The sequence below is a fragment of the Papio anubis genome, chromosome 11, assembly GCF_008728515.1.
Source record: "Papio anubis isolate 15944 chromosome 11, Panubis1.0, whole genome shotgun sequence".
NCBI classification, from domain to species: Eukaryota; Metazoa; Chordata; class Mammalia; order Primates; family Cercopithecidae; genus Papio; species Papio anubis.
In genome coordinates this window covers 64,093,697-64,331,462 of record NC_044986.1, presented here as the reverse complement: position 1 = coordinate 64,331,462, position 237,766 = coordinate 64,093,697, and the positions used below count along the sequence as shown (strand labels likewise).

At 40.0% G+C, this 237,766-nt stretch overlaps 2 protein-coding genes and 2 pseudogenes across 14 annotated transcripts; 3 read left to right on the top strand and 1 right to left on the bottom strand.

The window, feature by feature from the left end:
• Window positions 1-14,071: 14,071 nt before the first annotated feature.
• Window positions 14,072-163,904, top strand: HERC4 (HECT and RLD domain containing E3 ubiquitin protein ligase 4). Of its 11 annotated transcripts, XM_021943414.2 has the most exons (28): window positions 14,118-14,271; window positions 15,737-15,767; window positions 16,247-16,550; window positions 22,237-22,369; window positions 43,969-44,128; window positions 50,322-50,393; window positions 51,640-51,716; window positions 55,611-55,832; window positions 56,915-57,006; window positions 62,348-62,478; window positions 69,709-69,869; window positions 91,063-91,139; window positions 91,421-91,545; window positions 92,562-92,621; window positions 92,747-92,858; window positions 93,368-93,557; window positions 94,926-95,098; window positions 117,086-117,205; window positions 124,979-125,002; window positions 127,103-127,201; window positions 128,850-129,017; window positions 129,240-129,383; window positions 145,053-145,219; window positions 146,516-146,582; window positions 149,916-149,998; window positions 153,722-153,905; window positions 161,213-161,315; window positions 163,256-163,904. In XM_021943414.2, the coding sequence occupies exons 4-28, from the start codon at window positions 22,354-22,356 to the stop codon at window positions 163,462-163,464; spliced, it is 3,036 nt and encodes a 1,011-aa protein (XP_021799106.1). In that variant the 5' UTR covers window positions 14,118-14,271; window positions 15,737-15,767; window positions 16,247-16,550; window positions 22,237-22,353; the 3' UTR covers window positions 163,465-163,904. The 11 variants fall into 11 exon arrangements, with proteins under 11 accessions (XP_009213094.1, XP_003903924.1, XP_009213095.1 ...); XM_009214830.3 differs by lacking the exon at window positions 22,237-22,369 and having other exon boundaries at window positions 14,072-14,271; XM_021943416.2 differs by lacking the exon at window positions 50,322-50,393 and having other exon boundaries at window positions 14,119-14,271.
• On the top strand, window positions 72,708-73,954 carry LOC103887569 (annotated as a pseudogene).
• Window positions 120,822-123,524, top strand: LOC103887568 (annotated as a pseudogene).
• Window positions 163,905-166,338: 2,434 nt separating the features above from the next.
• SIRT1 (sirtuin 1) lies at window positions 166,339-201,226 on the bottom strand. 3 transcript variants are annotated; one of them, XM_003903877.5, is made up of 9 exons: window positions 200,743-201,226; window positions 198,331-198,447; window positions 196,243-196,484; window positions 193,161-193,313; window positions 177,859-178,006; window positions 176,688-176,767; window positions 175,363-175,549; window positions 171,682-172,239; window positions 166,339-168,457 (listed from the first exon to the last, which is right to left on the bottom strand). In XM_003903877.5, exons 1-9 carry the CDS (start codon window positions 201,158-201,160, stop codon window positions 168,129-168,131), a joined length of 2,232 nt encoding a protein of 743 aa, XP_003903926.2. In that variant the 5' UTR covers window positions 201,161-201,226; the 3' UTR covers window positions 166,339-168,128. The 3 variants fall into 3 exon arrangements, with proteins under 3 accessions (XP_003903926.2, XP_017818492.1, XP_021799109.1); XM_017963003.3 differs by lacking the exons at window positions 196,243-196,484; window positions 198,331-198,447; window positions 200,743-201,226 and adding an exon at window positions 178,499-178,623; XM_021943417.2 differs by lacking the exons at window positions 196,243-196,484; window positions 198,331-198,447; window positions 200,743-201,226 and adding an exon at window positions 178,499-178,620 and having other exon boundaries at window positions 193,161-193,275.
• Between the last annotated feature and the right edge of the window lie 36,540 nt (window positions 201,227-237,766).

The following is a 237,766-nucleotide window of genomic DNA, read 5'->3' as shown; positions in this document are numbered from 1 at the left end:
TCAGTGTTCTCTGTTAAGATTTTAAAATATAAAAATCAATAGGTAGAACCCCTTTCCCCAAAGAGCTCACAGATATTTCAATATGTAGGGAGAAATTCAAAGACATAGGTCTTATAAATTCCTGTTGAGATTTAGAGATAATTAATGGATTCACTCATTCAGTTAATCAGTAAAACTAGATCTGAGATGATTTTATGGACATAGTATTCTGTTACGCACTGGAAACAATAAATAAAAGTATACCACGAGTCCCTTCCTTAGAAAGATAACAATCTAAACAAAGAAGGATTGCTCAATTGACGAATATTTAATGGATATTTACTATATATATACTAAGTCTTTTCCATTGAGGACTTCTTGATAAGCAGCGTGTTTGCTTATGCAAGTAACATATAAATATATAATTCCTTTGCTTTTTGGCAGTAATTATTTCTATCTTCATCCTTCCTACCATGGCCTCAGTTCAGGCTATCATCGATTCCAGCCTGGAATGATCCTTTTTCCTTACAGACATTATTTTGAAAGATTTTATGTACTAAATAAAATTTTCTGAACCAAGGTTGGTGGATTACTTGAGGCCAGGAGTTTGAGACCAGCCTGCCCAGCACGGTGAAACCTCATCTCTACTGAAAATACAAAAATTAGCTAGGCGTGGGGGTGGGGGGCCTGTAATCCCAGCTCGGGAGGCTGAGGCAAGAGAATTGCTTAAACCCTGGAGGCAGAGTTAGCAGTGAGCCGTGATCACACCACTGCATTCCAGCCTGGACAACAGAGTAAGACTCTGTCTCAAAATAAATAAATAAATAAATAAATAAATCTAACAATTTATTATATTTATTAGTCAAAAATAAATATTTGATAACTACAGCTTCTGAGTATATTAAACAAGTTGTATTCATTCATTCCTGTGGATACAAGGGTAAAAAGATCCAAGTTCCTGACCTTCAGCTAGCAGTCTAGTGAGGGAGAAGACAAAAAATTGATTATGTTGAAGTGTGGCAAGCTCTGTAGCAGAGGATGGCACCAGAGAGGAGGGTGTTAACTGTCATGGATAGGGCAAGTCTTCATTAAGAAAGTACTGCCTAAGCTGAGTATTGAAAAATGAGAAACTTGCTAGGTTAGGAGCAACATGAAAATTTAGGAAGATGTGAGAGAGCATATTTCATACCTCATAAAACAAAGATGAGGTGTGATTTGAGGAATGTGACAGGAATGAGGTTGCAGAGGAGGGCAAAGGCTTAATTATGAAGAACTCTGAATGCCTAAATTATAAATGTTTTGAGGAGGTATGATCAAATCTGCATTTGAGAAAGATCACCCAGTGGCTGTGTGTTTAGACCAAAGGGCCAAGACTATAGGTAGTCCACAGACCAGGGGAAAATGTCCAGGCTGGAAGAGATGATAGCCTGAACTGAGGCCATGGTAGGAGGAATAAAGATTGAAATAATTACTGCCAGAAAGCAAAGGAATGATATCTTTAAATGTTATTTGCATAAGCAAACATGCTGCTTATCAACTTAAATGATATAAGTATGAAAGTATAGTCAACAATATGAAAACTCTGTGCAGCATCTCAACATTCTCCTTTCTATCCCCCTGAGCGTTTTGCTCTTCTTTGGAGTCAGAGGGGTTGAACAACCTGGAGAAGCCATTCTAGGCATTCAAAGCACAGGTGATGATTATTAACACAACAAGATATGCCAGAATACATTCAACTTAAGATTTGTATTCAACTTGGATAGAATAAGACTGAACATATCCATTATTTATTTCTGTTTGTGGTTAACTGCCCCTGTAGGTTCATGGTCTGGCATGTCTTCCATATGAATATAACTAAGCCCCCCAATACTTGGAAAGAGGTACCCAGTACCTTGATGAGTAAAAATAGGTTACAAAACTCCAACATCCATTGAACAAACTTTCATTGACTTCTACATGTGTACAATATGCTTTGAAGTAAAGAAAAATATCAGGGCTGGGCATAGTGGTTCATGCCTGTAATCCCAGCACTTTGGGAGGCCAAGGCAGGCAGATCACAAGGTCAGGAGTTCGAGACCAGCCTGGCCAACATGGTGAAACCCCGTCTCTACTAAAAATACAAAAATTAGCCAGGGGTGGTGGTGGGCACCTGTAGTCCCAGTTACTGAGGAGGCTGAGGCAGGAGAATCTCTTGAACTGGGAGGCAGAGGTTGTAGTAAGCTGGGATCGCGCCACTGCACTCCAGCCTGGGTGACAGAGAAAGACTCCTTCTCAAAAAAAAAAAAAAAATCAGAATGGTGTTCAGTATAGTATTAGCAGTATGTATCTTGGGTAATTTTTCTGATAGTTCTTTACTTCTTTACTGAATTATTTTAATTATTAATTATTAACAATAAGCACTACTATTTTAAATAAAAGGTATTTTAATTTTTTCTTTTTTTTTTTTTTTTTTGAGACAGGGTCTCACTCTGTCACCCAGGTTGGAGGGCAGTGGTGCAATTTCGGCTCACTACAACCTCTGCCTCCTGGGTTGGAGCAATACTCCTGCCTAAGCCTCCCGAGTTGGAGCAATACTCCTGCCTCAGCCTCCCGATTAGCTGAGATTACAGGCGCCCACCACCACAGCTAATTAGCCCAGCTAATTTTTTTGTATTTTTAAAGTAGAGACGAGGTTTCACCATGTAGGCCGGGATGGTCTCAAACTTCTGACCTCAAGCAATCCACCCACCTCAGCCTCCCAAAGTGCTGGAATTACAGGCATGAGCTACCGTGCCCAGCCTAATTTTTTTTTAAATGGGAGTTCCCCATACTAAGCAAATTTAAAACTGAATAGTTTTACACTTAAAAAAAAAAAAATCTTCTCTAGTCTGTTTGTAACTGACTTAGAGAAGGATGACAAGATATTTCACCCTTATCATAGATTAATTCAATACATAATTATATTCTCTGATTATACAGTCCTTTAAAAATAAACAAAGATGTTTCAACATTAAGTACAATTCTGACATTAACCATTCCTCAGGGTTTCTATTTTATTGTCAACACTACCAGAGCTTGTGAATGGGAGCAGTTTGAAAGCTGCTCTTTGGAAGTTAGCTTGCTGGATAATGCTTCCTTTTAAAGATTGAATAGATGAAGTTGTTTGTTGGAAGTGAACAGCACACAACACTTCAATTCACTTCTTAAGATCCTATGTTTACAAAGAGTAATTTTTGTTTGGCTTAAAAAAAAATAGGTAAAACAGCAGCTTGAATTGCATGGCATTTTTCTTGGGCAAATATTTCTGTCATTTCAATATGGTTAAACTCTATTTAGGCAGTGTGGAGGTGGCAACTATAATTTGTCTTCTAGGAACACTCTGTCCTTCCTAGTCACTACTGCTTAACTGTGCTGTCAGGCTATCAGATTTTACATTGAGATTATAGGAACATTTTTCAAACTCTAATGAAAATCTGTCCATAAAAATTGTGGTGTTTTATTTATTTCTGGATGCCAACTATCAGGACAATCTTTCATTTTTCTGAAAGAAGCACAAGTAGCAATAGAGTTTTTTTTTTAAATTTGCCATCACTGTGCATAAAAGTTATCTGTATGCTAAAGGAAACCAATAATTAGTTCTATTAACATAAGAAGTACACTAAACTTAAGGAAATTCGGGGCAGGGAGGGTTAAAAAGCTTTTTCATCTTCTTACTTTTGTAGTTCTCCATGCTGCTTTCATAAAAATTGTAATGCTTGGTTAAGAATCTGAAATGCACTGTCAGTTCCCATTATAAAAGTGATAATCAAATAAGATGCTTAGCAAGGCTTTGTCTTTTATAACATTACTTTGAAAGTTACTAATAAGGGATTCAATAGATGAAGATATCCATGCTCTGGCTAATTGTTATCCAAAGCAGCAGTACTATTAATTTGACACAGATCTGTAGTTACTATCAGTTTTAGTCTTAATTTTATTTAAGGGAAGTGAGGCATGCAATATAAAAATATACATATTCATCCCCAATTTATATTTCTGACAGTTATATTAGAACTTTCAACCTCAAATATCTTTATAAGACCCTTCAAAATCAGTAGCAAAAAAATAGTTCAGTTTGCTACTCAAAAGTATGACTTATAAGCTCTAATAGTTGAGATTCCTTCTTCTTTGCTAGTCTCTGCTATTGCTATGCTCTGTTTTCTTTAAGACACATAGATTTAAAGGAATCATATAAGTATAGGTTCTACACTTTCATATTGTATTACTTTGGTGATGCTGACTATTAACTGGAATTCACAGAATCCTCATTTTAGGATTGCTGTGGTTTAAAGCTAATTTTAAAGCACAGCCTATCATGCAGTTAAGTCTTTGATTCTAAACACAAATTTTATTTTTTTACTGCCACAAAAAGCAGGGTGGTTTGAGAGCTTTCTCTGTTAAGAAAAAGTAGTAACTGAAATAATCGCACTATAATTTCAAATGTATGAACACATCCCCACATACTGGTGAAGGGCTACATTACATGTGATTTTTCACATTTATGCCTGTTTGAATGCCATTTGAATTTTGAATTCCTATAATCAGGTGATGGAAAACAAACATAAAGAAATCATACAGAGTTATAAAAGGAGAACATTTTAAAAATATTTCTGGTATTATGATGCAAACAGTACTACTATTTCACACTGGGATACTGAGAAAGGAATTGAAGCCAGAATGTAAATTTGGAACCAGAATGGAGGTTGGGATAATTGTGAAGGTGAAAGTAGAGGAGTCCTATAGTAAATAACCTGGAATTACTATTCTTCATGTGTAGATTAAGTGGCATATTCTGTGACATACAATATTCTCAATAAAATTATTTTGCTTGCATCCATTAGAAAGAAGGGCCAAATTTTCCTCTCTGCTGTCTCATTTATGTGGCAGGAGTGAGTTATTTCTCCCATCTTATGCTTTTTTGGAACAGGCTCATACTTACCTAAGATAACAGAAAAATGACTTTTTTTTTTTTTTTGAGACAGAATCTCTCTGTCGCCCAGGCTGGAGTGCAGTGGCATAATCTCAGCTCACTGCAACCTCCGCCTCCCAGCTTCAAGCAATTCTGCATCAGCCTCCCAAGTAGCTGTGATTACAGGCACCCGTCACCATGCCAAGCTAATTTTTCTATTTTTAGTAGAGATGAGGTTTCACCGTGTTGGCCAGGCTGGTCTCAAACTCCTGACCTCAGATGATTCAACTGCTTTGGCCTCCCAAAGTGCTGGGATTACAGGTGTGAGCTGCTGCGCCCAGCCACAAAAGGACTTTTTTATAATGTAATTCAGAAGAAAAAAAGAAATGGCTATGGACTGAATTGTGTTACACCCCTCAATCTGCCACCCCTGAATTCATATGTTAAAGTCTTAACCCCAGTACCTCAGAATGTGACTGTATTTGGAGTTAGGTTCTTTAACGAGGTAATAAGGTAAAATGAGGTCATATGGGTGGGACCTAATCCAATATGACTTTATAAGAAGAGACGTCTAGGACACAGGGACCACACAGACCAATGGAGGAAAACATGAACACACAGTGAGGAAGTGGCCATCTACAAGCCAAGGAGAGAGGCCACAGAAGAAACCAAACCTGCTGACATCTTGATGTTGGACTCCAGAACTGTAAGAAAATAACTTTCTGGTGTTCAAGCCATTCAATCTGCGGATTTTATTATGGCAGCCCCAGCAAGCTAATATAGAAACTCACTCTTAATTTCTCAAACCTAAGGTCAAAACAGAACACTTGCTTCTTCCTAGTCAAAACCTGTCCCCCTTTACTTCCCTCAACAGTCATCCTCAATTTTGTAAATGTCATTTCTGTTCACCTAGTTGCTCAAGTCAGAAAACTACCAGTGGCCCAACATTTCTCATGTGTTCTGATCCCCACATACCCCATGTCACAATCCTGTTAATCCTATCCCCGAAGTTTCTTATGAATCTACCTCTTCATCTCCATCACTACTACAGTCCCTGCCATTATTATCTCCCACGTGGATTATTGCAAAAGCTTCCTCAGTAATCTGATTTTCTCCATCTTCTCTCTCCTCCAATCCAGCAATCCTGTCCAGTTCAGTAGCACAAGAATTATTTTGGTCACTACCCGCTCTTCCGGCTTACAACTCTTGAGCAGTACTTGGAATAAAAGCAAACTTCTTAACGTGCCCTACTTGATCTAGCCTCTGACCGTCTGATCCATCTTCTGCCTATCTCTGAACTTATCTAGTATCCCTGGTTTTTTTTCTACGCTAATTTTTGTTCAGTTCCTGGAAAATGTCCAGTTCTTTCCTGCATCAAGGGCTTCGTTTTGCTCCCTCCACCTAGAATGTTTTAGGACTTGATCCTTCTCTTCCTTTATTTTCAGTTTTAATTGCAAAACTCCTCTACTGAGGCCTTCCTTACCCATTCTACTTGAAGGATTCACTCTGTTATTCTCCATGTCTGCCCCTTATTTATATTCATTACAATTTGAAGTACTTTTACCTGCCCACCCACTTGTTTTTGTCTATCTTTCTAATAGAATTGGGAGGGAGGTGCTCAGTAAATACTTGTTTAATGAATCTGGTAAAAGATTTGATGCCTTATGTATGTATGTTTCAGGCTAACGCCATAATGCTAAGCCAAAGGCCCAGGAGAAGGGATGACCATGGAACCCTTAAGAAAAAGGATGGAAAGAAGGGAACTCTCTACACGGAGGTACTCACTGAGGAACTAAACAAGGCATGGTTGTGCTCGACTGAATGAAGGTTTGCTTTTTAAACCTTGGAAAGCAAGAGTGAGTAAAAATGACTAGAGGAGGCTTTTCCAGTTGCCCACTCAAAGTGGAATCTGTGATTTGGTTACAGTTAGTGAAAAACATTTTTAGACAATACCATCATGTATCTTCAAAGTTAACAATAAAAGGACTACACTTCCACACATCCTTATTAAAGCTTACTTCACTATATTATAATTTTTTGTTTTTTGTGTCTCATTGACTAGAAAGTTCCTTGAAGACAAGATATTATTTTATCTCCCTTTGTGTTGCCCAGAACCTAACAGAGTTCCTTGTCCCATGTAAGTACTCCACAAACGTTTGCTGAGTCAAGTGGTCCTGTCTAAAATCCATGAAACCATAAGTTTATTTGGGCTATGTCCACAGCCTCTAATATGCAGATAGAAGAAAGCAAGAAAGAACTATAAGATGTTCAAGAACAATGAAAAGGTGAATGGGAAAATAGACTTTAGGGCAGGAAGAACTGTGGTGTCAAGGAGAGGAAAATGAACATGCACTTAGCAGATGTCCAGAATCCCAGGCTAATGAGATTATCTGTAGGCAGAAGGTACATAGATAATGTTGGTCTTTATCTCTTCTGAAATAATGTTTTCAAAATAGATGTTACCACATAAATCACCAGTTTTTCTTTAGGGTAACTGAGAGGTAGGTGCAAGTCACATTAAGTTTATAGAAAATCAAGATAATAGAACAGTTATGACTTATTGATAACGGATTGCAGTGGGTTGAATAGAGCTCCCCCAAAATTCATGTCCATCTGAAACTTCAAAATGTGGCTTTATTTCAAAAATACAGTCATGCACTGCATAATGATATGTCAGTCAACAACAGACCACATATAGGCTAGTGTAGTCCCGTAAGATTATAATAGGGTATTTTTATTGTACCTTTTCTATGTTTAGATACACAAACACTTAGTGTATGATACAATTATGTTACAGTTGCCTGTGGCACTCAGTATAGTAATATGCTGTACAGGTTTGTAGCCAAAGAGCAATAGGCCATACCATATAACCTAGGTGTTTAGCAGGCTACACCATCTAGGTTTGTGTAAGTCCACTCTATGTTGTTTACACAATGACAAAATTGCCTAACAATGCATTTTTTAGAAAATATCCCATCATTAAGGGACGCATGACTGTAATATCTTTGCAGATGTCATCATTATGGTTCTAGAGATGTAAATAAGTTATAGATCTAGATTAGGTGGGCCCTAAATTCAATGACTGGTATTCTTAAAAGGGAAAGGAAAGAGGAAAGAAAGGAGAGATCACAGAGGCAAGGAAGGAGGCCATGTGAAGATAGAGGTTGAGATTGGAATTATACTGCCACAAGCCAAGGAATGACGGGAGCCACCAAAAGCTAGAAAAGGCAAGGAAGGATTCTTCCTAAAGCCTTTGGAGGGAATGTAGCACTCCTAACACCTTGATTTTAGAATTCTCACCTCCAAAACCATGAGAGAATAAACTGTTGTTTTAAGTCACTGAGTTTATGGTACTTTGTTACAGCAGCTCTAGGAAATTAAACACAAGGATCAAAAGAAAACTGAGGGGTAATCTTTTAGTGGCACAAATGAACTCAAATTGGCATTCCCATGTATACAGTTCTAAAATGTCTGACACCTCTAAAAGCAATGCTTAGCAAAACAGAAACTTCAAATTCACTTAAAGGAGTCAAATAATTCAGTATATAACTCATAAGATCCTCTTAACACTCAATATTTTAAAAATTTCATAGAATTACAACCTTGACTTAAACTATACATAAATGTGAATACATACATTGCAAATAAAAGGAAAATTTGATTCATTTGAAGTTCTATATTTACTTTTAGATTAAGAATATAATTATGCATATTTACACTTTCAACCTCTTTTGTTTTTGAAGCAAGTAAGATTTCTCTTATCCACAACTTTTTAAGCCATAAGGTGAATATTTATAGAAATCTGGAAAATAGAGAAAACAATTGCTTCAAATTTCAACACTCTAACACAATTTGTAGTATTTTGGTATGTTTCTTTTCCATCTTTTAAAAACATGGCTACAAGCAAGAAACATACAATTTTGTACTCTACTTTTAAAAGAACCTTATGATCGTATCATGTAAATTTTGCAGCAACACAGTTTGTCAAATTGTAATTTTACCAGCCACATATCAATACCTATTTTTCCATGTTGGAACTTAGGTTGCTTTTATTTTTTTATTTTTTAGTTTTTTGTTTTAATATGGAATTTAGGCTGCTTTTAATTTTTTTATTTTATATTTTTTGTTTTTTGAGATGGAGTTTCATTCTCGTCACCCAGGCTGGAGTGCAATGGTGTGAATTTGGCTCACTGTATCCTCTGCCTCCTGGGTTCAAGCGATTTTCCCGCCTCAGCCTCCAGAGTAGTTGGGATTACAGGTGCGCACCACCAAGCCCAGCTAATATTTGCATTTTTAGTAGAGATGGGGTTTCACCATGTTTGCCAGGCTGGTCTTGAACTCCTGACCTCAGGTGACCTGCCTGCCTGGGCCTCTCAAAGTGCTAGGAATACATGCATGGGCCACTGCGCCTGGCTGGCTGCTTTTAATTTTTGCTATGGGAAATAACACTACAATAAAAATCTTATTCATACTTTCATTCACCCACCCTCATGTTTTTATCTATCCTGCTAGAATTGGGAGGTGTAACATAGCAGGTGCTCAATAAACATTTGTTGAATGCATCTTGTATTTCTTTAGGACAGAATCCAGAAGTAATATCGTACAGGTAAATGGTTTAGGGCAATGTCTCACAATAAATATTGCCATTATTACGAACTATTATTAAATGAAATTTACTGGCTCTTGAAATATATTGCCAAATTTATTTGTTAAAAGGTTGTGATAATTTACAATGCTGCCAGCACTATTAATTAATTAATTCAAGAAGTTTTTTTTTTTTTTTTTTTTTTTTGAGATAGGATCTCTTACTCTGTTGCCCAGGCTGGAGTGCAGTGGCACAATCTCCACTCACTGCAACCCCTGTCTCCTTGACTCAAGCAATCCTCCCACCTCAGCCCCCCGAGTAGCTGTGACCACAGGTTCACACCACACCATCCAGCTAATTTCTGTCTTTTTCATGGAGACGCGATCTCATCATTGTTGCTGGGCTGGTCACGAACTCATGAGATCAAAGCAATCTGCCCACCTCGGCCTCCCAAAGGGCTGGGATTATAGGTCTGACCCACCGCACCCAGCCTCAGAAGTATATTTTTAGCACTTGCTGTGAGCCAGGAACTGTTCAAGATCCTGGGGGATAGAGCACGGAGCAAAACGGACAAAATCATTGCCTTTATGAGTTTTCATTCTAACGGAGGAGGTAAAGTTAAATATCTATTTAAGTAACATATAAACAGATTGTATATAATTGCTTGTCCATTTTCTCAGTTATATATATTTTTACATGATAAGCATAATACATATTTATAAATTATATAATTAAATGTCAGTTTGCTATAATGGATATGAAGGAAAAGCAAGCAGGATAAGATGATAGGGAGAGAGGGGATGGTTTTTTGAATAGGTTGATCAGAGAAGTCTGGAGAGGTGACATGAGTAGAAACCTGAATGAAAAAAATGAGGTGAGATCCAGCAGGAGCAGTATGGCTGGAAAGAAGGGAGAAAGAGAAAGAGTGGAAGAAGAATGAATACTACTTTTAGATGTCTCTCAACAGTCTGAGCATTATTTTTTTTTAACAAAAATAGGTAAAAAATACTTTACTCTTGTTATGAATTAAAATTATTTTTTTTCTGGCCATATGGACTGCATTCCCTTACTAGTAATTCAGGAGAAATAATACTAGTAATGGTAAAAGCTAACATTTACAAATCTCTTGACACATACAAGGCACTGTATGTGTCATTTTACTGGCTTCACAATAACCCAGTGCGATATGGATTATGAACATAATTATAAAAATTATGGCTGAGATGTAATATTCTGTAAAACGGATCATTAGCAAATGCCTCTGTGTTTGAGGGGATAGAAGGACAGAGGTCTGGGGTAAGCTTATAGGTTTAGGCTCTGAATTCAGATAAACCAGCACCAGAGATCATACTCACCAATATCTCATGCTGCATTTATACAACAAATTTACATTATTCTAATAACCCTAGGATCCTATACTTGTTTCATCTTAAAGATAATCACATGCTACTTTCTAAAATCTTGCACCATAGTTTCACAGATTTATAAGGTTAAAAGGAACATGCAGAAATGTCCATTCCACTTTCTACAAGCAAGATCGATCTTTAAAAATGTTCCAGATAGATACACATCCAGGTGGAAGAGACAGCTGTCCACCAATTCATGCTCTCCCTTCCACAGCACGAAGTAGTACTTGGGAACTCAGGGACTATGTTTCCCAGCACCTTTGTTTCTAGGGGCGGAGTTCTGTTTTGTGTATAGTAGTGATATGTGGCATTTCCCAGACAAGGATTTTAAGAAGCTCACCCTCCCTCATCTTCTCAGGTCCCTGGAAATCAGTTTTCACTCATTAGGAACACTTATTTGGACTGCTAAAAAGGTTAAAAAATACACTTTTATTATATTAAGTCGCTTACATTTTAATTTTTATGTATTGTAGCATCAAATGTATATCTTAAAGATCCTGAATTCCATAACTTCCCTTTTAATGATATATACTGAGGCAACAAGCCCTAAAGTGTAAAAGACCACAAACAAAAATCCTACAAGAGGCCTGGAGCAGTGGCTCACACCTGTAGTTCCAGCACTCTGGGAGGCCAAGGTGGGCAGATTACTAGAGCCCAGGAGTTGTAGATTAGCCTAGGCAACATGGCAAGACCCTGTCTCTACAAAAAATACAAAAATTAGCCGAGCGTGGTGGCATGTGTCTGTAGTCCCAGCTACTCAGGAGGCTGAGGTGAGAGGATCCGTTGAGCCCGGGAGGTGTAGATTGCAGTGAGCAGAGATGAGCAAGACCCCACCTCAAAAAAAAAAAAAAAAAAAAAGAAGGCCAACAAGAGTAATGAAACTCAAAATATGAGTATTTTTTGTGAACATTCCTACCAATACTAATGTTGAAATTATGCTTTCCTTGCTTAAGCATTTTGTCATTCTACATTCATTTCTTTTCTTTTTTCTTTTGTTTTCTTTTTGAGACGGAGTTTTGCTCTGTCGCCCAAGCTGGAGTGCAGTGGCGCGATCTCGGCTCACTGCAAGCTCCGCCTCCCAGGTTCACGCCATTCTCCTGCCTCAGCCTCCCGAGTAGCTGGGACTACAGGCGCCTGCCACCAAGCCCGGCTAATTTTTTTGTATTTTTAGTACAGACGGGGTTTCACCGTGTTAGCCAGGATGGTCTCGATCTCCTGACCTCGTGATCTGCCCGCCTCGGCCTCCCAAAGTGCTGGGACTACAGGCGTGAGCCACCGCGCCCGGCCTCTACATTCATTTCTGTAACATACTGTTGTGGGTTAAATTTGATCCCTCAAAATACAAGCTGAAGTCCTAACCTCCAGTACCTGTGAATGTGAACTTTTTTTTTTTGAGATGGAGTTTTGCTCTTGTTGCCCAGGCTGAAGTGCAATCGCGCGCTCTAGGCTCACTGCAAAACCTCCGTCTCCCAGGTTCAAGGGATTTTCCTGCCTCAGCCTCCTGAGGAGCTGGGATTACAGGAATGCGCCACCATGCCCGGCTAATTTTGTATTTTTTCAGTAGAGACAGGGTTTCTGCATGTTAGTCAGGCTGGTCTCGAACTCCCGACCTCAGGTGATCCGCCCACCTCGGCCTCCCATAGTGCTGGGATTACAGGCGTGAGCCACTGCGCCCGGCCAAATGTGACCTTTAATTGGAAATGAGTTCTTTGCAGATGTAATAACGTTAAGATGAGGTCATAATGGATCAGGCAGGGTAGGCTCTAATCCGATATCTGGTGTCCTTATAAAAGGGAAATTTGGACACAGACACACAGTGAAAACAAGGTGAAGAGGGATGCTTCGACAAGGATTGCCAAGGATTGTTGGCAACCATCAGAAGCTAGAGGAGAAGGCTGGAAAAGATTATCTCTCAGAGGCCCCAAGAGAGAACTAACCTTGTTTTCACCTTGATTTTGAAATTCTGGCCTTCAGAACTGTGAGACAATAAATTTCTGTTGTTTTAAGCCTCTCAATCTGTTTTAATTTATTATGGCAAGCCTAGGACACGAATACACACACTTAAACATATTCTAGAACAGACAATTCTTACCTAAAACATGTTTTTCAACAAGAGATAAAGAAACAGGCCAGGCGCGGTGGCACACGCCTGTAATCCCAGCACTTTGGGAGGCCGAGGCAGGTGGATTGCCTGAGGTAAGGAGTTTGAGACCAGCCTGACCAATACGGCGAAACCTTGTCTCTACTAAAAATACAAAAATTAGCCGCGCGTGGCGGCGCATGTCCGTTGTCCCAGCTACTCGGGAGGCTGAGGTGAAAGTTCCAGTGAACCAAGATTGCGCCGCGCCATTGCACTCCAGCCTGGGGCACAGAGCAAGACTCTGTCTCAAAAAAATAAATAAATAAAATAAATAAATAAAAATAAGAAAAGAAAAAGAAAGATGGCCTATTTGTGGAACTTCTTCTAGGTACTGAATATTCATTCTAGCAATGCCAAACTTAGAATTTCAAAAGTGCTTTGTTTCAAGTTCTCCTGCTTTTTAAGAAGTTAAGGCTAGCCTAGGAGATCCAGACTTCGTTTTTATGAATCAGGGACTGCAGCCAAATGTGTAATTTTCTCTGATAGAATGAGGCCCTGCAATTCAAGCCTATCTTTCAGGGGGAGTGTAGAAAGTGATGGGAGCCAACACTGTAACAGGAACCTGAACTGGTGGTGTTATTAGTTCGAGTAGCTTTAACCATTGCTATCAATACATCTGACATCCTCAGACTGGCTCCAGTTGAGGCCATGGGATAAAATAACTCTTCACCAGTCTTTATATTCATAATCGTGATGTTTCATCTGCTACTTAAAATCTCCTTGGGAAAAGAGAGAGTAAAATAATAAAAAGACCAGCTAGCATCCATGAGCACAAAGACAACCAAACCAAAAAACAAAGTGATTTTCTTCATTAAAAGGCTCTGTGCACGCCGAAGCATTCTCAAAAACAGTTTATACCTTCTTCGTTTGTCTTCGCAAACTCCAGTTTTCTGTATTTGACTTTTCCCTCTTAAAGCAACGCAAAGCAGCACACTGCGCAGGCGCCTGTGGCCAGGCGCCCCCGGGAGTATTCCGGCGCAGGCGCGGGGGCCGGGAAGTGGGCGGGCTCGCGCGCGTGCTCTGCGGTTCACTTCCGGCCAGCCCCTCCCCCGCCTCCCTCGCGTGGCCACCTCCCCCTCTGCCTTCTCCTACCCAGTCTCTTCCCCAACTCTCCCCACCCCTAGTGCTCTCCGCCCCGCTTGCCTCCTGTTCTTCCCCGCCCGCTCCATCCGGGTCGCTGACGGCTGTCTCTGGACTGGACAGCAGTGGCGTCCGCTTTTCTCTAAGGAACCCGGTAAAGTTTCACAGGGGCCGGGGAGGGGAGCAGCGGAGCAGCGGCACAGACGCCGGAGGTGCCCTGGTGATCACCGCCACTGGCTGACGGAGGAGGGTCCCAGGAGCCGGATACCTGCTTCAGCGACCGCGCTGCCTTGGTCTCTGGGGAAGGGCCGCCCCCCGTCACCTTGGGCTTCCCCTGCCCTGAAGGCTGGGCGAGTTGTGGCCCCAGTGGGTTCGGGGGCGTGTGACGGCGTTAGGGAGGGGCAGGCCGGGCTGGGCGGATGCAGGCCGGCTCGGCACAGGGCGCTTTCTCAGCGCTTCCTAGGGGTGAGGGGCGTGGGGCGAGGGCAGGGTTGTGGCTCCCTGGCCCCGGGGCTGGAATGTCGCACCTCCCTGGGGATGGGCTTCTCTCAGGTTGAGGCCGCGGGCTGCCAAGCCTCGGCCGCCGGCCTCTGAGGCTGTTGCGAGCGGCCGGTTGCGGTAGTTGTCTGCTCGGCCGCGAGGTTGGGTGTGTGCAGATGATTTCTCTTTCCCGGTCCCCATGAGCTGATCTGGGTGCACGTTCAGGGAAAGACGGGACTAAACTGCTTCTCATTTCCCTACCTGTTGCTGGCGAGAGGACGCCTCTGTGCTTTAAAGAAAAGGGTGGTTAGACCTCGCGCGCTGAAGTCGGGGTATTTTCCTGTATTACTCTTATTTTGTTTTTTAAATATGGGAAGACAATGCAGAAGTCTTGGGAATTATAGAGTTCTGATGCCCCGAAAGAATGAAATCAAACTTGTTAGAGGATGATGGGTCGTGGAATGGGACACCTTGGGCACTTGCTAACAGGAACGTAGGAAAATTGAGGTTGAGACTTCGCAGGCTCTGTAGGAATGTGCATGACTACTACAGAATAAGGCTGACTTCCTGTAATTATGATATTTAGTAACGCGATGTGTTTAAAAATCTACGTATGTATAGATGAAGTGGACTCTGTTATTTGTGTCTTTACAAGTGAAGAAATACTCAGTCAATGTGCTGGAAAGTTCTACAGATTTCGCCATCAGACTATCAGTGCCCCAGCCCCCATTCCTATTCTTGAAAAATCAGCAGTGCTGGAGTTATTTGCAATTAACCCCCGCCAATCTTTAAATAATTGTCTCAGAAGTACAGATAGATATAGATTGCTCACGGGAGAGTTTTTTAGTCCCGGTTACCAATTGTAATAAAAGAGGTTGAATTTTGGAGAGAATTGATATTTAAACTGCATGAGTTTTTTTCTGTATTATAATTATGCAAATTGATTTAGTTTTAAAATTAGTGAGGTTGGAATGTTAGTATTTTGATTTGAAAAATGGGATCTTTGGAGGTGATTTGAGATTGTGGTTTGGTAAGAGAATCCTCATTTTCTCTCTGGCCTATTAAGAATAATTGGGAGAGTCGTTTAAATTGTGGAAAATTGCTTTAAATTTCCATTGTTGGTTTTATTTCTGTTACAGATAAGAACTTCCATTTTCTGTTGATGTGGAGGTAGGTATTAGAAGGCTTAATTATACTAGGATTTGAGGGAGATTGCAAGGTTATGTTTCTGCAGTTGGCTAAATTTTTCACTGTGTATATTTGCTTCTTGGGCAGTGAAAAGATGTCTTATTTCTTGCTCCCACTGAAATTATTTAAAGCAAAAAGTAGAAAAAATTGTGATTAATTTCATCAGGGTACTTACTCCCATTAGTTTAGTCTATCACAAGATAACCAGAAGTCAAAACTAGTTAATATGTTTTAAATTTTGCAAAGGATCGTAGAAAGTGACATATTTTCCCTAAAACTTTCTGTATGATACATTAAAAAAAATACAACTGATTGGTTTTTGAAACAATGATACTTATGTACCATGTTATAAAGTAAATTTAGTGTTTACCATGTAGCAATTATTGTAGCCTAGCACTTGAAAGAGCAATTATACATCCTTTTTTCTTTGAAGTCATATTAACTTCTTTCTATTTCCTCAGACATAGGGTACCTCCAACTTTCCGGGGTTTCAGAAGAGAATTTTTTATTGAAACTGGAAGACCAAAATAATTACAAGCATGTTGTGCTGGGGCAATGCATCCTTTGGACAGCTAGGTTTGGGTGGAATTGATGAAGAAATTGTACTAGAGCCCAGAAAAAGTGACTTCTTTATAAATAAAAAGGTCCGAGATGTAGGATGTGGACTCAGACATACTGTATTTGTTCTGGATGATGGAACAGTGTACACTTGTGGATGTAATGATCTAGGACAGCTAGGTCATGAAAAATCCAGAAAGAAACCAGGTAAGTTGAAACGTTTTTAAAATTTGCTATTTCTAATAATTATATCATTTTAAATTTGAATCATCATATAATTTCTCTAGTTGTAATTATATGTTTATCAAACTTTAAAAGCAAAGTAGAAGTTATGTATTTCCATTCTATTTGTATATTTGTATGGTTCTAAGTACTTTATGTTGTGGTTTCTTTTTTTTTTACGACTAGTATTATAAAACCTTATTTTGTATGACAATATAAAACAATAAAGAAAATCAGCCTGCCGTATATAGGTCTTTGGTAGAGAATGTGTAGTGTGCAGGTCCTCTTTAATAAATTCTGTTCAGGCACCGTGGATAGATTTTAAATGCATAATTTACTTTGTGTTTACCTTACCTTGGGAGTGGGGGAAGAAAACAAGACGAAAAGCTTTTTACTTTGACTTGCTTGCCTAAAATATGTTTTTATTCTTTTTATCCCTCTGTCATAGTATTTTAAACATGTAATTTTATTTGGTTTAGTTAGAAATATCTTTTATTCCTCTAATCTTTTACTTTCTGTAGCATTGCTAGCTATTCAAGATTTTGTGACTATGAAGTGTCCTATTTTGTAATAGTTGTACAAGCAAAATTAAATAATTTGTAGGGTAATGAGAATTTTGAGGAATTTGGTCACATTTCATGTTCTGTTTTCCTGGATATTGTATTTTAAAATCAAATATTTCTACATTTAGGAATATCATTGTTATGTGAGTTTTGCTTTCAATTATGATAACTAAAAGTTAATGATTTCAGGTGGTAAATTCAGATGAGACTGCAGCTATACTGACTTAAACAGTTTCTTTTAACTGTAACAATAATGGCACTTCAGTATTTTCTATGGCAGTTATTTTATCAGTTTATTATTTAAGTGGTTTCTGTTGTTACTCAACTTTTGAGAGATTAATGTAATCTGAGATATTCAGACATTAAATTAAGGCACGATTCATCCTTCACATCATCTCAAGACCATGCCAAATCTCACTTTTCTGACTTGCAAATACTGTATTGTTTTCATCCTTTCTTTGTGGTTAAGGTCTTAGTGTATTTTCTTCTGCCTTAATTTGTAATTTATTTTTTATTGGATAAATGATAGTGACATTCGTAAAATAGATTTTTAATTCTTGCAGAATTCAGTAAATGGCAGCTTTCTTGTACTCTATCTGTCTAAGAACGTTTTATGGATTCCTACCAGATTTTCATAATCTCAGGCATTGAGGTGGTCATATTGATAGAAATGAATGGTAATTTACTGATATGCATTTGATGATTGTCTCTGCTCCGGAGACAAATGGGCCCTTTTCTATTTTTGCTTAACTTGGAATGCTGCCTCAGGTTGAGATTTTCATGGTACCGAGGCTGCTGCTGTTCTTTGTACTTTAGCATGCCCCATAGAAATAACTGAACATCTCTCTGTATTACTTTAATAATTTCTGAAAGGCTGTAAAGCAAGTAGAAAGTAAAAAGCCAGCACATAGGAATTGCCAGTATAGTTACTTATGTCTACTGAGGTTTAAAATGTTTAAGTGTTAGAGGTAGATACTGTGTACTAATAGTATAATGATTATAGTGCCAGGAACGGCTTCCAACTATATAGATGAAATTCTGAGAAACTTAACTAGCTAGAATAGGCTTCTTTGTGGTCATGTTGACATTGTGATGATTGCATTGTGACATCTATATCATCTTGATTCAACCTGGAAACATTATTTGGTAATGTAAAGTTGGGGTGGTGAGTTTCCCTAATTTGGGATACCTCTTTAGGATTGCCTCATTGTTGTCCCGATTACACCACAGTCTATGGAAGAGAAAAGTGACAGGCATTAACTTTGTCTTTGAGAAATTTAGAGTCTGGGTTGGGAGTTAAGGTGTACATGAACAACTGGAGAGAATTAGAAATTAGACATGATATGCTATGTACTTTGAGCCTAAGAAATTTAAATGATGGGAAATATTATGGGATAGAATTAAAGTAAGATTTCTGGGAGAAAATGAAGGCTTACATTTAATTCTATTGGTGATCACATAAACAGCTAGGAAATAAGTCTGGAGCTGAAATAGCTTAGTTTTGTAGAGGGAGGGTGATGCTGATCCTGAGAAAAGCTTTTTATTATCAGAAGTTCTGGTTCAGTGATACATTGAAGTGAACCTAGGTTTCAGAGGGAAGAGAAGGAACTTCAAAAAGTAGTAGTTGCTCTCATAGGAACTTCACCTTTTAATCTCAGCCTTGATTGAAGATTTTTTTTTTTTTTTTTGAGACAGAGTTTCGCTCTTGTTGCCCAGGCTGGAGTGCAATGGCGCCGTCTTGGCTCACGGCTACCTCCGCCTCCCAGGTTCAAGCAATTCTCCTGCTTCAGCCTCCCGAGTAGCTGGGATTACAGGCGCCCACCACCATGCCTGGCTACTTTTCGTATTTTTAGTAGAGATGGGGTTTTACCATGTTGGCCAGGCTAGTCTTGAACTCCTGACCTCAGGTGATCTGCCTGCCTTGGCCTCCCAAAGAGCTGAATTACAAGCATGAGCCACCGCTCCTGGGCTAAGATGTTTTTTAAATAATATTTTTCACTAAATTTTAAGAATTTTTTAACTAAAGTTATTTATATTTGGAATAATTCGTTAATGATTTAAATGTGTCATTTCCCCAACCCCTTTTTAAATTTGTAAATTTGAGGACTGGATTAAAAGATAAAAAGTTGCTGGATCTTATTTATTTTAAAGTCTTCTGGTAATTGAGCAAGTTGGTTGTATTTCTGGGACCATATAATAAACATAGTTCACTTCACAAGAGGTTTTTTGTTTGTTTGTTTTGTTTTGTTTTGTTTTGTTTTGAGACAGAGTCTCACTCTGTTGCCCAGGCTGGAATGTAGTGGCATGATCTCTGCTCACTGCAACCTCTGCTTCCCAGGTTCAAGCGATTATCCTGCCTCAGCCTCCCGAGTTGCTGGGACTATAGGCACGTGCCACCATGCCCGGGTAATTTTTTGTATTTTTAGTAGGGACGGGGTTTCACCGTGTTAGCCAGGATGGTCTCGATATCCTGACCTCGTGATCTGCCCGCCTTGGCCTCCCAGAGTGCTGGGATTACAGGCGTGAGCCACCATGCCCAGCCGACTTCCCAAGAGCTTTAAACTTGTGTCAGAGGGCAGATAGAATGGACGGAACTAAGAATTGTTTCTTTATGTAGATTGGCTTTATAAATATACATATTCCATAACTAATAAGGAATAAAAGAGAAAGAGGTAGCCTTATTAAGGATAAATTATTCTTGAGATTCATAATAACCTACTGGAGGAGTTGGCCTGACAATGTAATAAATAGATTTAACCTGTGGCCTATTGAAAAGCGGTGTTTCTGTTCTGGACTTTTTAGGAACCACATAGAAAGATTTAACTGAATTCCTTTATTATACTAAAGGTGCAGATTATGTTTATTTTCATCTGTATTGTCTTGTATATGTATGTCCTTTTCTATCACTACTAGCTTTTTCTGAATTATTTCCAGAGAAGTGAATGTCTGTTTCACTTTCATGTTTTTTTTCTTCATAAGAACTTTAAAATACTTTTAAGTTAATGTATCAATTTTTTAATTTATAGCTAACAAATTTATTTAATCTTCAGTGTGCTAAACCAGTCCATTTAAATGAATTGGTTTTTTTAGACTTTCAAATTCAGTTCTGAAGATTTTAAGTATGGGAAGTATACTTTTCTTTAAAAGATCCTTTTCTTACTGTATATCTAATCATAGGTATAATTTGGTGACCATGGTCCTAACTATATGTTTTGCACATTGATTTCCATTTGTTTCATGTTAGAAACAATATTAAACTGTTTTGTGACCATAATTTATAAATAAAGTGGTGTTCTGTTTAAAAACAAGCCCTGTTATCTAAAAAATAGTTTTTTGTGTTTTATAACATTCTTTCAAATGGAGTGTTTCATTTAATTCTCACAACAGTTGTATGTAGCTAAGGCAGGTGTCATGGTCCCTATTTTATAGACGAGGACACTGAGGTTAAAAGAGATTAAGAGACTAATAGGGTCACTTGGCTAGCACATCTTGAGACCACCCTAAATTTTGTCATTTTTATCCTAAATCTTGTGATTTTTATCCTTAATCTTACAAATCTTTTCCTTTGCTATATTTAGAAGGTAGAAGAATATTTGTTCACCTTTGAGAAAGGTGGTTTCCATCAGTGTTTTATTGTAATTCCAAGGGTTTTTTTATTTTTTATTTTTATTTTTTTGAGATGGGATCTTGTTCTGTTGCTCAAGCAACAGTTGCTCATTGCAGTGGTATGATAATAGCTCACTGTAGCCTTGGACTCCTGGGCTCAAGTGATCCTCCTACCTCAGCTTCCCCGGTATTTGGGACTACATTTATGTGCCACCATGCCTGCTTAATTTTTTTTTTTTTTTTTGAGATAGAGTCTTGCTCTGTCACCCGGGGTGGAGTTCAGTGGTGTGATCTCTGCTCACTACAGCCTCCACATCTTGTGTTCAAGTGATTCTCCTGTCTCAGCCTCCCGAGTAGCTGGGACTACAGGTGTGTGCCGCCACACCCGGCTAATTTTTTTATATTTTTAGTAGAGGCAGGGTTTCACCATGTTGGCCAGGGTGGTCTTGAACTCCTGACCTCAGGTGATCTGCCCACCTCGGCCTCCCAAAATGCTGGGATTACAGGCGTGAGCCACCAGGCCTGGCCAATTTTTTTATGTTTGTTAGAGATGGGGGTCTTCGTATGTTGCCCAGTCTGGTCTCAAACGCCAGTCCTCAAGCTATCCTCCTGCCCTGGCTTCCCCAAATTGCTGGGATTTATAGGGATGAGCTACTGTGTGTGGCAGCCAAGAAAAATCTTTTAAAAATTACTATCTTGTAACTAAGGTTATATAATGAAGACAGCATATTTTATTATCATCCCCCTTGTGCATAAACTCAAAAATCATTTTAAAAACTGATGAGAAGATTGAGAGTTCTATTTTCAAAATGTAATATTGTACCAACACAAACAAAAATTCAAATATGTATAGTGTATCACTGAATGGAAGACTAACTTGATTAGCAGAGATTATAGGTAATAGTTTTAATAGTATGATAAAATTTATTGTGGTTTATGTTGAACTTTTTTTAAAGATCATGAGCATTGATTCTATGTTTTCCATATCCTCGAATGGTAATTTCTACTGTTGAGTCATTCCAATAAAAGCATTTTGGTCACATAGTAGTGATTACTTGGTTTGCCTTTCTTGCTTCTTCATTTTTCTGACCTGTCCTCTCTCTGTTCATAAAACAAATCTATAAAATATAGTTGAAATTTAAAAAGTAATATAGGAAAATATAACTATGGGAAATAAAGTTACTCACTTAAGGGTGGGTTAAAAATAAAAATACCAGATTATCCCACACATTTCTTACTGAACCAGAGCATTTAAACCAAAGAAGCTCATTGTGTTTTATAACTCCTGGTTTTCACAATACCTTCTAAGGAAGAGAAAGATGTGGATGATAGATTTGAAAAAAGTAATTACTTGGGTCAGGAGTGGAGGCTTGCTTTGAACACTTTACTTTGAGAAAGGTTAGTGCCCAAGAATCACAGTGTCAAGGGTAGGAAAAAAAAATCATAATGCAAACAGATGACTACTGTTAGAGAAATGTATAATAATACTTTACTTTGTGTAGGACCCTACATCTGAGGAATTTCAAGAGCATTACACAATAACTCATGGTTCCTTTCAAAATGCTTGTGACACAATTTGCAAGGATTATCCTCATCTTAGGGGATAAATTTACGGAGAAATGGCAGCACAAGTTGGTAAGTAACTTGTCAAAATAGGTGACTGGTGAACAGCTATAAGTTGAATCTGAAAGTTGGAGTCTACCAGTCTCCTACCTTATTCACTAAATTGTGCTTATGTTTAGAATTATTTATAGTAATATCTTCTGTTTGAGGCAGATCAAATACTAGTGCACAGATTGTTTCCCTGCCATTCTATTTGATGGCCTGTTAAATCATTTTACCAAGATGCTTACATTCTGATGCCACTTTGATACTTCATTATAACTCTGTGTGGTATGAAGAATATTTAAACAAATGAACAGAAACTTAACTATGGTAATACCCTGTCTTTCCTGTTTTCTATTATATATTGTATACATCCCCTTGTCTAACTGCTAAGTTGTACTACAATCCAAGGTCCATAGTAACTGACTTGCAGAATTGATTTGGTGACTAACCTTGGAACTTGGATTAGTTGTGTTGTATAAAGTCCACTATGTAAATACATGCATCTCTCTCTAAGATGCATTGGTTTGGTGGATGCTTTATAAAACTCTTAAAACCTACACAGAAGACAAAAATAGCAGTAGATGCCTAATCTGAGCAGTCTAACAAAGGGAAGCTTCTTTAAAGGACTTGGAACCAGTGATTTTCTCTTGGGTATGTTAATGTTTTTACATGATTAGAAGTGAGCCACATACTTTCCCTAAAAGATTTAGCAGTGCGGTAGATTTTGGTTTCACAATTTGGGTAGTTAGCGATTCTTGTTGCAGATGGCAGTCTAGGGAGTCTAGTTTCCATTATCTCCTTAGTAAGGACTCTTAGGGTTCCATGTTCCCAATAGATCATACAAATGTAGCACTGTTTTTCAAGCTCATTTCTCACAAAGGCATGCATTTTAAAAACTGCTTTGAAGAAATAAAAGTTACTTCTGTATTCCTAGGCTATAAAGTATATCAAGTGCTTGGGATACATATGAAAGAATCAAATAGAAGCGGCATACTCAAATGTTTATATAAAAGTTTATTTGGGCTTGGATAATATTAGTAGAAAAATGGGTAACACTAATGAGGAAACTATATTAATGAGCTCATGGTTGAACTTCCTGTTCCCCTGGATTTTTTTTTTCATATTGATGGAATTTAAAAGGCAGTTATTTTAAATCGTAATAAATTATGATGGTTACCTTATATGTGAGAAAAACCTATGCTGTGTGTAATTATACATTTTATTGGAGTTTTGTTTTTTTAGACAGGATCTTGCTGTCACTGGAGTACAGTAGTTGAACTGTGGCTCACTGTAGCCTCAACTTCCCTGCGTTCAGGAATCCTCTTACCTCAGCCTGCTGAGTAGCTGGGACCACATGTGCATGCCACCAGGCCCAGCATATATTTGTATTTTTTGTAGAGACAGGGTTCCACTCTTTTGCCCAGGCTGGTCTCGAAGTGATCATCCCACCTCAGACTCCCAAAGTGTTGGGATTATAGGCATGAACCACCATGCCAGGCCTTATTAGAGTTGTTTTTTTTTTTAAGGGAAATTTCTTGCATTTCGATGGCTTATTCCTTAAACCATAATGTTTTATTTGCCTAGATTTACTCTTTTGTGTTCATTTCTAGCATGGCAGAATTTTGGTTTAGCCTTTCTTGGCCATAAGACATTCTAGAATCCTTTAGTAATGGGCTTTTCACAAATTATTTGAAAATATCTTAATTTTTTATTCATATCTAAGATTCGCCTCATTTTATTCCTTTGCTAGGTGTTATACTATTCTGAAATAACACATTTTTAGTATTACAAGTTCTTGGTAGAGAATTTCTAACACATAGGAAAGTAAAAACTATAATGCCATCATGCATAGGTAAATAGTATTGTCACATGAGACCTTTTCTATATTCATATATGTTTTTGATTAAAAACTGGGAGTGTGTTCTTGTATCTCAACTTTTTTCTCCTGATAATAATTTAGTATTTTCCCATGTTTTAAAATTTTAGGAATATTGGGAATATTTAGGAATATAATTAACATTTTATCATTTAGATGTACCAAAATTTATTTAAGTATTCTATTTTTTGGATTTTTTTTTTTTTTTTTTTTGAGACGGAGCCTTGCTCTGTTTCCCAAGCTGGAGTGCATGGCGCGAACTCCACTCACCGCAGCCTCTGCCTCCTGGGTTCAAGTGATTCTCCTGTCTCAGCCTCCTGCGTAGCTGGGATTACAATGCGTGCCACCACTCCTGGCTAATTTTTTGTATTTTTAGTAGAGACAGGGTTTCACCATATTGGCCAGGGTGGTCTCCAACTCCTGACCTCGTGATCCACCTGCCTCAGCCTCCCAAAGTGCTGGGATTACAGGCGTGAGCCACCATGCCCAACCTATTTTTTAGAATTTACTTCCAGATTTTTGTTATAAGTTAATACTGCAATGAACATATATATCAATTCAGTCTTTATTTCTTTTTCTTTCTCTCTCTCTCTCTCTCTTTTTTTTTTTAGACAGAATCTTACTCTGTTGCCTAGGCTAGAGTGCCTGTTGCCATCTTGGCTCACTGCAACCTCCGCCTCCCAGGTTCAAATGATTCTCCTGCCTCAGCCTCCCGAGTAGCTGAGATCACAGGCATGCGGGCACCACACTTGGCTAATGTTTTGTATTTTTAGTAGAGATTGGGTTTCACCATGATGGCCAGGCTGGTCTTGAACTCCTGACCTCAGGTGATCCACCTGCCACGACATCCCAAATTGCTGGGATTACATGCCTGAGCCATGGTGCCTGCCTATTTCTTTCTTTTAATTATTTTTTATTTTGGGGGGACAGGATTTTGCTCTGTTGCCCAGGCTGGAGTGCAGTGGCATGATCTCGGCTCATGGCAACCTCCGTCTCCTGGGCTCAAGCGATTCTCCTGCCTCGGCCTCCAGAGCAGCTAGGATTACAGGCGTGTGCCACCATGCCCGGCTAATTTTTTGTATTTTTAGTAGAGGTGGGATTTTGCCATGTTGACCAGGCTGGTCTAGAACTCCTGGCCTCAAGTGATCTGCCCACTTCGCCCTCCCAAAATGCTGGGATTACAGGCATGAGCTACCACTCTGTTTCTTTATTATTATTTGAGATAGAGTTTCGCTCTTGTTGCCCAGGCTAAAGTGCAATGGTGCAATCTTGGCTCACTGCAGCCTCCGCCTCTCAGGTTCAAGTGACTCTCTTGCCTTGACCTCCTGAGTAGCTGGGATTACAGATGCCCGCCAACATGCCCTGCTAATTTTTTGTAATTTTAGTAGAGACAGAGTTTTGCCATGTTGGCCAGGCTGGTCTCGAACTCCTGGCCTCAGTTAATCCGCCCGCCTCGGCCTCCAAAGTGCTGGGCTTACAGGCGTGAGCCACCACGCCTGACCTACCTCTGTTTATTTCTTTAGGAAAAAGAACATCTTTAAGGAAAGAGAACTGAATTTATTGTTTAAGCACAGTTGTGTCTCATTTTACGAAGTTTATATACTCATTAGATATTTGTAAATGAAAGTTTTTAAAATGTATGACAAGGCCGAGCGTGGTGGCTTACGCCTGTAAACACAGCACTTTGGGAGGCCGAGGCAAGCGGATCACGAGGTCAGGAGTTCAAGACCAGCCTGGCCAACATAGTGAAGCACCGTCGCTACTTAAAAAATAGAAAAATTAGCTGGGCATAGTGGTGTGCCTGTAGTCTCAGCTACTCGGGTCGCTGAGGCAGGAGAGTTGCTTGAACCCAGGAGGCAGAGGTTGCAGTGAGCCGAGATCTGCACTCTAGCCTGGGTAACACAGTGAGACTCCATCTAAAAATAATAATAATAATAAAGGTAAATAAATAAATAATTACAATTACAATATTACAACCTAATAGGGAATAGAAAACAAATGCACAAATAATAGAAATGCAATTAAAATATGCCAAGTGTTATAGGATGTATAAACAACAGTGCCGTGTAGAGATAGTATACTATCAGATAGCAACAGGCAAGTTTGAGGCTGGGGGAAAAGTAGTCCATGTAACAGATGTCTGAGAATAGTGAGCAGGAAGGTTAGAAAGGCAAAATTGAGGTCAGATTATAGAAATAAATTCAAGAGCTTGAATTTAATTTGGTGAATATCCACTGATAGATTGTAATGGGAATTACAATGGATTTATAAAGGAAAGGTTGAAAGGGAGAGAAATTGGAGGTAAAGAAATAGGCTGTAATGGTAGTACTTTAAAGCAAGAAAGGAGCAGGTAGATAATGGAGAGACTTAGGGAGGCAGAAAGAATGGACAGACTTTGATAACCAGATGGAAATAAATAATAAACATAAAGGGAAGAGCCAGGTATGATCCTAAGTGGAATCATTAGCTGATAGAAATAAGGAATCCAGGAAGAGAAGAAATATTCTCTTTTATTTTAAGAGGCAAGTTAAAAGATTCTGGTAAGGCAAATTTTGTGGTAAACTTAATAATACTGAGTGAGCAGTAAGAAATGTAGTACTGTAAGTGGGGGCTAAATGCGTGGTGTTTATTTTCGATTTTGTTTTATTTTCAGTTCAGATAGGCTGACATTCCAACTGTAGACTTCTCCCCAGTTCTAACCTGTTAAGTAATTAATAATTCATTAACAGTACTTCGTACTTTCGGAAGACTGCTTAAGGCACGTGGTGATACAATACCATTGTAAATTTAAAGTGACCTAAATGGTTGCCTCCTCCGTCTGTTTTGTAAACCTGAATTTCTATATACAGGGTTTTTTTTGTTGTTTTTTTTTTGTTTTTTTTTTTTTGAGATGGAGTATTGCTCTGTCACCCAGGCTGGAGAGAGTGGCACCATCTCTGCTCACTGCAACCTCCACCTCCCAGGTTCAAGCGATTCTCCTGCTTCAGCCTTTCACGTAGCTGGGATTACAGGCATCCGCCACCGTGCCCGGCTAATTTTTTTTTTTTTGTATTTTTAGTAGAAACGGGGTTTCACCATATTGGTCAGGTTGGTCTGGAACTCCTGACCTGAAGTTATCTGCCCGCCTCGGCCTCCCAAAGTGGTAGGATTACAGGCGTGAGTCACTGCTCCCGGCCCATTTGCTTATTCTTTAGCTGACACAAACCTATTCTTTTTTATTTTTTGAGATGGAGTCTCGCTCTGTCGCCCAGGCTGGAGTGCAGTGGTGCGATCTCGGCTCACTACAAGCTCCACTTCCTGGGTTCATGCCATTCTCCTGCCTCAGCTTCCCATTTAGCTGGGACTACAAGCGCCTGCCATGATGCCTGGCTAATTTTTTGTATTTTTAGTAGGGATGAGTTTCACTGTGTTAGCCAGGATAGTATTGACCTCCTGACTTCATGATCCGCCTGCCTCGGCCTCCCAAAGTGCCAAACCTATTCTTAATTACTATGTTTGACTTCAGGACTTCCCTCCAGGTCTTACTGGAAACAAAGCTTTTGCAGTCAGAAGGTGCAATGACATAGGTGTAAGTTGCTTTTGGTTCCACTAGTAGCTGAAATAATTTTAACTGTAAGTTGGATATATGCCGGCAATGTAAGCAAGAGCTATTGGGAAATTCACCTTTTGCGATAATGCTGTTGCCTCTGTGAAAGGGAAACAGGCGTGGGGAAGAAACAGGTAAGGCTAAAAGAGGTCCTAAAGAGCAGAATTAGGAGTATCTGAAAAGCAGTGGAAAGAAAGTTTAGCTACTTTACCTATACATTATTAGAAGACATTTGTGACTTTTTTTTTTTTTTAGGGTGGCATAACAAGGATAAAGTAGATGTTAGATTGCTTCCCAGAATTGATCCAAAGTACTTATCAATCAGCATATATGTAATTTCTAATCCAAGTATTGCTTAGCTATAGATTTCATACGTAGGCTCTCTAATAGGAATGGACCTTATATTTTGAAGAGTTACTAGGTAGAAGCCTGATTGGTTGATGTTACCTGTACCTGAACATAGACCTATTCACATTTTCAGTTGGGAAGTTGAATGAACCTCTGCAACTGAGAATAAGGGGAAAAGGGAACACATTATAAGTTGGTACTGCATTGTATAGGGTGAAGAAATACACAAACCATGTAATTGGAGAGAAATTTAGTGTTGCAATATTTAGAATGTATTATTTACGGCTGGACTTGGTGGCTCACGCCTGTATTCCCAGAACTTTGGGAAGTCGAGGTAGGTGGATCACAAGGTCAGGGGTTTGAAACTAGCCTGGCCAACATGGTGAAACTCTATCTCTACTAAAAAAATACAAAAATTAGCTGGGTATGGTGGCATGGACCTGTAATCTCAGCTACTTGGGAGGCTAAGGCAGGAGAATTGCTTGAACCTGGGAGGTGGAGGTTGCAGTGAGCCAAGATTGCGCCACCGTTATTTGTGTCACTGCACTCCAGCCTGGGTGACACAGCAAGACTGCCTCAAAAGCAAACAAAAAGAATATTATTCACATATTGTAATGCTGATATTAAAAAAATAGTAGCAGTAAACCTCCATTATGTGCCAGGTACTGTGCTGAATCCTTTATTCATTATTGAAAAGTCTTATATCTATTCTGCAAAAGCTGTGCTGAATCCTTATTCATTATCCGAAAGTCTTATATCTGTCCTGCAAAAGTATGTGTTTTGGTGAGAACAGTCAGTCTTCAGAAGATTAAGTAATTCTCCCAAAGTTGAAATTAAAGCTGAGTAGAAACAAGAACCAATAAGAAGAACAATGGAAGAAAAGAAACCATTTATAATAGCGAGAGAAACAAAATAACCCAGCAATAAAGTAGTAAGAAATGTGCAAGACCTATATGAAGAAGACTTGAAAGCATTACTGAGGAACACAAAAAACTTGAGCAAATGAAAACCACATTTATGGATAGGGACATTCAACCATATCAACCTGTCAGTTTTCTCTAATTTGTAAATTTAGTGTGATCCTAATGAAAATGTCAAGTGACTTTTTGGGGAAGTAGACAAATGGATACTGAAGTTCATATGGAAAAAGAAAAAGTAGGAAAATTCTAAAAAAGAACAGTAATAAATATTAACTTTTTTAAAAGACAGTTTCTAATATACATTAAAATGAGCAAGGTGTAGAGAGCAATGTATAGAGAGCTACATTTTGGGTTTTTTAAACAAAGAAAAATATACACTTGCATTTGCTTATAGATACACAAAAAACCCTGGAAGGATATATACAACTAATAACATTGGTAACTCTTGGTGTAGAGGTGGGAAAAGAAGTGGTGAGAGTTAGGTTGATGGAGAACATACATAGTAGACTTTTCCCTATATACCTTTTTAAAAACAATGTAAATATGTTACCTATTCTTTTTTTTTTTTTTTTTTTAAAGGGTAGGCTTTGGAATTAGAGTGCTCACATAAAAATCCTAGCTCTGTTGCTAGATCTGTTTTCTTGGTCACATTGCTTAACCTCTCTGTGCCTAGGTGTTCTCTTCTCTAAAATTAGGATAATCATGCCAAACTCCGAGAGTAGCTGCAGGAGAATCACTTGAACCTGGGAGGTGGAGGTTGCACTGGGCCGAGATTGTGCCACTGCACTCCAGCCTGGTGACAGAGTGAGACTCCTATCTCAAAAAAATAAAAATAAAACGTAGCAGTGCAAAGAACAATGCCTGGCATATGGTGAGTATTCAATAAGTGTTTGTTTAGAAGAAAAAACAATATTAGAGTGGGAATTTAAATTTAGGTCTGCCTTATGGTAATGTGATATTATGCTGTTTCATATTTGCCTGGTGACTGTTATATTGTCTTATATGGAAACTATATTGCTTTCATAATTACCTCCAGATATACAATACAGATCTTTTCATTTATGCCTGAAGTTTAGGCATTTATTCAACAAACAGTTGTCTTCCTACTGTGCCCCTGATATTGTGCTAGGCATGAAAGTACTTCTTTGTCTTTAGCCTTCAATTAACCTTACTGGAGCTCTTATTCCAACACTATACCAAAATTTAAAAAATTGTTTGTTTATGGTACTTAGAGGTAATGCTTTATTGGAGCGATATAAAATGGATTGGATTCCTTTACCTTCAGACTTTAAAGATATAATAATGATACCAAAAAAGAAAAGAATTAAAGATGCCTTTTTTTCTTGTGAGAAGCACATAAATGATGGCAGTTAGATTGATCATTGATTTTAAGGTTATTTAATGATTAATAATTACAAGGTGGCCAGGTGTGGTGGCTCACACCTGTAATCCTAGCACTTAGGGAGGCCAAGGCAGGTGGATTGCCTGAGCTTAGGAGTTCAAGACCAGCCTGGGCAACATGGTGAAACCCTGTTTCTACTAGAAATAGAAAAAATTAGCTGGGTGTGGTGATGCACGCCTGTAATCCCAGCTACTCTATTCAGGAGACTGAGGCATGAGAATTACTTGAACCCAGAAGGTGGTGGTTTATGTAATTGCACCACTGCACTCCATACTGGGCAACAGAACAAGACTCTGTCTTAAAAGCCAAAAGAAATTAATAAGGTGTAGTTTGTGTATTGATATTTTGAGAATCATAGACACTTGAGTAAATACTACTGAGTTATACTATTTTGTTTCTTTTTTCCTTTTTTTTTTTTTTTTGAGACAAGAGTCTCACCCTGTCACCCAGGCTGGAGTGCAGTGGTGCGATCTCAGCTTAGTGCGATCTCAGCTTAGTGCGACCTCCGCCTCCCGGGTTCAAGCGATTCTCCTGCCTCAGCCTCCCAAGTAGCTGGGATTACAGGCATGCGCCACCACACCTGGCTAATTTTGTATTTTTGGTAGAGACAGAGTTTCACCACGTTGGCCAGGCTGATCTCGGAACTCCTGACCTTGTGGTCTGCCCGCTTTGGCCTCCCAAAGTGCTGGGATTACAGCCATGAGCCACCATTATACTTTTAAAACCAGCCCTGCCCCTCCCAAAATGATAAGCTGACCTTAAAATGTAGAATGCATGTGTTTGATCGTACTTCTCTACTCTTATTTTGCATTTGCTGTTATTTTCACACCAATCTGAATAAAATTTTGGCTTAGTGTGTTGTTGATAAACTGTGTATCCACTGTTATACAGTGCTTGACTATGAGAGAAATTTATACCTCAAGAAAATCAAGGACAAATATATAGATATATCATATATGTTTGAAATTGTATATAACTGATAAGTTGTGGAGAACAAAAAAAGGAACATTTAAAATGGAAGCCATTGTGGTTATCTATCTTTATCTGTCAAAACAAAATGCAAAAACAACTCCTTTTCCTTGTTTGTTAATGCTTGCACTCACTTAGGTTCAGACCTTAGATTCATTTTAGGGTCTGTTTCCTTTCCCGTAGCACCCACATTGAGCCAGTTGCCAGATTTTGGTTATTTTTCTCAGTGACTGTCTTGTTTTTTAATTTCTTTTGCAAATAGCTTGTGTAACTTTGAGCTAATTACTTTGAACTATTGGGCCCTTAGTTTCCTCTTCTCTCAATCTAAAATTCTTTGTTTTCATTCTGGGCTATTACTGGTGTGCATGAGAACTGTGGCCAGTAGCTCTTTAACTGGTCTCCCTACTCCACTTCATTCTTCTTATTAATTCTAGGTTATCTTTCCAAGGTATATTTCAGTTTCCCTGTCTTGAAATTTGCCCAGCTAAAGTACCATCTCCATCATTACTCCTTGGTCACTCTTATAAGAATTCAAGTCACACATTTTGAACTATCAAGTACAGTCCATGGAATTCAGTAAGTTAATAAATTGCATCACTGTCTTCCCATTACAATTATCTTCCCTACCGTGTCATCTCCTGGATGGTAGAAAACCTTGTCTTAACATGTCTTTGCTAAAACCACAGTGAAATACTGTGGTGCACATAGAAGGAACTCAGGGCAGAGTTGTTGAAAGAGCACAGAATCAGTGTGTTTTATTGGTTGTGTCTTAGGAAAGGAAGATCATAGACTCTTGTTTTAATGAAGTTGATCACCATCAGCTAAATTACAGTGAAAATTTTAAAATTTAAAGCTCTACTAATATATTCTGAGGGTTCATTCTTGCTTGTCTTTGAAAGAAATTGAGATAAAGGAACTATATGATTGTATTGTATTATGTTGGAGTCTTTATATTTTACCTTTACCTCTTCTTTCCTCTTCAAAGCAATTAATTTTAGCAGTTCATAGACATCCAAGTAGTACTTCTTTAAAAGAAAGGGGCCAGGCGTGGTGGCTCATGCCTGTAATCCCAGCACTTTGGGAGGCTGAGGCCGGTGGATCTCCTCAGGAGTTCGAGACCAGCCTGGTCCAGCATGGTGAAACCCCGCCTCTACTAAAAATACAAAAATTAGTCAGGCATGGTGGCCAGTTCTGTAATCCCAGGTACTCGGGAGACTGGGGCAGGAGAATCGCCTGAACCCGGGAGGCAGAGGTTGCAGTGAGCCGAGACGTGCTACTGCACTACAGCCTGGGCAACAGAGCGAGACTCTGTCTCAAAAAAAAAAAAAAAAAAGGATATTGTAATGCTCCTAAGTAAAAATAAAACTATATTTTGGAAGTAAATTATTGAAACATAACTATGTTATATTTGAATATTAACAAAAGGACAGCGGTTCAATAAATAGGGAAATGTTTATAACTTAGTGCCTTTATCTGTGAAGCTTAAGGATAATGGCAAGCCTTCCTCATGGTGTTATGAGGGTTAAATAAGATTAAGTAATTAAAGTGCTAAGCTTAGTGCCAGGCACATAAGCTCTTTATATATGTTAACTGTATTCCTCTATATAAATAGAATATATAAAAGGGGTATGAACTTGTCAACATATCCATTACAAAGAATTTCTTAATCTTGTTAGTTGTTTCTTCATATAAACATTTTATTGTTTGCTGTCAACTAAGACTTGTAAGTTACTTTATATTAACTTTAGATTTTATCAGGGAACCCACTGAAATACTTTCTTGCCTATGGATTGTACCATTCCAAATTCCTACTGGTAATAGTAATAATTAGAGGGAATAAAAATTTTCATTTAATTTATTGATGGTTTAGTTTTGTTTGTTTCTTTAATTCTGAATTTGTCTTATAGTTTGTGATGATTGTTAAGTACGTGATGTTAGAGATCCTTCTAAAAGTGTCAGTTACCACCAGCCTGGGCAACATGGTGAAACTCTGTCCCTACTAAAAATACAAAAATAGCCAGGCATGGTGGTACATGTGTGTAATCCCAGCTACTCAGGAGCCTGAGTCAGGAGAATCGCTTGAGCCTGGGAGGCAGAGGTTGCAGTGAGCCGAGATCGTGCCACTGCACTCCTGCCTGGGCAACAGAGCGAGACTCTGTCTCAAAAAATAGAAACAATATAAAAAATAAAAATAAATAGAAAAGTATTAGTAAACAATAGTTGTACTTTGTTTTATTTAAACAATAATTTCACTATTATTTTTCAGTAATAGGGAATTTTATGCCTTAAGTGAAGTAGCCTTTGGTTATTTGTTTTCTCTGCAACAAAATTAGCAATGTAATTATTTAAAGTTAGAAACAAATCTGAATTACTCATTGATGTTATTCACTAATCCCAAGTGATTAATATCTTTATCTTTAAAAAGTCAGAATCATGAAATGGGACAGATGCACGCCTCATGCCTGTAATCCCAACATTTTGGGAGGCTGAGGTGGGTGGATCACTTGAGGTCAGGAGTTTGAGACCAGCCTGGCCAACATGGTGAAACCTCATCTCTACTAAAAATGCAAAAAATTAGCTGGGCGTGGTGTTGCCAGGTGGGTGTGGTTAGCTGAGAGAATTTCTTGAACCTGGGAGGTGGAGGTTGCAGTGAGCTGAGATTGCACCACTGCACTCCAGCCTGACCAACAGAGTTAGTGAAACTCGGTCTCAAAAAAAAAAAAAATCATAAAATACTTCAACTACACATTCAGTTATTTAATAAAACAAAGAAGAAGAAAAGAAAAATTAAAAAACATTTATAAAAAACCAGTGTTAAATTTGGTAATCATTTTCCGAATCTTTTATCTGCATACATGTGTAAGAATGGAGCTCTACAATACCTTTTTTATTTTATAGTATGGTATCTTGAGAACTTTAAAGTTAAATTTTTAGACATGGATTTTAGGTATGCTTTGCATTGCCCTAGTTTAGAGTTTTGAGTTGTTCAGAGAGAAGGGAAGGGGAGATCTGTATTTTTAACAACTAATGAGGCATGGTAGGACAGAGGATTTTGAAACTTAAGGTCTGGTGGAGTTGAAATGATCTCTTTAAAATAGGTATTTGACAAAGTATATTCCTTCTGACCTCAGTATTAAAATTTTTCAATGTGGATATACTTGTTGCTCTTCATAACTGTGGATTCTAGATCCTGTTAACGTGAACATAAAATATCAACAGAGATTTTTGTTCTCTGTATAAAATGACCAATGTTTTAGTTTGTGGTAATTCCTAGACATGGGCATTCACAGAACTGCCAAATACTTGAGTCAGCAGATGTGCACTTTACCAGTGGAGATTTAAGGCAGTGCTCTGCCTTTTTGTATTAGCAGTCATTGCAAACAAGTGGCCTTTTTGTGATGTATTTAATGCCACATTTTTTTTTGCATGTTTTGCCAATCTTATTGGTGATTTTACTGTTTAAAATGGTCCCCAGGCCGGATGCTGTGGCTCAAACCTGTAATCCCAGCACTTTGGGAGGTTTACTTGAGTCCAGGAGTTCAAGACCAGCCTGGGCAAAATAGGGAGACCCCTATCTCTACAAATAATTAAAAAATTAGTGGGGTGTGGTGGCTCATGTCCGTGGTCCCAGCTACTCAGGAGGCTGAAGCAGGAGGATCACCTGAGCCTGGGAGGTTGCTACTGCAGTGAGCTGTAATTTCACCACTGCACTCCATCCTGGGCGACAGAGAGACCTGGTCTCAAAAAAAAAAAAAAAAAAAGTAATACTTAAATATATACTAAATGAGATGTTTTTAAACAGAAACATCCCTAAAACAAGATTATGTATTTATCAGTTGACAAAAATGTTCTGACCAGAGGCTTGCAGGAACCTTACCTTGTATTTTCTTTAGGGGCAATAATTCAATATTTGCTAAGTCAGTGTTCATGGTGACTTTATAGGACATAACTACTGCACATAGTGAGAATTGATTATTCCTAGCTAGACTAGAATAAAAAGACTAAAATAATAAGTGGAAGAATTATGTGGTTTCTTAGAAGGATGATGTGGTAGTGAAATAAACCATCAGTATTTAGCATCCTTCTGTTTCTTTGTGCATTGTACAGAATATTGTGTCATCTTTTAAGACATTATAAAATAAGTCTGGAGTCTCTATCTTTGTAGCTTTTATTTTCCTTTTTTTGTAGCTTTTGTTGACCACAATTAAAACTATAGGATTTTTTCATTCTTTGTTCATAATGGCAAAGAGAAGAAAATTGACAGAGGGAGATGTTTCACAATTCAGACATATCAGAGAGAGCAGCACTTTATGATGGTGAAATTGATCATATAAATGAACTCTTACACAATGAATTGGAGATGATGATACTCTATGAATTTTCACAAGCTTAATTGATAATATTTCTGAGGTCCCAGAGGACATAGGATATTCTTACCCAGTTACTCATTCAGCAGGAAGTACTTTGTTCTGTAATATTTTGCAACAGGAACCTGGCCCAATCTATCCTGTATGTGAGACAGTATTCTTTTTTTTAATGATGTTTGTGCAGAAAAATGTACTTGATGTAGTTTGTAAGCAAACAAACACTAAAGTTGGATTTGCCTACAAAGGTGATTGGAAGGACACAGATGATGTAGAAATGAAAATTTTCATTAGGTTGATCATTGTAATTGTTTTAAAAATAAGCCTAAAAATGAAAGTTTTTCTTTTATGAAGCAAAGAAGGATGGCCTCTTTCTCTTCGGTAAAATGATGCGCCATTAGTGTTTTCAAAAGTATGATTAATGATAGAACCAGAAGTAGTGATGAATAAGGACCTATTAGAGATGTATTCAAAGTCGTTATCTGCAAAGTGGGTATGTTTCATCTGTATAGCACTTTATCTTTTCAGGTTTTGCCTATGTCTCTGACAAATGAATTCAAAAGCCCATCTTTTCTATTTGTGTTTTCCTTTTTGTGCCTCTGAAAATTAAATGTCTCTTTTCTTCTTTGCTTGAAGAGAAATACTGTGACTCATAAATACTGATAGGAACACAATGATTTTTTTTCCACACTTTTTATACGAACATTTTGAAGCATAAAGAAAAGTTGAGGCCAGGCACAGTGGCTCATGCCTGTAATCTCAACACTTTGGGAGGCCGAGGCAGTTGTGTTGCTTGAGCTCATGAGTTCGAGACCACCCTGGGCAACCTAGTGAAACCCCATCTCTAAAAAATACAAAAAATTAGCCTATAGTCTCAGCTACTCAGGAGGCTGAGGTGGGAGGACCACTTGAGCCCCGGAGGCGGGGTTGCAGTGAGCCGAGATCATGCCACTGCACTCCAGCCTGGGTAACAGAGTGAGATCCTATCTCAAAAAAGAAAGAAAGAAAAGTTGAAAGAATAGTGTTAACATTGGCTGGGCACGGTGGCTCTGGCCTGTAATCCCAGCACTTTGGGAGGCCAAGGCAGGCAGATCACGAGGTCAGGAGGTTAAGACCATCCATCCTGGCTAACACGGTGAAACCCCGTCTCTACTAAAAATACAAAAAAAAAAAAAAAAAAAAAACCAGGCATGGTGGCGGGCGCCTGCAGTCCCAGATACTCGGGAGGCTGAGACAGGAGAATGGGGTGAACCCAGGAGGCGGAGTTTGCAGTGAGCCGAGAGTGCGCCACTGCGCTCCAGCCTGGGCGACAGAGCGAGACTCCGTCTCAAAAAAACAACAAAAAAAGTGTTAACATTTTGCCATATATTTTATCTGTGTGTGTTCATATTTTTAAATAACATAGCTTTTTATTTCTTAATTACTATTGACTATAATGATTATATGCTGTTATTAAACCTTTCCAACAAGTTTAGCATCAAGCATTTGTAATTTCAACATCTTTTAACCCTTATTTATCAAAGGATTCAATAATTTTTTTAATGGACTTGCATGGCAAGGTTTTTTTGTTGTTTTTTTGGGTCTTCTTTGGGTTTTTCTACTTATCGTCTATTGATGTGGTTTAATCCCCCTTAACTCTCCGTTTTCTAATTGTGTGATTGGCCTTTAAAGGTGCATGTATTTTGGTGATAAAAAGTTAATAGTACACAGTACCTGGAACATAGTAAACAATAAATGTTTGCTGTTAGATTTGGCATGAGTTTTTTTTGCATCCCTTTCTTACATGGAGCATTACTGGGCCAGGCTGTGTAAGTGAATTTTTTTGTTTGTTTTGTTGGATTCATTTATTTCTCTTCATTCTTGCTTGTCATTCATTATCTCCCTTTTTAGGCCATCTTGATTTGAGTATTCAACCAGAATTTGACTTGGATGTAAAATGTCTCAACAAACCATTGATATGACTTTCTAGGATACTGGGGAAAAATGGTTGAGTTTATTCATTTTGATGAGCCATTTGGAAAAAATAGATAATATTTTAAAAATTGTAGTGAAGTTATCAGTTTTGTGTATTTGATGTCTGAAAAGTCAACTATTAAATATTATTCTCAAGTCATATGTTTTTATAATAATGTATTGCTGAAGTCATTATCCATTTTCAAAGTTAGTATTCCAGTAATTGGACGGGGCTAAAATTCTGAAAGAACCAAAATTATCTTTAGTGTTTAGTATGTTGAAAAAAATTAAAGAGCTCAGATTAGTTTTAAAATGAAAACATGAAAACAATGGTTTTAATACATTGTGTTAACTACTTACTCTAAGGATCTGTTTCTTTTATATTTTTTAAGTTACATTTTGTTTATTGTTTGTTTTGAAAAGACAGTATATTCACATGGTTCAAACATCAAAGCAATTTAAATATACATTGAGAAGCTTAGCTCTTACATTTGACCACACTATATTGTTCCCTCTGCCTATATCCCTTCTAAATAACTACGCTTGTTAGTTGTTGTTTTTTTGTTTTTGAGAAAGGGTCTCACTTCAGTTGCCCAGGCTGGAGTGCAGTGGTACAATCTTGGTCACTGCAGCCGCAGCCTCCCGGGATCAGGCGATTCTCCTATCTCAGCCTTCCAAGTAGCTGGGACTATAGGTGTACATGGTTAATTTTTTGGTTTTTTTTAGTGGAAATGGGGTTTTGCCATGTTGTCCAGGCTGGTCCTGAACTCCTGGACTCAAGCAATCTGCCTGCCTCAGCCTCCCAAAGTACTGGGATTACAGGCATAAGCCACTGCATCTGGCCTTGTTTGTTTTTTGTTTTGAGACAGTCTCACTCTCTCCCAGGCTGGAGTGCAGTGGCACAATCACGGCTCACTGTAGCCCTGACCTCCTAGGCTCAAGAGATCCTCCCACCTCAGTTCCCTGAGTAGTGGAAACTGTAAGCATTTGCCACCATGCCTGGCTAATTTTTAATTTTTTTGTAGGTATAGGGTCTCATTATGTTGCCAAGGCTGGTCTCGAACTCCTGGATTCAAGCCATCCTCCCACCTTGGCCTCCCAAAGCGCTAGGTGGCGTGAGCCACTGTGCCTGTTCATATGTTTTTTGTGTATCTTTCCAAAGTTTTTTTTTTTTTTTTTTTTTTTTTTTTTTGAGACAGTCTCACTCTGTCACCCAGGCTGGAGTGCTGGAGTGCAGTGGTGTGAACGTGGCTTGCTACAACCTCTGCCTCCTGGATTCAGGCAATTCTCATATTGAGATTACAGACACCCACCACCCAGGCTGGTGTCTAACTCCTGGCCTTGCCTCCCAAAGTCCTGGGATTACAGGTGTGAGTCACTGTGCCCGACCTATCTTTCCAAAGTTTTTAAAATGTAGATACAATATTAGCAAATATGAATATGTTTTCTTCTTCCTCTTACACAAAAAATAGCAAATCACATACACTATTCCACATCTTATCATTTTTTCTTCACCACTGGATAATATACCCTGGGGATCTTTTCATAACAACGTGTAGTTTCCTCTTTTCTTTCTTTATTTTTTTTAAATTGCAGAGCATAATATTTCAGTGTGTAGATGGAATCTTTTGGATACTGGAGAATTTCCAGTCTTTTGCTATTGTATATAGTGCTGCAAATATATATGTACACATACACAGAGGTATATCTGTAGGACAGATTCCTGGAATTGGAATTGCTAGGTCTGAAGGGTGAATGCATGTGGGTTTTGTTAGATATTGCCACATTTCTCTTCATAGAGGTTGTACTGTTTTGTTCTTAGACAAACAGTGTCCAAGAGTGCCTTTTTCTCCCATGAACTGTTGTCAAACTTTTTGATTTTTATCAGGTGAATAAATTATATCTTGGTATGTGGGTTTTTTAAAACACAAATTTAAAAAATACCCTTTTTTTAGAGCAGTTTTTTAGGTTCAGGGCAAAACTGAGCAGAAAATAAAGAGTTCCCTTCTACTTCCTGTCTCCCACCATGCACCACTTCCCCAGCTTTCTGGATGTCCTGCAGCATGATGGCATATTTGTTAAAATCAACGAATCTACACTGACATATCATTATCACCCAAATTCCATAGTTTACTTTAGCATTCATTTTTAGTGTTACACATTAAATGGATTTTAACAAATGTATAATGACATGTATCCATCATTGTAATATCAGGCAGAATAGTTTCACTGTCCTCAAAATCCCCTATTCTCTGCCTATTCATCCCTCCCTCCCTTTATCCCCTGGCAACCACTAATTATTTTACTGTCTCTATCATTGTGCCTTTTCCAACTTGTCATATAGTTGGGATCATATAGTTTGTTGCCTTTTCATATTGGCTTTTTTTTTTTTTACTAAGTATTAAGTACATTTCCTCTATGTCTTTTCATGGCTCGGTAGCTCATTTCTTTTTAGCACTAAATATTCCATTGTCAGGATGTACCACAGTTTATCCATTCACCTACTAAAGGATGTCTTGGGTGCTTCTGGGTTTTGGCAATTATAAATAAAACTGCTGGAAACTTCCATGTGGGCTGGGTATGGTGGCTCATGCCTGTAAATCCTAACACTTTGAGAGGCTGAGGTGGGAAGATCGCTTGAACCCAGGAGTTCATGACCAGCCTGGGCAACATAGTGAGACCCTGTCACTACAAGAAATTAAAAGATTAGCTGGGTATGGTGGCCTGTGCTTATAGTCCCAGCTACTCTGGAGGCTGAGGTGGGAAGATTGCTTGAGCCTGGGAGGCTGCAGTGAGCCATGATTATGCCACTGCACTTCAGCCTGGCAACAGAGTGAGACCCTGTCTCAAAAAAAAAAAAAAAAAAAAAAACCACCATGTGCAGGTGTTTATGTGGACATAAGTGTTTGAGTAACTATCAAGGAATTGGGTCATATAGTAAGAGTATATTTAGTTTTGTCAGAATCTGCCAAACTGTTTTCCAAAGTGGCTGTACTATTTTGCATTCCCACCAGCAATGAAGGAGAGTTCCTGTTGCTTCACATCCTTGCCAGCATCTGGTGGTGTCAGTGTTTTGTCTTGTGGCCGTTCTAATAGGTGTGTAGTGGTATTTTTTTTTAAGTTGTAATTCCCAGGAGACATAAGTTGAACATCTGTTTGTATGCCTGCTTGCCATTTGTGTGTCTTCCTTGAGGAGGTGTCAATTTTGGTCTTTTACCTGTTTTTAAAATGGGATTGTTTGTTTTCTTCTTGTTATTCAGTTTTAAGCTTTCTTTGTTTACTTTGGATTAACACTTTATCAGCTGTATCTTTTGCAAATATTTTCCCCCGGGCTATGGCTTGTCTTCTTATTCTCCTGATAGATTTTTTAATGAAGCTTAACCCATATGGGAAAGTGCAAAATTGAAAATATGTGTATAGCTTGATGAGTTTTCTAAGCTAATCTATCATTGGCTTCTCAGTGTAGTTTGAATTTGCATTTCTCTACGGGCCATTTCTGGTTTTTTTCTCTGAACTTTTGGTTCACATCTCTTACCCACTTGTCATGTGAATTACTGACCTTTTTTTTCCCCCTAGGAAATCAATAAAAACTGGGGATGGTATTTTGTCTGAGATGAATAATATTTTTTGCCTCCTTTTTTCCATCAGTTTTTTGACTTTGCTGTTGGTTTTGCTATAACAATTAACTTGAATTTCCTCAGATGGATACATGGAATCTCCTTCTCAGGACTCAGCTAGTTTTCACTGTTTTCCAAAATTCTTCATGTGTGTTGTTGTTGTTGTTGTTGTTTTGGAGACACGGTCTCACTCTGTCGCCCATGAAGGAATACAGTGGCACGATCACAGCTCACCGTAGCTTCAACTGCCTAGGCTCAAGTGATTCTTACCCCTCTGTCTCCCCACAGGTGTATGCCACCATGCTTGGCTAATTTTTTAAAAAAATTATTTGTAGAGACGAGGTCTCACTATGTTGCCCAGGCTGGTCTCAAACTCCTGGGTTCAAGTGATCCTCCCACTTTGGCTTCCGCAAGTGCTGGGATTACAGGCGTGAACTACCTGGCCTGGACTACCTTTTAAGGTTTACATAAATAGCTCATGTTCTTTTAGTGCTTTTTGCATATGTTTATCTTAGCATTTAGTCACAATCTTTATCTCACCTGTTTTTCCGTAGGTCATAAACTCATTGAGGGCTAGGATGCTTGTTTTATTCTCTCTCTGTCCGTGCTTGGAGCACAAGAAGTGTACAATACAACTGTTGAATATAAATGATTGCTTCTTTGTTTCTTCAATTTGGTGCCTTTGACTTTACAACCATTGCTTTCTTTACAGCTGATGCTATTAATTTGTTATTGTTGAACCAACCAAGCAGTCTTACTTACCCCCCTTGTCATCCTGTCATTTTCTGCTACTTCCTTTGAGGATTGTTCTGGAGAGACCTTGACTTTTTCTGGAACCTCTGTGAGAGATAACAGATCTTTCAAACGTTTACTTCTTCATAATTAAGGTTTATGGGAATGTTTTGATATAAACAAATGATGCTTTACTTCTAAGTATTTTTTCTTTTCTTTTTTTTGGGGGGGAACAGTGTCATATCTTATTTTCCTTTTTTGTTTTTGTATGTTTCTGTAAAATAATTTTTTAAAAGCTATACAAAAAGTGAGGTATTAGTGTAATAAACTTCCATGTACTGGAAGCTTCAGGAGTAGGTAAGTACTTAATACATCATTAGAGTTATGCAGGTTACTAGAGGCTATCTAGGGCTAACTTCCCACTCCAAAATGCAAGATAGTAATTTAGATACAATTTGAATTTCTGTATCGATAGGAATTTTAGCCTCTTTGGTTCAGTCTGTTTCATTATTGAGCAGCTGTATTTGTAAATTGAGCTAAACTATGCCTCTGAAGAAACCCTGATCCAGTTTTAACCGCTTTCAACATAAGACTTTTAGTTTGTTGAAGACGATGATTATAGCTTTCTTATTAAGCTGAAATAAAGTTAATTTTAAATGGCATCTTTTAAAAAACTTGTGGTACTAGTAAAAAAAAAAACTGACAAACACATCTTGAGGACTATGAGAAACAAATTCACTTTCCTTATTGATTTGTCAATTGATGGCTACTGGTAGTAGCGCCAGTATTTTAAGTTAATTTCTGATTTAAAACTTGAACATATTTTAACCACATAAGCAGTTTTTATATCTTTTAATATTAAGTTGGCAGTCCACAAATGGAAACCCTGTCAGTCATGGTTTACAGCCTTTCAGTTCTCTACTCACCATAGCTAATAGATGCTTTATTTATGAGATCTTTAAAAATTTTGCTTTCCATTCAGAAATTGCTAATTCAGATTATTTCCTTAATTTCCTTTTTTTATCTTGAGACAGGGTCTGGCTTTGTCACCCAGGCTGGATTGCAGTGGCATGATCTCAGCTTACTGCAACCTCCATCTCCCAGATTCAAGCGATTCTCCTGCCTTAGCCTTTCCCGAATAGCTGGGATCACAGGCGTGCACCACCACACACCCAGCTAATTTTTGTATTTTTAGTAGAGACGAGGTTTCACCATTTTGGCCAGGCTGGTCTCGAACTCCTGACCTAAAGCGATCCGCCCTCCTTGGCCTCCAAAATGCTGGTATTATGGGTGTGAGCCAGCACACCAGGCCTATATCCTTAATTTCAGAATCACTTCATGGCAGCGTATACATTGTAATATATGTGTCAGTTATAATCTTATTGTTAAAATCAAGCAGCCTAGGTTATTTAAATGATTTCTTCTTCTTCTTTTTTTTTTTCCCACCTGGACTCTTTTATTAGTAATAGATTTGAATAGAAGGTACATTCTATAAAGTATAATAATAATAAATAAATTAAAAAAAAAAAAAAAAAAAAAGAAGGTACATTCTGAGAGAATCTTTATAAGCCCTTAACTTCTTCATGAAAATGTTCAGGTCACTTAATATTCTGAGTTGATTTTGCCCTGTAATATATTTATCTGTGGTTTACCACAATGAGAATTACGTATGGAACATGTTTGTTGAATAGTTTAAAATAACTGGTTATATCTAGCATTATGTTTAAGCATTTCTTTAGCTTGTTTGTATAAAATGAAGAATGTGTTTTGTTCTTATTGGAAATTCAAAACTAGAATGCAGTATCTTTTTCCTTGATTTCTGTACTAGAATGCAATATCTCTTTTCTTGATTTCTGTAGAGCAGGTTGTTGCCCTGGATGCCCAAAATATCGTAGCTGTTTCATGTGGAGAAGCTCATACATTAGCGCTAAATGACAAAGGCCAGGTGTATGCTTGGGGTCTCGATTCTGATGGACAGCTTGGCCTGCTAGGATCAGAGGAATGCATCAGAGTACCCAGGTAACAAAGGTGACCAGAAAGAGGTCCTTAACAATCTTTTAAAATAAATTTATTCATCTATGTCAGTCTGCTTATCTTTGGGCGTGTAAGAGTTGACATCTCATTATTTCTCCCCTTTGAGTCCTTTGATAAGAGTTTGGTTCTTGCTTATGATGTTAGTTGAGCTATTGATTGGTTTGCTATTTTTATATACTCTATATTTTCTCTATAATCAATAGAATTTATGTTTGTAAAAAAAAAAGGAATAGGGAATACTTCATTACAAATTCTTTTAGTCGGTTAGACTAATTTAAACAACTATCTTGAGTATTCCTGCTATTGAAATATTTATTAAATTATTGATTTGTTGAATGTTTTTCACTAACTTGTCTTTTTTTAGTCTTTATTGTTTCTGTTGAGTATAGAAGTCTAACGTGCTTACTGTAAAAAGAATGTAGTCAGTTTCCACTTTTTACATAGCAGTGACCACAATTTAATTAATTCATCATATAATTATTTCACAATTAAAAAATAAACAGTGCCTCATCAATGTTTTAGTCTTACACAGTTACAGAAGGCATAATCATTTTTTGTTTGTTTGTTTGTTTTTGAGACGGAGTCTCACACTGTTGCCTGGGCTGGAGTGCAATGGTGTGATCTCGGCTCACTGCAACCTCTGCCTCTCGGTTTCAAGCCATTCACCTGCCTCAGCCTCCCGAGTAGCTGGGATTACAGGCTCCTGCCACCATATCTGGCTAATTTTTTGTATTTTTAGTAGAGATGGGGTTTCACCATGTTGGCCAGGCTGGTCTCGAACTCCTGACCTCAAGATTTGCCCACTTTGGCCTCCCAAAGTACTGGGATTACAGACATGAGCCACCATGCCTGGCTAATCATTGTTTTAATATTAAAACCCCAACAGCATGAATTACATAGGTGAAAAATATACAGATTTAAAGAAAAGTATTCAGTTTATTTTAGATACATAAATAATACATTAACTCATACTTAGTTTTAAAATTTATACAAATTCTGACCTCTTTAAACTCTTTTGTTCTTTTTCCTAGTAATAGTTGTAGGGATAAAAGAACTATACTGGGACCAAGGTTTTTTTTTTTTTTTAAAGACAGAATTTTGCTCTTGTTGCCCAAGCTGGAGTGGAGTGGCGCGATCTTGGCTCACCACAACCTCCGCCTCCCGGGTTCAAGCAGTTTTCCTGCCTCAGCCTCCTGAGTAGCTGGGATTACAGGCATGCGCCACCACACCTGGCTAATTTTGTATTTTTTTTAGTAGAGACGGGGTTTCTCCATGTTGGTCAGGCTGGTCTCAAACTCCAGACCTAAGGTGATCTGCCCACCTCAGCCTCCCAGAGTGCTGGGATTACAGGCGTGAGCCACTTTGCCCAGCTGGAACCAAAGTATTCTTAAGTTAATTTTAGATTTACTGCAGATGGCATTTTTCTACACATCTTTATGTATTTTGTTTTTAACATTGATAAAGTTTGTTTTGGTTTAAGAATGAGGATGTAACTACTGGAATAAGAAAATGGAGCATAGGAACTCTTAATTTGACATGTTATATCATGTTAATAATGAACTATCTGTTGAGACTTTCATTTTTTTAATTGAACTTATAACCAAATTCCACAAAACTCCCCAATTTGCTTACCCTTTGTTTCTTCTGCATTAATGCACACAATTCCCAGTGTGCTTTTGATTCCTCTTAATGATGGAACTTTTGGGAGAAAAAAAAATTTTTTTCTTAAGTTAAAGCATTCATAAAAGCATAATGACCTCACATTTGACCCACCCTCTACTCTTTTTATTTCTTCTCACAAGTAATTCTTATAGAACAGGATTTTAAATTTAAGATTTTAGGCCGGGTGCAGTGGCTCACACCTGTAATCTCAGCACTTTTGGAGGCCGAGCAGGGTGGATCACGAGGTCAGGAGTTTGAGACCACCCTGGCTAACACGGTGAAACACCGTCTCTATTCAAAATACAAAAAATTAGCTGGGCATGGTGGCAGGCGCCTGTAGTCCCAGCTCCTCGGGAGGCTGAGGCAGGAGAATGGCATGAACCCAGAAGGCGGAGCTTTCAATGAGCCAAGATCTTGCCACTGCACTCCAGCCTGGGTGACAGAGCGAGACTCCATCTCAAAAAAAAAAAAAAAAAAGATTAAAAAAACTGTGTTTTTAGGATGAAAAGATATTTGTATGTTAGATCTTCTAAGTCTGTATTCTCAAAACTATGATTCATGGCAAAATTTTCTAGTTTCCTTTATTTTTACTCTACCAGTCTGATGATTCTCATACTTAAATTTTTGTTGATGTTCATCTTTAAGGGATTTTAGCCAGTAATACATAGGTAAATAATAAATGAAAAGAAAGTTAATTATAAGGAGAGAATTTCATTATTTACAAAATTTATATGAGGGTTGTCCAATAATAACTATGAACCTGGATGGGGACCTGAAAGAGAATTTACTTGAGTTCTTTGGTTTAAACATCTTTATTTTTGTATGTGTTCAACATCTGTATTAACTTTAAGCTGTATGTTAAGGTATTTCTGCTTTTTATCCTTCTCAATTTTTCAAAATTTGATGGCTTGATCTGATTTGTTGTAACATATACATAGTTTTTGCTGATATTATCAGGTTTTAAAGGGCCATTTAGTATTTCAGTGGAAATGTATTTTTATAAAAGGAAGAGTGCCAAGTGAGTTTTAGTTTTAATTTCAGTACCAAATCATTCTTTAGATGTAAGGTGTTTATAGATTTTTGTTTTTTTTTGAGACAGGGTCTCACTATGTCACCCAGGCTGGTTTGTAGTGGCATGCTCACAGCTCACTGCAGCCTCGACCTCCTGGACTCAAGTCATCCTCCCATCACAGCCTCCCTAGTAGGTGGGACTACAGGCATGTACCACTATGCTTGGCCAATTTTTGTATTTTTTGTAGAGACGGAGTTTCACCATGTTGCCCAGGCTGGTATTGAATTCCTGGACTCAAGGGATTCACTGGCTTTGGCCTCCCAAAGTGTTGGGATTACAGGCGTGAGCCACTGTGTTCTGCCTAGTGTTTACAGATTTTCGTAAGAGTAATCAGAATAGGCTGGGTGTGGTGGCTCACACCTGTAATCCTAGCACTTCGGGAGGCCGAGGTGGGTGGACCACAAGGTCAGGAGTTCAAGACCAGCCTTGCCAAGATAGTGAAACCCCGTCTCTACTAAAAATACAAAAAATTAGCCAGGCAGGCGCCTGTAATCCCAGCTGCTCGGGAGGCTGAGGCAGAGAATTGCTTGAACCTGGGAGGCCGAAGTTGCAGTGAGCTGAGATTGCGCCATTGCACTCTAGCCTGGGCGACAGAGCGAGACTCCATCTCAAAAAATTAAAAAAAGAGTAATCAGAAAAGTGAAGATTCACATTAGGTTATACTTTTGTGACAACAAAATCCATTTTTTATGCCAATGGATGGATAATATTAAAGAAGAATGTGAAAATAATAATAGGATATAACTGAAACTAATTAGTTTGATAATGAATTCTTTCCTATTTATAATTTTGTTTTGTTTTGAAGTCACTACTTTGGGAAAGACCAGGTATTTTAAATAGTGTCTGTAGACCTGCATTTCTGGCTAGATTTTAATGTAGAATATATATTACACCTTTTTATTTAAAAAAAATTAACCCAAATTTTATTATCTTAGTTTAATGTAAGTGGAAATACATAACTTTGCACACAGACTTCAGAAAAATAATTGTTGGCAATAAAGATGTAGTCTATCTTCTAAAAGTTCTGCTTCTTGGACATATGCATTAAGAAATTATGGCAAGATAGTATAAGATTATTATTTTTGTGAGTACAGCAATTTCTGGACTATACAAACTAAACATATTTGAATTATTGGCTTGGTCACAAATACAATTTATTTTCTTGTTATTCATTTTAAAATATATTACAATTGCTGCCTAATTTTAGCATCTGAAAATTTGGAACATTATAGATTAAAAAGAAAAAGAGTAGTTTTTAATGGTATAGACTAGATCCGTTGTTAGTCTAAATTTTTCATTTTTTTTTTTTTAATCAACTCCCCTATTCTGAGATAAATTTTTCAAAATTGAAATGAGTTGGTGTTAAGATTTTTCTTAAATAACTAGGAAAGTTGTGGCTTAACTGGAAAATAGAAAATTGTTAATTGTGTTTAATTGGCAAAATATTTAATACTTTAGCTCCTCAAATGTTTGATTACATATTATAAACTGTTTACTAATCGTTAACATTAGTGGTTGGAATTTTGTCTTCAGAATCATAACTAGCAATGCCTGATTTCTGCCTGTATTGCCACTACGCGTTAAGTTGGAAAAACAGAAGAATATAATAGTGTACACATTCCATAATTAATATGCTTTAGCAGAGTCCCAAAGGAAGGGTGTATAAATTTGATTTCCAATGCGTGTGTGTGTGTGTGTATATATATATATTTTTAATTTCCAAAATTTATTCTGGCTTCTTTTCCTTTTTTTTTTGAGACAAAATTTCACTCTGTCGCCCAGGCAGGAGTGCAGTGGTGCAATCTGGGCTCACTGCAACCTCTGCCTCCTGGGTTCAAGCCATTCTCCTACCTCAGCCTCCCAAGTAGCTGGGACTACAGGCACCCGCCACCATGCCCAGTTAATTTTTGCATTTTTAGTAGGGATGGAGTTTCACCATATTGTCCAGGCTGGTCTTGACCTCCTGACCTTATGATCCGCCCGCCTCAGCCTCCCAAAGTGCTGGGATTACAGGTTTGAGCCACCGCGCCCAGCCTTTCTTTTGCTTTTCTGTTCAGTGTATTCCAATCTTCAAAAATTAAAAATGATTAAACACATTATCTTTTTTATGTGACAAAGGGGATTACTTTTGATGAATTCTAAAAAATTTAATTATATTCTAATTTATCTCTTTAGGAAAAATGGAACATGGGAACTTTGTTTTACCATTCACAATATTTTTTAATTTCTGAAAGCTAAAACAAAGAAAACAAAGCCAGTATCTCCCCATTCTTCAGGGTATTAATACATTTATATGAAGATGAAAGGGGATAGTTTTTTTTTTTTTTTTTTTTGAGACGGAGTCTCGCTCTGTCGCCCAGGCTGGAGTGCAGTGGCATGATCTCGGCTCACTGCAAGCTCCGCCTCCCGGGTTCCCGCCATTCTCCTGCCTCAGCCTCCCGAGTAGCTGGGACTACAGGCGCCCGCAACCGCGCCCAGCTAATTTTTTGTATTTTTAGCAGAGACGGGGTTTCACCGTGGTCTTGATCTCCTGACCTTGTGATCCGCCCGCCTCGGCCTCCCAAAGTGCTGGGATTACAGGCGTGAGCCACCGCGCCCAGCCGATAGTTTTTTCTTTAACACAGTAATGACACAGAAGAATATATTTCCTGGTCTCTGTAGTAGATAATGGCAAAAGATATTAGCATTTATATGTATTACAAGCCTTATGTTAGTATTTTGGAAAGGAGAGTAACTGAATATAAATTGCTATGCAAATTTAGAAGATTTTTGGCAAAATTTGTGACTAATACTGAAGCCTCCAAGACCTTACAAATTTATTTATCCTTTAACAGTATATTCATTACATATTATTAATTCGGCACTATAGCAGGTGCCAGGCATTATCATGGGTATAAGACACATGGTTTGCCTTCACAGAACTTACTGTTTAGCAGAGGAGACAAATATTCAATGAATAGGTACCCTAGTAGTTAGTAGCGATAAATGCTATGAAGGAAGAAACATAGAGTACTGTGAGAATGTAGTATTTTGAAATGTTTCTTTTGCAAAATTGTGCTTGATACCCGGAATAGTGTTTTTTTCCCTAAAATACTTAATATGCTGAACAGGTCAGTGTATCATCTGCCTAGTACACATAAGCAATAACAGTAAATGTTTAGTAATTTGAGCATAGTTATGTATGTTCATATATTTTTTATTCCTTCCTCTGTTTGCATTGCCAGTGTTTGATTTTGCTATTTCAAAGAAATGGCATTTTGTTAAGTGAAAATTTGAAGGTGCATTGGATCCTGCTAATTTGTTGGATTCTGCTAAATTGTAGCAGTACAATTCTCAAGTTTCGTAGTTAAGAGCATAACTCCACTAAATAAAAATATTTTTAATACAATAATATGGAATTAGAGTAACTCTCCTTTTTCCTGCTCAAAATTTGATTTGCTGAAGCTGCCTCCCGAAAATCATGTGTGTCGACTCTGTGGTCAGAATTTGCTCCGGACTCTCTTATGGCAGAATCAGGTCAGGTGACAGTATCAGGTAAAGGGAAATAAGAAACATATTGTGTATCTCCCTATCCCCCCGTTTTTTTCTTTTTTCTTTTCTTTCTTTTCTTTTTTTTTTTTTTTTTGAGACAGGGTCTTACTCTGTCACCCAGTCTGGAGTGCAACGGTGTGATCTTGGCTTACTGCAGCCTCTGCTTCCCTGGGTCCAAGTGATTTTCCTGCCTCAGCTTCCCGAGTAGCTGGGACTACAGTGTGCCACCACACGTGGCTGATTTTTTTTTTTTTTTTTGTATTTTCAGTAGAGGCAGGGTTTCACCAGGTTGGCCAGGCTGGTCTCAAACTCCTGACTGACCTCAAGTGATCTGCCCATTTCGGTCTCCAAAAGTGCTGGGATTATAGTGACCCACCTGTAATCCATATCCGGCGTCCCCCTTTTTTTTCCTTGAAAACATTCATTCAGGAAAAACAGTAACATGACCAGGCAAAGGGAAAGAACCTATGGAGATGCTGGGATGGTTGATGTACATACAAAGTTAATTGATTTTTGTAATGTTTTAAAAATGAGCCTTTAAAATTGTGTGGTGGTAAAACAAAACTCAGGAAAGAGGGGAAAGAAATTACAAAAGTATAAGGACAAAATACAAAAGAGAAGAAAATAAGACTTAACATATTAGTAGTGATTGTTATAACTGTGAATTGAGTAAATTTCCCGAGTAAAAAAATTGAATGTCCCTGATTTAGACATAAAGTAAAAGGATAGCTTGTAGGTTTCATAATTTGAGAGTTGGTAGAACATATAAGAATCCCTGTTGATTCTTAAGAAACCTGATAAAGGAGAACATACATTAAACTAGGCAAAATACCAGTTTTAGGCAAGTTAGATAATGTACATTTGCTTTCCAGATGTATTGCCAAGTTTCTAACTGTAAGCTGATTTAAAAACACTTTTTTATAATGAAAGAAAATGTCTGAATTATAAGAGCACTCTGAGGAATACTTGAGGTATGAGCGTAGCTCACTTTGCTTAAATACTGTCTTTCCAAGATGTGTGCTTATCACCCCTTTTAACTTTATTTTTTTGTATCTTGCTCTTGTTTACTGATTTTAGCATAAATTTTTGGTATGCTAAAATTGGGCTTGTATGAAAAAAATAATATGACCTATATGCATATAGTAGTCCATCAATAAATAACATAAATAGCATTCAAGATCAGTTTGTTAAATGGAATTAACTGATCTTGATCTGTCTTCTTCTTTTCTAGAAATATTAAAAGTTTGTCAGATATCCAGATTATACAGGTTGCTTGTGGTTACTATCATTCACTTGCACTTTCTAAAGGTAAGCATTAGTTTTTATTTTATTTCTCTTCAGTTTTATTACTTGGTACTTTTTTTATTGTGCATATAGTTCTCCAACTTTGTTCATCTTTCTCCAAGATTACCCTGGTTCTTGATTCTTTTTATTTCTATGTAACTTTTAGAATTAACTTGTCAGTCTGTATACACACACACACACACACACACACACAGAGCTAGGAATTTGATTGGAATTTCATTGTCTCTATAAATCAATTAAGGATATTGAACGTTTCAATTCTAGAACACGGTATATTTGTCCATTTAAGTCTCCCTTTAATTTTTTCCATTAGCATTTTGTTTTACCTGGACAGGTTTTAAACACCTTCGATTAGACTTTCCCCTAGGTATTTGATTTTTTGTTGTGAATGGCGTCATTTTTTGTTTATTATGTAGACATGAAATTGATTTTTGTGTCTGTTTATTAAACTGTTAAAAACTCTTCATAGCTGCAACTGGAGAGGATTGCTTCCCCAATCTCATTTAATCTCATAGATGAACTTTCTATGCATAGAAATAAAGAAGGCTAAACATCATATTTATTAGCTTTGTATGCATTCCTCTCTTACCAATTTAACTTACTAGTATTCTAGCTAAGGATTAGAATATGGGCTAGTAAAGAATCTGCCATATGTATGTTTTTTACCATTAAAATAAATAGGTTTGCTGGGTGAGGTGGCTCACGCCTATAATCCCGGCACTTTGGGAGGCCGAGATTGGGGAATCACCTGAGGTCAGGAGTTTGAGACCAGCCTGGCCAACATGGTGAAACCCTCTCTCTACTAAAAATACAAAAAATTAGCCGGCGTGGTGGCACACACCTGTAGTCCCAGCTACTTGGGAGGCTGAGGCAGGAAAATTGCTTGAACCCAGGAGGTGGAGGTTGCAGTAAGCCAAGATCGCACCACTACACTCCAGCCTGGGTGACACAGTGAGACTCTGTCTCAAAAAAACAAAAAGAAGAAATAGGTTCCATTTGCTCCGTTGTTACTATTTAGTGTTACTATTTAGTGAAGCCTACTACAAATAAAACACTAAGCTAGAATCATGAGGAAGCACCAATAAATTAAGAGACAGGTTTAGGGATCATACAGTCTAGTGAAAGAGACAGATGTCCAAGTAAATAACTGTAGTTTGAGGCAGAAAAAAATATGTATTATTTCTGACAAGGTAAAAGTAAAATACTGTGATGATATAATTGTTTCTAATTGATATAATTGGTAACAGTAAGGAGGAGGGGATTAGTATTTGATGCAAGTCTTTAAAGATTTTTTTTTTAATTAATAATTGGAGAAATGCTGAGAAGGACAAGGAGAAACGTTGAGTGGCTAAGGGAGTTATGCTAGTGTAAAGGCATAGAGTTAAGAAAGTGGTGTATTTGACATGTAGTTTTATGTGGGTGTTGTGAGAGAATGGGAGACATACTTATACTTCAGTTTAGGCTGAAATAAAAAGAGAAATCTGTTATAAAGGGCCTTAAATGTCATATTAAGGAATTTGGACTTCTGTAGGCAGTTAGGAACATGGAATCTCTGTGTATGCTTTGTTGTTTTGCCAACTCCTCTTTTGATATTTTGGTAGGTGGATCTAACATAAATTTAAACTCAGAGGTTTTACTGAGGACAGTTTCATATTGACCTTTTTTTTTTTTTTTTTTGGCTTACTCAGCTTTATGCTGTAGGCAATATGTTATTCATTTGTTTTTTTTTTTGTTTTTTTTTTTTTTTTTGTGATGGAATCTCGCTCTGTCGCCCAGCCTGGAGTGCAGTAGTGCGATCTCGGCTCACTGCAAGCTCCGCCTTCTGGGTTCACACCATTCTCCTGCCTCAGCCTCCCGAGTAGCTGGGACTACAGGGGCCCGCCACCACGCCCTGCTAGTTTTTTGTATTTTTTTTTTTAGTAGAGACAGGGTTTCACCACGTTGGTCAGGATGGTCTCTATCTCCTGACCTCGTGATCCTCACGCCTTGACCTCCCAAAGTGCTGGGATTACAGGCGTGAGCCACCGTGCCCGGCCACTAAACATTTTTTAGAGCCCTTAGTATGAACTAGGCATACTACAGCATACAGTAATAAGCAGTATACTACTTACTAGCCCTCGTGATATAGTCATTCAAATAATGATATAGTTACATGCTATGGTAAGGGCTATAAAGAAAAACTTTAGGGTATTTAGAACATACAGCAGAGGTACTAGACCTAATCTAGGAGATCAGGGAAGGAAGGCTCCTACTGGGAGAGAGTGGAAATGAACTGGACAAAGATGAGGGGAAGGTTTAGGTAGAGAGAACAGCAAGTGTGTGAGAAGTGGCCATTGGAGAATATAAAGGAAGGCAGGTATGGCTAGAGTATAGCGAGTGAGGGAAGAGACTGATATGAGAAGAGATTGGAAACAGGTAGATCATACAGCATCTTATAGGCCTGGTTTAAAGTGTTTATCCCAAGAGCAATGAGAAAGCACTGAAATATATTTTTTGGGGTGAGCAATATTATCGAATCTGCATTTTTACAGTATCTCTATACATGTACACAAATGTCTGTTTATATGCACATAGAACATTTCTTGAAGGACTTACCAGTAATTGGTGAGAGTGGTTGTCTCAGGATGGGTGTGGTGGCTCATGCCTGTAATGCCACCACTTTGGGAGGCTGAGGTGGGCGGGTCGCTAGGTCAGGAGTTCAAGACCAGCCTGTCCAACATGGTGAAACCCCATCTCTGCTAAGAATATTAAAAAAAAATTAGCCAGATGTGGTGGCACATGCCTGTAATCCCAGCTGCTCAGGAGGCTGAGGCAGGAGAATCGCTTGAACCTGGGAGATGGAGGTTGCAACAAGCAAAGATTGCACCACTGCACTCCAACCTGGGCGACAGAGCAAGACTCCATCTCAAAAAAAAAAAGAGTGGCTGTCTCTTGAAAGAGGAACCAGGATTCTGATTTTTTTTGGAAGGAAGCTTACTTTTAAGTGTGTACTGTTTTGTAATTTCAATTAAAAAACTCAGTTATTAGTGTATCAGTTATTTAGTGCCAGTTGTTAGTTTAATAAAAGGATGTCTAAAGTTGCAAAATACGATGGCAGTATGGGAGCAAAAGTGACAGGCAGGGGAAACTATTATAGGAATCAGTTAAGATGGTGAGGAATGGGTCTGTTTGCCGTATTTTTCTTTAGAAAGAAAACTGTATATAAATTGGTGATATATGATAGACTGGATATCTGTGAAGTTAAAAAAAAAAAAAAAAGAGAGGAGTATTAAGTAAGACTCCCTAGGTTTATAATTGTAGCTACTGAGTCAGTTATGATGTTATTTACCAAAATGGGGAACACTGGAAAGAGGTCCAGGGAAGTAGGATGGGGGTAATGAATTCAGTTTGGGGCATCCTAAGTTAGAAGTTCCTTTGAAATTTCCAAGTATAGATATCAGGTAAACAATGGGTTATGTGGGTTTTTTCCTCAGGAGAGGTTTGGGCTAGTGATAAAATTTTGAATGTGATCAGCAGATAGTTACTGAAGTTTGAGCTTGAATGAGTACCTCTTGGGAGAAACTACAGAATAAAAATGAGACTTGAGGAATACTAAAAGGAGACTGTTGAGGAGCATAAGGAAATGAGATTACTCCTTGTTATATGACTCACCTGTTCCTCTGTGTAGTCAATCAAACTTAAAGTATACTAATACTGAATGTTCTTCTAGGTAGTAGTATATGTTCATATAAGAAAAATAAGCATAATTGCTAAAAATAATATTTATATTCTTTTGATGATAGGAAGAATGTCCCAAAATAATACTCTTTGTATGAAATTTTAAATGAAATGATTATTTTCAAATTAAATTTTTTGCATATAAGAAAAATGGTTAATTTTTCCGTTATTGTTTTACAGCAAGTGAAGTCTTCTGTTGGGGACAGAATAAATATGGCCAATTGGGTTTAGGTACTGACTGTAAAAAGCAAACTTCACCACAGCTGATTAAGTCTTTGCTTGGAATCCCTTTCATGCAAGTTGCAGCAGGAGGAGCCCATAGTTTTGTACTCACCCTTTCTGGAGCTATCTTTGGATGGGGACGCAACAAGTTTGGTCAGCTAGGTCTTAATGATGAAAATGGTAGGTTCTCATTATGTATAGTTTAAATGTGTTTTTTAAAAGAGATGATCTTTTGAGATAGATCAGTGATTCTTAGTATAAGAGAGAAATGTATGTTCCCTGGTATAGAGGTGGGGATAAGATGTTATTTAAAAATTCCATTTGAGGAGTGCAGTGGGAAGACACAAAATATCCTTTTTTCATTAAAGAACTATAAAAAGTATATCTGGACAACATCTTTAGTATTGGATGTTTATTAAAAGACAGTTGAAAAACATTACTTCAAATTGTTAATCCACTGTTGGCCACTGTTAGTGGAAGGAAGCTGTAAAATTATTCTGGGGAAGTAACATGAAGTGTTAATCTTTGAGTTTTTCAAGGAAATATTTAAATGATTTTGATTAAATTAATCTTTGGGCTTCACTTTTAACATTGATGCTAAAGTCTTAAAAATAAACATTTTGAATTTGAAAAAATTAAAATTGAAACAAGTTGGGATCTTGGAACTTATTTTTCATGATTACATTGAGTTGAATGCCAGTATTTGACTTACAAAAGCTAATTTCTTATAGTTCAATATAATTGTAATGACTGAAATGGACAAAAGTGAGTTGTTAATCTGATAACGATTAGTAATGACAAACAAAGAATTAAAGAATACCTTGTTTTTCCTAAGAAGAATATGTCATATTAGGATATCATGTATCTTTTCTGCTACAAAACAGCCTAAAGTACATTTTTTTTTCCAGGCTTTTAAGTAGGCTCCTGTTGGTATAACTATCATGAAGTGAATATAAAGAATGATGTGTATATGTGGAAAATTAGAAGCAGTTACATAATTTTGAAATTCCTTGATTGCTGAGTCCTGTGTAGACTGGCATATTGGCTGTTTAGTGCTTAACTCTTTAAGTCCCTCCTTTATCACAATAGTATGGATAGGCCTGGGAACCTGACTTAGGAAGCTTGTACTACAAAATCATTGAATCATAGTTAAAATTATTTACTCACAACTATCTACTGAGCTTGGGAAGCTGTAGAGGAAACGCATCTAGATGAGTTTTAATTTTTAAAATATTATTAACATCTCTTGTTGGAATTTTCAGATAGGTATGTTCCTAATTTACTAAAGTCACTAAGATCTCAGAAAATAGTTTATATTTGTTGTGGAGAAGATCATACTGCTGCACTAACCAAGGTATTGTACTTTTAAACTTCTTTATTATTGCTCATCATGGTTCTTTCATAATTAATGAATGTTCTCATGATATTTTCTCAAGTTTTAACTTGAGTATTATTGGTATTTCAAACATAATTTATCTGGGAAAAAAGACTTAGATTATTCTTGAAAATAATTTACCTAATTTTTCAACTTTGTTTTATGTTATAAAATGTGAATTGATACACTATTATATGTAATGATAGTATATTGCTGAATTTCTCAGCTTTATATGAAATACTGCTTAAGTCATACTTTGAATAAAATTATTCCATTTTAGTTCATTAGGCTTGCCATGATACATGTATCAAACCCATTTATATTGTGTAGCTCAGCCTAATTTGAATGTAGTGTCCATTTGGCTTATAAATACTTCATACAAGCAATAGAGGAGATGAATCTGTCTGTTATTCATAGGCCAAGTATTGTGCAAGCAGTTATAGTGAGCTTTGATCAGAGTTTTATCAATGGCTTTAACTCTGACCTCTCACTGTCTTGGATATGTGCCAATTAAGTATCAGTACTGTTTAGTTCTCGAGTGACTAGAAGTTAGATGAAAATGAAAGCATTCAATTAACCTTTACTAGAGGATTATTTATTGCAGTCATGTTAATGTAAAGGAATTTGCAAGTTTTTCATTGGTCAAGTTAGAAACTGGTTAAACTTCTTTATCTGTTTTGGTCTTACATAGTATATAAAATTGGTAAAAAGACATTAATGTCCAGGCATGGTGGCTCATGCCTGTAATCCCAGCGCTTCGGGAGGTTGAGGCAGGTGGATCACCTGTGGTCAGGAGTTCAAGACCAGCCTTGGCAGGTTCAAAACCTGCCTTTGCCTCCTGGAGTGCTGGGATTACAGGGTGAGCCACTGCACCTGGCCATGTATGCTTTTAAAAACACAATAACTTAAAATTAATAGCCAGAACAAATGTGCCTTGCCTTATAATTTTTTACTTTGGAATCTAGAAACTGTTACATGTAATTAAAAAGCAAAATTATGGCTCGGTGCAGTGGCTTACACCTGTAATCCCAGTGCTTTGGGAGGCCGAGACAGGTGGATCACAAGGTCAGGAGTTCGAGACCATCCTGGCCAACGTGGTGAAACCCTGTCTCTACTAAAAATACAAACCCTGTCTTGTACTAAAAATACAAAAAATTAGGTGGGCGTGGTGGCAGATACCTGTAATCCCAGATACTCAGGAGGCTGAGGCAGGAGAATCGCTTGAATCTGGGAGGCGGAGGTTGCAGTGAGCCGAGACAGTGCCACTGTACTCCAGCCTAGGCAACCGTCTCAAAAAAAAAAAAAAAAAAAGCAAAGTTTTATATATATATGTAAAAATTATATGTAAATTATATACATATCAGTCCTTAAAAATGGAAAACTAACAAGTTGGTGACACAACTACACAAGAAAGAATTATTTTAGGTGATTTTAAAATACAGCATTTTGCTGTACATCACTGGGGGAAATACGCTAAGGATAAACTGAATCCACAAAGAAATCTTAAACTGCATTCTTTTCCTTTTTTTTTTTTCTTCTTCTTTTTTTTTGAGACAGAGCCTCACTCTGTCACCCAGTCTAGAATACAATGGTGCGATCTTGGCCCACTGTAACCTCCACCTCTTGGGTTCAAGTGATTCTCCTGCCTCAACCTCCTGAGTACCTGGGACTACAGGCGTGCGTCACCACGCCCAGCTAATTTTCTGTATTTTTAGCAGAGATGGGGTTTCACCATGTTGGCTAGACTGGTCTCGAACTCCTGACCTCAAGAAATCCACCCGCCTTGGCCTCCCAAAATGCTAGGATTACAGGCGTGAGCCACTGTGCCTGGCCCTTAAACTGCATTCTGTAACTTTTTTTTCCCCTGAGATGGGGGTCTCACTCTGTTGCTCAAGTTGGAGTGCAGTGGCACAGTCATAGTGCACTGAAGCTATGACCAAATTCTTGGGCTCAAGCAGTCCTTCCACCTCAGTCTCCTGAGTAGCTAGAACTACAGGCATGCGCCACTGTGCCTGGCTGATTTTTTATTTTATTTTATTTTTTGTAGAGATGGTATCTCGCTTTGTTGCCTAGGCTGGTCTGGTACTCCTGGTTTCAAGTGAGCCTCCCACCTCAGCCTCCCAAAATGCTGGGATTACAAGTGTGCATTCTGTAGTCTTACTGTTAGAAGTAAATTTGCTATTATCTTTTTTCCAATATGTTACATATACATAGGAGAAAGCAAAGAAGTAGTTATTTTACTGTGTTATAAACTATGATTTTCAACTTAAGAGAAAAGAGATAGGTGTAAAACTATAGGAATTAAGTTAAAACCTTGTGATCTTTACTTTGAATTGCAAGTGTTAGTATGAACTCTTTATTTTTCTCCAAGAATATGCTTTTTGTTTTGTTTTTGTTTTTGTTTTGCCATAACCACTGAAATGAACCATGTATAGAAGTAATGAACCATATATAATCTGGACACAATGATAATCCCTTGATTGTTATAGATTCTCCACTAAAAGGAACCAGGGCTTCTTAGAGAAGAGTCTGATCCCATGTCTGGGACAAAAAATATGTATAAGAATACTTTTGGGCATTTTGTGTTATAAAAAAGCAAAGATTACTGTGGTCCTGTCAGAAGAACAACCTGAAGGAGCTTTCACTGGATATGGAGAAGAAATAATGACTGCAAAAAATGGAAAACATCAGATCTATAAAAAAAATTCATGAGTTTGTAATGATCTTCTCTTCCCGCAAATCAATATAAGCAAAACTTATTGCTTACCTTGGGAAGTTGCTAGGACAACACTCATTTTTTTTTTAACTGGTCAATAATGGGAAAGAATCAAGTATTCTGCCTTTCATTTGCAATTTGCATTTTAGGTAATTTAATAGTTAATGAGTCAAATTATTTATAGAAGAATTTCAGTTCATAACTGTAGGAAAAATAATAAAACTAGAAAAATCACCATTTTAGACTCCCTGATGAAATAATGGATCCAGGCAAAGACCATTAAGCTTAATGGGGATGTATCAGGCTGACATACTTTGACTTATTTTTATTTATATATATATATATATATATATATATATATATATATATATATATATATATTTTTTTTTAATTGAGGTGGCATCTCACTGTGTTGCCAAGGCTGGAGTGCAGTGGTGTGATCTTGGCTCACTGCAGGCCTCCGTCTCCTAGGTTCAAGTGATTCTTCTGCCTCAGCCTCCCGAGTAGCTGGGATTACAGGCGCACACCACTATGCCCAGCTAATTTTTGTATTTTTAGTAGAGACGAAGTCTCGGCATGTTGGCCAGGCTAGTCTCAATCTCCTGACCTCAAATGATCCGCCCGCCTCAGCCTCCCAAAGTGCTGGGATTATAGACGTGAGCCACCGTGCCCCACCTGACTTACTTATTTTTAACTTCACTAACAAAGCAGACATATGCTTTGTGACATGATGCAATAAAATAATCAGGAAGATTTAAACATGGCTATTGATTTTGTGAATGTGATAATAGTATTACGGTTATATACTTTTATCTCTTAGAGATATATGCTGTTGAAGATACATACACATTTGTGGGTGAAATGATATGATGACCACAGTTTGCTTTAAAGTACTCAAGTGTTTTTTGTTTTGTTTGAAAATACCCCCAAAAGGGAAAGGGAGACACCAGTGAAACAAAATAACCAACCTTTTGCCAGTTATTGAAACTGAGTGATGGTTATATGGTGATTTACTATATTTTCTCTTTACCTTTGTGTATTTGCTTGAAATTTTCTATGACAAAAAAAGAAAAATGAATGTTCTCATATAACAGTATGTAATAATGCTATTAAATGATGAAAGCAGGATATAAAGTTGCATATATAGCTACAACTATGAAGAAAAGCAGTTGAACTGAAGAATACTAATTGTGATTGTGTTATCACAGATTTTTTTCCAATACAGAACTTCTAATTTAGTTATATGTTATATGTTTTTTTGTTTGTTTGTTTGTTTTGTGACAGAGTCTCGGTTTGTCGCCCAGGTTGCAGTTGAGTGGCATGATCTCGGCCCATGGCAACTTGCGCCTCCTGGGTTCAAGCGATCCTTCTGCCTCCGCGTCCAAAGTAGATGGAACTACAGGCACCCACCACCACGCCTAACTAATTTTTTTTTTTTTGAGATGGAGTCTTTCTCTGTCGCCCAGGCTGGAGTGCAGTGGTGTAATCTTGGCTCACTGCAAACTCTGCCTCCTGGGTACAAGCAATTCTCCTGCCTCAGCCTCCCAAGTAGCTGGGACTCCAGGTCTGTGCCACCATGCCTGGCTAACTTTTTGTATTTTTAGCAGCGACGGGGTTTCACCTTGTTAGCCAGAATGGTCTCGATCTCCTGACCTCATGATCTGCCTGCCTCGGCCTCCCAAAGTACTGGGATTACAGGTGTGAGCCACCACGCCTGGCCCTAATTTTTGTATTTTTAGTAGAGACAGGGTTTTGCCATTTTGGCCAGGCTAGTCTCAAACTCGTGACCTCAAGTGATCCGCTTTAGTTAAACGTTTTTATGAGGAGTTTTTTTTTAAATGACATCTGTATATTGTAGTAACTGTATGCTAAAAATTGCTATAAGGCCACGCACGGTGGCTCATGCCTGTAATCTCAGCACTTCGGGAGGCCAAGGCAAGAGGATCGCTTGAGCCCAGGAGTTCGAGAACAGCCTGGGCAACACAGGAAAACCCCATCTCTACAAAAAAGTTAAAAAATAGTCAGACTTGGTGGTGCATGCCTGTACTCCCAGCTACTTAGGAGGCTGAGGTGGGAGGATCACCTGACTCCAGGAGGTTGAGGCTGCAGTGAGTTGTGATTATGCCACTGCACTCAAGCCTGGGTGATAGAGCAAGACCCTGTCTGAAAAAATAAATAAGTAAATAAAAATTGCTATATTTATGCACTCTGGTTACATGTACTCTTTTTGCAGCGCATCTATGTAAGGCAGTAACTACCTTGAAAAGTGAAGATACCATTTTTAGGTTTTGTGAAGTTTTGTATATGTACTTGGAATCCAGCAAGACAGTATAATGATAATGAAAGGCAATGCAAATAAATAATTATTTGTATCTCTTCAGTGTCTACTTTAAATATTTTATAATGGTGAAAACATCATTACCTGGAATTCTCATAGTTGTATGATATTTTGCTTTGAAAGAGCCATCTATCTGTTAAATTATGAAGACAGTTCTTAGAAGAGAAAAACCTGAGTTTATATTAAAGATTTGGACTTATTTTTCTGGAGATCAGTTATTTTCTTTATTATGCCTTCTAATGATAAGGGGTTTTGTCTTTTTTTAGGAAGGTGGAGTGTTTACTTTTGGAGCTGGAGGGTATGGTCAGTTGGGCCATAATTCTACCAGTCATGAAATAAACCCAAGGAAAGTTTTTGAACTTATGGGAAGCATTGTCACTCAGATTGCTTGTGGACGGTAAGGTGTTAAATAAAAGAGCATTCTGGTCTCTAAACTGCAGTTGTTTAGGGATTGCTTATTGAATTGTTTCAGGGATCCTAATAATCTGAGGAAACACGTTCTCCCTCCAAATACCTATTTTGCCACTGAGGAGTCATAGTAACAGGAGAAACATCTTTTTTACTGTTATTTTATTTATCTTTACTTGAACAGATTTAGCTGAGGCAAGATGTTAATAAGGTATATGTAATATTATATTTATTGTATTTGATATTGCACTCGAAAGCCTTCTTTCTTTCTTTCTGTTTTCCACGTTTTTTTCTTTTCTTTTCTTTTTTGGGTGATAGAGTCTTGCTATGTTACCCAGGCTGGAGTGCAGTGCCACAATTGTGGCTTATTGCAGCCTCAACCTCCTATGCTCAAGTGATCCTCTTGCCTCAGCCTTTTGAGTGACTGGGACTACAGGAATGCACTACCATGCCCAGCTAATTTTATTTTTTTAATTTTTAGAAGCAACAAGGTCTCATTATGTTGCCCAGGCTTACCTTTTTTCCTTAAAGGGTGAGGAGATTGACCAGTTAATTAAGACAGAATTAATGTGATGAAAGTTTGATTGGTATAATTAAACCAATTATTTCCTAATTCTCCTTATTCTGAGTTCTTGGGAGTAAACAGAAGAGTCTTTGGCATTGAGCTTCATCTATTGATTCTTAGGTCTTGGGAATAAATAGAGGAGTCTTTGAGTTGAACTTCATCTTTGGGGGAACTAAATTGAGCATACTCCCAAGTAACAAAATGTACCTTTTTTGACCACTTAATTTAATTTTGATCAGCTTGCTTAATGTTTTTCTACCTTGTATGCATATCTATACAATAGTTTAGTTTTATCAACTATTAGCTTCAAATGCATGTAATCACACTGTAAGTATTCTTTGGTGATTCTTTTTTTCCTCTTTAATGGTATCCTGTAGTTCCCCTAGGCTCTCTACATTTTTTTAAGATCTCTTTCTGTTCCACAGACTCAATAATTTCAATTGTCCTATCTTTATATTTGCTGATTTTTCTTCTGCTTTCTGAAATCTGCCTTCAGATCTCTTTAGTGTGTTTTTTATTTCAGATATTGTACTTTCCAACTCCAGAATTTTTTTTTTTAGTTTTTCTTTTTGATTGATATTTCCATTTTGTTCATAATTTTTTTTTCTTTTTACACGTCTTACTCTAGTTATTTGAGCATCTTTAGGATGTTTGATTTAGTCTTTGTCTTTTAGGTCTGCCATTTGACCTTTCTCAGGGGTAGTTTCTATTGTTGGTTTATATTTTCTTTGAATGGGCCACCCTTGCCTGCTACTTACTACATAGTAACAGGAGAAACATCTTTTCTCCTTGTGATGTTTTTTGAAAACTGGATATTTAACTCTAGTAATGTGGTAACTGGAAATCAGATTCTCCCCCTTCGCCAGAGTTTGCTGATTTCTGGTTTTTGATTATTGTAGGCTGTCTCTGTGTCAGGAGTCACCCTGAGGTATAAAAATGAGGTCTTTGCAGATCTTTTCTTAGCCTCTACCTTTCCCTGCTAATGCACAGTGACTTTCTAAAGTCACCCATAAATGTGGTTGCTTTTTAATGTTCTAGACCTTAAATGCCTGGTTCCCCAAAGAAATAAAGAAAAAAATGAAAGGTGGGGGCGAAAGGAGAGTGGAAGAAAGAAAGAGAAAGGCATCAGCCCTTTGAATTCCTTGGAAGTCTCTTTAGCCAGAATGGGAGAGTGTACAACAGTGATTGCCTGCCTTTCTGCACCTTGACGATCAGAAGCACCAATCAGTGATCAGGGCACCAGTTCCTAAAAGGGACAAAGTCCTTTTTGCCCACCCTGGCTTCTACAAGTTGCGTACAAGCTGCTCCTGAAACCTGTTCATGGCTCCCTTACACAGGAGTAAGGAATGGGTAACTGCTACCATGCTATGATCTGAAATTGAAATTAACCAGAGTTTGCCACCCACCTCTTCTCTTGGAAATAACAAACCTGTGCATAGACTCCAGAGTTGCAAAATGGTTCTGTAGGGCAGATTCTGCCAGTGTAATTGTTGTCCAGGTGGGAAACAGATTCTTGGTGCTTCTTATTCCACGATTTTCCAAGAATCCCCTTGTCTAGCTCCATTTTTGAAAATCCTTCACCCTCCTACTGTATGGTGTCACTGTTGCCATAAGTTGGTATATGTACATGGATCTCTTTCTATGATCTCTACTTTTTCAATCTATATGCCTGCCACCTGTGCCACTTAAACACTATATAGATACCATAATAACTTCTTCTATTTGGGGTAAAGTGACTCTTTGTTATTCTTCTGTTCTTTAAGAATGCTTTGGCTGGATTGGGTGCGGTGGCTCACGCCTGTAATTCCAGCACTTTGGGAGGCTGAGGCGGGTGGATCACCTGAGGTCGGGAGTTCGAGACCAGCCTGACCAACATGGTGAAACACCGTCTCTACTAAAAATACAAAATTAGCCGAGTGTGTTGGCACATGCCTGTAATCCCAGCTACTCAAGAGACTGAGGGAGGAGAATCGCTGGAACCCGGGAGGCGGAGGTTGCAGTGAGCCAAGATCGCGCCATTGCACTCCAGCCTGGGCAACAAGAGCAAAACTCCGTCTCAAAAAGAAAATAAATAAAGAATGCTTTGGCTGATGATGACCTTTATTACTTTCATATAAATTTTCGCATAGGTCTGTCAAGTTCTCTTAAAGAAAAAAAAAGCCTTGTGGGATTTTGATTGGCAATGCATTGAATCTCTAGGTTAATTTAGGGAAAAGTTGTTGTCTTTATAATATTAACTTTTCTAATAATCAACTTCCAAACTTCTTTAATGTCTTATAATAAAGTGTTTTAAAATTTTCATCATAGAGGTCTTGTATATCTTTTCGCAGGTTCCTAGGTTCGTCTTTAATGGTATTATATTTTTATTTCCACTTTCTGAGGAATCACTGGCATGTAGAAATAGTTGATATTTACATATTGATTTTAAATACAGCCACCTTGCTAAACTCTTAATAAGTTACTCATGTACATAGTCATATCATCTGTGAGTCAATTCAGTTCTGTTTAGTTATTTCTGTTATTTATACTTAATGTGTTTATATAATTGTCTTAATGTGCTGGTTAGGACACCATTATAATGTTTACTGTAAACATGTTTCCTTTCTGCGGGAAAACTTTCAATATTTCACAGTTAAGTATAATGTTTGCTGTAAAGATTTTTGTAGATAACCTCTATCAGACTAAGTAATTTCCCTTTTATTCCTAGTTTTTTTTTTTATTGTGAATGGATGTTAAGTTTTTAATGTTATTTTTTCTGTATCGAAATGATTTATGATTTTTTTTCCTTTAATCTGTTAATGTGGCATATTGATGGATTTTTTTTCTAGTTAACAGCTTTGTTTTTCTGGAATAACTTCAATTTGGTCAAATATTATCCTTTTTATTTAGTGCTGGGCTTGATTTGTGAATATTCTGTTTACTATTATTTATATTTCTGTTTATCAGTGAACTTGATCTATAATTTTTTTCTTATTATTCTTTTCACCAGATTTTATTATGAAGGTTTTCTAGTCTGATAAAATAACATTGAGGAAAGTACTTTTGTTTTCTAATTCTTGGAAATAGAACAGCTTAAAATGTTGGTAGAACTTGTCATTAAAGCCATTCGTGCCTAGCATTTTATTTTTTAGAATTTAAAAAACATTCTTCAATCTATTTAGTGGCTGTGAGATAACTTTCATTATTTCTTGAGTCAGTTATGTGAACGTTAATTTTTTTCTAAGAATTTTTTTTCATTTTGCTTAAGTTTAAACTTATAGACATAGGCCAGGCATGGTGGCTCACGCCTGTAATCCCAGCACTTTGGGAGGCCAAGGCTGGCGGATCACCTGAGGTTAGGGGTTCATGACCAGCTTGGCCAACGTGGCGAAAAAACCCCATCTCTACTAAAAATAGAAAAATTAGCTGGGCGTGCTGGCACGTACCTATAATCCCAGCTACTGGGGAGGCTTATGAGACAGGAGAATCGCTTGATCCCAGGAGGCGGAAGTTGCAGTGAGCTGAGATCGCACCACTGCACTCCAGCCTGGGCAACAGAGCAAAAATACTGTCTCAAAAAATAAATAAATAAACTTATTTACATAAAACTTATAATGCCTGTATTGGTCTCTTGTGCACAAACAACATGTCAGTGACATATAATAGTAAATGTTTATTTCTTACTTTGTGGTTCAGTAAAGTGGTTCATCCTTGGGCCTTGGGCTATGTGGAGCAGCTTTTATTTAGCCTAGAGATTGACTGGGGCAGTTCTGTTTCAGGCTGCCTCTTCACTGGGGTGACTTGGTTCAGGCTGTGTTTCAGCTTAGGTGGCTTTGTTACATATCTCATTCTTGGGACTATACCAGAGGAGCAGTGGGCTGCCTCTGGGTATTCTTCTGATGGAGACAAATACACAAGAAGGCAAACTCAACTGTGCATTACATTTCAGGCCTTCTGCTTGCATCACATTCACTGAAATCTCATTGACCAAAAGCAAACAATATGGCCAAACCTAAAGTTAAGGTATGGGAAATATAATATACAGCCCAACCACCATCAGGCTATAATGGGAATATGAGTGCTTAATACTACAGGGTGATGAATTTAAATCATTTTTTTAGGTGACATGTTTTGTTAGTCCTTTGTGAAATATCACAAATGATTTAATGTTATCCAGTTTTGTAATTCTTAATAGCCAAAATGTACATGATTTGAATAGTTATTCTTAGCTCTGTAAACCAGTTCTTTTCAGCAATTTTATTCATGTAACTGTTGGATCTGGGGTAAAATTTCGACTATTGAGTGAGATCTAAGGACTTAACCTAAACAGGAAATGTAAGTAGATATCTGGTATTTTGATCAGTTTGACTTCCAAGTAGTCAGTACTATAAGAAATATGTATTATTGGGCCAGGCGCAGTGAGTGGCTCAAGCCTGTAATCCCAGCACTTTGGGAGGCCAAGGCGGGCAGATCACAAGGTCAAGAGATTGAGACCATCCTGACCAACATGGTGAAACTCCGTTTCTACTAAAAATACAAAAATTAGCTGGGCATGGTGACACATGCCTGCAGTCCCAGCTAGTCGGGAGGTTGAGGCAGGAGACTAACTTGAACCCAGGAGGCGGAGGTTGCAGTGAACCGAGATCATGCCAGTGCACTCCAGCCTGGCAACAGAGTGAGACTCCTTCTCAAAAATAAATAAATAATAAAATTTTAAAGAAAGACATATGTATTATTTCCTTATTCAATAATTGTCAAAAACCTCCTGAACGAAGCAGTCAGGATTACCAAGATGTCAGTGCATCAGTAGATGATCCAAAAGAAAAAAGTTTACATTCTAGTAGTATAATAAAGTGCTTTCGAGCTCTTACATCAAATCTAGAGCTTAAGGTAGTTCTGTTCATTCAGTGACTCTGAACCCCGCTTTATACTATAATCACACACATATATATGTACATATATTTTTGAGATATATGTACATATATCTTGCTCTGTTGCCCAGGCTGGAGTGCAGTGGCACAATCTTGGCTCACTGCCACCTCTGCCTCCCAGGTTCAAGCAATCCTCCTGCCTCAGCCTCCTGAGTAGGTGGGACTAGTATTGCAGTAATTTTCAAACTATTAATATGTTCCTTTGAAGATGGCTGCTTCCTGAGGGAGAGTAGTAATCCGGCAGTGTAGCTAACTTGAAAACTCTTTTGAATCAAAACCCCTTTAAAATAACATATGTGAGTTTGCCAGGATGTAAAGAGAACTCCCCCTGGCAAAAACAATAATTATTTAACTAATAGTTCTTTGTTTTAGTAATTTTGGCCGGGCTTAGCTGGGCTGCTCTCATCTTAGCTGGTTTAGATAATCAGTTGGTGATCTGGCTAGGAGCTGGGAGTCTAGGATGGCCTTAGCTGGGGCAGTTTGTCTCTGTTCCAGATTGTAGATCATCCTTTAGCTGCTAACCGTGGTTTATTCTTATGATGGTAGAGCAGAATTCCTAAAGATAGTTAGGGAAAGAGTGTATAAGGCCGCTAGGTTTTGAAGTTGATCTGTTTAGTGACATGAGCTAATTAATACATTACCCAGATTGGCAAATTCTTTCAGGGTAGCTCCAAAGTCAGTTTAAACTAACAGCTTTGGTTTTCCAGTTTCTTTGTTTTTGCCAGCAGTTGTTCCCAGCAACACTGGAAATCTCTTTCTCCATGTCTTAAATCCAAGTCCTAATCTATAGCTTGCTTTGGCCAGCAGAAACGACAGTGTCTGCGTTCTGAGCCTATGCCAAAGCAAGCTATAGATTAGGACTTGGAATTCTGCTCTACCATTATAAGAATAAACCACTGCAACGGTCATATTGCGTAAGGTATGGGTATGGGGAGAGGGATAATTTCAGCCACTTTTATGAACAGTATGCCACAAATGGCAAAGAGGTTTAGGGCAAGAGATGAGATCTAAGACCTGATAGAAACAAGGGTGAGACCTGGAGATGCCATGTCTTCTCAATAAAACCATCTCATGGATAGGGTACACAATGAAATACTTACGTGCTTGCATAAGGAGGCTTTTTCTGAGGAGTTGGATAGGTTTACTGAGAGTGGATTGGTGGGCCATCCTTAGCTTCAGTTCTGTGATTTCTTAGGTTTTCTTTCACTGTTGTGCCTCCAGAGGAGTTTTGGTGGATACATATAGAGATTATTTTCCTCAGAAGAAAGGAAACGTTTCTGTCATGCATAAGTGTATATAACAATCTTCTGATTGGTACTAGGTTACTTCCCATTTCTTAGCCTAAAACTTCTTGGTGATGCCCAAATGGAGGACTTTCGTAGACCACAGCTGTGGACTAGAACTTGGCAAGGGGAGTAGTGGGGACTTCCTTGAACAACATAGTTAGATGCTACTCTGGTGCTGAATCATCTATCGTAAGGGATTTCAGTATAGACCTGGGCCATTTAAAATTTAAACATTAGTGGAAATTTTCTGGACCATGCTTATGCAGCCTGCGTGATGCAGAATTCATTCTGTAGATTAAGGCTGTTAACGAATATTTATATAGAAGCTTTGGAACTACAATTGGGTTTGTTAATTTATTTTTTGAAAAAAGATACCTCTTAATATTTTCTCTGCTTTTGTCATTGTAAATTGTTGGAAAGTAAAATTAAGCCTGAGGTTTTCTATCATTTTACTCTAGGCAGCACACTTCTGCTTTTGTTCCTTCATCAGGACGAATTTACTCTTTTGGGCTTGGTGGTAATGGGCAGCTGGGAACCGGTTCAACAAGCAACAGAAAAAGTCCCTTTACTGTAAAAGGAAATTGGTACCCTTATAATGGGCAATGTCTACCAGATACTGGTAAGTTCTGTTATATTAAAGCTTTCCTTCATATATTAAAGTTCGTGTTAAAATGTTGCTCTTAAGTCATGAAGATTTCTGCGAAAGAGTTCCAAGATATATTGTTAAGTGAAAACAGCAAAATACAGAACAATGTATATGGTTGTTTGATTTGCTTATATTTACTTGTAAGTGCATAAGAAAATTCTGGATAAGTAAAAGTTACTTACAGTGAGTGGGTCATGTGGGAACTAGGAGATGGCTAGATACCAGTGGGAGGGATTTTTGTTTGTTTTCTATTTTAAATTGTGGTAAAATATGCACAATGTAAAATTTACAGACTTAACCATTTTTTAATTAGCATTAAGTATATTCACGTTATTATGTAACCAATCTCTAGAACTCTTTTCATCTTGAGGAACAAAAACTGTATATGCATTAAACAACAACTCTCCATTCCCTTCTCTTCCTAGTGCCTGGCAACCTCTGTTCTACTTTCTGTCTCTATGGATTTGACTTAACACTAGGCTAGGTACCTCAAACGAGTGAAATCATATAGTAGTGTTTCTTTTTGTGACTCACTTATTTCACTAAGCATAATGTCCTCAAGGTTCATCTATGTTATAGCACGTGTTAGAATTTCCTTCCTTTTTAAGCTGTATAATTCAGGCATACCTTGGAGATATTGTGGACTCAGTTCCAAACCACTGCAATGAAGCAATTACTGCAATGAAGCAAATATCGTAATAAAGCAAATCACAAAATTTTCGGTATCCTAGTGCATATAAAAGTTATATTTATACTATATTGTAGTCTACTAAGTGTGCAATAATGACATTATGTCTTAAAAGACTATGTATATGCTTTAGTTTCAAAATATACTTTATTGCTTAATGCTGACACAGAGATGTGAAGTGAGCACATGCTGTTGGAAAAATGATGCTGATAGACTTGTTCTATGCAGGGTTGCCCCGAACCTTCAATTTGTAAAAATCACAGTATCTGAGAAGCACAGTAAAGCAAAGCACAATAAAATGAGGCATGCCCATGTTCTTATTATATGAATGTGGTTTGTGGCACCCAAAACAATTGCAATAGTAACATCAAAGATCACTGACCATAGATCACCATAAAAGAATGATAATGAAAAATATTGAAATATTGCAAGAATTGCTAAAGCTCATAAGCTTTACTGAATTTTTGATATTGAATTTTTACAAATTGAAGGTTTTCGACAACACTGCACTGAGCAAGTCTATTGGCACCATTTTTCCAACAGCATATATACTCACTTTGTGTCTTTATGTCACATTTTGGTAATTCTTAACAATATTTCAAAACTTTTATGTTGTTACTATATCTGTAATGGTGATCTGTGATCAGTGATCATTAATGTAATTGTTTTGGGGTGCCATGAACCTTACCTATATAAGACAACAAACTTAATTGATAAATGTGTATATTCTGACTGCTCCACCAGCTGGCCATTCCCATCTGTCTCCTTTCCTTGGGCTTTCCTGCTCCTTGAGGCACAACAGTGTTGAAATTAGGCCAGTTAATAACCCTACAATGGCCTCTAAGTATATACGTGAAAAGAAGAGTCACACATCTCTCACTTTAAATCAAAAGCTAGAAAGGATTATGCTTAGTGAAGAAGGCATGTCAAAAGCCGAGACAGACTGAAAGCAAGGCTTCTTGTGCCAGTTATCCAAGTTGTTAATGCAATTTGAAGGAAATTAAAAGTGCTGCTCTGGTGAATACATGAATGATAAGAAAGTGAAAAACAGCCTTATTGCTGATATGGAGAAAATTTTAGTAGTCTGAATAGAAAATCAAACGCGCCACAACATTAGGATTAGCCAAAGTCTAATCCAGACCAAGATTCTAACTCTCTCCAAGTCTCTGAAGGCTGAGAGAGGTAAGGAAGCTGCAGAAGAAAAGCTTGAAGCTAGCAAAGATTAGTTCATGAAGTTTAAGGAAAGAAGCCATCTCCATAACATAAAAGTCCTGATGTAACTTGTACAGCAAGTTATCTAGCATGTCTAGCTGAGGTAATTGATGAAAGTGGGTACACTAAACAACAGATTTTCAATGTAAACAAAACAGCTTTCTATTGGAAGGAAATGTCCTCTACAACTTTTCTTTTATAGCTAAGAGAAGTAGTCAATGCCTGACTTCAAAGGACAGGCTGACTGTCTTTTAGGGTCTAATGCATCTAGTGACTTTAGGTTAAAGCCAGTGCTTGTTTACCATTCTGAAAATGCCAGGGCCCTCAGGAATTATGCTAAATCTACTCTGCCTTTGTTCTATAAATGGAACAACAAAGCCTGGATGACAGCTCATCTGTTTACAGCATGGCATACTGAATACATAAATATGGGCTTAAGCCCACTGTTGAGACCTACTGCTGAGTAAAAAGATTGCTTTCAAAATATTGCTGCTTATTGACAATGCACTTGGTCACATCAGAGCTCAGATGGAGATATACATGGAGAGTAATGTTTTCATGCCTGCTATTACAATATCCATTCTGCTGCCTTAGGAATAAGGAGTAATTTTGACTTTCAAGTTTTATTATTTAAGAAATACATTTCATAAGACTGTAGTTACCATATATAGTGATTCCTCTGATGGTTCTGGGCAAAGTAAATTGAAAACCTTCAAAGAATTCACCATTCCAGTTACTAAGAACATTTGTGAAGTGAGGATTGCTTGAAGCCAGGAGTTTGAGACCAACCTGGGCAACATAGTGAGACACTGTCTCTACAAAAAATAATTTTAAAATGCCAGGTGTGGTTGCACATGCTACTTGGGAGGCTTAGGCAAGAGGATTGCTTGAGCTTAGGAGTTGAAGGTTTACAGTGAGCTATGATCATACTAGTACACTCCAGCCTGGGTGACAGAGCAAGACCCTGTCTTTGATTCGTGGGAGGAAGTCAAAATATCAACAATAACAGTTCAGAAGAATTTTATTCCAACCTTCATGGATGACTGAGGGGCTCAAGACTTCATTCGAAGAACTTAACTATAGATATGGTGGAAATAACAAGAGAACTAGAACTAAAGCCTGAAAATGTGACTGAATTGCTGCAATCTTACGATAAAAAATACCCCTCATCCAGTCCCAGGACATCTCAAAGCTCTGCAGAAAGAACTTGAGCAATTTGCCAAGCTCCTGAAGCAGAAGAGGATCACCCTGGGATATACACAGGCCTGTGTGGGGCTTACCCTGGGGGTTCTATTTGGGTAGTTGTTCAGCCCAACAACCATCTGCCTCTTTAAGGCTCAGCAGCTTAGCTTCAAGAACATGAGTAAGCGGCGGCCCTTGCTGCAGAAGTGGGTGGAGGAAGCTGACAACAATGAAAATATTCAGGAGATGCAAAGCAGAAACTCTCGTGCAGGCCTGAAAGAGAAAGCGAACCAGTATTGAGAACCTGGAGAATTTGTTCCTGCAGCGCCCGGAACCCACACTGCAGCAGATCAGTCACATCGCCCAGCAGCTTGGGCTCTAATAGGATGTGATCTGAGTGTGGTTCTGTAACTGGTGCCAGAAGGCAAGTGATCAAGCAGTGATTATGCACCATGAGAAGATTTTGAGGCTGCTGGGTCTCCTTTCTCAGGGGCATCAGTGTCCTTTCCTCTGGCCTCAGGGCCCCATTTTGATACCCCAGGCTATGGGAGCCCTCATTGCACTGCACTGCACTGTATTCCTCATTCCCTTTCCTTGAGGGGGAAGCCTTTCCCCCTGTTTCCATTGCCACTCTGGGCTCTCCCATGCATTCAAACTGAGGTGCTTGCCCTTCTAGGAATGGGGTACAGGGAGACGGGGGAAGTTAGGGAAAGAGAACCCGGAGTCTGGGCAAGGACTTTTGGGATTAAGTTCTTCATTCAGTAAGGAGGGAATTGGGAACATAAAGGGTGGGGGCTGGGGAGTTTGGGGCAACTGGTTGGAGGGAAGGTGAAATTCAATGATGCTCTTGATTTTAATCTCCATATCATGTATCACTTTTTTCTTAAAGAAGCCTGGGATACAGTAGGTAGAGAGAGAAAAAAAAGAAAAATACTCCTCATCCATTTGTGTTTTATGGATGAGCAAAGAACGTGTTTTCTTGAGATGGAACCTACTGCTGGTGAAGATGCTATGAACATTATAGAAATGACAACAAAGTATTTAGAATATTCCATAAACTTAGTTGACAAATCTGCAGCAGGGGTTGAGAGGCTTGACTTTACTTTTGAAAGCAGTTCCATGGGTAAAATGCTATCACATAGCATCTGCTGGTATAGAGAAATCTTTTATGAAAAGAAGTCAATCAGTGTAGCAAACTTTGTTGCTGTGTTAAGAAGTCAATCAATGTAGCAAACTTTGTTGCTGTCTTAAGAAATTGCCACAGCTACCCCAGCCTTCAGCAGTCAACACCGTGATCAACATTGACACCATCAACATTGACACTGAGGCGAGACCCTCCATCAACAAAAAGATGAAGACTTGCTGAGGCTCAATTGATTATTAGCATTTTTTAGCAATAAAGTGATTTTAAATTAAGGTATATGATTTTTTTTTTAAAGATACAATGCTATTGCACACTTAATAGACTACAGTATATTGGCCTGGGCACAGTGGCTCATGCCTGTAATACCAGTGCTTTGGAAAGCCAAGGCAAGAGAATCACTTGAGGCCAGGAGTTTGGGACCAGCTGAGGCCACATAGACCCTCGTCTCTATCAAAGAAAAAAAAGAAAAATCAACTGTGTCAGTGGACTATGGTATCATGTAAACATCCTTTTTTTCTTTCTTTTTTTTTTTTTTAAATGAGACAGAGTCTTGCTCTGTCACCCAGGCTGGAAGTGCAGTGGTGCAATCTCGGTTTACTGCAACCTCCACCTCATGGGTTCAAGTGATTCTCATGGCTTAGTCACCCTAATAGCTAGGATTTCAGGTACGTACCACCACATCTGGCTAAATTCTTTAGTATTTTTAGTAGAGACAGGGTTTCAACATGTTGGCCAGTCTGGTCTCAAACTTCTGGCCTTATGTGATCTGCCCACCTTGGCCTCCTAAAGTGCTGGGATTACAAGCGTGAACCACTGCACCCAGCTTAGTATAAACATACTTTTATGTGCACTGTGAAACCAAAAATTTGTGTGACTTGCATTATTGCGATATTTGCTTTATTGCAGTTGTCTGGAACCAAACCCTAAATACCTTTGAGGTATGCTTATACCACATTTGGTTTATCTATTCATATGTCAGTGGACAATTGGGTTGTTTCCACCTTTTGGCTGTTGTGAATAATGCTGCTATGGATATAGGTGTACAGGTGTCTCTTTGAGATCCTGCTTTCAGTTCTTTTTGGTATATACAGGAGGTAATTATTTTCTATTTTTTAAGAATTTGAACTCTTTGAATCTACTGCTTATTAAAAATATTTAAAAATTTTGACCCAGAAGTGGACTCAGCACATAAGGACCATTTTCCACATTCATATGATTACATCTCCAACCAGTCAGCAGCACCCATTCTCCTGCCTGCCAAACTATCCTTGAAAAACCCTAGCCTCCAAATTTCTGGGGGGACTGATTTGAGTAATAAAACTCAAGTCTCCTATTTAAAAACAACAAAAAATTTTTTAACTAGAAGGGAAGCTGCTGCCCTATAGGCAGAAGACCCAGGCCTGACAGGATTTATCACTTGCTGAATAAAGAGCCCTTGGGCTTTGAATAAACATCAACAATAGACAGGAATTAGTCTCCACTTGCCTTGGGTGAGACCTAGTACTGTCAGGCGTGACCCAGCACAGTCTTAGCAGTGGTGGCCATGAGAGTGCTTGCATCACCTCTACCCCAACTCTTAAGAATCTCAGCAGAGAGAGAGAGAGAGAGAGGGAAACTTCATTTGTTTGGGGGAGAGTAAGGGAGAAGAATAAGAGACTCTGCCTAGTAATCCAGGGAATTCTCCGAGATCTTACCCAGGTTCACCAAGGCAGTACCTCTATGAGTTGGCAAGAGTCACAGTTTTGCTGGACGTGGTGGTGTGTACATGTAGTCCCACCTACTTAGGAAGCTGAGACAGGAGGATCACTTGGACTCAGGAGCTCTGGGCTGTAATGTGCTCTGCTGATTGGGTGTTCAAACTAAGTTTGACATTAATATAGTGACTTCCTGGGAGTGGGGGGCCACCAGGTTGCCTAAGGAGGGGTGAACTGGCTCAGGTTGGAAATGGAGCAGGTCAAAACTCCCATGCTGATCAGTAGTGGGATCGTGCCTGTGAATAGCCACTGCACTCCAGCCTGGGCAACCATAGTGAGACTCTGTCTCTTTAAAAAAAAAAAATTTGTGTTACTGGGCTTGGAGTGTTCACTAATGCAGATGGCTGCAGTGACTGAAGAATTGAGATAGTTACACTCAATTCCTTTTGAATACTTGGAATGCCTTCCCAAGAAGTTCAGATACAAACAAGTACAGACTGCAAAGAATAGAATAAATACCTAACTCTTCAATGCTTAGACATCGACAAAAATTTAGAAGCATCAAGACGATCCAGGAAAACATGACCTCACCAAACCAATGAAATAAGGCACTAGTGACCAAACATGAAGAGACAAAGCTATGTGACTTTTCAGAGATTCAGAACAACTGTTTTGAGAAATCTCAACTAAACTGAAGATAAACAGAGAAGAAGTTCAGAATCCTATCAGATAAATTTAACAGAGATTGAAACAATGGTAAAATATCAAAGAGAAATTCTGGAGTTAGAAATTTAATTGACAACCTGGAGAATGCATCAGAGGCTCTCAACAGCAGAGTTGATCAAGCAGAAGAAAGAATTAGCATGAAGACATGCTATATGAAAATATACAGAGTTGACAAAAGACATGAGTGAAATACTCCCACAGGATCTAGAAAATAGCCTCAAAAGGGCAATTCTAAGGGTTACTGGCCTTAAAGAGGAGGTAGAAGGAGAGATAGGGATAGAAAGTTTATTTAAAAGCTAATAATTAGACCTTTTCAATCCTAAAGAAAAATCAGTATTCAAGTGCAAGGTTATAGAACACCAAGCGGATTTAACCCAAATAAGACTATCTCAAGACATTTGATAATCAAACTAAAACTCCCAAAGGTCAGGGATAAAGAAAGGATCTCAAAAGCAGCAAGAGAAAAGAAACAGCATACAATAGGGCTCTAGTACATCTAGCAGCAGACTTCTCAGTGGAAACCTTACAGAATAGGAGAGAATGGCATGACATACTTAAAGTGCTAAAGGAAAATAACGTTTATCCCAGAATATTATATCCAGTGAAAATATCCTTCAGATGTGAAGGAGAGTAAAGACTATCCCAGACAAACAAAAACTGAGGGGCGGCCGGGCATTGTGGCTCATGCCTATAATCACAGCACTTTGGGAGGCTGAGGCAGGCAGATCACCTGAGGTCAGGAATTCGAGACCAGCCTGGCCAACATGGTGAAACCCCGTCTCTACTAAAAATAAAAATAAAAAAATTAGCTGGGCATGGTGGCTGGCGCCTGTAATCCCAGCTACTCAGGAGGCTCAGGCAGGAGAATCGCTTGAACCTGGGAGATGGAGGGGGTTCCATCAACAGCAGACCTGTTCTATAAGAAATGCTAAAGGGAGGTTTTCATTGTGAAGGAAAGGGACATTAATGAACAATAACAAATCAACTGAAGATACAAAACTCACTGGTAATAGTACACAGACAAATATAAAATATTGTAACACTAGTCGTGGTGTACAAACTACTCATCTTGAGTAAGAAGACTAAAATATCAGATCAAAAATAACTACAGCAACTTGTAAAGACATATACGGTATAATAAGATATAAATAGGTGTGACAAAATTAAAGAGCAGGGGAAAAGATGATGAAGTTTAAAGTTTTTATCAGTTTTCTCTTTGCTTATTTGTTTTTGTAATGAGAGTAAACTTGTCATCAGTTAAGATGTTATTTGCAAGCCTGGTAACCTCAGATCAGATCAGAAAACAGGAAGCAAGAGGATTGCTTGAACCCAGGAGTTTGAGACCAACCTAGGCAACATAGTGGTACCCCATTTCTATAAAATATAAAAATTATGCCGGCATCGTGGCACATGCCCATAGTCCTGGTTATTTGGGAGGCTGAGGTAGGAGGATTGTTTGATCCAGGAGGTTGAGGCTGCAGTGAGCCATGATTGTGCCACTGCACTTCAGTGTGGGCAATAGAGCAAGACCATGTCTCAAAAAACAAAATTAATAGATGCACAGAAAATTTTTTTAAAAAAAGGAAATTAAAACATACCAACAGAGAAAGTCACATTCACAAAAAGGAAGATAAGAAAGAAGGAAAGAAGGAAGAGAAGACCATAAAACAAGAAAGCAAATTTTACAATGTCAGGAATAAGTCCTTATTAACAATAACATTTAGTAAACGGACTAAACTGCCCAGTCAAAAGACACTGAGTGACTGGCTGGATGAAAAAATAAGACCCAGTGATCTGCTCCCTGCAAAGAAACACACTTCACCTATAAAGAAACATATACTGAAAATAAAGGGATGGAAAAAGATATTCCATGCAAATGGAAACCAAAAAGAGGAGTAGCTGTACTTATATCAGACAAAACAGATTTCAAGACAAAAAGTATAAGAAGATATAGAAGGTCATTGTATAATGATAAAAGGATTAGTTCAACAAGAGGATATAACAGGTATAAATATATGTGCATCCAACACTAGAAAACCCAGATATACAAAGCAAATATTAGAGCTAACAAGAGAAACAGACCCTAATAAAATTACAGCATAATATTGGCATAAAAACAGACACATGGACCAATGGAACAGAACAGAGAACTCAGAAATAAATTCACATATGTACAGTGAATTCATTTTGGACAAGGGCGCCAAGGACATACATTGGAAAAAGGATATTCTTTTCAATAAATGGTACTGGGAAACCTGGATATCCATATGCAGAAGAATGAAACTAGACCCCTCATATGGTTAGGCTTTGTGTCCCCACCCAAATCTCATCTTGAATTATAATCCCCATAATCCCCATGTATCAACGGAGAGACCCGGTGGAGGTAATTGAATCATGGAAGCGGTTTCCTCCATGCTGTTCTTGAGATAATGAGTGAGTTCTCACAGGATCTGATTGTTTTATAAGGGGCTCTACCCCAGTTTGCTCGACACCTCTCCTTCTTGCCACCTTGTGAAGAAGGTACTTTGCTTCCTGTTCGCCTTCTGCCACGATTGTAAGTCTCCTGAGCCCTCCCCAGCTATGCTGAACTGTGAGTCAATTAAACCTCTTTTCTTTATAAATTACCCAGTCTCAGGCAGTTATTTATAGCAGCATGAAAACAGATGAATATACCCCTATCTCTCACTATATACAAAAAGCATGTACAAATGGAATAAAAACTTAAATCTAAGACCTGAAACTATTATAAGAAAGCTGAGGAAACTCTCTAGTACATTGGTCTGGGCAAAAATTTCTTGCCCAGACAACCAAAAGCAAAAGTGGACAAATGAGATCACATCAAGTTAAAAAGCTTCTACACAGCATAGGGAACAATAAAGTGAAGAAACAACTCACAGAATGGGAGAAAATATTTGCAAACTACCCATCTGCTAAGGAATTGATAACCATAATATATAAAGAGCTGAAACAACTCTATAGGAAAAATCTAATAATCTCTTTAAAAAATGGGCAAAAGATCTGAATAGGCATTTCTCAAAAGAAGGTATACAAATGGCTAACAAGTATATGAAAGGTACTCAGCATCATTAGAGAAATGCAAATCAAAACTAAAATGAGGTATTATCTCACTCTGGTTAAAATGGCTTTTGTCTAAAAGATGGGCAATAACAAATGCTGGCAAGGATATGGAGAAAAGGGAACCCTTGTACATAGTTGGTAGGAATGTAAATTAGTACTGCCACTATGGAGAACACTATGGAGATTCCTTAAAAAGACTAAAAATAGAACTACCATATGATCCATTGCTGGGTATATACCCAAAAGAAAGGAAATCTGTACATCACAGAGGTGTTTGCACTCCCATGTTTATTGCAGTGCTATTCACAATAGCCAGGATTTGGAATCAATCTGAGCGTTCATCAACAGACATGGATAAAGAAAATGTGGTGTATATATACACAATGGAATACTATTCAGCCATAAAAAAGAATGAGATCCTGTCTTTTGCAACAATATGAGAACTGGAGGACAGTATGTTAAGTGACATAGCCAGCACAGAAAGACAGTCACATGTTCTCACTTGGTGGTGGAAACTAAAAATTTAAACAATTGTACTCACAGAGATAGAAGATAGAATGATGGTTACCAGAGGCTGGAAAGGATAGTGGTGTAAGGGGAGAAAATAAGGGTAGTTAATAAGTACAAAGATGTAGTTAATAAAATTAATAAGGCCTAGTATTTCATAGCACAACACAGTGACTACAGTCGAGAATAATTTATTGTACATTTAAAAATAACTAAATTTATTATTGGAACATTTGTAACACAAAGAAATGATAAGTGCTTGAGGGGATGGATACTCCATTAATTCTCATGTGATTTTTACACATTGTATGCCTGTATCAAAATGTCTCATGTATCCCATAAATATATATACCTCCTGTGTACTCATTAAAATAAGGCCAGGCGTAGTGGATCAGGCCTGTAATCCCAGCACGTTGGGAGGCCAAGGTGTGTGGATCACTTGAGGTCAGGAGTTTGAAACCAGCCTGGCCAACTTGGTGAAACTCCGTCTCTACTAAAAATACAAAAAATTAGCTGGGTGTGGTGGCAGACACCTGTAGTCCAAGCTACTCAGGAGGCTGAGACAGGAGAATCGCTTGAACCCAGGAGGCAGAGGTTGCAGTGAGCCAGATTGCACTATTGCACTCCAGCCTTGGCAACAGAGTGAGACTCCATCTCAAAAAAACAAAAACAAAAAAATTTAAAAACATTAAACATTTTAAATTTGCCTTTTATATCCTTGCTGCTTTAGCCAAACTTGTATATGCCTATTTTTTAATCTATTATTCTTGCAACTCTGATTATTTAAATAGTTGAAAATATTTGAATGCTGTTTTCTCATTCATTTTTTTGACAACCTGAAACCCAGATGTCCTTCTTTTTATATACATATATTTTTGCTATCCCAAATTTCCTCAGAATTGTCTTCTCATTTATCTGTTGATGGAAACCAGAATCCTGATTTTCTATAAAGTGATGCGAAAATTGAGTCACATGTGTGTGTTAGTAGATTTTATCTATTCACAGTGACGAGGATACTATGAAGGTTGACATTTGTAAAGGTCCAGTGCTTTTTATTGTAAATAATCTTGATGATTTTTTTTATAATTAAAAAGATTTTTCAGTTATGCTAATATTTAACAAAGGTCACCATTACTTAGGAATGCATTTTGGCACCTTGGAAACTGCAGACCTTGAGATTATTTGCATTAGAATGGGGAAGGAGTTGATGTTTTAAAATCAGTCGTTTTTGCTGCAGTTTAGTTTCATCAAAAAATTGTGATACATTGTAGCCAAAAGGTGGAAACAACCCATGTCCATCAGTAGATGAATGAATGAAAAAAAATCTTATATGTCTATAGTGGAATAGTATTCAGCCATATAAAGGAATGAAATTCTCATACATTATGCAACATGTATGAATCTGGAGAACATTATGTGGGGTGAAAGACAGACACAGGAGGACAAATATCATATGAGTCTACTCATAAGAGGTACCTAGAACAACCAAATTCATAGACAGAAATAGTGATTACCAGTTCCTAGAGGGAGGAGGGAATGGAGAGTTATTGTTTAATGGGTTTCTGTTTTAGAAGATGAAGTTCTAGAAATGGTTAGTGGTGATAGTTGCATAACATTGTGAATATACTTGCTACCACTGAATTGTGCAGTTAAAATGGTTAAAATTGTAAATTTTATGTATATTTGATGATACATTGTGTAAAAATTGATCATCTTTTTGCACTGTACTCAAGCTGTATAGGATAAAAACTAGTTACATATGAATTTAATTTACCAATTCTAGCCCTTCCAGAGGTTAAACTCATGGCCCCCAGCATGAATTATATTTTAATCATAAACTATCTTTGTGGGCAATGCCATGGGTAAACAAGCGGACTTTTTAATTTTTTTAAATACAAGGTCTCACTCTGTTGCCCAGGCTAGAGTGCTGTGACATGATCACAGCTCACTGCAACCTCAACCTCCCAGGCTCAAGCAGTCCTTTCACCTCAGCCTCCTAAGTAGCTGGGACTACAGGTGCTTGCCACCACAGCCAGCTAATTTTTAAATTTTTTTGTAGAGACGGGGTCTCACTATGTTGCCCAGGCTAGTGTTGAACTCCTGGATTCAAGTGATCCTCCTGCCTTGGCATCCCAAAGTGCTGGGATTACACGTATGGGATTACACTGCACCCAGCTGACAAGAGGACATTCTTTTTTTTTTTTTTTTTTTTTTTTTTTTTTTTTGAGACGGAGTCTCACTCTGTTGCCCAGGCTGGAGTGCAGTGGCCAGATCTCAGCTCACTGCAAGCTCCGCCTCCCGGGTTTACACCATTCTCCTGCCTCAGCCTCCGAGTAGTAGCTGGGATTACAGGCGCCCGCCACCTCGCCCGGCTAGTTTTTTGTATTTTTTTAGTAGAGACGGGGTTTCACCGTGTTTGCCAGGATGGTCTCGATCTCCTGACCTTGTGATCCACCCGTCTCGGCCTCCCAAAGTGCTGGGATTACAGGCTTGAGCCACCGCGCCCGGCCAAGAGGACATTCTTAATAGCCACAATATTCCTTTGGTTTAGAGATGATTATCTCCCTGGAGCCAGGAAAGGGGCACACCTTTCTTTAAAATGTATAAAGTTTAAACAACTATATTAGTTTGCTAGAGTTGCTTGTAACAAACTACCACAAACTCAGTGGCTTGAACAATACAAATTTATTGGCTCACTATTCTGCAGACTAGAAGTCCGAATTTAGAGTTGCTTCCTTCTGAAGGCTATAAGAAGAATCTGTTACATGTGTCTTTCCTAGTTTCTGGTGGTTTGCTATCAATCTTTGGCATTCCTTGGCTTGTAGACCTTGGCCTTCTTTGTGTATGTTTCTGTGTCCAAATTCCCCCTTTTATAAGGACACAAATTATATTGCGTTATGAACCTACCCTACTCCATTATGACCTTAACTAATTACATCTGCAGTGACCTTATTTCCAAATAAGATCATATTCTGAGATATTAGGGATTAGGATTTCAACATACAATATTTTTTTCTTCTTTCTTTTTCCTTTTTTTTTTTTTTTTTTTTGAGACAGGGTCTGGCTCTGTTGCCCAGGCTGGAGTGCAGTGGCATGACCTCGGCTCACTGCAGCCTCCACCTCCCAGGCTCAAGCGATCCTCCCGCCTCAGCGTCCTGAGTAGCTGGGACTACAGGTGCATGCCACCACACCCAATTAACTTTTTGTATTTTTTGTAGAGATGGGGTTTTACCATGTTGCCCAGCATGTTCTCCAATTTCTGAGCTCAAGCAATCTGCCTACCTGGGCTTCCAAAGTGCTGGGATTACAGGCATGAGCCACTGTGCCTCGTCCAATATGCAAAGTTTTAGGAGACCCGGTTCAATCCATAGCAATACCCCAGACCTGCTGAGCTAACCTTTACTGCACAGAGGGTATCCTCAGCATCACCCCTGTTAGTACAGGCAAACTTTGTTCCTTCAGATGACTTATTGGCTGGTGTGATAGCTTCCACCTGTAACCCCAGCACTTTGAGAGGCTGAGGCAGAAGGATTGCCTGAGGTTAGGAGTCCAAGACCAGCCTGGGGAACATAGCGAGATCCTGTCTCTATAAAAGAAAAAAAAGTGACTTGTCATACCTGATTAAGTAACCATCATTCTCAAATATAACACTTCAGATAAGTCTTTGGTTGCATAATAGATTTTTTTCAGTTATATTCTAGTAGGAAAGGGAACATATTCTTATTGAACCTTTGTAAATAATTATATTACTAATAAAGGAAGGGAGACTCAGTAAGAGATGAAATTCTGGGCATCAGTGAGAATCAGGTATCATTTTTAATTAGTTCCTTTTAGTTTACCAAAGCCGAGTTTATGAAATTGTGGATTAGATAACTTTAGAAAGGAAAAATAAGCACAAAATCAAAATTAAACATTCAAACATGTAACCATAATAAAATTTTCTTCATCAATGCATTCTTTCTTATGTAATGAATTCTTATTCTGCTGGACCTTGGGTTAGCAGTTTCATGAAATGTCTGCTTCTCAACTAACAAAAAAGATTATGAGAAATCCTAATGCACTTCACTGCTACATTTTGAAAGTTACGTTAAGAGAGATCTCTTCAGAACCCAATACCTAAGTGTCTTTTCTTTGATATATACATTGTTTCACATACCTGATGGAATCCTTTTAACAAGGCTCTGAAACTCCATTGTTGAAAACACAAACTGGCCTGTAGCTTGTAGGAGAGTCTTTGGGCAAGCATCAGAGCAGACAAAAACTACTAATAGGTAATAGAGGCTTAAAATAACTGTGGCTAGTTTGTTACTGATAATTATCAAATGATATGATCTGATGAAGATTCATAGTAAGAATAATAATGTTTCCAAAGATGATGATTAGGCCTATTTTCAAGGAACTCAGTGACTCTTACGTCTGATATGTAAATATATAGCTGAATATAATCATTTATAGACAAAAACGAAATCTTGAGATACAGCATTATCTTGAGATCTAATATACCAGGTATACATAAGAATATCAAAAGATCCAGCAAGTCTGGGATCAAGCCTAGACATATTTTTATTATTTTATTTTATTTTATTTTTATAAAACTCCATAGGAGCCGGGCGCAGTGGCTCATGCCTGTAATCCCAGCATTTTGGGAGGCTGAGATGGGTGGATCACTAGAGGTCAGGAGTTCGAGACCAACATGGTGAAACCCCGTCTCTACTAAAAATATAAAAATTAGCCGGGCATGGTGGCGCACACCTGTAGTCCCAGCTTGTTGCGGCTGAGACAGGAGAATCACTTGAACCCGGGAGGGGGTTGCAGTGAGCTGAGATTGCGCCATTGCACTTCATCCTGGGCGACAAGAGTGAAGCTCCATCACAAAAAAAAAACAACTCCATGGGTAAGCCTGAAGAAGATCCCCTTTTGAGAACTCCTGGCATAGAATATGTGGATTAGAAACAGTAAGGTTAGAGAACCACTAGCATAAGTGAGAATTAGAGCAGTAACGTTGTGCCAGAAAACACTTTAAATAATAACTGAAATTAGAACTGGATAGCACTATACTTTTTTTTTTTTTTTTTTTTTTTAAATTGAGGCGGAGTGTCACTTTTGCGCAGGCTGGAATACAGTGGCACGATCTTGGCTCAGTGCAGCTTCCGCCTCCCAGGTTCAAATAATTCTCCTGCCTCAGCCTTCTGAGTAGCTGGAATTACAAGCAGTGCCACCACACCCAGCTAATTTTTGTATTTTCAGTAGAGATGGGGTTTCACCATTTTGGCCAGGCTGGTCTCAAACCCCTGACCTCAGGTGATCCACCTGCCTTGGCCTCCCAAAATGCTGGGATTACAGGCATGAGCCAACATGCCTGGCCTGTATGATATTTATTTGTATTATTATTATTTATTGGGAGCTTTTGGGGTTTCTTAAAAAAATATTTTCCAGCGGGGTGCAGTGGCTCACACCTGTAATCCCAGCACTTTGGGAGGCCGATGCGAGTGGATCATGAGGTCAAGAGATCAAGACCATCCTGGCCAACATGGTGGAAACCCCGTCTCTACCAAAAATACAAAAATTAGCTAGACGTGGTGCCACACACCTATATAGTCTCAGCTACTCGAGAGGCTGAGGCAGGAGAATTGCTTGAACCTGGGAGGCGGAGGTTGCAGTGAGCCGAGATCACGCCACTGCACTCCAGCCTGGCAACAGAGCGAGACTTCGTCTCAAAAACAAAGAAAAATATTTTCCATCCATGGTTGGTTGAATCTGCAAATATGAAACCTATAGATATGGAGGGCTGACTGTGTTTCTTCTGCCTCTTACAAGAGCACAAGTCATGGTGGATTAGGGCCTAATTTCCAAAAAGAGGAAATTTATGTTACTAAGAAACCCTCTTTAGTATCAAAGAAATGCAAATTTGAAAAGCAAGAGGATAATAAATAAAATAAATAAAGCCTAATTTTAATAATCACCTCTTTAATGCCCTTATCTCCAAATACAGTCACATTCTGAGGTACTCAGGGTTAAAGCTTCAGATCTATTTGGGTGGGGGATACAGTTCAGCTCATCACAGGAAGGCAAAAATCAAATAAGTATGAGAGGAAATGTGGATACTTCATTAAGATATAATCATAGGTGCTTGAGAAATAATAGTTACCTATTTTACTAAAGTGACATAAATATAGATGTTAATATGATTGAAAAGAATTTTAGCTGTTTTGTAAGTCAGGAGCCTTTGTTCTTTTTTCCTCTTAAATTTAAAGAACAATAAAATCAACATAAAACATAGAATATTATTTTAATAAAACAGATTATTTGCTATCTAGCAGATTACACAAAAAGTAAAGAGTAACATTTTTATCATAGGTATTTATCAGTAAACCAAGGGAGCAGGTCCTTCAAAATGGAGTGAACTTTGCGAAGATGTTAACCATTTTATAGCTTCTTTCAGACTCAGGTATAAATTGAGGAAAATAAAATTCATTTCCCCACTTGTATCTTTAGTTGTGCTCTTTAATATTCTGGAACAAACTGGCATTTTGCTTGAGTTCAGTATTTCTGTCTCAGAGGGTTCTTGAAGTCAAAATGATTTTCTTTTTCTTTTTGTTTTGAGATGGAGTCTTGCTCTGTTGCCCAAGCTGGAGTGCAGTGGAGCAATCTCAGCTGACTGCAAGCTCTGCCTCCTGGGCTCACGCCATTCTCCTGCCTCAGCCTCCCGAATACCTGGGACTACAGGCACCTGCCACCATGCCTGGCTAATTTTTTTTTTTTTTTTGTATTTTTGGTAGACGGGGTTTCACTGTATGTCTCAATCTCCTGGCCTCGTGATCCACCCGCCTTGGCCTCCCAAATTGCTGGGATTACAGGCGTGAGCCACCATGCCCGGCCAGTCAAAATGATTTTCATATTAATACTAAGATGTTTTCTATGCTAAATGTAGTGCATTCAATATTGTTCATCTTCAAATAAAAAAGCATTTTTTAAGTTTCTCAATTTTAAGTTCTAATACGTTAAGTATTAATGATTTTAACCCATGTAAACAAAGCCCTTTGGAGTCCTGAATAAGTGCTAAGAGTGGAAAGGGACCCCCAGACCATCAAAACTACTCGTTTTCCTCGTTAAACAAAAGCACATACACAATTGTATCTCTATCAGTGTTTTGCTTCTAAATAGAAGTACAATTTACAGAATTGTAAATAGCTCAAAGACAGTGAAAGGTGGAGATAATCCTAGACAGTGCACTAATCAAGACTCTGTTTTTTGTGGGGTAGGGGGTTCTATTTCAAGGTCTTCAAAATTTCCCTGACAATGTATTTTGTAAAGAAGAAAGCTGTCCAGGCTGGATTACAGCAACGTGATCACAGCTCACTCCACCCTTGACCTCTTGGACTCAGACTACAGGCATGCGCCACCACGCCTAACTAGTTTTTAATTTTCTTTTTGTAGAGACGAGGTCTTGCCATGTTGTCCAGGCTGGTCGTGAACTCCTGGGCTCAAGGGATCCTCCTACCTTGGCTTCCCAAAGTGCTGGGATTATAGGTATGAGCTACTGTGCCCAGCGGAGAGGAATTTTAAGGACACTTTCAGATAGAGAAAAAGTGGCAAAATTGTTTAGAGTATGTATTACAGGTAGAAGATATGATGCCTATTCATACACATTGAAACAAGTCATCACTATTCTTTAGATAAGGGGGGAAAATTGCTTGACACTTGAAAATTGGGGACAAAAAGGTCAGTTTAGATCCTAATGTCACAATATGCACTAAGATAAACTATAAATGAATTAAAGAGTAAAAGCTTCTTAAGACAAGAAAATATGAGTTGAGGATGGGAAAAGCCTTTCTCAGCATGTATACTATGAGAGTTATAAAGAATTAGATAAATTTGTTTAAATGAAAAAGTAAATGCTCTGTGACTCAAAATTAAGCAAATAATTATTTGGAAAAAAATATTTGTAACAATTACAACCTAAGGTTAATATCCTGAATATCTAAAGTGCTCATACATATTAATGAAAAAAAACAAGGCATCTAATAGATAAGTAAGACAAACAAAATAAAGGAAATAGAATTTCCTAAAAGAAGAAATTTATATTACTAAGAAACATGCAAAAATTATTACCCTCTTTAGTATCAAAGATATGCAAATTTGAAAAGCAGGAGGATATTAAATAATTGTAAAAGATCAAGCATTAATCCTTTCTTTCCTGTTATAAGGTAACTATATAATAGATAGGGAGAAACTAATGCTTCAGCTACAACATGAAGTAATGCTAACACATCATTTTTCAACCTACAATGAATGAATTCTCTAAGCAATGAGCATCAATGCCTGCTTGCTACCACCATAAAAAAGAACTCAGTGAAAATTCTTCTCAAAGGAATTATGTGTTTCCTGATGGAACTACTCTCCTGCCTCCATGTAGTAGTTTTACTGAAATGATCAAATGGTGATTTAAACCTATCTAGATTGAATCACCAATTTGCAGAACAGAAGACCAAGCCAAATGTTAGGAGAAATCACAAAGATAAAGTCAGCAAAATCCAGTCTGCATAAAGTTGTATAGGACAAATGACTAGGTTTCTCAAACTTTTTTGAGTAGTGATTAAAAGGAAATTAAGGGTAGGACGCAGTGGCCCACACCTGTAATCCCAGCACTTTGGGAGGCTGAGGTGGGCAGATCACTTGAGGTCAGGAGTTCAGGACCAGCCAGGCCAAAATGGTGAAACCCCGTCTCTGCTAAATACAAAAATTAGGTGTGGTGGTGGGTGCCTGTAATCTCAGCTACTCAGGAGGCTGAGGTTGCAGTAAGCCGAGATTATGCCTCTGCACTCCAACCTGGGCAACAGAGTGAGACCTGTCTCAAAAAATGAAAATAAGACCAGGTGCAGTGGCTCACGCGTGTAATCCCAGCACTTTGGGAGGCCGAGGTGGGCGGATCACCTGAGGTCACGAGTTCAAGACCAGCCTGACCAACATGGAGAAACCCCGTCTCTACCAAAAATACAGAATTAGCCAGATGTGGTGGCCCATGCCTGTAATCCCAGCTAATTGGGAGGCTGAGGTGGGAGAATCGCTTGAACTTGGGAGGTGGAGGTTGCAGTGAACCGAGATCGCGTCACTGCACTCCAGCCTGGGGGACAAGAGTGAAACTCCATCTCATAAATAAATAAATAAATAAAATTTAAAAAGGAAATTAAGGAAACTTAACTTTTGGTACCTAACTCAGCCTCCAGAAACCCATTCATGTATTGTAGATTAGTCAACCATCCTGTAGGGAATTGTTTATAGAGGGCAGTTGCCTTTTAAGAGTAAATAAATAACATCCTGCTAAATCTTTTGAGGAAATGAGCAATTCCATGTAGATTTGTGAGAATTATGTAGAAAAAAGATTTTAGGTTGAACAATTGGCTTATTTAATAGAGATTTACCCTTTTATTCTTAAAAGTTGTTTTGGCCTTAGGGCATTCTTGTAACTTCCGGAAAGTTTGATAGTAATTATGAAATTATCGTTCTAAACTCTGAAGCTCATTTTTGGTATAACCTAGATAAAAATTGTATATTTGTATGGACAGGTATTTACTGATTTCTTTTACAAATAAAACATTGTGCTTGGTTGTAGGGAATAATCAAGGAAATTAACATATGGTCATTTCCTTGAAAAGAATGGATAATTCTATAGCAGCCATGGTCACAAATAATACAAGGTGAAGAATTAGTCAACTAAGGGATGGGAGTAGGTTAACAGAGATAGACTGTGAACTAGCCCAGCAATATTTTTGGTAATAGATACTCTTTCCAGTTTGGGGAGCAGAAGAAAAGAAGAAGGAGGAGGCCTGGAATATCTTTTTCAAAAGAAACTTTGTTGCCCTTTCCTTATTCCTAATAAATGTGCGTATTAATGTATACACTTTGGGGCCTAATTTGGTTTTTACTGACAAATAGCTGCCAACAAAGAGCTGTTTGAGCTGTATGTATTACCTTGTACACCTATATTGAAAAAAAAAGTAGTTTTGCATTATGGAGTATTTACTCTAGAAGTTTTAATTTTTGTTTGTTTCTTTTTAAGAATAATTTTTTTTTTTTAAGAGATTGGTCTTGCTATGTTGCCCTTGCTGGAGTGCAGTAACTATTCACAGATGCAGTCATAGCATACTGCAGCTTTGAACTGGGCTCAAGTCATCCTCCTGCCTCACCTTCCCAAGTAGCTGGGACTACAGGCACGTGCCACTGTAGCCCAGTTCAAAAATAAATATTCTTTTTTTTTTTTTAAAGATGGAGTCTTACTCTCTGACCCAGGCTGGAGTGCAGTGGGGCAATGTCAGCTAACTGCAACCTCCACCTTCTAGGTTCAAGCGATTCTCCTGTCTCAGTCTCCCAAGTAGCTGGGATTACAGGCACACACCACCATGCTTGGCTAATTTTTGTATTTTTAGTAGAGATGGGGTTTCACTATATTGGCCAGGCTGGCCTCGAATTCCTGACCTCAAATGATCCTCCCGCCTCAGCCTCCCAAAGTGCTGGGATTACAGACGTGAGCCACTGTGCCTTGCCAAGAATAAATATTCTTAATTTTTATTTCCTTATGGCTATCTTTTATAGCTTTCATTCTTTTTTTTTTTTTTTTAATCATCTTTGGTTTAAACTGAAATATACTGAGATGCAGATTAGAAAACTCTTTTTTTTCTTTCTTGGTGCAAAGCAGAAGAAAGGCTTGTAAGCTTCACCAAATGCTGCTTATGCTTATGGGATTGTTTAATGTTCATCATTTGGTCAGTCTTATCCCCATAGCAGTCAGAATATTTCAAGTCACTTTATACCATGAAGTCCATGAATGGGAGGCCTTATTAAATAAGATGATTATGTGAAAATCTAATGGCATATTGATGCTCTGAAATATGTTGTATAAATCTTGGCTTTTAATTTTTTACATTTTTATTACAGATTCTGAAGAATATTTCTGTGTAAAAAGAATTTTCTCAGGGGGAGATCAAAGCTTTTCACATTACTCTAATCCCCAGGTAATAATATAGTCATGTAAATAATTACTTAGCTCCAATAATTTTGACAAATTAAAAAAACCCATTATTAATGGTCTTTATATGTTACAAAGTAATTGCCTTAGTTTTTTTCCTGTCAAGTCTAAGAATAAATTTTTTCTGATCTATTTGACAGGTTTTTGTTTCAAGTGTTCAGTAGAGATTTAATTCTGTTTTAAAAACAAATGTATAGTGGGAATTTCTTGGTTTTTGAGTTATATATAATATCTCCTCCCTCTGACTAATCTTATTTGAAAATTTAGAACTGTGGGCCACCAGATGACTTCAGATGTCCCGATCCTACAAAGCAGATCTGGACAGTGAATGAAGTTCTAATTCAGAAATGGCTGAGCTATCCTTCTGGAAGGTTTCCTGTGGAGATAGCCAAGTAAGAAAAGCATTTTGGGCCAGGCACGGTGGCTCCTGCCTGTAATCCCAGCACTTTGGAAGGCTGAGGCAGGCAGATTGCCTGAGCCCAGGAATTGGAGACCAGCCTGGGCAACATGGCAAAACCTTGTCTCTACAAAAAAGTACAATTAACTGAGCATGGTGGTGCACACCTGTGGTCTCAGCTACTTGGGAGGCTGAGGTGGGAGGATCACCTGAGCCCAGGAGGTTGAGGGTGCAGTGAGCTGAGATTAACACCATTGCACTGTAACCTGGGCAACAAAGTGAGAACTTGTCTCCAAAAAAAAAAATCCATGCATATTTTTAAAGATCTTAAATAAATATGTATAAGTTGTAGTTCTTTCATGTACATAGAGATATGTTAAATGATAACATAAAATATTTAATGTAGCCATTTTAGGATTGGCCTTGAAATGTGTTCCTTCTTGTTTCACAATGGTCACTATCTTAACTTTTATACTTTCTGGAAGACTTGAATATTATTTCTTCCTTGAATATTTTGTTAACTTGTCTAGTATCACTTAAGATGTTGTTACTTGTTTTTTGTTGGTATTTGGGATGATGGGTTGTATTTGAAAAGCTGTTTTGTTTTTCTAGATTGTTTTCCAAAACTATAATTTTTCTGAAAATCCCAAAGATATCCCAGATTAGGCTCACTGCCAATATAAAATGTTTAATATTTTTTAAAATTAAAAACTTTTTACATGAACATAAACACTTAATTTTTAAAATTCCATGTTTTAAAGCAGATAACATTTGTTTGATAAATGGATGAAAGTAATATTTGAGAAAGTCTAGCATAAACAGTATTACCTTTATCAAGTATCATTTTATCACTCTTTAGCAATTTATGTAATTCCGATTCATCTAATTTGGTGTTAGAGGAGTGCTCTGTAGCATTAAATATTAGATTTTTCATTTTAATTCTTTTTTAAGAAAGGGTAAACAAATTTCTAATTCTGTGATTAAAAAAAAATTTTTTTTTTAATTTTTTAGTGAGATAGATGGAACATTTTCTTCCTCTGGTTGCCTAAATGGAAGTTTTTTAGCTGTTAGGTAAGTGGCAATTCTTTAATATGCTGGAATTCTCAAATTTATTGTCTTAAATAGTATATCAAATTAAAAAATGAAATAATTTTAAATTTTTATTCTTTTTTTTTAATTTCTTTTCTTTTTTTTAGCAATGATGATCACTATAGAACAGGTACCAGATTTTCAGGGGTTGATATGAATGCTGCTAGGCTTTTATTCCACAAACTTATACAACCTGATCATCCGCAGATATCTCAGCAGGTCTGTTTTTTAAAGTATTATATTTACAGTATTATCTGTTGATTTTTTTTGTTTTGTTTTATGTTATACGTTTATAGCCTAATTTACTTTGCAGTTTCACAGACTCTTATGATGTGCTTTTAAAATAAAATTTTATTTTAAAGCATTTGTAATTTAGCTGTCAAAGATCTATAAATCTTTTCAGATGTTTGAAGCAGACCCTGAATTACTTAATATTACCATGTTGCTTAAGTTTGTGTATAGTTATAGAGGTAGAGAGTTTAAATTGAGGCTTGTACACATGGTTTTTAAAATTCTCCAAGCAATGCTTAAGCATTACTTTTCATTGTGCTCCAAAGTATATTCACTGTAAGATGTTGTCTTTCTTTTTTCTTCTTCACCATTTCATGTTTGCTGTAGTGCAAAATTTTCCTTTTCTTTCTTTTCTTCCTGCCTTCCTTTTTTTTTTTTTTTCTGTGAAAGTGTATTCATTTTAAATGAAGTAGGTTTTACTTTTTGTCAAAATATAGGTGGCAGCTAGTTTGGAAAAGAATCTTATTCCTAAACTGACTAGCTCCTTACCTGATGTTGAAGCATTGAGGTTTTATCTTACTCTACCAGAATGTCCCCTGATGAGTGATTCCAACAATTTTACAACAATAGCAATTCCCTTTGGTACAGCTCTTGTGAACCTAGAAAAGGCACCACTGAAAGTACTTGGTAAGAATTCTAATATTTTTTCTTTTGAAACCTTTTGTCTTTAAATAATGCTCATAAGTTATTTTGCCATTTGCAATTCTGCTGCCCTGCTTATTTGACACTGTCTTAGGGGAAAAATGAACCTGTTTTTCCTTTTCTTGCTTTTGTCTAGTCATTTGATTCTAGTTGTTGCAGTTTTTGAAAGAAAAACATGTTAGATATAGAAGTTTAATCAAACATAACAGCAGAGACAGTATTAGGAAAGTTAAAAACTGTTACCTGTATTCCTTTCCCTCATCGCCTTTAGTATAATTTTGCTATTAAAGAAGTAAAGGAGGAGGAACAATTAAAACTGAACAAACATGGGCTTTAAATCTTCTTGGAACTTTGATATAAGCCCTTTATCTTATGTTTCCTTCACTTGCTAATTTCATGATATTTGATTTTATTTTTCTGCCTATAGACTGGACTATATTGCTCATCTGATCTTGCACTTCTGTCTCTTACCGCTCTGGTTTTTTGGCCTAAAGTTTTCTCACTTTAATTTTTCTAATTGTCTAGATTTTATCTCTGTCTCCTGGCCCTTATAATTTTTTTGCTACAGTTAACACAGTGCTTTTCTTGCTAATGGTATTTGTTAGATATGTGGAGCTAAGATATATAGAAGTAATAATATCAGTACAAGAACTTTAAGGCTGAGGGTAAATGGAGGAAGCAACGAGCCAGGGGTAGAATATGGGAATCTGAGGGAAAAAGAGTCAAGCAGGGACTTACGAGTATTGCTTTCCTGTTGTCAGAAGTTTTTGTATTCTTTCTGCCTGCTTCATAGGATTGAAGTGTTTGTACTTAGTAACTACAAATAGTGAATGTGGGGAAGGACCCATATGTTACACTTTACATTGTTCAGCTTCTGTATTTGATCTTCAGGAGTACCTTGCATTTTAAAGGTAGTGGTTCACAATATTTCAACCATATATTAAATTGAAAGATAAAACTTAGAAAGATCCTTTAGTATTAGAGCAATACAATTTAAAGGATGTTTTGTTTAAAAATTGAAATTGTAATTTGCAAAACATTTTTAAATAACGGGTTTTAATATTAGGTATAGTGGTGAGTTTTTAATATAATTTAGGAAACCAAGAATATAAATTCAACAAGACTTTCATACTTTATTTTTGCTTTTGAGAGCTTTTAGGACAATATTGTTTAACTTGGTCGGGGGGGTTTATAAACCTTAGAAATGTTACATAAGATACTGTGTTATATGCTCTTTCTGGGGTATTCTAAGGGTTAACAACTACTGCTTCAGAAAAAAAGTCAGTATGATTTTGAAAATTGTGATTTTTTAAAAAAATTCATTTTATTTGCATGTTCACTTTTTAATAACAGAAAACTGGTGGTCAGTACTTGAACCTCCACTGTTCCTCAAGATAGTAGAACTTTTTAAGGAAGTTGTGGTACATCTTTTGAAACTCTACAAGATCGGTATTCCCCCTTCTGAAAGAAGAATTTTCAACAGTTTTCTTCATACTGCATTAAAGGTTTTAGAAATACTGCATAGGGTATGTCCAATTGTTCCTTTATTTTCCTCTTTCCCCATTCCTATTAACAGATTGGTAATGTTCATTTTAACATTATTGGCAAAAACAATGTATATTATAGAAATTTGGAAATGTTATCTATACTTTCTCTTAAAAGAAGTAATAAACCTGTCCTTTGGAGCTCTGGTCTTATCTGACTTTGTTAGGCATGTATAGATAACTTATCCATAGTTGGGCAGAATAATAACATACTAATGAGTTAGAATTCTTGTATTTCCATATGAAGAATATAATCTGTTAGTTTGCATTATATGGTTTTTGTTAGCTATAGGTGGTTATCCTATGAAAGAGATTGGGTCCTAGTTGTGATTATGAACATTTAAACTTGTGTTCTTTTGCTATAGGGTACTAATGACCTCAATTAAAGTAGAACATTTCATTTGAAACAAATGACTAATTTAAAATTGGAAACATATGTAATTCATTAATTTGCCTATTGTTCTTCCCTGCCCTTCTTCCCAGTGTAAGAAATAGTACTCTTTACACTTGTAGCAGTTCAAAGTTATATGAAGAAGTAGACTCTGAGCTGTTTCATTAAAGATGGATTTCATCCCTGACAGTTGGTAGGTATATCTCTGTTATGCCATTTGGTTTTCTTAAGTTGCTATTTAGATGAGACATGACCTAAGGGAGAAGCATATGTTTCTGACCTATGGAATGACTAAAAAACCCACATGAACCTTTAATCTTTAGTTTCTTGTCCTTAACAGCTTCTTTGCATTTTTAGACCCTCTTACCTAGTACTAAGGTAAATAATAAAGGGATAAAGGAGATAATCCATCTGTTCTTTGTCTAAGAAAGAACCTTTACCGACCATTTATTTTCCTATTTTAGTGAAGCTCCTGGGTGTTTTTCTCAAATACTTAACTTTCTGGACTTACTTTTTTCTTTTGTATTTAGTGTGTCCAAGATTCCTAGAAAAACAACTCATTTCTCCTCATTTTGATTGACGAAATCATAGCCATATATTTCCTAGGGAAACAGGTCATTCTTACGTTTGCCTTTACCCAGAACAAGGCTTTCTTTTAGCATATCAGGGTCCAGGTCTGCAGTAAACAGTTATTAAGAAGATTCTCTAACTTCGTAAGATGGGTCTCTACCTTTCTGTGTCCTTTTTGCCGAGGATTCGAGAGATTAATTAGATTGTTTCTTTTATCTGGACTTCGTCCTACTACTTTGGTGAACAATTCCTTTTCAGCTGGACCCTATTACCAAATAATTACTCATTCTGTGTTTTCATTATCTGCTTATCTTTATTCCCCCCTTTAAAAAGTAGTTTTTTTCCTTAGCTGTGTCTTTTACCTTGAGAAAATGGAAGGGGAAGAAAAGGGGAGGAAATTGAACATTTTTTTCTTTCAAACTACAGGCAGGCTTCAGCAAGTTAAATTACCTGCCTAGCTCAGTAACTTCAGTCTCAACTAAGAAAGAACTTGATAGAGTTTCATCTTCAGAGACCTTTTTGATGGACTCATTCTAAATACTAGAATCTTCACATCTTGTTAGTTGAAGGAGAAGGGAAAATAACATTTATTGCTTGCTAACCACAGGTAGGCCTAGAACCTCCTTTGTCTGTAGTTCATGTGAATACTCTTTAGATATATTTAACTTTTAAAACCCTATATAGTTGGTATTTTGCTCCTTTTCATAGACTGGAAAAATGAATGTCCACATCAAAGTAAGTAGTAGAGTTGAAATACAAATACAAATCTTCTACAAAGTCCCTGCTGTTACTAGTGTTCTTATATTAGCAGATATAGTAGTATAATCTGTTTAGAAGGGGGTTTGATTTTATTTTATGCTCCTAGAGCTAGAAGTTCATATTCTAGATCACATGTAGTATGTTATAGGTGCTGGACTAGAAATCAAAAAGACCATATTTCTAACCCCTCTGTGTTGCTTCCTACCACTGTGATTTTGAAGAAGTCTTTTTCTTTATCCCATATGCAAATGAAGAATTATCTCTAAGGATTGAAATACCAGCCCTGATAGTTTTCCAAGATTTATGTATTGTTTAAGTTATACAATATGGGCTGGGCATGATGGCTCACGCCTGTAATCCCAAGGCTTTTGGTGGTGAGGCAGGCAGATCACTTGAGGTCAGGAGTTCGAGACCAATCTGGCCAACATGGTGAAACCCTGTCTCTACTAAAAATACAAAAAAAATTAGCGGGGTATTGTGGTGCATGCCTGTAATTCCAACTACCCAGGAGGCTGAAGCAAGAGAATCGCTTGAACCCAGGAGGCGGAGGGAGGTTGCAGTGAACTGAGATCACACCACTGCACTCCGGCCTGGGTGAAAGAGTGAGACTGTGTCTCAAAAAAATTAATAATACAGTATACGTAAGTTATTATATATTCATAAGACAGTGATTTTGTTACCACCACCATTTGGATGGAAAACCACTACTTTTGACTTGAAGAAAGTATTGGGTTAGGAGGAAATTGAGTTCTTGTTTGCAGTAATTACTTAGTCAAAAGCAGTATGATACTGGTATGACTTTCTTAAGCATCTCTTTTTGGGAGGCTTTAGAGCAGTGAATTATCTTTCTTCTATGCCTTAGAGGAAACTTTGCTTCATCCTACTCTGCCATAAATAGGTATCTGTAGATACGAACTATGAGGGACGATTCATTTGTATCATTCAAGAAAGCTATTACTATCAAAACTTGTTTATTCAAAGACACCTTGTATCTGACAGCTGCCTATATTCCTTCCCTCTGCTCTGTGGTTAAGAATTAAGGGGAATTTCCTCAGTATTCTTCTTTCTCTAACCCTGGAGCATAATTATGAACTAGAGAACTGGACTTTGTGTTCCCTATTCATTTCAGGATTTATGGATGCACTTGTTCCTCCCATATGTCATGTCCTTTGGAAAGTTTTTGAATTAAAAATCGTTTTCAGTTCTCCAAATGGCATCATAAGAAAATACCTTTGGTACCTGCTGTCAGGAATGGATGTATTGTCAGCTAAATGAGTTTACTGGCAAATAATTGGGTTATTTAGTAGTTTCTGAGTTCCACTTATAGACATTATAGACATGCTGGTATGCCAAAAGAGAAGCCTTACTTGGTCTGTCTAGCCTAGTTGCTACATATTTGTGCTGATCTAAATCAGTGATTTTCAAACTATTTTATGCAGAACCCTTAAATAAAACCAAACAGATAAAACATACTCACTATAACCACCCTCGAACTGAGGTTTTAAAGCAAGAATACTAAACTTTAATTAAAATGTGAAATAAGTGTTATAATCAAACTTACATAGATTTTATTTTGTACATTTAGGCAATAATCCTAAACATATAAGTTGTTTTGAACTTCTACCATGTGACTTCTTTTTAAAATTCATTTTGCAAATATTGAGTGCCTACTATGTGCTTATTATTATATTAGATATTAGGGATGTCGTGATAAAGAAAAGACGTGATTTCTGCCCTTGTTGAGCTTACAGTGTTGAGAGATTGTATAAACTTTTTGGTCTTTATGTTACAGCATGGTAAGTACTAGATTAGGGAAAATGCAGAGTGCTATGAGAACACTTGGAAGGGCATGTAACTATGAAGGACTAAGAAAGACTTCCTAGAGAAAATGATGGCTTGTTGAACCTTACCTACCATGCAAATAAATTATTTTTATTCTAACATTAACATTTATTTTCAAAAACTTACATATCGTATCAGCAAGATACACAAACTACAAACACTGGTTGCATTTCTTTGATTTTTCTTTAATTCTTAATTTTTGTGGGTACATAGTAGGTATATCTTTATGGGGTACATGAGATGTGCTATCAAATCCTAGGTTTGGCCAGGTGTGGCGGTTCACACCTGTAACCTCAGCACTTTGGGAGGCCGAGGCCAGTGGATCACTTGAGGTCAGGAGTTCAAGACCAACCTGGTCAATATGGCGAAACACCATCTCTACTAAAACTTACAAGAATTACCTGACCGTGGTGGCACTTGTCTGTAATACCAGCTATTCAGAAGGCTGAGGCAGGAGAATTGCCTGAACCCAGGAGGTGGAGGTTGCAGTGAGTCGAAATCATGCCATTGCACTCCAGCCTGGGCAATAGAGTGAGACTCTGTCGCAAAAAAAGAAAAATCTAGGTCTTATTCATTCTTTTTTTGTTGTTGTTGTTTGTTTGTTTGTTTGTTTTTTTTTTATCTATTAGCCATCCCAACCTCACCCATGCCCCTGCCTCCCCACTACCCTTCCCACTTCTGGCAACCATTCTTCTTCTCTATGTCTCCATTAGATAAATTGTTTTGATTTTTACATCCTACAAGTAAGTGAGAACATGCGATATTTATCTCTGTGCCTGGCTTATTTCACTTAAATAATGTCCTCCAGTTTTGTCCATATTGTTGCACATGACAGGAATGTCATTTTTTTTTTTTTTTTGAGATGGAGTCTTGCTCTGTCACCCAGGCTGGAGTACAGTGGCGTGATCTCAGCTCACTGTAGCCTCTACCTCTCAGGTTCAAGCAGTTCTCTGCCTCAGCCTTCTGAGTAGCTGGGACTACAGGTATCTGCCACCACAACTGGCTAATTTTTTGTATTTTTAGTAGAGATGGGGTTTCACCATGTTGGCCAGGCTGGTCTCGAACTCCTGGCCTCAAATGATCCACCTGCCTCAGCCTCCCAAAGTGCTGGGATTACGGGTGTGAGCCACCAAGCCTGGCCGAGATAGTACTCCATTGTGTATAAATACCACATTTTCTTTATTCTTCTTCTTTTTTTTTTTTTTTTTGAGATGGAATCTCGCTCTGTCACCAGGCTAGAGTGCAGTGGCACAATCTCGGCTCATTGCAACCTCCATCTCCCAGGTTCAAGCAATTCTCCTGCTTCAGCCTCCCGAGTAGCTGGGATTACAGGCATATACCACCACACCCGGTTAATTTTTGTATTTTTAGTAGAGACGGGGTTTCACCATGTTGGCCAGGATGGTCTCGATCTCCTGACCTCATGATCTGCCCACCTTGGCATCCCAAAGTGCTGGGGTTACAGGCATGAGCCACTGTGCCCAGCCTTATTCATTCATCTATTGATGGACACTTAGATTGCTTCCAAATCTTGGCAGTTATGAACAGTGTAGCAATAAATCTGGTAGTGCAAATATCTCTATGATATACTGTTTTCCTTTATTTTGGGTAGGTCCTCAGCAGTGGGATTGCTGGATCACGTGGTAGCTCTATTGTTAGGTTTTTGAGGAACCTCCAAATTGTTCTCCGTAATGGTTGTACTAATTTACATTCTCACCAACAATGTATGATGATGGTTCCCTTTAGTCCACATCCTTGCCAGCATTTGTTATTATTGCCTGTCTTTTGGATAAAAGCCATTTTAACTGGGGTGAGATATCTTACTGTAGTTTTGATTTGCATTTCTGTGGTGATCAGTGGTGTTGAGCACCTTTTCACATGCCCGTTTTTTGTTTGTTTGTTTGTTTTTTGACTCACTGCAACCTCCACTTCCTGGGTTCAAGCAATTCTCCTGCCTCAGCCTCCCAAGTAGCTGGGACTACAGGCTCATGCCACCACACCCAGCTAATGTTTTGTGTTTTAGTAGAGATAGGGTTTCACTGTGTTGCCCAGGCTGGTCTCGAACTCCTGAGCTCAGGTGATCCACCCTCCTCAGCCTCCCAGAATGCTGGGATTACAGGCATGAGCCACTGCACCAGGCCACCTGTTTAGTATTTTATGTCTTCTTTTGAGGAATGTCTATTCAAGTCTTTTGTCCATTTTTTAAATTGGATTATTACATTTTTTTCTATAGAATTGTTGCAGCTCCTTATATATTATGGTTATTAATCCTTGTCAGATGATTAGTTTGCAAATATTTTCTCGCATTCTGTTTGTTGACTATTTGCTTTACTGTGTAGAAGTTTTTTAATTTAATGTAATCCCATTTGTCCACTTTTGCTTTGGTTGCATGTGCTAGTGGCGTATTACTCAAGAAATTTTTGCTGAGACCAGTGTCCTGGAGAGTTTCCCCTAATGTTTTCTTTTTTTTTTTTTTTTTTTTTTTTTTTTGAGACGGAGTCTCGCTCTGTCGCCCAGGCTGGAGTGCAGTGGCCCGATCTCAGCTCACTGCAAGCTCCGCCTCCCGGGTTCCCGCCATTCTCCTGCCTCAGCCTCCCTAATGTTTTCTTATAGTAGTTTCATAGTTTGAGGTCTTAGATTTAAGTTGTTAATCATTTTGATTTGATTTGTATATAGTAAGATAGGGGTCTAGTTTGATTCTTCTTTATACAGATATTCAGTTTTCCCAGCACCATTTATTGAAGAGACTGTCTTTTCTCCAGTGTATGTTCTTGGTTCTTTTGTCAAAAATGAGTTCACTTTAGGTGTGTAGATTTGTTTCTAGGTTCTCTATTCTGTTCCATTGGTTTATGTGTCTGTTTTCATGCCAGTACCATGCTGTTTTGATTACTATACCTTTGCACTATAATTTGAAGTCAGGTAATATGATTCCTCCCAGTTTTGTTTTTTGCTTAAGATAACTTTGACTATTCTGGGTCTTTTGTGGTTCTGTGTAAATGTTAGGATTGTGTTTTCTATTTCTGTGATCAATGTCATTGGTATTTTTATAGGGATTGCAGTGAATCTATAGATTGCTGTAGGTGGTATGGACATTTTAACAATATTGAACATGGAATATCTTTACATTTTTTTGTGTCCTCTTCAATTTCTTTCATAGTTTTTCTTTTCTTTTTTTTTTTTTCAAGATGGAGTTTCACTCTGTTGCCTAGGCTGGAGTACAGTGGCCTGATCTTGGCTCACTGCATCCTCCGCCCCCCAGGTTCAAGTGATTCTCATGTCTCAGCCTCCCAAGTAGCTGGGATTACAGGCCACGCCAGGCTATTTTTTGTAATTTTAGTAGAGACAGGGTTTTGCCTGTTGACCGGGCTGGGTTTGAACTCCTGGCCTCAAGTAATCTACCTGCCTTGGCCTCCCAATGTGCTAGGGTTACCCGGTGTGAACCACTGCACCTGGCCTGTTTCAGTTTTTTTGAATGGTTTAAGACTTGTTTTATGACATAACATATCGTCTGTCTTTGAGAGTGATCCGTGTGCTAAGAACAATGTTTATTCTGCAGCCATTGGATGAAATGTCTGTAAGTATGTGTTTGGTCCATTTGGTTTGTAGTGCAGATTAAGTCTGATGTTTCTTTGTTGGTTTTCTGTCCGGTACATCTCTGTCCAGTGTCGCAAGTGTAGTGTTGAAGTCTCCAGCTATTACTGTACTGAGGTCTATTTCTCTCTTTAAGTCTAATAATGTTTGCTTTGTATGTCTAGGTGCTCCAGTGTTGGGTGCATATATATTTACAATTATTATATCCTCTTGCTGAGTTGACCCCTTTATCATCATATAGTGACCTTCTTCGTCTCTTCTTATACTTTTGTTTTGTAATCTGTTTTCTCTGATATGGTAGCTACTCCTGCCCTTTTGGTTAACATTGGCATGGGATATCTTTTTCCATCCCTTTGTTTTCAGTCTGTGTGTCTTTATAAGTGAAGTGTGTTTCTTGTAGGCTACAGATCATTTGGTCTTATTTTTCTATTCATGCAGCTGCATGTCTTTTGATTCATGAGTTTAGTTCATTTACATCCAATGTTATTGATAAGTAAGGACATACTCCTGCTATTTTGTTATTCATTTTCTGGTTGTTTTGCAGTTTTCTCTTCCTTCTTTTTTTTCTTGCTGTTTTGTTTTTAGTGAAAGTGATTTTTCTCTTGTGATATGATTTCATTTTTGCTTTTTATTTTTTGTGTATTCGTTGTATGCTTTTGGTTTCAGGTTACCATGAGGCTTGCAGATACTATCTTATAACCCATTATTTTAAGTTGATAACAACTTAACACTGTTTGTGTAAACAAATAAGCAAAAAGAAGACTAATGAAAACTCTACACCTTAACTTTGTACGCCTGCTTTTTAACTTTTTAAAAATTGTTTCTGTTTATATCTTACACTATGTTTTGAAAAGTTGTTGTAGTTGTTATTTTTGATTGGTTAACCATTTAGTCTTTCTACTTAAGAGTAGTTTACACACCATATTTACAGTGTTGTAATATTCTGTATTTTTCTGTTTACTATTGAGTTTTATACCTTCAGACGATCTTGTTATTGCCCATTAATGTTTTTTTCTTTCAGATTGAAGACCTCCATTTAGCATTTCTTGTTCCACAGGTCTAGTGTTGATAAAATTCCTTAGCTTTTGTTTGTCTAGGAAAGTATTTGTCTTTCAGGGTGGGGCGTGGTGGCTCACCGCTACAATCCCAGCACTTTGGGAGGCTGAGGCGGGTGGATCACCTGAGGTCAGGAGATTGAGACCAGCCTGACCAACGTGGAGAAACCCCATCTTTACTAAAAATACAAAATTAGCCAGGCACGGTGGCGCATGCCTGTAATCCCAGCTACTTGAGAGGCTGAGACAGGAGAATCATGCCAGTATCATGCTGTTTTGATTACTATTCCGGAGGCGAAGTTTGTGGTGAGCCGAGATCGCACCATTGCACTCCAGCCTGGGCAATCAGAGTGAAACTCCATCTCAAAAAAAAGTATTTATCCTTCATGTTTGAAGGATAATTTTACTGGATAAATTTTTCCTTCAGTACTTTAAATATGTCATGCCATTCTCTCCTGGCCTGTAAAGTTTGCACTGAGAAGTCTGCTGCCAGCATATTGGCACTCCATTGTATGTTATTTGTTTTTTTTCTCTTACTGTTTTCAGGATCCTTGGTTTATCATTGACCTTTGAAAGTTTGATTATTAAGTATCTTCAAAGAGTCTTATTTGAATTAAGTCTGCTTGGTGTTCTACAATCTTCTACTTGGATATTGGTATCTTTTTCTACGTTTGGGAAATTCTCTGCCATTATCCCTTTGAATTAACTTTCTACCCCATCTCTTTCTCAATCTCCTCTTTAAGGCCAGTAACTTAGATTTGCCCTTTCGGGTCTTTTTTCTAAGTTCTGAAGGCATGCCTTGCATGCCTTATTGTTGTTTTTTTTTTTTTTTTTTTTTTTTTTTTTGAGACGGAGTCTCGCTCTGTCACCCAGGCTGGAGTGCAGTGGCTGGATCTCAGCTCACTGCAAGCTCCACCTCCTGGGTTTACGCCATTCTCCTGCCTCAGCCTTCCGAGTAGCTGGGACTACAGGCCCCCGCCACCTCGCCCGGCTAAGTTTTTGTATTTTTTAGTAGAGACGGGGTTTCACCGTGTCAGCCAGGATGGTCTCGATCTCCTGACCTCGTGATCCGCCCGTCTCGGCCTCCCAAAGTGCTGGGATTACAGGCTTGAGCCACCGCGCCCGGCCGCATGCCTTATTGTTTTTTATTCATTTTTCTTTTGTCTCCTCAGCTCACTAATTCTTTCTTCTGTTTGATCAATTCTGCTATTAAAAGACTCTGAGACATTCTTTGGTATGTCAGTTGCATTTTTCAGCTCCAGAATTATTGCTTCATTCTTTTAAATCATTTCAATCTCTTCGTTAAATTTATCTGGTAGAATTCTTTCTTTGTATTATCTTGAATTTCTTTGAGTTTCCTCAAAATAGCTATTTAGAATTCCCTGTCTGAAAGGTCACGTGTTTCTGTTTCTCCAAGATTTGTCTTTGGTGTTTGGGCATTAAAGAGTTACGTATTTATTGTAGTCTTCGCAGTTTGGACTTGTGTGTATTCGTGCTTCTTGGAAAGGCTTTCCAGATATTCAGAAGGACCTGGATGTTGTCATCGCTTAGAAGCTGTATCTGCTTTAGTTGGCACCCTACACCCAGTAACTCTGTGGTTCTGACAGACTCATCATAAAGGTACTATGATGGTCTTGGACAAGATCTGGAAGAATTCTCTGAATTACCAGGCAGAGACTGTTGTTCTTTCTCTTTGCTTACTTTTTCCAAAACAAACTTTGTTTGTTCTAAGGCACCTGGAGCTTTGGGAGGAGTGACACAAGCACCCCTATGGCCATGCTACAACCAGTGGGGCTACACTGGGTCAGATCTGAAGCCAGCAGTGCACTGGGTCTCACCCAAGGCCTGCTATAACCACTTCCTGGCTACTGACTATCTTCACTCAAGGTGCTGGCACTCTACAATCACCAGGTGGCAAAGCCAGCCTGCCCTGTGTCCTTCCCTTCAGGGCAGATAGTTTCCCTAGGCCCTTGGTGACTCCAGAGGTTCTGTCTGGGAGCCAGGGACTAGAGTGAAAATCCTTAGAAGTGTACCTGGTGTTCTATTGTACTGCAGCTGAGCTGGCACTCAAACCACAAAACAGTCCTTCCCACTCATCCCTCCCCTTTGCAAAGGCAGAGGAACACCCCCGGACCTCCCCTTGGCCACTGTCACCAGCGGCCTGTGGGGAGTACTGCCAGAATACTGCCAATGTTTCCTTGAGGCCCAATGGCTTTTTTTTGTTTGTTTGTTTGTTTGTTTTTGTTTTGAGACTGAGTCTCCTGTCGCCCAGGCTGGAGTGCAGTGATGCAGTCTCAGCTCCTCCATCTCCTGGGTTCAAGTGATTCTCCTGCCTCAGCCTCCTGAGTAGCTGGGACTACAGTCCTGCACCACTATGCCTGGCTAATTTTTGTATTTTTAGTAGAGACAGGGTTTCACCATGTTGGCCAGGCTGGTCTCAAACTCCTGACCTCAAGGATCCGCCTGCCTTGGCCTCCCAAATTTACTGGGATTAAAGTGTGAGCCACCACGCCCAGCCCTAAGGGCTTTTTTGAGACAAGGTCTGGCTCTGTTGCCCAGGCTGGAGTGCAGTGGCACAATCTCAGCTCACTGCACTCTCTACCTCCCAGGCTCAAGCAGTCCTCCCACCTCAGCCTCCCCAGTAGCTGCGTGTGACACTGTGCTGGCTAATTTTTGTATTTTTTGTGGAGACAGTGTTTCTCCATGTTGGCCAGGCTGGTCTTGAACTCCTGACCTCAGGTAATGTGCCAGCCTTGACCTCCCAAAGTGCTGGGATTACAGGCGTGAGCCACCACGCCTGGTCCTTAAGGGCTCTTTAGTGAGCTTGTGGTGAATGCTGCCTGGCATGGGACTTACCCTCTGGCCCAGCACAGGTCCAGAAATGCCATCTAAGAACCAGCTTCTGGAATTGGTTCACCCTCCTACGTCAGAGCTGGTACCTAAGGTGCAAGACAAAGTCCCCTTTACTTTTCCTCCACTTTTCTCAAGCATGAGTCTTGCCCTGTAGCTGCCATGATGGGGAATGTGCTGAGTCTCACCTGAAGCCAGGAAGTTTCAGGCTCACCCAAGGCCTTTGTACATAGTACCTGGGTATTGCTGCTGATTATTCAGGGCCCCAAGGGCTCTTCAGTTAACAGAATAATGAAAGCTGTCAGGACTGAGTCTTTTCAAGGCAGTGGGTTCCCTTCTGGGCCATTGTGTATCTAGAAATGTTGTCCAGGAGCTACGACCTGGAAAGCAGTCTTCACAACTCTGACTGGTGCCCTATCCAGCTGTGGCTGAGCTGGTATCCAAGATGTAAGACAAAGTTCTCCCCACTCTTCCCTCCCGTCTTCTCTCCACAAGCAGAAGGAGAGGATCTCTTTTGGAGCCCCAAGCTGTGCAGCTTTGGGTTAAAGGAGGGGTAATGCCAACAGTCCCTTAACAGCCCTAGCTGGTGTCTCAGTAGATCGCACGCCTCCCCAGTTCACTGGCTCTGGGCCCAGTTCTGCACTAGGACTCACCTAGTAGTTGCAGTCCTTGTGGCCTGCACTATGTTTGAAGTTTATTGAGGGCCCCAGAGCACTTTAGCCTGCCGTGGTGAGGCTTGCAGGAAGTCACATTTTGACCACTGGGATCCACAATTCCCCTCTGGCTAGGGCTGGATTTTAATGCTCCCTCTGCGGACAGGAGTCAGCTAAATTTGATCCAGTTTTACTTTCTGCTATAACAGAGCAATGTTAAGCTCACTGCCTCACAATTGCTGCATTCTTTCTCTCCCTCATGCACAGAAATGCTCTCTGCACCACACTGCCACTGCCAGGGGCTGGGAGAGGGGTGATGTTGGTGATTCAAGACTTTTTTATATCTTTTTATATCTCTTTTTTCAGCAACATGAAGTCGAAACCAGGTACTGTGAGTGCTCACCTGATGTTTGGTTCTCAGGAAGATGCTTTTTTTGTGTAGATAGTTGTTAAATTGGTGTGCATGAAGCTCGGACGATCGGTGGAGCTTTCCATTTTGCCATATTGCTTCACCTCTTCCCCCTGTTTGCTTTTAGGAATCGAAACTGTGGTTTCACTTTTACATTTTAAGTAAGATAAACAAAAATATATATCAGAGGTCAGTGGGATGTGAATCATTTTCTGCAAGAGGCACTAAATTTTAGAATCCAATGTGATTAAAAATTAGTTTGTATATGTATAAACATAAATATTGGAGAGGGGAAAGCCATTGTGTTTTTTTGTATAACTATCCTGTGTATTTTCTTTTTTTAGTAGAAAGAGTTTGACTAATTATTTCAGTTGATTAAAGCACAATACTAAAGACTCCAGGGTAGGACCTGCAAACTTTTTCTGTAAAGGACCGTATAGTAAATATTTTATGCTTTGTGAGCCATACAGTTTTTGTTGCAACTAGTCAACTCTCAACTCCACTGTGGATAGCATGTAAATGGATGGGAGTGGCTGCTTTCCAGCAAAATTTACTTAAAAAAAAAACACACCGGTAGCATTTGACCCACAGGTTGTAGTTTGACAACCCCTTCTTCTAGGATGAAGATTTTGGTCTCCATATGTAAACTTGGTGTCTTTGTTTTGTTTGAAGGCTAGTAATAGTAGTACAACTCTGGTCAGTTTCTCCCAAATGAGTATCCTGGCCACAGATATAAAGCAATCAAAACAGTGGGAGAAAAAAAGAACTGAAAGTGCTTTTGTCAATAATTAGAGGAGATAAAAATATCAACTGTGGAAATAAAAGCAGTATTATTAAATGTATGCTTCTTAAATTGGATTATTTGTACCTTCAGTGCTAAGCCACAGGATCAAGCAAATTGGACAGTCATATAGTGAGTCAAAAATGCATGTGTCGCTGGGCGCAATGGCTCACACCTGTAATCCCAGCACTTTGGGAGTGTGAGGTGGGTGGATCACCTGAGGTCAGGAATTCCAGACCAGCTTGACCAATATGGTGAAATCCCGTCTCCACAAAAGTACAAAAAATTAGCTGGGCATGGTGATGGGCACCTGTAATCCCAGCTACTTAGGAGGCAGGAGACTTGCTTGAACCTGGGAGGTGGCGACAGAGCAAGACTCTGTCAAAAAAAAAAAAAAAAAGAATGCAAGCGTCTTAGGCATGTTTTATATTTCTGGCTCTGTTACTTATGTGACCTTGTTTACTTTCTTAAATGCTAAGCCTTAGTATACTCATCTGTACGATCATAATAATAGTATACATTTCATAGGACTGTTTAAATGAGATAATATATGTGAAGTCTACTTTAATGATAGCTTTTATAATTTTATTATTGGAACATAAAATTTGAATTTTTTTTTTTTTTTTTTTTTTTTTAAGACGGAGTTTCGCTCTTGTCGCCCAGGCTGGAGTGCAATGGCATGATCTTGGCTCACCGTAACCTCTGCCTCCCGGGTTCAAGCGATTCTCCTGCCTCAGCCTCCCAAGTAGCTGAGACTACAGGCATGTGCCACCATGCCCGGCTAATTTTTGTATTTTTAGTAGAGACGGGGTTTCACCATCTTGGCCAGGCTGGTCTCAAACTCCTGACCTCATGATCCACCCACCTCGGCTCCCAAAGTGCTGGGATTACAGGCATGAGCCACCGCGCCCAGCCAAATTTGAGTGAATTTTAAGGTAGAGTCTGAATTATAGTGAACATTTTAGCTTCCCTTCTTGATAATGCATACTGAAGACCTGACAGTCCTCTACCCCCTTCCATGGAAGGAGGTAGGGTAATGGTGTTATATATGTGTTTGTTCTCTTTTTCTATTAGGAATACTTCAGGGCAAAAGTTCGGAAAACATGAAAATTATATAAACCATTAAAACATGAAAATTATATAAACCATTATTTTTACTAAAAATTAACAATAAGCATAATACATCTCACTGAAAATGCAACAGATATAGACCAATCCTTTTAAAGTGCCATTAGAAGTAAGAACTATAGACAATATCTCTTAAGTTTTATTTGTCCATCCATCCGTCTCATATTTATTGAGTACCTATTTGGACACCAGCATTGTCTGGTTAGATTTATATAGTTACTGAGTGATTCATTTTGTTCCCTTTCAGATATTGCTTAGTTTTAATGTATATGTGATTGTTCACAAATTATATAGTTACTTTTGTTATTCTTCAATGGAAAGTTAGCTGGTTTTGTTTAGTTTGTAAATGTTAGATCAACTTTATTTGTTTCTTTGGTGGTTTTTCTTCTCTTAAGTGCAACATCTCCGTAGGGTCTGCATTTGGCTCCTTTTGTTTTACTTTCTACCTCTCCCTCACCCACAGCTTTAGTTGTCTCCTTTAAGGAAAATTACTGTCAGTTATGTCTTTGAGGCAAATGTTTCTCTTGAGTGACTTGACAGTCCTGCCATTACTTTCAACTAAGAAAGGTTTGTCTTGTTTTCCTCACTTTGTGTGTGTGTGTGTGTGTGTGTGTACAGTAGTTTTTTTTTTGAGACGGAGTCTCTCTCTGTCGCCAGGCTAGTGTGCAGTGGCACAATCTCGGCTCCCCGCAACCTCTGCCTCCTGGGTTCAAGCGATTCTTCTGCCTCAGCCTCCCGAGTAGCTGGGACTACAGGCACATACCACCGCACCTAGCTAATTTTTCTGTTTTTAGTAGAGACGGGGTTTCACCATATTGGCCAGGATGGCCTCGATCTCTTGACCTCGTGATCCGCCCACCTTGGCCTCCCAAAGTTCTGGGATCACAGGCGTGAGCCACTGTGCCCAGCCTGTGTACGGTAATTTTTAAAATTACTCTTACCCAGGGTTGAAATATGGAAGTTGTCTTTGACTCTTCTCTTGTTTTCCATATCCATTAGCTGCCATGACCTCTGCATTCTTATTTAGAGACTTTAAATCTTTTAGCAATCTCCTAATCCTACTGCCAGCCTCTCTACTTATTCTTAACTATACCTCACTCAGCAGAATATTATTCATAAAATACAACTGATTCTGTTACTTTTTAAATCTAAAACCTTATTTCTCCATGTATCAGCTTTTGCCACAGTAACATTCTGTAACAAAACATGCCAGAACTCATTGGCATGCAATGATGCGCATTCTATTTCCTACAGGATTGGCCTTGTTTTAGCCTGAGCCTTGGCTGAGGTTGGCTAACCTAGAGAGGATTGAGGTCAGCTTATTTCCCAACTGCATGTTGAATCCAGTTTTGCTCCCCGTGCCTCTCATTCTCTTTAGCAGTTTAGCTGGGGGCAGTTACATGCAGATTTTGTTTCCTTAGCTGATGCTGTTCTCTGCCCAGAATGTTCTCCTTCAAACCTTTTTTTTTTTTTAAATCTTTTCCATTCACTTTCCTTTTTGATTTTTGTTTGCAGTATCTTCAAACCTACAGAAACATTGAAAACAAATATAATTAAAACCTGTGTGCCCTCCATTCTAGATTCAGCAGTTGTTAACATACTGTCACATTTGCTTTATATATGTTGTGTGTGTATTCTTTTTTCATGAATCATTCGAAAGAAAAATGTAGATATCATCCTTTAATACTTCATATTTCATCTCTTAAGAATATAGGCATTTTTCTGTGTAACAGCAGTAGCATTATTTCTCTTAAGGAAGTTAACTATAATTCTATAATATCATCTATCTGTGCATTCATATTTCAGATTTCCTCATTTATAGCAAAAATGTTGTTTATATTACTGCTTTTTAAATAACTAGAGTCCAGTCAAATTTTGTTTTTTGTGATTGTTGAGTCTTGCTACTCCTTTCTGATTCGTGAACATAGTGAATGACTCTTCAGTTTCTCTCAGCAGTGCTTTGTAGTTTTCAAGGATTTTGCATATTCTTTTAAAAATTTTATTCGTTCTCTTTCTCAAAAATATATTCCTAAATGTTTTATGTTTTTAATGCTATTGTAAATGATTTTTAAAAATTTTATTTTCCAATTATTTGTTGCTAGTACAGAGAAATTCTTCTTTTTTTTTTTTTTTTTTTTTTTTGAGACAGAGTTTCACTCTTTTTGCCCAGGCTGGAGTGCAGGCGTGATCTCGGCTCACCACAATCTCCGCCTCCCAGATTCAAGCGATTCTCTGGTCTCAGCCTCCCGAGTAGCTGGGATTACTGGCATGCACCACCATGCCTGGCTAATTTTGTATTATTAGTAGAGATGGGGTTTTTCCATGTTGGTCAGGCTGGTCTCAAACTCCCAGCCTCAGGTGATCTGCCCACCTCAGCCTCCCATAGTGCTGTGATTAGCAGCGTGGGCCACCGCCCAGCCTTTTTTTTTCTTCTTCTTTGAGACAGAGCTTCACTCCTGTCACCTGGGCTGGAGTGCAATGGTGAGATATTGGCCCACTGCAACCTCTGCCTCCTGGATTCAAATGATCATCCTGCCTCAGCCTCCCAAGTAGCTGGGATTACAGGTGCCCACCACCACGCCCAGCTAATTCTTAACATTTTTAGTAGAGACGGGGTTTCACCATGTTGGCCAGGCTGGCCTCAAACACCTGACCTCTGGTGATCTGCCTGCCTTGGCCTCCCAAAGTGCTGGGATTACAGGCATGAGCCACTGTACCTGGCCTACAGAAAATAAATTGAGTTTTGAGTGTTGGCCTTTTACCCTGTGATCTTGATAAATTCTTAGTTCTGGTAGTTCTCTTACAGATTGATTCATTTGGCTTTTTTAATATATACAATCATGTTATTTTCTTGGCATATTTTATTAACTAAGAATTCCAGTACAATGTTGAATATAAGTGGTTATGGTGGTCATTCTTGCCTAGTTCCTAATCTTAGAAAGAAAGCATTCAGTATCTTAACAGTAAGTATAATGTTGAATGTCAGGGGGTGGGGGATGGGGGGTAGGGGGCGGTTAGATGGGTTTTATCTGTTTGAAGAAATTTTCTTCCATTTCTCATTTGCTGAGAGTGTTTATTATAAATGGATGTTGAATTTTATCAGGTGTTGTTTCCATCTGTTGAGATGAACAGATGATATTTTTTCTCCTTTTTTTCAGAAATATTGTGAAATTCATTGATAGTTGGATATTAAACCAACCTTGCATTCTTGGGATCAACTTTACTTGGTGTTATATGTATATTATACTTTATATATATTATTGGATTTAATTTGTTAATATTTTATTGAGGGTTTTATATCTGTGTTCATGAGGGATATTGATCTGTAATTTTTATTTCTCATATTGCTGTCAGCTTTTGGTATCAAGTTTATTCTGGCTTCATTAAATGAATTAAGAAATGATCCTTCTTTATTTTCTGAAAAAGTTTGGTTAAGATTGGTATTACTTCTTTATTAAATGTTTGATATAATTCATCAGTGAAACTATTTTGGCCCTGGAGTTTTCTTTTGGGAAAATTTTTAATTTCCTATTAAATTTAAAAAATAAATATAGGACATTTCAGGTTTTCTAGTTCTTCATGAGTCAGTTTTACCAAGATATGTATGTAATCATGTTTCTTCTTTAATTCCTGATAGTGGTAATTTGTGTCATCTCTTTTTCTTGGTCAGTCTGACTGTAGGTTTATTCATTATTATCTTTTCAGATAACCCATTTGCTTTTAATTTCTTCTCTAGTGTTTTTCTGTTTTCTCTTTCATTGATTTCTCTTCATTTCCTTCCTTCTGCTTGATTTTTGCTTAATATGATCTTTTTTTTTCTAGAGTCTTAAAGCAGAAACTTTGATCATTGATTTAACCTTTATTTCTAATATGATCATTTAATGCTATAGATTTTCTTTCTTTTATGCCTGGATTTATTAGCATCCCACAAATTTTTGTGTGTTTTTACTTTTAAGTTAAAAATATTTCCTAAAGCCCCTGTTTCCTAGCTCCAACATTTGGGTCTTCTCTGAATCTGACTCTGTTGATTGCTTTGTCTCTAGTCACTTTTTTGTTTTGTTTTGTTCAGTTTAATAATTTTTTTTTTGAGACAGAGTCTTGCTCTGTCACACAGGCTGGAGTGCAGTGGTGCAATCTCAGCTCACTGCAACCTCCACATCCTGGGTTCAAGTGATTCTTGTACTTTAGCCTTCCAGGTTGCTGGGATTATAGGCATGTGCCACCACAGCCAGCTAATTTTTTTATTTTTTGTAGAGACAGGGTTTTGCCACATTGGCCAGGTTGGTCTTGAACTCCTGACTTCAGGTGATCTGTCTGCCGTCACCTCCCAGAGTGCTGGGATTACAGGCATGAGCCACCACTCCCAGCCTGTTCAGTTGGTTTTTGCTATGTCTCATAATTTTGGGTTATCTATAAAATAGTAAGAAACTGAAATCAGTAGGTTTAAAGCTTATAAATTGGTACACCTCTCCTATCTGGTATTAGTGTAAGGATTTGAGTTTATTTAGTCAGAGGTTACGCTGGGATTGAATTTTTAATTTGTTATAAATACCTTCATTACACTACAGGCCTCTAATGCTAGAGGAATTTGAGGCCTCTAACACTGGAGGAATTTGAGGCCTGTAGTACGGTGTGTTTAGGGTGGAAGTGGAGTGTCAGATGGTTTTTGTGAATGTTTGTGCCCCACTTTGCATGCCTACTCCTTAGAGGGATTTTCTTCTCACTCTTTCCTCTTGTCAGTTGTAAACTGGTGTTGCTTGTTACTCAGTCCTTTCAAGATTGGTAGAGGAGAGGGAACAGAAATGGTTCTTGGTTGTTACAGCATAGCCTTGGTTTTAGGTAAATTATGTGTGCGTGGACCTCGCATGGAACTTTATCAGAATTCCCTCCCCTTTTCCCTGTGGCAACCAAACTGCTTTGGATCTTTTTGTGTGGCAGTTTCTGCTCCCTCCCCCAGCAATTGCAGAGCTCTGGTCCTACTGATATAAGATTCTGAGCCTAGGACTGTTCTTGTCACCTTTCCTCCCAGGAATTGAAGGTTTTTCCCTCCCTCAGCAACGAGACATGGGTTTGCTTCCCCTTCCTCAGTGGCTGAAGGCTTTTGCTCTGTGTGAAGGAAGGATCTGGACAGGGTGGCGGGCCTTTGTTCCTTTCTCACATGGCAGCTAATTCCTTGTACCATTGAGAGAGGCTCTTGATCTTCTGCCTTGTTTCCTTTTTTTCCCCCTCTGCCTTGTTTCCAGTTGTTTTCATGGGCACCCAGTGGCAGTCTATGGGCAAGAGGCTGTGAGTGCCAGTTGCCTGGGACTCTGCTGGGTTTCATACTATCAAGCTACCCCACACTCAGCTTGAAGTGATCCTTAAAATTTTAGCATATTACTTCTGCTTGTATGACAATAGTAGTTTCCTCTTGCTGCCTGCCACAAATGAGCCATTTCTGGCACCTTATTACCTTTTGTAAGCATTTGTTGATCCTTGGATTCAGGCTACTTAGTTATCTTGTAGCTTTAGCTCTCTTACAGGTTCAAGAAAAGTTTTCAGTAATTTACAAGTGTTTTGTTTAATTGCCAGTATTCTAGGATTTTCCAAATCTTCTATTACTGATTTTAGTTTAATTGCATTGTGGACAAAGAACGTATGTTGTATACTTTGGATTCTTTTAAATGTATGAAGACTTACTGTATGGTCCAGGATTTGGTCTATCTTAGTGAACATTTCATGTACAATTGTTAGGTGAAGTGTTCTATGACAGTGAGTGCAAGTTGGTTTAAATTGTTCAGATCATCTATACTTGCTGGTTTTGTCTATTTTTTTCTGGTTTTGTCTATTTTTTTCTATCAGTTAATGAGAGCAGTGTTAAAAATCTCCAACTATGATGGTGGTTCTGTTGATTTCTCTTTCATTTATTTTCAAGGTCTGCTATTTTGGATTGTTGTGACTTCTTGGTGAATTAATCCTTTTATTATTATGAAATGTGCCCCTTTTCCTCTAGAAATGCTTGTTTCGAACTCTTATTGTAAGACTAGCCTCTCTGGCCAGGTGCGGTGGCTCACGCCTGTAATCCCAGCACTTTGGGAGGCCGAGGTGGGCGGATCACGAGGTCAGGAGATCGAGACCATCCTGGCTAACATGGTGAAACCCCATCTCTACTAAAAATACAAAAAAAAACAAATAAATAAATAACTGGGCGTAGTGGCTGTCGCCTGTAGTCCCAGCTACTCAGGAGGCTGAGGCAGGAGAATGGCATGAACCTGGGAGACGGAGCTTGCAGTGAGCCAAGATTATGCCGCTACATTCCAGCCTGGGCAACAGGGCGAGACTTCATCTCAGGAAAAAGAAAAAGGAGTAGCCTCTTAGCTGTACTTTCTGTTGGTTTATTGGGTTTGAGTTTTATTTATTTATTTATTTATTTATTTATTTATTTACTTTTAGCAGGTCTTACTTTGTGCATTCATGGTTTAGAGTTAGCCAAGGATGTGGGGGGAGTTTGCACACAGATTTTGGGGCTTCGTCTTCTGGATTCCTTTCTTTGATTTTTTTATTCCTCACTGGCTGGCTGTGCTGGCAGCTTCAGTCTCTGTCTGTTAAGACTGCTGCTTTCTGCTTGAGCTCTATCCTCTGCTTGTGTCCATTCCTGTTTCTGCCTACTTTTGGTGGATCTTCAGTGTTTTTAAGTACAGCAGTTTTCTTTAATGTATTGTCTAGAGTTATAATTGTTAGTGTCAGGAAGATTAGTCTGATACAAAGTATTATGCCATATTTAGTACCAGAATTCCTCTAGTCTCTTTTAATTTAGAATAGCTCCTTTTTTTTTTTTTTTTTCGATCCCTGCTACCTTGACTTTTTGAAGACTCTTGGCCAGTTTTCTTATAAAAGTTTCATAATCAGGATTTGTCTGATTGTTTCCTCATGGTAATATTTATTTAACTTGTTCCTCTATCCCTTGTATTTCCTGTAACCTAGAATTTAGATTAGGAGACTTGATTGGATTTGGGTTAAACCATTTTTCCTTCATAGATCATTCGTATGCTTCCTGTTGATTTATATCACCAAGAACATAATATTTCGTTGTTCCAGTGTTGGTGATGATTAGTTAGATCACTTGATTAAGATGGTGCTCTGCACTGTAAAGATTTGTTCTTATCTTTGTAATTAATAGATAATCTCTGGGGTGGTAATTTGCATCCTCTTCATTTTTCACATCATGTCCAGATATCACTTCCTAAAATTTATTCTAATCAGATGCCAGCACAGAGCAACACTTAACAAGCATTAGCTGCTATTCTTATTAAGGTCCCATTTCCCAACCATAAGTCTTTATAGTATCTAGTTTATATATACCATATATACTTTAATCATCCATATCTCATACTGTGTTGTAGTTATAAAGACATGTCTTTCTTTTCTAGATTTTGGGGTACTGAATGCAGATATCACATCTTACAAATCTTTGGGTCTCCCATAGCACTTAACTAGCATTTTGCATATAGTAGGCACTCAGTAATTATTTTTTGTAGGAAGAAAATATTAGCTAAGAATATCCCCAAAGCATTTTTTTCTTTAGACATTTTAAATTTCTCTGTCTTGGCCGGGTGCAGTGGCTCACACCAGTAATCCCAGCACTTTGGGAGGCCGAGGCGGGCGGATCACAAGGTCAGGAGATCGAGACCATCCTGGCTAACACGGTGAAACCCCGTCTCTACTAAAAACACAAAAAATTAGCCGGGCGTGGTGGCAGGCGCCTGTAGTCCCAGCTACTCGGGAGGCTGAAGCAGAAGAATGTCGTGAACCCGGGAGTTGGAGCTTACAGTGAGATGATATTGTGCCACTGCACTCCAGCCTGGGCGACAGAGCAAGACTCCACCTCAAAAAAAAAAAAAAAAAATTTCTCTGTCTTGAGTACTGGTTAAATTTAATGTCAATTACATTTTCTTTTGTAGGTAAATGAGAAAACGGGACAGATTATACAGTATGATAAATTTTATATACATGAAGTACAAGAATTGATAGACATAAGGAATGATTATATCAACTGGGTCCAACAGCAGGCCTATGGAATGGTAGGTTTTCTGTGCAATTTGTGATTTCATTTTTATGTATCATTTTTATGTATATGTATCTAATAAAAAAAAAGAAACAATTACTTGGTTTTGAAATGAGAAAGTTTTTTCAGAACTTTATCCAGAACTTACTTTTTAAATAAAAAAACATTGCAAAAGGAGTGCTATATATTATACAGTATATATATATACAGACATTCTAGTCTTTTACCAAAGCCAAACCAAAGAGATGGATTATACTTAAAAAAGAGAAAAACTGCAAATGTGAAATGGATTTTTAACTCATTTATTTTCCATGAGATTGCCTCTTATTTCTCCAATGTTGAAAATACTGGCATTCTTCATACTGGAACTCCTAAGAATGCATTATTGTTATGAAATTGGTGCTTCAAGACTACCAAAAGAGGGCTGGGTGCGGTGGCTCATGCCTGTAATCTTAGCACTTTAGGAGCCCGAGACAAGTGGATTGCCTGAGCTCAAGATTTCAAGACCAGCCTGGGTAACATGACAAAACGCCATCTCTACTAAAAATACAAAAAATTAGCCATGTATGGTGTTACATGCCTGTAATCCCAACTACTCAGAAGGCTGAGGCATGAGAATCACTTGAACCTGGGAGGTGGAGGTTGCAGTGAGCTGATTATGTGTTTACTTTTATTTCAGATTTTTTATATAAATGTGGGTGCACACATCTTTTCATGTGGCCAAGTCTTTAATAACTACACACTTACTATCCCATTAAAATAGTACCATGGTCTTACATAAAACTTGAATTAGGCACATAAAATTTTAATGCAGAAATGGGTAAGCAGCTAGATACAAAATATTTAGGTTTACTATTCTTATTTGCTAGCCATTTTTGTATACTTGAGGTCCACTTTTCTGCACACAGGTAATTTAATATGTATGCAGCAGTTATATAATAGAAGGATGAGTAACCTTTCATTGCTTGCTAGGCACCAGCTTGTAAGCTTCTTGTGGATGGGTATGTCAGTCAACCAGCACCTGTGACAGTGTTTAGAATATGTCTAGTAAGCACTAAAAAAGTATAGTAGTTTTTGAATGGCAGTCTGGCTACTGCATGCTGTTTTTAGGATACTCCCACCTCCCAGAATCAGGTTGCTTCTAGACATTTTTTCCTTAGTGCAGTTGGGTCTGTACTGGGAGAGACTCATTGACTCTTCTCCTGAGTCACCTTGAGGCTGGGTCAGGTTTATAGACATTCTGTAGATTTAGGTGTACTCACTTGCTTATTCAACAAACAATGAGAATCTGTTATATAACAGGCACTGATTTAGGTATTGGAAATACAGTGCTGAACCAGGCAGAGCCTTGTTTCTCCTGGAATTCGTAATCTAGTGGGCAAGATTAGCAATAGTCAAACAAGGCAAAAAATACCAGCTAATAATATGTACTTTTAAAATGAGGGGACTTAGTAAAGATAGGTTTCAGAAAAGACTTGTCTAATGAAGTATGAGTGTTACTCTGAATGACAAGGAGCAGCCCTTTAAGATCAGGGCAGAGAGAATTTCAAGAACAATGAACATTTGTTCTTTTCACTTTGTGAACATAGTTCACAAAGCTATATTTTAGTAGATTAGGGGAGAGGAAATGATGAGTTTGACTAGGATGATGGTTGTTTAGATGGAAGAAGGAAATGGACTTGGAATACGTCTTGGAGATAAAAGGGAATCTTGGTGACAAAAGGAAAATAAAAATCACTGATGGATTGGATATGAAGTGAGGAAAGGACCTTAGGTGAAAACAAGCTTGACATGATTGAAAGATAGAAAAAAGCCAGCATGGGGATGGGTGTGGTGGTTCACGCCTGTAATCCCAGCACTTTGGGAGACCAAGGTAGGCAGATCACAAGGTCAGGAGTTGGAGACCAGCTTGGCCAACATAGTGAAATCCCGTCTCTACTAAAAATATACAAAATTAGCCGGGCATGGTGATGGGCGCCTGTAATCCCACTACTCAGGAGGCTGAGGCAGGAGAATAGCTTGAACCCAGGAGACGGAGGTTGCAGTGAGCCTAGATCGTGCCATTGCACTCCAGCATGGGCGACACTGCGAGACTCCATTTCAAAAAAAAAAAGAAAAGAAAAAGAAAGAAAGGAAAAGAAAAGAAAAGAGCCAGCATGGCTTATGGGAGTGAGGAGGGAACAGAGAAATGGGCAGGGGCCAAATCATAGACAGTTTAGTAAATAGGATTAGGAATTTGGATTTTATCTAAAGTGTTACAATAAACGGTGGAAACTTAATCTGATCTTTTTGAATAATCACTTTGTTGGCTTTGTAGGGAACGGGACAGACATGAAAGATGGAGATCCATGAGAAAGCTATGTTTTAGTAGATTAGGGGAGAGGAAATGATGAGTTTGACTAGGATGATGGCTGTTTAGATGGAAGAAGGAAATGGACTTGGAATACATCTTGGAGATAAAAGGAAATCTTGGTAACAAAAGGAAAATAAAAATCACTGATGAATTGGATATGAAGTGAGGAAAGGAGAGAAATCCACAAAGATTAAAAAGCAGGTGTGGTAGGGGGAAAACTAGGAGAGACTTGGAAACCATAATTTAAAATTGAAAGAGAGAATGTTGAATGCTCCAGAGAAGGAGGATGAAACCATAGTATTGACAGCGAATTTGGTTACATGAAGGTAATTGGTAACCTTGATAATACCATTCTAGGGTTGGGGTGTTGTAAAGAGAAATTTAGAGGTAAGGAAGTAGTAACAACCATTGGCAATACTTTGAAGAAGTTCTGCATTGAAGAGGAGAAAAAAAAAAATGGAGTGGTAGCTGGAATCAAGGGATAATTTTTTAAGAAAGAAAATAATTGACCTCAGCGGAGTTTTGAATAAGTATTTCCTTTTTTCTTCATCTCTGACCTAGGTAAAGCTTCTCAAACTCTTCCTTCAGAGAACCTGTGAAGGCAGGAGAAATAACATATCTCTTAAGGATTTAACCTTCCCTCAGCAAGACTTGAACTGAGGCTAATTTTCTGTCTTTAAATGCAAATTTTGCATTATGGGCGTAATAGATATTTATTGCAATATAAAAGAGATTTAATGTATTTGCCATTGAGGAAAATTGGTTCTTCCGGAAATGAACCTTGTTCATACCAAGACTTTGCATATAAACCCTCACACACCAACCAGGGTACCCTAGGTCTTTTAGCAGTGTTTTTGAAAGGATTCAGAACATTTGGAGGGATATGTGGACCCTTTTAAAGAAGAACAATTTCTTAAGAAGCCCAGTGTTCACTTACATATTATATAAATATATACACACATTAAACTAGTACTAAACTCTTGGTGCTCAGTTCTTATAAGAACTCTAAGACCACAACAAATTTATAATTATAAATAACATTACAATCTGGATGTGGTGGCTCACATCTGTAATCCCAGCACTTTGGGAGGCTGATGTGGGCGGATCATCTGAGGTCAGAAGTTCTAGACCAGCCTGGCCAATATGGCAAAACCCCATCTCTACTAAAAATACAAAAATTAGCCAAGCGTGGTGGCGGGCACCTGTAATCCCAGCTACTTGGGAGGCTGAGGCAGGAGAATGACTTGAACTCGGGAGGCAGAGGTTGCAGTGAGCTGAGATCGTGCCATTGCACTTCAGCCTGGGCGACAGAGTGAGACTCCATCTCAAAAAAAAAATAAATAATAAATAACATTACAAATTGGAAAATTTATTATGGAGGATGTTGTGATGATTAAGAATTCTAGCTCACAACATAAATATGTATGATGAGAAAGCAGAGTAACTTTTATGAAAAAGTACCTGGGTTCAGATCCCACCTCAGCATATATTCAGTTCTGTCCTTGGGAAAATTACTTAATTTCTCTGAGATTTCATTTTGTTTTCTGTAAATTAGAATATTAGTACCTACCTTAAAAAATTTTGAGAAGATTAATTTATATGATCCCTCCGAAGGACTTAGAGTAATTTCTGGCACACAGTTAAGTCTTTATAAAATGGTGATTGTTATTGCTGGCTACCTTGACACAGGCTACAAATTTGGCAGTAGCTTTTATTCTGACGTGTCTAATAACTCTGTTCTCTTGCTGTCTTTCTCTATGTACACTACAATGAAACATTTTCTAAGAGTACTTTCTAGGTACTATTCTCAGTTTCCTTATCCTCCTTTTACTTTGCTTTTAAATTGTTTGTAAAAATACCTTATTGGTTACTACCAAACTCTTTGCCATTTTTTCTTCCCTTTCTGATACTTTTAATTATCTTTATTTGGTTTTTCCTTTGGTGCTTCTCTCTCTTAGAAAAATGATTTTACCTAATGTCTAATCATCTCTTTTTCTCAAGTTTTGCATGGCCTATTATTTTTCATATTCTTGCCAGTTCACGTCTTTCTCTTCCAATTTTTAGTGTAACCAGATTATATTCTGCTTAGTATGGGTTAGTCGCACTATAAATTCTAACATTATCTTATTGACTTGCCCAATGTATAATGATATGCATAGCATCTATATCTACTTACATGTAGTAATAAAAAAGATAATGCATAAATACTAATATTTCATTATTTAGCTAAGGAGGAAATCCATCTCCCATACTATAAACTCCCTTGGTATATAGTATAGTTATCAAGCAGGCCATAGATGAATATTTATAGGCTTTTTTTTTCTTATTTAAACTTTCTTACTTAGTAATAGCACTTTTTAAATGTCCTACAAGAGGAATATTGGTGATGTGAAGGCTGTGCATGTGTGAGGATAGGGATATATTGGAAGTCTCTGCACCTTCCTTTCAATTTTGCTGTGAACCTAAAGCTGCTTTAAAATAATAAAGTTCTTTTTTCAAAAAAAGTCCCACAAGGTATACTATAAAAGGATTTTGGTTGTTCCTTTTATATTGCCTTCTAGCTAAACTGAGTGTAATCTAAAAGGCTTTTTTGCAGAACAGTCTGTAAAGACTTTCATCTTGTTTACACTATCAATAGGAGCACTTACATAGTAATAACTTGGTACTCTGAATTTTTTGAAAGAAATTCTTGTCAATAATATTCTTCCTCTGAATAGGATTTGCATAGAGTGATGTTTTGCTTATGCTTACACACTGCTTTGGCTTTACTTAGCACAATATAGTGAGAGAACCCAAAGTCTTTGCTATTTGCTAATATCTTAAATCCTCCAATAATACCCCTGGTGACATGTGGGAACTTAGTCAACTACAGAGTTAGAGAGAACAGTCCACACAAGACGGCCTTCACTTCTGATACCAATTGTGAGTTTGGGGAGGGTCCCCCAAACTATCCTTAGGTTTGATAATTTGCTACAAGACCTCCCAGAACTCATTGAAAATTGTTACACTGATGATTAGAGTTTATTACAGAGAAAGGATAGTGGGTTAAAATCAGCCAAGGGTCCTTTTGACTCTCTGAGCAGCATCATGACATTTGGCAAGAACAAGCACCTTATGAAAGATGACAAATAGTCAGCCAAGGAGTGGTTGATCTACTTTCTAAAAAAGATTGGTATGGTATGAAAGCACATGCTATGTTTAGTGAAAGAAATATTGGAGAGAAACACTAGTCACCAGGACTCAAGGAACCAAAATTATATCAGATGGCCTCAAGGGTTGTGTATATTTGAAGTGAACCTTTCTGATCTGCAAATGATGAAATTGCATTTTAAAAATCCAAGCTGACTACTGAGGATGTTGAGGCGCTAAACTACCTAACTTCCATAGCATGGATATTACCTGTGACAGAATGAGTTGCATGGCCAAAAACTGGTAGATAATGAAAGAAGCTCATGTTAATGTCAAGACCACTGATGGTCATTTGCTTCGTCTGTTCTGTGTTGGTTTTACTAAGCAACACAACAGTCAGATACAGAAGACCTCTTACTCTCAGCACCAACAGGTCCGCCAAATCCAGAAGAAGGTGATGAAAATCATGATCCAAGAGGTTCAGACAAGTGACTTGAAAGAAGTGGTCAATAAATTGATTCCTGACAACATTGGAAAAGATAAAGAAAAGGCTTGCCAGTCTATTTATCCTCTCCATGCTTGTCCTTGTTAGATAAGTAAAAATGCTGAAGATGCCCAAGTTTGAATTGGGAAAACCAGGGAACTTCATGGTGATGGTAGTAGTTCTAGAAAGGCTACTGGGGATGTGACAGGTGCTAAAGTTATATGAGCTGATGGATGTGGACCACAAATACAAGAATCTGTTTAAAATTCAGGCTTTTGGCTGGGCACGGTGGCTCACGCCTGTAATCTCAGCACTTTGGGAGGCTGAGGCGGGCAGATCATGAGGTAAGGAGTTCAAAACCAGCCTAACCAACATGGAGAAACCCCTCTCTACTAAAAATACACAATTAGCCAGGCCTGGTGGCACATGCCTATAATCCCAGCTACTCGGGAGGCTGAGGCAGGGGAATCGCTTGAACCCCGGAGGCAGAGGTTGTGGTGAGACGAGATGGCACCATTGCACTCCAGCCTGGGCAACAAGAGCCAAATTCCGTCTCAAAAAAAAAAGAGAGAGAAAAAAATTTAGGCTTTTAATAGTGACAAATGAAAAGTTCCATCTGTGAAAAAAATCAGCCAAAATCTGCACATAGGGGAGAGTCTGGGAAAGATATCAGAGGCAGAGTTTCTGTTGTCCTTTCCTTGTAGAGTCATGAATGAATTGCTTTCCTGGCATAGATGTGTGGTACAGAGTATTTCCAGCCAAGGAAGCTCACCAGAAACCTGGTGCCCAGAGTTTTTAATGGGGTTCAGTCATATCCTGCTCATGTAGGGACCTCTAGTTCCCAGCTCTTCTGGAGGCAGAACTGACAGCACATGGCCCAAGCCCCTATCACAAGTCACATTGTCCGGTGGCTAAAGCCCCAGGCAAACAAAGACACTCCTATCAGGCTTGATATTCCACAGGTCTATAGGTCGCCTCCTAGTAACCTAGGGCAATGCTCTCTTCTGGGGTCAGATTAATTCCTCATAACACAAAGTACCATCCACACATTTAATAACATAGTTCTGAATATTCTGGTGCTTTACACGAGTCTGTGCTCTGAGCATATATGGAAGCTTTCTACAAGAAAATGTACATTTCTGTTCAATAAAGTGGTAAGCTTTCATTGTAATTTCCACTATTCCTTAATAAATATATCTTTCTCTCTTTATTTATTTTTGCTTACCAACCCTTTTGCCCTGTCCTGTACTTTCTACTTTAAATTAATTCAGTTTTAAAGAATGTTTAATGTAAGATACCTTATGTTTTACTGTTTTTTTTCTGTCCAATAGAAACAATTTATGGCTTATTTTTTCTCACTTTGTGTCCATATAGCATTTTAATCTACTAAACGCTGTCAAACATTTTGCTGAGATTTTAGAAGTCTTAAAGTCTGAGGACTGTTTTTTCTATTTTTTAAGTAGAAAAACTGAGCCATAAAATTATTTTTTTAAGACCAATCCAGGCATAGGATTCGTTTTCTTGTTCTGCCTAAATTCTGCAAATGGGGGTGTTTAATTGCTGAAAACAAATTTCATTATGTTCAAGCTCAATAATTGTATGATCACAAGGTACCTGAAACAAAGATCTTACATTTATAGATAAATATATATAAGATGCATGTGTAGGGGGTGTATTTTATTGTAGATGTATTTTCTACCTCATTACTTCAATATTCTGCTGTAGCAAAATATATGAAATGCTACCTTGAATAGAAATAGTTAAATTTGGACACTAACATTGCTCTTTCCTCGTTATTGTTATATTCTGCACTGCTGTCTTAGGATGTCAACCATGGATTAACTGAGGTAAGTTTGGTGTAATAAAGCTCATGTTCAGAGTAAGATATACTCCATTTTCTCCTAAGTAATAGGAGAGCCAAAGATTCCTTTTTTGTTGTGGTTTAAAAATGTAAATAAATATATATGTATCATTTTTAAAAACTGAGTCTGTAGAGATTAACTTGTATAACATTTTAGAAGTTTTCTGAAGAAAATGAAATTCTGTTAACATTCCACCTATATAATGCCTCAACAATATTTGCTTCAGATCTATTCTCCTCAGGTCTTCCAGTATAAAATGTAATGTGTCCTCAGAATATAAAAAAGCAAACTTTTATTTTAAAATTTAGCAAATGCCTACCTAATGTGGCTGAAAACATTTTATAGTAGAGAAGTAAAACAAATATCATTTTTAAAATTGGTTAGTTGATACTCAGAATGGTCACAAAGTTAAACTTTTTGTATGATTATCTTTCTCACTTCTAATATATAAAGTTCTAGCACTTTGGTTTAAGTAATCAACAACCCTAGACTACCCTTTTAACACTTGGGAACATTATAAAACTTTCTTTTTCTGTTATAGATGTTAGGTTTTGCTTTGATTTGCTTTTTGTTCATTGTTATGTTTTTTCCAGCACTTGAACCAATGAAGCATTTTGAATTAGCCTTAAATTATAGCTCTAATATTGTTTGCTTCCTCATTGTCAAGTATAATTAGCACATAAAAATTTGAAAACAGAGTTTTGAAGCCAAAGGGTACTTTAGAGATATCTAAATCTTTTTGAATTTCGAAGAAGTAAAATTAGTATTTATGATCATTAGCTAGGCAGTGCCACAAATATAGGATGGAGGTAAACCTTGTCACATGAAAAATACTGAAGAGTGAATGTTTAGAATGGAATAAAATACAATTTAGGGAGAGCGTGATTAGGACTTCAAATATTTAAACTACGTACACTTCCAGCAGGGGCAAAACAAAGACTAAATGATGCACAGTGAAACATAGAAATGCAGATTCAGGCTGGGCGCAGTGGCTCACGCCTATAATCCCAGCACTTTGGGAGGCCGAGGCTGGCAGATCATGAGGTCAGGAGTTCAAGACTAGCCTGGCCAACCTAGTGAAACCCCATCTCAACAGCGGGCGCCTGTAATCCCAGCTACTCGGGAGGCTGAGTCAGGAGAATCACTTGAACCCAGGAGGCAAAGGTTGCAGTGAGCCTAGATTGCGCCATTGCACTCCAGCCTGGGCGACAGTGCGAGACTATGTCTGGAAAAAAAATAAAGACAAAGAAATGCAGATTCAGACTGTAAAGAACTATCTAATCACTACGGAGTGGATTGTTTTATGGTGTATTAATTCTTCATTAGAAGTCTTATAGCAGAGGCTCTGAGTCAGGGCAGGCACAAAGATACTGTCTTATTGGGTAGATGGTGGAAGTAGGTCCTCCGCCAACTACAAGAATATGTGACTGGCAATTCATAACTCTTTATATTTTACTGTACTGTTAAAATACTTAGCAATCAATACATTACCTACTAAGATAAGTAATTGTCTATGAAGTGTTTAATGTCTTATAATGGTAATAATAGATCAGTTTTCCTAACTTTAAAGGCTAACAGAATAGTAATACTAAATGGTACTTTTTTGCATATTAAGTAAGTGAACAGATGTTGGACTCATAATAATTTTGACATCCTAATGACATTATACTCAATAAATATCTGTTAAGTGAAGGAATAGACAGATTACTTATTAGCCTCAGTTGCTGCAGTTGCCCTAACATGTAAGAATTGGCTACAGTATTTAACATAGGAGCCCCAATTTTAGAACAAATTTGCAGCCTCATTCACTGAGATTTGCAATTAACATATGCTAAGCAAAAGATACTTGCAGTATGTGATTGTATAGACTCTCAAGTATACAGTTGCCCCCTAAAATTGGGAATTGGGTTTATTCCAATGCCTCATTTAATTTTTAATAATTCTGTAAGCAGCATGTTTTATTTGTAATTCCAGAACCACGAGTGAATAAACAAAGAATGTAGTCCACTTTATAAGAAATGACAGCATCCACAATAAGTATATCACAAATCAACTTGTACTAATAAGTTAATTTTTTATTTCCAGTTGGCAGATATCCCTGTTACAATCTGTACATATCCATTTGTATTTGATGCCCAAGCAAAAACTACTCTGTTACAGACCGATGCAGTCTTACAGATGCAGGTAAAATATTGTATACTACTAATCTAATTTGAGAGGGGTTTTTTTAAAATTGTTTCTTTGATGTTTTTGGACAGTAAATATTTGAAATTTTCCTAGGATCAGTAATGAAGGTACACAAAGTACTTTGGGTAGCTATCAAGAAGATTGCTGCAAATATTCAGTCTTTATAAACCATTTTACTAGTTTACTTGATAAGATATTGGTTTGTTTCAAAATCTTGTTTCATTATGTGTCCCGTTTTTATATGCTTAGTAAGAGATGGAAGTCACTAGAGGTGAGAGATGTTAAAAGTAGGAAACATTTGATCTCTTGTTAGGAAGAGGATGTGAAATTTCCTTGAAGAAAGTTTTAATAATAAGGTATTAAACATTTTCCTGGGGTTGGTCACCGTTATCTCCTATTCCTCTTTCTTTTCCCCTTCCTATCACCCTTTCCCATCCATTTTATGTTGAACATTCTTTCATTTATAGAGGGGATTTTAAAAACTACTTCATATTATGACTTTAAAGGGTTACAGTAAGTTTGCTTTATCATTTGATCCTGTAAATAAAAAAGATTTTGAGCTGCTTCCTCTGGTATAGAATATCTGACTATACCAACTAAGGATTAAGGAAAGGATTAAAAGAAAGCTTGAATGTTTAATAGTCTAAAAATATTTTTAAAAATTAAAAACCTTCAAATCTTGGTAACCATTTTTATTCTGTTCAAATAAATGCATTTGGTATTCTAAATATTTTTGTAGTATTCTATACTAACAGCTAGTAAACTAGTTTTTTGGAGGTCTTTGTTAAAACAGTAAGTTAATAACTTGGTGATTTTACCATGGGATATTCCATTTTAGAACAAGAACTCAGGGAGAATCATAATAAAAGAACAAAAGTTTTAAATGGTAAAAATCAAATCCTTGGTTCATGAGCACATACCATGATCACTCAGTTAAGTGAATTTGTGTAATACTTCCTTAGCCAGAGCATTCCTTATTCTCTTTGTTTTTTATTTTTTATTTTTGAGACAGAGTTTTGGTCTTGTCGCCCAGGCTGTAGTGCAGTAGCACAGTCTCAGCTCACTGGAACCCCTGCCTCCCGGGTTCAAGTGATTCTCCTGCCTCAGCCTTCTGAGTAGCTGGGATTACAGGTGCCTGCTACCGTGCGCTGCTAATTTTGTATTTTTAGTAGAGACAGTGTTTCACCGTGTTGGGCAGGCTGGTCTCGAACTCCTGACCTCAGGTAATCTGCCCTCACTGGCCTCCCAAAGCGCTGGGATTACAGGCGTAAACCACCTCGCCCAGCCTGTTCCTTATACTCTTTAAAGGTTTGTTTTTTTCTCCTCACTCTTTACCCTCCAGTGAATGTTTTTTAGAAAAACTAGGGCTCAGATTTATCAGTGTTACTATAGTTCTGTACTGGCTTACTTTAATGGTGTTATGAGTTATACATTATACATTAATATAAAAGCATTCAAAAGGGTGCTCTTTATGCTCAGTTTATTAAGTTTTTATGCTGTACTGGATACTGCGTTAGGTGCTGTGTTAATTCAGTAGCACAGGAATTATAGAATACCTGTAACTAATAGGTAGAGGTTAGCTTGTTTCAGTCACAGTAGCTTTATTGTAGCATTGCTGTTAAAATGTTAATCTTTTGTTTTCCAGATGGCTATTGATCAGGCCCACAGGCAGAACGTCTCCTCTCTTTTTCTCCCAGTGATTGAATCTGTGAATCCCTGCCTAATTCTAGTGGTGCGTAGAGAAAATATTGTAGGAGATGCAATGGAAGTCCTTAGGAAAACAAAGAACATAGATTACAAGAAGCCACTCAAGGTAATTTGACATTTTGTTGTATAATTGGGACTTTTATTCAGAAGCTATGTTTAAAATTTTCCTATTTGTTTTTAGTGAATCTTTGAAACTTAATAAATAAAATTATGTGTATTTTAAACTATTAATTGTAGAGTATTAGTAATAAATAGCATGTTCTAGGGTCTCCAGAATGTACTTTCATTTCTTTACAGTCTATTCGGTGTTTGCATTGTGCTATTTTAGGTTATATTTGTTGGAGAAGATGCTGTGGATGCAGGAGGGGTGCGCAAAGAATTTTTCTTGCTCATCATGAGGGAATTATTGGATCCTAAGTATGGCATGTTTAGGTATTATGAAGATTCCAGGCTCATTTGGTTTTCTGATAAGGTAAAATGTCCAACCATCTAAATTACTTCTGTGTATATACCCATGTATTTATACCTGTATGTATCAAGTTAATTCATATCAAATAAGGAATTACTACTGGATTCCTAACATATAAGATCTGCTTTATTACAATTTGAAAAATTAAAAACTTTGGACTTGGAGTTGTCAAAACACATTTGATGCTTACCACACATTTTAAATTAACAAAATAAATTAAGAGATGGCCAGCCAGAAAATAATGTTGACTATACCTTCTGCTGATTTCAATTTGAGAATTGAATAATAATCACAAGATTAACTTTTCTTTTGGGAAAAATTAATTTATCATTAGGGATCATTGATTTCTCTACCTTATCATTTAGAGCAGGTCAGCAGACTATAGCCCATTAGTCTCAAAAAAAAAAAAAAAAAAAGTCACACCCACTCTTTCAAGGCTACTTTCACGCTACAACAGCAGAGGCAGAGTTGAAGTAATTACAACAGTGACCCTATATCCAAGAAACCCCAAAATATTTGCCATCTGGTTCTTTGTAGAAAGTTTGCTGACCCCATTTAGTGGATCATACGTGAAAAGGATGGATCAGTTTAGTAGAACTCCTGACTTGAAAGAAATTTAAATAGAATAGCTATTGGTTATAAAAACCTCAATGTAATATTTAATCATTCTGCCTGGAGGTTGGCTGTCTTGTGTGATGTTAGCAGTCATTGGTGCTTAGTGCCTAGACTCATTAATTCATCAGGGGTTGCAAAATAGTGTGCTACTCTAATATTTCTTTTTCATTTATTAGCTTGGATACTTCTGTATAGAGAAATTTCCTCACATTTTTTGATTCCTTAGTAGTGCAATTCATAGGAAAGGATTCTATTTGGTTGCCAGTTTTTCAAAAGAATGAATTGGTTCATTAGCATGGTCCACTGGTAATAATTCATTTTTTTTGTTCTGCTTTCAAGTATCATTGTGTATTCATAGGTTTAAACATACTTGATGTTTTTCAATCCACTGCAGTTATTGTCTTTATTGATGCTCATATTGTCCCATCTTTGTTGAAGGAGAGCTCTTAAGGTTGGTGCCCAAGTCCTTTAGAAACAACCTATATGCTTTGGTACCTTCCTTGCTACGTTGTGTACTTACTATGACAGAATGTTCCAGACTTATCTTACATATTTACTGCCTAACAATACCAACATTACCACCAGTATTATGACTACTAAAATTTTTTAAATTGTTTTTTCAGTTCTTTTTGTCCAAAGGGTATACCCTAATATAGATAGACAGCCAGATAATATAGTTTTGATATCATTTAAAATTGTTACACTCTATTGTTGTACCACCAAGGGAATACTCATTTACGCTAACTTGTTTTTAGGGATTGCTTGTTCAAATTCAGTTTAGTTTTACAATAATATAAAATATCTATGTACTTCCAAATTCAAATCTACAAAATAAGATGTGTTAAAAGAAGTCAAGCTCCACCTTGTTCTCCCCCTTCTCTTATGGGTGATCTTTTGAAAATGTATGGGCTATTCTCCTTTAAAATATATATATATGTAGATAGCAATAGATTACATACCAAAGTAATTTTCCTGGTTTTTACCCTATGTAAGCTGTTACCACTGGAGAAAACTGAGTGAAGGGTATATGGGAGGTCTTTGTATTATTTGTGTAATTTATGAGTCTTTAAGATATTTTAAAATAAGTATTTTTTGGCCAGGCACAGTGGCTCACACCTCTAATCCCAGCTGTTTGGGAGGCCAAGGTGGAGGTCAGGAGTTCAAGACCAGCCTGGCCAACATGATGAAACCCCGTCTACTAAAAATACAAAAATTAGCTGGGCGTGGTGGTGCATGCCTGTAATCCCAGCTACCCTTTTAAGCTGAGGTAGGAGAATCACTTGAACCCAGTAGGCAGAGGTTGCAGTGAGCCAAGATCGCACCACTGCATTCCAGCCTGGTGACAAAGCAAGACTCTCTTTAGTCACATTTAACTGTTTGGATAGAGGTAAGGACAAGACCAACAGTTGATTTTAATCACGTTTTGGTTTTAGCAAGTGAGTGTAACACAGAAGGGAGTAAAAGGCAAGGGAGTTATTATAGTGAGGGATTATGGAATTTCGGCTTTGTGTGGGCTTGATTTGGACAAATAAATTGTGATGGTGGAATTGTATTGAGGGGCTGAGATAAGAAGTCAGAGGTGATGGTTAGTTATGGAATGCTTGAAATTGAGATTTGGAGGGTTGTAGTTGAATGTAAGATATAACCATGGGTGTGGTCATTGAGATGTGGTGGAGAACAAGATTGTTGGAAACAGACAGGTTCAGAAACTGAGAGGCTAGTGTGTTGTATGCATTTTTTTTTTTTGTCTGGATATTGAAGTTGCCAAAAACAATGGTAGAAATAGTGGTAGAGCAAGAAAGCGTAAGATAGTGCCAAAGTTTGTGAGTGAAGGAATTGTAGAAGGTTTTTTATACAACTGCCCAAGGAACAGTTGCAGGGAATATAGTCAGTTGGCCTGTGTTTCAGAGGAGTTGGAAATTTGAGGATGGCAAATGGAAGGAAGTCTAGAAACACCGAAGAGCAAGGAGACCTACCTTAGCTCTAGAAGCAATCGTATAAAGGACTGAAGAGAAAAGTGACACCATTTGTGAGAGCTGCAGAGGAAATGGTGTCCTCAAGAGATAGTCTTGTTTACTTAGACAAAAAGGGGAAAAAAATTGTAGTTTAGGATATAAGCAGTTTTCTAAATGGTAGATTGAGAGTTCCAGAACAGTGAAAGGGTTTGCTGGAGAAAGGACAGTCATAAAATTGTGTCAGACTTGAGGTCATCTCACAGTGCCATATGGTTGTGGGTTTAGGGATAACCTATGAGTTTCGAGGCTTTGTATTTGGTCAGTAAACAGGCATATAAGACATGATGGAGTTAGTCCTATTGGCCTCTGAGGTAAGTGGACAATCTGCTCAAATCCTAGCCTCCTTCCTGGTGCTAGTCTCTATAAATAGGGAAGTTTGTAGTGGTGTAGCAGGTAGAATTTGAGAGGGCATATGAGGTTGGGGGCTGTCCTGCCAGAAACAGAGTTCTGTCTGCCCTTTAGTCAGTTTTGCAAAGAGATAATGTTTTGAGACCAAGGGAGGGGCAGTTGTAATAAGCTTTATCATGAATCTCTTTGGTACCATTCAAGTTATATCTCAGCTTGGCTGGTGAGAGCCCCTTAGAGCTGGTTCTACTCTTTGGTGTACTTCTGACATATCTCCATTATTCTTCAAACATTTCCTTTCATTTGGTACAGTAAACATTCCAGGTTTATCTTGTGTTTTCTCCACCCCAGCCCTGGCATTAGCCATTTTTCATAAGAGCCCTGTCTTCTTTAAGTGGAAAATGGTATTTAGAAATCAAGCTTTGGGTGCTAAGTGTAGTACTTCTTGCTTCCAGGGAGTCAGTAGTTCTACTGGGTTCTTTCAGCTGATAGAACTAGGATCTGTATGTGTGTATACACACATGCATCCATAGACTTACCTATATTTAGAGCTGTATATATGTTGAAGACCCATGGAATCAAACTGATACTTCTAATTCTATCCAAACACCAAAGAATTTATTCTAGCCTTCTCCCTTTCCATATTATGTATACAACTTTCATCATCAATGAGAAACTTTACTGCCATCATCTTTAGGGTATTTACTTAAATCTCCCCTGTAAATCTCCCAGGCATGGTGGCTCACGCTTATAATCCCAGCACTTTGGGAGGCTGAGGCGGGTGGATCACCTGAGGTCAGGAGTTCAAGACCAGCCTGGTCAACATGGTGAAACCCTGTTTCTACTAAAAATACAAAAATTAGCAGGGCATGGTGGCACATGCCTGTAGTCCAAGCTACTCAGGAGGCTGAGGCAGGAGAATCACTTGAACCTGAGTGGCGGAGGTTGCAGTGAGCCGAGATCGCGCCACTGTACTCCAGCCTGGGGACAGAGTGAGACTGTGTCTTAAAAAAAAAGAAACCTCCCCTGTATGTATCCATGGAATCTTCAGGCTGCACTGGTCAAAAGCTCAACCTCAGACATACTGGACCACCCTCTCCGAGAAGGTATAATAGTAGGATGTTACCTGTGGATTTTTCCCAAATTCCCTTTATGATGTTAAGGAAATTCCCTTCTGTCCCTAGTTTGTTCAGCATTTTTATCATAAAAGAATATTGGAGATACTCTTTTGTGTAATGCTTTTCCTTTTTTTTTCTTTTTTTTTTTTTTTCTGTGATTTTTGTTTTTTGTTTTTTTTTGAGATAGAGTCTTGCTCTATCCTCTAGGCTGGAGTGCAGTGGCAAAATCTCAGCTCACTGCAAACTCCGCCTCCCAGGTACAAGTGATTTTCCTGCCTCAGCCTCCCAAGTAGCTGGGATTACAGGCGGCACGCACCACCACACCTGGCTAGTTTTTTATATATTTGGTAGAGATGAGGTTTCACCATGTTGGCCAGGCTGGTCTCAAACTCCTGACCTCAAGTGATCCACCCGCTTCAGCCACCCAAAGTGCTGGCGTGAGCCACTGCGCCCAGTTATGTAATGCTTTTTCTAAGTCAGTAGAGATGGCCGTGTAGTTTTCTTGTTTCATTCTGTTAATGTGGTGCATTATGCTGGTTGATTTTCTTATGTTGAATCTCCCTTGCATTCCTGGGGTAAATCCCATTTGGTAATAATGTATAATCCTTTCAGTAGGCTACTTGATTGAGGTTGCTAATATTTTGTTGACAATTTTCACATCTATAGTCATAAGGGATATTGGTTTGTAGGGTTGGATTTTTGTTTGTTTACTGTTTTTTTGTTTTGGGGGGTGTGTGCAAAGTCCTTTTCTGGTATTTTGATAGTGATGACCTCATAGAATGATTTAGGAAATATTCCCTCTGTTGTGATCTTCTGGAAGAGTTTGAGAATTGGTGTTAATTCTCCTTTAAATGTTTGGTAGAATCTGATCCTTGGCTTTTCTTTGTTGGAAGATTTTTATTTTTTTTTGAGACAGAGTCTTACTCTGTCACCCCAGCTGGAGTGCAGTGGCACAATCTCAGCTCACTGTAACCTTTGCCTCCCAGGTTCAAGCGATTCCCCTGCCTCAGCTTCCCAAGTAGCTGGGACTACAGGTGCATGCACCCACGCTGGGCTAATTTTTTGGGTTTTTTTGTTTTTGTTTTTTTTAAGTAGAGACAGGGTTTCACTGTGTTAGCCAGGATAGTCTTGATCTCCTGACCTTGTGATCCGCCCACCTCGGCCTTCCAAAGTGCTGAGATTACAGGAGTGAGCCACCACACCTGGCCTGGAAGATGTTTTAATTATAGATTTAATCTCTTTAATTTTTATGAGTTTATTCAGATTTTCTAGTGTTTTTTTAGTGTTAGCTGAGTTCAGTTGGCCCTTTGTATCTTTGGGTTTCACTTCTGTGGATTCAACTACCACATATAAAAATAATCGGGGAAAAAAATTGTGTCTGTACTGAACATGTACAGACTTTTTATCATTATTCCTTAAACAATATAGGATAACAACTATTCGCATAACATTTACATTGTATTTGGTATTATAAGTAGTTTAGATGACAAATATACAGGATGACATACATTATGGCAAATACTCTTCTACACCCATTTTATTTATTTTATTTTATTTATTTTGAGACGAGTTCGCCGCTCAGGTTGGAGTAGTGGCCGGGCTCAGTTTCACTGCAAGCTCTCCCGGCTTCATTTCTTCGTTTCAGCCTCCAGTAGCTGGGACTACAGCTCGCCACCGCCGTTGTTTTGTATTTTAGTAAAGAGACGGGCCACTATGTTAAAGTTAGGATATCTCCTGACTTGTGATCTCGCCGTTCGCCGATTACAGGCTTCGGTTTCTCACCACCAGCACGCCAACCCTATCCCAGCACTTGGGAGACAGAGGGCGATCATGAGTAATAGAGATCGAGACCATCCTGGCTACTTCCACAGTGAAACCCGCCTTACCAAAAATATTAAAAAACGAATATGAGGTGGGAGTGGCGCCTGTAGTCCCAGCTACTCGGGAGGCTGAGCAGGAGGATGATGAACTCCCGGAGGCGGAGCTGCAGGAGTTTGAGATCCACCACCACCAGTCTGCATGATAGCTGAGATCTTCATTCTAAAAAAGAATCAACTTTGGCTTTGTTGTTTCCAGGTAATATTTTTTTTTTTTAAAGCAAAGGTAATTCTGTTTTATTGATGTAGGTATTAGTATAATCATTTAAATACATCCAGAGGGTGCAGCCTTTACAGGAAAAGAGGAAGTCAGCATTAATTTGTTTAAAATACTTTACTGCAAGTGCAAAGTTAAACAAGACTCCTATAGATTGTGCATTAAAGGTAAAGTCAAGAGGAAAAATGATGCAAGGAAATAACAATTTTCTCTTCTTTTTTTTTTTTGAGACAGAGTCTTGCTCTGTCGCCCAGGCTGGAGTGCAGTGGCACAATCCCGGCTCACTGCAAGCTCCGCCTCCCGGGTTCACGCCATTCTCCTGCCTCAGCCTCCCGAGTAGCTGGGACTACAGGCGCCCGCCACTGCGCCCGGCTAATTTTTTCTATTTTTAGTAGAGACGGGGTTTCACCATGGTCTCGATCTCCTGACCTTGTGATCCGCCCGCCTCGGCCTCCCAAAGTGCTGGGATTACAGGCGTGAGCCACCGCGCCCGGCCTCTCTTCTTTTTTAAAAAAATTCAATCGGTTTTTGGAAAACAGGTGGTGTTTGGTTGCATGAATAAGTTATTTAGTGGCGATTTCTGAGATTTTGGTGCACCCATCATCCGAGCAGTAACCACTGTACCCAATTGTAGTACCAATTGGGTACTACACACTGTACCCAATGTAGTCTTTTATCTCTCACCCCACTAACACCCTTTCCCCCAAGTCCCCAAAGTCCATTGTATCATTCTCATGCATTTGCATCCTCATAGCTTAGCTCCCGCTTATGAGTGAGAACATATGATGTTTGGTTTCCCATTCCTGAGTTATTTCACTGAGAATAATGGTCTCCAGTTCCATCCAGGTTGCTGTGAATGCCATTATTGCATTCCATTTTATAGCTGAATAGTATTCCATGGTGTATGTGTGTATATAAATATATATATATACCAAATTTTTGTATCCACTTGTTGATTGATGGGCATTTGGGCTGGTGCCATATTTTTGCAATTGCGAATTGTGCCACTATAAACATGCATGTGCAAGTATCTTTTTTATATAATAACTTATTTTCCTCTGGGTAGATATCCAGTAGTGGGATTACTGGATCAAATGGTAGATCTACTTTTAGTTGTTTTTTTTTGTTTTTTTTTTTTTGTGACGGAGTCTCACTCTGTCGCTCAGGCTGGAGTGCAGTGGTGCTGTCTCCGCTCACTGCAGGCTCTGCCTTCTGGGTTCATGCCATTCTCCTGCCTCAGCCTCCCAAGTAGCTGGGAATGCAGGCACCCGCCACCACGCCCGGCTAATTTTTTTTTTTTATTTTTATTTTTTAGTAGAGATGGGGCTTCACTGTGTTAGCCAGGATGGGCTCGATCTCCTTACCTTGTGATCTGCCTACCTTGGCCTTCCAAAGTGCTGGGATTACAGATGTGAGCCACTGTGCCTAGCCAACTTTAGTTCTTTTTAAAATTTTTATTTATTTATTTATTTTGGGGGTGAGAGACAGTCTTGCTCTGTCACTCAGGCTGGAATTCAGTGGCACAGTCTCAGCTGACTGCAACCTCTGTCTCCATGTTCAAGCCATTCTTGTGCCTCAGCCTCCCAAGTGGCTGGTACTATATGCATGCCCCACCACGCTCAGCTAGTTTTTGTATTTTTAGTAAAGACAGTGTTTTGTCATGTTGGCCAGGCTGGTCTTGAACTACTGACGTCAGGTTATTCACCTACCTCGGCCTCCCAAAGTGCAGGAATTACAGGCATGAGCCACCATGCCTGGCCTACTTTTGGTTCTTTAAGGAATCTCCACACTGTTTTCCGTAGTGGCTGTACTAGTTTACCTTCCCACCAACAGTGTAGAACTGTTCCCTTTTTACCACATCCACGCCAACATCTATTATTTTTTTATTTTTTTTATTATGGCCATTCTTGAAGGAGTAAGGTCGTATTGCATTGTGGTTTTGATTTGCATTTCCCTGATCATTAGTGATGTTGAGCAGTTTTTCTTTTTTTTTTTTTTTGCCATTTGTATATTTCCTTTTGAGAATTGTCTTCATGTCCTTAGCCCACTTTTAGATGGGATTGTTTTTTTCTTGCTGATTTGTCTGAGTTCCTTGTAGATTCTGGATTGTATATTATTTTTCTATTCTTTAATACATTTATCACTGCTTTAATATTTAGTTTTCTCCATCTGCTAGCTTTGGGTATACTTTGTTCTTAGTTCCTTAGGATATAAACTTAGGTTATTGACATGAGATGATTCTGTTTGTTTTAGTTTAAGTGTTTACAACTATTCGTTTCCCTCTGAACACTGCTATTTTTGCATCCTATAAGTTGTAGTATGCTGTGTTTTCATTAGTCTCTAAGTATTTTCTAATTTCCCTTGTGATTTCTTCTTTGATCTTTTGGTTGTTTAAGAGTGTATTGTTTAGGCTGGGCATGGTGGCTCATGCCTGTAATCCCAGCACTTTGGGAGGCTGAGGCGGGCAGATCATGAGGTCAGGAGTTCAAGACCAGCCTGGTCAACGTGGTGAAACCCCGTCTCTACTAAAAATACAAGAAAAAAAAAAGAGTGTATTGTTTAATTTCCACATATTTGTGAATTTTCCAGATTTCCTTTTATTATTTCTAGTTTCATTCCATTATGATATGAGAAGATAATTTTTTATGATTTTAGTCTTTTTAAAATTTATTAAAAGTTTTGTGACCTAACATATGGTCTGTCCTAGAAGATGTTCCATATACACTTAAAAAGAATGTTTATTCTACTTTTATTGGATAGAGTATTCTATATATGTCTGATAGGTCTTGTTGGTTTATAGTGTATTCAAGTTCTCTATTTCCTTATTGATCTTTTGATTGTTGTATACATTAATGATAGTGGGATATTAAAGCTACCAATTGTTATCTTAGAACTGTCTGTACCTCCCTTTGATTCTGTCAATTTTTGCCTTATATATTTTGGAGCTGTGTTGTTAGGTTCATAACTATTTGTAATTGTGATATCTTCGTGATGAATTGACCCTGTTAATCAATATTTGTCTTTGTCTCATATCAGTTTTGCATCATATTAGTCTATTTTGTCTTAGTATAGTTTCTCTAGCTCTCTTTTGTTACTATTTACATGGAATAACTATTTTCCAAATCTTAACTTTCAACCTATTTGTGTCTTTGGACCTAAAGCAAGACTTGTATTTTTTTAAAGACTTGTTTTGTGGCCTAACATATGGTCCATCCATATGCTGCAGAGAACAATGTGTGTTCTTCAGCTGCTAGATGAAATGTTCTATAAATTTCTATTAGATCCATTTGGTCTACAGTGCAGATTAAGTCCAATGTTTCTTCATTGATTTTCTGTTAGAATGATGTGTCCAATGCTGTAAGTGGAGTGTTGAAGTCTCCAGCTATCACTGTATTGGGGTCTCTCTCTCTCTCTTTAGCTCTAATAATATTTGCTTCATATATCTAGGCACTCTAGTATTGGGTGCATATTTATATTTGTAATTGTTTTTGTTTTGTTTTGTTTTGCTTTGAGACAGAGTCTCCCCCTGTCGCCCAGGCTGGCGTGCAGTGGCTCAATCTTGACTCACTGCAACCTCTACTTCCCAGGTTCATGCTATTCTCCTGGGCCACAGCCTCCCAAGTAGCTGGAACTACAGGTGCGTGCCACCATGCCCAGTTACTTTTTGTATTTTTAATAGAGATGGGGTTTCAGCATGTTGGCCAGGATAGTCTCGATCTCTTGACCCCGTGATCCACCCACCTCGCTCGGCCTCCCGAAGTGTTGGGATTATAGGCATGAGCCACCGCGTCTGGCCTATATTTGTAATTGTTATATCTTCTTGCTGAATTGACCCCGTTATCATTATATAATGACCTTCTTTGTCTCCTTTTATAGTTTTTGTCTTGCATATGTTTTGTCTAATACACAGTATTAGACAAAATAGTTAACATTTGCATAGAATATCTTTTTCCATCTCTTTATTTTCAGTGTATGTGTCTTGATAAGTGAAGTGTGTTTCTTCTAGGCAGCAGATCATTGGGTCTTGTTTTGTGTGTGTGTGTGTGTGTGTGTGTGTGTGTGTTTTATCCATTTACCTAGTCTGTGTCTTTTGATTGGAGAGTTTAGTCCATTTATATTGATTGAGGAGTTACTCTTGCTTTTTTTTTTTTTTTTTTTTTGAACACAGGGTCTTGCTCTGTCACCTAGGCAGCTAGGACTATAGGCATGTGCCACCGTGTCTGGCCAATTTTTGTATTTTGTGTAGAGACGGAGTTTCACCATGTTGCCCAGGCTGGTCTCAAATTCCTGGGCTCAAGTGATCTGCCTACCTCCGCCTCACTAAGTGCTATGAGCCAGCAGTGCTCAGCCTTTCCTGCCATTTTAAAATGTGTTCTGGTTGTTTTTTGCTTTTCTTTTTCTTTTTCTTTTGTTTCTTTCTTTTCTTTTTTCCTGCCTTCCTGCCTTCCTTCCATTCCATTCCATTCCTTTTTGTGAAAGTGATTTTTCTCTGGTGGTATGTTTTGATTTTTATTATTATCATCATTATTTTTCATGTATCTGTTGTATGTTTTTTCATTTGAGTTTACCATGAGGCTTGCAAATAGCTTATAACGCAATATTGTAAACTGAAGATAACACCAATTACATAAACAAACTAACACGCAAAGAGAAAACTAACAAAAACTTTACACTTCAACTGTGTTCCCCTGGTTTTTAACTTTTTGTTGTTTCTGTTTATTTTACTACACTGTCTATGTCTTGTAGCTGTAGTTATTATTTTTTGTTGGTTCATGTTTTAGTTTATATACCACAATTACAGTGTCATAATATTCTATTTTTCTTGTATTTACTATTACCAGTGAGTTTTGTACCTTCACATGATTTGTTATTGCTCATTAAAGTTCTTATCTTTCAGACTGAAGAACTCCATTTAGTTTTTCTTCTTTTTTTTTTTTTTTTTTTTTTTTTGAGACAAAGTCTGGCTCTGTCGCCCAGGCTGGAGTGCAGTGGCACGATCTCGGCTCACTGCAACCTCCGCCTCCTGGGTTCACACCATTCTCCTGCCTCAGTCTCCTGAGTAGCTGGGACTACAGGTGCCCGCCACCATGCCCCGCTAATTTTTTGTATTTTTAGTAGAGACGGGGTTTCACTGTGTTAGCCAGGGTGGTCTCGATCTCCTGACCTTGTGATCCGCCCGCCTGGGCCTCCCAAAGTGCTGGGATTACAGGCTTGAGCCACCGCGCCCGGCCAGTTTTTCTTCTTGAACAGGTCTCATGTTGATAAAATCCCTCAGCTTTTATTTTTCTGGGAAGATCTTTATTTGTCCTTCATGTTTGACGGATAATTTCACTGGATATACATGCTATTCTAGGATAAAAGTTTTTAACTTCGGCACTTTAAATATGTCATGCCATTCTCCTGGCCTGTAAGGTTTCCACTGAAAAGTCTGCTGCTAGATGTATTGGAGCTCCATTGTTGTTTCTTTTCTCTTGATGCTTTCAGTATCCTTTCTTTATCCTTGACCTTTGGGAGTTTGATTATTAAATATCTTGAAGTCTTATTTGGGCTAAATTTGCTCTGTATTCTGTAACCTTCTTGTATTTGAATATTGATACCTTTCCCTGGGTTTGGGATGTTCACTGTTATTATCCCTTTGAACAAACTTTCTATCCCATTTTTTCCTCTACCTCTTCAAGGCCAATAACTCTTAGATTTGCCCTTTTGAGGCGATTCTCTAGATCTTGTAGGAGTGCTTCCTTCTTTCTTAATTGTTTTTTCTTTTGTCTCCTCTGATTGTGTACTTTAAAATAGCCTGTCTTTAAGCTCGCTAATCGATTCTTTTTCTTGATCAGTTCCACAGTTGACAGCCACTGATGCGTTATTCTTCAGTATGTCGGTTGCATTTTTCAACTCTAGAATTTCTGCTTGATTCTTTTTATTTTACTCTCTGTTAAATTTATCTGATAGAATTCTGAATACCTTCTCTGTGTTATCTTGAATTTCTTTTTCCTCAAAACAGCTATTTTGAATTCTCTGTCTGACTGAAAGGTCATATATCTCTGTCTCTCCATGATTGGTCACTGGTGCCTTAGTTTGTTTGGTGAGGTCATGTTTTCCTGGGTGGTTTTGATGCTTGTGGATGTTCACTGGTGTCTGGGCATTGAAGAGTTAGGTATTTATTGTAGTCTTCACAGTCTGGTTTTATTTGTACTCATCCTTCTTAGGAAGGCTTTCTAGGTATTCGGAGGGACTTGGGTGTTGTGATCTAAGTTTTTGGTCATTGCAGCCGTATCTGCATTAGGGGGCACCCCAAGCCCAATAGCACTGTGTCTCTTGGATAAGATTCAGAAGAATCCTCTGGATTATCAGGCAGAGACTCTCGTTCTCTTTCCTCACTTTTTCCCAAACAGGAGTCTTTCTGTGCTGATCTCTCTGGAGCTGGGGGAGGGGTGGCACCAGCACCTTTGTGGCCACCACCACTGGGACTGCACTGGGTCAGACCTGAAGCCAGCACAGCACTGGGTCTCACCTGAGGCTCATGATAACCACTACCCGGCTACTGCCTTTGTTTGCTTAAGGCCCTACGACTCTGCAGTCAGCAGATGGTGAAGCTAGCCGAGCTTGTGTTCTTCTCTTCAGTGCAGAGTTTCCCTCAGTCCCAGTTGGGTCCAGAAATGCTGTCTGAGAGCCAGGGCTTGGAGTCAGAAACCTTAAGGAACCTACCTGGTACTCTGTTCTACTGTGGCTGTGCTGGCATCCAAGCCACAAGGCGAAGTTATTCCCACTCTACAGTCCCCATCCATAGAATGATTAAGTGGGGACCTGTCAAAGGAGAATCCTCAAATGTCAGCATATATTGTTTTTTTATCCTTTGGGTTTTCAAGAAAGGTTGTAACCCTGGATGTCTGTGTTTTTGTAGTATTCTGGATCCTAGAAAGGGAAGCTAGAATTTTCCTTGTTGACAGTACAGATCTTCATATGATCCCTTTATTTTCAGTGGGGTACCCTGACTATCAGCTGTCTCAGATTCCAGACCCTCTGGTTCAGGCTCTCCAAAAAGGCAAAGGATTTTCCACCAAGCATCCTAGTTTCAACCCCACTCTAATACCTCTGCCTTTTAGAGTCTTTATGTTTACCCGTTGAGCTAACTGGGCTACCTCTGATGTTGCGGGTATTGCTACTTGCAATTCCTGAGCCTGTAGCACAAATTAGCTATAAGTTACTATTTCAATTTTTTCTGCTTTACCAATTCAGTTACCAGCCATTTGTCTACTTTTCATATTTTGAAATGTTATTAACATTTCTTTATTGCTCTTACCTCCCTTATTCTCTTTTTTCCTTTGGACTTATACCGTTTTTCTTCCTGTATTCTCTTTTACAGGGTTTTAGGAGGGAGAGAGATTTAGCACATTAATCAGTCTGCTCCATTTAAGAACTTTCTAAACTTAAGCAGAATTAAGACATAACAGCAGAGAAAGATTAATTTGACCACTGAAAACTGTTAAATTTATGCATAGCAGAAGACATAAAATTGAAAAGCATGTAACAGGCCGGGTCGTATGTAACAAGTATGACACAGAGTAATACTCCTAATATACGAAGAATTCAAATACAAATACATAAGAAAAATACTATCCCCCAAAAGATAAGTGGGCCCAGTACCCGAAGAGAGATTTCATGAGCACATATCTCTGATTTTCAGTATCACAAATAGTCAGAAATGTGTACTAAAGCAAGTTGTCATTTTAAACTCAAAAGAAAAATGCGTTTGTGTGTGCGTGGAGTATATATACAGATGAAAATGTGAAGAGTGGAGCGTTTTCCTGGACTGCAAATGGCAGTTTAAACTGGAACAGGAACCGGGCATGGTGTCTCACACCTGTAATCTCAGCACTTTGAGAGGCCAAGATGGGCGGATCACCTGAGGTCGGGGGTTCGAGACCAATCTGACCAACATGGAGAAACCCCGTCTGTACTGAAAATACAAAATTAGCCAGGCGTGGTGGCTCATGCCTGTAATCCCAGCTACTCGGGAGGCTGAGCCAGGAGAATCGCTTGAACCCAGGAGGCGGAGGTTGCTGTGAGCCAAGATTGTGTCATTGCACTCTAGCCTGGGTAACAAGAGTGAAACTCCGTCTCAAATAAGTAAATAAACAAACAAACTGGAACAGGTGTAGAGGAAAACAGATTAGCAATATGCTTGACTATCTTTTGAGTTACGGATTTTTCCTTAGGAAGTAGAATTTCTCCTAGGGAAATATTTCAAACTGTGGACCAAAATAAGCAAAAAGATGCCCATCTTATTTTTAATATTACTAGCTAGGTAGAATAACTGACATTTATTGAACCTTTAGTGTGTGTTTCAAGAACTGTGCTAAAAGTGTTTAACATGTATCATCCCATGTAATCCTCACAACAACCATATGAGATAAATGCTATATTTACCTTCTTTGAAAACACAGAGGCTAGACTGCCAAACCAGGCTGGAGCCCAGGTCTTATTTAAAACATTTATTCTTTAACCGTCATGCTCACAATTTTCTGTAAATACATATTACTTTTATAAAGATGAGGGAAAAAAATAAACATTTTCAGTGTGTCAGTAGTGTAAGTATGTTTCAGTTATCTAAACATCCAACTAGACTAAAACAGCTAAATTTAGCAACTCATTGTACTTTTATGATACAATATGCAGCAATTAAAAAGTCATATTTTAGCCGGGCACAGTGACTCATGCCTGTAATCCTTGCACTTTGGGAGGCTGAGGTGAGCAGATCACCTGAGGTTGGGTGTTCGAGACCAGCCTGACCAATATGGTGAAACCCCATCTCTACTAAAAATACAAAAATTAGCCTGGCTGTGGTGGTGCTTGCCTGTAATCGCAGCTACTCAGGAGGCTGAGGCAGGAGAATCATTTGAACCCGGGAGGCATACCTTGCAGTGAGCAGAGATCGCACCACTGCACTCCATCCTGGGTAACAGAGGGAGATCTTGTCTCAAAAAACAAACAAACAAATTGAAATATTTTTCTGAGCTTATTGTAGGTGGAAATATACAAAAAAATTTTAATCATTATTCCTGAGTGATTGGTTTACAGGTGTTTATTCATTTTCTTTTCTATGTTTTTTCTTTGTTTTCCAAATTTTGAATGTGTATTACTTTTGAAATCAGAAAGAAAGTTATAGTAATTATTTCACCTATTAATGTCGAATGACGTGAATATGCTTATATGTCTGGAAAAAAACAGTTGTAAAGTCATATGTATAGTACGATTTCAGCTAGATATTATTTTTTTTTAAGCCTGAGAAAATACCCTACATGGAAATGTACAAAAATACTAACAGTGATGTTATCCCAGGGAGAGAGTAATGAGGATGAACTTTTATTATGTATTACTTTTTTCTCTATCTTCAAAATTGTACAATATGAGCATATTTATGTAATCATAGAAAATTTAATATTTTAACTTGGAGGACGTGTCTTTACTTTTTCTTATATTTTTAGACGTTTGAAGACAGTGATTTGTTCCATTTGATTGGTGTTATCTGTGGCTTAGCAATTTATAATTTTACTATTGTGGACCTCCATTTTCCTTTGGCTTTATATAAGAAACTACTGAAAAAGAAGCCATCCTTGGATGATTTGAAAGAACTAATGCCTGATGTTGGGAGGTTAGTTGGAAAAAAAAGTCAAAAGGTAGTAGGGTTTGGGAGGTAAGAAGTGGGGAATGTACAGAAAACTTTCCTTCTATGAATAAATATATGTTGTTCTTCTTGTTAAATTTCTGAAATAAACAAATGCTCTTCTCTGATAAAGGAAAATCCATTATGTTACTCAGATCAAAATGTTCTATTGAAAGACGAAATTTGGCTGGTGCAGTGGCTCACACCTGTAATCCTAGCACTTTGGGAGGCTGAGGCAGGTGGATCACCTAAGGTCAAGAGTTTGAGACCAGCGTGGAGGTCAGGAGTTCTAGACCAGCGTGACCAACATGGTGAAACCCCATCTCTACTAAAATACAAAAATTAGCCAGGCGTGGTGGCCCACGCCTGTAGTCCTACCTACTCAGGAAGCTGAGGCAGGAGAATCACTTGAACCCAGGAGACAGAGGTTGCAGTGAGCTGAGATTGTACCATTGCACTCCAGCCTGGGTGGCAGAGCAAGCCTCTGTCTCAACAAAAAAAGACAGACTAAATTTTTAGTTGTTAGACAATACTTTGCAAATATCAGATCATCACCTTAGGAAAGTAAATTTTTTCTGAGAGTGATTAATTGATTTATTTGGACTTTTACTTCTGATAACCTTCATTCCTAGTTTGAATATGTGAAATTTATTTTTATTTATTAAATAAAATGGATTAAAGATTTTATATAAATAAAGACAAATGGGCCAGGTGTGGTGGCTTATGCCTGTAATCCTAGCACTTCGGGAGGCTGAGGTGGGCAGATCACGAGGTCAGGAGTTCAAGACCGGCCCGGCCAACATGGTGAAACCCGGTCTCTACTAAAAATACAAAAATTAGCTGGGCATGGTGGTGGGCGCCTGTAATCCTAGCTGCTCTGGAGGCTGAGGCAGGAGAATTGCTTAAAAACCTGGGGGGCGGAGGTTGCAGTGAGCCAAGATCGCGCCACTGCACTTCAGCCTGGGCAACAGAGAAGACTCCATCCCGGGTAAAATAAAATAAAATAAGGAAAAATGTTAAAAATAGGTGAATACATGGCCTTTGTATTCAGAAAAGTGATAAGAACCTTTGACTAATTTTTTTCCTTCAGCATCATTTATAAGTTTGCCATTGTGTAGTCACTATTCTGCAACAAATATAAAATTACAAATTGACAAAAGGATTTTACTAAGAGGGAATGAGATGTGTGTGTGTGTGTGTATATATATATATATATCCGTAAGTAAAACAGTCAAAATATCCAATAATGTTTTTCCTCTCAGAAACATGTATATTATTTTGCAGAAGCATGCAACAGTTACTGGATTATCCAGAAGATGACATAGAGGAAACATTTTGTCTTAATTTTACGGTAAGATGCAAAGACGTAGGTTAGCCTGATTATTCATCATCCCTTTTATGTAAGCTATATCTTATGGTTCTTCTTTATTTTGATGGATGGAATTCTTAACAAATCCTTTAGCTAACATTTATTGAGCATTTACTACGTGCTAACTAGTCATAGTACGTGCATTTCATTTAATCCTCAACAATCCAGTGAAGTTAGGATTATCCCTGTTTTACAGATGAAGAAAACTGAAAACAGTCATTACCTTGGGAGTCAGTATACATACCAGCCTCTGTGACTTAAACCTGTGTACTTTATCGTTATGCTAAATATATTTACAAATACAAGACGTCCTCTTTACCCAAGTGTTCATTTTTGAGTCTGCAATTACAGAAATGCTTTAGAGAAGCAAAAGGTTATTGTAATGTGAGAATATTACTACTAAACTTAAAAACATTAATTTCCACTGGTACATTCCTTTCTATTTCACACTAACATTCATCCTTGCCCATCTTGTCTTACTCACTGTTGGATGACATAGATAAAACAAATGCAAATGCATTGCAATATCATTTGGAAAATGAAATTGCAAATCTTGTAAAAGATGCACAATTTCCTTAAGGCAGTGAAAGGGATGTGGTTTTTTGTCTTTTGTTTTTTGAGACATAGTCTTGCTGTGTCACCCAGGCTGGAGTACAGTGGCGCGATCTTGGCTCACGGCAACCTTTCCTCCCGGGTTCAAGCGATTCTCCTGCCTCAGCCTCCTGAGTAGCTGGGATTACGTGCTCGCCACCATGCTCAGCTAATTTTTGTGTTTTTAGTACAGACAGGGTTTCACCACCTCGGCCAGGCTGGTCTCGAACTCCTGACCTTGTGATCCACCCGCCTTGGCCTCCCAAAGTGCTGGGATTACAGGTGTGAGCCACTGCACCTGGCTGAAAGGGATGTTAAATAACTGATCCAGTCACAGGCAAAGCCATTTATAGATGAGGATATGGCAGAAGTAGACTAGTTGGCAATTAAATAAGAGAAAATTCGTAAGGATTATGATAAGGCACTCCAGAAGGGAACAATTTGAATATTATAAATTAGACTCTTGGAAAAATTGTAAAACCTTCAGTTTTTCTTTTTCTTTTTCTTTTTTTTTTTTTTTTTTTTTTGAGACAAAGTCTTGCTCTGCCCAGGCTGAAATGCAGCGGTACGATCTCAGCTCATTGCAACCTCCACCTCCCAGGTTCAAGCAATTCTCCTGCCTCAGCCTGCTGAGTAGCTGGGACTACAGGTGTGCACCACCATGCCCAGCTAATTTTTGTATTTTTAGTAGAGATGGGATTTCACCATGTTGGCCAGGATGGTCTCAATCTCTTGACCTTGTGATATGCCCCCGTTGGCCTTCCAAAGTGCTGGGATTACAGGCGTGAGCCACAGCACCCGGCCTCTTTTTATTTAAAAATTTTTTTATTTGTATATTTGTTTGCCACCCTGCCACATATACAACAGTTATCTTTATGGTTTTGTCAGAGCTGACGAAAGATGCCATATTCTGCTGTCATGAAATTTGCCCAGAAAAAATTGCACGTTCATATTCTTTTCAAGAAAATCTTGAGACTATTTTCTGGCCAGGCACGGTGGCTCATGTCTGTAATCCCAGCACTTTGGGAGGCCGAGGCGGGCAGATCACTTGAGGTCAGGAGCTAGAGACAAGCCTGGCCAACATGGTGAAACCCCGTCTCGACTAAAAATGAAAAAATGAGCCAGGCGTGATGGCACGTGCCTGTAATCCCAGCTACTCGGGAGGCTGAGGCAGGAGAATCGCTTAAACCCGAGAGGCGGAGGTTGCAGTGAGCTGAGATCGCGCCATTGCACTGCAGTCTGGGTGACAGAGTGAGACTCCGTCTCAAAAAAAAAAAAAAAGTTGCTCTCCGCAAATCCAGACAACAACAGAAAAGCATTTTCCAAAGTGTGTTCCTGTTAGAATAAGGTGACCATAAAATTTTTTTAAAAAGCTATTTTCTATGAAATTTTGGTTCTCTTTTTCATTTGATTCACTCATACCCATGTTAGTTTCTTGAATTTTTATTCATCATCTCAGTTGACTAAAAAATTGAGTTTCAAGCTGTTTAATTTCTAATTTATCAGTCACCAAATTTATGAACTCTTACTGTATTCAAAGAACTATGGTAATTCAAACATTTCTTCCCACTGCCATTTCTTTCTCAGAAATTTTTCAGTGGCTTTTTATTGCTTGTGGAATAATAGCTTTAGAATGGGTGTCAAAGACATTTATAACCTGGCTCTCTTCCTTTCATTGTATCCCTCCTTCATACCAAGTTTTGTCATATCACACAGTATTTTTTTAAATATACCTTACCTTCCTCTTTTTCAGAGTCACTTACCATACATTTTTAGAACCTTGATATTGTAAATATCTAATTTTTTTGTTCAATCGATATTGTCTGTCTGAAATCTCACTCTCTTAATCTTTCAAAATACTACCCATACTTGTAGGTGCTTTTCAGATGGCATATTTCTTCCTCAAGGTCTTTCACACGTCCTCTAGTTTAGAATTCTGTTTGCATTCCTCTATGATCTGATAACATTTTGTTCATATGTCTGTTATAAATGCATTATTTTATTATAATTGGTTCTTTATATGTTACATTTCTCTTCCTTTACTACATAGTAAACTTCACAGCAGGAGTATATTCATCTAACATCCCACTCCCATCATAGTGTTTTATAAATAGCAAGTTTTCATAAAAGAGGATAATATTCCAAAAAGAAGGAATAGCAAAAGAAAAGATGCAGAAGTGGTCATGGTAATATTTTTAGAAAAATTCGAGAAGTAAAAGAAATAAAAGGTTTCAAAATACTTGACTATTTTTATAAACCAAATTAGTACATAACTGGAAAAACTGCCTGTGATCAAGTTTACAACAAGGGTGGTAGAGGAACCCTGGAGTAGCAGTTGTCATGTGGGAAGAATGCGTGGTTTTCTAAGCTGAATGCATTCTCATACTTGGATTTTTATCACTCATCTAAGGAAAACATCCTAATATTTTATAGTAACCATTCTAAAGTTTTATGCACAACAAATGCTTAGTTTCCTTGTTAACTTACCAAACACTTGGTAATTTGTAATTAATCATGGTAGGATTTCAAACTAGAGAGGATCAAAATTTCTAGTTCTGGCTTTAAGCAGAATTCTCAGATAAGCTATATGGTAGCAGAATTTTATCTCAAATTTAGTAGTTTTTTTTTTTATTATTAAATGAGAGGTAGATATAATAATAGATTATTAGAATACTCTAAGTTTTGAGTCTGACATTGACTTTTTTTAAAAATTTAAATTAATAGATCACAGTTGAAAACTTTGGTGCAACAGAAGTCAAAGAGCTGGTTCTAAATGGTGCAGACACAGCTGTTAACAAACAAAATCGGTAAGTGAATTTTAGCAGCAACAGTGGGAATAATAAGATTCAGTAGACATTTTCTTCTGTGTGTAGAAAACGTGTCACAACGCTAAGTTTTTACTCCAATAAAACTTTAATTTTGAGTGGTTAGTGAGGAAATAATCTGCCTTTTCCTCCTGAAATCCCTTGAAGACATTAAACAAAACAAAGAGAAGGGAGAAGTGACAGCAGCAAACATTTTTGGAAGCCAGGAAACAGTAGTAACTAACTTTAGCAAACCAGAGAAAGCTGCAACATGAGATGGAAAAGAGGAGCCACGAAGCCAGCTGGATCACTTCACAAAACAAAAGTTTGGGTGCTGAGAACAAAACATACCTTTAGAAAATGTGTGGTGTTTGGGGAAATGCTAGAAACAGAACTCTTGTAAGAAGCAGTTAGAAACTAGTTTCCCATGCTAACATTGGGTTTAAAACAACAACAAAAGAAACTAGTTTCCCTTAGCACACCAGGAAGCTGGCAACTGCCCCTCTCCGGCCTGGGCAGGAAATTGGAAATTTACCTTCTGGAGAAATTGGACTGTGGATTTGAGGACACCTAGAGACTGCCACAGGCAAGGAGCTGAACTGAAAACAGGGAGATTAAGTGCTGAAAGTCTATTGCTGCCTCCTCCTTGGTACCGTATAGTGGTAGATCCTTTTCTGGGGAAACTGCCTAACATTTAAAATGTAAATCCATAGGCCGGGCACAGTGACTCACGCCTGCAATCACAGCAGTTTGGGAGGCTGAGGCGGTCAGATCATGAGGTCACGACAATGATACCATCCTGGCTAACGCAGTGAAACCCCATCTCTACTAAAAATACAAAAAATTAGCTGGCCGTGGTGGCATGTGCCTGTAGGTCCAGCTACTTGGGAGGCTGAGGCAGAAGAACTGCTTGAACCCAGTGAGCTGAGATCGTGCCACTGTGCTCCATTCTGGGCGACAGAGCAAGGCTCCGTCTCAAAAAAAAAAAAAAAAAAAAAGTTAATCGATAGCCAAAGGTCAACAGACATTTAAAGAAAGACCGAAACAGTCAAAAAGAATGGCAAGAAACCAGGAACCCTGCAGGTTGAAGGACAAAACGTCAGAGGAAACTGAAATCAGTATCCTCAGAATGATGCGTGACATCCAGATGGATACAATTAAAAATGGAAAAAAAAATTCATTTGAAAGAAATGGAATTAATGAAATCTGTCAAAGAAGATATTTTTAAAAAAATAAATAAACTTCCCAGAAATGAATGACATCCTTTCAAGATTGAAAACATGAGAAGTGGAAAAAAGATCAATACCAAGACAAGATGACAAGATACATGAAATTTCAAAATTTTCAAAGTCAAAGGGATCCTAAAACTGTCCAGAAAACCCACAGACCTAAGAATTAGTAACATCAGACACTGGAATCAAAGAACACTGGAAGCTAGAAGACCAAAATTTTAGGAAAAAATTACTTTTAACTTAGAATTTTGTATCCAAATTATCAAGTGTGTGAGTGTTTAAAAACATTTTCATACATGCACAGTCTCAGAGAATTTACTTCTGAAGCCTTTTTCTCAGGAAATTACTGGAGGATGTGTTCTATCTACCAAAACAAGGAATTAAACCAAGAAAGAGGAAGACACAGGATTAAAAAAGCAACAACAAACTACCACGATTCACGCAAGCAAGGATTCTTTTTGAAGGATCAATAACTCTGTCGATTTAGAAAGCTAACAACCTGGGTTAGATCAAGAGGATGGAGGGCTCGAGTAGAGAAATGCAACTGATAGTATCTAATTTTTTTTTTTTTTTTTTTTTTTTTTTTTTTTTGAGGCGGAGTCTCGCTCTGCCGCCCAGGCTGGAGTTCAGTGGCCAGATCTCAGCTCACTGCAAGCTCCGCCTCCCGGGTTCACGCCATTCTCCTGCCTCAGCCTCCCGAGTAGCTGGGACCACAGGCGCCGCCACCGCGCCCGGCTAGTTTTTTTGTATTTTTTAGTAGAGACGGGGTTTCACCGTGTAAGTCAGGATGGTCTCGATCTCCTGACCTCGTGATCCGCCCATCTCGGCCTCCCAAAGTGCTGGGATTACAGGCTTGAGCCACCGCGCCCGGCCAGTATCTAATTTTTGAATGAATCTAGAGGAAATGGATATTTCTTTTGGAGAAGTTGGGGATGAATTAGCAAACTAAGGAAAATAGAAGTTCTTTTTAAGGGAAAAAGGGTAACCATAGAATACAACTTAACTGTGAATAATATAGAAATGTTAACAAATATTGAACCAAAAATTGATATATAAATACAATAGATGTGCAGGGGAGTAGAAAGTGAATGGGACAATTACATTAAAGATAAATCCAAACCACCACATTGAAATTTAAGGAATAACAGTAGAACTGTGTTGTTAGAAGCTTGAATGTAAATATCAGAAGGAATAGCAAAAAGAATTAACAAATAGTTGCCTTTGAATAGTGGGAATTTGTGGCAGAGAAGTGTTGGACAGAGAGTTTCTTTATTCTCTTCTATTTTGTTACAATTCTTTAATAATGGCTGTTGCCAGGGAATTGGTCCAAAGGATTATAATCCTAATTCTGCTACTTAGAAGCTTTATAACTTTAAATAAATTAGTTGATGTCTCAATGCCTTAGTGTCCTTCTCTGTTAAATGGAATGACAAATTGTACCTATTTCATGGGATGATTTTGAGGACTAGATGAGACAATATTTTAAGATACTTAGAATAAGACCTAGCACATGTAGTGCTCAGTAAATGTTGGCTGTTAGGATTGTTACTATTTGATGTTTTAAACTCTTGACATGTCTTACTTTGATAAAAATAAAGCTGTTTTTAAAATGATGGGAAAAAATTTTAGGTCCTAGATATCCTTGTTTTGAAAGAAAATTTGGTTTTGAAAGGCGGTTTACCATTATTCCTATTGCAGAATCATCCTTTATTACTTGGAAGATGAAGATATAAAATAGTGAAATCTTCTAGTACCCATTCTCATTATTTGTTTGACCAGATAGCATCATAAAATGTTGTGGCTAGCAAAACAAAACAAATTGAATAAGATCGTGGTTCAAATTCAGGGGTTAAAGGGGCTTCCTTTTTTTCTTTACAGTTTCCTTTTGTATCATAAGAGGTAGAAGAGAATCAGAAGTGATTGTGTATGTATTCAGATATACATTTGAAAAGAAACTACACTTGTACTCTTTAATGATTATCCGAAAAGAATGCTTAGTATCCTCTCTCAGGCATTTGTTAAAGTAAATGTTGTTCAGATTCCTTGGAACCCAAGGAAAAGAAGGCTATAGTTTGTCAAATGATCTGAATCCCAAAGCTCTTATTTTTTTGTCACCTATTGTTTGTAACAGATCATTCCTTTTAGGGATGCATGTGACTTGATATATATAAATTCTCAATAACTTGTAAATATTTTAAAATTATTTTCATAGCCATTCACATTATTCTGCCCATTAGGAAATGACATTTTTTCCAATAGGAATAGCCTAAGAATAACTGAATGCCTCATGGATATAGCTGATTTTTATATGGAAAGAATAATAGCTTTTTTCATAATGACTTTGGTTTTGTCCTGTTTGAACCCTACTCATACATTCTCAGTTTCGTATATATGTAGCAGAAATTGTAGGAGCACTTGAAGTTTTAATGACTACATTATGGATTCTTCATAAATGATTTTTATAATCTGTACATGTGTGCTTTTTCATTTCTAGACAAGAGTTTGTTGATGCTTATGTGGATTACATATTCAATAAATCAGTGGCTTCCTTATTTGATGCTTTTCATGCGGGCTTTCATAAGGTCTGTGGAGGAAAAGTCCTTCTGCTCTTTCAGCCTAATGAACTACAAGCAATGGTCATTGGAAATACAAATTATGATTGGAAGGAACTGGAAAAGGTAGGGGAAAACTAATCTCTGATATTGTTTAAATGGAAAGGCTCATATGTGGAAGTCTTGCCTTTTTATGTATTTTGTTTTATACACTTTATTACTACCATTTTACAGGAAAGCACTCTACCCTTCTTGGCCCACAATGAATGGATTTTTGAACTGTGTATGAATTAGACACTACTATAATTGGTGGTATTGATATAGAAAACTCATCTGGCCAGGCACAGTGGCTCTCACCTATAATCCCAGCACTTTGGGGCGCTTAGGCGGGAGGATCACTTGAGGCCAGGAGTTCAACAGCAGCCTGGGGAACATAGCGAGACTTCATCTCTAAAAATAACTTAGGCCAGGTGCAGTGGCTTACATCTGTAACCCCAGGACTTTGGGAGGCCAAAGTGGGTGGATCACCTGAGGTCAGGAGTTCAAGACCCACCTGGCCTACATGGTGAAACCCTGTCTCTACTAAAAATACAAAAATTAGCTGGGCATGGTGGCATGTGCCTGTAATCCCAGCTACTCAGGAGGCTGAGGCAGGAGAATCTCTTGAACCTGGGAGGCGGAGGTTGCAGTGAACAGAGATTGTGCCACCGTACTCCAGCCTGGGCAACAGAGCAAGGCTCTGTCACCAAAAAAAAAAAAAAAAGTTAAGTAAATAAAAATAGATAAAAATAATTTTTAAAATTATCCAGATGTGGTAGCAAACACCTGTGGTCCTACCTGTGGGAGGCTGGGGTGGGAGAATCTCTTGATCCCGGGTGGTTGAGGCTGCAGTGAGCCATGATTATACCACTGCGCTCAAGCCTGGATGACAGAGCAGGAGCCTGTCTGTCTCAAGAAAAGAAAAATGTCATCTGTGACACAGCTGGGTAGAAGCCCTAACCAACCCGGGCATGGTGGCTCACACCTGTAATTCCAACACGTTGGGAGACTGAGGCAGGTGGATCACCTGAGATCAGGAGTTCCAGGCCAGCCTTGCCAACGTGTTGAAACCCTGTCTCTACTAAAAATACAAAAATTAGCCGGGTGTAGTAATCCCAGCTACTTGGGAGGCTGAGGCAGGAGAATTGCTTCAACCTGGGAGGCGGAGGTTGCAGTGAGCCAAGATCACGCCACTGCACTCTCCGAAAAAACAAAAAGCCCTAGCCAAAAGTGAATGGGTTTTCGTTCTGCCTCAGTCCTAGGAAAACCATTATGAAATGCAGTTGTGATGCTTAAAAATCTTTGTTTCCTTTTTTTCTGATTAGTCTCAGTGTTACATTTTTTAGCAGAGTAATTATCAAATATTGATTCTGATAAACATTTAATAGAAAGTGCTACCCGGGTGCAGTGGCTCATGCCTGTAATGCCAGCACTTTGGGAGGCCGAGGTGGGCAGATCACGAGGTCAAGAGATCAAGACCATCCTGGCCAACCAACATAGTGAAACCCCATCTCTACTAAATACACAAAAATTTGGGCATAGTCTTGCACGCCTGTAGTCCCAACTACTCGGGAGGCTGAGGCAGGAGAATCGCTTGAACCCGGGAAGCAGAGGTTGCAGTGAGCCAAGATCGTGCCATTGCACCCCAGCCCAGTCAACAGAGCAAGACTCCATCTCAAAAAAAAGAGCAAGTGCTAAGTTAAGCTAGGCATGGTGTCTCACACCTGTAATCCCAGCAATTTGGGAGGCTGAGGCAGGCAGATCCCTTGAGGCCAGGAGTTGGAGACCAGCCTGGCCAACATGGTGAAACCCCATCTCTACTAAAAATACAAAAATTAGCCAGGTGTGGTGGCGCACTCCTGTAATACCAGCTACTCGGGAGGCTGAGACACAAGAATCACCTGAACCCAGGAGGCCGAGTGACAGAAAGTGCAAGGTTAGATCAGCTTTGAGGAAGATATATACGAAGTTAATCTGCTGATTTTCTATCTTTATAATGTACCATCCTCTGATTTATGCATTTATAATTAGATACTGTATACCTCATAAGATGACTAACATAAAAAAGTAGAGCTAGCACTTACCTACTTTTTATGTCAGTCATCTTAATAGGCGCAAAGCATGAACATTTGTACATTGCCGATGGGGATACAAAATGGTACAGTCACTTTGGAAACAGTGGCGGTTTCTTATAAAGTTAAACATACATTTGCTATATGACCTAGCAGTCCTACTCCCAGGTATTAAATTATATTCACACAAAAATCTGTAAACAAAGGGGACAGAGTTTCAGTTTTACTAGATGAAAAGAATTCTGGAGATGGATGGTGGTACAACCTTGTGAATGTAGTTAATGCTACTGAAGTGTACACTTAAAATGGTTAAGATGTAAACTTTATGGTATGTGTGTTTTACCTTAACTTTTAAATACTTTTTTTTTTTTTAATTTGCAAATGAGTAAAAAACTGGAAACAACCTAGATGTCCTTCAGTGGGTGAATGGGTGAACCTACTACAGTGTACCTATTCAGCAGAATAACTACTAAGTGTTAAAAAGAAATGCACAGCTGGGCGTGGTGTCTCACACCTTAAATCCTGGCACTTTGGGAGGCTGAGGTTGGCAGATCTCTTGAGCCCAGGGGTTCGAGACCAGCCTGGACAACATGATGAAACCCCTCTCTACAAAAAATACAAAAATTGGCCCTTTATGGTGGCGTGCACCCATAGTCCCAGCTACTCCGGAGGCTGAGGTGAGAGGATCCCTTGAGCCCGGGAGGTAGAGGCTGCAGTGAGCCCTGACTGTACTCTGACGTAGGCAACAAAGCAAGACCCTGTCTCAAAAAAGAAAAAAAAGCACTGTTGATACATGCAACAACTGGATGAATCTGAGGCTTTATGCTGAGTGAAAGAAGCCAATTTCAAATGGTTGCATACTGTTTGGTTCCATTTATGTGATATTCTTGAAAAGATAAAAAATTATAGTGAACAGAGACTAGGGGTTGAGTGGGAGGGTCTGACTTCAGAGGAGGTAGCACAAGAGACATCTAAGCATAACAGTGATGGGACTGTTCAGTATCCTAATTGTGGCAGTGGTTACACAAATCTGCATATGTGCTTAGAACTTATAGAACTATATACACACCAGTATATAGCCAGTTTTATTGTGTAGTCATTTAAGGAATAAGATTTTAAGAATAATTAGGACTTCTAATTAAACATTATGGAATAAACATGTCTGCTCCCTCCCAAAAATCTCACTAGAATGACAGAAATGGAATAAAAATGGTAATATACACACCAAAAACTAAAAAATAAAAATGCAATGAACAAGAGAAGAAATAGTTTTGGAAGACAGAAAGTAAGGAGATAAATTGATGAGTGACTTAGAGCAGAGGAAAACTGAATTATAAGCCTCCAGAGGGACAGGATTGTCAGGAGGCAACTCTTTTTTGTTGTTTTTTTGAGATGGAGTCTCGCTCTGTCACCCAGGCTGGAGTGCAGTGGTGCGATCTTGGCTCACTGTAACATCCGCCTCCCAAGTTCAAGCGATTCTTCTGCCTCAGCTTCCCAAGTATGGAACTACAGGCATGCCACTATGCCCGGCTGATTTTTTTATTTTTTTAGTAGAGACAGGGTGTCACCATATTGACCAGGCTGGTCTCGAACTCCTGACATCATGGTCCGCCTGGCCTGAGGCAACTCATTGTATATCCTAGAATCTGAAAGGCTCAAGAATTGGTATACCATGTTACCCTTAATAGCAGGGATGAGGGTTGGACTAAGGGCAACAGAATTACTTTAAAGTCATTTTAAAGAATAATTGGACCATTCATGTCCCCCTTTCTACCCAGCAAAAGACAGCTTGGGAGAGAGGCTTTACAATTTGGGAAACCAGGTAAAACTGAGGATGCCACACAGCTGGTAACTGGGTGTAAATCCTTCAGGAAGAAGACTGAAGGTTCCTGTGTGGTAGTAAATTGATCTGCTCAAGAGAAGAAGCCTGTAGATACTAACTTTGAGGGGTCCTCCAGTGGAAATGGACTCCACCTCTAATCACCTTAAAATGAAAATGATACGACAGCTTCTCGTCACCCTTTAGATCCTACACAATTTGTCCCTCCTTGCTTCATCTCCTGTCGTCGTTCCTCTCACTCTGCCTCAGCCTTATTAACCTCCTTGCTGAGCCTAGAACCCTCCAGGCACGTTCCAGTCTTAGGGCGTTTCTGTTTCCTTTTCCATGTGCCTGGAATTCTCTTCCCCTGATAATCCCAAAAGATTCTTGCTCTCGCTTCCTTTACGTGTTTGTACCTTATCAGAGACCTTCCCTGGATAACTGATCTAAAATTGCAAACCCCTCTCCTGCACATGTATCCTGTCTTCCCTCGCTGTTTTATTTTGCTTCTTTGGATCTGACATAATTTTACTTAGGTTGCTCCTCCCCCCGACCACAATGTAAGTACCGTGAGAGCAGAATTTTTGCCTCTTTGTTCGCTGCTGTATTCCCAGCACCTAGGAGAGCGCTCAGTAAGTACTTGAAACCTTGCCTGAAGTGATAATTGATGTAAGTGTTCATTCAGTTAAAACAGGACATCTTAAAAAGTATATTGTAGCGGCCGGGCGCGGTGGCTCACGCCTGTAATCCCAGCACTTTGGGAAGCCGAGGCAGGCGGATCACGAGGTCAGAAGATCGAGACTATCCTGGCCAACATAGTGAAACCCCCGTCTCTACTAAAAATATGAAAATTAGCTGGGTGTGGTGGTGCGTACCTGTAATCCCAGCTACTCAGAAGGCTGAGGCAAGAGAATCGCTTGAACCTGGGAGGGAGAGGTTGCAGTGAGCCAAGATTGCACCACTGTACTCCAGCCTGGTGACAGTGCAAGACTCCATCTCAAATATATGTATATATATTATAGTGTATTTATACTTATAACACTTTGATTTCTTCTGTCGTATATCTGATTCATTACAATTTTAGTGATTATGATTTGGAGCTTTAAATGTTCTTTCTTGACCAGGACATGTGTGCACATTTTTACCAAACCATTTAGAGATTTAAAAGGAAAAAAAAAAAAATTTTAGCCATCCTCTTTTCCTTCCCCACTAACATGCTCACAGTTTAATAAATTGAGTGCTAGAATTAAAGCCGTTTTCTTCAAACTTGCTTGCGATTAACAGCAAATATTTTGCAGATCTGAATTATTGAGAGTTCAGTGATTAAGATAAATCATGGCTACAAATAAGGAGAGTCCAAAATTCAAGAGGCCCAGTAGCAAGTATTTATTGAGTCTCTACTGTATGCCTGATAATGTGCAACTGAAACTATGCAAGAGATTGAGGAGGGGACAGGAAATAAGATAGAGACATGGTCTTTGCCCTAATAAGGGAGCTAGAAATTAAATGCTTTATACACAGTTTTGATGAATACAATGAAAAAGAATTTAGTGAGTGGTACATAAGGAGGAACCTAATCTAGGCTAGATGAATCTGGGAACGCCTCTCACTAGATAGTAAGCTCCGCAAGGCTAAGTGAGGATTCTGTTCACTGAGGTTTTCCCAGGGCCAAAAACATTGACTAAAACTCATATTTGTTGGATGAATCAATGAATGAATTAGATGGCATTTAATCTGAGCCCTAAAAGGGTAAAAATTAGCCTGATGACCAAAGAAGAAAGGATGTGTCTGAGTGGTGTAGGCTGAGGAAACAGTACGTCCAAAGGACCTGATGCATCTGAAGAACTGAAAGTTAAGGCCAATTGTGGCTGGATAAGAACAGTTCACAATATAAACTATTTCCTCTCTGCTTCCTACCACCTTCTCTCTTAGTACTAATTTTTTTTTGGGTCGGGGGCAGCGGGGATGGAATTTCGCTCTTGTTGACCAGGCTGGAGTGCAGTGGCGCAGTCTCGGCTCACTACAACCTCTGCCTCCCGGGTTCAAGCAATTCTCCTGCCTCAGCCTCCCCCACGTAGCTGGGATTACAGGCATGTGCCATCACGCCCAGCTAATTTTTGTATTTTTAGTAGAGATGGGGTTTCACCATGTTGGCCAGGCTGGTCTGGAGCTCCTGACCTCAAGTGATCCACCTGCCTCGGCCTCCCAAAGTGCTGGGATTACAGGCATGAGCCACCACGCCTGGCCAGTACTAATATTTTTGAAAGGGGAGATATATTACCCCAAAACTTACTGGCTTCAAATTACCTCAAAACTTATTGGCTTCAAAATAACAATGAAACGTTGTTGTTTTATAGTTTCTGTGGGTCAGGAATTCAGGAGTGGCTTCGCTGAGTAGTTTGGGCTCAAGGTTCCCTCATGAAGTTGCAGTCAGAATATTGGCTGGCGCTATAGTCGTCTAAAAGCATGGTTAAGGATAGAGATTCACTTCCAAGGTGGCTTACTCACCTGACTGTTGGCAGGGACCTCAGTATAGTACCATGAGTACTTCTCTTCATATAGGGATGTTTGAATATCCTCATAAAATGACAACTGGTTCCCCCCAGAGTGAGTGATCCAGAAGAAGGGCTGAAGCCATAGAGGTTTTTGTTTGTTTGTTTTGTTTTTGTTTGTTTGAGACGGAGCCTTGCTCTGTCACCCAGGCTGGAGTGCAGTGGTGCGATCTCGGCTCACTGCAAGCTCTGCCTCCCGGGTTCACGCCATTGTCCCGCCTCAGCCTCCCCAGCAGCTGGCACAACAGGCGCAGACTACCACGTCTGGCTAACTTTTTTTTGTATTTTTAGTAGAGACAGGGTTTCACTGTGTTAGCCAGGATGGTCTCGATCTCCTGACCTTGTGATCCGCCCGCCTCCACCTCCCAAAGTGCTGGGATTACAGGAGTGAGCCACTGTGCCCAGCCATAGAGGTTTTTTTTATGATTTAGTCTCAGAAGTCATACGTTCCTTATATTCACAATGTCCTTATTACACACGGGCATGAATACCAGGAGGCAGTGCTCACTGGTGGCCATCTTGTAAACTACCTCAGAAAATTTTTAGTGTCGCTTAGTACCATATTTTTAAAAGGAGAGATAAATTTTAATGTTTGACTTCTGTTCATGAATACAGAAAAAGGAAATTTTCTGATTATCACAGATAATTCCATGTCAAACTTTTAATGGTCCTACAACATTATTTTAGTAATTCTAGTTTCTCTTTATTTTACTTTTGAAGATGATAGTATGATCCTATCATGTTATTTGAAGTGCTGGGAAAGATTTCTGGTGATTCTTACGTATTTCTTTTTCACCTGGAACTAATAACTTCAAATTGTAAATGTCCAGGAAACAGTGGGCAATCCACTGAATTGCACGAGTTTCAAACTCCTGGACCATGTTAGCTTTATGTGCTAATATATTAGCCAGTGTGTCCCTTCATACTAATAAAAGATTATGTTGTTTTTAGAATACAGAATACAAAGGGGAATATTGGGCAGAACATCCTACGATAAAAATTTTTTGGGAAGTATTTCACGAATTACCATTGGAAAAGAAGAAGCAGTTTCTGTGTAAGTATTTCTAATTAGTTGTGTACTTTATGAGTCTGGAATCTAATTATAGTATTATTCCAAAGTCCTGTTTTTAATCTTCAAGTAATTTTTTTGAAAAAGAACTGATCTGCACTCTTCAGTACATGTATTTTCTTATTTCAAAGGCTAAATTCAGTTTGCCTCCAAAATAGCATTGATTCATTCTATGAAGTAAAACAGAAGCTAACTTGGAAATGAAAGCAAACTATAGCTATGTTACAGTTACAATAAACTGGTTACAATAAACTAGGATTGTAGAACTCCTTTTAGATTTCTAAAAAGATCTCTGGAGTAGTCATCCTTTGGCATACACTGGGGGATTGGTTCCAAGACCTCCCTGCCAAGGATACCCAAATCCAATATACGCTCAAGTTTCTTATATAAATTGGCATCGTATTTGCATATAACCTATGCACATCCTTATACTTTCAGTCATCTCTAGATTAGTCATGTGCCACATAATGACTTTTCAATGAACGAGAGACCACATATATGATAGTGGTCCCTTAAGATTATAATACCTTATAATAACCTACTGTACCTTTACTGTGTTTAGATACACAGATACCTACTCTTATGTTACAGTTACCTACAGAAATCAGTACAGTACCATGCTGTACAGGTTTGTAGCCTGGGAGCAGTAGGACTGTATCACGTAACCTAGGTGTGTAGTAGACTGTACTGTCTAGGTTGTGTAAATATATGATGTTTACACAATGAAATCGCCTAATGATGCATTTCCCAGAACATATCCTCCTCATTGACACATGAATATACCTGTATTAATACCTCATACAAAGTAAATGCTATGTAAATAGTTGTTATACTGTATTGTTGAGGTACCAGTGTGAAGAAAAAAAGTTGACATACTCAGTACAGTCACAAGCAGCCATTTTTTGAAAATATTTTCCATTTGCAGTTGGTTGAATCCATGGATACACAATTCACAGATATGGAGGGCCAACTGTATTGCTCTTTTCTCTGTTTGTTCTTCATTTTCTTTTTGCTTCAAGACTAAAACTTTCAAGACTAAAACTTTGGCAATTTCTATATAAAATAAAGCTTTTTCAGGCTTTAGTTCCCTCATTTATAACTGATGCCTGAGTATCTTTCTTCTGTTAAAGTCTGTATTCTAATTGAAATTTGGCTTATTTTTAAAGTTGTCAGAATTTATGTGTCCAAATCAGTGACATTTCCTTTGATACTCCTGCTGTTGCCAAGAATGTTTTAGCAATCTCTCCGAGAATCTTGGTCAAATTCTTCTGCATGTCATAAGGATGAGAAATCATTACTCTTTAAGAGTGTTTTGAGCCTGGGCAACATGGCAAAACCTCATCTCTACAAAAATTAGCCCTGGGCTTGGTGACACGCGCCGATGCTCCCAGCTACTCCAGAAGCCGAGGTGAGAGGATTGCTCGAGCCCAGGCGGTCGAGGCTGCACTCCAGCCTAGGCAACTGAGCAAGGCTCGTCTCAAAAAAAAAAAAAAAGAATGATTTGAAATTTGGCTGCCCATTATAAATTTCTGATTTAAAAAAAAAAAAAAAGCAAAAAACAGAAATGAAGCAAATAGAAAAAGAAATCATAATCAAAACTGCATTTTTATTTGGTTTGTCAACTAGTTCTAAATGGCTTTTTCCAAAAAAGGGCTCTCAAAATGTTTTGGCAATGACAATAGTTACTTATCAAACATGTATTAAGCACTTCCTTTGTGCCAGTATTAAGATTATACTTTTAAAGAAAAAATATTGTGAATGAGCAATTAGAATGTGTCTCAAAAAACTTGTCTTCCACAAATTAGGGAGTAAGTTAACACATTAGAGCAGATGTTAATGTGAAGCTCTGCTGTAGTGACTGTACAAAATATGACTTGCTACTTTTTGTTTTGAAGTGGTTGACTGAATGGTTTCTTTCTTGGCAGTATTTTTGACAGGTAGTGATCGCATTCCTATTCTTGGTATGAAGAGTCTGAAACTAGTCATCCAGTCAACAGGAGGTGGTGAGGAATATCTCCCAGTTTCCCATACTTGTTTTAATCTTCTGGATCTTCCAAAATATACAGATAAAGAAACTCTACGCTCTAAACTGATCCAAGCTATTGATCACAATGAAGGCTTCAGTTTAATATAACTTTGGAGTTCAACTATTCAGTTTAGTGCAAAAGCATTAAACTATTTGTGTTTTTCTTGTGGTGATGAATTCAGCAAGGTGACAGAGGCACTATTATAATTCTTACTTGCAGAATGTTCAATCTACGAGTGTTCATGGAAGTCAAAACATTAAAGGAAAATGAACAAACTGTTAATATTATTGTACAGAACCATGGATTTTTTTGACCATCTTCAAATAAACATAAGTATTGTGAATACATTAAAGTTCTACTAACATGAGTTTTAAGAGTTTGCATATTTCAGAAATGATCTGGTGTGAGTGCATGGAAATATTGCTTAATTTTTCTTCAATCATTGAGTGAAAAACCTTTAACTTTGGCCTGCAATAGTCATTTCATTATTTTTTCATTTTGTAAATAATGTTAAGTTTTGTAATAAAATAGTTATGTTCTGATACCAGTACAGTTTCTATGGTTGTAATTGAACTTGAGCAGACTTTTAGAGGTTAAAAATTATGATTTAAATCTTACTCTGAAACTCTATAAAAAGAAAAAAAAGGTAGCATGGTGGAAACACGATCTTTTTTTTGCTAGAATGTCTTTGTGCAAACCTAAATCACAAATAGGGAATATACTACATAACCTGCAGTTCTTTTCTCTTTTGTGAATCCTGACATGACATGCTGATAGATGGGGGATTGTTGATCAGAGAGCTTATTAATATTTAGTACTGGAAGAACTCTGTCTCCACAGTTGCCAGTAATAGAAAGAAACATTGGCTACTATGAGCACCAATCACTGGGTTATAGCTTTCAAAAGTATTGATGCTGCAGGGCTTTAGAGCTATTTCCTTGAATTTAAGAAACAAATCTTAACGGTTTTATGGTGCTGATGCTTAGTTATCTCATGCCATTAAATTGTAAAAGTGAGTTGATGCAATACCTGTGACTTTCTGCTAGAATGCAAATATTTATTTTTTAAATTTATTTTAAAATGCCGTGAAAACTGTTTAATAAAGATTTATTGTTTTAATATTTAAACTTTCAGTGGTTCTCATATAAGAGTCAAAATTTTTCAAAAAGAGGGATGGCTCAGGGAAGGTCTCTTAAATTTCAGATTGCTTTCTATTCCCATACGAATTTATAGAGGTCCGCAGTCTCTTAACCTGTAATTCTAAAATCTAAAAAAACTGAAAATATTGTCATCTCTCACTTTGCAGAAAAACCTGATCTGAATTGTTGAAGCTATTTATGGTATTCACTAAATAAGACTATGACCCCTGTTGGGTGCTTTAAAAAATTCTTTAAAATTTGTAATTCCAAAATGCAAATAAGCCCAAGGGGTTGGATGAGGAGTTGTGGACTTGTACTTTTCAGTAGGTCAACTTAAGAAACTATTGGCGAACCATAGAACTCTTCTATAGATAGAAGCACTAAAACAGTGTTCTCACCTAAGGTACTTTTCCTCAAAGTAGTGGCATTCTTCCCCATGAGAATGTCTCCACGTACCTGATATTATACCATATTCCCTGTTCGTCCACTCCTTGAGGTAGTAATTATTTGAATCAAAAACATGTCAGATGCTGTTTCTCAATAGTAATAACCTTTGTATATTATGAAGCCAATCTGTGAAATAGCAGGCACTTTGGATTAATAGTTCCATGAACAAATACTGTAACAAGAGAATAGCATCTCATCCGGGAGCACATTGTACAAAGCTTAATTTGGGGACACTTCCTCCCTGTTACTCTAGACTATGATACAGTGTATTAATTAACAGCAAGGAGATTCATGGTGGAAAGTTAAAATACCATTGAAGATTTCTGAAATTGCCATTTACTTTTAAAAAACAAGAAAAGTCCCGAGCTTTGTAGATAAGAGCAGCAAAGCTGCAGATCATTTGCTAAATTGTAGGGACTTTGATTATTGAGTTGGCTAAATACTGAAGTATTTGGCCTCCACACATCTATTTGTAAGGTACAAATATATAGTGTGTTTGTAGCTCTCCTGTCTTAAGTCATTCAAGCTAGTAGCCATTGTTCAGGATGATTAATAAGACAGAACTAACACATTCCTTTCAATTAAAAGGAAATAAAAACCGGAATGCAGGCTGGGCGTGGTGGCTCACACCTGTAATCCCAGCACTTGGAAGACTTGAGGCGGGCAGATGGCTTGAGTCTAGGAGTTTGAGACCAGCCTGGCCAACACAGTGAAACCCCGTCTCTACTAAAAATACAAAAAATTAGCCAGGTGTGGTGGCGGGATTTCACCATGTTGGCCGGGCTGGTCTCAAACTCCTGACCTCAGGTGATCCGCCCACCTAGGCCTCCCAGAGTGCTGGGATTTCAGGTGTGAGCCACAGCACCTGACCAAGTTACACATACATTTTAAGGGGGACACTGCTGGCCTCTTCAAGAATACTTTCTCCCTCAAAATAAGTAGGTTCTCAGGTCAGCCTCAAAAAGTTGATACCAAATGTCTGTAGTCTTTGGACTTAAAAGACCTGGCATCCAAGAACAGATTTTCAGTTAACCCAGCCTTTGTATCACATGGATTTTCACTATCCACCACTTCCTGTTCTCTCTCGAATCCCAAACTTCTGGTCCTTTATTATAGGACATTGTCACATCCTTCTTAGGCCCTGCCCTGCCTTTTCCCCACGTTTTACTTGCTCAGGCCTCTAGCCTAAAATGGTTGAAACAGTTCTGAAATGCTTGGTGGTGATGCATCGCCTGCTACGATCAGCACCATCAGTGTTTGCAAGTACTGGTCTGGTGAGACTAATGTAATAAACTGAATGAAGAAATGTAGTATGAGAAAGAAAGCATCTAATACTATAGCATTCGAAGCTGTACAAATTCTGCAAGATTTAAAAATTATATACCTTAAACAATGTAAGTTAACAGAAAAAAGTCAAATGACAGTTTTAATAGACTTTAAAACAGTGTACAAGTAAAAAAACACTGGTTTTGTATTTCAAAAGTTGAAGGAAGATATCCAGTCATTAAACAGTCTACAAAACATATGCCAGTAGATTACATAAAAGACTATGTACAATATAAAAAGAGCTGAAAACAGTCTTCACTGTAAAAATAATTTAAAACAAACTTTTCAATTTAAAATATTATCTATAGCACAAACACATCATGCAAATGGAAAACTAAATATACTGCATTCTTTAGTGTAGCCAAATAAATTCAGATTCAGACATCTTTTAAGTAGGGAAATGGCCATTCAAATACGATTTTTTTTCTCTGGCAGTAATGGTCCTAGCTGGGTATTTTATGCATAAAGAACAGCTATATTTCAAACCCTTTTTACTGTAATAAATACTAAAGCAACAGAGGAATACTTTATTGATTTGGGAGTAATGTTCAAAAATGGTCTGAAAAATAAATGCTTACGGTGCAATTTCATAAAGTATGAACTTCTTGAAAGACTAGAAGCTTTTGCAGCTGAGAAAGTTGATCTCTAGTTTTAAGGCAGGCTAAGCTTTTAAATAAAGATAAATTATAAGAACTAGTTTCATTCATTAACTATTCTGCTATTACAAGTTACATCATGTTCATCTCCATAATACTAGGCTAGCAGTTTGGTATTTAACACCAAATCCTCCCAATGGAAGGAGACATGTACTTTCTGGCTGAGTTATAATTAACATCTTATTACTTTGGAACTGTAATCAGGGGCCTGTTGCTCTCCTCATTAATGGAAAACAGCAGTCCAAAATATTACACTCTCCCCAGTAGAAGTACCATTATTATAGATTCGGAAAGGCTTTGCATATTCACATTTTGGCAGTTTAATACTTGTGGAAAAGATCAATGCAAGCTCTACCACAGTGACAGGTATTTAAACAACAATGGCAAATATTTCAAAACTAAGGGGATCCAGGCAGGCACTATTGTTTCTAAAGCAACTGAAACATTTCCAAAGCATTTATTTGTTTTTCAGGTTAGTTTTATGAGCCAATATAGACATTACTACATGTCCACAGGAAGTACAAAAGCCATCTTCATTTAAACATAAATACAATAATCCTGAAATTCTTAGCACCAAGTATTACTTTTAAAAGTAAAGACAACCGAGTGCCCTCCCACCTATTGTCGACTTCCTTCTACTCACATTGCATGTCATTTGAGATTTTAAAAAGTTAGCTGCCACAAGTTTTGGAAAATGCCAGTGTTTAAAAATAAGTAATTGTGTTAAAGAATCAAAAGTTTAGAGTTAACAGATTTTGAGTACTTCAAACCATTCAATGTTACAAAGAAAAGTGAAAATACCATTCTTTGGTCTAGATAAGCTGTTCCCTTTACATTAATTTAACATTCTGATGGCTTTTTGAAAACTTTAAAAATGTTGAAACTCACTAGACAAAAACAAAAATTATATATACATATGAATTTATCATACAAATGAATCTTTAAAAGAAAGTTAGTCTTGACCAACAGCTGATTAAAGATACTTAGTACCTTTTTTTAAAAAAAAAAGTTAGTGTTGAATTTGTACAAGTACAGAAATAATGAAGTTAAAAATTATCCATGAAAAACAATCTATTTTACCAATCTATAAATATTACCTTTCTGGTTTCCTTGCTCTATAGAGTTCACAAGTAAACATTCATTCTGACATGCTAAAGTTCCTAATGCTGGTGGAACAATTCCTGTACCTGCACAATTATTACACTATGATTTGTTTGATGGATAGTTCATGTCTGTTACTTCCTGTTTCATAGATATAGCTTCATTAATTGCCTCTTGATCATCTCCATCAGTCCCAAATTCAGCTCCTCCAGCTGTCTCTGGAATATCAGGCTCATCTTCTAAGCCATTGTAGAATTCTTCAATTTCACTTTCATCCTCCATGGGTTCTTCTAAACTTGGACTCTGGCATGTCCCACTATCACTGTTACTGCCACAAGAACTAGAGGATAAGACGTCATCTTCAGAGTCTGAATATACCTCAGCGCCATGGAAAATGTAACGATTTGGTGGCAAAAACAGATACTGATTACCTGAAATATAATGATGAAAACGTTACTTTCAGTTTTCTAAGTCTGAGCAGTCTGGAATGAAGTGTGGGTACCAGCTCTGCCTTTTATAAGTGTCCTTATGAAAGACTACCATTAGTGTTTAAAAACAACTGGGAGGCCATGATGTGCCTGCAGTTCCAGCTACTCAGGAGGATGAGGCGGGTGGACTGCTTGAGCCCAGGAGTTCAAGGGCCAGCCTAGGCAACACAGTGATGGCCTGTCTCTTAAAAATTAATTAAATACAAGCAATACACTTAGTCCTGGGTTCAAATCTTAGTTCTGCCATTTATTATATCTTTGTAAATTTGTAAGTGTACCTCTGTGCCTCAATTTCATCTAGAGAATGAAATAAATTTTCACAACCCTATGAAGGAGGGAAGTGTGAAAAATGTAGAGAACCATATTCAATAAAGGTTATTTCACCAGTTATTTTAAAAAGATTTGATGAAAATGAAGTATCCAGCCCAGCCTACATTAGATACCCAATTTGTGTTCATTAAGCAACTTCTCTAAAGCACACAGGCTTTTAAAGCATCTTCATTAACTATTTTCATTTAACTTTTTTCTGATTATAAACCTAAAATATTGTCAATAATGTAATCACCACAAATTCATAGTGTAGTCTGTAGACACTGAATCTACAGTATCACCTGTGAATCTAAATTTAGATTCACTCGAGAAGATCTCAGGCCCCGTGAGCCACCTACTGATTCAGAATGTGTGTGTATATACACATACAGTCTAAGATGCTTTTGAAGTCCTATAAGATGTAATCTGAATCCATGAATACCAATAAAGTTCTTTCTAGAGCACACCAAATCAATCCTAGCTTGGCCATTTGGGGTTTAAGTGAAAGAGTAGGATCCCTAAAAACTGATGGAAAAGTTTTCTACCCTTGAATTCACAGTATGTCCCTAACTTAACATCTCTTTTCACACATAATAAATGTAATATTTATTGTACCGTATCCCAGACTAATTCACAAAAGCCTGGTTACCACACTGGTAGGTGGCAAACCTAAAGTTCCCTCCAAAGTGGCTCTCAAACTTTTTTATACTGCATCATGACCCAGTTCTCACCCTGACTACAACCTGTGTGACAATTCTGACCTGAATCCCTGAAATTTATTTCACAGTCCACTACAAATCACTGTGAAAACCACTTATTTCCCTCTATTACAACAGATACATAGTACTCATCAGTTTCCTAAGACACCACAGGCAGGGCACAGTGGCTCACACCTGTAATCCCTACACTTTGGGAGGCCAAGGCAGGCAGACTGCTTGAGCCCAGGAGTTCAAGATCAGTCTGGGCCATGTGGCAAGAACTTGTCTCTACAAAAACTAAAAAAAAAAAAAAAAAAAAAAAAAAATTAGCTGAGCATGAGGGCACACGCCTGTGGTCTCAGCTACAGCTACTCGGGAGGCTGAGGCAGGAATCGCTGGAACCTGGGAGGCGGAGGTTGCCGTGAGCCGAGATCACGCCATTGTACTTCAGCCTGGACAGCAAAAGCAAAACTCCATCTCAAAAAATAAATTTAAAAAAATGTAAAAAAATAAAAATGACTGCTCCAGGTTAACTCTGTTTCCTGGGAAAAGAGATTTATGCAAAAATGACATTCAAGAAAAGTTCCCAGTGCAAGTCTTAGTGCACAGGTAGACTTTAGAGACGACTGTATATTACCTAAGTCAGTAGCAATTCTTCTACTTTCTGACTTCTGCCACGATTTGCAAACATAAGCATCCTTCTATGCTTTTTCTAGTTTCCCCTGGGAACACGTCTGCTCTTTTTAAATCCCTACCTATTGTTAAATATTTTGCTCCTTAGCCCTTGTATAATCTAATCTCCAAGTACAATCTACCTTTTGGAGCTGGGCATGGTGGCTCACACCTGTAATTCCAGCACTTCTGGAGGCCGAGGCGGGTGGATCACAAGGTCAGGAGATTGAGACTAGACTTACCAACATGGCAAAACCCTGTCTCTACTAAAAATACAAAAATCACCCGGGCATGGTGGCGCACGCCTGTAATCTCTGCTACTCAGGAGGCTGAGGCAGAAGAATCACTTGAACCTGGGAGGTGGAGGCTGCAGTGAACTGACATTGTGCCACTGCACTCCATCCAGCCTGGGCAAGAGTGAGACTCCATCACAAAAAAAAAAAAAAAAAACCCAAAAAAAACAAACTACCTTTTGGGTGATGTTTTGTTCAAAACAATACTACTTTGTTCTTCAGCAGCACCTATACCAAAGTATTAATGAGTAACACCTACATTTATAATTACATACAACATTAATCACTGTGTCTCCAGAACTTACCACAGTGCCTAATATGAAAAAGGCCAAAGGTTTATTCAACTGAACTACAATGTATTTACAGCAAATGACTGGAATACTCAAATACAGTTGTCTAAAATTTGTCAGTTTTCACCAAGTATGGTAAATGGAATGAGACTTAAGAGTTCTAAATTATAGCTAAGTTACAGTGGTTTTTTTTTTTTTTTTTAACAGTATTTTTCTAACATTAAGTTAGGAATTTCGACCAGACTACTTGGACTTAAAACATCAGCTTCCGAACAGTAGAAAGTGATTTCACCTATGTCAATTAACACTGATTGATAAAGACTATGCATGTTCTAAACAGGGTAGAAACTATTCCTATATTCAGTGGAACAGAATCACGGATTCTTTCCAAGTCCTCAGAGGAAACACAGATGTGTTCTAAATCTCAGACAACACTGCATAGTAGTTAAGGGGGCAGGCTCTAAGCACAAATAGACTGGAATTTTAATCTGGTTCTTTCACTTCTTAGTATTTACCGTGCATGAGGTATTTAACCTCTATGGTCCTGAGTTTTCCCACCTGCAGAAGAAAGTAATAGATTCTACCTCAGAAGATTAAAATCAGGTAACATATGTAAAGCAGCTAACCCACAATAAGCACCCAAATCTGTCATTGTTTCCGCCAGCTAATAACCCATTCTTATTTTTCCATCCCCTAGAGAAAACATACAGAGCACTATTAAACACTTCCTTCTCTGTATTATGAAGGATACCAGATTTACCTTTCTGATTACGAACTGTACAGTTTCTCTAAACAGAATCAACTACATAAAGCTACCCTATCGATTAACCTGCCGAAATAGCTAATTTTTTGGAAATATTGTTATGACAACTATACTTTCAAAATGGTTCAATTGCCTTTCTTACCATCAAGCCGCTTACTAATCTGCTCCTTTGCCACTCTACTAGGCCAGCATTTTCTCACTGTTCCAGCCACTGAGGTTCTTTCATTTTTCTCCCCAGTACTGGAACCAACATTCTTCAAATCCGGATTTCCCATGTGTTCAGCAATACTTTCAACATTCCTAGAAGTCTGTACTTCCTGTGGTTTTTCTTCCATACGACCTTTTGATTCAGACACATCTAAATCATCATTACTCTTAGCTGCTTGGTCTAAAAGTGTGACAATCACTGAAGAATCTGGTGGTGAAGTTCTTTCTGGTGAACTTGAGTCTTCTGAAATATGAAGAGGTGTGGGTGGCAAGTCTGACAAATAAGCCAATTCTTTTTGTGTTCGTGGGGGTTTTTCAGTAATTTCTGAAAGCTTTACAGGGTTACAGCAAAGTTTGGCATATTCACCACCTAACCTATGACACAATTCATTAATTATGACATCACAGTCTCCAAGAAGCTCTACATCAAAATGCAGATGAGGCAAAGGTTCTCTATTAATTAATATCTGAGGCACTTCATGGGGTATGGAACCTAAAATAGGGTGAAAAATAAGAGTTAGAAAAAGGGAGGAAGAAGTAAGCTAATAAAACCACAACAGATACATTACACAAAAATCCAACAAGGGCTTGAGCTCCAAATTTCCAAAAAAAACCCATGCACTAAATACTTAACCAAGCCATTACATTTCATCAAGCAAGCAGATGGGCAGTTAAATGTCTTTTATAAAACGTTCAGGTTCTGCTCCTGTCACCTGGTTACCCCTGAGCAATATTCCCAGACTTTCCCACTCTGAACCTCAAATTTCCTTGTCTGTAGAATGGGAATAATAGTACTTTTCCACAAGACTGTGAAGATTAAATGAGTTAATAAGTCAAGTGCATAGAAGAGTTCTTGGCACATAAATGTTCTACTTAAGTAGCTCCTGATATAAAGAAGGTGAGCCGGGTGCGGTGGCTGACACCTGTAATCCCAGCACTTTGAATGGCCGAGGCAGGCGGATCACCTGAGGTCAGGAGTTCAAGACCAACCTGACCAACATGGTGAAACCCCGTCTCTACTATTAGCCGGGTGTGTGGTGGCGCATGCCTCTAATCCCAGCTTCTTGGGAGGAAAAATGCTTGAATCCAGGAGGCAGAGACTGTAGTGAGGAAGAGACTGCAGTGAGCCAAGATCATGCCATTGCACTCCAGCCTGGGCAACGAGGGAGGCAAGGAGGACGGGAGGAAGGATGGGAGGGAGGGTGGAAGGATGGGAGGGAGGATAGAAGGATGGGAGGGAGGATGGGAGGAAGGAAGGACGGACAGAAGGATGGACTGATGGGAAGGAAGGACGAATGGACAGAAGGACGGACATACAGAAGAAAGGAAGGACAAACAGAAGGAGGAAGGATGGAAGGATGGAAAGATGGAAGGAAGGGAGGAAGGGAGTGGGGGGGAGGGGAGGGAAGGAAAAAAGTCATACAAATAAATTCTACACTATTGTAAACCTGTTTCTTTTTTTAATTATCTTTGCAACACACCATACTATCCCACAGAAAGCTTTCAAAATAAAAGTTTTTAAGGACTGGGCGTGGTAGTTCATGCCTGTAATCCTAATGCTTTGAGAGGCAGAGGAGGAAGGATCACTTGAGGCCAGAAGTTTATGACCAGCCTGGACAACAAAGTGAATCCCATTTCTACAAAAAAAAATTTTTTTTCATTAGCCAAGCATGGTGTGCGTGTGTGGTCCTAACTACTCGGGAAGCTGAAGTGGACGGATTGCTTGTCCCCAGGAGTTCAAGGCTGCAGTGAGCTATAACTGCACCACTGCACTCTAGCCTGAGCTACAGCAAGACACCCATCTCTTAAAAATAAAAATAAAAAAAGCTTTTAAGCAGAGTGCCTCTGAATTTGCTTTAAAAAGAGTAACTCAAGAACAAAGGGACTTGTATATTACATTTTCATGTTTCATTTAATTGCAAATTGTCTTGTATTCTACTTTAACAGAATTTCACAGCTAATTAGGTAAGACTGAGTTAACTGCTAAAGCCACAAGATATGGGATAGACACAAAATTGAAGAGCTTGACTCCATGTTTCCTTCAACTGTTTACTCTGGCTGCCCTGACTGCTGATGTGGGGTCTAATTAAATTCTCTGGCTAGGGATTTAATATTGTTTCCTCTCCTCTTTCTCTCACTTGTGAAAGGACACATCTGATGCAACTGAAATCTCTCTCTCTCCTCCTCCTCCTCTGATTCTAAACTAGAGGAGAGAACAGTATGACATATGACATATGACATATGTCATACATATGACAAAGAAATGTTCCTGAGAGTAACAGGGATTTAAATTTTATGTGAACATTTTATACACACACCCTTTTGGGTAAACTAGACCAACATATCACCATTATGACTTGGCTATTATTACAAGAATGAACCAATCATTTTGAGCCCCCAAATTCCATCTTACATGGTACGTTACACTTCTACCTTCTACCAAACTATGTATTTGAATTTACTAAATGTGAAATCAATTAAATTTGAAAGATCAACAACTGTAATCTTAAGAATAAAAAATATTAGGATTAAGGACCATTTCATAAATTAATTGATGCTAACATTAAAAACACATTCCACCAAAAAGTCTAAGTTACACTCTTTACCTTTGTCTTAGTTTTTCACATAAATCAGAAGTAGAGTTTAGCATTACTTGTGGGTTTTTTTGTTTTTGATTTTTTGAGACAGAGTCCCACTCTGTTGCCCCAGCTGGAGTGCAGTGGCACAATCTCCGCTCACTGCAACCTCTGCCTCCTGGGTTCAAGCGGTTCTCACACCTCAGCCTCCCACGTAGCTGGAACTACATGCGCACACCACCACGCCCAACTGAGTTTTGTATTTTTAGCAGAGACAGGGTTTCACCATGTTGGCCAGGCTGGTCTCAAACTGCTGCCCTCAAGGGATCCACACACCTCGGCCTCCCAAAGTGCTGAGATTACAGGCATGAGTCACTAACATTACTTGTGTTTTGACAACCCTCCACACCTCATCAAAATGTCAGATTCACCAGTCTCAATGAACAACAATGCCACATAAAAAATAGTTTAGCCAGATGTGGAGGCTTGTGCCTGTAATCCTAGCTACTCAAGGGGCTGAGGCAGGAGGATCCTTGAGCCCAGGAGTTCGAATCCAGCCTGGGCAACACAACAGGACCTCATCTCTACTAAAAATAAACAATTTCTGGCCGGGCATGGTGGCTCATGCCTGTAATCCGGCACTTTGGGACGCCAAGACGGGTGGATCACCTGAACTCAGGAGTTCGAGACCAGCCTGGCCAACATGGCGAAACCCGGTCTCTACTAAAAATATAAAAAGTTAGCCAGGCATGTTGGTGGACAACTGTAATCCCAGCTACTCAGGAGGCTGAGGCAGGAGGATCGCTTGAACCCAGGAGGCGGAAGTTGCAGTGAGCTGAGATCACGCCACCGCACTCCAGCCTGGGCAACAAGAGGGAAACTCCGTCTCAATAAATAAACAAACAATTTCGAAAATTAGCTCTTCACCACTCTTTCAAACAGAAGCAGAGTAAGATTACTAGGGTTAGGGTCTATTATACAGATCCACAACCCATGACATTATATATAGAAATGATCTCCAAAAGCCATCACCAACTTACTTGGAATTAGTGCTACTGGTCTTACTTTGAGGGAAGACCCAATAACAATGAGGAGGTCAACTTCATCTTTGTCATACTTCATGGCTCTATGAAACTGTTCTGGTAAATTTTCACCAAAAAACACAATCTCTGGTTTCATGATAGCAAGCGGTTCATCAGCTGGGCACCTAGGACATCGAGGAACTACCTACGTATTTTCAGATTTTGGTTGAGGCAGAGAAGCAAACAGTAAGCTCAAGTTAGAAATAGTCAACATTTCCATACCTCTAAGAATACATTTCAGAATTATTAAAAAAAAAAAAAACAGAAAAGCTATAGATAAACAGCAACTGGATAACAATCTAAACGTCAATGATGGGTAGTTTATTAACATACTATGAAACAGTGAAATACTATGCTCTTGTTATAATATCTATATAGAAAAACACTTGACATTGAAGAGTCCATCATATAAGAGGAAAAACACAATGTGTGTATATACACAAAACGGGAATTGATCCTTTAAAAGAAAAATACACATTTGTAAAACAAAATGACTCCATTTTATTTGAGATGGAGTCTCATTCTGTTGCCCAGGCTGGACTGCAGTGGCATGATCTCAACTCACTACAACCTCCACCTCCTGAGTTCAAATGATTCTCCTGCCTCAGCCTCCCAAGTAGCTGAGATTAAAGGCATATGCCACCATGCCAGGCTAATTTTTGTATTTTTAGGAGAGACGGGGTTTTGCCATGTTGGCCAGGCTGGTCTCGAACTTCTGACCTCAAATGATCCACCCACCTCAGCCTCCCAAAGTGCTGGGATTACAAGCATGAGCCACTGCACCCGAACAATGATTCCATTTTAATATACTATTCTTCCTCTTTCATAATAATATAATTAACTCTATATATTGCTAAGCACACAGGACATATTTCTGGATAATTTTTATTTTCTGCTACATTTTCCTATATTTTTTGGCAATGAACATGTATGAAATAATTTTAAAAGATTACCACAACTAATTTAAGGTTCAAATCTGACAGGCACAAAAAGGGAAAGGAAGGAGAAAAACTACAACAACAACAACTTGCTTACGATCTGATGTTTTATGTTCGGCTTAGATACTAAGAAGCCAATTTCATAATTTTAACAGACTTTATAGGGCTGTTTTCTATATAAGGTATTGAAAGGTTCTTGTATATTTTACCAAAATTCCCAATTACTATTTTCTTCCTGAATATTTCTGTATCACGTATACTTTTAAGGGTAAAAAAAGGATTTTGAGGCAAAGAAGAAATACTTCAGAGACATGCACAATTCCTAAAATATGGGAAACAAATTACCTGATTAAAAATATCTCCTCGTACAGCTTCACAGTCAACTTTGTATTTACAAATCAGGCAAGATGCTGTTGCAAAGGAACCTAAAAACAACCAACATATATGTGCTTTATTAATGAAGTATTTCTGTTTCTTGAACACACCACGAATGTTATAAAGTTTGACATCAGAAATGTTAACAGGGTTTAAAGATTTTTAACTTTGATTTTAAACCTCAGAACACACTGCAGATTTTGTGATACACTACAGGAGAATCTAGGGGATGAATAATTTACATATTTATTTATACATAGAATGAATACAATTCTCAATCGCTGAGACAATAATGATGCCTTCTAAAGCTACTCTTTTGAACAAAACTGTAACAACTCACTCCTGCAGAGCTAAAATCCTGCAGAGTTGAACAGTTCCAATTCTATTACCTTAGTTCAGCAGTTCTTAGAAACACTTTAGATACCTAATGGCCTGTTCATACTTGTTTTACATTAAACATTTCTGAATCTCTGAATTCTGTACATCTCAACTATCCAGTTCTTTTAGTTTCATAAACTAAAGACGTCACATTTCTTCATTAATAGCTAACATTACTCTTGTAATCAGTTTTTTTTTTTTTTTTTTTTTTTTTGGACAGAGTCTCACTCTCTGTCTCCCAGGCTGGAGCACAATGCTGCAATCTTGGCTCACTGCAACCTCCAACTCCCAAGTTCAAGTGACTCTCATGCCTCAGCCTCCTAAGTGGCTGGGATAACAGGTACGCCACCATGCCCGGCTAATTTTTGTATTTTTAGTAGAGCCAGGGTTTCACCATGTTGGCCAGGCTGTTCTCGAACTCCTGGCCTCATGTGATCCGCCCGCTTCAGCTTCCCAAAGTGCTAGGATTACAGGCGTGAGTCACCACACCCAGCCAGAAAAGATTATTTAAAATAATTGAATGCATGCAACTGCAGCATCTTTTGAAATCAAAAGCAAATTAATATTTGAGGTTTTATATAATTAACTGTTTTTATTATTTTTGTTTTCTACTTTTCTACTTTTCTGAGGTTATCTATAATTAACGAGATAACATGATTAAATAATGCTTTATCTCTACTTCTCAATGGCAGTCTGCTTTAGAGGAAAAATCCTCCTATAAAAGTAAAATAAATTACAGAAAACCATTCTGAAGTTTACTAACCATGACACTGAATTATCCTCTGGATTCCCGCAACCTGTTCCAGCGTGTCTATGTTCTGGGTATAGTTGCGAAGTAGTTTTCCTTCCTTATCTGACAAGGCTATGAATTTGTGACAGAGAGATGGTTGGAATTGTCCAGGATATATTTCCTATATCAAGTAAAAGGTAGAAAAAATTTACATTAGTGAAATAAACTACAGATGTCATATGTTTAACAAAAAACTACCGATAATCCCCCACATATAATTTTAAAAATGAAATAGATGAGCATTTTAAAGTATCTAGATGGATGCAACACACACCTACAAAAGGACTGTTGCTGTCATGTATAAAACTCAGCAATTAGTGAACTTGGCCCCTTGAAGAAAAAGACAAAGTCAGCCCATAAACATCTCTAATAAATGTTGATATTTTAATAAAAGTCAGAAGTAACACAACCTTAGGATATCTAATTTTTGTTGGCTGCAAATTCAGATTTTTTTCTTTAAAGAAAAATGGGAAACTTTAAAATTACAGGTATCAAGGTAGGGTGATTTTAAAAAAAGCACTGTCAATACAAGAATATTTTAAAATTGTTTTGATTTATCATTCATTAGAATATCAACCTGTTGGAAGTTTAAAGCTAAAGTTTTAATCCTTACCAAAATTGTTTTCCTTCCACTGCACAGGCACATACTGGTATAGTATAGAGTTGCTCATGAATGCTGAGTTGCTGGATTTTGTGTGTGTGTTTTTCCCCCCAAATAATGCTTCAATGCTGTTTCTTCTTTAAAAACAAAGAATTCAGATATACACATGGCAAAAAGATCAGAGAAAAAGTATCAATTTTGGTCCTCCCAACTTTTGACAGTGTTTTTATTAAATTTCATTTAGTAAGTGACTATGGCAAAGGAAGTTTCTTCTCTACTTTTTCCTTTAAAGTAGTAGTGCTATCATCTACTTACTTCCTTACCATTCATTACAGGCTCTAATCTATCATAATGCTAGCAAAAAACTAGACACAACCGTATGCCCATCAGTAGGGAACCGGTTGTATAAATATGGTACGTCCATAATAGTGGAATATGTAGCCATTAAAAAGAATGAGGGAGATCTAGATGAACTGCCCTAGAAAATGGTTCATGACATACGTGAAAAAAGCAAATTAGTCACCAGTATGTATAACTTTTGTTTTTGTTACTAAGCAAAAAGTGAAATTATATGCACATGTATATAGAGATGTCCATTTAATCAACCAAGTCAGGAAGGATACAAACAGGCTGTAAGCAGATGTGGGGAGGTTTCACTTCTGACATTATACAAAAAAGTTTAATAGCAATTAAGGATGACTTTTCACCTATTTAATATTTCAAATTAAAAAAAAAAAATCCCCAATGAAATTTCTAGGTTCTACTACCCAGGCTTCTAAGTAAAACTTAAGTGAATTCTGTAACAGCTATCACATACATGTCCACATGCTGCTAAAAACCTAGTATCCCAAAATATTGCCATACATTCAAATATTTATCACAAATTTTATGAATAACTCTTTCCAATTTAAGAAATGGACAGTGCATATAGTAGCAAGGGAAAAGCTTAATAAAGTCAATGTTTACAGAAAATCAAAAGCCATTGTTTTGGAAAAGTGACTTGTGTTAAATCCACCACTGTTTTCTTCCCCAGAATGCTTTGTTCTAATACATTTACATTTGAGAGATTAAGCATTGTAATGTCTTATTAAAGCTCCTTCTGGAAACAGCTTTTAGAGTATTTTCGGCACTACGAGAATATGCTAGACAACAGATAAAATAGGATCCATAGTAGTAAGCAAGTGATAATAGCATGCCAAATGCAGAATTAAAAAGAGAAAATAACTCCAAAGCATGGTCAGGGAACAAGAGCAAGTACCAAGACTCCACCCTCCCTGAATTAACTGTGTGCCTTATCCACGTCCACCCCCACCCTTCCTAAAGTGTAGAGTAAGAGAAACAAACAAGTATGGGACACTAGATTTAGCTCTTACACTTGTTTCCCTCCATGTCCTACTTATAACAGTTCAAAGTTAGCCCTTAAAATTAACTATTTAACTACCTTTAAGACAAATCATAAAGGACATTTTTTATTTTATGAGCCTTTTTTTTTTTTTGAGACAGAGTTGCGCTCTTTTTGCCCAGGCTAGATGGAGTGCAATGGCACAATCTCGGCTCACCGCAACCTTCGCCTCCCGGGTTCAAGTGATTCTCCTGCCTCAGCCTCCTGAATAGTTGGGATTACAGGCATGTGCCACCACCCCGGCTAATATTGTATTTTAGTAGAGATGGGGTTTCTCCATGTTGGTCAGGCTGGTCTTCAACTCCTGACCTCAAGTGATCCACCTGCCTCGGCCTCCCAAAGTGCTGGGATTACAGGCGTGTGCCACCACGCCTGACCAAGCCTACATTTTACGTATGTGAGAATCTGAATGATTTGGGTCTCTGACTCATACTTTCTGTCACGTATGAAATGGACCATGTCTGAATTATTAGATTTAAATACAGTGTTCAAACTAAGAGAAACAGTACAGGTGTAGTGGCTCACACCTCTAATCCCAGCAGTTTGGAAGGCTGAGGCGGGCAGGTTACTTGAGACCAGGAGTTCGAGACCAGCCTGGGCAACATGGCGAAACCCTAACTCTACAAAAAACACAAAAATTACAAAAATTAGCCGGGACTAATGGTTCATGCCGGTAGTCCCAGAAACTCAGGAGGCTGAGGTGGGAGGATCACCTGAGCCCAGGGAGGAAGAGGTTCCAGTGAGCTATGATCATGTCACTGCTCTCCAGCCTGGGTGACAGAGAGAGCCTTTTAAAAAACACAAAACAAACAAAAAAAACTAAAAGGAATCTGAAATAATGAAAAAAATTACTCTGGAAGGACTGTTCTAATATAAACCACTCCTCCTAAGATAGGACCACTTGTTGAAAACCAAATGACTGGAGATACAACTTACAGATAGAATATGGATTAACTCTTCCACAGTGAAAGTGTGACATGCTTAGTCCTATTCCAAGCAAGACAGGCCACCCAGTTTGAATATCCTAAAGCCTTTTTAAGGAACCAATCATGAGGGCTGGGCCATTCTGTTGCTGCCATACAGATCCTTATAGACTAAGAATGGAAGCAGAACTGGAACCAAAGGCTCAAAACACTGTAAAAATAAACCCTGCTTTCACATAGCTGTGTCTGGAAACATGTAAATAATCCAGGAATTGGCCACAGGCAACCAACGTGGTCAAAATTAAAGCTTAGAACTATCTGCAGAAAAAATGGCTTTTCTCCAGAGATTATGCCTTCCTTTCTTCTCCAAATTTCTAGCAATATTAATAAAAGACTCCAGTAAAGGCACAGGTGTAAATGCAGTCCCTCAAAACTAAGAAATCTGGGCGTGGTGGCACAGGCCTGTAGTTCCAGCTACTGGGGAGACAGATGAGGGAAAATCACTCAAGTCTGGGAGTTAGGGAGCTGTAGTACTCTAGGATCGTGCCTATGGATGGGCAATACACTCCAGCTCACACAACATAACGAAATTCACCCCCACCTTTTTTTTTTTTTTTTTTTTTTTTTTAGACAGAGTCACCCAGGATGGAGTGCAGTGGCACGATCTTGGCTCATCGCAACCTCCGCCTCCTGGGTTCAGGCAATTCTCCCACCTCAGCCTCCCAAGTAGCTGGCACTACAGGTGCACGCCACCACACTCAGCTAATTTTGTTTATTTTTAGTAGAGACACGGTTTCGCCATGTTGGTCAGGCTGGTCTCAAACTCCTGACCTCAGGTGATCCACCTGCCTTGGCCTCCCAAAGTGCTGGGATTACAGATGTGAGCCACTGTGCCCAGCCAAAATTTCCTCTTTAAAAATAAGAATTTTAAATTAAAGAATTCATCAAAATTTACCGATGTTAATCTTTGCTGATATCCACCTCCTCCTATATATAGTTCAGATGGAGGCAGTAAGTAGAGTTGCTAAGGAAATAGAACATAAATGTTCCTGTCAAAAAAAGTGAAATACATCAATCCTGGTAAGAAGAGTCCTCATAATCCCTCCTGTCTCTTTCATTCCACAAAACCACACTTGAATAAACTGCTCAACATCTTAATCAATACTAATAAATTGGTCATATGACAAATTCAACTGCATTTCAATATATAAATGAGTATGGCTATGTTCTAATAAAAGTTTGTATTTATGAACACTGACATGAGAAATTTATATAATTTTCAAGTGTCATGAAACAGTTCTTTCAATTTTTTTCCCCAGTCATTTAAAATTAATCATTAGCAGGGGGTGGAAGTGGGACTGGGAAGACGTTGGGAATAAGTAGTTCAGGAGATCTATTGTTGACTATAATTAAGAACATACTGTGGCCAGACACGGTAGCTCATGCCTGTAATCCCAGCACTTTGGGAGGCCGAGGCAGGCGGATCACCTGAGGTCAGGGGTTCAAGACCAACCTGGTCAACACGGTGAAACCCCGTCTCTACTAAAAATACAAAAATCAGCTGGGCATGGAGGCAGGCACCTGTAATCCCAGCTACTTGGGAGGCTGAGGCAGGAGAATCACTTGTACCTGGGAGGCGGAGGTTGCAGTGAGCCAAGATAGCACCACTGCACTCCAGCCTGGGGAAGAGAGAGAGATTTTGTCTCAAAACAAAAACAAGAACAACAACAACAAAAAAAACATATTGTATACCTGAAAATTATTAAGAGATTTTAAATGTTCTCACCACCAAAAAAAAGTATGTGAAGTAATGAATATTAGCTTGAGTTAGCCATTCCATAACATACACACGTCAAAACATCATGTTGTATACCACATAAATTTTATTTGTTGATTTAAGTAATAAATTAATGCTTAATGCTTAGCTCACAGGCTATACAAAAACGGGAAGTGGGCCACATTTGGACTGAGGCCATAGTATGCCAATCCCTGTATTAACCTAACACAAGAGAATGTCAAACTGCCAGTCACCACTTAATAAATTTTAGTATGTACCACACATAACATAAGCACTTTTAATTTCCTCTTTATTACGCTACAGACAAGGCTGAGAACTGGGTTTAAAAAAATGTGTTCAAGGCTGTAAAGAAAATAAAGAACATATGACAGAGACCCTATGCAGTCCGCAAAGCAGACTACATTTACCACCAGGCCCTACCTTACTACAGAAAGTTTGCTGACCCAGCTGTAGACGTATACTCCGATGCAGATGAAAAAACACAAAACAAACATAACTTGCCATTTTGGTCACAAGAGCAAATAAGTAGCAGAGCCCTGTTTTGATACGAAAATCCAGCACTGCACTGAGCAACAGGCAAGATCCCATCTCTATCAAAAATACAAAAAAAATAGCTGGGCATGGTGGTGCACACTTGTGGTCACAGCTACTCAGGAGGTGAGAGGATCACCTGAAGCCAGGGAACAGAGGTTGCAGTCCAGCCTGGGTGTCAGAGCAAGACCCTATCTCAAAAAAAAAAAAAGGAAAGAAAAAGAAAACCCAAAAACCCCAGCACTTAACCCTCTATGCAATATTTACTGCCTTTTCAATTTGTGATCCCTCATCCTCAAGTTTTCTATTTTTCTTTTAGGATAAGCACCATTTCTATTATGTATTACAAACCAAATAACTAAAACTAGTAAGTATGTTTCAGTTTGCTCAACTTCATGGGATTACTAAAGGCTGAAACCCCGGTAAGCCTAACTCTTCGAGAATATATAATGTACATGTACAACTATTATGTATCCATAAAAATAAAATTTTTAAGGTAAATCAAAAGAAAAAGAACATATTATTCCCAGAAGTCAGTATGAAAAAGCACCCAAATGGGGAAAATGGCTAAGAACAAAGAGGTAATTCAGGGATATACAAATGGCCAGTAGTAACCACCAGTCATCCACATTAATAAAAACAGAACAGGCCTAATGTGGTGGTTTAATGCCTACAATCCCAGCACTTTGAGTAGCTGAGGCAGGATAATCACTTGAGCTCAGGAATTTAAGACCAGCCTGGGCAACATAGTGAGACTGTCCATACAAAAAAACCAAAGAAACAGCCAGGCATGGTGGTGCACACCTATAGTACTAGCTACTTGGGAGGCTCAGGCAGGAGAATCATTTGAGCCCAAGAGTTGGAGGCTGCAGTGAGCTATAAGATCACACCACTACACTCCAGCTTGGATAACAGAGGGAGACCCTGTCTCAAAAAATAAGATGCTGAGTCAGGCGCGGTGACTCACGCCTGTAATCCCAGCACTTTGGGAGGTCAAGGCAGGCATATCACCTGAGGTTAGGAGTTCGAGACCAGCCTGGCCAACATAGTGAAACCCCATTTATACGAAAAATACAAAAAATTAGCTGGGCATGGCGGCGCATGCCTATAATCTCAGGAACTTGGGAGGTTGAAGCAGGAGAACTGCTTGAACCCGGGAGGCAGAGGCTGCAGTGAGCCAAGATGACGTCACTGCACTCTAACCTGAGTGACACAGTGAGACTCCGTCTCAAAAATACATAAATAAAGCTGGGTGCAGCTTTATTTTTATAATTTTATTTAAAATTGTATTTATTTTTGAGATGGGGTCTCACTCCGTCGCCCAGGCTGGAGTGCAGTGGTGTAATACTGGCTCACTGCAACCTCCGCCTCCTGAGTTCAAGCGATTCTCCTACCTCAGCCTTCCAACCAGCTGGGACTACAGGCGCATGCCACCATGGCCAGCTAATTTTTTGTATTTTTAGTAGAGACGGGGTTTCACCGTGTTTGCCAGGCTGGTCTCGAACTCCTACCTCAAGTGATCCACCCGCCTCGGCCTCCCAAAGTGCTGGGTTTACAGGTGTGAGTCACTGCACCCGGCCTGCTTTACTTACTATAGTTTTCAAACTGCCTTAAAAACAACCCTAGATCAAAAAGACAAAAACGTAAGATACCTATCAATAGGAGACTAATATACTGTGAAACGACTTTAAAATAGAATGCTATGCAGCCTTCTTTGAAAAATAAGGTCTATCTGTTAAGTGCTGTTATGAAATTATTCTCAAGAATACTATATGGTGAAAAAAGCAAGACAGAAAAGGTATTTTTGATTCTGTTGGTAATCATTTATCAAGTATTAAAAACTTATGCTGCCATCCCTCCTCCACCCCAACACAAATTTTTTTTCCCCCTGAATGATACCCCAGAGTTTCACCATAGTAACCATTGAGGACAGATATGAGGGGCAGGAAAGACTGAAGGGTCAAACTACATATAGAGACAAGATTTTTGAAAGATACTGCACTCCAGTCTGGGTATCAGAGCCAGGCCCTGTCTCAAAAAAAAAAAAAATTATATATATATATATATGTATTTTAATGCTAAGAACGTATTCTGGGGTTTTTATGGATTTTGGGTGGGTACCGGTGGCAGCAGCATGATAAATTAGCCAAATCAGCTAAATCGCAAAGTGCTGGGATTACAGGTGTGAGCCACCACACGCAGCCCTAATGGAAGATTTTATTTCAACCTTTCCAAGCTGCAATACGACAAAACATATCAGGAGACTTAAAGGCTTAAAGAAGAACTTTGACATGTTTCTCTGAAGTTCAACTGAAATTCACTTTCAGGAATTTATCCTAAGAACACTGGAAATATACCAAAAGAAGACAGCTGTAGCAACACTATTTGTACATCCAAATGTACAAATACAGAATTACAATTCACCACTTCATAAACAACCATTAAAAAGTATTCAATCCCAGCACTTTGGGAGGCCGAGACGGGCGGATCACGAGGTCAGGAGATCGAGACCACAGTGAAACCCCATCTCTACTAAAAAATACAAATAAAAAAAATTAGCCCGGCGTGGTGGCAGGCGCCTGTAGTCCCAGCTACTCGAGAGGCTCAGGCAGTAGAATGGCGGGAACCCGGGAGGCGGAGCTTGCAGTGAGCCGAGATCGCGCCACTGCACTCCAGCCTGGGCGACAGAGCGAGAGACTCTGTCTCAAAAAAAAAAAAAAAAAAAAAAAGTATTCAAGTACCTCACAGAAAGTAAGTTTATTATATTAAGTAGAAAATACTACAAATCGAAAGCAAAGTAAAACAGCCAACTTTTTTCTTTTCAGGGATGGGTCTTGCTCTGTCACTCAGGCTGGTGTGCAGAGGTGAGATCACAGCTAGCTCACTGCAGCCTCAAACTCTTTGGTTCAAGCAATCTTCCCACCCTACCCTCTTGAGTTGCTGGGACTACAATCGCAAGCCACCGGGCCCAGCAAAAGCCAAATTTTACGCTAAAAAGGTAACATAAATCCAGCTACAATACTATAAATGTATACATATATAATCCATATACACGTATTAAAACATTATCTTCAGATGAATGGCACGGTGGCTACCATCTATTTTCTTTTTACTGACGTTGATTTTTTTTTTTTTTTTGAGACGGAGTCTTGCTCTGTAGCCCAGGTTGGAGTGCAGTGGCCAGATCTCAGCTCACTACAAGCTCCGCCTCCTGGGTTCATGCCATTCTCCTGCCTCAGCCTCCTGAGTAGCTGGGATTACAGCGCGCGCCACCACGTCCATCTAATTTTTGTATTTTTAGTAGAGATGTGGTTTCACCATATTGGTCAGGCTGGTCTCAAACTTTTGACCTTGTGATCCATCCATTGTGACCTCCCAAAGTGCTGGAATTACAGGTGTGAGCCACCACGCCCCACCGAACACAGTCCTTTTTATTTAAAAAAAATTATTTTATACATCCTAATTCAGTTTCACCTTGACTGTAAATACAACCACTCATTTTTATTAGCATCAGTGAATTATTTTAGGTTTCTGAGAACCATGACCACAACTTATTATCAATTTAAGTCATTATGCAGAAGGATAAGAACACAGTTCAGGCAGGGCGAGGTGGCTCACGCCTGTAATTCCAGAACTTTAGGAGGCCAAGGTGGGTGGATCACCTGAGGTCAGGAGTTCGAGACCAGCCTGGCTAACATGATGAAACCCCATCTCTGCTAAAAATTTTTAAAAATGGCTGGGCACAGTGGCTCATGCCTGTAATACCAGCACTCTGGGAGGCAGAGATGGGTGGATCACAAGGTCAGGAGTTCAAGACCAGCCTGGCCAATATGGTGAATATCACTTAAGCCCCGTCTCTACTAAAAATACAAAATTAGCCAGGCATGGTGGTGAGCACCTGTAATCCCAGCTACTCAGGAGGCTGAGGCAGGAGAACTGCTTGAACCCGGGAAGCAGAGGCTGTAGTAAGCCAAGCTCCCGTAATCAAGGTTACTCAAGAGGCTGAGGCAGGAGAATCACTTGAACCTGGGAGGCGGAGGTTGCAGTGAGCTGAGATTGCACCATCGCACTCCAGCCTGAGCAACAAGAGCAAAACTCCATCTCCAAAAAACAAACAAAAAATATATAGTTCAGAAATGTATTTAACTTAAATTTAAAGCCCCATAGCTGGCCGGGCGTGGTGGCTCAAGCCTGTAATCCCAGCACTTTGGGAGGCAGAGACGGGCGGATCACGAGGTCAGGAGATCGAGACCATCCTGGCTAACACGGTGAAACCCCGTCTCTATTCAGAAATACAAAAAACTAGCCGGGCGAGGTGGCGGGCGCCTGTAGTCCCAGCTACTCGGGAGGCTGAGGCCGGAGAATGGCGTGAACCCAGAAGGCGGAGCTTGCAGTGAGCTGAGATCCAGCCACTGCACTCCAGCCTGGGTGACAGAGCGAGACTCCGTCTCAAAAAAAAAAAAAAAAAAAAAAGCCCCATAGCTTTAAAACTGGCCTTAACTGTCTTTGTGTGAAAGAATCCTGCAACCTCCGCCTCCCAGGTTCAAGTGATTCTCCTGCCTCAGCCTCCTGAGTAGCTGAGATTACAGGTGTGCACCACCACATCTGGCTATTTTTTCTTAGTAGAGACAGGGTTTTGCCACGTTGACCAGGCTGGTCACCTGGGCTTAAGTGATCTGCCAGCCTCGGCCTTCCAAAGGGCTGGGATTAAAGTCCTGAGCCACCTCAATTAGCCTCAATGAGTAATTCACAAGGAACATTTTGAAGACATTTTTTATCATCAGGACTTGGGGTGGGGATACAAATGGCATTTCGTAGGTGGAGGCCAGGGATTTTTGTTTTGTTTTGTTTTTTTGAGACAAATTCTTGCTCTGTCACCCAGGCTGGAGTACAGTGGCGCAATCTTGGCTCACAGCAAACTCAGCCTCCTGAGTTCAAGTGATTCTCATGCCTCAGCATGCACCACCACACCTGGCTAATTTTTGTATCTTTAGTAGAGACAGGGTTTCACCATGTTGGCCAGGCTGGTCTCTTCTGAACTTCCAGCCTCAAGTGATCTGCCCACCTCAGCCTCCCAAAGTGCTGAGATTACAGGTGTGAGCCGCTGCACCTGGCCGGTCAGGGATATTGACAAACGTTCTACAACGCACAGGAAAGTTCCCCACAGCAAATAAATATCAGCCCAAGGCCGGGTGCAGTGGCTTATGCCTATAATTCCAACACTTTGTAAGGCTAAGCAGGAGGATCGCTTGAACCCAGGATTTCAAGACCAGCCTGGACAACATAGTGAAAACCTGACTCTACCAAAAAAAAAAAAAAAAAAAGTCAAAAAAAAACATTTAGCTAGGTATGCAGTACGTGCCTACGGTCTCAGCTACTCAGGAGGCTCAAGCAGGAGCCCAGGAGTTCAAGGCTGCAATGAGCTGTGATGGCTTGACAGAGTAAAACTGTCTCGGGGAAAAAAAAAAAAAAAATCCAGCCCAAAATGTCAATAGTGCCAAATTTAAGAAACTGCTGTAACAGAGCAATAACTTCTTATAACTTCTTTAACACACCTCTCCATTACTTGAAATTTCCAGTCTAAATGAAATTTAAGGGCTGGGCATGGGGGGGGCTCACGCCTGTAATCCCAGCACTTTGGCCTAGGCAGGAGGATCACCTGAGGTCAGGAGTTTAAGACCAGCCTGACCAACATGGTGAAACCCCATCTCTACTAAAATAACAAAAATTAGCTGGGCGTGGTGGTGGGCACCTGCAATCCCAGCTACTCAGTAGGCTGAGGCAGAATTGCTTGAACTCCAGACACGAAGGTTGCAGTGAGCCGAGATCCCACCACTGCACTCCAGCCTGGGTGACAAGAGCAAAACTCTGTCTTCCCCCCCAAAAAAAAATTTAAGTTCATTCTCAATAATCACAATCAATGATATAATAGATGGTATAGAAATTCTTTCCTTCCGAAGTATCTAAATTTCACCAATATTTTCTCTTTTCATGGCTTCATTTTTAATGTTTTCTCATAAGTAGCAAAAATCAAAAACCATTTTAGTGAACTTTCTGCCTAGTACACTGACTCACAAAAAAGCTTAGGTTATCCTGTAAGTATTCTGTTCTTGTAATATTTACAAATTCAGTAAAATATTGGTAATATTTACATACCCTCCCCATCCTCTGTTTCAGGGTACTATCCCCCACACTCTTTGTCCTTACTTATTTCTCCTTAAACAATATTGGTTCACTGCAACCTCTGCCTCCTGGGTTCAAGCAATTCTCCTCATCTCAGCCTCCCGTGTAGCTGGGATGACAAGCGCCTGCCACCACGCCTGGCTGATTTTTGTATTTTTTATTAGAGACAGGGTTTTGCTGTGTTGGCCAGGCTGGTCTTGAACTCCTGACCTGAGGTGATCCACCCACCTCAGCCTCCCAAAGTGCTGGGATTACAGGTGTGGGCCACTGTGCCCGGCCTAGAAGCTTTCTTTTTTTTAGTCAGTTACCAGTGTGAGAATTAAAAGACAGACAAAGAATTATATGTGAATAATAATTGTAAAGGCTAGCTGCTTTAACCATTACCATAAATGAAAACTCAGAAAAGCAAAATTAATCAGCTGGACGTGGTGGCTCACACCTATAATCCCAACACACTGGGAGGCTGAAACAGGCCGATCACGAGGTCACGAGACCCATCCTTGCCAACATGGTAAAACCCATCTCTACTAAAAATACTGATCATGGTGGCATGTGCCTGTAGTCCCAGCTACTTGGGAGGCTGAGGCAAGAGAATTGCTTGAACCCGGGAGGTGGAGGTTGCAGGGAGCCAAGATCGCGCCACTGCACTACAGCCTGGCAACAGAGTAAGACTCCATCTCAAAAAATAATAATAATAAATAAATGTATATAAACAGGATTAGAAGAGGTTACATCTTATAAGTGATTGAATCTTTTTTCAGTTTAACAATAAAAAATGTATTCTCCATAACTAGTGAATCAAGTTTTTGTAGTTAGATTTAAGATCAAAGTAAGTTCTAGTTACTTGCTGATCTTCTGATAGTGTCAATGTCTGTGCTACATGGAGATTTCATAATGCCAGTGTCCTAGCTCCAATTCAAGAAACCTTTAAGTCATATTTCACCGGTCTTCAAAACCATGCGGCAGTGCCACTAGCAAGAGTAGGTTAAAACAGTAAATCTTCACTAATCCATAATTAACAAAAAATAACTTTATTTATTCAATCCAGGTATGAACCAGTTGTCTGCTCTAAAAGCTAGATATAGATGACCATCGTTATTACGGATATATGAAGTAAAAAGTTCAAATTGTAAGTTTTAAATTAAAAATTCTCGATAGCCTGAAAACTTTTCAAATTCAGTTTAGTAATCATATTCAAGAATTTATAATATAATTTTCCCACTTTACACTAATGCCCATTTAATGTACCACAACCTGGATAAAACAAAAATTACATGGGGCGGGGGGGTGTAGTGACAGGGTCTCACTATGTTGCCCAGGCTGGTCTCAAACTCCTGAGTTCAAGAGATCTTCCTATCTCAGCTTCCCAAAGCACTGGGATTATAGGCGTGAGCCACTGCATCCAAAAAATTACTTTTCTTTAAAGACAGTCACCAATTTAAGTAACACAATTTATCCTGAATTAGCAGAGCTTCTCTTGTAGTCAGGTAAATACACCACATGGTCGGAAAGTAGATGAGGCCACCGTTTAGCTAAAATTTAGGTTCACTGGCCGGGCACGGTGCCTGGCACCTGTAATCCCAGCACTTTGGGAGGCTGAGATGGGCGGATCACAAGGTCAGAAGTTCGAGACCAACCTGGCCAACATAGTGAAACCCCATCTCTACCAAAAATACAAAAATTGGCCTGGCATGGCAGCATGCGCCTGTAGTCCCAACAACTCGGGAGGCTGAGGCAGGAGAATCGCTTGAACTCGGGAGGTGGAGGTTGTGTGGTGAGCGGAGATCACGCCACCGCACTTCAGCCTGGGCAACAGAGCGAGACTCCATCTCAAAAAAAAAAACAACTAGGTTCATTAACTTCTGGATTCATTAAAGTCGTCCCTATTCACATTTTCTAACGATTAAGGGGGAAAAAAGCCAGTAATACAAGATTCTCTCGCTGGAAGCCATCATCCTCAGCAAACTAACACAAGGAACAGAAAACCAAACACAGCATGTCCTCACTCATAAGTGAAAATTGAGTAATGAGAACACATGGACACAGGGTGGGGAACACCACACACTGGGGCCTGTCAGGAGGTGGGGACAAGGGGTGGAAGAGCATTAGGACAAATATCTAATGCATGTGGGGCTTAAAACCTAGATGACAGGTTGACAGATGCAGCAAACCACCATGGCACATGTACACCTATGTAACAAACCTGCGTATTCTGCACATGTATCCCGGTACTTACATAAAATAAAGTGACTCTTTCAAGTATATGTACCTCCAAGTTTAACAATAACAAATTTTGTAATTTCTTTCCAAAAGACTAAAATACAGGAAAGAAAAGTTTTCTAATGACTAAATCTCTTGAGAATGGTATAATGCATTATTAAACTTTATACGCTAAAGCAAAGCTGTACAACAGGTATATAATGTGAGACATACATATAACTTTGTTTCCTTTAGTAACTACATTACGGTGAAAACTTTGCCCAGGCACGGTGGCTCACGCCTGTAATCCTAGCGCTTTGGGAGGCAGAGGCAGGTGGATCACTGGAAGTCAGGGGTTCAAGACCATCCTGGCCAACTTGGTGAAACCCTGTCTCTACTAAAAATACAGAAATTAGCTGGGCATGGTGGCATGCACCTGTAATATCCCAGCTACTCGGGAGGCTGAGGCAGGAGAATCACTTGAACCTGGGAGGCAAAGGTTGTGATGAGCCAAGATCATGCCATTGCACTCCAGCCTGGGCAACAGAGCAAGACTCCATCTCAAAAAAAAAAAAGAAAAGAAAAAGTAAAAACTTCAAAAAATATACATATATTTTTGAAACACTCTTGCTCTGTTGCCCAGGGTGGAATGCAGTAGCAGATCATCATTCACTTCGAGTCTTGAGCTCCTGAGCTTAAGGGATCTTCCCACCTCAGACTCCTGAGTGGCTAGGTCTACAGGTGCACACCACCATGCTCAGCAAATTTTATTATTTATTTTGTAGAGACGGAGTCTCATTATGTTGCTCAGGCTGGTCTCAAACTTCTGGGCTCAACTGATCCTCCTACCTTGGCCTCCCAAAGTGCTGAAATTACAGGCATGATGCAACATGCACAGCCCAAAATACATTTTATTTAACCCAGTATCAAAAGTACTTCAAAAGTAAGAATTCAAAATTAATTTTAAAAAGTATTTTTTCCATATAAAAACCAATATTTGTTTAACATTTGATAAATAAAACTAATGAAATACTTTGTATTTTCCATACTGGATCTCTAAAATCTGATACATCTTTTACGCTTATTGCACATGTAAATATATTTCAAGTACTCAACAGCCACATGTGGCTAGTGGCTTCTGAACTGGACAGTGCAACTATACAGAATAAGGCTCCTCTGCAATTTGTTGACAACAATGCAACCCAAGAATCTTCCCATTCTCTAATTAGAAATGATTTTTCAGGCACATCCTTGTTAAAATTTGACTACAGAACACCAAAGTGATGTTATAACGCCTTTACAATCTCTAATAAAATATTAAAAATCACAAGTTATGTTACTTTTATATGGTGTACAAACTTCTTTAAAAAGCCCAGGCAGAATAATGACCATTGCTGAAGGGCAAATTTTAAAAATATGAAACTGTCTCTTTGAAAATAAGCTCACTCTAAAATGAAGTAGATGATAGTCCTTCTCTAGGAATAAGGGAATTCTGGCCATAATGAGTGATCTTCCTCCGCCACAGTAGCAGCATCCACTTTACTAAACAATGAATGATAACCTTAAGGTGGCTATATATGAACAAAATACATTTTCATGAGAGAAAGCCAAAGAAACAACCAGAAGAGTTCATAGTACCTTTGCAAACTTGAAGAATGGTCTTGGATCTTTTCTGAAATATTCAATATCAAACATCGCTTGAGGATCTGGAAGATCTGGGAAGTCTACAGCAAGGCGAGCATAAATACCATCCCTTGACCTGAAGTCAGGTATTCCACATGAAACAGACACCTAAAATGTGCATGGCATAATTTGTAAAATTAAATCTTCTACCTTTATAGGAACTAGCTAGCTCTCTTACCATATAATTAGCTAAGAGTTGAGAAAGAAAATTTTAGAATGAAACGTCTTTTAAGAAATAAAAATACGCCGGGTGCGGTGGCTCACGCTTGTAATCCCAGCACTTTGGGAGACCGAGGCAGGTGGATCACCTGAGGTCGGGAGTTCAAGACCAGCCTGACCAACATGGAGAAACCCCGTCTCTACTAAAAATACAAAATTAGCCGGGGTGGTGGCACATGCCTGTAATCCCAGCTACTCGGGAGGCTGAGGCAGGAGAATCGCTTGAACCCAGGAGGCGGAGGTTGCGGTGAGCCGAGATCGCGCCATTGCACTCCAGCCTGGGCAAAAAGAGTGAAACACTGTCTCAAAAAATAAATAAATAAATAAATAAAAAATAAAAATACAATCCTACCCTTATTTCAGAAATAAAACTCCCAAATAACTGAGTAGAATTAAATACACCTCATATTCCATCTTTAACACAAATAAGGAATTTTTTTTTTTTTTTTTTTTGAGACGGAGTCTCGCTCTTTAGCCCAGGCTGGAGTGCAGTGGCGCGATCTCGGCTCACTGCAAGCTCCACCTCCCGGGTTCCCGCCATTCTCCTGCCTCAGCCTCCCGAGTAGCTGGGACTACAGGCGCCCGCCACCTCGCCCGGCTATTTTTTTTGTATTTTTTTAGTAGAGACGGGGTTTCACTGCGTTAGCCAGGATGGTCTCGATCTCCTGACCTCGTGATCCGCCCGTCTCTGCCTCCCAAAGTGCTGGGATTACAGGCTTGAGCCACCGCGCCCGGCCAGGAATTTTTAAGTCAGGCTAATTTTAAGCCTTTTAAGCATTTAGCCAACAAATTAAAGCAAATACAATTTGAGAAGAAAATAAACCATTTCAATAAATTATTTTAAGGAGAAAGTAGGGAAGAATTTTTTTTTTTTTTGAGACGGAGTCTTGCTCTATTGTCCAGTCTGGAGTGCAGTGGCACGATCTCAGCTCACTGCAAGCTACACCTCCCAGGTTCATACCATTCTCCTGCCTCAGCCTCCCGAGCTGCTGGGACTACAGGCGCCCGCCACCACGCAGGGATAATTTTTTGTATTTTTAGTAGAGACGGGGTTTCACCGTGTTAGCCAGGATGGTCTCAATCTCCTGACCTTGTGATCTGCCCACCTCGGCCTCCCAAAATACTGGGCTTACAGGTGTGAGCCACCGTGCCTGGCCTTTTGTTTTTTTTTTAAGACACTTTCGCTCTAATGCCAGGCCTTGGAGTGCAGTGGTGCCATCATGGCTCACTGTGGCCTCAACTTTTCCGGCTCAAGCAATCCTCCCACCTCAGCCTCCTGAGTAGCTGGGACTACAAGTACACACGAGCACACCAGGCTAATTTTTTGTAGAGACAGGGTCTATGTTGCGCAGGGTGATCTCGAACTCCAGGGCTCAAGTGATCCTCCCACTTTAGCCTCCCAAAGTGCTGGAATTACATGCATGAGGCACTCCACCAGCCAAGAATTTCTATTACAGAAAAATAATTCCAAAGAAATTGCTCCTTTAGTTAGGATTCTATTACCTCAATACTACAATTTTCTATTTTCATTAAAAAAACAATGTATAGCCAGGCGCGGTGGATCACGCCTGTAATCCTGGCGCTTTGGGAGGCCAAGGCAGGCGGATCACGAAGTCAGGAGTTTGAGACCAGCCTGGCCAATATGGCGAAACCCTGTCTCTACTAAAAATACAAAAATTAGCTGGGTGTGGTGGCGTGTGCCTGTAATCCCAGTTACTCGGGAGGCTGAGGCAAGAGAACTGCTTGAACCCGGGAGGCAGAGGTTGCAGTGAGCCAAAAGACTGCGCCACTGCACTCCACCAGCCTGGGCAACAGAACAAGACTCTGTCTCTCTTGAAAAAAAAAAAAAAAGGAAACAAACACTGTACAGGCCAGGAGACGCTGAGGTTGCAGTGAGCCATGATGGCACCACTGCACTCCAGCCAGGGCAACACAGCAAGACACTGTATCCAAAAAAAAAAAAAAAAAAAAGTGTGTAATATTTCAATTATTCATTTATTTGGAGACTTATGCACTAATCGTACAAAAAAATCCTGACATTTCAGATAGCGATTCCAGAAGTTATTGTTTCATCATCTTACCAGAGTTGACTCCAATTTGACCTGGAGTCAAGGTCAATGCAAGTTAAACAAACTTGTCTACATCGTTATCTGTGAGCAAAACATTCTCCTGATGATCATCTAAGATTATGCAACACCCTTTCACAACTCGGAACAGCAGAAAACAGGACAAAATTTTACAGCAGTTGCTCTGGCTGCTAACATGTAATATACTCTGCATAAAACACACACTATGCAATAGCCTTAGGTAACTAATTAGCTGCAACCCTAACGTAGATCAAAGAGAAAATGTCGCCACAATCACATCATCTTAATTAAAACGAAGGGAAGGCAGGAATCTGTTATCTTCCCAACATTAAGTTTTTCACTTGTGAATACCAAGTAGGTTTCCAGTTTCTCATAAAGATCGAACAAATAGCCAATTTCTCTATCAGACTCTGACATGCCTTAACAAAAGCAGTTTCAATTCCCTGCATCTCCTTTAGGAGCTGTAATAAAATGCAGGTAAAAGTCTTGCCTTAACTCCATTTACCCAGTGTGCTATAAATAAGCAGAAGCAAATATTTTTTTAAGGCTGTTGGAGAGGTTTTAAAAATCTGAACTAATTTAGCAACTGCTGCTGCACTCAGTTTTTGGCAGTTTCCAAACATCCATTATCACGTAAGGATAAATCTTTCTAAACCAGAAAAATGCTTCCTACTTGGAAAAGGCATGAGAAAATACATATACGACTTCCCACATTTACTAGTCTTACATACCCCAGCTCCAGTTAGAACTATAATTTTTTTGCACTCTTGCAGTAATTTCACAGCATCTTCAATTGTATTAATATCTTTTCGTTTTTTCCTTTTTGGTGGTTCTGAAAGGATATTAATAACAATCTGCCACAGTGTCATATCATCCAACTCAGGTGGAGGAATTGTTTCCGGCAATAAATCTTTAAGAATTGTTCGAGGATCTGTGCCAATCATAAGATGTTGCTGAACAAAAGTATATGGACCTACAATAAGGGGGAAAAGACTTAAAGTCAACTTATCAAGTAACTAAAAATCTCATTTATTTTCTGAAGTAATGAGTTAGTAACCTGTGAGGGTTTTTTGCAAAGTAAGAAAATGCAATTTAATGGTATTCTATTCTCAGTACACCCTCAAAATTAATGCTATATCCCAATGAGATTAGGAAGATCTAATCAAGAGTTGGGAAGACCCCCTTGAGCTATAAGTATATATTTTAAGAGTCTAATTAACAACTAGAATTAAGTTCTTATGGTTAATACCTAGAAATACACAGTAACAAAAGTATTTACCAAAGGGTTCTACAAATCAACACAGAAAAGATCTTACCAGTCCTAAAAGCCTGTATTACTTATCATTAAAACCACACAGGAAAAATAAATGAAAATCTATACATAACTGCCATCTTAATTTTTTTCCGGTAATTTTTCAATTTGATCTTAACCAATCTTCCAAGATAATACATACAATGTTGATGTTCTGAGAATTAATCATTTTCTTTTACCCTGAAATTGCTCAAACCAGCTCCCTAGCTTGAGAAAACCAAAAAAAATTAATAAATAAATCAGACACCAAAGAGAAACTGATCTTCACTGTTTAAATAGTCAAGCCATTTGTAAGAGTGAGAACATAAAAAGATCCACTTTCTTTTTTTTTTTTTTTTTTTTTTTGGAGACGGAGTCTCGCTCTGTCGCCCAGGCTGGAGTACAGTGGCCGGATCTCAGCTCACTGCAAGCTCCGCCTCCCGGGTTCACGCCATTCTCCCGCCTCAGCCTCCCCAGTAGCTGGGACCACAGGCGCCCGCCACTCGCCCGGCTAATTTTTTGTATTTTTTAGTAGAGACGGGGTTTCACCGTGTTAGCCAGCATGGTCTCGATCTCCTGACCTCGTGATCCGCCCATCTCGGCCTCCCAAAGTGCTGGGATTACAGGCTTGAGCCACCGCGCCCGGCCAAAAGATCCACTTTCAAGATGGTTATGTTATACCTTTGGTATAAAAAAACTGATAATGCGGCCGGGCGCGGTGGCTCAAGCCTGTAATCCCAGCACTTTGGGAGGCCGAGGCGGGCGGATCACGAGGTCAGGAGATCGAGACCATCCTGGCTAACACGGTGAAACCCCGTCTCTACTAAAAATACAAAAAATTAGCCGGGCGTGGTGGCGGCGCCTGTAGTCCCAGCTACTCGGGAGGCTGAGGCAGGAGAATGGCGTAAACCCGGGAGGTGGAGCTTGCAGTGAGCACGAGACTACGCGCCACTGCACTTTTCCAGGCACTGGGCAAGACAGGAGTATACAAGTCAGTCAAAAATTCCTGCTCCCATCGAGCTTATATTCTAGACCAGGAAACAATACAATTAAAAAAATAAGATACAGAGCTTGTCAAGAAGTGGTAAGTGTAAAATAAAGTGAAAAAAACAAAGAAGGAACATGAAGTGAGGGAGGAAGATATTCTAACTGGATGAAGAACACTACACAAAAAGGGTACAAATGAGGCTGGGCGAGGTGGCTCATGCCTGTAATCTCAGCACTTTGGGAGGCTGAGGCGGGCGGATCACCTGAGGTCGGGAGTTCAAGACCAGCCTGACCAACATGGTGAAACCCCATCTCTACTAAAAATACAAAATTAGCCGGGCATAGCGGTATATGCCTGTAATCCCAGCTGCTCAGGAGGCTGAGGCAGGAGAATCACTTGAACACGGAAGGTGGAGGGTGCGGTAAGCCGAGACTGCGCCATTGCACTCCAGCCTGGGCAACAAGAGCGAAACTCTGCCTCAAAACAAAATTATCAAAAAACATACATTTACTCTCTAAAGTTAACAGCTCTGAACCATACCTATCCGTGGCCTTGGAGTCCAGTCACTAGAGCTTGCATGTGAGGCTCTATCCTCCTCATCACTTTCACAAGAATGAAAACCATTAGTGATAATTTCATCACCGAACAGAAGGTTATCTGCAAAAGAAACCAAGTCAGTCAAGGCTGCCAAAACAACATGCACCTAAAATGTATGAAGACCTATAAACGGTTATAGAGCAATCATTTTCATCGAGTACAGCATTTAACATTTATACTGCATGTGTAAAGAATGCCTATGGGGTCAGCTTGCACTGTTCATTGGAACAGTTTCTTCATCTTTAGGAATTCTGCTCAGACTCAGTTTCAGCCAAAATCTAAAAATAAATTAAGTCTACTTAAAAAACAGAAAAAGATAGCCGGGCGCGGTGCCTCATGCCTGTAATTGCAGAGCTCTGGGAGGCCAAGGCAGGTGGATCACCTGAGGTCGGGAGTTCAAGACCAGCCTGACCAATAAGGAGAAACCCCCGTCTCTACCAATAATACAAAAATTAGCCAGGCATGGTGGCTCATGCCTGTAATCCCAACTACTGAGGAGGATGCGGCACTAGAATGGCTTGAACCCGGGAGGCGGAAGTTGCAGTGGGCTGAGAGGTGAGCAGAGATCGCGCCATTGTACTACAGCTTAGCGAAACCCCGTCTTTTAAAAAAAAAAAGAAAATAATCTAGCTAGAATATATCAATCACAAACAACAGCGTTAGTGAAACGTGTTAATAAATGGGCATTTACACAAAAATGTCATTCAAATATAACCTTGGCAATGCGCACGTTAAACTCTCACATAATACTAAACAGGTATCTCTGCATTGTTTCTTCTATTAAACAGTATCAATAACACTATTATTATTAGGTAAATAATAAATTAATATTCAACTGTGTTGCTTGAAATCAGGGTCTCTTTACTAAACCAGTCCCTAAAAGCATATACTACTTTTTTTTTGAGACGAGGTCTCACTCTGTCGCCCACCCTGGAGTGCAGTGGCGCGATCACAGCTCACTGCAACCTCAAACTCGGGGGCAATCCTCCCACCTCAGTAGCTGGGACTACAGCTGTGCGACACCACGTCCGGCTTTTTCAATTTTTAGTAGAAAGGAGGTCTCGCTATGTTGCCCAGGCTAGTCTAAAACTCCTAGGCTCAAGAAATCCTCCCGCTTTGGCCTCCCAAAGTGCTGGGGTTACACGAAAGAGCCACCGCGCCCGGCCTGACCCAAGTATTGATAAAGACGAACACATATCAAGGAGAGAAACTCCTCCTTGAGAGAAACAAAAATATGAAACCTGACGGGGCACGGTGGCTCACGCCGGTAATCCCAGCACTTTGGGAGGCCGATGCGGGCGAATCACGAAGTCAAGAAATCGAGAGTATCCTGGCCAACATGGTGAAATCCTGTCTCTGCTAAAAATACAAAAATTAGCTGGGCGTGGTGGCGGGTGCCTGTAGTCCCAGCTACTCGGGAGGCTGAAGCAGGAGAATAGCTTGAACGGGACAGGCGGAGGTTGCAGTGAGCCGAGATCGCGCCACTGCACTCCAGCCTAGCGACAGAGAAAGACTCTGTCTCAAAACAAAACAAAACAAAAAAAAAACAAAAAACCTTGAAGAACATGACAATCGCAACATATCTGCTTCATTATGCTAGAAGTGTTAAATGTGTGTATCATTACTACGTACAAAAAGGTATGCTTGGCCCAAACACCGTTACCGTACAAGAGCAAAATTAGAATAAAATATGAACTGCTCTAAAAGTACTATCACTCTCCCATGCCTACTCCTAACTGCATTACAGAATTTTAGTATCTTCAGAAACAGCCATGTTCTTTAAATTTTACAGGCTGTGACTACAGAAACAGCTTTCCACTTTTAAAAATTGTAACTTCAGGCATAAAAATATAGACCTTCAAAAAAAAAACAGCAAACTGCACAGGTGTCAGTTTACAAAAAGCAACCGAAAACGCCGACCAACGGGACAGTCAAAAAGTTGCAGACTTAAGTGTGTTGGTGGGTGAAGAAAAGCAAATGAAAAATAAAATAAAATAAAGAAGAAAAAGGAAAGAAAAAAAAAAAAAAGCTCTAACAAAACCAATATGCTAAAAGAGTAAGAGGGTGAGAGAAACTTATTTTAAAGCGACTGCGAGAGTCTCCCGACCTGGCTGCTACGCAAAGCGCAAGGCCGCCCAGGCGGGTCACGGACGGAGGAAAAGAGCAAATCCACCAGCAGCTCGCGCAGCAGGAACGGCAGCCCCGGAGGAGCGCAGCTGAGCGGAGGGCCGTGGTGGGGAGGGGAACGCCGCAGAGCCTGCCCCGAGTCGCCGGCCGCCCTCAACCTCACACCAGTAGGAGCCCGGGGAAAGGGAGGAGGAGATGCGCAGTTCCGGCCGCCCGCACCCTGCGCACCTCGGTACCCAATCGCCGCCGCCGCCGCCTCTTCCTCCTCCTCGCCCTCGTCGTCGTCGTCTTCGTCGTAGAAGCTGTCGGCCAGCGGTGGCTTCCGAGATGGGCCCTGCAGGCCCGGCCCATTGTCTCCTTCCCCAGCCGCCGCAGTCGCTTGGGCCTCTTGCTCCCCGCCCGCCGCCGCCGCCTCTGCCTCCCGCCACAGCGCCGCCGCCGCAACCTGGCAGCCCCCGGCCGCCGGCACCTCACGCTCTGGGGCTGCCCCACCGGGCTCGCCCGGGCTCCGCTCGAGGCCAGGACCATCTCTCCGCGGCCTCTTGCGGAGCGGCTCCCCGGCGGGGGGCGACCCGGCCTCCCTCTCGGCCCCCGCCGCCGAGGGGGAGCCGCCGGGCTGAAGGGCGAGGGCAGCCTCGTCCGCCATCTTCCAACTGCCTCTCTGGCCCTCCTCCCTCGCCTCCTCTGCTCCCGCTCGACGCGCGGCACTGGCGCCCCCGCGGCTCCGGCTGCGGGAGATTTAAACCCCGTCACGTGACCCGCCCCATCGCCGCCCCCGCCCCCTCGGCGCTCCCGCCACCCACGCGGGCCAGACCACAACACTACGGGTCACGTGACGGGCGGAGGCTGTTGCATCTACCCCTCCGCCTGGGCTGGAAGCACGCTCGGCCCCGGCGGCCGCGGCCCTGCGCCTTTGTGGCGGGCGTGTAGTGCAACCAAATTCGCCCCTCGGCCGCTTTTTGAACTTCTCTTTGAAACCGACCTCAAATCACTACCGCCTGAACAGCTCAAGTTTTGGTCCGCCCTGGGAATTTCCACTTCTACCTGAAGTGTACACCTGGCCTGCCTTAGCGTTGTCTAGCTTTAGCTAAGGGTTGAAACACAGCTGAAGCTGGCTAAGGACTTAGCTCCCTGAAATACGCTGGATAGTCGTTCTGTTTCGTTAATGGGTAGGAATAGAGGCAAAAGGAGAAGGCTCCCTTCCCACCCTCCTCACACCGTTCTGACAGCTCCTCTTTAGCTCCTTTTTCTGCTCCTAGCTTCTCTCCTTAGTCAGTTGCTTTTTCCCCTCTCTCCATCACTTGTAGGGTGGTATAGATTGTCAAATCCTGGGAAGACCTTTGACTTGGAGGTTTGGAGATCAGCCGATCTACTTTCTGGCCCCAGATTCGCTTCAAACGTGTGTGAATTCCCTCCTCTGGGCCTCAGTTTTCTCACGTGCAGAATGGGTTTGTTGGGTCGGTATGAGGAGAGCTCGGGAAGAAAATGGTTTGGCCTCCGTGCACATCTGCTCTTGGTTAAAATTTGGAGTCCTTCCTTTCTAGCATGAGCTATCTAACCTTTTCTAAAGTTAATTTTTCTCATGTCTTAAATTGTAATAATAAAGTACTTTAAAAGGTCATAGATTTAAATGAGATAACCAGATGTAAAACCAGGGGTACCTAGTAGTTTAAAAGGCTTAGTGGAAAGCCCTTCCACTTTCCTCTCTCCCTGAAATTCTGGGACACTGTGACTCCATATCTAACCTTAACTAAGGACCCATATAACCCATGGTAGATCTAGAGCCAGTGTTTGTTATGGCATCTCCCTGGAGCACAGCCTTTCTATCTGTTTAAAGGACCTCTATGAGTTTATGGTACACTGTCCCTCAAGCCGAGCGTGGGTTCTGGCCATACTGCATCAATTACTTGCGTGACTTTAGGCAATCAACTTAAAGCTGTTTCTTCATCCTTAAAATTAAAAAAATAAAAAATAGAATGTTGGAAATATATCACTAAGGTCCCATCTGCATCCAAAAGTCTTATTTCATCTGGTCACCACTATTCATTTCTGAAAGTGATCATCTCTAGTCCTAGAAGCCTTAAACCCATCTTTGGGAGCGTGGGGGACAAGGGGAGGGAGAGCATTAGGACAAATAGCTAATACATGCGGGACTGAAAACCTAGCTGGATGCGGTGGCTCACGCCTGTAATCCCAGCACTTTGGGAGGCCGAGGCAGGCAGATCACCTGAGGTCGGAAGTTCGAGACCAGCCTGACCAACATGGAGAAACCCCACATCTACTAAAAATACAAAATTAGCCGGGCGTGGTGGCACATGCCTGTAATCCCAGCCACTCAAGAGGCTGAGGCCGGAGAATCGCTTGAACCCGGGAGGCAGAGGTTGCGGTGAGCCAAGATCGCGCCATTGCACTCCAGCCTGGGCTACAAGAGCGAAACTCCATCTCAAAAAAAATAAAACTTAGATGAGGGGTTGATTGGTGCGGCAAACCACTGTGGCTCACCTATAACTATGTAACAAACCTACACATTCTGCAGCTGTATACTGGAACTTAAATTAAAAAAATAAAAATAAAAATATTTGAAGCGTCTGTTCATACTGATCCCGCTGAAATCCATCTGACCAATCAATGACCAAATCCTGTTATCCTTCCTTTCTTCCTACACTCCTCCCAATTCCTGACTAGGCACCGCACTCGTAGTGGTTGACATACTTGGTCCTCCCCACTTTCTGTCTTATACTACAAAATATTTCATAAATTGACTCTCAGCTACATTGGTGGAATGCAATATATGAAATGTTGAGAGTCAGTAGCCCAATAAAATAGAAACAAAATTCCCAGCTTTTTTGAGAAAAAGATGTTTGTAAACTTATGAGCATCCTGTTATTCATTCATTCATTTATATGTATAGTGCATTATTGACACATGTGAAGTTTATGAACTACAAGGAACGTTATGTGATCAGTATTATTATTAGTATGCTGAGAGATCAGAGATGCAGTATGCTTTTCAGGTAGGATAAATGAGAGACAAAAATTGTATTAAAACAAAAACAAAAAATCCCGATTAGACTTCTGGTCTACCACTGGTGAAGAACTAACATTAAGGCCGGGTGCTGTGGCTCATGCCTGTAAATCCCAGCACTTTGGGAGGCCAAGGAGGGCAGATCACCTGATGTCAGGAGTTCGAGACCAGCCTGACCAATATGATATAACCTCATCTCCACTAAAAATACAAAAATTAGCTCGCAGTGGTGGCATGCGCCTGTAATCCCAGCTACTCGGGAGGCTGAGACAGGAGAATCGCTTGAACCCAGGAGGTGGAGGTTGCAGTGAGCTGAGATCATACCATTGCACTCCAGCCTGGGCAACAAGAGTGAAACTCGGCCTCAAAAAAAAAAAAGAACTAACATATTCTGGTTGACTTAGCAGTTCTATTCTCTTAAGTTAATAAATTGCCCTAATAGCTTTGATATCAGTCTCGTGTGACTACAATTAGTAAGGGAGTTAGTATTAACTCTTTCGTACTAATAAAATGTTACTGTCAAAACTTAAAAATACAAATGGAAATCCCTACCTCACACAATATACAAAAATAAATTCCAGCCAGGCGTGGTGGCTCACGCCTGTAATCCCAGCACTTTGGGAGGCTGAGGCAGGCAGATCACCTGAGGTCGGGAGTTCAAGACCAGCCTGGCCAACATGGAGAAACCCTGACTCTACTAAAAAAAAAAATTAGGCGTGGTGGCACATGCCTGTAATCCCAACTACTTGGGAGGCTGAGGCAGGAGAATTGCTTGAACCTAGGAGGCAGAGGTTGCGGAGAGCCGAGATCGCGCCATTGCACTCCAGCCAGGGCGACAAGAGCAAAACTTCATCTCAAAAATATAAAAAATAAAAAAAATTCCAGATGGATTGAAGAACTAAATGAAAAAATACAAAAATAAAAATATTATGACATTTTAGAATATTTATAACTTTGGATCAAGAAAGGACTTCTTAGCAAGGCAGGAGCCATTTTTTAAATGACAAAAATATTTGACAACATAAAAATGTAAAATATGCTCAAACCTATTAGTAGTCAAGGAGATGCAGTGAAAAAATGTACTCGCCAAGTGTGATGGCTCATACCTATAATCCCAGCACTTTAGGAAGCTGAAGTAGAAGGATGGCTTGAGCTCAAGAATTTGAGATCATCCTGGGCCACACAGTGAGACCTCATCTCTACAAAAAAATATAAAAATTAGTCCAGCATCCTGGTTTGCACCTGTAATCCGAACTAATTGGGAGGCTGAGGCAGGAGGACTTCTTGAGCCTGAAGGTCGAGGCTGCAGTGATCCATGATCGAGCCACTGCACTCCAACCTGGGCAACACAGCAAGACCCTACCTCAAAAAAATAAAATAACATCCGGGTGCGGTAGCTGATGCCTGTAATCCTAGTACTTTGGGAGGCCGATGTGGGTGGATCACTTGAGGTCAGGAGTTCAAAACCAGCCTGGCCAACATGGTGAACCCTCATCTCTACTAAAAATATACAAAAATTAGCCAGGCGTGGTGGTATGCGTCTGTAATCTCAGCTACTCTGGAGGCTGAGGCACGAGAATCGCTTGGACTTGGGAGGCGGAGGTTGCAGTGAGCTGAGATTATGCCACTGCACTCCAGCCTAGGTGACAGAGTGAGACTCTGTCTCAAAAAGAAAATAAAATAACATTAAAACATGACCAGGAACAGTGGCTCACACCTGTAATCCCAGCACTTTGGGAGGCTGAGGTGGGCAGATCACCTGAGGTCAAGAGTTTAAGACCAGCCTGGCCAATATGGTGAAACCCCGTCTCTACTAAAAATTAGCCAGGTGTAGTGGCACACGCCTGTGACCCCAGATACTCAGGAGGCTGAGGCAAGGGAATCGCTGGAACACAGGAGGCAGAGGCTGCAGTGAACCAAGATCGCAAGATCTTGAGACAGAGTGAGATTCCATCTCACACACACACAAAAAAAAACAAGGTATTACTTTTCACCCCTCAAATAGGCAAAAAAAAATTTTTATTGTCACTGTCTGTTGCTAAGCAGAATATGGAGAAACTGATACATTGCTATCATAATGTTGGAAAGTAATCTGGAAACGTTTATTTACATTATACATATATTCCCAGCATTTTGGGAGGCAGAAGCAGGGGGATCACTTGAAGTCAGAGTTTGAGACCAGCCTGCCCAACATGGCGAAACGCTGTCTCTACTAAAAATACAAAAATTAGCCGGGTGTGGTAGCATGCACCTATAGTCCCAGCTATTGGGGAGGCTGAGGTGGGAGAATCACTTGAATCCAGGAGGTGGAGGTTAGCCAAGATCATGCCATTGCACTCCTGCCTGAGTGACAGAGTAAGACTCTGTCTCAAAAAAACAAACAAACAAACCAAAAAACATCTTTATTGTGGCATTGATATTGCTGGGGAAAAGTCAAGAAAATAATCCAAATGTCTTCAATAAAAAACCTGTTGATCAAATTATGGTGCACACATACTATGGCATATTATGCCACCATTAAAAGGTTTTGTGGGCCGGGGGCGGTGGCTCACACCTGCAATCCCAGTACTTTGGAAGGACAAGGCAGGAGGATCACGAGGTCAGGAGATTGAGACCATCCTGGCTAACATGGTGAAACCCTGTCTGTACTAAAAATACAAAAAATTAGCCAGGCGTGGTGGCGGGTGCTTATAGTCCCAGCTACTTGGGAGGCTGAGGCAGGAGAATGACGTCAACCCGGGAGGCGGAGGTTGCAGTGAGCCGAGATGGCACCACTGCACTCCAGCCTGGGCAACAGAGCAAGACTCTTGCTCAAAAAAAGAATTAAAAAAAAAAGGGTTTGTAACTGTTGTTGTTGAGGAGTGTGTGTGATACACTGTTAGTGACAAAAGCAAGTTGCACAGTAATGTGTGCATTATTATCCTTTCTTATTTAATAAATATCCCTTTATTATTATTTTATTTTATTAATTTAATTTTTTTTTTGAGATGGAGTCTCTCTCTGTTGCCCAGGCTGGAGTGCGCTGGTGCAATCTTGGCTCACTGCAACCTCCACCTCCTGGGTTCAACTGATTCTCCCACCTCAGCCTCCCCAATAGCTAGGACTACAGGTGCATGCCACCATGCCCGGATAATTTTCATATTTTTAGTAGAGACAGGGTTTTGCCATGTTGGCCAGGCTGGTCGCAAACTCCTGACCTCGTGATCCACCCACCTTGGCCTCCCAAAGTGCTGGCATTACAGGTGTGAGCCACCATGCCCAGCCAATTATTTCTTTTCACTAGGACTTTGGAAGGACGAGGCGGGAGGATCACGAGGTCAGGAGATTGAGACCATCCTGGCTAACATGGTGAACATAATAATTATTATTATTTTTGAAACCTCTATATGACTACGAGAAAAGTATTTTTATCTGATGAATATGAGTCGTTTTAAATTATTAGGCCCAAAGAGACATAAAAATGAGACAGCAGACCAGGCACAGTGGCTCATACCTGTAATCCCAACACTTTGGGAGGCTGAAGTGGGAGATTGCTTGAGGTCAAAAGTTCAAGACCATCCTGGCCAATGTGGTGAAAACCCGTCTCTACAAAAAATACAAAAATTAGCTGGGCGTTGTGGCCCATGCCTGTAGTCCCAGCTACTTGGAAGTCTGCAGTCGGAGGATCACCTGACCCTGGGAAGATCCAGAATGCAGTGAACCGAGATTGCGCCACTGTACTCCAGCCTGGGTGACAGAGCTTACTCCCCACTTTGATTTGTGTATTTGTCTCTTGAAACTGCTTGCCACAGGTAGCTACAAATTCACCCAATACTTCAGCATATCATAAGAGTGAAAAGAAAAAAAAAATTCATCCAATAATGCCACACCAGAAGCTATAAACTGCGCCCTATAACTTAACAATGTATAGCCAATCACTAATGATTGTTATTTCTGTAAACCAATGAGAATTCCTGACAGATAACTTTGTTATCAGTTCACTCCCTGCCCACTTTTTCATTGAAAAAACCTTCCTGTAATGGATAAGGAGCTGAGTGAAGCTCATATCCAAGATTACTTGGGTCTGAATCTTTAGGCAGCTATCTTCACTTTGGCTCAGTTAAATTCTTTTTTTTTTTTTTTTTTTTTTGAGACGGAGTCTCGCTCTGTGGCCCAGGCTGGAGTGCAGTGGCTGATCTCAGCTCACTGCAAGCTCCGCCTCCCGGGGTCACGCCGTTCTCCTGCCTCAGCCTCCCAAGTAGCTGGGACTACAGGCGCCCGCCACCGAGCCCGGCTAGTTTTTTGTATTTTTTAGTAGAGACGGGGTTTCACGGTTTCACCCTGTTAGCCAGGATGGTCTCAATCTCCTGACCTCGTGATCCACCTGTTTCAGCCTTCCAAAGTGCTGGGATTACAGGCTTGAGCCACCGTGCCCGGCCCCCAGTTAAACTCTTTAAATTATATTTTGTGCCTCAGCCTCTTCCTTTTAGGTCAAAATCTTTTTTTTTTTTTCTTTTCTTTTTTTTTTTTTTTTGAGACCAAGTCTCCTGCTGTCACCCAGGCTGGAGTGCAGTGGCACGATCTCAGCTCACTGCAACCTCTGCCTCCCAAGTTCAAGCAATTCCTCTACCTCAGCCTCCTGGGTAGTAGCTGGGAATACCGGCGTGCATTACCATGCCCGCCTACTTTTTGTATTTTTAGTAGAGATGGGGTTTCACCATATTGGCCAGGCTGGTCTTAAACTCCCGACCTCAGGTAATTCACCCATGTTGGCCTCCCAAAGTGCTGGGATTACAGGCGTGAGACACGGTGCCAGGCTTAGGTCAAAATCTATATACAAATCTACATACGAGGCCAGGCACAGTGTCTGACACCTGTAATGCTAGCACTTTGTGAGGCCGAGGCAGGGAGACTACTTGAGCCCAGGAGTTTGAGACCAGCCTGGGCAACATGAGGAAACCCCATCTCTATAAAAAGTACAAAAATTAGCCAGGGGTGGGCTGGGCACGGTGGCTCACGCCTTTAATCCCAGCACTTTGGGAGGCAGAGGCAGGCGGATCATGAGGTCAGCAGTTCGAGACTAGCCTGACCAACATGGTGAAACCCCATCTCTACTAAAAATACAAAAATTAGCTAAGCATGGTGGTGCGTGCCTATAATCCCAGCTACTCAGGAGGCTGAGGCAGGAGAATAGCTTGAACCCAGGAGGTGGAGGTTGCAGTGAGCCAAGATCGTGCTATTGCAGTCCAGCCTGGGCGACAGAGGGAGACTCCATCTCAAAAAAAAAAAAAAAAAAAATTAGCCAGGTGTGGTGTTATGCACCCGCAGTCCTAGCTATTTGAGAAGCTAAGGCAGGAGAACTGCCTGAGCCCAGAAGGCAGAGGTTGCAGTGAGCTGAAGTCACAACATTGCACTCCAGCCTTGGTGACAGGAGTGAAACCCTGTCTTGAAAAGAAAAAAGAAAGAAAGAAAAAGAAAAAATATCTACATATAAATATGGCTATAAAGCTGGGCGTGGTGGGTCACACCTGTAATCTCAGCACTTTGAGAGTCCGAGGTGGGCAGATCATGAGGTCAGGAGTTTGAGACCAGCCTGGCCAACATAGTGAAACCCCGTCTCTACTAAAAACACAAAAATTAGCCAGGCATGGTGGCGCTTGCCTATAGTCCCACCTACTAGGGAGGCTGAAGCAAGCAAATCGCTTGAACCCGGGAGACGGAGGTTGTAGTGAGCTGTGATCGTGCCACTGCACTCCAGTCTGGGTGACAGACCAAGACTCTGTCTCAAAAAAAAAAAAAAAAAAAAAAAAAGAAGGAAAAAGGCTGTAGAGGCTTAGAAAAACTATGGCAAGTTACATATCAAAATGTTAACATTTTAACATCCCTGATTGGGGGGCCTGGACATAGATGGGAATACCGGCGTGTGTTACCATGCCCAGCTACTTTTTGTATTTGTAGTAGAGACAGGGTTTCTCTATATTGGCCAGGCTGGTCTTGAACTCCCAATCTCAGGTAATTCACCCGTGTTGGCCTCCCAAAGTGCTGGGATTACAGGCGTGAGACACAGTGCCAGGTCTAGGTCAAAATCTAAGATGGGAGGGTTGAGGACACATTAATAACTATTTCTTGCTAAAATTTCACATATTAAAATGAGAACTTTTTTTAGTAATTTAAAGGAAAAAGCTTGCAGTTTTTTTGTAACTGCAAGTTGAGCGCTAGCCCTTGAGCTCTGGTGACCCTCCCACTCTTTGAGGCTTGAGCAGTTGACTGACTTTATCATCCTACATCTCTTCATTTTAGATTTCCTAGGTATACCTACAAATTTAACAGATGCTATTCTTTCATGGTTTAATATATGTTGTTTTTCAGAAACAGGATCTTACTCTGTTGCCCAGGCTGGAGTATATTGGCACAATCACAGCTTGCTGCAGCCTCTAACTCCTGGGTTCAAGCAATCCTCACTTCAGCCTCTGAGTAGCTGGTCTACAGGCATGCACCACCATACCTGGCTAATTTTTATTTTATTTATTTATTTATTTATTTATTTTTGAGTCAGAGTCTCGCTCTGTCGCCCAGGCTGGAGTGCAGTGGCACCATCTTGGCTCATTGCAAGCTCCACCTTCCGGGTTTAAGCCATTCTCCTGCCTCAACCTCCCGAGTAGCTGGGACTACAGGCGCCCGCCACCATGCCTGGCTAATTTTTTTTTTTTTCAAGTAGAGATGGGGTTTCACCATGTTAGCCAGGATGGTCTCCATCTCCTGACCTCATGATCCGCCCACCTCGGCCTCCCAAAGTGCTGGGATTCCAGGCGTGAGCCACCGTGCCCGGCCACCTGGCTAATTTTTAAATTTTTTAATAGAGATGGGGGTCTTGCTCTGTTGCCCAGGTTGGCCTCAAACTCCTGACCTCAAGGCGTCCTTCTGCCTATTTTGTCTTTTTGACTGGGTTAAAAGACAAGTGTTGTACTTTCCTACGGAACTTAGGATTCTGTACTTTATCAGACACCATTTGGGGAGCTGTGTGAAACTTCCAAACTATAGCAAATGGACAGTTTAGTCATGCAAACTGCCTTCCACCAGCAGTATATAAACCTAGATCAATCGTTCTCAACTGGGGATTTCGCCCTACATCCCCCAGAGGACATTTGACATTTCAAAGACATTTCTGGTTGTCAACACCTGGGAGAAGGATGTACTGCTGGCATCCAGTAGATAGAAGCCAAGGGTTTTGCTAAATGTTCTAGAAATCTAGAAAATAGCCATCTACAACAAATAATTATCCAGCCAAAATTTCAACAGTGCCATGGCTGAGAAGCATTGGCCCAAAATTTCAACCATATAGAGCAAGTGATAATGATTGGGGCTCTAAGTGAGGAAGATTCCCAAGGGAATGAAAGGGCAAGCTTTTATTATCAAGGCTAGGTTGCAGAGCAGCAGAGGAGTGATTTTCACATTGGTTTTCATCAGCAGAATCCACCAATTGAATGAACTTAACTCTATTGTACAGTATCATAAAGATATATTTCCTTTATAAAGGATTCTCATTAATTAGTAAGAAAAAGATTGATAGCCTAGTTGGAAATGAAGAGTTCAGTTCACAGAAAATAGGACACAAGTGGCTTTTAAACACATGAAAGTTGTAAAACCTCACTCATAAATGCAGAACTATGCATTAACCTACAACAAAATATCAGTTTTCACCCATCAAAATAGTAAGGAACTGGCCGGGCACGGCCTGTAATCCTAGCATTTTGGGAGGCCGAGGCGCGGACCAATTTGAGGTCAGGAGGCGATTTGGTTTATGATTTAACCTTTGTCTTTGATGAATAACGAGCGATCTGACCAGTTTTGAGGACCTCGATGAACTGAGATTTAATCTGGTTTGGCGAGATTTCGCGCGGAGTGCGGCGCCGCCGCCGCCGCCGCTGCCGCCGCCTTTTTTCCTTTTTCTTTTTCCTCCCTCCCTCCCTCCCTTCTATCCGTTTTGAGCCACTGCCCAGGCCGGAGTGCAGTGGCAAGCATCCTCAGCCTCCACTGCATCCTCTTGCCTCCCCGGGTTCATGGATCCTCTTGCCTCAGCCTCCCTGAGTGGGACTCAGGAGATGGGAGGCCAAAAAAGACAAAAAGTGGCTGAGGCCTTTTTGTGAATATTTTAGACTTTTTAGTGTCTTCAATTATATATCATACATATATGCATACATTCATATATATTACATTACACACACTAAGCTTTTCTGGCTGAAACAGCTTTCCCTACTGTCCATCACAGCACCCTGCAAGACATCACTAAGGATATCTAGAGTCCCAAAAGAACATAGTAAAAACCAGTGTCAAAAACAAACACGCGACTGAGCGTCGTGGCTCACGCCTGTAATCCCAGCACTTTGGGAGGCAAAAGCGGGTGGATCACCTGAGGTCAAGAGTTTGACACCAGCCTGGCCAACACAGTGAAACCCCAACTCTACTAAAAATACAAAAATTAGCTGGGCACGGTGGCACGTGCCTCTAGTCCCAGCTACTAGGGAGGCTGAGGCAGAAGAATCGCTTGAACCCGGTAGGCGGAGGTTGCAGTGAGCTGAGATCCTGCCACTGCACTCCAGCCTAGGCGACAGCGAGGCTCCATCTCAAAAACAAAACAAAACAAAACAAAACAAAAAACAGGCCGGGTACGGTGGCTCACACCTGTAATCCCAGCACTTTGGGAGGCTGAGGCGGGCAGATCACCTGAGGTCAGGAGTTCGAGACCACCTTGGCCAACATGGTGAAACCCCGTCTCTTCTAAAAATACAAAAAAAAATTAGCTGGGGGTGGTGGCAGGCGCCTGTAATCCCAGCTACTCAGGAGGCTGAGGGAGAGAATTGCTTGAACCTGGGAGGCGGAGGTTGCAGTGAGCCAAGATCGTGCCACTGGACTCCAGCCTGGGCGACAGAGTGAGACTCCAGCTCAAAAAAAAAAAAAAAAAATTAGCCAGGCACTGTGGCGCATGCCTGTAATCCCAGCTACTCAGGAGCCTGAGGCAGGAGAATCATTGAAACCTGTGAGGCGGAGGTTGCAGTGAGCCGAGTTCACACCACTGCACTCCAGCCTGTCCAACAGAGCAAGACTCAGTCTTAAAACAAACAAAAATTCATATGTTGAATTCCTAACTCCCAAAATGATAGTATTAGGAGATGAGGCTTTTGAGATATGATTAGGTCATGAGGGTGGAACCCTCACAAATGGGATCAGTGCCCTAATAAAAGACACCCAGATAATTTGCTCACTTTGTTTCCCCCATGTGAAAACACAGCAAGAAGACAGCTTCCTGTGAACCAAGAAGAAGATACTTACCACAAACTCAACCATTTTGGCACCCTAATCTCAGACTTCCAGCCTCCAGAACTGTGAGAAACAAGTGTTTGTTGTCAAGCCACCCAGTCTATGGTAATTTTCTATAGCAGCAGAAGTGACTAAGGCAAATGATGTCTTCTGATAAATGGAAGTTTTCATTTTATTTATTTATTTATTATTTATTTATTTTTTTGAGACAGAGTCTTCCTCTGTTTCCCAGGCTGGAATGCAGTGGCATGATCTTGGCTCACTGCAACCTCCATCTCCCAGGTTCAAGCGATTATCCTGCCTCAGCTTCCTAAGTAGCTGAGACTACACGTGCATGCCACCAAGCCCGGGTAATTTTTGTATTTTTAGTAGAGACAGTGTAGCACATGTTGGCCTGGCTGGTCTCAAACTCTTGACCTCAAGTGATCCACTTGCCTCAGCCTCCCAAATTGCTAGGATTATAGGCATGAGCCACCATACCCAACCCAGAAGTATTCATTTTAATGTAGACTAACTTATCAAATTTTTTTGTCTATATTGGGTTGTTCTCATATTGTTGTGTTTTATGTTTTCTTTTTTTATTTGAGACGGAGTTTTGCTCTTATCACTCAGTCTGGAGTGCAGTGGTGCGATCTTGGCTCACTACAACCTCCACATCCTAGGTTCACGCCATTCTCTTGCCTCAGTCTCCCAAGTAGCTGGGACTACAGGCACCTGCCACCACACCTGGCTAATTTTTTTGTATTTTCAGTAGAGACAGGGTTTCACCTTGTTAGCCAGGATGGTCTCGATCTCCTGACCTTGTGATCCGCCCACCTCAGCCTCCCAAAGTGTTGGGATTACAGGCGTGAGCCACTGCGCCCTGCCTTATGTTTTCTATATATTCTAGAAAAAGTCCTTTGTCAGATTGGTGACTTGCAAATATTTCTCCCAGAGAGCAGCTTATCTTTCATTCTCTTAACCATGTTCTTTGCAGAGCAGAAGTTTTCTATATTGTTGTTGTTGTTTTGAGACAGAGTCTTGCTCTGTTGCCCAGGCTGGAGTGCAGTGGCACCATCTCGGCTCACTGCAACCTCCACCTCCTGGGTTCAGGCGATTCTCCAATCTTAGCCTACTGGGTAGCTGGGATTACAGATGCCCGCCACCACACCTAGCTAATTTTTGTGGTTTTAGTAGATACGGAATTTTGCCATGTTGGCCAGGCTGGTCTCGAACTCCTGACCTCAGGTGATCTGCCCACCTTGGCCTCCCAAAGTGCTGGGATTACAGGCATGAGCCACTGTGCCCAGGCAGAAGTTTTTTATACTGGTGAAGATCAGCTTACCATTTCTTTTTCTCTTATGAATTTTGCTTTTGGCATTACGTGTAAGAACTCTACCTAACCCAAGGTTCCAAATATTTTCTTTAGTTTTTCTTCTGAAATTTTTCTTTTTGTTTTTTTTGAGACAGAGTCTGGCATGGTAGCCCAGGCTGGAGTGCAGTGGCGGGAACTCGGCTCACTGCAACCTCCGCCTCCCTGGTTCAAGTGATTTTCCTGCCTCAGCCCCCCCGAGTAGCTGGGACTACAGGACCCACCACCGCATCTGGATAATGTTTGTATTTTTAGGCTGGGCGCCGTGGCTCATGCCTGTAATCCCAGCACTTTGGGAGGCTGAGGCGGGCGGATCATGAGGTTAGCAGACCGAGACCATCCTGGCTAACATGGTGAAACCCCATCTCTACTAAAAATACAAAAAAAATTAGTCGGGAGTGGTGGCGGACTCCTATAGTCCCAGCTACTCCGGAGGCTGAGGCAGGAGAATGGTGTAAACCCGGGAGGTGGAGCTTGCAGTGAGCCGAGATTGCACCACTGCACGCCAGCCTGGGCGACAGAGCGAGACTCCGTCTCAAAAAAAAAAAATTGTATTTTTAGTAGAGACGGGGCTTCCTCATGTTGTTCAGCTGGTCTCAAGCTCCTGACCCCAGGTTATCTACCCATCTCGGCCTCCCAAAGTGCTAGGATTACAGGCATGAGCCACCGTGCCTGGCTTCTTCTGAAAATTTTTTAGTTGTTCATTTTACATTTAAGACTATGTTCATTGTGGGTTAGTTTTTGTATAAAGTGTGTGAATGATGAGTGCAGGTGCTTTTTTTTTTTTTTTTTTTGCTTTGTTATTTTTTGCTTATGGATATCTATTTGTTTGATCACCATTGCTTGAAAAGATGATACTTTCTTTGTTAAATTGTTTCTTGTATCTTTGTTAAAAATCAATTTCTTGGGCCGGGTGCGGTGGCTCACGCCTGTAATCCCAGCACTTTCGGAGGCCGAGGCGGGTGTATCACGAAGTCAGGAGATGGAGACCATCCTGGCTAACACGGTGAAACCCCGTCTCTACTAAAAATACAAAAAAAAATTAGCCGGGGACGGTGGCGGGCGCCTGTAATCCCAGCTACTCGGGAGAGTGAGGCAGGAGAATGGCGTGAACCCGGGAGGCAGAGCTTGCAGTGAGCCGAGATCGCGCCACCGCACTCCAGCCTGGGTGACAAAGCGAGACTCCGTCTCAAAAATAAATAAATAAATAAATAAAATAAATTTATTGGCCGGGAGGGGTGGCTCACGCCTATAATCCCAGCCCTTTGGGAGGCCTAGGTGGGTGGATCACGAGGTCAGGAGTTCAGGACCAGCTTGGCCAATATAGTGAAACCCCATCTCTCCTAAAAATACAAAAATTAGCCAGGCGTGGTGGCATGTCTGTAGTCCCAGCTACTAGGACGTTTGAGGCAGGAGAATCACTTGAACCCGGGAGGAGGAGGTTGCAGTGAGCCGAGATCTTACCACCACACTCTAGTCTGGGTGACACAGCAAGATTCCATCTAAAAAAAAAAAATCAATTGCTCATACTTCCATAGGTCCCCTTCTGGACTCTACTCTGTTCCATTGATGCAAATATCTATCCGTCTATCCTTTCACCAACACAGTACTACACTGTCTTTTTTTTTTTTCTTTTTCTTTTTGAGAATCGCTCTGTCACCATGCTGGAGTGCAGTAGCTTAATCTCAGCTCGCTGCAACCTCCACCTCCCCGGTTGAAGCGATTCTCCTGCCTCAGCCTCCTGAGTATCTGGGACTACAGGCACGTACCACCACACCCGGGTAATTTTTGTATTTTTGGTAGAGACGGGTTTTCACCATGTTGGCCAGGATAGTTTTGTTCTCCTGACTTTGTGATCCGCGCGCTTTGGCCTCCCAAAGTGCTGGGATTACAGGCGGGAGCCACCGTGCCTGGCTCTACACTGTCTTGTGTAGCGTTATACTAAATCTTGAAATCAGGTAGTGCCAGTCCTCCAGTGTTTTTCTTCTTCTTCAAACTTGTTGAGGCTGGCCGGGCACGGTGGTTCACCCTGTAATCCCAACACTTTGGGAGGCCAAGGAGGGTGGATCACTTGAGATGAGGAGTTCAAGACCAGCCTGGCCAACATGGTGAAACCCCGTCTCTACTGAAAATACAAAAATTAGCCAGGTGTGATGGTGCACACCTGTTGTCCCAGCTACTCAGGAGGCGGAGGCTGCAGAGAGCCAAGATCACACGACTGCACTCCAGCCTGGGTGACACAGCAAAACTCTGTCTCAAAAAATAAAAAATAAAAAGCTAATTAACAGGCCAGACCCGGTGGCTCACCCCTGTAATCCCAGCACTTTGGGAGGCTGAGGTGGGTGGTTCATGAGGTCAGGAGTTCAAAACCAGCCTAATCAACGTGGTGAAACACTGACTCCACTAAAAATACAAAAATTAGCCAGGCATGGTGGCGCAGGCCTCTAATCCCAGTTACTCAGGAGGCTGAGGCAGGAGAATCACTTGAACCTGGGATGTGCAGGTTGCAGTGAGCCGAGATCGTGCCACTGCACTCCAGCCTGAGCAATAGAGTAAGACTCCATCTCAAAAAACAAAATAACAACAACAACAAAAGAAAACATATGCATCACCTCGTATACTTATCTTTTTTTTGTAATGAGAACACTTGAAATACATTTTAGCCAATTTTTTTTTTTTTTTTTTTGAGACGGAGTCTGGCTCTGTGGCCCAGGCTGAAGTGCAGTGCCACGATCTCAGCTCATTGCAAGCTCTGCCTCCCGGGTTCACTCCTGTAGCTGGGACTACAGGCGCCCGCCACCGCGCCTGGCTAATTTTTTGTATTTTTTAGTAGAGACAGGGTTTCACCATTTTAGCCAGGATGGTCTCGATCTCCTGACCTCATGATCCGCCCACCTCGGCCTCCCAAAGTGCTGGGATTACAGGCGTGAGCCACCGCGCCTGGCCCCAACTTTTAAATATATAGTGCATTATTATTAACTATGGTGACCATGCTGTGCAATCAACCTTAAAAACTCATTTCTCTTGTCTAACTGATCATTTGGAAATACAATTAATTTTCAATATTAACTCCAATTTTACTAAACTCAGTTATTAGTTCTAGGAACTTTTCTGCAGATTCTTTGAAATTGTCTACATGGACTATCATGTTGTCTGAGAACAGAAACATTTTCATTTCTTTTTTTTTCAAATCTGCATGCCTTTTATTTAGTTGTTCTTGCCTTATTGTACTGGTTATTATTTCATACAATGTTGAAGGGGAGTAAAGACAAAAGATATCCTTGTCTTGTTCCAGATATTAGGAGGAAACATTCATTCTTTCACTATCTTTTTTAAGACAAAACATCTCACTCTCTTTCCTAGGCTGGAGTGCAGTGGTGCTTACTGTAACCTTGAACTCCTTGGCTCAAGCAGTCCTCTTGCCTCAGCTTCCCAAGTAGCTGGAACTATAGGTGCATGCCACCATACCCAGCTATTTTTACAGACAGGATCTCACTGCATTGCCCAGGCTAGTTTTGAACTCCTGGGCTCAAAGGATCCTCCCACGTCAGCCTCCCAAAGTGTTAGAATTACAGGCAGGAACCCCTGTACCTGGGCCCCAGCTTTCACTACTTTGTATGACGTTAGCTGTAAGTCTTTTAGTTTTTTTTTTTTTAAACAGATATTCTTTCTCAGGTGAAGAAAGTTCCTTTTATTACTAGTTTGCTGAGGGTTCTTATTATAAATAGGTGTTAAATGTTGCTAAAATGTTTTTGCATCTATTGAGACGGTCATATGGTTTGTCTTCTTAGGCTGTTTAAATGGTGAATTACCTTCATTTTTTTATTTTGGTATGGGGGGACAGAGTCTTGCTCTTGTCACCCAGGCTGGAGTACAACGGCACAATCTTGACTCACTGCAACCTCTGCCTCCCGTGTTCAAGCAATTCTCCTGCCTCAGCCTCCTGAGTAGCTGGGATTACAGGCACCCACCACCACACCTGGCTAATTTTTGTATTTTTAGTAGAGACAGGGTTTCGCCATGTTGGCCAGGCTGGTCTCGAACTGCTGATCTCATGATCCACCTGCCTCAGCCTCTCCCAAAGTGCTAGAATTACAGGTGTGAGCCACTATGCCAGGCCTGTTTTTTTTTTTTTTTTTTAAAGATAGGGTCTTGCTCTGTCACCCAGGGCAGAGTGCAGTGGCATGACCATAGCTTGCTGCTGTGGCCTCAACCTCCCAGGCTCAAGCGATCCTCTGGCCTCAGCCTCCTGAATAGCTGTACAAAGAAAGTGCCACCATGCCTGGATAATTTTCAAATATTTTGGCCAGGTGCAATAGCTCATACCTGTAATCCGGAACTTTGGGAGGCCAGGGCAGGCAAATTGCTTGAGCCCAGGAGTTTGAGACTAGCCTGGGCAACATAGCAAAACCCTGTATCTACAAAAACAAAAACAAAAAACAAAAACAAAACAAAACCAAATATTAGCTGGGTGTGGTGATGTGGGCCTGTAGTCCCAGCTACTGAGGAGGCTGAGGTGGGAGAATGACCTGAACCCAGGAAAAACAGTTGAGGCTGCAGTGAGCTGTGATCATGCCACTGCACTCCAGCCTGGGTAACAGAGTGAGATCCTGTTTCAATAATAATAATAATAATAATTTTTATATTTGTAGAGACAAGGTCTCGCTTTGTCACCCAGGTTGGTCTCAAACTCCTGGACTCAACCAATCCTCCTGCCTTGGCCTCCCAAAGTGCTGGGATTACAGGCATGAGCCATCGTGCCTAGTCCACTAATTGATTTTTGAATGTTGAGTTAGCCTTGCGTTTCCAAAATAACTCCCATCAGATTCAATTTGATAATATTTTGTGGAAGATTGTTGCATCTATGATCATCGGTGACATTGATCTGTAGTTTTAATTTCTTATATTTTTCTGTTGTTTTGGAAGAGTAACAGACTAAAAGTATAAGGAGTTGGAAAGTGTTCTCTTCTGTTTTCTGGTATTATTTCTTCCTTAAATGTTTGATAGACTGGAGTTGTCTAAGTTGGAGAATTTTTTAACTGCAGATACAAGATAGCTTGTATCCTTTAAGAAACTGATCCAGCCAGGCTCTGTGGCTCACGCCTGTAATCCCAGCAATTTGGGAGGCTGAGATGGGTGGATCACTTGAGGTCAGGAGTTAGAGACCAGCCTGACCAACATGGAGAAACCCTGTCTCTACTAAAAATACAAAAATTAGCTGGGTATGACGGCCCATGCCTGTAATCCCAGCTACTCGGGAGGCTGAGGTAGGAGAATCGCTTGAACCGGGGAGGTGGAGGTTGCCGTGAGCGGAGATCGCGCCACTGTATTCCAGCCTGGGTGACAGAGTGAGACTCCATCAAAAAAAAAAAAAAAAAAAAAAAAATGGATAGGCTACAGTGGGCTTATTCTACCTTGGCTAGTAACAGAAATCTTGAAAAGTCTTTTACTGATCACATATGCTACTTCTCTACTACAAAAATATATCTTTAAATGGAAATTTAATTTAAAAACATTTTTCTTGGCTGGGCGCGGTGGCTCAAACCTGTAATCCCAGCACTTTGGGAGGCTGAGGCGGGCGGATCACGAGGTCAGGAGATCGAGACCATCCTGGCTAACCCGGTGAAACCCCGTCTCTTCTAAAAAATACAAAAAACTAGCCGGGCGAGGTGGCGGGCGCCTGTAGTCCCAGCTACTCGGGAGGCTGAGGCAGGAGAATAGCGTAAAAACCCAGGAGGCAGAGCTTGCAGTGAGCTGAGATCCGGCCACTGCACTCCAGCCTGGGAGACAGAGCGAGACTCCGTCTCAAAAACAAACAAACAAACAAACAAACAAAAAACAAAAACATTTTTCCTGAGTGTTAAAAATATTTCTTCTGGATTGAGCTATCATTACCATTATTTTTATTATACGACTTGCCAAAATAACATTAATATAATTCTCATAATTACTAAGAAAACAAAATTTTATTGGAAGTACATTTCTTTCTTTTTTTTTTTTTGAGATGGAGTCTCGCTCTGTCGCCCAGGCTGGAGTGCAGTGGCCGGATCTCGGCTCACTGCAAGCTCCGCCTCCCGGGTTTACGCCATTCTTCTGCCTCAGCCTCCTGAGTAGCTGGGGCAACAGACGCCCGCGACCTCGCCCTGCTAGTTTTTTTGTATTTTTTTTTTTAGTAGAGACGGGGTTTCACCGTGTTACCCAGGATGGTCTCGATCTCCTGACCTCGTGATCCGCCCGTCTTGGCCTCCCAAAGTGCTGGGATTACAGGCTTGAGCTATGGAAGTACATTTCTTAATGAGATGAATTGGACTTTATTTTTTCTTTTTTCTTTTTTTTTTTGAGACGGAGTCTCGCTCTGTGGCCTAGGCTGGAGTGCAGTGGCCGGATTTCAGCTCACTGCAAGCTCCGCCTCCCGGGTTCCCGCCATTCTCCTGCCTCAGCCTCCCGAGTAGCTGGGACTACAGGCGCCCTCCACCGAGCCCGGCTAGTTTTTTGATGGTCTAGTAGAGACGGGGTTTCACCGTGTTAGCCAGGATGGTCTCGATCTCCTGACCTCGTGATCCGCCCGTCTCGGCCTCCCAAAGTGCTGGGATTACAGGCTTGAGCCACCGCGCCCGGCCTGGACTTCATTTTTTCAAGGCCAGGCATGGTGGCTCATGCCTGTAATCCCAGCAATCTGCGAAGTAGAGGTGGCTAGATCACCTGAGGTGAGGAGTTTGAGACCAGCCTGTCCAACATGGTGAAACCCTGTCTCTACTGAAAGTACAAAAATTAGCTGGGCTTGGTGGCGGGCACCTGTAATCCCAGCTGTTCAGGAGGCTGACACAGGAGAATCACTTGAACCCAGGAGAAGGAGGTTGCTGTGAGCCGAGATCCTGCCATTGCACTCCAGCCTGGGTGACAAGAGCAAAACTCTGTCTCAAAAAAAAAAGTAAATAAATAAATACTTTTTAAAAATAAATAAATAATTTTAGTTTAAGTGTATGTAAATGAATATTAGTCATTACTAGAATGAGACACAGCTGTGAAAAACCTTGTTTCAAAAACCTTGTTTCACATATATAAAGTGGAGGGAATTTTGCTATAACTATGTCACTCAATTCTTCAAACTTTCCAGTTATATGCCAAAAATCACATAATCTTTGGTCTTCAAAAATTGTTTTTAATGACCTATTAGCTAACAATTTGATCAGTTTCTCCTTTGGCTTTTGGAAACTACCTGACTTTTAAAAGGATTTTTCCTCAGTCATTAGAGTCATTCATTCTCTCAGTTTGTGAGAAGTTTGACAAGACTTACCAACCATTAACTGCACCTAATTTTCTTCTGTTAGAGGCACCTTGTTTAAGAAAGTTTGGGGAATATTAAATATTGTTAAATTCTTTTTTTTGTGTGTGGTGATCTCAGCTCACCACAACCTCTGCCTTCCGGGTTCAAGCAATTCTCCTGCCTCAGCCTCCTGAGTAGCTGGGATTACAGGCATGCACCACGATGCCCATCTAATTTTATATTTTTAGTAGAGACAGGGTTTCTCCAGGTTGGTCAGGCTGGTCTTGAACTCCTGACCCCAGGTGATCCGCCCACCTTGGCCTCCCAAAGTGTTGGGATTATAGGCGTGAGCCACCATGCCTGGCCTAATATTGCTAAATTCTATACAACACAAAGTTTTTGATAAAACTATTTTATCTTATCAGGTACCTTGAATATATTTTTCTCAAAACCTTGAAATTCTAGATGTAGCTCAATGTGTACAACAATATTGTCCAATAGAAACATAATGAGTCATGTATGTTAATTTTTTTTTTTTTTTTTTTTTTAGGCAGAGCCTCTCTCTTGATGCCCAGGCTGGAGTGCAGTGGCAAGATCTCAGCTCACTGCAACCTCCACCTCCTGGGTTCAAGTGGTTCTCCTGCCTCAGCCTCCCAAGTAGCTGGGACTACAGGTGCATGTTACCACAGCTGGCTAATTTTTGTACTTTTAGTAGAAATGGGGTTTCACCTTGTTGGCCAGGCTGGTCTCCTGACCTCAGGTGATCCACCCACCTCGGCTTCCCAAGGTGCTAGGATTTACAGGCATGAGCCATCTCATTCGGCCAGATTAAATCAACTTTGGTGTAACATAAATTAATCTGTTTTGTATTGTAAGTGATAAAACATAATCTTAAATATAAGACCCTTATTATGCTGAGACATGCATACTGCTTGAAGACAGGAGTTTGAGACCAGTCTGGACAACATGGTGAAACCCTGTCTGTACTAAAAATATAAAAATTAGCTGGACATGGTGGTGCACTACTGTAGTCCCGGCTACTCAGGAGGTTGTGGCACGAGAATCACTTGAACCCAGGAGGCAGAGGTTGCAGTGAGCCAAGATTGAGCCACTGCACTCCAGCCTGGGCAACAGAGCAAGACTTTGTCTAAAAAAAAAAAAAAAAGAGATGTGGCATATATATAAGCAAATGTGCATATATACATATTGATCCCTGGGGTTTGATTTTTAGGAACAGTTGAATGAAAAACATAAAATAATTCTATTAATTTAAAATGAATCCTAATATTATGCCATTAAGTTTTTAGATAGCATCACACATTTTTCCTATTTATTTAGCAAAAAAGAGAAAGTTATATAATGCTAATATATAAAATATATATATTTAGATAGAGTCTCACTCTGTCACCCAGGCTAGAATGCAGTGGTGTGATCTGGGCTCACTGCAACCTCTGCCTCCCAGGTTCAAAGATTCTCCTGACTCAGCCTTTGGTATTACAGGCGCGAACTACCACACCCGGCTAATTTTTGTATTTTTAGTAGAGATGAGGTTTCACCATTTTGGCCAGGCTGGTCTCAAACTCCTAACCTCAGGTGATCCACCCACCTCCGCCTCCCAAAGTGTTGGGATTACAGGTGTAAGCCACTGCGCCCGGCCTGAAAATTAATCAGTTACTCCTGCTGCTAGAATAAGATTTTACTTTTTGGCCATAGAAACCATAAAATATCAAACATTTCAAAAATGGAGAGATGATGGGGTGATAGAATTATAAGATGGCCCCCGTCTCAAGATTTTTGCCCCTTTCGTGTGTATGCCCCATATGATCCCCTGCCCTTGAGCGTGGGCACAGCCTGTGGATACGATGGGATAGCCGATCCTTTGATTAGGTTACATTACAGAAGACTGTCTCAGCAGATGAGAGAGTCTCCAGCTGGTCATAAACTGCTATGTTGTGAGGGTGGCTGTGAGAGGGCCATGAGGCAAAGAGCTGCAGGGGCTTCTAGGGGTGGAGAACAGATGGCTGACAGCCGGTAAGAAAGCTGGGACCGCCGGGCGCGGTGGCTCAAGCCTGTAATCCCAGCATTTTGGGAGGCCGAGACGGGCGGATCACGAGGTCAGGAGATCGAGACCATCCTGGCTAACACAGTGAAACCCCGTCTCTACTAAAAATACAAAAACTCAGCCTCCCGAGTAGCTGGGAGCTGACAGGCGCCCACTCACCTCCAGCCTGGGCGACAGAGCGAGACTCCGTCTCAAAAAAAAAAAAAAAAAAAAAGAAAGCTGGGACCGTGGCTCACGCCTGTAATCCCAGCACTTTGGAAGGCCGAGACGGGCGGATCACGAGGTCAGGAGATCGAGACCATCCTGGCTAACACGGTGAAACCCCATCTCTACTAAAAATACAAAAAAATTAGCCGGGAGAGATTGCGGGCGCCTGTAGTCCCAGCTACTCTGGAGGCTGAGGCAGGAGAATGGAGTGAACCCGGGAGGCGGAGCTTGCAGTGAGCGGAGATCGTGCCACCGCACTCCAGCCTGGGCGACAGAGCAAGACTCCGTCTCAAAAAAAAAAATAAAAATAAAAAATAAAAAAGAAAGCTGGGACGTCAGGCCTACAACTGAGAGAACTGAATTCTGCTGACAACCAGTAAGTTTGGAAGAGGACTCCATCCTGAGCCTCAGATGATATCAGACCCCCCGACTACACCTTGATTGCAGCCTGTGAGAACTGAGTAGAGAAATGAGTTAAATCCTGCCGGGACTTCTGGAAACTTAGATCATAAAGGTGTGTTGTTTCAAGTCACTAAATTCATGGTTCATAGCAATTTTTAATGTAATATAAAAAATGAATACAGATGGCCTATAGTAAGGAACTAAATATTATTGACATGATTTAATACAACATGTTCTAGATGGATACAGTGGCTCACACCTGTAATCCCAGCACATTTGAAGGCTGAGATAGGAGGACTGCTTGAGGCCAGGAGTTTGAGGCTGCAGGGAGCTATGACAGCTCCACTGCGTTCCGGCCTGGGTGACGTAGCAAGACCCTATCTCAATACAATAAAATAAATAAAATAAAATAAAATAAAAAATTTCTAACTACTGTTTTGAATAATCCATCCGCCTTCTAAAAGAAATTATGAAATTATGAATGGGCCATGGTGGCATGAGCCTGTATTCCCAGCTACTCAGGAGGGAGGGTCACTTGAGGTCAGGAGTTTGGGGACGCAGTGTATTATGATTGCTCCTGTGAGTAGTCACTGCAGTCTAGCCTGGGCAATGCAGATGTTATCAGATGGAACTAGAGTCTGCTTACTGTATCCATACAGTTTTGAAGCGGAGAAAGAAAGGTGTTTATTTGTGCGGCAGCAGCAAAGATGATCAGGCAGCTAACACTTAAGTCCCAACCTCCCAGATGGCTTGCAGGTAAAGATTTTTTTTTTTTTTTTTTTGAGACAGGGTCTTACTCTGTTGCCCAGGCTGGAGTACAGTGGCTCCATCATGGCTCACTGCAGCCTTAAACTCCTGGGCTCAAGTGATCCTCACACCTCAGCCTCCTAAGTAGCTGGGACTATAGGCACAAGCCACCACACCTGTAGAGATTTTTGTAGAGATAGGGTTTCACCATGTTACACAGGGTGGTCTCAAACTCCTAAACAAACTATCCACCCACCTGGGTCTCCCACCGTGCTGCAATTATAGGCATGACCCACTGCACCTAGCCTGCAGGTACAGATTTTTAAAGGCAGGGGTGAATTTCAGGAAAGCAGAAGTTAAAGGCAAAATCGTAAACCAGTAGATGGAGGTTATGTATTGGTTTGGCCTAAAAAGGTGGGATACCTTGAAGTGGGGGAGGAGGGCGCTTCCAAGGTCATAGGTAGATTCAAAGACTTTTTTTCCTAGTTAGCTCCTGCTTGTGGGTATGACTTCCTGTAGTCCCCTCAGGAAGAAATTTGGAACAAATTTGGTCAGAGTTCAGTCTTCAGTTCCCCTTTGTCTGAGGTCTTTGTGCCAGAGGATCCGTTTGGTGGGGGTCTGGGTTTCTGAAAAACAACTCAGACACATATGTTCAGATGTTTTCTTTAGTTTCTATAGGGGAACCAAACATCCTGTGATTTTTAACTTCCTTGTTTTTTTCTTTTTTTTCTAAGACAGAGTTTCGTTCTTATCGCCCAGGCTGGAGTGCAGTGGCATGATCTGGGCTCACTGCAACCTCTGCCTCCTGGGTTCAAGCGATTCTTCTGCCTCAGCCTCCCGAGTAGCTGGGATTACAGGCATGCGCCACCACGCTCGGCTAAGTTTTTTGGTATTTTTAGTAGAGACGGGGTTTCTCCATGTTAGTCAAGCTGATCTTGAACTCCTGACCTCGGGTGATCCGCCAGCCTCAGCCTCCCAAAGTGCTGGGATTACAGGCGTGAGCCACCGTGCCCAGCCTTCACTTCCTTTACTATGGTTTTAAGCTACCTTCTTGATTATCAAATTGCTCCTTTACTTCTCAAGGCTAGTTAGGTACCTGGGAATTTCCCTTGAAGGAACTCAAGGTTTTCCTCTATTTTCATGCTTCGGGGGCCCGCAGGCCGCTTTGCGCCTAAGAAGGGTCCCTACTCTGTCTCAGGATCACTACGGCTTCCATAGTCCACATTACTTTCAGAACATCCCAACAAGACCAATAATCTCATTTATAAATCAGTGATTCATCCTAAACAGAAATATGTTTAAGTTTGGGAAGGGCAGGAAGCTCTAAGGAGGATTCATGGTACATTTTTTTTTTGAGACGGAGTCTCGCTCTGTGGCCCAGGCTGGAGTGCAGTGGTACAATCTCGGCTCACTACAAGCTCTGCCTCCTGGGTTCATGCCATTCTCCTGCCTCAGCCTCCCGAGTAGATGGGACTACAGGCGCCCGCCACCACGCCCGGCTAATTTTTTTGTATTTTTAGTAGAGATGGGGTTTCACCATGTTAGCCAGGATGGTCTCGATCTCCTGACCTTGTGATCCGCCCGCCTCGGCCTCCCAAAGTGCTGGGATGACAGGCGTGAGCCACTGCGCCCGGCATGGTATCTTGATTAACATTAAAGGGACTGTTTCCAGTTGTCCATTGGTTTGGCATCTTAGAAGTTCTCACACTTGGGACTTTGTCAGACTGCAGTCATATTCAGGATGGAGGCTGGGAATGACTTTTTTTTGTAAAGTGGGATGAGTGCTGCTATGGCGGGGAAATAGGAAAGATACCCTGAGATATGCTTTAGGGAGGGTACGCAAGGAAGTTGAAGGTGTGGAAATAGAGTTTCTTAAAATTATAGACATCTAGGCCGGGCGTTGTGGCTCATGCCTGTAATCCCAGCACTCTGGGGGGCCGAGGCAGGTGGATCACAAGGTCGGGAGATCGAGACCGGCCTGCCCAACATAGTGAAACCCCATCTCTACTAAAAGCTGGGTATGATGGTGGGTGCCTGTAATCCCAGCTACTCAGGAGGCTGAGGCAGGAGAATTGCTTGAACCTGGGAGGTGGAGGATGCAGTGAGCTGAGATTGGGCCTCTGCACTCCAGCCTGGGCGACAGCGTGAGACTGTCTCAAAAAAAAAAAAAAAAGATTCTACACATCACATCTATGTATCCCCTAGAAAGTCTTCCTTTTCTCCAGTTTGAAGACTTTGGCTCTGAAATATGTATTCCTCCCAGTCAATGACTTTATCTTATCTTTACTCCCTTCCTATTCTCCCTTCCCTTACCACCAGGCTAAGTAGACATTGGCCTGGTCAGTAGACACTGGCCTCCCTCTTGGAACCAAGGAGACTCTGCCAGAAATAGGGTCCCTGGACTGGACTGGGCAGGATAACTGCAGTCAAATTCTTGCTTCCTAATCTCCATTACATTGATTTCCTGTAGGCCTTTTACCACCACATTACTTCAGAAAGGCAGATTACCATGTGAAATGAACCATTTCCTCTAATTACTCTTAAATTTAACATAGATTTGTTGAACCCTGCGTAAAAGCCCTGTGTTTCTTTGGAGTGTGTATAGTGGGAGGTAAGGGAGAGAGTACCACTGGGGAAATAGATTCATCTATAGAAAATTCAGACACACAACTATTTCATTTAGGCATCACCTGTACTCCTGAAGATCCCACATCAATTCAAACCTTACATTTTTCAAGACTAATTTGGACAAAGGACTGTGGTGAAACCATTTCTGTTTTGCAGCTAAAGCAGCAACAATATTAGCAATGAAATTAGCTACCCAGCTTTGAAATAATGTAATTTTGATAATTTTTTACTTTGGGACATTTGCATTATTTCCAAATTTACGCATTGAAAGAATATTTATTAATACTCTTATATCACAGGATTTCACCATCTTATAATTCAAATTCTCAGTGTGTCTGCACTGTCCAATGAAGAAAAGTACTGTAACTGAATTAAATGTTTTGAGGAGGGCTCCTTATTCTGTAAATTAAACATCTGGGGTCGCCAATGCTTGGCAGAGTGTAGGGCACTTGGTGGGTGAGCAGCACGTGAGTACCTTGTTGAACTCACTCTCAGGGTACGTAGTACGTATGGTGGAAATCCTATGGTTTCAGAAAACCGTGAATAGGTCAAAGGAGACTTTTTTTTTGGGGGGGTGCCATATGTGTCAAACATTAATATATGTTTAAAATTAAACAAACGAACAAACAGGATGGTAGGAAGTAGCTTTGTTCTGCCTGAGGCTAGAATGTAATGGCTCAGTACAGCCACCCATCAAATTGGGATTTTCACTTCTCCTACTCTCCAGTCAAGTCTGTATCAGTGCAAATGGAGGGGGTGGGGTTTGGGGGTGGGGAAGGTAAGGAGGTGGCTGTTCTTCCTGCATGCATTCTTTCCCTGTCAGACCAAAGGGATATGGGAGACGCAAAACCTTAACTAAGATAGCTGGAAGAAGGTCCCTCTGAAAACACACTCAAAAACAAACCCACGGCACTGCCAAGGGAAAAGGGTACTGAGCTGCAGGAGGACTGTGTACAGAGTGGCCGATCTCCTCTAGACCACAAGGTCAGGGGAGGAGGGTGGTTTGCTTCTAGGTCAGCCCTCAGGCCTTTGTGTGACCCAGGGATTGGGAAGATACCAAAATCTAAATCTCAATGTAGGTCTCAAAGTTTATTTTAAATAATGCAACAGAAGACAATGACAGCAAAAAACCTCAGTGAGTCTTTGAAAGGGATCATTGTAAAGACACAAGAATGGAACCCAGGTGGAACTCAGCTGGCGGTGGTTTCCAACCTTGACTCGCTATTAAAGTCCTCTGGGGAGCTCTTAAAATCTCAATGCTAAGGTTGGACTTCAGACGAACTACAACAGAATCTGTGGGGATGGGACCCAGGTATGAATATTTTTTAAACTCCTAAGCTTATTCCCATCTGCAGTGAAGGCTGCTTTTGGAGCGAGCTGGGAGCTCACGTTTTACCTTCCAGGCAAAGGCTCATTGCATTTTAGTTAGCAGATTCTATTTATAAGTCAAGCTGATTTAGTCTGCCATAAATACTCAAGGGTAGACAATGATATTAGGGCATACTTGATATTTGGAGTATATATTCCACAGGAACTATGAAGAAGGGTTTTTTGTTTGTTTGTTTTGAGACAGTCTGGCTCTGTCGCCCAGGCTGGAGTGCAGTAGCTCAATCTTGGCTCACTGCAAGCTCCGCCTCCTGGGTTCTTGTGGCCTCAGCCTCCTGAGTAACTGGGATTACAGGTGCCTGCCACCACATCCGTATCTGGCGAAGAAGGTATTATGCTTTTTTATTAGTTGGCTTCTTCCCTTTCCTTTTTTCTTTTTCTTTCTTTCTTTTTTCTTTTCTTTTCTTTTCTTTTTTTTTGAGAGGGAGTCTTGCTCTGTCGCCCAGGCTGGAGTGCAGTGGGACAATCTCGGCTCACTGCAACCTCTGCCTCCCGGGTTCAAAGCGATTCTCCTGCCTTGGCCTCCTGAGTAGCTGGGATTACAGGCGCGCGCCACCACACCCAGCTAATTTTTGTATTTTTAGTAGAGACGGGGTTTCACTATGTAGGTCAAGCTGGTTTCGAACTCCTGATCTCAAATGATCCACCTGCCTCGGCTTCCCAAAAGTGCTGGGATTACAGGTGTGAGCCACCGCGCCGGACCTCCTTTGTTCTTACAAAGCACAGTAGCTTTAAGTGAACTAAGTGCTACTCTGAGGCCTGAGAGACTCTGATTTTATCTCTCTAGGCCTCAAGTCTCTGTTGCCCAAACTGGAGTACAGTGGCATGATCATTGTTCATTGCGGCCTCCACCTCCCGGGCTCAAGCAATCCTCCCACCCCAGCCTCTGGAGTAGCAGGGACTACAGGTGTGTGCCACCATGCCTGGCTAATTTTTAAATATTTTGTAGAGACTGAGCCTCACTGTGTTTTCCAGGTTTATCTTGGACTCCTTAGCCGCAAACTATCCTCCTACCTTGGCCTCTCAAAGTGTTGGGATTACAGGCGTGAATCACCACACCCGGCCCCACATTTCTTTATTAGTTAACTTCTTCCTCCTACCTTTTTCTTATAGAAAACAGTAGTTTTAAATGAGTTGGTAAGCATTTCTCCAAGCAATTCAAAGAGCTTGATTCGATTTCATTCTTCCATAGTAGATGTGTAGGTAGAAGTCAGTTTACATTTGGGAAACAAAGTTCAAAGCTGAGAAACGTCAATATTACACAGATAACCCTTCTGTGGCAAGGTCATTATTTTGAGTGTTTGTGCTTCCTAGCCTGATGTTTTGCCCACCAGATTTGACTGCTCAGTTATAGCAATTAAGGAAATGGCTTAGTGTTATTTCATCTTCACAGTTCTTTTTTTTTTGAGACGGAGTCTTACTCTGTCCCCTATGCTGGAGTGCAGTGACACAATCTAGCTCACTGCAAGCTCTGCCTCCCAGGTTCACGCCATTCTCCTGCCTCAGCCTCCCAAGTAGCTGGGACTACAGGCGCCCGCCACCATGCCTGGCTAATTTTTTGTATTTTTAGTAGAGACGGGGTTTCACCATGTTAGCCAGGATGGTCTCAATCTCCTGACCTCGTGATCCGCCTGCCTTGGCTCCCAAAGTGCTGGGATTACAGGCGTGAGCCACCATGCCCGGCCTCAACTTCACAGTTCTAAAGGTCTTTCCTTGCCTGTTTCAAAAAAAAAAAAAAAAAAAAATTGTGGTGGAAAGAACACAAATGTCCATTAACTGATGTATGGATTTTTAAAAAATGGCATAGCCATACAATGGAATATTATTTGGCCATAAAAAAGAATGAAGTAGGGTGGGCGCAGTCCTCATACCTGTAGTCCCAGCACTTTGGGAGGCTGAGGCAGGCGGATCAACTGAGGTCAGGAGTTGGAGACCAGCCTGACCAACATGGAAAAACCCCATCTCTACTAAAAATACAAAATTAGCCGGGGGTAGTGGTGCATGCCTGTAATCCCAGCTACTCTGGAGGCTGAGGCAGGAGAATTGCTTGAACCCGAAGCGGAGGCTTGTGGTGAGCTGAGACAGCAATTCATTGCACTCCAGCCCAAAGCAACAAAGGGAAACTCCACCTCAAAAAAAAAAAAAACAACAACAAATAAACAAACAATGAAGTGGCTAGGTGCCATGGCTCACACCTACAATCCCAGCCCTTTGGGAGGCTGAAGCGAGAGGAATGCTTGAGCCCAGGAGTTTGAGACTAGTCTGGGCAACATAGGGAGCCCCTGTTTCTACAAAAAATTTTAAAATTAGTGGGATGTGGTGGCATGCGCCTGTGGTCCCAGCTACTTGGGAGGCTAAGGCAGGAGGATTGATTGGGCTCAGGAGGTCAAGGCTGCAGTGAGCCATGATGGTGCCACTGCACTCCAGCCTGGGTGACAGAGCAAGACCCTGTCTCAAACAAACAAAGAAATAAAGTACTCATACATACTACAACATGAATGAACCTTTGAGACATTATGCTAACAAACCAGTCACAAAAGACCACATGTTATATGATTCCATTTATATGCAATGTTCAGAAAGGGCATGATGGTGGGTGCCTGCAATCCCAGCTACGCGGGAGGCTGAGGCTGAGGCAGAAGAATCTCTTGAACCAGGGAGGCGGAGATTGCAGTGAGCCGAGATTGCACCACTCCACTCCAGCCTGGGTGACAGAGTGAGACCCATCTCAAAAAAAAAGGGTCAAGCCGTGGCTCACGCCTGGTAATCCCAGCACTTTGGGAGGCCGCAGACGGCTGGATCACGAGGTCAGGGAGATCGAGACCATCCTGCTAACACGAAACCCCGTCAAAAAATACAAAAACTAGCCGGGCGTGAGGCGGAGCGCCTGTAGTCCCAGCTACTCGGGAGGCTGAGGCAGGAGAATGGCTGCGGAACCCCGGGAGGCGGAGCTTGCAGTGAGCTGGGATCCGCCACACACCCAGCTCAAGCGGGCAGGATGCAGACTCCGGCCTCAAAAAAAAAAAAAATAAAACTACAAAAACTAGCCGGTGGCGGTGGAGGGATGCCTCTTTTGTAGTCCCAGCTACTCGGGAGGCTGGAGGCAGGAATGGAACCCCGAGGCGGAGCTTGCAGTGAGCTGAGATCTGGCCACTGCACTCCAGCCCGAGACAGAGCAAGACTGCCTCAAAAAAAAAAAAAAAAAAAAAAAAAAGAAAAAAAGAATATATATGTCTGTGCACTGTGGCTCATGCCCAATCCCAGCACTTTGGAAAGCCGAGGTGGCAAGGACTAAGAGGTCAGGATTCAAGACCAGCCTGGCCAACATGGTGAAAACCCCATCTCTACTAAAACATACACAAAAAAAATTAGCTGAGTGTGGTGGTGTGCACCTGTGTAATCCCTGTAATCCCAGCTACTCAGGAGGCTGGCAGGCAGAATCGCCTCCAACCTGGGAGGCAGAGGTTGCAGTGAGCTGAGATCACACCATTGCACTCCAGCCTGTGACAGGTGAGACTTCGCCCAAAACAAAAACAAAAGAATATATAAGTAATGTGATTTTGCAATAAAGGATATACAATAAACTGAACAAAGTTATGCCCAGACCCTCTGTTCCCCAAAGAAGACCACCAGAGTCCGTGAGTCAAAGCCAAGCTGCAAGGATCTTTATGACAAAGTCAACCTGGTCCCTCCATTGCCATTGCAGCATACAAGAGCAGGGCCCCGAACAATGCGAAGTGCTTGCTTTTTATAGTCCGAAAGTTAAGAGGGGAACAGCGACTTTTCGTTCCCGGGCTTAGTAAAACCTGAACGGCTGTCTCCTTTATCGGAGACCTTCCAGGTGTGTTTGTACTGGGCTCAGGAAGAGATATGTGGTGGGATGGGAGGATGGGATGTGTTTGTAAATTGGGTTCAGGAAGTTTGAGAGATATGTGGTGGGATGGAGTGATGGATGTTTGTACTGGGCTCAGAAGTTTGAGAGACATATGCATGCATATGTGGTGGGATGATGTGTTTGTACTTTCGGGCTTGTTTGTTTTGGAGTCTCGGGCTGGGTGAATGTGCCCGCTCCTCTCATTCCTCCCTCTTTCAGGTATCTCTAGGACACCCTTGGGTCTTTACAAGTCTGATTCTTGTTTCAGCTGCCATAGGTTGGTATTAGCTCTGAGGACCATGAGTTGTACAGTGTCAAACCTTTCTAACGAACCGTAAAATTCTGTTAACAATACAAGGTCCCACGGTAAGGTGAAATAGAAGACTCAGCAGGTCCAAGGGCCAACAGAGAAAAACATAGATGAGTTCCACCATTGGTCTGCAGCCAGCAAACTGCCGTAGTTCTACTTCTGTGCTTAACTTATGAACTGTTGGACCCGTCCTCCACAGTCCGATTCATTTATGGTGAAACAACAGCTCTCCAGGAACATACACGCACTCTTTTCTCAGCAGTGAGGGTCTAAGGCCCTCCCGTTCCCAGTTACCTGTGCTAGGGACTGAGCTGCCGCTGGAGGGAGGCAAGGCGGGGACCAGCTGACTCCTCCATAGCAATGGCAAACACTCTGTTGGTACAGCTTGTTACTCCTAGGCGGGGTGACCTAAGGCTCCCCGCCAGTCCCGGGCTGCCATGAAGGATGTGAGGGAGACTCCTGCAATGTAGGGAGAAATATGGCTCGTGCAGGTCTCGGTCTAGGACTTGGGTGAATAACAGCATCTAGTCCAGAAGCTGCCGGTATACCCTAGGAACTCGCCGCAGTAAGTAGAGTCAACCGGGAACTAATGTGACAGAAGACACGTAGGTTGCGTAACAGAGGGGTTTGATAGGTTTTAGATAATGTTCCATTGCCAATCTGCATAATTGCCCATATTTTTTAAGGTGATATTAGGGCTTGCAGTGATGTGCTGCAGAGGCTGGAATTAGTTCCTTCGAGCAGTAGGGAAACTTCTTCTTGGCTGTGGGTATAGTGGCAATTAGGACAGGGGCATAGTGAGAGGTTGCGGTGGTTGTTAGCTTCAGCAGAGTGCAGAGGATCCCATGGCAGAGGGACAGCTGTTAGCTGGTGGATCTACCCAGAGTGGCACACAGAAAGCAGCCAGACAGGCTTCGTGAAGTCCTGTAAGGTTAGCAAGTTCTATTCCTTCTGCAATAATTTTAACCAGGAAAAAAGGGACGTAAATCTTTGTGTCAGGCGGTTTTCGTTGCTGGATATTTCCATGGACCAGGGTCGTTTCCACTCCAGGACCCCACAGATAGAGGTGTGACTACTAGGCTATGTGGAGGCGTAGGGAGTAGTATACAGCCCCTGCTGGAGGCGCTGCAGTCCAGCTGGAGTTCCAGGGGTCTCAACCATCCATGTATATGAAAGGTCTCCATCTCGCCTACAATGGAAGCTGGGCCATCCAAGTCATCTGTTCTTTTTTCCACCCACCATTGGCTTATGGACGATACAATAGTTATAAGGCAGCTAGCACTTCTGGTGCCACCAATAGTGCTTACATTGAGTCTGGACCATACTACATATCATTGGTGCCACTGGTTTGGCTATTGGGAACGGTAAAATTTAGTGAAATTGGGCTATTGCACCCTGAGGAGGGGCAATCTGCACTGGCCACTAATTTCCGGCTTATGAGGTTGCCCAGGGTGGGTTTATTTTCATAAAGCCGTAGAATTTCCAGACAGCGGGATTAGAGCTGGTTTATGTTTTCTTTTCCCCATGCCACTAGGCTTACTCAATCTAGAGAGTCACCACCTAACTCACATGTTTGCAGAGCTATGCTGTCGGCGCAGGGTGAGTTTTAAGGGGTTGTTTCTAGCCTGTCCACAGTCCACGGAAACGCTTCAGCCGCCGCGGGTTGGTCCCAGGAGGTCGGAGATTGGGTCCACCGGGCTTGACGGGTGGGGTGGATCCACGACGCCGATGCCTCTCTACCTTTAGGGCGGTGGGTGTGGTTAGGAGTACTGGAGTGGTCCTTCCACCTGGGTTCTAGGTTCTGTCGGGTGTCGCTGGACCAGGACCCAGTCTCCGGGTTGGTAATGGATGGGGTGTCGGCGGGGACCGGGTCTCATATAGTTCCTTCCAGCTTGGGCCAGATTTCTTGTGATGAATTTTTTGCAAGGCTTGTAGGAAAATAAGGGTTCAGAGACATTTCTGTTTCAGACTTGAGCAGATCATCTTAGGCTGGGAACTAGGGGTGGGGTCTGCTCATACATGATATTTCATAAGGGGTAAGGCCCAGTCTGTAAAGGGGTATTACGGGCCCGAACAGAGCGAGGGAGAAGGACTACCCACTAGCCAGTCTCCATAGTCAATTTAGTTAAGGTTCTTTTGTTAAGGTCCCATTCATCCTTTCTACCTGTCCTGAACTCTGGGGGCCCAAATAAATGTAGCTTCCAATTTGCCCCAAGGATGCTTGAAGCCAAATCCTGACTCTTACCTTAGTTTACCTAAAAGCTGGCCCATTATCTGGATCTTGATCTGGACGGGGGAAGCTTGGCTACCCGGAAAAGGATATCTTCCAGAATTTTCTATACGACCTGAGCAGTTTTCTCTCTTTGGTTAAATTTCAGTCCACCACCCTGAAAAGTATCTACAAAAGACAAGTAAGCACCGTACCTGTACTTTCCCTGCCGAGCCAGTAAAATCTATCAGTAGATACCAGGCCTGGTTCCCCTGAGCCTTGTTCCTGTTGCAGCTTGAGATTTGGGGGTATAGCGCTTGTTAAGCTGGCAGACTTGGCAACTGTCACGATACTGCTGGCCGCCTCAGCTATATGTCTGATTTGAGCTTGAGCCGCCTGATCAGGTCTATCATCCGGGCCGGCCCCTATAGGTAAGTGGGTTCGGGTGGATGTGTTCAACACCTGTTGTCCTAGTTTTCTGGTAGATGGTTTGGTCATTAGTATCAGTCCACCACCCTTCTGGATCTTTTGTTTCCAGGGGAAGTTTGTCAATCCACTGGAGATCTTGTTCTGAATATTCAGGGAAATATGGCAAGTCCCGGGGCCCGGTCAGGAGCTGGAGTGTAAGGAGTTGGCTGGGAGCCTTTGCCACATTCCTTGCAGCTTGGTCTGCTGCAGGAAAGTTGCCTTGAGCAGCTGAGTAGGTTTCTGATGCCCTGGCAATGCAATAATGGCCAAATTTTCTGGCCTCCATAGGGCTGGTGTTAGCAGGGCTAGGGATCTCTGTTTGCTTTTATCTCTTTTCCTTCAGCCGCCAGTAACCCCTCGGCCCCTGTAATGGCCCCATGTATATGCACCGTTGCAAAGACATCGGCTGTCTGTATACTGTCAGCTTCTTCCCGCCTCTAGTAAGAGCTTGGGTGAGCTATCAGTTCGCCTTCTGGGCTATCGTCTCTGGGCAGGGGTTCCCAGATTACTCAGTCTTGAAGCCGTCAGCTTCCAGCTGCACTCTCTGGCCTTTTGATGCATGAAGTTGCTCCCATCAGTGAACCAGACGAGGTCGGCGGCCAGGAAGGGCGGTCCTGCAGGTCTTCGAACTCCGCACCTGAGCTAGTATCTCGTGCAGTCATGGAGTGGGCCCAGGTCCTGCTGGGCAGCAGCGCAGGCAGGGTTTAAGGCTCTGGGCAGGAAAGTTATCCTGAGAGGATTTAGTAGTAGTCCTTGGTAGTGGTATCGGCTACTCATCCATTGATTAGGTGGCTGTTTGAGTGCACACCTTCGATGGCAGTGGAGTAACGACCACAATTCTTGTCCCATGACAAGTTTATCAGCATCTGCACTACTCAGAGCCGTGGCTGCAATCATTCGAGACAAGGGGCCACCCTCGCAGCCACTGTGGGTCTAACTTCTTTGACAGGTAGGCAACTGGTCGCCAGGGGCCTGTTCTGAGCGTCACTTGGCGACACCCATATTCTCGCCCACATATAGGTGGAAGGGCTGCAACATCAGGCAGCCCCAGCAGGCGCAGAGAGTAAGGCGGGTTTTAATCTGTTGGAAAGCCGACTACTGGCCTGTCCAATAAATGGCTGCTGCCCCAGGTTGCCTGGATACAAGGTTTAGCCAGGGTTCTGCAACCCAGGTATCCATAGTCTGCAAAATCCCCGCTGACCCCAGGAATTCCCTCACTCTTGTCGTGGGTGGATTGTGGCCTGGGATCTGCAGAACAGTTTGTTTCCGGGCGCTCTGTTAACCAGCTGCCCTTTTACAGGTACCCCTAGATATGTTACCTCTGGCTTACAGATTTGAGCTTTCTTTTGCCGAAAGGTCTCGTAGCCCAGATTCCCCAGAGCTTATAAGAGACCCTTGGTCCCTGATGCAAGCTTGGGTCTCAGCAGCAATTAGGAGGTCATCAACATACTGTAGTAAAGTTATTTCAGGGTGTTTGGCGCTTCGTATCACCTGTGGCTCCTGGAGGGCCTCATCAACAGGGTGGAGAGTTTTCAACTCCTGAGGCAGCCTGGTCCGTCAAGCCACTTATGCCCTGTCAGGGCCAGTTCACCAAGGGCTAAGAGCTTTTTTGGCTCTGAGGGGCTGGGAAGGCAAACTGGAAGAAAGCATCTTCAAATCTGAAAACAGTGCACCATTGATGTTTAGGGTTTAAAGGTACTCAGGAGTGGTACAGGTTAGGCACAGTTGACAACCACAACCCTTATTGATTTCTCTTAAGTCTTGTACAGGTCTGTATTCTCCACTATTAGGTTTCTCGTATCGCAACAATGGAGTATTCCAGGGCGCTGGGCTTAAGGACCTCTTGGTCAAGGAGCTACGGATAAGGCAAGTACCTTTGGCCTTCTAGGGGCATCGGTATTGGCGTATTCAAGACGTGGGTCTTTGTCCCAGGCTTAAATTCAACAAACAAGGCAGGACGGTGTTTTGGTTGCTAGTCCTAAGCCCCCCGCTTCCCCAAGCTTCTGATATTGCTGGAGTC

Excerpts from the sequence above, each read along its gene's own strand:
- HERC4 (XM_009214830.3), top strand. The coding sequence starts at position 16,325 with ATGTTGTGCTGGGGCAATGCATCCTTTGGACAGCTAGGTTTGGGTGGA. Across the intron at positions 44,129-50,321 it reads GAATGCATCAGAGTACCCAG|CTGCCTCCCGAAAATCATGT; the intron begins GTAACAAAGGTG and ends GATTTGCTGAAG. Across the intron at positions 127,202-128,849 it reads ATGCAGTCTTACAGATGCAG|ATGGCTATTGATCAGGCCCA; the intron begins GTAAAATATTGT and ends TTTGTTTTCCAG.
- SIRT1 (XM_003903877.5), bottom strand. The coding sequence starts at position 201,160 with ATGGCGGACGAGGCTGCCCTCGCCCTTCAGCCCGGCGGCTCCCCCTCG. Across the intron at positions 196,485-198,330 it reads GACTCCAAGGCCACGGATAG|GTCCATATACTTTTGTTCAG; the intron begins GTATGGTTCAGA and ends CCCTTATTGTAG. Across the intron at positions 193,314-196,242 it reads TAGTTCTAACTGGAGCTGGG|GTGTCTGTTTCATGTGGAAT; the intron begins GTATGTAAGACT and ends TGCACATTTTAG.